The sequence below is a fragment of the Neoarius graeffei genome, chromosome 4 (genome assembly GCF_027579695.1).
Source record: "Neoarius graeffei isolate fNeoGra1 chromosome 4, fNeoGra1.pri, whole genome shotgun sequence".
In the NCBI taxonomy this organism is placed as follows: domain Eukaryota; kingdom Metazoa; phylum Chordata; class Actinopteri; order Siluriformes; family Ariidae; genus Neoarius; species Neoarius graeffei.
In genome coordinates, this window is record NC_083572.1 from 51,365,202 (window position 1) to 51,653,559 (window position 288,358).

General features: G+C 41.4%; 2 protein-coding genes across 9 annotated transcripts; both read left to right on the top strand.

Annotated features, from left to right (window-relative positions):
- The first annotated feature begins 20,967 nt into the window (after nucleotides 1–20,967).
- On the top strand, nucleotides 20,968–199,478 carry nav1b (neuron navigator 1b). 7 transcript variants are annotated; one of them, XM_060919337.1, is made up of 30 exons: nucleotides 20,968–21,953; nucleotides 39,673–39,775; nucleotides 46,616–46,975; nucleotides 112,449–112,587; nucleotides 125,235–125,544; nucleotides 132,580–133,324; nucleotides 135,871–136,278; nucleotides 136,580–136,621; nucleotides 138,423–138,577; nucleotides 144,087–144,263; nucleotides 145,839–145,891; nucleotides 146,130–146,153; nucleotides 148,072–148,149; nucleotides 150,704–150,814; nucleotides 151,458–151,541; nucleotides 162,330–162,441; nucleotides 162,571–162,692; nucleotides 170,206–170,375; nucleotides 170,522–170,684; nucleotides 170,804–170,981; nucleotides 176,743–176,834; nucleotides 176,944–177,039; nucleotides 177,274–177,442; nucleotides 181,405–181,640; nucleotides 186,301–186,455; nucleotides 186,545–186,616; nucleotides 186,890–187,086; nucleotides 190,209–190,327; nucleotides 195,505–195,702; nucleotides 195,992–199,478. In XM_060919337.1, the coding sequence occupies exons 1-30, from the start codon at nucleotides 21,320–21,322 to the stop codon at nucleotides 196,076–196,078; spliced, it is 5,589 nt and encodes a 1,862-aa protein (XP_060775320.1). In that variant the 5' UTR covers nucleotides 20,968–21,319; the 3' UTR covers nucleotides 196,079–199,478. The 7 variants fall into 7 exon arrangements, with proteins under 7 accessions (XP_060775320.1, XP_060775322.1, XP_060775325.1 ...); XM_060919339.1 differs by having other exon boundaries at nucleotides 20,969–21,953; nucleotides 150,806–150,814; XM_060919342.1 differs by having other exon boundaries at nucleotides 20,969–21,803.
- Nucleotides 199,479–213,939: 14,461 nt separating this feature from the next.
- On the top strand, nucleotides 213,940–242,903 carry mybphb (myosin binding protein Hb). Of its 2 annotated transcripts, none has more exons than XM_060918242.1 (13): nucleotides 213,940–214,218; nucleotides 223,010–223,072; nucleotides 223,334–223,468; nucleotides 229,119–229,286; nucleotides 234,034–234,122; nucleotides 234,254–234,449; nucleotides 234,852–234,991; nucleotides 236,139–236,298; nucleotides 236,588–236,724; nucleotides 237,167–237,353; nucleotides 241,693–241,725; nucleotides 242,492–242,531; nucleotides 242,654–242,903. In XM_060918242.1, exons 1-11 carry the CDS (start codon nucleotides 213,993–213,995, stop codon nucleotides 241,722–241,724), a joined length of 1,533 nt encoding a protein of 510 aa, XP_060774225.1. In that variant the 5' UTR covers nucleotides 213,940–213,992; the 3' UTR covers nucleotide 241,725; nucleotides 242,492–242,531; nucleotides 242,654–242,903. The 2 variants fall into 2 exon arrangements, with proteins under 2 accessions (XP_060774225.1, XP_060774226.1); XM_060918243.1 differs by lacking the exon at nucleotides 213,940–214,218 and adding an exon at nucleotides 215,836–216,128.
- The last annotated feature ends 45,455 nt before the right edge of the window (nucleotides 242,904–288,358 follow it).

Sequence of the window (288,358 nt, forward strand, 5' to 3'; positions counted from 1 at the left end):
ATTAGTGCATGTGGCATGGGCAGCTTACACATCTGGAAAGACACCATCAATGCTGAAGGGTATATCCAGGTTCTAGAGTAACATATGCTCCCATCCAGATGACTTCTCTTTCAGGGAAGACCTTCCGTTTTCCAACATGACAATGCCAAACCACATACTGCATCAATTACAGCATCATGGCTGCGTAGAAGAAGGGTCCAGGTACTGAACTGGCCAGCCTGCAGTCCATATCTTTCACCCATAGAAAACATTTGGCGCATCATAAAACGGAAGATACGACAAAAAAGACCTAAGACAGTTGAGCAACTAGAATCCTACATTAGACAAGAATGGGTTAACATTCCTATCCCTAAACTTGAGCAACTTGTCTCCTCAGTCCCCAGACGTTTACAGACTGTTGTAAAGAGAAAAGGGGATGTCTCACAGTGGCAAACATGGCCTTGTCCCAACTTTTTTGAGATGTGTTGTTGTCATGAAATTTAAAATCGCCTAATTTTTCTCTTTAAATGAATCATTTTCTCAGTTTAAACATTTGATATGTCATCTATGTTCTATTCTGAATAAAATATGGAATTTTGAAACTTCCACATCATTGCATTCTGTTTTTATTTACAATTTGTACTTTGTCCCAACTTTTTTGGAATTGGGGTTGTAGTTTTGGCACTGTGGGCAGGTGCACAGTAAAAAATGGAGTGTCAATATTGCAGTGTAAACCTATTTTCCTCTGGATAGAGTAGTTATAACACTATGCAGAGTAAAATCGTCTAAATGGTAGTGTCAAAAGTGTGTGAATGTGATATTATGCACTGTAGATGATGATATGTTCAAACTCTTTGCAATTTTACACTGTTGAACTCCTTTCTGATCTTGCTCCACTATTTGTCGGCGCAGAATTAGGGGGATTGGTGATCCTCTTCCCATCTTTACTTCTGAGAGCCGCTGCCACTCCAAGATGCTCTTTTTATACCCAGTCATGTTAATGACCTATTGCCAATTGACCTAATGAGTTGCAATTTGGTCCTCCAGCTGTTCCTTTTTTGTACCTTTAACTTTTCCAGCCTCTTATTGCCCCTGTCCCAACTTTTTTTAGATGTGTTGCTGTCATGAAATTTCAAATGAGCCAATATTTGGCATGAAATTTCAAAATGTCTCACTTTCAACATTTGATATGTTGTCTATGTTCTATTGTGAATACAATATCAGTTTTTGAGATTTGTAAATTATTGCATTCCGTTTTTATTTACAATTTGTATTTTGTCCCAACTTTTTTGGAATCGGGGTTGTACGACCAAATGGTTTGCTGACCATGATATTACTGTGCTTGACTGGCCAGCCAACTCACCTGACCTGAAGCCCACAGAGAATCTATGGGGTATTGTCAAGAGGAAGATGAGAAACACCCGACCCAAAAATACAGAGGAGCTGAAGGCCGCTATCAAAGCAACCTGGGCTTCAGTAACACCCACTGGCACCATCTGCGGGGGGGCACGGACCTTTTTGACCCCCCAAAGATAAAGTTGGGGGGGCAAAAACACCCCAATAATGAAACATGAAAAAGTAGTAAACAGTACAGATGAATTCATGTTAACTGACGATTGAAACCAACTAAACAAATAATAGCCTAGCTTTGAATGCAAAATAAGTAATCTATAGAAACGTCACCTAAAATGTTATGATCGGACATGACCCGCCCCCTTTTCCGCTTGCAATATTCCAATGGTTGGCAGTGAGTGATTGACAGGTTGCACTCCACAAAATTTACACTGCGTAGCACTAGGCCTACGCGGCCCAGGCAAAAAATAAAAAATAAAAATAAATAAATAAATAAAATGGTTCATTGCGTAGCAACCAAGGCAGCACTACTGAGGCAAATAGTTCTGTGTGGCCTCCTGCAACCGTTTTCACTGAACAGTGAACATAGGAATGAAGCAAAATGGACAAGTGGATTATCCGAACCAATAGGCCGGCAGCCACCAGCAATGAAGATGATCATGTTGTGCAGAATTTGGAGACTGAAGTCTGTGTTAAAGCCGATGCGGATATAGCAGTTTAACGTGCTTAAGCCTTTTTATGGAGTATGGTGCACGTTTTTTTTTGCACTATTCTTGTCAGTTGTCTGCCGAATTCATCTCAAAGAAAATTGCATTAAACTAAATTTGTTTATTGAATAAATTGTGTTTCATACAATGTTTAAAGTCGTGAGATTTTTTTAATGCATCATAATAAGTTATCGTTAAAATGGGCGCTTCCCACTTGCAACGGTGAATAGTAATGAATGAAAATGACTTAGAACGGAGTCTTTGATATTCAACTACATACACTGCTGACGTCATGACGTCACGGTGCAAGAACATAATTCTGACCCCCCAATGTTGACATGAAGTTGGCGCCTATGGTAACACCTCAGCAGTGCCACAGGCTGACCGCCTCCATGTCACACTGCACTGGCACAGTAATTCATGGTAAAGGAGCCCCAACCAAGTACTGAGTGTATAAATGAACATACTTTTCAGAAATTGGACATTTCTGTATTGTAAATCCTTTATTGGATTGAGCTTAGGAAATATTCAAATAATCTGAGGTACTGGATTTCTGATTTTCAAGAGCTATAAGCCATAATCATCAAAATTGAAACCAAAAAGATTTGAAACATTTCACTTTACATGTAATGAGTAGAGAATATATGAAAGTTTACCTTTTTGAATTAAATTGCAAAAAACTAACTTTTTCACGATATTCTAATTGTTTGAGATACACTAGTATATTGTACCCTGAGAAACAGGAGCGGGTCAAGGCAACAACAAAATATCTTTGGACTGAAAGCAAGTTTTTGTATTTTTTTTCAATTATTTAAGGAGGCAAGTTGTTTTAAAATATTCCTGAGGGTTAACAGTAATTGCACTGTATTCTTAAAAGGAATGGTTGAAAGAAAAATATTGGCAATGGAGCTTATTTGCCTGAAATAGTTCATTTTGATCAAAGAAGTTTGATCAAGCTGTTTTCAGTGTGATAACTTTATCATCCTGGTTTGTCTGCACTGCTATGAGCACTTTTCAACATAAGCACCTTCCCAATAACTGTGCTGCTATTCAGTGTTCAAATTGCTTTTGGGAGAGTCTCTTCAAGTAAACATGCACACACTGACCTACATGTGCTTACACACACACGAACACAGTAGCATAGTTGTCCCAGAGCAACAACCAAAGCTTAACAAGACATCCTACTAATCCTACTATTGAGCAATAACAAACTATACAAAATACCCTGACGCATACACATGAAAGCACAACTGTGAAAAAGCTAGTGTCTTCCTATCCTTATGCAGATAAAATAGACCACAGTGTTCTGTTTTCTGCACCAATTCCATAAAAATTTTAGTTAAAACCAGAACTTGTGATGAGAAAGACTTGTGGCAGTGCTTGACATTTTCACATAAATCTGATTAGACAGACTGATGATTTAAAAAAATCTACAGTATAAAATATAGGACAGAAATAAATGAGTTTATGACATCACATGTGCCTTTACTTTACTTTGTCTTATTGGAGAAGTGAAAAGAGAGATGTGGGAAAGATTAGACTTGTGCAATCCATTACATGTTGAGAAAAAATTGTTATACAAAAGGCACAGGTTAATAAATTAGCTCTGTTAAACTCTCCTGTAATTTGAACAATTTCCATTGCAGCTTTCATAGAAAATAGAAGTGATGCTTTAAGACTTTTTTTTTTAATTTGCAAATGATCTATGCTTCCATTAAGTAATGTTATAAGATTAAAGCTGGGTTTTCTTCTCTTGTGATAGCTCTTACAGAGCGCTCGTTATTCAAAAGGGTCGAGTTTCCATTTGCTCGTCATGTCATGTGACTTAAAATGCAAAAAATGTGTTTCCGCTTCAATTTGTGAAATACTGCTTTATCAAATCATCTGAAAAACCACCTCATGTGAGCCTGAAAACTTTTTGTGATATCTGAGAGTTTTTTTCCAAAATTCATGTTTCCAATACTTTTTAAAGTTGCAATTTCAAATAATTAATCGAAACATGGCTACTGATCCTATCTGTATGTACAAATTCACCTGTAGTCCACCATGCTGCATTACAGTGTGTCACCTACAATTACCTTTTGTATCAGTGTGGTTCTTGAGTAGAATTAAGTGTTATTGAATCTTGTTTTACCGTTCTGCTAGGACCATGAGTGCTGGAATAAAACCCGTGTCTCAGGATCACAGTGGCTCTGGGATCCCTCTGCCCCGGAGCAAGAGCAGTTTCTCCAAGCAGAACACCAAGTTCTCAAGCAGCAGTTTCTTGAGTTCACCTGCACAGTATCAGCCGGGTGGACGAATGGCTTCCTTCTCATCCTTCACCTCCAGCACGGTTAACTCTAAAGAACTGCTGAAGGAAGCTTCATCAAGGATTCAGTACCAACTGCAGAGATCAACTCCACTCAAGGCCTCATTTAACCACATGATTGGTTCACGCTCTGCCTACAGCAGCCCACAGGTTCCTAAAAGGGATGTGCTGCGCTCCAAAGACACGCTGGACCTCTGTAGAATCCCTGTGTCCCAGGACAGGTTTGGAGACCTGACAAAGAATAGCAACAAAAACTGGAAAGCTAATCAGGTACAATTCAAGAGTCTGGATAATGCAGATGCTCCGAAATCATCTTGCATGATGATGCAGGGGGTCCAGACAAGGAAAGCTCGTCTCAGAACAACCAACGGGAATTTGATTTGGGGATCCTCTTCCCCTTCTGGTAATCGACCAGGCTTTAACAAGCAAAGAATCAAATTTCAAAATGGAAGCACTGAGAAAGACATGAGCTCTTGCAAACGTACACCACAAAAAACTGAAGGAAGTGAATCACCTCGTATGGCTACAGTGGCACCTTTCAGGTTCAGGTAAGGTGACTGAGTTAATGCCCAAACAACAACTCATATGTTAAAATTGACATTATTTTATTTATATTACAGCATTCATTATTGATCAGGTTACAGGATGGGCTGAGTTAAGCTTAAACAATATTAATTGGCCTTTTTTTATGTTATTGAATGCCCACATATCTTATGCCAAAGACAACATGAAGTCATTAACAGTATTTTCATGTTTTTGACAAACTTAATAGTGGTTTGTACTATTTTGAAGCTATGCCCATGTCTCTGATCCCCAGGCTTCAGGTTCAGGAGGATACAGACATGTCTTCTTTGGAGGATGTCAGTGACTGCTCTTCAGACTCCATGGAAGTGTGCTGTGAAGATTTAGGTACAGTAAGCCTCTCCCAAATTATCCAGAGTTCATGACCAGAATCTTACACTTGTTTTGTGACCTATTATTAAAGGCCTTTGACTTTGAATGTGGACATAATGTCAGGCTGGCAAAATTAGATGTAATTACTGCCTGCGCAATTGCTAGGTGCAATGAGAACATGCTATTTTGTCTCTGTTTCCACATTCGGAGCCCTGCCATATTCAAGTCAGCTGCACTGCTTCGAGCTGCTTGTGTCTTTTTTTTATGATACGTTTTCCATGATAATCAGTTGGACTTACAATCATGTGCAAAGGTTTGTGTACTCTATGAGCAAAAGAAAGAAGACAAATTAATTTAGTTTCTACCAGCAAGACATTTACACTTACCAGCCACTTTAATAGGAACAACTGCGCATTTACGTATATTTTGGCCATTCAGCCAATCACATAACAGCAGATACAGGTCAAGAGCTTTGGTTAAAACTCGCATCAAACTTCAGAATGAGGAAACAGTGCTCTCAGTGACTTTGACCGTGCCATATTTGGTGATGTAGTCTGACTATTTTAAAAAACTGCTGATCTCCTGGGATTTTCACACACAAGAGTGTAGAGATTGCACATTGCCTTGTCTTTTTCCAATCGTCTACTATCCAGTTTAAGTGAGCTTGTGGCCACTATAGCCTCAGATTCCTGTTCTTGGCTAACTGCAGAGGAACCTGATATGATCTTCCACTGTTGTAGCCCATGAACCTAAAGGTTTATTGTGTTGTGTGTTTTGAGATGATTTTCTGCTCAGCATGGTTGTAATGAGTGGTTATTTGAGTTAATGTATCCTCCCTGTCAGCTCAAACCAGTCTGGACATTCTCCTCTGACCTCTCTCATCAACAAGCTGTTTCTGCAACCCATGGGGCTGGGTTTTTTTTTTTTGCTTAATAGACTCTAGAGCTGGGCGGCACGGTGGTGTAGTGGTTATTACTGTTGCCTCACAGCAAGAAGGTCCTGGGTTTGAGCCCAGTGGCCGACGAGGGCCTTTCTGTGTGGAGTTTGCATGTTCTCCCCGTGTCCACGTGGGTTTCCTCCGGGTGCTCTGGTTCCCCCCACAGTCCAAAGACATGCAGGTTAGGTTAACTGGTGACTCTAAATTAACCGCAGGTGTGAATGTGAGTGTGAATGGTTGTTTGTCTCTATGTGTCAGCCCTGCGATGACATGGTGACTTGTCCAGGGTGTACCGCGGCTCTCGCCCATAGTCAGCTGGGATAGGCTCCAGCTTGCCTGCGACCCTGCACAGGATAAGCGGCTACAGATAATCGATGGATGGATGGATGGATGGATGGATGGATGGATGGATGGATGGACTCTAGAGCTTGTTTTATATGAAAACCCCCAGAGATCAGCACTTTCTGAAATACTCAAACCAGCCGATCTGGCACCAGCAGCCATGCCACGGTGGCTGAGATCACATTTCCTCCTTTTCTGCTGTTTAACATGAACATTACCTGAAGCTCTTGGCCTGCACCTGTATGGATTTATGCATTGGGCTGCTGCCACATGATTGGCTGACTGGAGAATTGCAGGTGTTCCTATATCAGTTTTCTTTATTATATACAGTATCAGTTCACTTTCTGAATGTGATATAACTATATTTTATATGTAAATAAAAATAACTTGAATTCCCACTTCTATGCTTCTATCATATCCTCTGAGTAGCTTTTGGATTCTTGTCAGTCTGATTTCAATTAAATCAAAACTTACTATTATAAAGTTCAATCTGGGTAAATAATGGATGGGGGAAAATAATAAAATTAGGTCACAATATGTTAGAAACGTCCTTTTTTAAATCAGGTAGACTGTGCTTTCAGTTCATTTCTAAATATTTTACGATTGGTGTTGATATCTTATGTTTTGATTTGTTGACTTGTTGCAAGAACACCCACATTGAATGTTTAACTTCTTTAAATTATTTGTGCTTGGAGATAAATTGCCATTAAACAGACTTGTATTTTTCTTTTTTCCATCCAAAAATCAATGAAGCATTTACAGCTGTGTACAGTGCCTTGCAAAAGTATTCATCCTCCTTGGTGTTTGTCCTGTTTTGTCACATTACAAACTGGAATTAAATGGATTTTTGGGAGGTTAGCACCATTTGATTTACACAACATGCCTACCACTTTAAAGGTGAAAATTGTTGTTTTATTGTGACACAAACAATAATTATGATGAAAAAAACAGATATCTGGAGTGTGCATAGGTATTCACCCCTGCAAAGTGAATACTTTCTAGAGCCACCTTTTGCTGCAATTACAGCTACAAGTCTCTTGGGGTATGTCTCTATTAGCTTAGCACATCTAGCCACTGGGATTTTTGCCCATTCCTCAAGGCAAAACTGCTCCAACTCCTTCAAGTTAGATGGGTTGCATTGGTGTACAGCAATCTTCAAGTTATGCCACAGATTCTTAATTGGATTGCAGTCTGGGCTTTCACTAGGCCATTCCAAGACACTTAAATGTTTCCCTTTAAACCACTCCAGTGTAGCTTTAGCAGTATGTTTAGGGTCATTGTCCTGCTGGAATATGAACCTTCATCCCAGCCTTAAACCTCTGGCTGATTCAAACAGATTTTCCTCCAGAATTGCCCTGTATGTAGTGCCATCCATCTTTCCTTCAGTCCTGACCAGCTTTCCTGTCCCTGCAGATGAAAAATGTCCCCACAGCATGATGCTGCCACCACCATGTGTCACTGTAGGAACAGTGTTCTCAGGGTGTTGGGTTTGCACCACGCATGGCATTCCCCATGGTGGCCAAAAAGATAAATTTTAGTCTCATTTGACCAGAGAATCTTCTTCCATGTGTTTGGGGAGTCTGCGACATGCTCTTGGGCAAACTCCTTCAGTGTTATCGTTGGTGTCTTTGTTGCATCTCTGATTAATGCCCTCCTTGCCTGGTCTGTGAGTTTTGGTGTGTGGCCTTCTCTTGTCAGGTTTGTAGTGGTCCCATATTCTTTCCATTTTGCTATAATGGATTTAATGGTGCTCCCTGGGATATTCAAAGTTTGAGATATGTTTTATAACCCAACCCTGATCTATACTTCTCCACAACTTTGTCTCTGACCTGTTTGGAGGCTCCTTGGTTTTCATGTTGCTTGCTTAGTAGTGTAGCAGAGTCAGGGTCCTTCCAGAACAGGTGGATTTATACAGACATCATGTGACAGATCATGTGACACTTTGATTGCACACAGGTGGATCTTAATCAACTAATTATGTGACTTATGAAGTGAATTGGTTGGACCAGCTCTTATTTAGGGCTTTCATACGAAAGGGGGTGAATACCTATGCACACTCCAGATTTCTGTTTTTTCATCTTAATTATTGTTTGTGTCACAATTAAACAACAATGTGCATCTTTAAAGTGGTAGGCATGTTGCATAAATCAAATGATGATAACCCCCCCAAAAATCCATTTTAATTCCAGCTTGCAATGTGACAAAACAGGACAAACACCAAGAGGGATGAAGACTTTTGCAAGACACTGTAGGTCTGTGTACATCTGCACCAATGAGTGCTATTTTTATACATTACGCAGACAATTAGAGGGAAGATTGTAAGGTGATTTCTGCAACGTATCACTGCCTTACACAAAGAACATCAACACAAAACCAGCTGTACATTTTGAGTTGGTGTGTTAGTACAAGATGATATTTGAGCAGATACCCACTCTGGCATGTGTAATGCATTAGCTATGTATAGATTATGCCTGTTGTCATGTTTTCATTGTGCCAGGCCAGACTCCTTCATTCACAGTAATTTGCCAAAATGCATTCCTTCAAATCTCTTATCTCACTTGTATAATGACAGATAATTCTGTCCAGATACCTTCCCTATCAAGAGCCAGGTTTTCGTCTTCATGACACTAACAGATAAGTCTACATGGATGTAAAACATAGCACTTGCTCAAAGTTTATTTTGCCAAATATGAAATCTCATTTGTCAGTTTGATATTTCCATTGATCAAGCAGGAACGTCAAGAACTTCTAATTAATTCCAGCCTCGTCTTTCTGTTTACCCTTGTACATTTTGTACTATAAATTAGCTACAAGTCACAGAGCTGGTAATAATATCTGAAAAGGAAAAAGATATGTTTTATTCAGAAATCTTAATGGCTCCCTAGATTATTAAGCTACAGAAAAAAGTTTATATGTATTTCCACAGTTGTCTGGGTTTAAATCAACTTCATAATCATTCAGTCTCTGGGAACTTTAAACTTGCCAGCACTTAGTTGTGGGAATCTACTCTTGGAAACACTGAACTGATTTTGTGATCAGTGATTTAGACTTGGGCAGGTCTAGGCTTTACCTTGGACAAGCGGTAGCACATAACTATTGAATGTAATATTTTACATTATGTTAATAATATAATGGTAAAAGCATTATTTTTGGAACATTATGGCCTCTTTCTTATTAATCCACATACATCTTTTGTGGCAATTTCCAAGCTTGGACCACATGGGAAAAAAAAAAAACGACAGACTGTATTGTTTACTCCTACTTTCCCAGAGTTTCAACATCCATGGTGTAGTTTTGGAATATGATTAATCATTCCCAGGGCCAGAAAAATACTCCCAGCTTTTTCTTCACTGTTTTTCTAGGCCATCACTAACTGTGTTGCAAGAGGTTGTAAGCTTCATATGCAAGTTTCAGGCTCATCTGACTGAATGAGAACATGAGTTAAAAAAAAGAAAGAAAGAAAAGAAAGTGCACTGGGTGATTTTGAAATATGTAGCACATCATTTCCCTTGACTAACTTTTCCCTTCGACACTTATTTTGTGTTGGTCTGCATAAAAATCGGATTAAATTGGCATCAAAAATGGTTTAGCAGTCTGTAGTAGCAGGGCAGTTATGGATCAATACATCGTATACATCATATTTTTGTGGATGTAACTAACTTTAAAGTGAATATTGAAATATTTGAAATCTTAGTCACATTTTAAATAAGCAGCGACGTTATCTCTCAAAGTAATCTCTGCGGTAATGCTAAAGGTGTACCGTGAGTTGGCCTCGTGGTTAGCGTGTCCACCTCTCAACCGGGAGATCAGGAGTTCTACTCGCGGTCAGGGCATACCAAAGACCATCATAAAAATGGTAGCTACTACCGTCTGGCAAGGCATGCTGGAATACAGATGCTAGTAGGGAGTCAAACGCTCGTGGTTACCAGAGGACTAGCCCCCCACTGTAACCCTAGCTGTATAGGTGAGAGGCTGAGGGCTATCGAAATGGAGATCAGCGCCACACCCATATGCCTTAAAGCAGGGGTTCTCAACCTTTTGCAACCTGGGCCCCACCAAAGCTGGTTCATTGCAGTTGGGGGCCCCTCTTCTCGCCCCCCCCCCCCCCCCCCCCCCCAACACACTCACCCGCAGTGACGCCACCCGACCTACAGCATCTTATATCGACCGATAGATAGATAGATAGATAGATAGATAGATAGCCCTGGGCTAGATTGTTATTATTATTATTATTATTAGTAGTAGTAGTAGTAGCAGCAGTAGTAGCATTATCCATTCCATAGAAATACATAGGCCTATTATCATTATTAGGCTATTGTTATAATTGGCAGTAGCACCACATTTCTAATCTGCTTTCGGGCATTATTATAATTATAATTATTATAATTATTATTATTATTATGGCCTATTATCATTACTAAGCTGTTGGCAGTAGTACAAGACTTATGTTCTTTCAGGCATTATTATTATTATTAGGCCTATTATTATTATTATTATTATTATTATTATTGCTCTTGTTGGTTGTTGATATTATTATTATTATTATTATTATTATTATTATTATGCTATTATTATTAATAGGCATTATTATTATTATTATTATTATTATTATTATTATTATTATTATTATTAGTGTTTTTATTAGGTATTTTATTAGGCTTATCATTAGCTGGCTATTGATATCATTGGGAATTGGGACCAGGCGTGAATTTAGGTTTTACTTTTTACTGTGCCTTTGTGATCTGCATTTGCGTTAATGCGAGACCTGAGCCTGCTTTGCCTTACAAAGATCCTCGATTCTTGGCGAAATGTTTGACAAGCACAGTCTCAAGTCATCCTCAATTTGCGCACGATTGCGATATTTCGTTTTGAGCGCAGTCATTTTTGAAAATCCTGCCTCACACAAGTAGGTCGATGCGAATGGGATGAGCAGTTTCAAGGCTACGTCACACAGTTGCGGGTACTCCTGCATCAATGCTGCCCAGAATGTCGAAAGAGGGCATGAGGTGAAGACTGCCTTAAGTCTACTGTCACTCTTCAGCTCAATAAGCTGTTCCTGCATGTCAACTGGAAGTTCGTCAGCAGTACACACAAATGGATCTCGAACCCACGCAAAAGAGCGATAATCCTCTGTGAAGTATGCCGCAAACCGTTTTCTCATTACCGACAGGTGCTCTGACGCTGCTTGAAAGACAGATGAGAAATCGTGGGAAGTGCCTGCATTACTGATAAAGTCTGCAAGGCTTGGGAACATATCACAGTTCCCCCGACTGATGCGGCCACACACACAAGATTTTATGATAGATTGATGATAGATTTTATAATAGTATTGATTTGTATGTAATAGTCCAATGTCCTGCATTTTGACATGGGTAAATGTGTTGCATCTGCTTAGCTACTATAGCCTGTTAGCCCCAGATTTTTTTTTCCTCCATACATGAAGCCTACTCGCGACCCCCCTGGAGTACCTCCGCGACCCACCAGGGGGGCGCGCCCCCCCGGTTGAGAACCACTGCGGATATGGGACATGGATTTTTACCTGGGCATAATTATGTATAAAGGGCATAAGAAATGCCATCTAAATCACTGCAGGGCGTCAAAAATGTGAAAATCATCACATTATTCAAGTTTTTTTATACATCAGCATAAAACAAGGATTCGTTAATGAGCTAGGTGGTCATGTGACCCGTGATGCAACAAAAACTTTCCAAGGAGCCAGCGCTTGGGAATCTAATGTAAACAGGTTACCAAAATGGACACCATTGACAGTGATATTCCCAATGTTTCACAGAGATGTGAAGTTAGACCCTATCAATTCGAACCGATAGCTGGAAATTCACATGAACATAGATCTTGTCTTTACTCTGACGGGTCAGATGATTCTGAGAGTTCATTCAGCCCCCATGAAACTGAAAGCGGTCGGCTCGATAACACTTCCTGGTAAGTTAAAAACAATTCTGCTCAAAGGCTAATGATCTGTTGAAAGAAGTATTATTTTTGTATCATACATTGAAAGTTCATCATAGATCTAGCTAAAGTCCGTTGCAAGCTAGTTTTTTTTTTTGCTGATATTTTTCGAGATTGATTGAGATACAATGCTTCCAGAGTCCGAGATGAAAACATTCAAAATGGCGAAACGAGTCAGAATTATGATAATCAATAATTGATACACCCAAAATTATAATAGTAATCCTTACCTCGGCTTTCAGTCGCTTAGCGCAGAGGTCTTCAACAGGGGGGTCGCGAAATCACACCGGATCACTCGTATCAACAAAAATATTCCTGCCCTGTCCCCTGGCCTCCGTGCAGGGATGCAAACAGCGTGCCTTTCGGCGGATGCCGCCTTTTTCACGGCTGAATCGCGCAGAACCGATTTAAAAAAAATAGCGATATTAATTCATGAAACATGAAGTATAAGGATGAGAAAAAAACAGTTTAAATCGGGAAGCTGCGCACATTTGTGCAGCCTGGCGCAAATGTGCGCAGCTTCCCGATTTAAACTGTTTTTTTTTTTTCTCATCCTTATACTTCCTGTTTCATGTTTCATGAATTAATATCGCTCAGTACCTGAGTATTAATGTTGAAAGAATCCTCAGTGAAATGGTCCGAACACAGTTTGTGGGAAACAGTAGGTGCAAAGTTTTTTCAACAGGTGTTCTGTAAAGTTATCCTACCTCTTGGATTTGTCCTACCAAGCCTACTGCGCATGCGCGAAGCCTACTGCGCATGCGCAGGTGAGCCCACACTTTCCTCAGCTTCGGGTCCTTGGGGAATGCAAAAAAACTTACTCCAGGGCATTTCCCATTGCAATTATTGCAACCATAAGCAGCACAATACACCATGATGTCCAATGTATGATGTCCAATGTACTTTAAAGACTATAAAAACAATTTTCTTGTCATCCACTTCTCCATTCATCTACCCGCTTGTGCTGTGCCCGAAAGTTTTTGTGACGTATGATCACGTGACAGCGGCTCTTCCGGTTGCAAAAAATGCATATCGGAGCTCGAGCAGAAATGCCATGTAATCATCACGAATATAACGATTTTGCTGAATTTAATAGATGATTTTGTATTTGTTGATGCAATTAATTCATATTTTTAATGGAAAGAAACTGATATAGCGTGCTTTTATGTTTCATGTCCCATATCCTTTAAAGAGTTGGTTAGTACTGGGACAGGAGACTGCCTGGGAAGACCAGATTCTGGCATGAGAGGGACTTTGACTTTTTTGAAAGCTAAAGGTGTCTGGTTAATGTAATATCCAAAGGCAGTTGCTTTTTAAAGACTCTGGTGTGTCGTTGTATATCAGGCAATCCTAGATGACAGTAACAAAGCATTGATCTCTAGTAATTATTCCAAGGAAGGCAGCTGTGAAGGTTTTAAAATGGTTGCGTGGTCAGACATGACATATGCCAGGCTTTAAATCAGTAGATCAGATCGATGTATCCACTTTCACCCAATGATACTTGGCCTGTAATTTGATGCCCCTCAGGGTTTAAAATTTGGATCTCAATTTTTGGTCTGTTGTCCTATAGTTTAACCATTTCCACTGGATTGTTCACATGACTGGGTTTTGTCTGGATGCCAACTTAAAAGAAATGCAACAATTTTTACACTGAATGAGTATCATATACAACTGTAAAAGAGACAACTGGATTCATGTGTTCACAGATTCCTAGCAGACTAAGCACAGTTGGAGTAAAGACTTCTTTATACACAATACTGAATTTCTTGCTGATTTAAAAAAAAAAAACACACATCATGGAGGTTGTCTGTGATTTCACCTGCAGAGACAGAGGAAGTGTAGCAAGTTTTCCAAAATCCTGGAATGTTCTTCGAGCCAGTTTCCCTCAAAAACTACATGAAAGTGCACCTAAGAGAATTCATGCAGTGTTAAATGTAAAATTATAGTTAGATTTTTTTTATTCGTTGTTTTACTGTTTACTTCTCAATATAATAATTATTTGAAAGTTTACAGTTCATTATTTTTGAAGGCATCTTTGATTTACAGAGTTTCTTTATATATATTATAAATCATATTTTATTTAATGTGTTTATACACACACACGCACGCACACACACACACACACACACACACACACACACACACACACACACACACTTAGGATATACTAAAATCAATCAAGGGGCCAGCTCCTTTTCAGCTTTTGTCAGGTTTTGTCATTTATTTGGTGTAATGGCACAAACAGAGCAGCCTTAGCCTTGGGGATGCTCACGTGTCTACTGACAGCTGTGCTGTTGGCTGGCCTGAGCCTTTCAATGGGCTGCAGATGTGGGGGAAACCTCTCCTGAGAAAGAGTGGTCATATCAGCCAGCGTCTAAAACTGTGTCTCAAATAGCATACTTCTGTACTATTGCAGACTTTTCACTGTACATTACTGGCAGTCATACCCTATTCCCAGCCATACTAAGCATACAGATACTACTTACAAACTGTATAAACAAGAAAACCAATCTAACAATATTGAAGAGAAGCAAAGATAAATCTGAAAATTGAACTCCAAAGCAGAAAGTCCACATACAGCTCCAAAAGTCATGAACGCATGAAAGCGAAATGGGGGCACAAAAACCAAGTGAGCTGAAAAAAGCTGTTCTGTTCACTTTCACAACATTTTAAATCTCCAGACAACAATGTGGCACATGAGAATGAGGCACAGAGATGCACAAAAAAAGGAGAACAAGATTAGAGTGATGCCCACATCTGGATTTTCTGGAACCTGGAACAGACTACTCAAAACAAACACAAAACATACAGAAGCACGAAGCATAATACCCCTCCCTCCCCGGAAAAGTTAATACAGCATAAAAGTGTTCACAAACAACTCACTCACTCACCTACCCACCTACTCACCCACCCACTCACTCACCCACCCACTCACTCACTCACTCACTCACTCACTCACTCACTCACTCACCCACTAACTCCCCCACCCACTCACTCACTCCCCCACCCACTCATTCACCCACCCGCTCGTTCACTCACTCACTCACTCACTCACTCACTCACCCCCCACCCACTAACTCCCCCACCCACTCACTCACTCCCCCACCCACTCATTCACCCACCCGCTCGTTCACCCACTCACTCACTCACTCACTCACTCACTCACTCACTCACTCACTCACCTATTCACTCACTCACTCACTCACTCACTCACTCACTCACTCACCCCCACCCACTAACTCACCCACCCACTCACTCACTCCCCCACCCACTCATTCACCCACCCGCTCGTTCACCACTCACTCACTCACTCACTCACTCACTCACTCACTCACTCACCTATTCACTCACTCACTCACTCACTCACTCACCCCCCCACCCACTAACTCACCCACCCACTCACTCACTCCCCCACCCACTCATTCACCCACCCGCTCGTTCACCTACTCACCTACTCACTCACTCACTCACTCACTCACTCACTCACTCACTCACTCACTCCCCACCTACTCATTCACCCACCCGCTCGTTCACCTACTCACTCACTCACTCACTCACTCACTCACTCACTCACTCACTCATTCAACCACCCACTCACGCACTCACTCACTTTTCAGAATTGCAAGACTCCAAAAGGTTGCAAAGTGAATAGTAGTGCCAAGGCCTCATTCTCAATGGTGCTGTAACATAACTGGTGCTTGACTTCTTTGAGAACTACCGAACTGGGTGGTCAACCCCACAAGCATCCAACTGTACAGTAGAGCACCTGCACCAGTACCATTAGCATCCACTTCAAGCTTAAATGGTTTTCTGAAGTCTAGAAATTACAAGGGAGGTATAATATAACTAATAAAACACAACAAAGCTTTGTGTCAAGCTGTATCACTCCATCTCACCATGAATTAATTAATTTGCAAAGGATAAGTTCAAGAAGAAGAAGAAGCTTTTATTTGTCACATGCATACTCAAGCAAAGTGAAATTCATCCTCTGTATTTAACCCATCTGAAGCAGCAAACACACGCATGCACACACACAAGTGAGCAATGAGCACACACACATACCCAGAGCAGTGGGCAGCCATGCTACAGCGCCCAAGGAGCAGTTGGGGATTAGGTGCCTTGCTCAAGGGCACTTTAGCCCAAGGCCACCCCACGTTATCCTAACCTGCATGTCTTTGAACTGTGGGGGAAACCAGAGCACCCGGATGAAACCCACACAGACACACGGAGAACATGCAAACTCCACACAGAAAGGCCCCCCCATTGGCCACCTGGCTCGAACCCAGAACCTTCTTGCTATGAGTCAACAGTGCTAACCGCGACACCACCGTGCCGCCCAACAAGACAACTTAGTCTTATGACTTATAGTACCTAATAGCAGCTATAAACAGTCATTACCTCGCTAGCGTTTCTTTTTCTCTTTCTCTGGAAGTTAATAAGATCTTTAAAAATCCTGCTTGTCATGTTACAGAGAAACCAGAAAGGACAGCTCTCTGTCCTAAAGAGGAACTTACAGACAAATTGCTGACACCCAAGACTCCTTCCATAAATGTTATATAAACCTTTTTCAACAGAAAGCTTCAGCATATCAATGATTAGTCTTTGATTATGTTGGTCATCTGCCATACAAGTCCAAGTGAAAAAGCTGTTATGCGATAACGTATTACAACAAGCCCATTAATATCAATTTCCAACCTATCATTTGACTTCCAACCAGCACTACTGTCAAAGAAAATGAATCATCACTTTCTGGTCGAAGATTGAAGAATTCAAGAGCACTGTGGTATAATCAACAATAATTTAATTGGATCAAAAGAAGACAGCGTTACTTAAGTACAACATAGCTGGGGTTTGTATTTTATGAATTTCTCATGTATAATCCAGTTAAAAGCATGTTCTATGCCATGAACTATTCTTCTTGTAAAATAAAGTCAATGTGTGTGACTGGAGACAGTTCATCACGAGAACATGAACAATATTTTTCTTTGTAGAACTTACTATGATTATAATCTTTTTGAAGATGTAATAATGACCGTTCAGTCAATATTTCTGTAGTTTTAAAATAAGCTTCAACACTCCTTTATATATCCTTTGCAGGGCTTGAAATTCGCGGTGGTCCGGTCACCCTAGGTGACTTAATTTGTCATTTGGCGGGTAATTCCTGTCACTAGCCAGCCCGGCTGGCTAGTTGAAAATAAAAAATATATATGAAGTGAAGATTCAGACTAGGGCTGTGCGATATATCGAATATACTCGATATATCTGCAAAAATTCTGTGTGAGATACATAAAATTATTATATCGTAACTATCGAGTATTTTATGGTCATCTGCCAACTTGCGTTTGTTTCGTGTTTGTTGCGTTTGTTTAAAACCTTTTCTGGTGGTTTTCTCCCTGTCCCTCAGGCAGTAACGTGAGAGGCTGCCTAAGGGTAAAAAAAAAACAATAACGTCACACACTCGCCAACCAATCTCGGGCGGCATCTCGGTGCTGAAAGGAACTTGCGGGAAGATTTTCTAGTTTCGGTTTACAGCGCTGACTCAGTTCGTGCAATCGCTGGTGTTGCATAGGCTACCGTGTAAGCTCTGTCAATTTCAGCGACAAATTAAAAATGGAAGTGGACGAATTGGTTCCTAAAAGAACTAGTAAGGGGTCAGTCATCTGGCATTTTTTTGGATATCGCGAGGAGGACGTGGAACAGCAAATGCCAATTTGTAAAGCGTGCAAAAAAAAACCTGTCATCACAAAAGGCAGCAGCACTACAAATATGTTCCATCACCTGAAAACCCACCCAGTACAGTATGAAGAGTCTCTTAAACTCCAAACTACTTGCCCATGAGCTAAACCCCCCCCCCCGCTAAACAAATGACAATAGCGGCCTCGTTCTCCAAAGCCACCCCATATGTTGCAATTTTCAAGATTGTTTTTTCAGTTTGTGCTACATCTTTGTTGAATAAAAATAGTCTTATTTCAACTCAATTGTGATTAATTACGAACATGAAAATTTAAAATGTGTTGTTGAAAACCACCTGTAAAGTTAACCAAGAATGTTATTTAATCTGCAGGGATTGTAGTGAAAACAGTAAAGAGTAAAAGTTAGATTTAATGGGGTCCTTTAGAGGAGATTTCAATATATCGTATATCGTGAAATGGAGAAAATGTATCGGGATATTCATTTTTTTCCCATATCGCACAGCGTCAACTAAAGCCACCACATATTAAGCGTGTGCCGTGTCTGTGTTAATCAATGTGTTTATCGGCAGGATGGAAAATACCGAAGAATTCCGAATCATATCGTGTACGAGTCAGGCTGTCGGTTTTTTCACTACTGCGCATGCATATAACGCATCTTGATGAATATCGCAGTAATCACGTTATCATATTCAATAGATGTGGCCACATTATCACCCATTTAAACACGTGTTTTTGTTGTTATTTACATCTACATCTGCCAAAGCTACGTTGCGATGTGAAATTTTCTGAAAGGTGTACAGAAACCGCCAGAGACGGGGACAAAGCGACTTCGGTCTGAAGAGGAGAAAAAGGCCACCGATAAAGCGTACGAGAAGGAGAAACGACAAAGGACTTATAAGCAAACGTGGGAGCAGGGTAGGCCTTGGCTGCGATACGATTTTTATGGAATAATTAATTTTTTTCAAGTTGATTCCTAGTCAATACGAAGCTCCTAATGCTTTCTGTCTCATAAATGGTTAAATACAGAAAGCATGTTGGACATATTTTGGGTGCTATAGTCATGATGGTAAGTATATTTGCTTTCAATACTCGTACACCAAGTTGCCAAGTTTTCCAATATATTATTATTTGTTGATATTATATTATGGTGCTCTGTGTTGTTTTCATTTATGTATTTAACAACAGTATCAAAATACTCGGGTCTTGAAATAAATGCACATTAGTCATGAACAATGGTAACTACTCTCTTTTGTGTTATTTTTGACAAGTATAATTCATACATGAACAAATTTTGGCTAGTTGATTTTCTGTTTGGCGAGTTACTTTGGAAGGTAACTAGTCCGGCTGGCTGGTGAAAAAAATATATGAATTTCGAGCCCTGCTTTGGCAAGTCCATAGTTTCTCTTCCTGTGGTGATCTCTACAGGAAGTTTACTGAGCACTCAGTGATGTCATCAGATGTAGCCACTAACACGGGAAGCCTACTGGTAATGAAGGAAGACAATAGAGGGTATTCTTTTCACTTCCTTTTAGCCATCAAATGGTTTGTGTGACTTTAGAATTACCCCCACAATCAGCATGGGGTCGACAAAGTATATCTCAGTGGGAGAGCTTTAAGGCTTTTCTTTACACATACTGCTAACCAGGTCAGTTGCCCCAGGCATTTTGCAGAGTGCTCATTCTCAGTCATGCACGCTAAGGATGATGAGGGACTAGGGCATTCAGAAAAGAAGAGGGAAAATTAATATCTACGGTACATTTGAAGCACTCTGTCGCCATTTTCACGGTGCATTGTGAAGTGCTGGGAATCTACAGTCCTAATGCCTGTTGTGATTTCGGGAGCATGGTTGCTATAGAGACGGCTTTTCCAGCAGAGCATTGTGGAGTACTCCACAGAGATATGTACATGGACTGTCATGTACGATGATCTTAGGGATCATCTCAAAACATCTCATCCATAGCAAGTATAGATGCTACAAGATGAGGCTGAATGTCAAATGGTATAAAGGATGACTCGTCTTATTTGTAATAGAAATTGATGGAAAAAGCTTTGTTTTGCTGAGGCTGGATTTGATTGAGCAGCAATATGACTTTCTGCATTCGAGTCTCAGCAACTTGCGTTGTTTGATGCCTCTTTGTGCTTTGATCACAAAAGTGATAATGGAAAATCTGGCTTGCTTTACTTTGATAGACCACGTCTGCTCCAGCAAGCATAACTGTCCAGTTATGGAGGACAAAATAACCGAGACAAGAGTTGAAATCTTGCTTTCTTGATTATTTTCATTTTCGCTGACCTTTTGCTTGTATTTTATAGACTCATAATATGTATAACACGTTAATATATGGATAACACATGGATATAAAAACCTATTATGAACAAAAACGCAGTATACTATCTTCTGTATTTTAAATGGCATGAGAGGTTGATTTAACCATCTAATACAGTAACAGTGAATTTAATGACTGTGCATATCCGGTGGGGGAGGGGATGGGAGAACAAAGGGTTCAGGATAAATTGTGCGGAAACATATTAACTGATGTTCTATATTAAAGCTGGACTAAATTCAAAGCATACACTGACTCATTACCCCATTCTTCTCACACGTTCTGCTGAGAATGAGTGAAACATTGGTAAATGTTACCTAGTAAGAGAGAGGGAAAGAGTGAGGGAGGGGGAGGATGGAAGAGAAGAAAAGGGGGAGGGATTGTTGTTGCGTCTGCCTCTGCTGCTACCCGAATGCTGTGCATTTCAGCTGTAGTAGGGTCTGGTGAAGGGAGGAGAGAAATGAATGAGAAAGAAAGAGTGCAGAGAGACAGAAAAAAAGGGAGAGCTAGGGTAGCAGTGAAGCAGCAGGCAGACAGGAAGGCGTAAGGAGGAAAAAGCAAAGGGAGGACAGAATTAGCATTTTCTTCCTGCCTTCTCAGAGAGGGAGGAGGAAAGAGAAAGAAAGAAAGAAAGAGCTGAGCCTGTGGATTCTCCTTCTTTTCTTTTATCCTCTCCTCCTTGCTGAAGCTGCTCTAAATGCTCTCCCATAGAGGGAGAGCTTTGGGGGTAGCGTAGAAAAAGAGTTTGGCTTGCATACTAGAGCGAGCTAGAGGCACGCAAACATACATCCAGGACGGAAGGCAGAGTTGCAGGCATGGCTGCCAAAAGGGGCAAGTCAGGAGTACCACAGAATGTGGCACGGAGCGAGCTAAAGGTCTATCGTACAGGTAGCACAGAGGGACGCATCCCTGTGCCCACCAACCTGCGCAAGCAGAGGTCTCTGACCAACCTAGCTGTTCTGACGGATGCTGAGAAGAAGATGCAGCTCTACGAGCCCAAGTGGTGCGACGACATGGGCAAGGCCAGCACTAGCCATCTGAAGACAGGCAAGCCGAAACCAACAGGCGGAGGAGGAGGGCCTGGTAGTGCCCAGCTATCACGGAACCTATCCAAGTCAGAACATTCTTTGTTCCAGGCCAAACCCAAGCCCTTTACCCCACTTGCTGCTCCTGGTGCCCTGGGGAAGACCCAGAGCCGCATCCCCCGGGGTCCATATGCGGAAGTAAAGCCTCTTAGTAAAGCTGCAGATGATGGAAAGTCAGACGATGACATCCTTTCCAGCAAGGCAAAGGTTGCAGGTAAGAAGACTGCAACTGGAGGTCAGGTTGACTCTGAGGCCAAAGACCAAGGTGAGGAAGGTGGTGATAAGCCCTTTTTGAAGGTGGATCCAGAACTAGTGGTCACAGTTCTTGGAGATCTGGAGCAGTTACTCTTCAGTCAGGTGCTTGGTGAGTACCTCACAGTGGGTTGTTTGGGTTTTTTTTTTTAAACTATTGTAGTGTCTGCAGATTTCCAAGCTTCAACCAAATCTGTTCTCAACAGCTAATCTAACTTAACATCACCTAACCTAAATACAACTGGGGGAAATGCCTTCTATTAGCTGTTGTGCTGATGATAGGAGCACAGCTTGGTATGGACAAAGTTTTGACATTACAACCTCACTTACGGTGTTTGCCCTTGGAGAATTCTTACACTTGGTTGTCAGAGACTGCCCTAAATCATATAGTGGGAGCGATACATGGAGAAACAGCTGTGCACTACAGGGCATTGTTCTCTGTGCATTTGCTTTGTTGCAATCTGTTTGCTCTCTAGCACTTACGTCTTTCTTGTGGAAAAATTGTAGCTCTAGATGATCCCTGTGTGTCATATCATGATTGTTGGAAGCTGCTTGATGGCGGCATTTGGCACACTGATCTGCTTTCTGTTGTCTGCTCACTGCAGTGCCTAAGTGTATGCATGTGGGTGGGTGTGTGTGCTGGTTTTCAGGACTGGTGTTGCTCTACTCTGAGCAGTAATGAGGTAATGGCTGCTATCAGGGAATGGCTGAAGAGAGGGGAGTAAAATAAATCAGGCTATATTGAATTAATTTTCAGTTTACACTGATGCGCATCCTTATTTTCCTCTGAGCCCTGTATCTACAGCCATTAATGGTGCAACCTTGTCTGTGATAGCAAGCATGGGAAAGTCAGATACCTATTTGCTAATCAGCATCAAATCTTTTTGGACTCAGAAGCCATTGAGGCACATTATGCAGGTATATCAGTGCATTATCATTCATTATATTGTGTGCCTCAAGACAAAATTTTCATGGAGTTGTTTGTCCACTGTTGATTTGACCTGATTGTTGGTGTCATCGTCATCATTTCCTAAAGGATGATTGTATTAGGTTCGGCTTGGGTGTTTTTTTCTTCTCCAACATGTGAAAAGTGTCGGAGAGGGGGACAAAAAGCTGATTTCTGCACTAACTAAATGGTCAAATGTGGCTAAGAAAGACAAATAGTCTATTTTTTTTTTAAAAGGCCTTCCATCTTTTTGAACAGATGACCGCTGTCAAGTGTGTCCATCATCTAAGTTCTTTTAAGGCGCACTAACTTAGGATGCAAATGGCAGCAAAAGTAACTGCAGCTTCATCCCTCTGAGTTCCATATCTTTTACTAGAGCGGCGGCTACAGTTATCGACAGTCCATAATTATCAACACTTTTTCAGATTTACCAGTAAAAAGCAATTTTACAAAGGTGAGTTTCAGTTACAACAGTTATTATTGGTCAATTAATCAACCGGAAGACCCGCCCTCACCCTTTGAGCTTGTCGTCTGATGACAGCTTGTTACCTGAGATGGAATTTTCTTCAGCACGATCAGCAAGTCGAGAAATACCCGAATGTTATCATCACAGGTAAGCATGGTAGAAAGACAATGGACATGTTTTTACTGATCAAATTCACTGATATTTCATGATATTCTTATCGAAACCTACTTTGTTTCTTACTCTTTCTTTCGACAGTCGCCATTTTGTGTCTAAACGCGCGTTTGAGAATCACGTGAGGTGTCGATAAAGGCCAATTTATGCTGACAACCAAGTCCTCGCAGATAGCGTCGCAGACAGTGTCTGCGTAGCCCCCCCCACCTTCGCAGACGCTCTGCGCGCACCTCCCAAAAATTGTGACCACCGCAGAAGCCTCGCAGACAGCGTCGCAGACAAGACGGCTCTGATTGGTCCACTCTACATCCGCTGTACACGCACTTCCGCTTCCCTACTTTCCCTGTTTGTTTTGTTTTCACGACCGCCATTTTTAAAAACACGAGCGAAGATGGAGCAGCACGAAGAGCGGTTGATTGAGGAAGTGAGGAAGTACGTACATCTATACGACTCCAGTTCTAGTCATTATAAGTAACCGGAGGATAAACACTCCACTAACCACACCCACCAACTACTCCTAGCGATTTCACGACTTCGCGCCCCCTTGCGTTGTGGCGGTGAATAACATTGCGCATGCCTATTACTCCCCGCTCAACGATAAATTACAACTGTCTGCGAAAAGCTGTCTGCGAAAGCCTTGTCGCAAGAGCATGCAGAGGCCTTAATAGTGATCACTTTCATCGGTGTCCACCATTATCGACACCCTGTGGAATTAAGCGACATTTACAACTGTTATGGATCGATCTTTGTGTAACATTGTTGAATTATATGAAGTACTTTAAAAAATAAAAGTGCTGTGATTTATATATTTTTTTCTGATCCATAACAGAATGGAATGTTTATAGAGTATTTGGAATCCTATTGCAATAAATAGAATTAGACCAGAATTAAATTCCTAGTATATAAAAAATTACATGCGTGAAATATTCAGATTTTTCTATTCCATTGAGAATTTTTTTTTTGCAGTTTGTTGTAAATATCTACCACATATTACAATATCAGTAGACATTTTATATTTTTAGATGTACATTTAAAATCTCAATAAAAAAAAATTGACCTTTGACCTGGACTTTCATGTGGTTACAATGTCAATTGCCTGTTGACATTTATTGGTAAACTACAAAACTAGAAATTAATACAAACAACAACAAATGATTAACAAAATCCTTAGAAAGTGGGTAGAAAGTGGAACAAAAAGATTTTCTGACAGGTTAAACATTAACAGTTCATTTGTTTACGAACATTAGAATTATTTCCTCATTTATGTAAACACCGACATCCATATATTTATATAAAATATATTTTGTACTAAATATAAGTCTGTGTAAAACAAAATTTAAATAAAAGCTATGTTTTGTTAACTGAATACCACATACTGATTATTTTTTTAGAAATAATCATCTGGTTGTCGATAATTATAGAACAGTGTCGATAACTGTGAACAAAGGTGTCGATAATTGTGGAATAGTGTCACGTGATCGGATACGCTAAGTAATCGCGAATCAACTCTTTTTTTCCAGTGGAAGTTTGAGTAATTATTAATGCACAATTTACGTATTGAAAGTCTTTTCTACTTTTGCAATGGCCAAAAGATCTTTAAGGTGTCGATAATTGTAGCCGCCGCTCTACTACCAAAAACATTTTAGCACCAAATCTTTGATTGTTTTATATAAAACAGGAATGCACAATTTGCTAGAATTACCAGTGCAATTTTGTGACATTCCTGCTTTAATAGTCCAACGAACCTTATGGATTGATTAAGGTATGCTTGAATAAATGGCCAAACCATGCTGAGCCCATATTAGTGACCTTAACCGAGACAGACCCTTTTCATAACTATTAGCAACATTATTAGTCTTTAACACTGACTGAGTTCAACTGAACTGGCTTGAGTTTCCCAAAAGCATCGCAGCACAAAGATCATCGTTAAATGGTAGCGCGAGCAGCACAATGAACACTCTCTCTCCGAGTTAAGATGCTTTTAGCATTAAGAGGCTTTTAGGAAACCAAACACTGAACAGCTTCTCAATATACTAGCTCCCTAGCAGATAGTCAACAAACACGTTAGGTATGTGCATCAGCAAACATGCTTCTCATAGCTATTCTGACACAACAAAGTGAACTATTCCATTATATATATCAATATGGGAGGTACTGTTAGATAGCCAGGTAGCTAATGGGGAAATGAACCAAGTACACTGAACAAAAATATAAACGCAGCACCTAAAGATTTTATTTATTTTGTACATCCGATACTGATTTTTTTTTTCTGCCCACATCAAATTATAGTATAGCATACCAGTAAACATTTTTGGAAAAAAAAAATGTCCCTCTACTCAAGTTCTGAGCAGTGCCCAGACTTGAGATAATCCATGATCCAGTCGGGTGTGACCATTGCAGACAAAAATTTCACTGAGTAATGCATGTCATGACCATCCTTTATGTGGGGCCAATAAAAGGCCACCCTAAAATGACAAAAATGTTCAAATGTCAAGATGCCACAGATGACCAGAATCAACCGGGAACGAGCCATTGGCATGCTGCAGGCTGGAATGTCCATCAGAGCTGTAGGGCGTCATTTGGGGGTGCTATTCCACGATAGTCCACCTCCGACGACGATTTCAGCAGCATGGCACCACAGACAACATGCCACATGCACGCAGGCCACGTGTCACCACTCCAGCACAAGACCGGCATATCCGTCTGACCCACCTGCGTGTTCGGTGCCGGACTGCAACACGGACCGCAGATGAGACCATGGGGAGACACAATCGCAGGGTCAGCGGTCAAACTGTGAGAAACCGACTCAGAGAAGCTGGCCTCCATGCACGTAGACCTCATCGAGGATTGGACCTGACTGCTGGGCGACGACGTTCTCGTCTGGACTGGGCTCGGGCACATAGAAAATAAAAATGAAAATGAATTTCTATCTGAACATTTGTATTTCATAAAATATGGACCGCTGCGTTTATATTTTTGTTCAGTGTACATGTGAATCCATACATTTCATGACCCTACTGGTTAAAGTAAACCTAGGCCTATATAGGCAAGCCTAGCAAATTTGCTTATTCTATAATTATTTTATAAATTCAAGACAGATCGGTACATTGAATCATAACATGGATAGAAAAAAAATAATTTCCATTAGATAGATATCACATTGCCTAAATAGGATAACAGCATCTTCAAAATGAATGATCTAGTTGGCAGTACTGTGCATTTTGCACTGCCAGTACTGAGAGCTGCTAAACTGTTTTGTTGTTTCTAAACCAATGACAATAAAGTTCTATCTATCTATCTATCTATCTATCTATCTATCTATCTATCTATCTATCTATCTATCTATCTATCTATCTATCTATCTAATGTTAGATGCAAAGGAAGGTATAGCGATTATATACATGCTTGTTGGCCCGAGTATCAAAACAACTGCCCAGTGAAATAGTGCCATGGTAATATTCACCATCATTGTGAAGATAATATTGTTATTGTTATATATTAATTAAGATTTAACTATAATTTATTAGCAGTACATTTGACATTGCTGCATTTGTTCTTCCGCTGTCAGTGCCATCTGAAATTGTCGTGCTGCTGAGATGCTGCATCTATACTGACCACACCTGTTATATAGCACTTCTTTTGTTACTCCTATTCTATAAATGAGGTGATGTAGGCGTGTTCATGCTATCAATTTATCCTAGTCATTTGACATTTATTAACACTTATTAAAACGTAAATAAAAACAGAATGCAACGATTTGCAAATCCTTTTTGACAGTTGAATGCAATACAAAGACAAGATATTACATTTTCAAACTGAAAAACTTTATTGTCTTTTATAAACACACACTCATTCTAACTTTGCACGTTCCAAAAAAGTTGGGACGGGGCATGTTTACCACTGTGTTACAGCACATTTTCTTTGAACAACACTCAGCAAGCATTTGGGAACTGAGAACACTACAGTGTTTTGCAAAAGTATTCATTCCCCTTGGTGTTTGTCCTGTTTTGTCGCATTACAAGATGTAATTAAAATGGATTTTTGGAGGGTTAGCACCATTTGATTTACACAACATGCCTACAACTTTAAAGGTGCACATTGTTTTTTTATTAGACACAAACAATAATTAAGATGAAAAAACAGAAATCTGGAGTGTGCATAGGTATTCACCCCCTTTCGTATGAAACCCCTAAATAAGAGCTGCTCCAACCAATTCACTTCATAAGTCACATAATTAGTTGATTAAGATCCACCTGTGTGCAATCAATATGTCACATGATCTGTCACATGACGTCTGTATAAATCAACCTGTTCTGGAAGGATCCTGACTCTGCAACACTACTAAGCAAGCAACATGAAAACCAAGGAGCCTCCAAACAGGTCAGAGACAGAGTTGTGGAGAAGTATGGATCAGGGTTGGGCTATAAAAAAATATCCCAAACTTTGAATATCCCAGGGAGCACCATTAAATCCATTATAGCAAAATGGAAAGAATATGGCACCAATACAAACCTGACAAGAGAAGGCCGCCCACCAAAACTCACAGACCGGGCAAGGAGGGCATTAATCAGAGATGTACAGAGCAGGGCTTTATGGAAGAGTGGCCAGAAAAAAAGCTATTGCTGAAGAAAACACATTTGGAGTTTGCCCAACAGCATGTGGCAGACTCCCCAAACACATGGAAGAAAATTCTCTGGTCAAATGAGACTAAATTTGATCGTTTTGCCCATCATGGTAAATGCCATGTGTGGTGCAAACCCAACACCCGGAGAACACCATTCCTACAGTGAAGCATGGTGGTGGCAGCATCATGCTGTGGAGATGTTTTTCATCTGCAGGGACAGGAAAACTGGTCAGGACTGAAGGAAAGATGGATGGCACTAAATACAGGGCAATTTTGGAGGAAAACCTGTTTGAGTCAGCCAGAAGTTTGAGACTGGAACGAAGGTTCATATTCCAGCAGGACAATGACCCTAAACATACTGCTAAAGCTACACTGGAGTGGTTTAAAGGGAAATATTTAAATATCTTGGAATTGCCTAGTCAAAGCACAGACCTCAATCCGTGGCATAATCTGAGAATCTGTGGCATAACTTGAAGATTGCTGTACACCAACGCAACCCATTTAACTTGAAGGAGTTGGAGCAGTTTTGCCTTGAGGAATGGGCAAAAATCCCAGTGGCTAGATGTGCTAAGCTAATAGAGACATACCCCAAGAGACTTGCAGCTGTAATTGCAGTAAAAGGTGGCTCTACAAAGTATTGACTTTGGGGGGGGGGGGGGGGGGGGGGGGGGGGTGAATACCTATGCACACTCCAGATTTCTGGTTTTTCATCTTAATTATTGTATGTGTCACAATAAAACAACAATTTGCACCTTTAAAGTTGTAGACATGTTGTGTAAATCAAACCCTCCAAAAATCCATTTTACCGGTAATTCCAGCTTATAATGTGACAAAACAGGACAAACACCAAGGGGGATTAATACTTTTGCAAGACACTGTAATTATTGAAGTTTTGAAAGTGAAATTCTTTCCAATTCTTACTTTATAAACGACTCAGTTGTTCAACAGTTTGGGGTCTCTGTTGTCAAGCCAGTGTATTTGTATTGCGCTTTTATCAATAGACATTATCACAGAGCAACTTTACAGAAAAGTAATGACTTTAAAAATATGAACTAATTTTATACATAATAAATTTAGTTATCCCTAATGAGCAAGCATTATCGTATTTTGTCCTTCATAATGCGCCACGTATTTTCAATGGGAGGCAGGCAGGCCAGTTTAGCACCCTCACTCTTCTACTATGAAGTAACCTTATATCGTGACTCATATTGGCAATGAATTGCAATTAAATATTATACTTATTGGCCTATTCAGTTTTTAGCCATGTTGAATTTAGTTTATTTGGTCCACGGCAAGCGTCACTTATCCGCGCGATCTTCATGAGACTTGTGCAAGACTTTGAAACCTGAAGTGTCAGCCAGGTGTCAGTGCTGCCATTTTGAAAACTGTTTTCCAAATGAAATATTGCACAAAAATGAGTTTAAATGACGATTTACTGAACACTTGAACACTTTTTTCAAACTTTCCTGATCGCTATCAAAACAAACAAAACTTCCGGCTTGATTACATCAGTGTTCGAAAGACGCATACATGTCAACCTATACGGAATGTCCGTATTTTATACGGATTTGATTCAATAAACGTAGTATACGAGCGTATAAATAAAGTTATATGGATTCTTTAAAAAAAACTTCAATATTTATTTAGAGCTATAATCAATTCCTACGATGATAAACGTACTGTACAGCACAGACAGCCAGTAAAGAGTCTTATGAAATCGCGCGTTATCTTGTGGTAGCGAGACTTCGTTCCACTTTTGATCATGCGCACACCGCATTGCGAGAATCCCGCCAACCGTGAAGTCATAGACATATAAACAAAGACGCCGCCTTCTGTGTAGAATCATACGTCATCCTCGCCGCCATATTGGATGTGGCAAAGTGGAGATTCTTCAGCCGTCTCTGGTATAGCGTCTAGACAGTAGCCGAGAATAAAGATGCCTCATTCATGTGCTGCGTTTAACTGTACCAACAGGTTTACCGTCCAAACGAGATCACATGGGATTACCTTTCACAGGTGAGACTGGAAAAATACTTTGTATTCATTCTGAAGGTTTATTGTTATTAATATTGAATAAAAAGTAACTGGGATATATCATTGTTAATTATCATTCAAATTTTAGGTAAATTATTTTAATTTGCATCTTATACGGATTTTATAAGGGAAATACGGATTTTGGAGGTTGGTTATACAGGTTTGATTGACCAAAGGTTGACATGTATGAAGACGGTGCGCGCGTCTTTTGACAACGTTGGCAGATGTTGGCCACTTTGATTTCCGCTGTATGTTTTACTTCCATCTTATGATGTCTCACAGAGGTCTCAAAGAATATCGTTTACGGCCATTGCTTTGACATATGGACTGATATATTACATAGCATATTTCAAACACTCATAACTTGCTATAGCAGTGACAAAATAGCTATCAGGAATGCATTCTTATCTTTAATAAAAAGAGATAAATAGAATTTTGATGATAAAAAAAATTTGCCTTCAGTCCTCCTTTAATAGTTTCAAGTGATATGTATGTAATTTACATTTATATTTTCCTAAGAACAGACATAAGTGTGGACGCTATACATGGAAGATTTACACTTTCATGTCTTGGTTTTCTGTCTTGGATCTTTGACGTTGTTTGCTGGGAAGTTCATTTTCACGGCCGCTCCTTACTTAAATGACTTGTTGGCTAATGACAGTAACCTCTGGCCTGGATTCAACATATTGACTCAGGGAAAATGGGGCTCCTCCAACAACAGTCTACATAAAGGGATATTGCACCATCTAGTTAGAATTTCAAGAGAAATGTTACACAATGACTGAACCTCAGTGATGGGAACAACCAACACATCCAAGTAAAAAAAAAAAGTGGTGATTTTTAACAATATAACCAATTTGTTGTTGAACAGTGTTTATCAGTATACCGAAGACTACAGTTCAGTAGTATAGTACATCTCGTCTCTTCCAGTATCATTTCAAACATGCAGTTCAGGGTTCTGTGCCACATAGTCCAGCATAATGGACCTCCTTATGGACTTCTTCACTTGTAATCTTTCTCAATCATGCCAACAGAAACAGCAGACTTACACTTGTATGGCGACCATATTGGGATAAAGAATAAAACATTAGTCTTCTCTGTGCATGCAGCTGCTGTGTTATAGCCTCACGCAGCTGGATTGGGCTCTCGGCCCGTGCAGAAACTGTGACTGAAATATCTACAGCAGGACAATGGGTTGAATTGAGAAGCAGACACAAGAGACAGAAACTTAAGAGCCTGTGGATACATTTGGCTCCTCGTGCTTGGCTGTGGTGCACTGTACACAACAGACTTCAGTTGAGTTGGCAGCATTAAAAAAAATGGTAAAAAGGATGGACAGAAACAACAACAAAAAAGCCAGAAAGACCTGTAGCCAAGTCTAGAAGGCACAATGTGTCTTTGGTGTTGCATTTCTTAGAAAAGGGCAAATTAACATGCTGAGCATAAAGATTGTGTTTTGGTAGAATACACAATGAGAAACCTCACTGTGTTTCGAACATCTAACATACCCCAGCTTGAGGAGAGTTAAAAGGAGCAAGGAGACTGCAGTAGAGGCAGAAGCACGGAAGTGGATACTGTATGAGAAACATAATAAAACGGCAGCTTTAATTCTGGGATAGTTACATAAATGCACAGCTAATCAGGAGCCAGAAAGAAGCTGCAGTCCTTCTGCTGTTTTACACTGTCACTGTCTGTATGAGTGACCTACTTCTACCGCCCAGGAAGTAAATGTGTCGCTCTGGACTCGGTGACCTTAAAATTTTATTTCTGCACCATATATTTCATCACACTAAGCTGTACAAGAGCATACTGTGCGTGGAAGCTCTTGGGGCTGCATTTAGCATTAAATTTATACTGAAACATGAGTGTATTTTGATAGTCCTTCAGGTTCTTTTCCATTTTCATGCCCCATTAAGATCCGTTGGCCATTGGCGTGTTACATAAAACCGAACTCATTTATATAATATTTGCTCTGATTGATTTACAGAGTGATTGTACAGTGTAACTAACTTGGGAGATCAATTACATGCCTGCAATTTTCTCTGCTGATCACTGTGTAATAGATAAACGAGACTGATCTTGTACATGATTTGCTATTTATAAAACTGCAGTCCCTTGAGTGACCGCTAATTAGGACACTTGTTAATTCCTTGGCTCCCATGGGAACGGTGTATGATTGACAAGGGATATTCAATTCTGCCATAACCCTTGTACCATCTTGGAGTCTCGTTCTCTCGGGCTCAATACTGGAGCCATTAGTAATGTCAGAGCAGGCATCGTGCTTAACCGCACCATGGGATTGATTGGTCATACTGATGACACGCTGATCACCTATGTAGGCCAGGTAAACAAGTACCAAATGGAAAAGCAGTTCATCTGAGATACTTTATAAACTGTTAAATTCATTTTCAAAATGGAAACGATGCAGTGATATACTGTAGCCCTCTCTGCCCGTGCTACTTCGATTATGCCCCACGATTCTAACTTTCGCAGGATTCATGCTGAAAAGACACTTTTAAATGAAGAGACACCCTTACAAAAAAGAAGTTTATTCAAGTGTACTTCTAGTATGCTTCTTTTAAACTAAATGTAAGAGAGTAAGCTTTCAGTTTACTTTTTATTTACTTATCAGAGATCTCATCTCATTATCTGTAGCCGCTTTATCCTGTTCTACAGGGTCGCAGGCAAGCTGGAGCCTATCCCAGCTGACTACGGGCGAAAGGCAGGGTACACCCTGGACAAGTCGCCAGGTCATCACAGGGCTGACACATAGACACAGACAACCGTTCACACTCACATTCACACCTACGGTCAATTTAGAGTCACCAGTTAATCTAACCTGCATGTCTTTGGACTGTGGGGGAAACCAGAGCACCCGGAGGAAACCCACGCGGACACGGGGAGAACATGCAAACTCCATACAGAAAGGCCCTCGCCGGCCACGGGGCTCGAACCCGGACCTTCTTGCTGTGAGGCGACAGCGCTAACCACTACACCACCGTGTTGCCCCCTTATCAGAGATATACTTAATAAAGTTACACATAAGTATACTTGGCTTATATTGAAAATTATAGAGAAAAGTCAAAGTACATTAAGCTTATACTTAAACTTTCGATCAAGATATACTTAACAAAAGTGTAATAAAGTATTAAAATATTTGTGCCAGGCGGCACGGTGGTGTAGTGGTTAGCACTGTCGCCTCACAGCAAGAAGGTCCGGGTTCGAGCCCCGTGGCCGGCGAGGGCCTTTTTGCGTGGAGTTTGCATGTTCTCCCCGTGTCCGCGTGGGTTTCCTCCGGGTGCTCCGGTTTCCCCCACAGTCCAAAGACATGCAGGTTAGGTTAACTGGTGACTCTAAATTGACCGTAGGTGTGAATGTGAGTGTGAATGGTTGTTTGTCTCTATGTGTCGGCCCTGCGATGACCTGGCGACTTGTCCAGGGTGTACCCCGCCTTTCGCCTGTAGTCAGCTGGGATAGGCTCCAGCTTGCCTGCGACCCTGTAGAACAGGATAAAGCGGCTACAGATAATGAGATAACAGTAGATAAAGAGAACCCACTTAAACAAATGAGACAAAAATATTATACTTGGTCAATTATTTATTGAGGAAAATGATCCAATAAATACATATGTGAGTGGCAAAAGTATGTGAACCTCTAGGATTAGCAGTTGTTAGTTAGTTAGTTAGTGATGTTTTAGGCCATATTTATGCAGAAATATAGAAAATTCTAAAGAGTTCACAAACTTTCAAGCACCACTGTACGTCTGTGGTTCCATTTCACGTTTTTTTTGTTGTTGTTTGTTTGTTTGTTTGTTTGTTTTTAATTTCTCCTGAGTGGAATAATTAATTTTTAAATGTATTTCTTTTTCTTTAGAGCTTGGATGTCAATTTCAGTTGTCATTGCCATGTTTTTATACTTTGGCATTTAATACAATGTTGCTTTAAATTTTGATTTTTAAAGAAAATGAATATGTTCTTAATCCTGAGTATCTGTTGTTATTTTGTGAATTCTTACCTTTATAACTTCATTGTAACTTAAGGTACAAAACACTTCAGTCATCTACTGGTATTGTGCATGAGGTAAGGGTTAGGGCTCGAAAAATAATAGTATACCTAGAAGGGTAATTGCAGTAAACTTCAAAACTAAAAAGTGTTTTTTTCTTCTTTTTTGTAAGGGGTGGCTTTTTTTTGAGTATGTTGCAGGCATCAAGTTCTAACTTCGTATATATTTACAAAATTCAATTAAGTTGGTCAGTAAAACCATTGAAAATCTTTTCCTTGTACCTTTGTCAGTTAAATAAAGGTTCATGTGAATTAACAAGTCATAGATTTTTGTTTTTATTGCATTTTGGAAAATATTTCAACTTTTTCTGGAAATGGGGTTAGTACATGGAATGCTTTTTCTTCCAGAAGATATCAGAGGAGATGACATCATAATGTGTGTCATTGCTTATCTCAAGAATCTACTTTCATAAGAATGCACTTTTGAACTAATTGAGTTCTACCCATAGCACATGAGGATTTGGTCAGCTTGTCCATGGATAGGTTTTCTTTACAGGAGAGCGCAAAGGATCACAAAAATATTGAAATTATTTTATTAATTCAAGAAATCAAAATAGCTGATAAAAAGTGTGGTAAAATAGCCTGTATCACACGGACACATTATGATTTCATGACCTTGATTTATTATCTCATGGCTATACAGTGGTGCTTGCAAGTTTGTGAACCCTTTAGAATTTTCTATATTTCTGCATAAATATGACCAAAAACATCATCAGATTTTCACACAAGTCCTAAAAGTAGATAAAGAGAACCCAATTAAACAAATGAGACAAAAATATTATACTTGGTCATTTATTTATTGAGGAAAATAATCCAATATTACATATCTGTGAGTGGCAAAAGTATGTGAACCTTTAGGATTAGCGGTTAATTTGAAGGTGAAATTAGAGTCAGGTGTTTTCAATCAATGGGATGACAATCAGGTGAGAGTGGGCACCCTGTTTTATTTAAAGAACAGGGATCTATCAAAGTCTGATCTTCACAACACATGTTTGTGGAAGTGTATCATGGCACGAACAAAGGAGATTTCTGAGGATCTCAGAAAAAGTGTTGTTGATGCTCCTCAGGCTGGAAAAGGTTACAAAACCATCTGTAAAGAGTTTGGACTCCACCAATCCACAGTCAGACAGATTATGTACAAATGGAGGAAATTCAAGACCATTGTTACCCTCCCCAGGAGTGGTTGACCAACAAAGATCACTCCAAGAGAAAGGCATGTAATAGTTGGCGAGGTCACAAAGGACCCCAGGGTAACTTCTAAGCAACTGAAGGCCTCTCTCACATTGGCTAATGTTAATGTTCATGAGTCCACCATCAGGAGAACACTGAACAACAATGGTGTGCATGGAAGGGTTGCAAGGAGAAAGCCACTGCTCTCCAAAAAGAATATTGCTGCTTGTCTGCAGTTTGCTAAAGATCACGTGGACATGCCAGAAGGCTATTAGAAAAATGTTTTGTGGACGGATGAGACCAAAATAGAACTTTTTGGTTTAAATGAGAAGCGTTATGTTTGGAGAAAGGAAAACACTGCATTCCAGCATAAGAACCTTATCCCATCTGTGAAACATGGTGGTGGTAGTATCATGGTTTGGGCCTGTTTTGCTGCATCTGGGCCAGGATGGCTTGCCATCGTTGATGGAACAATGAATTCTGAATTATACCAGCGAATTCTAAAGGAAAATGTCAGGACATCTGTCCATGAACTGAATCTCAAGAGAAGGTGGGTCATGCAGCAAGACAACAACCCTAAGCACACAAGTCATTCTACCAAAGAATGGTTAAAGAAGAATAAAGTTAATGTTTTGGAATGGCCAAGTCAAAGTCCTGACCTTAATCCAAATGAAATGTTGTGGAAGGACCTGAAGCGAGCAGTTCATGTGAGGAAACCCACCAACATCCCACAGCTGAAGCTGTTCTGTACGGAGTAATGGGCTAAAATTCCTCCAAGCCGGTGTGCAGAACTGATCAAGTTACCGGAAACGGTTAGTTGCAGTTATTGTTGCACAAGCGGGTCACACCAGATACTGAAAACAAAGGTTCACATACTTTTGCCACTCACAGATATGTAATATTGGATCATTTTCCTCAATAAATAAATCAAGTATAATATTTTTGTCTCATTTATTTAACTGGGTTCTCTTTATTTACTTTTAGGACTTGTGTGAAAATCTGATGATGTTTTAGGTCATATTTCTGCAGAAATATAGAAAATTCTAAAGAGTTCACAAACTGTGTGTGTGTGTGTATATATATATATATACAACCCCGATTCCAAAAAAGTTGGGACAAAGTACAAATTGTAAATAGAAACGGAACGCAATGATGTGGAAGTTTCAAAATTCCATATTTTATTCAGAATAGAACATAGATGACATATCAAATGTTTAAACTGAGAAAATGTATCATTTAAAGAGAAAAATTAGGTGATTTTAAATTTCATGACAACAACACATCTCAAAAAAGTTGGGACAAGGCCATGTTTACCACTGTGAGACATCCCCTTTTCTCTTTACAACAGTCTGTAAATGTCTGGGGACTGAGGAGACAAGTTGCTCAAGTTTAGGGATAGGAATGTTAACCCATTCTTGTCTAATGTAGGATTCTAGTTGCTCAACTGTCTTAGGTCTTTTTTGTCGTATCTTCCGTTTTATGATGCGCCAAATGTTTTCTATGGGTGAAAGATCTGGACTGCAGGCTGGCCAGTTCAGTACCCGGACCCTTCTTCTACGCAGCCATGATGATGTAATTGATGCAGTATGTGGTTTGGCATTGTCATGTTGGAAAATGCAAGGTCTTCCCTGAAAGAGACATCGTCTGGATGGGAGCATATGTTGCTCTAGAACCTGGATATACCTTTCAGCACTGATGGTGTCTTTCCAGATGTGTAAACTGCCCATGCCACACGCACTAATGCAACCCCATACCATCAGAGATGCAGGCTTCTGAACTGAGCGCTGATAACAACTTGGGTCGTCCTTCTCCTCTTTAGTCCGAATGACACGGCGTCCCTGATTTCCATAAAGAACTTCAAATTTTGATTCGTCTGACCACAGAACAGTTTTCCACTTTGCCACAGTCCATTTTAAATGAGCCTTGGCCCAGAGAAGACGTCTGCGCTTCTGGATCGTGTTTAGATACAGCTTCTTCTTTGAACTATAGAGTTTTAGCTGGCAACGGTGGGTGGCACGGTGAATTGTGTTCACAGATAATGTTCTCTGGAAATATTCCTGAGCCCATTTTGTGATTTCCAATACAGAAGCATGCCTGTATGTGATGCAGTGCCGTCTAAGGGCCCGAAGATCATGGGCACCCAGTATGGTTTTCCGGCCTTGACCCTTACGCACAGAGATTCTTTCAGATTCTCTGAATCTTTTGATGATATTATGCACTGTAGATGATGATATGTTCAAACTCTTTGCAATTTTACACTGTCAAACTCCTTTCTGATATTGCTCCACTATTTGTCGGCGCAGAATTAGGGGGATTGGTGATCCTCGTCCCATCTTTACTTCTGAGAGCCGCTGCCACTCCAAGATGCTCTTTTTATACCCAGTCATGTTAATGACCTATTGCCAATTGACCTAATGAGTTGCAATTTGGTCCTCCAGCTGTTCCTTTTTTGTACCTTTAACTTTTCCAGCCTCTTATTGCCCCTGTCCCGACTTTTTTGAGATGTGTTGCTGTCATGAAATTTCAAATGAGCCAATATTTGGCATGAAATTTCAAAATGTCTCACTTTCGACATTTGATATGTTGTCTCTGTTCTCTTGTGAATACATCAGTTTTTGAGATTTGTAAATTATTGCATTCTGTTTTTATTTACAATTTGTACTTTGTCCCAACTTTTTTGGAATTGGGGTTGTATACACACACACACACACACACACACACACACAACTATAAAATAAAATAAATATTTTCATGGCATGTCCAGTCTCTTGCTGCAACTCTCAGTAGACACAGTGTTTTCACCCACTTTGTGTCACTATACATCCTGCTCACTGTGCAAAAAAACTGGATGTGCTGGATCAAGAGCTATTTTAAAACCTACCAGATAATGAGGGTGGAAGTCACATGGTTAAATTAAGACAAATTCAATTCATGTGATCTTTACACTTCATTTTCTTGCACCATTCATGCAGAAATACTTTGTTCTAACAGTATACTATATAGGCTTTTATTAAGTTTATTATTTTATTTATATATCATCATATTAGTCTTTCTTTTTATTTGTTTAATTTCAAATTGTCTCTTGCTTTTTTGTTGCATTGTATTGCAGTTGACAGCAGAGGAAGAAACACTATCTCCTTCTTCAGTCCGTATTTTCTATCCCAATTCTTTTCTTTTTTTTTGACTAAAACCAAGTGCTTGTGTTTAAAGGCTGCGGTCTATGTGCTATTGAAAAACCCAGTCTTAGACATTTCTTAGCATGATAAATGTCATTTGAATACTCTAATTGCAGCCCTAAAATTAACATAAGCACCTGTGTAAGACGACTCTCAATATGCTTAAATATAGAGTTTAAAGTGTAAATGTGAGATATTCATGTGTGTGTTTGCAGTCCATGTTTCCCAAGAGTTGATGCCACTTTTATGGTCAAGTTTATGCCAGCAAGAATAATATAATAATCTATAGTAGAGAAAAGTAAAATGTTTCTCTGCCATAAATGTTTACATGTTGTAATGCTTGTGTCACACATTGGCGTTTCAGCCTTGCGTATGTACAGCATATCAGGATACGTGGCAGTAAATAAGGAATGTCACAGCATCGCCAGTTTACTTAGCTAATACTCTAGGACGTGTAACACAATCTCCTTGTACGCCAGGGTGCGGCGTAATTTTAAGTCCGCGCTTAAAAAGCCATAGCACATACATCGCAGCTTTGATACGTCACACATACGTCACGTATACGCTGTAAAAACGAAAACTACACAGCACTGATGCAGCGGGAAATTTGCTCGAACACCTATTACGCCGTGCAAACGCTTTAGTTGATGTGTGTCTGATGAAGGTGGCTCCGGGGCTGGCTGGATGGATGCGGCTGATGTCTTCCCTCTTCCCTTGCCCTTCTTGGGTCCTGACTTCTTTGCTGGCATAATGCTTTCTTGACTGTGACGAATGACAATGAACATAGCACGGGGCCCCCTTTTATACCCACCTGTGAATGCCACAGGGACGCAGCAGCAACATCATACGTAAGAACGAAACGCCACGCCAACGAAACAGTTATGCCGCGGCAACACATCATACGCCATGCATACACCTCAGAACGCCATAACTTTCAGTCCCTTGAACTCCATACAAACCCCAGATACACCACAGAAACGTCACACATAGGCCGTGTACGTCACATCCTCAGGATTTTAATTTTGGACAAAATACACCTCATTTCTTGGCGCTTGACCCATACGCTGCTTACGTGGCAAGATACAAGACAGTGTGACACAAGCATAAGAATGCATATTGTCATATTTGTGTTTGATGTGTCAGATGAAAGTGACTGCTACTGTGCTGTTGGTGTCATTGGCAGATCGAGAGTCTCAGAGGAAGCGTACTGTTCAGAATGTTCTGGATCTCCGGCAGAACCTGGAAGACACCATGTCCAGCCTGCGAGGGACCCAACTCAGTCACGGGTAACACACACACACAAACATACACGTCTTACTATTCTTCTGAGGACCTTCCATTGACATAATTAATCTTAACCTCAGTAATGAAAAGGAAACTTTTTGTCTATTTTTTATTACATTTTTGCTAGAAAAGACAACAGTACTTGTGGGGACCATCCAAATGTCCCCACAAGGTCTAACGTGTCAGATTTTACTATCCTTGTGGAGACATTTGGTCCTTAGTATTACATATAAACACACACACACATTTGTCTTAGGATCCTTCTGAGGACCTTCCATTGACATCATTTTTAAAGGAGACCTGAAGTCATTTTTAAACTTGCTTTATTTCTTAATTAACGTGTTATTCAATTAAGTTTTCAGTTTTAGTAACCTTATATCATGACTCGTATTGGCAACTAATTGCAATTAAATATTATACTTATCGGCCTATTCGGTTTTTAGCCATGTTGAATGTAGTTCGTTTGGTCCACGGCAGGGGTCGCTTATCCGCGCGATCTTCACGAGACTTGTGCGAGACTTTGAAACGTGAAGTGTCAGCCAGGTGTCAGTGCCGCCATTTTGAAAACTGCTTTCCAAATGAAATATTGCACAAAAACAAGTTTAAATGATGATTACTGCCTACTTTTTTCAAACTTTCCTGATTGCTATCAAAACAAACAAAACTTCCGGCTTGATTACGTCAGCATTCGAAAGAGGTCGCGCGCGTTTTCTGACAGCGTTGGCAGATGTCGGTCACTTTGATTTCCGCTGTACGTTTTACTTCCGTCCTACGATGTCTCGCACAGGTCTCAATGAATCTCGTTTACGGCCATCGCTTTGACATATGGATTGATATATTGCATAGCATATTTCAAACACTCATCGCTTACTATAGCAGTGACAAAATAGCTATCAAAAATGCATTCCGATATTTAATAAAATGAGATAAATAGAATTTTGATGATAAAAAACTGGCCTTCAGTTCTCCTTTAATGCAGTTAATTAATGTTCTGCCTACACCTAAACCTAACCTTAACCTCAGTAATAAAAAGGAAACTTTTTGGTTAATTTTATTAAACAGCATTTAATGTGCAAAGCAAGGTAGACTGTACTCTATACAAAAACAAGCACCCAGTTATACCCCCCCCCCCCCCCCCCCCCCCCCCGCACCCCACCACCACCACCACCCACACACACACACACACACTTGCCACTTTTGCTGTCAAAACACCTGGCTTCCTGGCTTCAATTCATAACAAATACAAAAACGCTTGTACAGCTTTGACTGTCACTAAATGCCAAACTCCCTTTTAAACCCGCATGTTATCTCGCTGAGTCCTTTAAAAGTAGACGGCCTTTCAATCTCATAAAATCGGTGAAATTTAGTTCCCTCTGAAATTTGGTTATTGTGATCCATGTTTATTTCCGTAATATCTAAAGAAAAACAGCCATTCTGTTGCTGGGAAGTTATTTAATTTGAGGGGATTAAAGCAAATAATGAGCATGAAATCGCTCACTTCACGCAGTCAAGCAGACAGAAGTCCTTGAGCGCATGCGCAGGTTTACCTTCGTCATCTTCTTCTTCATGGGGCGGCACAGTGGTGTAGTGGTTAGCGCTGTCGCCTCACAGCAAGAAGGTCCTGGGTTCGAGCCCCGTGGCCGGCGAGGGCCTTTCTGTGCGGAGTTTGCATGTTCTCCCCGTGTCCGCGTGGGTTTCCTCCGGGTGCTCCGGTTTCCCCCACAGTCCAAAGACATGCAGGTTAGGTTAACTGGTGACTCTAAATTGAGCGTAGGTGTGAATGTGAGTGTGAATGGTTGTCTGTGTCTATGTGTCAGCCCTGTGATGACCTGGCGACTTGTCCAGGGTGTACCCCGCCTTTCGCCCGTAGTCAGCTGGGATAGGCTCCAGCTTGCCTGCGACCCTGTAGAAGGATAAAGCGGCTAGAGATAATGAGATGAGATCTTCTTCTTCATCATCTTTTGGGTTTTACAGCAGCTGGCATCCAGTGCTGCATTACTGCCATCTACAGGTTTACCTTAACCATGCACTGACAGTTACATCATTCTGTCACTAAACGAACAGCTGATCACACCAAGGTGCTCGCTGACCGCCGATATTTATTAGTTTGGTCCTGCATTTCCTTTCCTTCCCAACATAATGTCTTTTCTTCTGTAGTCCGTTACTGTAGTCGGTCTTTCACATTTCATTCGCACACTCATGTCCTCCATTGTTCTCTCCTGTTTCAAATTTGTACCCCACAATGGCTTGTGCGAACGGCGAAAGCCCACCACATCATGCATGATGTAGTATCTTGTATTGTGTCATGGTGAAGCAAGAAAAAATAGCAGTGAATTTAGGGCCACGTGGCCTTAAATTCATTAATTGTTCTATTAAAAAAAGTAATAAAATTGGAAGTCTGTGATTCGAATTCAGTAGCTTTCGGTCCACTAAACAAAAATAACTGGGTGTCGGGGAAAATTCTTCTTATGACCTACACTTGAAAAATCTGAAAGGCAGTCTAGCTTTAAGAGAAAACAGTCCACTAAACACTGTATTTATATGAATGGAGGGGATGCATGCCTGAGACTGGCCAAAAATCTGTTCGATGTTCTTGTTGCGATTGTATTTTCTTGTCTCTTAAGAGCTATACTGGACATGCTGAGGTTGGCAATATCTCTGTCCACAGTGTTTTGATCTTTTCTGCAGACCCCCCCCCCCCAAAAAAAAAATTATCCTAAGAGAACGCTCAATATTTTCAAATACTGTAGCTACACATCATATTCCTCTTCCTTGCAGGCCTTTATGCTTTAAAATTCAATAAACCAATACGTATCTGAGCTGCTGGGATATGTTGCGTAATTCTGAGCAACCAACTTCCAGGAAACAATTTCTGTGCTTTACATAAACATAAGAGAAAAGCTGCAAAATTTCAGCAAAAAACAAACAAAAAATACCATCCTGTGCTAAAAATGATATTATAAATCACACATGGGGAGAAAAAACAGTCTGTTCCTGCATTGAAAAATACCGATTCTTTTCAGTGTTCTTATTCGATTAACTAACAGCTCCAAAAAGGCAAACATGTTACCAAATGTTCTAAGATTATCCAGGTATGTAATGTGATAGGGCGGCACGGTGGTGTAGTGGTTAGCGCTGTCGCCTCACAGCAAGAAGGTCCGGGTTCGAGCCCCGTGGCCGGCGAGGGCCTTTCTGTGTGGAGTTTGCATGTTCTCCCCGTGCCCGCATGGGTTTCCTCCGGGTGCTCCGGTTTCCCCCACAGTCCAAAGACATGCAGGTTAGGTTAACTGGTGACTCTAAATTGACCGTAGGTGTGAATGTGAGTGTGAATGGTTGTCTGTGTCTATGTGTCAGCCCTGTGATGACCTGGCGACTTGTCCAGGGTGTACCCCGCCTTTCGCCCGTAGTCAGCTGGGATAGGCTCCAGCTTGCCTGCGACCCTGTAGAAGGATAAAGCGGCTAGAGATAATGAGATGAGATGAGATGATTATAATGTTTACACTGTATTATATGAAATGATTTCTTATAAATGAAAGCATACTATTTTGTGTTGGAAAAATGCTTTTTAGTAATGTTTCATTAGACGCTTTGTTCGAGTGGATAGAACATAAAGTTTACAGTATTATTGACTCCAAAAGGATTTAAGAGTATGTACAGGAGCTGACTACGATGCACTTTTGCAACTCAATAGTAATCATTTAGTCATCTCAGGGCATGTAATGGAGTGCCCAGAATTTCTCCCCACCCATACATGTCTATCCAGATTTTCCAGGTTTTTAATTCACATCCTGAATGAAGTAAAGTGAACGCTCAGCCCAGTTTTACTCAGTCCTATTGTTGTAGTAATGACAGAATGACATGCATTAAATTGGAAATCACTCATCAAATGACACATTAGACAACAAAGTTATTCTCTGAGCAAAATTGTTGCTTAATTTATTATAATAGCACTTGAGTGGCATATGACTTGTCAGGCCAGCCTTCTTTTTAATCTGTTTCATCTGGGATTGACATTCCTCTCGCGGGAATCTTGGGGGGGGACCAGTTTTATTCAAAGTCCTAGAGGAAACTCTGGTAGTATTTATTTGGATCGTCACGTTAGGTTATATAGCCCTCACCCACAGTGGAAAAGCCTCAGCAACGGCCAGGTTGTACATGCAAACACATGCAGATTTTGTATGACTGTTGTTCAAGAGAGCACAAAGAGGATTGCTGATGAATTATTTGTCAAGAATATTTAAAGCTAGACTGCCTTTCAGATTTTTCAAGTGTAGGTCCTAAAAAGAATTTTCCCTGACATCCAGTGGACCGAAAGCTACTGAATTCAAATCACAGACTTCAAATTTTATTCGTTTTTTTTTTTAAATAGAACAATTAAAGGGGGACTGAAGGCAAATTTTTTATGATCAAAATTCTATTTATCTCATTTTATTAAATATAGGAATGCATTTCTGACAGCGATTTTGTCACTGCTATAGCAAGTTATGAGTGTTTGAAATATGCTCTGTAATATATCAGTCAGAGCATTTTTTAACATAGTTACTGGGAGACCAAATGGTCTCCCAGTGGCCAGATTAGGTTTCCTAGTCAATGCCAAACCAGCTTCACTGGGAGACCAAATTTTAAACCAAGTTATGTCTTATCATTTGGTTCAATCAGTTGCAATTAATTAACCAAGTACCATGTAAGTATACATTTAACAAGGAAAACTTGGCACTGCATTAACTATGTTGATATGATGCTGGCTGAAACGAGGATTCGTAATGCGGCAATTTGCATCACAGAATATGCTGCAGCGGTGCAGCCGCATGGACTCTGGGGCCTGTGATTGTATTGCCCAGACCAGTTGGTCTCCTAGTGGAAAATCCTTAAAAAATGCTCTGATATCAGTCCATATGTCAAAGCAATGGCCGTAAACGAGATTCGCTGAGACCTGTGCGAGACTTCGTAGGACGGAAGTAAAACGTACAGCGGAAATCAAGTGACCAACACCTGCCAACGTTGTCAAAAGACGCACGCACCGTCCTTCGAATGCTGATGTAATCAAGCCGGAAGTTTTCCCTGTGTCCGAAATCGCTCCCTGCTCACTATATAAGGCACTGTATAGTGTGGACGCCATTTTGTAGTGCTGTCCAAAACCTTAGTGAGGATTATGTGGGAAATGCGCTCAGTATAATATGGATTTATCACAAAAATACATGCATGTATTTACTATTTTGAAAACCCACCAGCTGCCTGATCTGGCACTTTTTAATTGTGCGACAGTAATGACGTAAAAACAGCGTGACAGACTCATCCTGATCCCGTCGTCTTTCCAGCTCTTCTCTACTCCACGTTGGTTCGAAGTCGTATGGAATAATCTCCATGTCACGTACGCGAGGGAAGCGGATGTATGTGCAGAAGTATACAGTTTAATAAAGTGCAGAATATATATACCATGAGACAATATATACACAGGCAAACAATCCAAAAGGCAGGCTAGATCAAAAATGAGAATACAGGCAGAAGGGTCCGTCAAGGCGCAAACAGTATATCAAAGGCTAAGCAAGGACAAGAACGAGAAACAGGCACAAGGATCATGAAACAGGAAATCAAGACAAAGAAAGGCTCGGTAATGCGTACATGCGTATCGAAATACTTTGTGATGCAAATGCATCAGCACAGTCATTAAATAGGCAATCGCATAGTTCCTTAATTGAGCTCAGGTGCGCCTTGTTCACGGCACGCGTGCTGGAGTCCACTCGGCGTGCGCACAGGCACGCCTTCAGGTGCACGCATCACAGCATGCAGGACTGACACTCCATCACTGACGAAGCTGGCAAATCTCAAAATTAATCTAAATTGGAATGATATGGAGATCTGGCTGCTGTGTAAACAGTTTTCAAAATGGCAGCGCTGACGCTTCACATTTGAAGTCTTGTGCAAGTCTCGTGAAGATCGCGCGGATAAGCGATGCCTGCCGTGGACCAAACGAACTACATTCAACGTGGCTAAAAACTGAAAAGGCCGATAAGTGTAATATAATATGCCAATACAAGTCACGATATAAGGTTAATAAAACCGAAAACGTAATTGAATAACACGTTAATTAAGAAATAAAGCAAGTTTAAAAATGACTTCAGCTCCCCTTTTTAATGAATTTAGAGCCACATGGCCCTAAATTCTCCACTATTTTTTCTTGCTTCGACGTGACACAATACAAGATACTACGTCATGCATCACGTGGTGGGCTTTCCCCGTTTGCGCAAGGCATTGTGGGATACAAATTTGAAACAGGAGAGGGAAATGGAGGACGTGAGTGTGTGAATGAAATGTGAAAGACCGACGACAGTAATGGAAAGCGAGAAGAAAAGACGTTATATTATACAGTATACAAAGGAAAGGCAGCGCAGGACCAAACTAATACAGTAAATATCGGCGGTCAGTGTGCACTTCCGTGTGATCAGCTGTTCATTTAGCAACAGAATGATGTAACTGTCAGTGCACGGTCAAACGTAAGGGTGCACATGCGCATACGGACTTCCTCTGTTTTCTAACTGCGCTAAGCGAGCCATTTCATGCACATTATTTCCTAAGGAATCCCCTCAAATTAAATAACTTCCCAGCCACAGAATGGCCTGGGTTTATTACAGAAATAAACATATATCACAATGACCAAATTTCGTAGCGAACTAAATTTCACCGATTTTGTGAACTCGAAAGGCCGTTTACTTTTAATGACATCCTCAGTGATTACCGACTACATGACAGATTTCTATGCTAGCAAATCTTTAATATATGATGGATATTTTATAATAGCCTAATTCAAAATCTAAAAATGTCGTCTTCTCATTTTCTCTCAGTTGCCTGGACAGTAGTATGTGCTATGATAGTGATGACACCAACGCCCGTAGTGTCTCCAGCCTCTCCAACCGTTCCTCTCCACTGTCCTGGCGTCATGGCCAGGCCAGCCCCCGTCTGCAGGCTGGCGATGCCCCCTCTTCCACTGGTTATCCGCTGGGTTCAAAAGCTGCATCCCAATACACCTCTCATACCATGCCTGCCCGCTGCTCGAGCCGCATCAGCAACACCTCCCACATTGAACTCATTGAGAACCTGGACACAGGAGATGGTGACCTCAAATCTGGCTACCTGAGTGATTCTGACCTAATGAGCAAAAGTCTGAATGAGGATGATGATGACGATGATAATCTTGCCAACGGGTAAGGTCTTACTCCTGTTCTACTAAGTTGTAGAATGATAGTTAGAGATATGCTTTTTTTGGGGGGGGGTGTATGTGTGGCTACAAACCAGAGGCTTTTTTAATGTTCAGTATTGAACCACATGTCACAATGGGAAGGCTAAGAAATGGCAAATTTTGACCAAAATTAAAAATAGCATTAGTAACGCAAAAGTCTCGAAAGCAACAGACTTTTCATGATAACCTTCTCTGAAGGGCCAATAAATTCTCAAAGAAAGACTGTAACCAGGAGGTGGTTATATTCTGTCTCACTAGTTCAAGCAAAGGCGGCACGGTGGTGTAGTGGTTAGCGCTGTCGCCTCACAGCAAGGTTCTGGGTTCGAGCCCAGCGGCCGGCGAGGGCCTTTCTGTGTGGAGTTTGCATGTTCTCCTCGTGTCTGTGTGGGTTTCGTCCGGGTGCTCCGGTTTCTCCCACAGTCCAAAGACATGCAGGTTAGGCTAACTGGTAGCTTTAAATTGACCGTAGGTGTGAATGTGAATGGTTGTCTGTGTCTATGTGTCAGCCCTGCAATGACCTGGCGACTTGTCCAGGGTGTACCCCGCCTTTCGCCCATAGTCAGCTGGGATAGGCTCCAGCTTGCCTGCAACCCTGTAGAACAGGATAAGCGGTTACAGATAATGGATGGATGGATGGATGGATGGATGGATGGATGGATGGATGGATGGATGGATGGATGGATAGTTCAAGCAAAAAGAAGACAGATTAATGTTCCAGATAGTTCCTGCTAGAAAGCCAAATGCAGAATTGAAAACAGGCTAACTTCCAATCATCATTACAATAGGTTGTATTCAGTCATGTGACTTTTGCTTGCGTGTTTATTTCTGGTGAATGAAGTCGTGATCAGGCAAAACAATTTGGCTGCCATTATGTAAAGAGCTAGTGAAACCGTCTCTGACTATTTTCACAGTTTAGAGACCAATGCAAAGTCATAATATCTTCAGAAAGTTGTTCTGTGTAATGGGATGGATCCTTACACGTTAGCAAAGAAGGATTTTTCCTATGAGTTGGAAAATTATCCCTCCGTTGAGTTTCATTTTTTGGTATTTTACACCTGTAAATGATGGAAATAAAAATGTAATCTTGCAGAAAATATTAAAGAAATGTGTCATCTTTACCCTTATGCCTTTTGGTGATCAGTTCATCTTCTGCTCACTTAACTATTCACAGTAACAGACATTTTCAGCAAGGGTGCCCAAATTTTTTGCATGCCACTGTATGTATAACTTTAAGTATATCCCTGATAAGTAGACAAAAATAAACTGAAAGCATACTCTCTTATTTTTAGTTTAAAAGAAGTATACTAGAAGCACACTTGAATAAACTTCTTTTTTGTAAGGGACCACCACTTCCAGGGGGTCGAGATTTGACCCAAAGACAGAATCTGTCCTCTTGATGAGTTGATTCTGCCCGTTGTCTACGTGTTCATCTAGATTCTTGTCAGACAGGATTAAGAGAGGTTCTTTTCAGTCAGAAATCGACCAGCACGGCTTTGGGCTTAGCCATTTGCAGAGAGTTCGAGCCTCGCACAAAGCCATTCACAAAGCTGTTGAACAAGATCTATTCTGTGCCTTCTGTAAATCCTCCACACACCCAACAATAGCAGAATCATCTGAGAACTTCAAGTCAAGGCAAGTTACTTTATTGTCATGTGCCTCGATGTACAATTAAATTCTTACTTGCATGTCATTCCTCAAGACCACACATATCGATGCAGAGATATTCTCAGCCCAAAGACGATACAACATCCATCCAACAATCAACCACAAGACACAAAGGCACATTTCCATATGGCATCCACAGGAGAAGTGCTTTGTAAAAATGTAATGGGCAGAGTAAAACAAAACAAAAAAAAACCATATACAATGTTAAGAACAAGTGACATGAAACCAAGTTGTACTTGAAGTTGGAAGCGCAGAGGGTAAACAGGACATGAGAAAGGACTGTCCTCTGGGGCCCTCCTTTGTTGCTCACTACCTTTTCAGACTTATACTGTAGTTCCTTTGCCTTACAAATTGTGGCCTGCTAGCCAGGAAGTCTGTGATGAGATCATAAGGACGCACACCTGCATTTCATCCAGTTTCCTTCCTCGCAGTGGTGACTGGATTGTGTTGGAAGCACGAAAGAAATAATAAAAAAAAAAAAAAACGATCCTCACAGTACTGCTAGTTCTATCCGAGTAAGACTAACCCCAATGCAGGATGTAAATAATTACTCAGCCATCATGGGGCACATACAGTGGTGCTTGAAAGTTTGTGAACCCTTTAAAATGTTCTATATTTCTGCATAAATATGACCTAAAACATCATCAGATTTTCACACAAGTCCTAAAAGTAGATAAAGAGAACCCAGTTAAACAAATGAGACAAAAATATTATACTTGGTCATTTATTTATTGAGGAAAATGATCCAATATTACATATCTGTGAGTGGCAAAAGTATGTGAACCTCTAGGATTAGCAGTTAATTTGAAGGTGAAATTAGAGTCAGGTGTTTTCAATCAATGGGATGACAATCAGGTGTGAGTGGGCACCCTGTTTTATTTAAAGAACAGGGATCTATCAAAGTCTGATCTTCACAACACATGTTTGTGGAAGTGTATCATGGCACGAACAAAGGAGATTTCTGAGGACCTCAGAAAAAGCATTGTTGATGTTCATCAGGCTGGAAAAGGTTACAAAACCATCTCTAAAGAGTTTGGACTCCACCAATCCACAGTCAGACAGATTGTGTACAAATGGAGGAAATTCAAGACCATTGTTACCCTCCCCGGGAGTGGTCGACCAACAAAGATCACTCCAAGAGCAAGGCGTGTAATAGTCGGCGAGGTCACATACCCCTTTTCCACCAAATCAGTTCCAGGGCTGGTTCGGGGCCAGTGCTGGTGCTGGTTCACAATTCGTTCAACTTGCGAGCCAGCTGAGAACCAGTTTGCTTTTCCATAGCTCGCGGTGCTAAGGGAAGCCACGTCATTACGTCGCTGTATACGCCATTACGTCGCTGTATACGTCAGTTACGTCGCTATGTTTGCATAAACCTTGGCGCGAATATCGAAGCAAAAACAACATGGAAGAAGCAGCAGCAGCAACAACAACAATAATAATAATGGATGACTTCGCGTTTGTACAGCTGCTGCTTCTCTGCGCTTAAAAATGGCGATCTTTTGCGGTCTTGTTATTGTTGTTGGTCTTAACAACTCCGCCCCCCCCCCGCTGACATAAGCGGTTCTTTCCTCTGGCCCAGCAAAGAGTTGGTGCTAGCCTGGAACCGGTTTTTCTGGCCCCAGAGCCAGTTCTTTGTCAGTGGAAACAGAAAACCCGGTTCCAAACTAAGCACTGGCCCTGAACCAGCCCTGGAACTGCTTTGGTGGAAAAGGGGCAACAAAGGACCCCAGGGTAACTTCTAAGCAACTGAAGGCCTCTCTCACATTGGCTACTGTTAATGTTCATGAGTCCACCATCAGGAGAACACTAAACAACAATGGTGTGCATGGCAGGGTTGCAAGGAGAAAGCCACTGCTCTCCAAAAAGAACATTGCTGCTCATCTGCAGTTTGCTAAAGATCATGTGGACAAGCCAGAGGGTTATTGGAAAAATGTTTTGTGGACAGATGAGACCAAAATAGAACTTTTTGGTTTAAATGAGAAGCGTTATGTTTGGAGAAAAGAAAACACTGCATTCCAGCCTAAGAACCTTATCCCATCTGTGAAACATAGTGATGGTAGTATCATGGTTTGGGGCTGTTTTGCTGCATCTGGGCCAGGATGGCTTGTCATCACTGATGGAACAATGAATTCTGAATTATACCAGTGAATTCTAAAGGAAAATGTCTAGATGTCCATGAACTGAATCTCAAGAGAAGGTGGTTCGTGCAGCAAGACAACGACCCTAAGCACACAAGTTGTTCTACCAAAGAATGGTTAAAGGAGAATAAAGTTAATGTTTTGGAATGACCAAGTCAAAGTCCTGACCTTAATCCAATCGAAATGTTGTGGAAGGACCTGAAGCGAGCAGTTCATGTGAGGAAACCCACCAACATCCCAGAGTTGAAGCTGTTCTGTATGGAGGAATGGGCTAAAATTCCTCCAAGCCGGTGTGCAGGACTGATCAACAGTTACCAGAAACGTTTAGTTGCAGTTATTGCTGCACAAGGGGGTCACACCAGATACTGAAAGCAAAGGTTCACATACTGTTGCCACTCACAGATATGTAATATTGGATCATTTTCCTCAAAAAATAAATGACCAAGTATAATATTTTTGTCTCATTTGTTTAACTGGGTTCTCTTTAGCTCCTTTTAGGACTTGTGTGAAAATCTGATGATGTTTTAGGTCATATTCATCTCATCTCATCTCATTATCTCTAGCCGCTTTATCCTTCTACAGGGTCGCAGGCAAGCTGGAGCCTATCCCAGCTGACTATGGGCGAAAGGCGGGGTACACCCTGGACAAGTCGCCAGGTCATCACAGGGCTGACACATAGACACAGACAACCATTCACACTCACATTCACACTCACATTCACACCTACGGTCAATTTAGAGTCACCAGTTAACCTAACCTGCATGTCTTTGGACTGTGGGGGAAACCGGAGCACCCGGAGGAAACCCACGCGGACACGGGGAGAACATGCAAACTCCGCACAGAAAGGCCCTCGCCGGCCCCGGGGCTCAAACCCAGGACCTTCTTGCTGTGAGGCGACAGCGCTAACCACTACACCACCGTGCCGCCCTTAGGTCATATTTATGCAGAAATATAGAAAATTCTAAAGGGTTCACAAACTTTCAAGCACCACTGTATGCAAGCTGAAAGGGGTTCCGGTATGTATGAACAAGAGTCTACGGTGGACCAAGACAAGACACTTGAGTGTCATCATGATATGAGACGTCACTGTTACTGGTCTATTATAAATAAAGCCCCAAAGGTGACTCTTTTTAGGTCTTGAGACAATGCATAGTGTTTTCCATAACAAGAAGACTGAGCTGTCCACAAACAATTGTCACTGCTGATGATGAATAGGCATCAGTAATCCTGTTGATGACAACTAATGTGTACTCTGAGAGGTGTGAGGAAGTGGGTAGTTGAGAGGGTAATTGTGACAACCAGCTGGTGGCCCAGGACATGGGTGATGAAAGTTGATGGCTTTTCAGATGCCAGATGGTCCATCTCCATGTTCCTATTGACCTATTCCTGTTGTTCATAAGAATCTTCAGATCGCAGGTAATCCAGGGTTGGGAAACGTGTACTTGGAGGTGTTATCTATACAGAACTACAGTCCACTACACTATTAGTAGGCTCGACAGCTCACTGCTGTACTGATGAACCTCCCATACATTTGTATGGGAGAACAGCATGTTTTTGTTTGGCCTTTAAAGACATTTAAAAGTGTTTAATCTCCATAAAACTAGCATTGATTCAAGAATGAATAACATTTACGGAATATACTGTTAATTTTGTGCGGCGTTGTGATGAGCTTTTACTTTAAGCATTTTTTTAATGTTCTGTAATGCAATATTCGAAACTCACAGCGCCACCATCTTGGGTTTTTAGTGATGTTCGTCACCGGTCCGTGGGTTTTGTTGTTGTTTCCAGCTCACTCACTGTTTGTTCAATCAGCTTGAAACTCGTGATTCCCACCTAGTGGTCGAATCTCTCATGTTGACTTGATTTTTCCAATAAAATCAGCTGAACACTTTGCTGCCTAGTGCCTGCAGAAGATCGGATCACTGAGAAAAATTTTGTATCCTTCCTAAAAAAAATCAATTATTTTCCTAATATTTTTTCATGGAGAAAAATGAGAAGGTGTAGAAATATCAGTAATATTATTGTGAAGAGAATTAACAAAAGTTTGACCCTCTTGTACACGGCGCATTCGAGCACCACCGTCATTAGTCATGCTTGGTGTCCACAATTTAAAGTGCATATCACGGGTAAATTCAGGAGCAGATCAATGTAATTCTCCTATTTTATATTAAACTTTGGTCAAATATCTGTAACGTTCTGCATTCTCTGCAATTTTTTTTACCTTGCGCAATACCAGTAAAAATCAGTTGAAATCAAGCCATTTGAGGCGAATTGGTCCGCCTCTGAAAAAACTTGGCATTTGGATTTCCCGGCAAACACTGATTTTCGTGAAGTCGCGTGCGGGACGCCTCCTTCTGAATCCTACGTCAGTGCTGGTTTGTTTATGAGAAAACGACCTGGTGGTTTTCTGCAAATTTCTTCAATGTTATCATGTAATTATTAAAATGGTTAACAGATGTATCGTAGGAGGGTGTAGCAACACCAATCTTGATGGGATTAGTACTCATCGTTTTCCAAAAGACCGGACAATGAGAGAGAAATGGGAGCGCTTGGTCTACACAGGCTGTGCACTGAAACCGTGCAAAGCTCGCGCAGCCTGCTGGCGCTTCCGCAGGTGACGTCACGAATCTGGCTCCAGACTCCCTTGGGATTTTTCCAGACACGTTTAGTTATTTTATTTTTTTCTGCTGTAGACAGATGGCCTTGTGCAAAATTACCCTTCTGGATGAGTGTGTAAAGGGACATTCTTTCATATTAAAAAAAACCCCAAAATTGTTCCAGAATATGCACTTTAAAGTGAACATACCCGCTAAATTCTGGCTTTTATGTTTAAACACAAAGGATGTGCCAGTTTCACTGATATATTCCTTTTAAGCTTTCTAGGTGTATAATTGTGATATAGAAGAAGAAGAAGCCTTTATCTGTCATTCTTACCTTGATACTCAAAATTCTAAATCTCTTTATTTTTGGCTTTTTGGTCTCTTAATTTCTGATTTAAGTTTTTTTTTTCTCATGAATGGAAAATTAAACCAAAGGAAAATGATTGCTGGTTTATGACCAGGGCAACGGACAGAAATGGAAATTTTTCTAAATCACTGGATTTTCACATGTTCATAACTTTGGTTCTTTAGACATATTTACAAAATTAAACAAGTTTTCAATTCAGATCTTCACGCTCTTTAATTTGATACACGACACAACATTATGAAAACTACTTTAAAAAATGGCCTGTCATTGCTAATATTAGTACTGTCCTTACGTGGCTTTTATAGCACATCTCCATTGGTTTCCTCCAGAGCTTCCTCCAGAGCCTTCATCGTGTCACTGTCCTTATGATTACAGGCTGCTGTTGGAAAATAAGTCTGTACAAAGACATAAACAGAAGTCGGATGTGGTCTGATCTGCCACGTATTGGCTGAACAGTGAAACTAGAAGCATACCTCATCTTAGCATGCAGCAAGTCTTGTGTTTTATTCTGTCTGGTTGAGCAGCTAAGAAACAAATGAAATCTAAGTAAAATGATGGAGAAAGAAATATGACTCGAACCCATGATTTGGCCATGAAAGCACCAGGATGCATTATTTGTACTTTGTACTGTATATAGCCTAATATACCTTGAGTTTATCTCTGACTTGCCGTTGCTCTTCTTCAGCAACCACATTTTCCATACAGTATGAGGCAAGATGGGGTTTAAATGTCCTCTTTGTCCTTTTTAGTTCAACACCAGCCCTACTTTCACAGTGTCTCCATTTCAATTCTTTGGGAATTCGGCCCTTCTCTCTGGGGTACAGAACTGAATGTGGCCGAGCTGCTGTCATGTGTTATTTGCGAAATAACATCACGCTTGTAATAAACTACAGCACTTGACTTTGGGTCATGCTCGCCAACAGAGCATAACCATGATGTTATTCCCACACTGATTCTTGTGTTCTGTTGTCGTCAGCTTTATTGTCAGAGTATACAAAAAGAATGAAATTCTTGTGCTACAGTAACATACTCCTACAACTAACATATGACATGCAAAAGCTCATAGTATTAGACAATTTCACTTACCAAGTAAAAGCTTTTGTTTTAAATGCATAATCAGCATGCTGCTATGAAAGGTCATAGCGCTGTGTCACACTTGTAGTTTTTAGGTCTTGCTTACGTTAAATACTCTTTCATTGCTTCATCATTTAACGTACATGAGGTGATTTATTTTTTGGTGTAATGCCGTCGTTTCATTACTACTGATAAACAATAGTGCCATCCAGATGGGGATTCTTGATGAAAATGAGAAAAATATATAGAGGATAGTGCACGATTGCATGAAGATGTGAAGTTTATCTTCGAGTGGTGAATATATATATATATATATATATATATATATATATATATATATATATATATATATATATATATATATGGCGGCACGGTGGTGTAGTGGTTAGCGCTGTCGCCTCACAGCAAGAAGGTCCTGGGTTCAGGCCCCGGGGCCGGCGAGGGCCTTTCTGTGCGGAGTTTGCATGTTCTCCCCGTGTCCGCGTGGGTTTCCTCCGGGTGCTCCGGTTTCCCCCACAGTCCAAAGACATGCAGGTTAGGTTAACTGGTGGCTCTAAATTGACCGTAGGTGTGAATGGTTGTCTGTGTCTATGTGTCAGCCCTGTGATGACCTGGCGACTTGTCCAGGGTGTACCCCGCCTTTCGCCCGTAGTCAGCTGGGATAGGCTCCAGCTTGCCTGCGACCCTGTAGAAGGATAAAGCGGCTAGAGATAATGAGATGAGATATATATATATATATTCACGAGTGAGCAATTTTTCAACATGAGAAGATAAGCTTCATATTTTCACACCACCGTGTAATGTTCAATATATCATATGGACACATCCATAAAAAATGCACAAGTTAATCAAAGGAATTTTAATTTTGAACCGGTTCACCAGTTTGACAACGCATGTCAAGACAGCGGGAAAACCCTGGGAGTGATGTCACTGGAGTGAAATATCAGGAAATATGTTACTCAGATCTGTGATGTATTTTGTCTGAAAGATTCAAGTTTTTCAACACGAGAAGATAAACTTCATATCTTCAAGCCAACGTGTGATTTTCTTTTTATTATATTGACACATTCACAAACAAAAAGTACACAGCAAAATCCCTAGTGTTGAATTAACACCCAGTGTTGATTTAACACCCTACTGTGTTTATATATGTCCAATTGGACACAGATTAACTCTGAAAGTGTTAATTCAACACTGAGGGATTTGCTGTGTACCCAAATTTATCAAAACAATTCAGCAATTTCCTCACAAGTGACATATAGAGATTTATGTCATGGTTGCTATCTGTATGTAGCCTGGCAAGCCAGACTAAATGTGAATATTTAGTCTGGCCTCGATCCATAGACATTTCTGAAGGGTGGGGGTGGAACAAACCGCTGTCTTTCAAACTGTCTCTGTGCGTATAGGCCAACGCTCTGACCAATCAGCGCAACAGTGACTGTGACGTAGTCAGAGCGACAGAAAGCAGTGGGGGAGACCTTGAAATAAATAATTTTTCAAAATGCGTATTAATTAATAAACAGGTTCTAGATATTAAGAAGTTTGGAGATAATGACCACAAGTTTGGAGTCTGTACCACATACTTAACATACACTCTTATTTTTTTCAAGTGTTTTTCAAGGGTTTGCTTAAACTGTTTTTGAGAGTTTTTATTTAGTGGTGTTTGGTGAAATAATTTCCCTTAAATTTAAAATAACGGGAAAATAAGAAACAATCAAAAAGTAATGTTTCAGAGCTGTTTATTAATTCTTCGTACTGCACAAACTAGCCCCATCCTTTTGGCTACGAGCGGAGCCAGCTGTTAGATCAGACTTTTGCCATAGCCGGTCGGCAAAACAGCGAAAACGTCCTTCTTGAAAAGGAATGAGCGGAGAGCCTCTTCCTGCTCATGTTTCAACGAAAACTCCAAGTCTAATTCTTCTAAAACTGATTCCAAAGCGGAGTCAAACGTGCGCTGTTCACTAGCCGTAGCCATCTTTACTGTTGTGCTTTCTCCAGCATCGTGCAGCTTTGTCGTCACTCCTGCAAAAGCCCGCCCAAAGAATCCAAACAAAAACCTTGCGTTGTGATTGGCGGGCACGATTTGATGCCCGGGGTGTTTTTGTTTATATGGTGTGAGGCTAGACCCACTCGCTAGGCAAAAATATTTTTGGCCGCTAGGCGGGTGGGTCTAGTTTACTAGGCTAATCTGTATGTATAGTTCATATGAAAAATATGAGTGGCGTATTTCCCAGTAGGGCGGCATGGTGGCGTCGTGGTTAGCACTGTCGCCTCACAGCAAGAAGGTCTGGGTTCGAGCCCCGTGGCCGGCGAGGGCCTTTCTGTGTGGAGTTTGCATGTTCTCCCCGTGTCCGCGTGGGTTTCCTCCGGGTGCTCCGGTTTCCCCCACAGTCCAAAGACATGCAGGTTAGGTTAACTGGTGACTCTAAATTGAGCGTAGGTGTGAATGTGAGTGTGAATGGTTGTCTGTGTCTATGTGTCAGCCCTGTGATGACCTGGCGACTTGTCCAGTAGGGTGCATCAGTTGCCCTCACTTTCATAAAATCTGATGCATGCTTGTTTGGGTGTTCCTTTTCACCAATAAAGACATCCTGTAAAATTTTTTGACCATATTCAAAAGTCTAATGGTGGCACCATGAGGTTCATTTTTTGCCAAAAAACATTTATTTTATGTTTTCGCGTAAGGTTTGAATCACAATGTTGGACTCCATTTATTGATTTCTTGTGACCCAGAGATCATGTTAAGAACCTTTGCATTTAATAGGGGCTAGCATATGCATAGGCGGCAAGCTTAAAACCAGGGTTATAACATTGATAGATAATGCTAGTGACACCCTAAAATAAACCTCCAAATATTTTTAGACATTCTAGACATACTGTCTACAGTATCTAAGATATTTGGTATACTCTATAAGGTGCCATAATGTTTCATGAAAAGTGATCGAAATTTTGTCATAAAAGTCATAAAATAGCAGCTTTTTCCATAACTTTGAGCTCCTGGTGCCACCATTAAACTTTTGAATTTTGTCAAAATATTTCACCCAGTGTATTTTCTTACCAAAAGGAACATAAAAACAAAAATGCATCATGATCGGAGGAACTTTTCATTTTTAGGGGGCAACTGATGCACCCTACTGTCCAGGGTGTACCCCGCCTTTCGCCCATAGTCAGCTGGGATAGGCTCCAGCTTGCCTGCGACCCTGTACTGTATAAGCAGCTACAGATGATGGATGGATGGTATTTCCCAGTAAAATTTTCATGTCCATATATATACTGTGTGTATATTTATTTATTTATTCTATCCACATTCACTGGATATGAGCAATCATGTGCTCTGATTGGCTCCACTACTACTAGGATATCAGCTCATATACCACGAGTAGAGAAAAACAAAATGGTGGAGCGTGTTGCTGAACCAACTGAGGACGAAATAAAAACTCTACTCGAAAACAAAACCCCAAAAAATAAAAAAGCAACAAAATATGGAATAAAAGTATTTGATGGGAAGAACATATCTTTTTTTTATTTTTCAAGAATTATTATTAGAGCATTTTTTACAAAATGCTACTGTCATTTTGCCAGTTTGTTTACATTCTAAGCAGAAACGATTTTGTCAGACATTTTGTATGAGGTCTTTATCAAATTTGCAAAAAAAATAAAAATGCAAATGCTCCGTTTCTCAAAATCCAGTGACTGTGGATATAATAAAACAGTTATTCCACTCAATCTCATTCTACATGGCTTACAGCCGCTATCAGCTCATGTACGATTCGATTTCGTGGAATAACTGTTTATAGTGTGTGTGTGTGTGTGTGCATTTAATATTTTACAAAGTATAAAAAAAAATCACAAAGCCTGATCCACCACAATATTTTCCAGTTAATTTCAGAATGTTTTTCTTTGTATGAAGTTTATTTTTGTTGCTTAATATGCTGATAGTGTGCATGAGCAAAAGAAGGCTCTACTTTGAATGAAAGATGAAATTCAAGGGCTGCATTTTGTGAGATGCCAAATTGTTCATTGTTATGAATGTGACATTTAATCATTCATTTTAAAACTTCCATTATCTTGTTGCGAACAAAATTTAGACGCAGTACAGCTTCCACTAGAGGACAGATTCCAAGTGTCATATCCATTGTGTGCAGTGGAAAGGCAACATAAGACATTTTACTTTAGGACTTGTTTTTTTTTTTTAACTCTTATTCAGGTAGTAAGATAAAAGGAATGAAAATAAAATTATATATATTATAAGATATAGTCAACACACACATTGTGTTTTTATATATATATATATATATATATATATATATATATATATATATATATATATATGCATGCGGCACGGTGGTGTAGTGGATAGCGCTGTCGCCTCACAGCAAGAAGGTCCTGGGTTTGAGCCCCGGGGCCGGCGAGGGCCTTTCTGTGTGGAGTTTGCATGTTCTCCCCGTGTCCGCGTGGGTTTCCTCCGGGTGCTCCGGTTTCCCCCCAGTCCAAAAGACATGCAGGTTAGGTTAACTGGTGACTCTAAAGTGAATGTGAGTGTGAATGGTTGTCTGTGTCTATGTGTCAGCCCTGTGATGACCTGGCGACTTGTCCAGGGTGTACCCCGCCTTTCGCCCGTAGTCAGCTGGGATAGACTCCAGCTTGCCTGCGACCCTGTAGAACAGGATAAAGCAGCTAGAGATAATGAGATGATATATATATATGTGTGTGTGTGTGTGTGTGTGTGTGTGTGTATATATATATATATATACACAAACACACACATATATACTGTATATATGATATACAGTCATGTGAAAAAGAAAGTACACCCTCTTTCAAGTCTAGGTTTTAAGTGTCAGGACATAATAAAAAAAAATCATCTGGTCCTTACCAGGTCTTAAAATTAGGCAAATACAACCTCAGATGACCAATAACACATGACATAGTCACCCTGTCATTATTTATTTAACACAAAGTAAGCCAAAAATGCAGTAGCAGTGTGCGAAAAATTAAGTACATCCTTACTGCTTCCATAGAAATTATGAAGGCAATTAGCAGCCAGGTGTTGCTGATCAAATTAATTTGGTCTGGAGCACTCAGGTGTATGTTAATACAATGCAGAGGTGGACAAAGTACCCAACTTCATTACTTCAGTCAAAGTACAGATCCCGCTGGTCAAATGTTACTCCGATACAAGTGAAAGTTGTCCAGTCACATTTTTACTTAAGTTAAAGTACTGAAGTACTTGCTTCTAAAAATACTTAAGTATTCAAAGTACATTTTCTGTCAACGCATCGTTGTATTATTGCCACAACGCTTACAAAACCTAACGCTGTTACCAAAGACAGAAATGTGAATTCAGAAAATGAACGCATGCTGTGCCATCATGGTGGTTTAACATTAAGCTAGCTAGTCAGTGAAGCTCAACCTGACGCTAGCAAACTCTTTTCAAACTCGAAATCATACTGGGTAGCTAACGCTACTAGAAAAGAAAGATTTTTACATTCTGTTTATTTGTTAAGATTATGCTGAAACATATTTCTGAAAGGACTTCAGATAAGTTAATGTTATTAATGTTTGCGTAACTCTGTTTTTTACATGCTAACTAACAGCGTCCAAGTTAACTAGCTGTGTGTAAATGTTAGCCGCGGACAAAGCTACGGCAACTTGGCGGGCAAATCCATAGAAAGTCATTTGACTAACCAGACTGCATAGCTATGTTTGCAATGTTATCGCTAGCTCTAAAAGCACAGACAACTTCATTGCAAGCTTTCTCTTGGAATAAAACACTTACACACCTCAATATGCTTCTGCAGGTTGGACGGCGAGTTTTTGTAGGCTGTGATGTGGTTCGTTTTCTGCAAACAAAGCAAACATTTAAAACAAAATGAATCTTTATTGCTTTCAGAAAACTGAAACATAGGTTCTAGGTATGGCCATGAGTGCTTGCATTCCCCAGAAGAACCACCTCCTTCCATTCTGCCATCAGCTGATTATGTTAAATAATGCTGCTGAGAAATCATTGAATTTGTTTTTATCTAGTCTTTGGGCGTGACATGACCCTAGTGATTACTGATAGGCTGTCTCAGTGTCACCTGTGAAAAAAGCAATCACATTTTAGAAAAGAAAAACACATCCACTTTCAAAGCTGCTTCATAGTAATGAGTAATGACGAACTTGATAGAAATGTAGTGGATTGAAAAGTACGATATTTGCCTTTCAAATGTAGTGAAGTTAAAGTCATAAGTTTCCAAAAAAAATAATACTCAAGTAAAGTACAGATACTCAAAAAGTGTACTTAAGTACAGTACTCAAGTAAATGTACTTCCTTACTGTCCACCTCTGATACAATGCCAAGGAGGAAAGCCAACAGCAATGATCTTAGAGAAGCAATTGTTGCTGCACATCAGTCTAGGAAGGGTTATAAGGCCATTTCCAAACAATTTGAAATTCACCATTCTACTGTGAGAAAGATTATTCAGAAGTGGAAAACATTCAAGACAGTTGCCAATCTTCCCAGGAGTGAACATCCCAGCAAATTTACTCCAAGGTCAGACCGTGCAATGCTCAGAGAAATTGCAAAAAAAAAAAAAAAATAGAACTACATCTAGGACTCTACAGGCCACAGTTAGCATGTTAAATGTTAAAGTTCATGACAGTACAATTAGAAAAAGACTGCGCAAGTATGGCTTGTTTGGAAGAGTTGAAGGGACAGAAGAAAGCCTCTTCTGTCTAAAAAGAACATGGCAGCACAGCTTAGGTTTGCAAAGATGCATCTAAACAAGCCACAAGCCTTCTGGAACAATGTCCTTTGGACAGATGAGACCGAAGTGGAAATGTTTGGCCATAATGCACCAAACACAGCATATCGGCACAAACCCCTCATACCAACCATCAAGCACGGTGGTGGAGGGGTAATGATTTGGGCTTGTCTTGCAGCCACAGGGCCTGGGCACCTTGCAGTCATTCACTACGTTTACATGCACATAGAGAGAATCGAATTTCTGCCGTTGCTCGACTGAAATCGAAGTTCAAAATGCCATGTATACACCTTAATTCGGCTGAAATTGAACCGAACTTGATTTCTCGGAATCGAGCTACACGACCTAGTTTATGCGATTTCTGCCGAGCTACTTTGTGCATGTATACCCTATCGAGCTAGTTGTCGAGCTACTTCCGGAAGTGACGAGTGACGAGACCACAAACGGGAAACACAACAGCCTCGGTCGGCATGACAACAGTAGTAGCGAGCAGCAGAAGAGGTCAGGAGGAACAAACAAAGAAGAGAAAATGGCGATGTAGAGCTCTCTGAAGTGTGGGTGGAGCACAGAGGACGGCAGGACAAAGCTTCTGGTACTAATAGGCTTTTTATTGTCAGACTTTTCAGTTTAACAGCCTACTTTTTTTCTTGAGAGAGAAACACACACACACACGCGCGCGCGCTGTGTTCTAGTCCCGGGATGAGCTGTCCCCTCTGCTCTCCCTCTGCCTCCTTAAATAGGGCACGGTTACTGGGAAGACACAAAACACAGGTTAATTACCGTCAGGTGAAGTGATTCTGCCACTCACCTTCCCTGGCTCCGCCCTCCTGTCACAGACCGGCGCTTGACCACGCCCCCACTGCCACAGGCAAGCAGAAACGTGCACTTCTGGAGCAATGAGGAGACAGAGTTCATGCTCATTCAGCTTAAGGAGTTGAATATATTAAAATTCATGGACGGGAGAAAAACGCGCAATGGAGAACACGGAACTGATAACTTTGTTTACACTCTTGAATAGCTCTTCTTCATGACGACAACCGGAAGTGTACCAACACGATGGGGCGTGTAGCGCCACCTGTGGCTCGGGTGCACAATGCACCTCACACAATAGCCCGATTTCATTGTGTGCATGTAGGATTGGATTTCTCTGGCACCCTGCTGGGACCTTCAGCTCGATTACCGACAGCAGCTCGATTTGAATGTGCATGTAAACGTAGTCACTGAGTCAACCATGAACTCCTTTGTATACCAAAGTATTCTAGAGGCAAATGTGAGGCCATCTGTCCAACAGCTAAAGCTTGGCTGCAGTTGGGTCATGCAACAGGACAATGATCCCAAGCACACCAGCAAATCTACAGCAGAATGGCTGATAAAGAAAAGAATCAAGGTGTTGGAATGGCAAAGCCAAGTCCAGACCTCAACCCAATTGAAATGCTGTGGCGGGACCTTAAGAGAGCTGTGCACAAACAAATGCCCTCAAACATGAATGAACTGCAGCAATGTTGTAAAGAAGAGTGGGCCAAAATTCCTCCACAATGATGTGAGAGACTGATAAAATCATACAGAAAACGATGGCTTCAAGTTATTGCTGCAAAAGGTGGTTCTACAAGCTATTGAATTATGGGGGTGTACTTACTTTTTCACACATGGAGTCTGCATTTTCACTTAATTATTGTTACATAAATAATGACACGGTGGAATCCGTTGTGTGTTGCTTTACACCTGAGGTTAGATTTGCATAATTTTAGGACCTGGTAAGGATCAGATGATTTTTTTTTTTGTTATGTCTTGATTGGTAAAACCATGTAACTGGAAGAGGGTGTACTTTCTTTTTCACATGACTGTATGTTGTCGAGATAGAAAGATGATGGATGTAAAATACTACATGGCAGTGAACATATTAAATGATATTATGCCAAAATATCCCTGTAAGTTTCAGGTTTTGTACTTTACAGTGTGCTCTGTTCGATATAGCTCAGTAAACTAGTGAGTTTCACTGAAAAAGGACCAAAAGCCTTGTAGTGATGTTTTTACCTGAATGTTAGTGCACTAGACATCAAAGTGCAGTGTATCATAGGAAGAATGCTAATCAGCCTCATTAGCACAGAGACTCGCACCAATGATGATAATGACTGCTAAGGGAATGCAATCAGGAGTTAGAGCACAGTCCAGCGAGTCTTTCTTGAGGTAGCAGTCCAAGAAACCTCATGTCTGGTTGTCTACTAATATCAAAATCCCACTACATGTTCTATACTTTTTCATGGAGCCACAAGATAAGATATTTTCAGTGTTTACTGAAAGACTGAAGAACTTTAGAGCTCTGAGTGTTGTGATTTCATTTGAAGCAAGAAATATGCTAAATTATTTTGCATTAGCGTAATTTGTAATATTCCTGGTCGCTAGATTTTATAATGGTAGACTTGGCATTCCAGCTGTTTCAGTACTCTCCAGGTCTGAGTTTCGCAAACGCATTGTAGCACAAAGATCATCGTTAAATGGTAGAGCGAACAGCACAATGAACGCTCTCTCTCCTAGTTAAGATGCTCTTAGCCTTAAGAGGCTTTTGGGAAACCCACCCAGTTCAGTACAGACAGTACAAGGAGCATGGTCAATGGATGGGGGTGTGGAGGTCTGAATTATTCATGGTGCTCAGCACTAAACAGGGGCTTTAGAACATGTGTGTTAAGGCAGATGCTAGAGTGTCGGGTTCCTATGTAAACTAGAATTTGTCTGCTGCCTTCATGGCGCCTTGTAAGTGGTAATTTTCAAGTTGTAATAATGTCATTTCCCATCTTGATGTTGAAGTGGGAAAAAAAATGGATGCCTCGATGAAAGCATGTCTTTTGTTTGCTCTGCCAGAGCATGTATGTAAAACTGGAGTGGCCAGACGTCCCCGTTTTCTGGGGACAGTCCCCATTTTTGGTGGCCTGTCCCCGGCTGAAGCTGTCCCTGGAAATGTCCATGACTAACAGACCCGGGAAAAAAACCAGACCGAAAAAAACCAGACCAAAACATCTACCAGGTTTCAGCAGACGCCTTGCGTATTGTTTTGTGGATCACTTTAAGACAGACTCAGGCAGATAGCAGAGATGTTCTAGAACACCTCTGGCGATAGCCTTTCCAGTATTTTGATTGGTGGAACTGAGGAACAACTTTTTAGTGGAGTGCTAGAATCTTTGCCTAAACTAAAGCCATTCATTCAGCTTTGACAGATCGCTTCATCTGCTCCTGGACAGCTGAACCAGAGTCTTTTCTTGTTGGCCGAAGTGACATTGTTTTTCATCTGTTATTTAGCCTTTAAAAGTGTCAGCTACATTTTGTGATGTTGTATACAACATAACATTGCTTGTCACACTGTATTGAGATGTAGCGGTTGACCTAACAGTGCCAATCAGTCAGCTGAAGTTGTTGCTAGATGTAGCGTTGCTGTAACAGAAATCCAGCTGAGGTAAAATTGTAACAGTTCAATAGCATAAGCTAACTTACACACAAATTGGTGGAGAGCAGAGTCATTCATCATTGGCTCCTTCGATCTTGAAAGATCGTGGTGATCTGCGCCAGGGGTCATCCATCAGTTGTCGACCTGCAGCGCCTAGTATGACTGTATAGGCCAATGCGTGAGCTGCATGGTCTGCTACAGCTGCTGCAGATGAAGTTGCTTGGTCTGGTGCCTGTTGATGCTGTCTGCAGTCTCCACTGTTGTCAGAGCCTCCTCTCCCCCCATCGGGTCTCTCTCCTTTCCTCGGCTTCCCCAGCAACGGCCTTGGTGGTGGACCACCAGCCGGCGCGGTCTGAGGCTGCCGTCTCCAGGTCTGCGGGGTTGAAGCCTCCTGCCCTCGGTCACGCTTGCACATGTCCTTGTAGCATAGTGCAGGTCGTCCTGTGGGTCTATAGACTCCAGACCCACAGAGCAGAGTAGCTGGCTATGTAATGCTGTAGGCTAATGGTAATGTTACCAAAGTGTCTGTATAATTTGTTGTGATGTGTAGCGGACTACACATTTTGATTAAGACTACTCATTTAGGCTAGATCATCAATTCAGCTATGGCTACAATTTTGGACTGAAATCGCAGCATAGCAACAGTAGGAAACAGTAGCATGTCACATAGCAACAAGCTAGCCAGTGGGCATAAGTGAGTAGCTTAGCAGCAAGCTAACTGGTTAATGCTTGTGATAACTAATGTCGATGATTAATTTCTCAAAACAGTGATTAATATTGTCATTGTTATAAATTTAACCAGGTACTGTATCTGTATATCCATCCATCCATTGTCTACCACTTATCCAGATCCGGGTTGCGGGGGTAGCAGCCTAAGCAGAGCAGCCCAGACTTCCCTCTCCCCGGCCACCTCTACCAGCTCTTCCGGAGAAATACCGAGGCATTCCCAGGCCAGCCGAGAGATGTAATCTCTCCAGCGTGTCCTGGGTTTGCTCTGGGGTCTCCTCCTGGTGGAGCATGCCCAGAGAACCTCCCTTGGGAGGCGTCCAGGGGGCATCCTAACAAGTTGCCAGAACCATCTCAACTGACTCCTTTCAATGTGGAGGAGCAGCGGTTCTACTCTGAGTCTCTCCCAAATAACCAAGCTTTTCACCCTGTCTCTAAGGGAGAGCCCAGCCACCCTATGGAGAAAACTAATTTCTACCGCTTGTATCCATGATCTAATTCTTTCGGTCACTACCCACAGCTCATGACCATAGGTGAGAATGGGAACTTAGATGGACCAGTAAATTGAGAGCTTTGCCTTTTGGCTCAGCTCTCTCTTTACCACAACAGACTGGTTTAGCGTCCACATCACTGCTGACACTGCCCTGATCCATCTGTCCAACTCTCGCTCCCCCTTACCCTCACTTGTGAACAAAACCCCAAGATACCCCAAGAGAAAGGCACATTACATAGTTCACAGTGTGCACGGCCATGTTGATTTGACATCACCCATGTATCTTAAGGCAGAGGCTGTTGGACTAGACTGGAGCATCAGGAATTTGTGTAAACTCCCTGAGACATTTTGCTTTACCCTGGGTGGTACTGCGGCAGTTTTGATGGTACCTGCACTCCAGAGATATACAGCTCCTTACTGGCACCTACAAAGGCTTCACCTCCGTATTTGGTCATGCAAAATAATGTGCTCTAACAAGCTACTTGGCCACATCATTTTATGCCCAAGACTCACCCTTGCTTCAGTAGATAATCTCACCTTCATACTAAGAACTGTTCCTGTAATCATAAAGACTTTCCTGTGCTCATCCCATGTCTCTTATTTACAATATGGTCATATTGTCCATCATTTAATCATACTTAGTTTCTTGACCTTCCTCTTTGACACCAAAATACTGTAATAATTTATAATCTCATACATAATCCAGTATCACCTGCTTGAGTCTGGTTCCTCTCAAGGTTTCTTCATGTTGTCTCGGGGAATTTTTTTTCTTGCAACTGCCACCTCTAGATGCTTTTGAACCAAATAGTTCTAGGGACTCTGTCTTGCGCATTAGGAATCTAAATATATACCCAGATTTCTGAAAGGCTGCTTTGTGACAGTGTCTATTGTAAATAATACTGAGCTGAGCTGAACTGAACTGAAAAGCACCACCAGTAGGTTTTCAGGAACATAGCTGGAATTCACAACTAAATGTAAAATATATTTTAAAATGTACTGTAAAATATACTTTAAGGTACATTGTAAAGTACTGTATATGACCCCGAACATTACACTTCCTGGGCACAGTAGGTAACAGTGTTGCCTTATATCTCCAGGATCCCCGGGTTGATCCTGAGCTTGGATTACTCTATTTGAAGTTTTGCATGTTTTCTCTGTGTCTGTATATGGGTTTCCTTCAGGTTCTTCAGTTTCCTTCCACCTCCCCAAACCTGCCAATAGGTGGGTTGGCTATAAATTGAGCCTGGGTGTGAATGAGTGTTTGATGCAGGGTGTATTCTCATCTCGCACCCATTGGGATGGGCTATGGATCCACCACAGCCCTGACCAGGATCATTGTGACATAAGATGACTGAATTACACTTGCTTTAATCACTACCTACAGAACCAAACCATTTAACCATTCCACTCCACCCTAATTGAAATGTTTGGTCTGTGGTATCATCAGTTTTGCTATATTTTATGTCAAAGCTGTAAAAATAGATGCTAATGATACAACAGGGACCCAAGAGATGAACTGAGTGTTAGTGTGAAATGTGACTGAATGCTGGTCCCATTGCAGCCCAGCATACAGTGAGCTATGCACTTGACAGTTTTCTCATGTTTGGACCTTCACAGTAGTAGTTTGAGATCAATAAAAAAAAATTGGATGTGAAAAAAAAAAAAGCCCCAGGACAGATAAATAATGACTATTGATTTCTGGGCCGGGGGGAACCCATAGATGTCTGTATACACAACTGTTTTTTTGTTTGTTTGTTGTTTTCTTTTTTGGCTGCCATATACAAACCTGAGTATCAGGGTTATATTCAGACAGGAATTATCCAAATATTATTTCTTTGTTAATGTATCTCTTGTTGGGCATATATATATATATATATATATATATATATATATATATATATATATATATAAACCATTTGATTTACACAACATGCCTACCACTTTAAAGGTGCAAATTGTTGTTTTATTGTGACACAAATAATAATTAAGATGAAAAAACAGAAATCTGGAGTGTGCATAGGTATTCACCCCCTAAAGTCAATACTTTGTAGAACCACCTTTTGCTGCAATTCCAGCTGCAAGTCTCTTTCTATTCACTTAGCACATCGAGCCACTGGGATTTTTGCCCATTCCTCAAGGCAAAACTGCTCCAACTCCTTCAAGTTAGATGGGTTGCGTTGGTGTACAGCAATCTTCAAGTTATGCCACAGATTCTCAATTGGATTGAGGTCTGTGCTTTGATTAGGCCATTCCAAGACATTTAAATATTTCCCTTTAAACCACTCCAGTGTAGCTTTAGCAGTATGTTTAGGGTCATTGTCCTGCTGGAATGTGAACCTTTGTCCCAGTGTCAAACCTCTGGCCATCTCAAACAGGTTTTCCTCCAGAATTGCCCTGTATTTAGTGCCATCCATCTTTCCTTCAGTCCTGACCAGTTTTCCTGTCCCCTGCAGATGAAAAACATCCCCACAGCATGATGCTGCCACCACCATGCTTCACTGTAGGAATGGTGTTCTCAGGGTGATGGGTTTGCACCATACATGGCATTTCCCCTGATGGACAAAAAGTTCAATTTTAGTCTCATTTGACCAGAGAATCTTCATCCATTTGTTTGGGGAGTCTGCCACATGCTGTTGGGCAAACTCCAAACGTGTTTCCTTGAGCAATTTTTTTCTGGCCACTCTTCCATAAAGCCCTGCTCTGTGGAGTGTATGGCTTAAAGTGGTCCTATGGACAGATACACCCATCTCCGCTGTGGATCTTTGCAGCTCCTTTGGGGTCTTTGTTGTATCTCTGATTAATGCCCTCCTTGCCCTGTCTGTGAGTTTTGGTGTGTGGCCCTCTCTTGTCAGGTTTGTAGTGGTGCCATATTCTTTCCATTTTGCTATAATGGATTTAATGGTGCTCCCTGGGATATTCAAAGTTTGGGATATTTTTTATAACCCAATCCTGATCCATACTTCTCCACAACTTTGTCTCTGACCTGTTTGGAGGCTCCTTGGTTTTCATGTTGCTTGCTTAGTAGTGTTGCAGAGTCAGGGTCCTTCCAGAACAGGTTGATTTATACAGACATCATGTGACAGATCATGTGACACTTTGATTGCACACAGGTGGATCTTAATCAACTAATTATGTGACTTATGAAGTGAATTGGTTGGACCAGCTCTTATTTAGGGGTTTCATATGAAAGGGGGTGAATACCTATACACACTCCAGATTTCTGTTTTTTCATCTTAATTATTGTTTGTGTCACAATAAAACAACAATTTTCACCTTTAAAGTGGTAGGCATGTTGCATAAATCAAATGGTGCTAACCCTCCAAAAATCCATTTTAATTCCAGCTTGTAATGCGGCAAAACAGGACAAACACCAAGAGGGATGAATACTTTTGCAAGACACTGTGTATATACATATATATAAAACACACTGATCAGCCATAACATTATGACCATTGACAAGTGAAGTGAATATATAGAGGATGTTACATGGTTGCACAAACATATGAAGTCTATCCTCAAGTGGTGAATGTATATATTATAATTGAGCAAAGCAAATAAGTGAAAATATTTTCAACACGAGAAGATAAACTTCACATCTTCAAGCCAAGTTGTGATGTTCTTTTTATTATATAGACACATTCACAAACAAAAAGTACCCAAGTTTATCAAAACAATTCACTGATTTCCTCACGAGTGAGGATATTGGAAAATATTTTACTTACATATATAATATAGACACGTGTTTTAGTAGGAAATACGCCACTCATATTTTTCATACGGACTACATCCAGATGGCAACTGTGACGTATTTAAATAATATTAGCTGGCGTTGAGTGGTATATCAGATATATTCCATTCAGCTAGCATGATATTGAATGGGTCGAAGACAAGTTCAGTATCATGCTAGCTGAATAGAATATATCTGATATACCCCCCAAAAAAGCCAGCCAATATTATTATTATTCATCTCATCTCATCTCATTATCTCTAGCCGCTTTATCCTTCTACAGGGTCGCAGGCAAGCTGGAGCCTATCCCAGCTGACTACGGGAGAAAGGTGGGGTACACCCTGGACAAGTCGCCAGGTCATCACAGGGCTGACACACAGACACAGACAACCATTCACACTCACATTCACACCTACGCTCAATTTAGAGTCACCAGTTAACCTAACCTGCATGTCTTTGGACTGTGGGGGAAACCGGAGCACCCGGAGGAAACCCACGTGGACACAGGGAGAACATGCAAACTCCACACAGAAAGGCCCTCGCCAGCCACGGGGCTCGAACCCAGGACCTTCTTGCTGTGAGGCGACAGCGCTAACCACTACACCACCGTATTATTATTATTATTATTATTATTATTATTGTTGTTGTTGTTGTACATTCCTTTTGGGTGTTCAACACGTCTTTCTCTTTCAAAATTCTCTCAAAATCTTCCGTATTTATCAAAGCAAACCTGGCAGCCATATTTGTTTCCAAATTGTCACAGTCGCTCGCTAGCACGGAAGTTTTACCCCTCTGTGACGTCATGTTGTCTTGACAACCATGCAATATCATAAACCATATCCAACGCTCATTCTCCATTGGGTAGAGTCACGTCATACATGTTACGATTTATGACCCATGGCTGACTTACGATTACTTACGATTTACGATCTATGGCTAAGGATGTTGCCAGATTGTTATGGATTGTTTCATCGGTCCCAAGTTTCCAACTTCTAGATGCTGGTACATTTCTGAAGTGATGCTGGAGGCTGAGGCTACACAGTGATCAATCAAGAACGGTGAAGCTGCCAAGGGGGGAGGGTGTGAGTGGGGGTAACCCCCTCCCGGCGGGGATTAGGGGGTCTCCCCTAGAATTTTTTTTCAAAATGGCATTGAAATATGCAATTTCCAAACAGTTCAGTTTATTTTTGATATTTATAGTGGTATCAAAACTTGCAAGTGGATTGTGTATCTGCTGACAGTTTATAAAATGCATGTTTAGCATCTGACAGCACCGAGCAGTGTTTATTTAGACGGGACAGTGACCCATTTGATAATCACACATTAGTCTTAGATCATTACAGACATTTGGCTATTATAGGCGTGCACTAGAGTCTATCAGATGCAGATCTAGGTTTTCGTAAAACACTGGAATATTTCCAACATATGGATCTCTTTACAAACCAGTAATATCAAGGGAAATGTAAGCATTTGGCCTAGAGCTTGTAAATAAATGATTAATATATACTCACTGTGCAGAAAGCTTTGCCTGGCTGAACTTTCACAGGCTGTGTACATGTAAATGCAACAGACCACTCTTTCTTGAACTTCATTTTAGAATGCACACACTTTCTTTTCTTTAATGGCTTTGTACTTGGTCCATCATAATCTGACGTGATTACACAAATCACTGATCATGTGTGCGAGATATAAATCACATACAGTAGAGATAAATAAAGATTAACTTCCATGCATGCAATGACAGCAGCTATCATACGTCTGTAGGTTTGTAAACTCGCAGGTCCTGTCAAAGCAATCAGAAAATCTTGGCATGTGAAATGCAAAAAAGCAGTTTCGGAAGTGGTCGTGTAGTCAGACTGTTGTGAATGAAAAGACCAGATTTCATTCACCACTTCTCAGTATGACCGGCAGAGGTGCCCAAGTAACTAACCCCATACATACCAGAAGACATACAGGACGTGCTTGTTTAATAAGCTGTTAATCAGTCCAAAAACACTTATCAGCAAGTTTAAGTTTAGATAAATCCTGGCAGATCACTAACATTACTCTTTAGGTGTTTCTGATGCGAGTTTTTTCATGTCTTGGTGGATCAGCTGGTTTGGATATCATTTTGCAGGTCTGACTTGCCAGATATGGGTCACTTGGGAGTTCTGTGTTTTTATCCCTCGCTGACTGAAAGGCCCGAAGGGGGATTATGTCGTGGTGATTTCCGTCCATCTGTCCCAGGAAAGGGTGCTCACATTCTGAAATAAACTCCTCTTACAATTTGTGGAGGAATTTCACTAAACTTGGCAAAAGGCATTGTTGTATGTCGGTAATACACATATTGTAATTTTGTTAAATTCGGTCACATTTTACCAGAGTTATGCCCTTGATGAACTAAATTATACTTTGACAATTTCATGAGTGTGTTTTCCTTCTGAAATCAACTCCTCTCACAATTTTTGGAGGAATTTCACCAAACTTGGCAAAAGGCCTTGTTATATATTGGTAGTACGCAGATTTTTATTTCATTCAATTCGGTCGCATTTTATCAGAGTTACAGCCCTTGATTAACAACCTTGTACTTTCACAATTTCATGAAGGTGTGCTTGCCTTCTGAAATCAACTCCTCTCACAATTTTTGGAGGAATTTCTCGAAGCTTGGCAAAAGGCCTTGTTATATGACGGTAATATGCAGATTGTGATTTAATTTCGTTTGTGAAAATTTTACCAGTTTTGAGCCTTGATTAAATAACTTGTACTTTGACAATTTCATGAGGGTGTACGTTCTTCAGAAATCAACTCCTCTCACAATTTGTGGAGGAATTTCACCAAACTTGGCAAAAGGCTTTGCTATATGACGGTTATACACATATTGAAATTTGTGACCCCTCACCAAATCCAGGGACACATGTCGGCCGAAACGAATCCAAGATAATCGCAAAAGAAGCATTTTTTTTTTCGAAATTTGTGATTTTTGTTTTTTTCCATCATGTGCAAGTTGAGATCTTGAAGAATGCAATCAGTATTTCAGATAATAGATTGTTTTGTTGGAAAAGCATACATTTTTTGTTGCAAATTGTCTCGTTTTTGTCAGGACTGTAGCCTGCTGGGGGGCGTGGGTAAATTACCATATGGGCCATTCACATGATGATTTAAGTCTTTTGTTTTTTTTTCCGCGAATCAGCTGTATGGTCCGAGCTGAGCGCATGGCTACTTAACCTGCATACAGGCGTGTGATTTCACTATGGAATGAGTTACTAAACAGAGCGCAGAGGAGCTGACACACCGCGAAGCAAACAGACACACGGTATTTACATCGGAGATAACCATTTCTAGCAAAAAAAACTGCAACCTCGTTTTCCAGATTGAATGGAATACTTGAATGATCGGATGATACACGGACCGTTCTAGGATTACATTCCATCGGAGGCATTGATGTGTGCAAGGCGTCGTTTCTCTTTCTGATGGGGTAAGTTTATTAATCTAAGGCTGTGTGGTTATTTTTGCATGTAACGGAGAGTGTTGTGGTTTGGTTAAGCCTAGGTCACAACCGGACGTACGATTTTTTGGCCGTGTGATTTTTGGCGTTTCCCAAATCGCTGCGTTTATTTTTTGTTCGTGGGGAAAGACGCGCGTTGGCCGTAAGTTTGTCTTGCAACCTGAAAAAAACGTAAGCGCCCGTAGAGTTTGTTTGACATGACAAAGAACCTCTGCGGCCGATCTGCGGCTCGAAAATCAGCACATCACATGCGCGCTCTCGTGCTTTTCACACGCGCGCTCTCGTGCGTTTCATGCGCTCTCTCCGTGTGTTTCTTGCATTTTTTGTGTGTAGACCGGCTGTAGGAGCACGGTACGGCCGGTTGTGACTGAGGCTTTACATGAAACTAGCGTTGTGTTAGTTGTGTCATCATCGTGCTATCTTTCTTTCTTACGGTGTGAGTAATTTTTCAACCACAAAACGTTAAAGTATACTTTAGGACTTATTTTTGTACTTCATAATTGTGTTGGGTATACTTTGCATGGAAGGAAAATTGACGTGGTGATCTTTGTTTACATGAAAGTAGCATCGTGCTAGCTTGTAGGGGGTAGGGCTTTCCTTAATGTCATGCAAATGAGCAGCATTATGTGCCCGCCCTGCACCCAGAGTAGATGAGATGGAAAACTTTGAGGGCGATTTTCTCCCTTTTCTGTTTTAAGAAGTATACTCTTTCAAAAGGCCACACATTCTTCAAATATTGTCAGATCTCCACATGGAAGGCATCATTGGAAAGCTTAGAAACTGTACTTTCTGAATCTGTCAATAACTCAAAATGCCCCCGGGCAGACATGTGTCCCTGGATTCTGTGATCTGCCACATTTTGTTTAATTTGGGCAAATTTTACCAGAGTTATGCCCTTGATTATTAACAAACTTGTACTTTGGCAATTTCATGAAGGTGTGCTTGCTTTCTGAAATCAACTTCCCTCAACATTTTTGGAGGAATTTCATGTAATTTTGCAAAAATTTTTATCCCCCGCTGGCCAAAAGGTCTGAAGGGGGATTATGTCGTGGCAGTGTCCGTCTGTCCATCCCAAGGGTACTCACCTTCTGAAATCAACTCCTCTCACAATTTTTGGAGGAATTTCATGAAACTTGACAGGATTCTTTGTTATATGTCAGTAATGTACATATTGCAATTTCGCTCAATTCAGTCGCATTTTACCAGAGTTATGGCCTAGCTGCCAGCAGGGGATATTGTACCCTCAGAGCACTCTTGTTCAAACAGTGGAATATCCATGAAAGTGAAAATGGCAACTTGCTAGCTGGAGCAGAGGCTTCTGGGAAGGGTGAGCCAGGCCTTTTAAGGCAAGGTGTTGAGTTAGCAACTGTAGCTTTGGTCTCAACTTTGTTCCTCCAAAATTCAGCATAATCACATTTGAATTTTGCCAGAGATCAGGTTGGATATACTGATTTTATACTGATATACTGGGGAACTGTTTTTAGCCCAAGGGAAAAAGGTGTTAAATGTAGGTTAAACTCGTTCACTATCCTTTTAACGTCTGCTTCCACTCTAGTGGGTAAGACACTGCATGGTATTTCTTTAGCAGTCTTTTCCACTCCTTTCTGTCAGTTGCATCCATAGCAGTGAGGCCTGTTAAACGTAGATAGTCCTTGATCACCTCCATCCAAGTTTTTCGAGGTCTCCCTCTACGCCTGTGGCCATCCACCTGGAAACCTTGGATGGTGTTGACACAGGCTGACCTACGCTGAGTATGACCAAACCAGCGCAGGTGCCTGCATCTGATTTCCATCTCAAGATCCACTAGAACGCAGGACGTTTGAGCTTTTGTCATCCATAGGCTTCATGCCGCACATCCACTGGAGCATTACTTGCTCATTCCTCTCAAGGCGTGTCAAGTCTGTCTTTTTCATAGGCCAACACTCACTGGCATAGAGCATGGCATCCCTGATGCAGCAGTTGTATACTCTGCCATGTGTATGGAGAGATAGGGCCTTGTTGGTTAGCGGGGGCAAAAGTTCCCTTACTTGCCCCATGCACCTCTAACTCTTGTGATGGTGGCAGCTTCGCAGCCCCCACCAGCACAAAGAGGGTCACCTAGATAACAGTAGGTGTCCACCACATCAAGACAGTGCTCCCCGACCATCGCATAGTCACATGGTCTTCCATCGATGGGACGGGTTGTGCCCAGACATCTGCTACATCTGTATGTAGGGTCAGGTATGAGTCTGCCATATATATTACTGTACTTCTTATGAATCCAGTGAGAACAACCACTGCATAAACTGTTACCACTGTTAAAGCTTTTGAGTAAATCATGAACCCTGGTTTTCTGTATGTGTCTCTGTTGATGCTGATAACTGATCCACAATTTAGACAAGAAGCCTTTATTTATCACACGTGCACTCAAGCAAGAGAAATGTCTCCTCTGCATTTAACCCATCTGAAGCAGTGAAAACACACACATACTCAGAGCAGTGGGCAGCTATGCTACAGCATCTGGGGAGCAGGTGGGAACCAGGTGCCTTGCTCAAGGGCACTTGAGCCCAACCTTCAGGCCATGGCTGCCCCATGTTAACCTAACCACATGTCTTTGGACTGTGGGGGAAACTGGAGCACCCAAAGGAAACCCACACAGACACGGGGAGAACATGCAAATTCTGCACAGAAAAGCCCCCGTCAGCCACTGGGCTCGAACCCAGAACCTTCTTGCTGTGAGGCGACAGTGCTAACCACTACACCACCGTTACTTCAATCACCATATCAGCACTATTTAAAATAACAGCCTGTTGAAAATGACTGCCACATGACATCTGCTTTATTTTTTAGTGAAGGATCACATATCACATTGAAATCTGTATTCACATTCACCGCAAGTCTTCGAAGGATTTTTCATCAAACAGCTACGATATTCGTCTGGAATAAAATCCTGCGGCCACACCAGCCCTTTGCAGACAAGATTTTATTTCACACACACCCTGTCTTTGGACATTCTAATATTGTGCGCTGTCAGTTGTGCTTAATGCATTTGGACGCAAAAGACAGCAGATCTTTGGCATCTGGCCTGGTCATATTTGCCAGCTATCCACCCCTCTCCTACAGTGGAAAAAAAAGCAGCATGATCTGTTTGGGTTTTTTTTTTCGCATTTGATGGATCGAATGAGCTAATGCTTAAGACAAAGCATGTGATGATAACAGCCCACACAGAATCCTCTTTCCTTATCAGTGCATAGTGTTTAACATGCATGCTAGGAGAGATACTGTAGATCAGAGCGAAATGAATGAGTGTTTGGAATTTGGGATGAATAGAAAAATTGGCATCTTTTACAAATATCAGTCGATATGGGTAGCAGTGACATTTTGATTATAGTTACATGTAATCTGCTAATACTGTGCTGCATACTGTAAGCTAAAGGTGCGGACAGACAGGGTGGGGAGAAATGACGATGGGTTGCAGGAGATGATCCCACCCAGTTTCTCTGTCTTTCTCTTTTTTTCGCTCACTCTCTCTCTCTCTCTCTCTCTCTCTCTCGGTGTGCTGCAGCAGCAGCATGCCTCAGAGCATGCGGCACATGGATCAGGATATGTTGCCATAGCAACCATAGTAACCCCCCATCTTCAGTGTGACCCGATGAAAGGCAGTGTGGGTGTGTCAGTGTGTTAATGCGTGGATGTGACTGGAATCCTAATATAGACAGAAATAATGGAATATTAATGTACAGTGCACTAAAGTGACATTACCTGGCTCTTGTTCAGCTTGGCAGAATGTGTCGTTTTTCATTTACTCATCTCTTTCAGTCTCTAATCCTGGCAGAAAGATGTGTGTGTTCAAGAGCCATCAGAAAGATCCCGCCATGGTGTGGCGTCCATCATCCATCCATCGTCCATAATTCAGTTAAATCGCATCTGCTCCGTCAGTTCTCCACGGATTTCTGTTCGGATTGTTTTGTTTGAAAGAGCTCATCACTCGGCACAAAACTTGGTCGTTGTTTTGTCAAATTTTTTGCTAACGAGTTAGTAATTAGGGCCAAATTAACAAATTTTCCAGACCTCTCACTAGAATTGTATCTCCTCTCTCATTTCTCATCTGATTTCAGTTCTGATTGATGTTTCGGATAGATCTTCGCTTGAGGAACAAAACTCAGTCATTTGTTTGCTGATTTTCCTGTTGTAAACAATACAACTGTGTGTATTTTCAGTTAAATCGTATCTCCTCCCTCAGTTCTCAATGGATTTCAGTTCTGGCGTAGGTTTCCCAATAACGTTGTCCTTTAGGGCTAAAGAGTGAGTTGAGAGACTCTCTTCAGCAATGAACGTTGTCTCTGGATGTGGTTTTCCCAAACTCACTCGTAAGAAGGAGTCTAAAGAGCAACAGGACGAAGAGCGTCTTTGCGATACGCGTCCCCGATATAGGCATTAGTAGTTGCTAAATCCAGTCGATAAGGTCACATGGCATTCGTTTTTAACCAAAATCTAATGAAATATAAAGTGTTTAAAACAAGATAATATGTAGTATCATTGGGAAGCATTACATATATGTGGTAATCAATGAAACACTTTTACATTTTTGGCATTTTTTTTTTATTCCAAATGTGTTTTTAATTAAATGAACAAATGTTCACATGAAAGAATGAGCAAATAATTAGGTAAATGTGTTCCCCATGCCCGATCATTTCACTGTTACCCCCCGATCATGCAGTCAGGATTATTTCAACTGTTATCCACAATGCCAAGTGGGCAATGTTCTCCCTTATAAGTGTGTGCACAGAGAGAGAGAGAGAGAGAGAGAGAGAGGTTTTGATCTGTGTTGTGTGTAAAGAGGTTGAATTGACCTCCCTACACACAGATCAAAACCTCTCACACACACACAATGTTAGAGGTGCAGAAATGTGTCTCATTTATGACACTAAATTAGTTAATCACTCGCCTAATGGAGTTACATTTGATTAAAATCAGTGTGACATTCCTATATCCATACGTGATTCCATAGCATATTGAAATATATTCATAATGTTTATCGTATTTAATAATTAACTCGATGTACTTGCAATGTCCAAGAAAAGTAGTTTAACACCAGTAGCAGATTCAACACCAGTTTCCCTCGTTGACTGTGAGAGTCCCTCTGCGGCGCAGCGCATTCCGTGTATTCGGCTGTGAGCGAGTCGCTCTTTGTCTTGAACGAGTGGTCCGGGTCTCTCGTAAATTCCGAGCAAACTAAAGGACTACTTTGGCTACGATGTTGCTCGGGAAAACCACATTAGCTTGACGATGGATCTTAAGAGGTAATTAAAGACTCTCTTGGCCTTAAGGGGCTTTCGGGAAACCCACCCCTGATTGTTTTGTTTGAAAGAACTAGTCTTTCTGCACAACACTTGGTTACTGCAGGCTTTCGTCTAAACGGGGGAACAGGGGCGCTGCGCCCTCTTACTCTCGGCGTGCGCCCCCTTACCGACTCCGTGAAAACATCCCAGCAACACTACGTGACAATGTGTCTGATCATCAAATACGTTATAATTGCTCCAAAAATATTCCAATCATAGTAGACACACCGCCAGACGGTGCAAAAACAATCCGAATTGGCGTTTTCCAGACTGAGGCGCCATGTTGTTTAGTTGTTTACTTGTCACGGCTGCTCTCACGAGATTTGACATGGGTTACATACAAGGTCAGCTGACTTGTAGAGTGAGATTTCTCGAGACTGAATGACCTTTCACCCACCGGCGCGGGAGCTTTTGACAGAAGTAGTTCGCGAGTTGTTTTTGTTGACACTTGGGCATTTAAAGATGTCATCCTGCAGCACGAAGCGGAAGAAAGCCAAAGACTGTCCGGGGCAGAAGAAGATTACTTCTTTCTTTTTCAATGTTGACAGACAATTTGTTACAATTTCCCTCTCAGATAGCCTCAGAATGTCCCATTGGAGCATTTTTCAAAGGCTTTGCACAGCCGGGGGGGGGGGACAACCGGCACCATCTCCCCCCCCCGCTTCGCTCCCTCGCCATGGTGAGCGCCCTCATACTAAATTTTTCTAGAAAAAACCCTGTACTGTATTGTCAAATTTTTTGCTAATGAACTGCTAATTAGATCAACTTCACGGATTTTGGGATTTCTCATTAGAATTGTACGTCCTCTTGCAGTTCTGATCCATGATTTGGGTCGGTCTTCCCTTCACTGATGTTCTGGTTTAAGATGGAAAAAATGCATACAGTACTGTGCAAAAGTCTGAGGCACATGTAAAGAAGTGCTGTCGGCCAAAAATGGCTTAAAAATAATGAAATGAAATGTTTCAACATAAAAAAATACTATAAACTACGACTATGTAAGTCGTAATAAATGAAACAGAGTCAGTATTTGGTGTGAGACGACCCTTTGCTTTAAAATAATAGTAGTCTCAGGTACAGTGAGTGCAGTTTTATAAGGAAATGAGCTGTAGGTTTTACTGAGCATCTTACAGAACCAGGGCGGCACGGTGGTGTAGTGGTTAGCGCTGTCGCCTCACAGCAAGAAGGTCCTGGGTTCGAGCCCCAGGGCCGGCGAGGGCCTTTCTGTGTGGAGTTTGCATGTTCTCCCCGTGTCCGCGTGGGTTTCCTCCGGGTGCTCCGGTTTCCCCCACAGTCCAAAGACATGCAGGTTAGGTTAACTGGTGACTCTAAATTGACCGTAGGTGTGAATGTGAGTGTGAATGGTTGTCTGTGTCTATGTGTCAGCCCTGTGATGACCTGGCGACTTGTCCAGGGTGTACCCCGCCTTTCGCCCGTAGTCAGCTGGGATAGGCTCCAGCTTGCCTGCGACCCTGTAGAACAGGATAAAGCGGCTAGAGATAATGAGATGAGATGATCTTACAGAACCAGCTACAGTTCTTCTGGACACTTTGACCTTCACACTCGCTTCTTCATTTTGCACCAAAACCCAGCAGCCTTCATTACGTTTTCTTTTTTAATCTGAAAAGTGCTCTCTTATGTAATATGCTGCTCAGATACAAACATTTTTTTTTCTGTAACATTTAATTTTGTGCTGGAAAACGAACGTTTGGACTCAAAAATGTTTTGTACTGACTCGATAATGTAGGAGTCATAAAATAGAAATCTATAACAACGTTTGTATGAAAAAAAAAAAGGCCGCCTAAGACTTTTGCACAGTACTGTATATAAATGGAATACTAAACCCAGGTTTGGCAGTACAGCTGTCAGACCATGAGCTACACACACACACACACATACACTCAAACATGGACTAAAAGCATCTGGGGATGAAAGAGGTCCTAGGGCCATTCTTGTCACTAAAACCCATCACACACTGGTTCATGCTGGAGCTTGCCCGAGAACGTTAGCAGAGCGTAGGTCAAGTACGTCAGCAAGGTCAAGCTGGAACATGACTTGACAGTTCACTTATTACTGAGACGTTCTATACAATGCTGAACGATTATTGTAATACCACTTTTGATTTATTTTTTTCCCGTAGACAGTGTTTTGATCAAGATGCTATATAAAGGAAGACATGAAATTATCTGTCCACAGAGAAAGATAAAATCATAAAAGGGATCCCAAGTGGCACAAAAGAAATATCAAAGTTTGAATCCCAAGATCACGAGTTTGAATCCCGATGATGCCGCAGCCATCTGTGACCAGGAGCCTAAGAGAGCAAGATTGGCCTGCGCTCTCAGGGAGGATGGGGTGGCAATTACGTCTTGCCAATCATGGGCGTCTCTAATCTCATGCTTATGGAGGTGGGCGGCTGGCGCTTTCCTCTGAGTGTGTTACACCACCTAACGTTACATGAGCTGCAATTCGGCTTGCATCACATGCCTCAGAGAAAGCGCATGATGACCTTCACCCTTCCTGGTTGGAGACCTATCTGGTGGGCGAGAACTGGCCATGACTACTGAGAAGAAATTTGGGGATTTTTTTTTTTTAATTATCATAAAAGTTAACAGTTATTATGAGTTATTCTCATCCAGTTCATTAACTCTATTGTCCTTGTTTTTTCTCTTCTCCCTTGTTGCGCTTTGTCTTTTTTGTATGTGACATTTTTAGACAGAAAGACAAAGGTAGAGTAGAGAATGCTGCTGTTTTCTCCGAAGAACTGCCTGATGAAATCCTCATACAGCGATTTTCCAGCCTAGTAATTAAAGAAAGAGGCAAAGACTAAACGCAGTACATCAGTGAAGCATAATGACAGAGAGCATCATCAGCATGAGTGCTGCGCTCTTGCAGTCTAAGTCTATTGTTTCTCTGGCCTTTTGCCACTTTGTTTTCAAATGAACATTGATTCTGCTCCCTTCGGAAAGAATCTATGGGTCAAATCAAGTTATTTCAAGACATAGGTGTTTGATTCAAAGTAAAGTATGCCAACTATTTTGGCCTGCTGTGGGGTTGAGGGTATTGCTGGGTTTCACGTGACGTCACATCCGCCTCATTAGTTATTCAAAACTTTAGCTGGTGGTCTACCAAAGCTCAGTTGACAAAGCGTTTGTACGGAGAAGGTGCATTGCTCGCATGAAAAATGCCTTACGCTTGCGTTGTTTTAGGTTGTTCGAATCGATCAAACCATGAAACTGATAAAAGTTTCTTCAGGGTTCCCCATGAACTAATAAAAAAGGGTGAACGAACACAAGATTTAACAAAAAGGCATCGAAAAAGGCGGCTTTTGAACCTCTCACTGAAATCGAAGGGAGCCGAGTCGACGCATGCTCGAGTTCGCAGTGATCACTTGGTGAAAGGTTTGTATCCCTCTCAGCTATGGCATTAGTGTTTTCCAAGTACTTTTCTTGCTATGTGTCGTTATTTTATCGTACTTTTTTTTTTAGTCATGAAGCGCTAAAGTCCCCAGATGTTTCTTTGTTTACTCCTCACAAAGTCCATATGCATGAAGGTCGCAACAAATTCTTACCCAGCCGTACAATTACAATGCGCCGTGATCACTTCTCCGTCTTGTTTAACTAAGATCCAGGTCTTTAAAGGGCTTTCTGATGATCTTTGTGAATGATTTACCTGAGAGATAAGAGCCAACACAAGTGAGAATCAAGCCAGCTGCTGTTTGTTTACACTTCAACTTGCAGCGCTTCGTTGTAAAGACATGAACGAAAAACTTTTTTAAGGATTCATTCAGCAGTGACTTGATGCCGAGGTCCTTTACCCAGCCGCATGCAAAACAGTTGTAAGCCTCCATTAGGGTTGCCAACTTTCTCATATCCAAACGAGGGACACTTTGTTCCGGGTGCGGACAAGTACCGGTACAGGCCCTGTACGCGCCCCCCAGCGCCCCCAAATAGTTACCAATCGCCTTTAGGTGAGGGTTTCAAATGGTGGCCACTACAAATTCATTTCTAAAATAGAGCTTTTAAAAATTAATAGACCAATTAATGGATATTTTTAAGTAACTTAATGCAAAATAACAAACAATTCTAATATTATTGTCTCATTTTTCTCTTTTAAACTTTGGCCAAATAATTCATCAGGCCATATTTATGAAGGCAATGTCATAACCTGAAAAAGTATTTGCTGTAGCTTTAAAACCCTGATATTTGCTTAATTGTCCATTTGAAAACCCTAAGAACCTTCTGCAATGCTTCATAGCAGAAGAAGAAGAGAGAAAGACATCACAAAGGCAGGAGTGAGGCAGAAAAGCTCCCCTTCTATAGGCTGAGGTCTATCCTGTTTCGGAAGTTTTTTTAAGCTATCTGCTATCCTTATCGAACAGTTAGGCTGTATCCACTGGCTGCACCATCTGCTCTAGTTTAATTTGATGCCTATTTTGTCAGTATAGCTTAAAAATTCAGGATATGGCAGCCTTTGACAGTGAATGATTTTAAATCGCAGATGACCGCGACTCGCGGTAATAGCGCTTCTCACGGCAATAACGCGATTTGCACCACAGCATTGGAGTGAGGGGCAGGATCTGTCCCTGACGGGACAAATTAAAATTACCCAAAAAACGGGATGTCCTGCCCAATACGGGACAGTTGGCAACCCTAGCCTCCATACTCTTCCATGCTTTCATCTGTTTTGCGGTGTAGAAGGACGTCTGCAACACCAGATAGTTTGAGATGTTGGGGAACTCGACTGAAGGGTAGTTTTCGAGATTGTGTGACAAATCCTTCTTTCCCAGACTGTAGGGGTCGATTCCATTGCACATAGCAATCTAATGAATATATCTAAAGCGAGCCGTGGCTTCTAGATTACGAGCGTACTCTGATAAGTTATCGCTAGTTGTTTGCACTACGGCAGCCGTTTTGGTTTGCTAGACCACCAGCTGTTTTACCGGAAGTGAAATCGCTAAGAAAAGTCACGTGACTGAAACCCAGCAAAAAGTGCATTAAGTTTGTTGGCTTAAGACAGTCACTGTTTCACCAGTGTAAAGAAAAAGACACTGTTCTGAGAGAGCCTACAGTAATCAGAGGCACACCCCAAAGCAAAATATTACTTCATGATCCTGAATACAGGCTCATTAATAAAGATTTAGCGTCACCACTTGGACACACAAAGCACATTTACAAAGTTATAAAAACATCATTTGCCTTATAATGAAAGCACATACGCTGAAAATGTTTTTGCCCGGATATATGTGCTTTGTGTTAGCAGTAAGTAATGAGGTCTGATGTGTGAGTGTGTTGTGCAGTCTGTGCTTCTTTGCACTCATGTTTGCTTTTAATTCAACTTTAATCATATAACCCACTGTGTGATCAAATAATATAAAGTTATTTTTGCTCTGGATATATTACATTATGTAAGAAGCAAAACATTATTACTTTGAATACTAGTAACAGTTGTAATGGATCTCGTGGGTTTGTTGTGCTAGCTACAGTTTTGAGGATTTTTTTTTTTCGTAAAAGCGAAATGATGATGGAGTGGCCCTGATGAGACTGCTATAGTAACTCACAGACAGTGCAGTGTCAGGAGGATTAGGTTGTTATTTGCGGGAAACTCCATTACATCATTCAACAGCTCAGATACATCACCATCACAATCACGTTGCAAGTTTAGGCACAAGAGAAGTAAGACTCCATGATGATAAGCAAGAGCTGGTAACCAATCAGGGGAAAGAACGAGTCTAAACAAACCAAACACGAGTCACAGTGAGAGTTAATACAATACTGTAAGAGGAAAATGGATTTAGGAGTAATACAGTGGTGCTTGAAAGTTTGTGAACATTTTAGAATTTTCTATATTTCTGCATAAATATGACCTAAAACATCATCAGATTTTCACACAAATCCTAAAAGGAGATAAAGAGAACCCAATTAAACAAATGAGACAAAAATATTATACTTGGTCATTTATTTATTGAGGAAAATGATCCAATATTACATACCTGTGAGTGGCAAAAGTATGTGAACCTTTGCTTTCAGTATCTGGTGTGACCCCCTTGTGCAGCAATAACTGCAACTAAACGTTTCCGGTAACTATTGATCAGTCCTGCACACCGGCTTGGAGGAATTTTAGCCCATTCCTCCATACAGAACAGCTTCAACTCTGGGATGTTGGTGGGTTTCCTCACATGAACTGCTCACTTCAGGTCCTTCCACAATGTTTTGATTGGATTAAGGTCAGGACTTTGACTTGGCCGTTCCAAAACATTAACTTTATTCTTCTTTAACCATTCTTTGGTAGAACAACTTGTGTGTTTAGGGTCGTTGTCTTGCTGCATGACCCACCTTCTCTTGAGATTCAGTTCATGGACAGATGTCCTGACATTTTCCTTTAGAATTCACTGGTATAATTCAGAATTCATTGTTCCATCAACGATGGCAAGCTGTCCTGGCCCAGATGCAGCAAAACAGGCCCAAACCATGATACTACCACCACCACGTTTCACAGATGGGATAAGGTTCTTATGCTGGAATGCAGTGTTTTCCTTTCTCCAAACATAACGCTTCTCATTTAAACCAAAAAGTTCTATTTTGGTCTCATCCATCCACAAAACATTTTTCCAATAGCCTTCTGGCTTGTCCACGTGATCTTTAGCAAACTGCAGACGAGCAGCAATGTTCTTTTTGGCGAGCAATGGCTTTCTCCTTGCAACCGTGCCATGCACACCATTGTTGTTCAGTGTTCTGAACTCCCAAGACCGAGGTCTCTTAACTTCCTGTTAGTGATCATGAATGACTACAGCTGGTAGCTTCTCTGTGCCTTCATAAAAATGGTTTGTTTACAGCACTCATTGGATTGACTAACACACAGTAAAATGGGAAAGTCCAAGGAGCTCAGTGCAGATCTGAGAAAGAGGATCACAGATACAGTATACACAACTACAGAATCTCTCTTGGAGCCATTTCTAAACAACTGCAAATTCCAAGATCAGTTCAAACATTTGTATCCAAGTTATTGTGAGATGTAGTCACGTTGCCAAGCCACTTTGCTTCACCCTCAGCTGAAAGGAAGTTGGTTTGGATGGTCAGAAACAATCTGGGAACCACCATGGCACAGCCCTGCCATGAACTGGAAGCTGATGGATCACTGTCTACAGTTCAGATCACCATGGACTAAGAGGCTTCTATCCAAGAAATAACCCCCTGCTCCAAAATTGACACCTTCAAGCTTAACTAAAGTTTGAAGTTGACCACATGGACAAAGAAAAAGCCTTCTGGAGGAAACCTGTATGGTCAGATGAGACAAAGATTGAGTTGTTTGGCCACAATGACCACCATGTACAGAGGGACACTGTACCAGCTGGTGGTGGTGGTAGGATCATCATGCTCTGGGGCTGTTTTGCTGCCAGTGGAACTGGTTTATTGCACAAAGTGGATGGAATAATGAAGAAGGAGGACTACCTCAGAATTCTTCAGCATAAACCATCAGAAACTTGAACACGACTTGGTACTTGGGAGTTACAACAGGACAATGAACCCAAACACACATCAGAGCTGGTTGTGGAGGATAAAGCAGGCTAACATTAAGCTTAAAACAAGTCCTAACTTCAACCCTATTGAAAATATATGGACCATGCTTATAAGTCGAGTCCATGCCAAGAAAAAAAAAATAATTGAGCTCTACTAGTTCTACTATGAAGAGTTGTGAAATATCCAACCAGAATTCTGCCAGAAGCTTGTTCATGGTAAACAAAAATGTTGGGTCAAGGTGAATCTTGTGAAGAGACATTTTACCAAAATATTAGGCGTGCTAGATGTATAATTTTGTCCTTGTGTTGATTTCAGAAAATTAAAACTCATCTCATCTCATTATCTCTAGCCGCTTTATCCTTCTACAGGGTCGCAGGCAAGCTGGAGCCTATCCCAGCTGACTACGGGCGAAAGGCGGGGTACACCCTGGACAAGTCGCCAGGTCATCACAGGGCTGACACTTAGACACAGACAACCATTCACACTCACATTCACACCTACGGTCAATTTAGAGCCACCAGTTAACCTAACCTGCATGTCTTTGGACTGTGGGGGAAACCGGAGCACCCGGAGGAAACCCACGCTGACACGGGGAGAACATGCAAACTCCACACAGAAAGGCCCTCGCCGGCGACGGGGCTCGAACCCGGACCTTCTTGCTGTGAGGCGACAGTGCTAACCACTACACCACTGTGCCACCGAAAATTAAAACTTGTGCACCAAATTCTAGTGTTTTTTTTTTTAATTAAAGATGCATGCTGTACAATCATTCTGCCACAGAAAAAGAACAGTTCAAAGAAATTACTGAAAGCCCAAATATTGCCATGACATTCATATCCAAGATGACATTCATGTTACTGTATGTAAATTTCTGACCACAACTGTACCCAAGCCAACACAGCAGCATACTGTAAGATTACAGTGGCGCACCTGTGATAGTTGGCTCGTTCATCTGGTACTCAGTAACTGTAACAGTCACATTGATATGCACCATAATGTTAAAATAAAACTCCTCTAATACTAAAAACTAATACTAAAGGAACAGGAGCATGGACTTATACGTATGTATAGTCAGAGTCATGTACACCAATCAGTCATAACATTATGACTACTGACAGTTGAACTGAATTACATTGATTATCTCGTTACAAAGGCACCTGTCAAGGGGTGGGATATATTAGGCAGCAAGAGAACAGTCAGTTCTTGAAGTTGATGTGTTGAAAGCAGGAAAAATGGGCAAGCGTAAGGATCTGAGTGACGTTGACAAGGGCCAAATTGTGATGGCTAGATGACAGAAGAGCTACTGTACCACAAACTGCTGAAAAAGTTAATGCTGACACCTTCTGTTTCAGCCAGCATTAACTTTTTCAGCAGTTTGTGCTGCAGTTGCTCTTCTGTGGGATTGAACCCTATGGGCTAGCCTTTGTGCCTCATGCAAATCAACAAGCCTTCAACACCCATGACCTTGTCACCGGTTCACCAGTTGTCCTTCCTTGGACCACTTTTAGTAGGTACTGACTACTGCATACTGGGAACACCCCACAGGATGTACCATTTTAGAGATGCTGAGACCCAGTCATCTCGCCATCACGATTTGGCCCTTGTCAGAGTCGCTCAGATCCTTACGCTTGCCCGTTTTTCCTGATTCCAACACATCAACTTCAAGAACTGACTGTTCTCTTGCTGCCTAATATATCCCACCCATTGAAAGGCACCATTGTAATGAGATAATCAATGTAATTCACTTTACCTGTCAGTGGTCATGATGTTGCGGCTGATCAGTGTAGACTTGGGCCGTGTCTGAAACTGCTTACTACTATACTGAACAGAGGTGGGTTTCCCAAAATCAGAAAGACCATCGTTAAATAGTAGAGCAAGCATCAAAATGAACGCTCTTTCTGGCGGCACGGTGGCGTAGTGGTTAGCACTGTCGCCTCACAGCAAGAAGGTTCTGGGTTCGAGCCCAGCGGCCGACGGGGGCCTTTCTGTGTGGAGTTTGCATGTTCTCCCCATGTCTGCGTGGGTTTCCCCCAAAGACATGCAGTTAGGTTAGGTAAACATGGGACAGCCTTGGGCTGGAGTGCCCAAGAGTGGCAGCGCACACGTACACAGCAGCTTTGCTCTCCTTTGATGAACTAAATTTCATTGTACATTTGTGCAGTGACAATAAAGGCATTCTATTCTATTCTCTCCTAGTTAAGATGCTCTTAGCGTTAAGAGGCTTTTGGGAAACCCTCCTCAGTTCAGTAGTCAGTACACCTTTGGGGTCAATATGATTTAGTCATACTACTTAGAGCATGTTATGCAGTTTGGGAGAAAATCTTCCATCCTGTAGCTTTCGATTTGTATGAGGATAGAGGTGTGATAATAAGGTGGTGAATACCATGATGAAATATTTCTTTGAAGTTGTCGCCATGGTTACAAGACTATTCGAGAAAAGGAATTGGCTCCGTTTACCATGTAGACAGTGGCCATTCCAGTCATTTCTGCCTACACTGTAGTATTACTACATATTTTCTCCCAGTAAATGTGGTTATCATTCCCAGCCACAATCAGAACAAGTTAGCGATCACAAATTACTCTTCGCTACTGTTGGGATTTAAAAATGCATGTGCTTTAAATGAGTGTTTGTGCATTTCAGCGGGTTGCAGCAACACTCCGGATATATTAAATCTATACCTGTATTTAATTCAGCACTGACAAAATCCCACTCTGTTTTTACAAGCCAGGTTTAGTGAAAACAGGCCTCCTTGTTTGTTTGCGTTTTGTTTTACACTTCCTGCCCACCCCTATGCCCATGTATCTCTCTGTACAAGAATAATAAACGTTCATAATCGCTTATGAATTTGCTTTTCTACGATGGACGACTTTAGTTTTTAAACCAGAAGTGTTTGTCTATGACTGTGTTAATAATTAGGCTTTTTAAGCATTTTAATATAGAAGCAGACGACTAAGTCATATCATAAGTCGAATAATGTGTGTATTTGTGTGGAGTATATAATGTAGTAGTGTATGGTTTGGTATTCTACCTCTGTATTAATATGTGTAGAATTTGCTCCTTACCATAGTTTTTTTTTTCACAAAATGTTATAATCCTCAGTCTTCTGCATTTTGCATTTCTGTCGGTTGAGGAACAAAACTGTCAGAAACATATGGTGTGTGGCGGTTATGTTTCTCAGTAACAGCTGAATGGTGGGCGCAATAAGCAGAGCTGATAAGAGGATCTAGTAGCTGTTATACAAAGTCAAACTGATAATGAACAATAAAAGAGACAGTCTTGTGGGAGATAATCAGCCCAACAGTCTCTGCACAAAACCACAGCTTATTAAAGTAAATGCATGCATACTGTAATTAATATGGCTTTGGTGGTGATGCTGCTGCTGAGGTTTGACAATAATGAAGATAAGAATTATTAGCCATCCTTCACCAATTATAATTACATTGTCAAATGCAAAGCTAAAGATTTTTATTATTAATAATAATAATAATAATAATAATAATGGCGGCATGGTGGTGTAGTGGTTAGCGCTGTCGCCTCACAGCAAGAAGGTCCAGGTTCGAGCCCAGCAGCCGACGGGGGCTTTTCTGTGCAGAGTTTGCATGTTCTCCCCGTGTCCACGTGGGTTTCCTCCGGGTGCTCCGGTTTCCCCCACAGTCCAAAGACATGCAGGTTAGGTTAACTGGTGGCTCTAAATTGACTGTAGGTGTGAATGTGAGTGTGAATGGTTGTTTGTCTCTATGTGTCAGCCCTGTGATAACCTGGCGACTTGTCCAGGGTGTACCCCGCCTTTCGCCTGTAGTCAGCTGGGATAGGCTCCAGCTTGCCTGCAACCCTGTAGAACAGGATAAAGCGGCTAGAGATGATGAGATGAGATAATAATAATAATAATAATGCTTCACCATAAGAAGGTTCTGAATATGTTTCCTGAAGATCTGTAATAAAGTAATGAAGCAGAACAGGCAGGTTTTGGCTTTGACTCTCCCAAAAAAAAAAAAAGGAAGGGAGGGAGTTCCTTGTTTGAACACTGGGTGTCGCTATCATGTAAAACCGGATCTAAAATCTGATCAGATCCCCATCTCTTACTTCCCCCTTCTTCAGAATGTTAACAAGGTTGTAAGCATCATTTTAAACAAGCTTTTGGGCTTATGGCAGCACATAGGGTTGCATAGGCCTGTTAGTTGCTTCTTTATTGTAGCTGTTACAGTACAGATAGGCCATGGCATGTGACACCATATATATGTGTTTCTCCATCTGGCTCCTAATAAGAACGGTTTGGACAGCTTGTCTTAGACGAAGGCAAACATTTCTGGGTCATTGCCTTTGGTCAAGCCTCTCCGGCTGTGTGTGAGGAGTGGTTGTAATAGGCAGATGTGCCTGTGTTTATCTGAACACCAACAACACTGATAAACAGCTCAGATTACATCTAGTTTTATGTATTCATGCATGTTGTTTTTGTTTTTCTTTCATCTTATAGATTTGTACTGATGGCCTACAGGTCGACTATAAATATAGTCTGACAGTCTTAGTGTGTTTTCACCAGTGTTGGGCATGTTACTTGCAAAAAGTAATTAGTTATAGTTACTAGTTACTTTTCCCAAAAAGTAACTGAGTTAGTAACGGAGTTACTTTGTCATAAAAGTAACTAATTACCAGGGAAAGTAATTATTCCGTTACATTTTGCCCCCCCCCCCCCCCCCCCCAAAAAAAAAAAAATCAAATTCAATTAGTGTAATCATAATAAAAGTGAATGTTAAATGTGTTTAATGACTGAAATGGACACTTAACAGAACCAGTTAGTAACATTATCTACACTATATTAATATATTTGTGGGACAATGTGAGATAAGACATCTATCAAATTTAATATATTTTTGTAGTTATTAAAATTATGTTACTAATTACTGGCCACTGACGAGGACAAACGCTTTGTTCCTTGACATAATGTGCATTGCACGTAGACATTTTTGCCTTTTATTTCAAGTAATGAAAAGTAATGGCTGTATTTCCAATGTGAAAATGCAGTGCTGGGCTGACCGCTCGCCATCGCGGTGTCTTCTGATTGAAAGTGTGCGCAGCAGTGCAGGAGGCCTACGTATGTTGTTCAAATCTACTCTGATTGGCTTACTGTGCCGTTGTCTCGCGTCTCCCCGCCCCACACGAAAGCAGAGTAAAGAAAGGCTGAACGAGCAGCGTGCCAGATGAAAACAGCTTTAATAAAGTAACACATACTATTTTATTGTAAGTAACGGGAACGGCGTTATAACGATGTAAAAAGTAATTAGTTAGATTACTCGTTACTAAAAAAAGTAATGCCGTTAGTAATGCCGTTTATTTCTAACGCCGTTATTCCCATCACTGGTTTTCACATAGTTATTTTTAAATGAATCATACTTAGTCCGGATGGCATGGTGGCAGAGGTGGACAAAGTACCCAACTTCATTACTTAAGTCAAAGTACAGATCCCACTGGTCAAATGTTACTCCGATACAAGTGAAAGCTGTACAGTCATATTTTTAATTAAGTTAAAGTACTGAAGTACTTGCTTTTAAAAATACTTAAGTATTAAAAGTACATTTTCTGTCAACGCATCACAACGCTAACGCCTCTGAAACAACCGACTGGATTTACTGACTCGCTTGTAGAACCTGTAGAATAAACACCTTTAAACAAATAAACACAGATTTCTACATTCTGTTTATTTGGCAAGATTATGCTAAAACATATTTCTGAAAGGACTTCAGATAAGTTAACGTTATTCATGTTAGCGTAACTCTGTTTGTACATGCTAACTAACAGCGTCCAAGTTAACTAGCTGTGTGTAAACGTTAGCCGTGGACAAGGTGACGGCAACTTGGAGGACAAATCCATAGAAAGTCATTTGACTAACCAGACTGCACAGCTATTGCAATGTTATCGCTAGCTCTAAAAGCACAGACAACTTCATTGTAAGCTTTCTCTTGGAATAAAACGCTTATATACCTCAATATGCTTCCGCAGGTTGTACGGCAAGTTTTTATAGGCCGTGACATGGTTTGTTTCAGGCAAACAAAGCAAACAATTAAAACAAAATGAATCTTTAATCCTTTCAGAAAACTGAAACATGGGTTCTAGTTATGGCCATGGGTGCATGTGCAGAAGAACCGCCTCCTTCCATTCTGCTATCAACTGATTGTGTTCAAATAATACTGCTGATAAATCACTGAACTTGATTTTATACAGTCTATGGACATGACGTGACCCTAGTGATTACTGATCTTTTTTTTTTTTTAGGTGACACTGAGAAAGCCTGTCACATTTTAGAAAAGAAAAGAAAAAACGTCCACTTTCCATCCATTATCTGTAGCCGTTTATCCTGTTCTACAGGGTCACAGGCAAGCTGGAGCCTATCCCAGCTGACTACGGGCGAAAGGCGGGGTACACCCTGAACAAGTCACCAGATCATTGCAGGGCTGACACACAGAGACACACAGCCATTCACACTCACATTCACATCTACGGTCAATTTAGAGCCACCAATTAGCCTAACCTGCATGTCTTTGGACTGTGGGGGAAACCAGAGGACCCGGAGGAAACCCACACAGACAACATGCAAACTCCATACAGAAAGGACCTCGTTGGCCACTGGGCTCAAACCCAGAACCTTCTTGCTGTGAGGCAACAGTGCTAACCACTACACCACCCTGCCGCCGCTAGCGTAACCTATTGGACTATATCAAATTTACAATCCAAAATGTCAAAATCTAAAACTTAAACTACTATATTTACCATAAATCTTCAAAAAAGGCTAAATTGCATCTTAAAAAAAAACTTTAAAACCCATAACAACAAAATAATGCAAACTGTTGTTGTTGACTCCCTATGCACTATGCTTGTGATTGTGAGTTCATGCTTATCTCAGTAGAGTGGCTTATGACATGATCTTAAAAGTCCTAGTTCAATCTCATCTCATTATCTGTAGCCGCTTCATCCTGTTCTACAGGGTCGCAGGCAAGCTGGAGCCTATCCCAGCTGACTACGGGCGAAAGGCGGGGTACACCCTGGACAAGTCGCCAGGTCATCACAGGGCTTACACATAGACACAGACAACCATTCACACTCACATTCACACCTACGGTCAATTTAGAGTCACCAGTTAACCTAACCTGCATGTCTTTGGACTGTGGGGGAAACCGGAGCACCCGGAGGAAACCCACGCGGACACGGGGAGAACATGCAAACTCCACACAGAAAGGCCCTCGCCGGCCACGGGGCTCGAACCCGGACCTGTGAGGCGACAGCGCTAACCACTACACCACCGTGCCGCCTATTATTATTATTATTATTGCCTAATTACTTAAACTCAATACAGTAATTGTCACATAGTGTCTCTATTGCCTCTAGTCATGTTGCCACCTAACACTGCTTGCTTGGTCATAGGACCAGATGCACCCATTAAATAATTTTTTCACCATGTGTTGTTTGTTTGTTTGTTTGTTTGTTTGTTTGTTTGTTTGTTTGTTTGTTTGTTTTTGTTGTTCTTTTTTTGTGGAGTGAAAGAAAACTGCAGCCACATATGAACAGCAAGTCTTGCATTCTTAAGCTATAAAGGAAAACATGGCGTGTGCTTCAACCACTTTGTTTTTGCAAGACACGAACCAAGCAGGTCAAAAAATAAACCACAAATGAACCATATTGGGACCGTCTTTAAGCACGGTTCGCTTGTGGACCATTTGTTGTGTTCATGTATGGGCAAAAAAAAATTAAAAATGCTGAGTCATCATTCAAAATTGGACCAAGTGTGAAAACTCCTTTATTTATCCTTGTTTTCAAGGTACTTTTACATGTGATACGAGTCTTGTGATGCTTTCTGTTTCCACACAAAATGACCGTGGTGACTTGAGGCGATGAGTTAAGTCCAATCCTCGTACCCTCAACACGTTCTTACTGTCCCTATTGAGATGCATACATCCAGAGTGTGAATCATCATGGGCCACACACAGGATGTGTATTTGTGTGTTAGACGTGGTCAGCAGGGTAATCACGACACAAGGGGGAGAGGGAAACAGTCTGAAGCTCTACTTGAGCAGTTTGGGTATCGTACTTATGAGTCCAACATGCACATCAACCATAAATAAACCACAACGAACCATATTGGGACCGTCTTTAAGCACGGTTCGCTTGTGGACCATTTGTTGTGTTCATGTATGGGCAAAAAAAAATTAAAAATGCTGAGTCATCATTCAAAATTGGACCAAGTGTGAAAATTCCTTTATTCATCCTTGTTTTCAAGGTACTTTTACACAACTGTGAATGATATGAATCTTGTGATGCTTTCTGTTTACACACAAAATAACCATGGTGACTTCAGGCTATAGGCTAAGTCCAATCCTCGTACCCTCAACACTGTCCCTATTGAGATGCATACCGTACATCCAGGGTGTGAATCATCATGGGCCACACACAGAATGTGTATTTGAGTGTTTAATCACCACACCAGAAGGAAACAGTTGGGCAGTTTAAATACTTATAAGTCCAACATATGCAAGCTAACTCCTAAAAACATTGTGGCTAACATTTCATCCACTTTCCATTGGCGATACTTTATACATTCATCTACATTCCCTTTTTCTTGTACCACTTTCTTGTGGAGATCACCGGGTCCATATTCGGAGTAAAATCTCTTCCCGGTCTCCCCGCTGAAGTCTCACAGACAGGGAGAAAACATCCCCTTCAAAGATGCCCGGTGACGAATGTGTGGAAAGCCTTGTTGCATTATCCCAAGTCTAGCGTGAACTGTCGTCTGGAAAAACCATTACGCCTCACTATTACTGTCCTAGTCTAAATGTTTAATGTGATGACCAGGATTAAAGACCTCCTGTGATCCCTCTGCAGCCTGTTTTGTGGAGAATGAGTGTTTGGTTGACATGGGAGAGCAAAAGGGAAGTGTTTCTTCTGCTGCTCCAAGTTCCTCATTCCAAAAATCTCACTTGTGCAATTACAAAGGGGCACTGTGTTTCAGTCCACAAACATAGCTTGTTGCGAATAAAGCTGACTGGCACAGATGGGACCGGTTGTACTAGTTTGTGTGTAGTATACGCTATCTCAGGACTGTTAAAAACTTGCCTTCCCATCTGTCCACCTTGGCATGAGGAAGCCCTTTGTGTTCCCCTTCAGGAGGGCTTTATCAGACATAATTGTCGAGTTCGGATAATAAATATGTTTCCGCTCGAATGTAGACGCACAAGATATGATGGTGACGAGCTCATTGTTGATGTTGTTATTTTTCCATGATCATCCTAAGCTTCCAAAGTGAGCATTGGTGCCAAACACTGAACACAGTGAAGTGAATGATTGATTGGAGAGTGGATGTCAAGTAGGTTTACACAGCCTGTATTGATCACTTTGGTGTTGGAGACTTTAAACTCGTTGGATAAGCAGTGTGATACATCTGGGTACAATTAAAGGAGAAAGAGAGGTGGAGACCGACGTGGTGGACATGTCTGGGGGTGTCGCCCATACACACACACACACACACACACAGAAAGAGAGAGAGAGAGAGTAACAGAGAGCGGATAGATCACTTCTCTGACTGAACTGTTTGAATGGAAGCGATTTGAACTCAAACCCAACCGTCGGATTATTTAAATTAGTGAAGATGAGCGCACGTGCTGACGTCCATCCCATAAGACCGCGTCTCAACAGGACAGCGTTACATTTCATGTGAGTAAAACAAGTTTGAAAGAAATGTTTTCATAAACTTTAGGGGTTTTTTTTCTTTTAAAAGAAGTGTTAAACTGTACATCCTCGCCTGCTTTACTGTATAGACGAGCACTGGTTTGCTACAAACATGTAAATACAGTCAAACTCAGCTGTGTTTATAATAGTGTTTATAAGCTGCTCAAATACACGTTCTCTGTGGGACATTTTTATACATTTTTATGCTTTTTTGCTGCTTGGTTATGTTTTAAACCCCTGTGTAGGCTGTTACTGTATATACGGCTTGTTTAAGCCGTTATGATAATCACAACAGTGTCAGTGTTTGCATAAAGCTGGAGATAAAGTATGAGGTTAGTTTCAGTTCCTCATTCACTTTAGCTCCATATGTTCATTTTATAAATGAGGGGAAATGGGCAGCTCTTCTACATGATATGGAACAGTTAGTACCAGTTGGAGAATATTTCTCTTTTCCAAAATGAAATAGAAAAAAAAAACTAAATATGACTCCTATAATCATATATTTTCCTTCTTAAAGCCTTCAGTGAGTCTTACACCAGCACATCTTTACCTCTAGTGACTGTCTAATGATACCAGGACATACATATATATATATATATATATATATATATATATATATATATATATATATATATATAAAATGTTGAGCTCAACATTCATTTTGGATTAAAGCTGTTATTTTTAAACTAGAGCGGCGGCTACAATTATCGACACCTTTAATGATCTTTTGGCCATTTGGAAAAGTAAAAAAGTCTTTCAGTATGTAAATTGTGCATGAATAATTACTTAAACTTCCACACTGGGGAAAAAACGAGTTGATTCCTGATTAATTAGCATATCAAATCACGTGACACTATTCCACAATTATCAACATCCAGATGATTGTTTAGATAAAAAAAAAAAATCAGTATGTGGTATTAAGTTAACAAAACAGTTTTTATTTAAAGTTTGTTTTACATAGACTTGTATTTAGTACAAAATTTCTTTTATATAAATATATACTTACCCCACTTACCCTAACCCCACCTCTCCCCCCTTTCCCTCCCTCCCCCTTCCTCATATCTTATTCTTTTATATTTGTATATGTAAATACTTAATTTATTTTAATTTATCTAGAAATTTTCTCTATTTCTTTTATCTGTTTATCTGTAATGATGCTGCTGGAATCTTAATTTCCCTGAGGGAACCCGCCCAAAGGGATCAATAAATTTTTATCTAATCTAATCTAATCTAATCTAATCTAATCTAATCTAATCTAATCTAAGGATGTCCACGTTTATGTAAATGAGGAAGTAATTCTAATGTTTGTAAACAAATGAACTGATAATGTTTAACCTGTCAGAAAATCTTTTTTGTTCCACTTTCTAAGTATTTTTGTAGATCACATTTTGTAAATCATTCATTGTTGATTGTATTAATTTCTAGTTTTGTAGTTTACCAACTGACATTGTAACCACATGAAAGTCCAGGTCAAAGGTCGCATGTCATTCCTCAAACCAAAATATAAAATGTCTACTGATATTGTAATATGTGGTAGATATTTACAACAAACTGAAAAAAAAAATCTGAATGGAATAGAAAAATCTGAATATTTCACGCATGTAATTTTTTTATATACTAGGAATTTAATTCTGGTCTAATTCTATTTATTGCAATCAGATTCCAAATACTCTATAAACATTACATTCTGCTATGAATCAGAAAAAATATTATCATAAATCACAGCACTTTTATTTTTTTAAAGTACTTCATCTACTTCACCAATGTTACACAAAGATCGATCCATAACAGTTGTAAATGTCGCTTAATTCCACAGGGTGTCGATATGGTGGACACCGGTGAAAGTGATCGCTATTATCGACACCTCACGTGACTTCTCAAACGCACGTTCAGATACAAAATGGTGACTGTTAAATGAAAGAATAAGAAACAAAGTAGGTTTTGATAAGAATATCATGAAATATCGGTGAATTTGATCAGTAAAAACATGTCCATGATCTTTCCACCATGCTTACCTGCGATGATAATGTCCGGGTTTTTCTCAGTTTGCTGATCGTGCTAAAAAATTCCATTTCAGGTAACGAGCTGTCATCAGACGACAAGATCAAAGGTTGAGGCGGGTCTTCCAGTTGATTAATTAACCAATAATAACTGTTGTAACTGAAACTCACCTTTGTAAAATAGTTTTTTATTGGTAAATCTGAAAAGGTGTTGATAATTATGGACTGTCAATAATTGTAGCCACCGCTCTATATAGCATTCAGAAAAGTTTTCTGTTCGGTGTGTTGTCATAGTCTATGTCTAGATAAGGAATAAAACACTTCAGGAAGGAGAAGTCTTTATTTGTCACATGTACACAAGCACAGCGAAATTCCTCCTCTGCGTTTAACCCATCTGAAGCAGTGAACACATAAGTGAGCCATGAGCACACACACATACCCAGAGCAGTGGGCAGCTGTACTACAGCACCCAGGGAGCAGTTGGGGGTTCAGTGCCTTGCTCAAGGGCACTTCAGCCATGATACAGAGGGAGGGGAAAGTGCTGTTCATTCACTCAACTCCCCTCACATTTTTCCTGCCGGTTCTGGGAATTGAACCGGCGACCCTTTCGGCCTTTCTTGAACCTTCAGGCCAGGGGCGTCGCCAGAAATTTTGGGCCCCATGAAAGATTAGAATTTTGGGCCCCCCAACTTTGCCCACCCTCGTCACAATTGCACTATTGTCATTATTTGACTTTTGATAGCCCATGGACCTTGAGTTTGTGACTTTATTACATTTTATGCATTAACCTACCAGAGACTAGATGAAAACTGCTCAGTGACTAATTCTGGTGCATTTACAATCACAAATGAAAATTCAAGATTTTGCATTTAATTTTGATCAATTATGTACGTATTTCTTCATATGTTGTAACCTCTATCCCTCTTTTGTGTGTGCTGCGCTTTCTCCAGCTCCTCAATTTGAAACCAATGGTTTAGAACGTGTGAACATTCCACACACGTAACCATGTCAAACGCTTGACTGGTGTCCGTTATTAGCAACACTTTAATCTAGCAAACTGTATATGGTGCTCGCTCATTAAAAACTTCAATCTTAAAGCATTTATGGGTTGTATTGCTGCTTACCTCCTTCTCCAAAGGGGGGGTTCAGTGGTTTGGTAGGGCGGAGGTCCCCCTGAGGCTGAATCTGTGCATATTTAGGGCACCCCATTAGTTATGAAACTGGTTATTAGCACTAGTTATTACAGTAGCACCAGCATAACGTAATATTTCATCTTGTTTATCACACAAGTCAGTTCAGTTATTAAAATGGAAAAAATGTCACTGTACAAACTGTAAAAGTGTTCTCTTGATAAGCTAATCCAACCACATTCATACTGTTCATTTACCATTCACTAATATTTTGAACACACGTGAGCGATAGCTACCTTTCTTTGGGAAAAACTGAGTGACCAGTTGCCTGCCTCTCCGGTCCCTCTCAGCTTTCAGCTGCCTTTCTTTACGTTTTTGACAGCCACTCTTCATATTTAGCGATCATAGACTGTACGCACTCCACTGCTGGCTGGCTGGCTGCTGCACCGCAACACAGCAGCAAGTAGCGTTGCACTGATCAGCACACAGATTTAACACATCGCGCTTCTACCAGAACTGGACCGTACCATTTCGCAAAAGGGGGAGGGTTAAATGACAATATGTTGAAGAACTCAACCTTGTTCAATTAGCTCATTTTACCAGATGGAATATTGCATTGTTGTTATTTCAAAAGTCTTATTAAAATCATTAAAAGCATATTATCAGCCCCTTAAAGGGCCCCATGGCAGTGCTGGGCCCCTAGAATTGTTCTAACCTTCCCCCCCTGGCAGCGCCCATGCTTCAGGCCATGGCTGCCCTGTGAAAGAAAAATCATGGGTAGTGTGGCCTGATGCGAAGCACCACACTATGGATTATTCTCCTGTTACGACACACCTCTGAGTGTTTTACTCCTCTTAGACCACAGCGGTTTGCTAATGATTACAATCGTAAATGGATTAACAGATGACACACCACACATTTCAGCAATTTATAGTGACAAGTAATGTTGCAGAACATCTGTAAGACAAGTCAGTTCTTGTTACCATGCGGTAAAACAGTTGTTCCCAGTTTTTATCTCTCTTGAAGTTAATAAGACCAAAAAAATGCAGTTTGTCATGTTACAGAGAACCAGGAAAGCAGGAAGTCCTTTGTTTTGACGGAATGTAACTGACCATTACAAAGCGCTGACACCCGGGACTCCTTTCGTAAATGTTATAAACACCTACTTGTCACCATTTCAATCATGACACACTTTTCCTGGTCATAATAACAATCTATTTCTTTAATCCATTTACTACTGTGCTTCGATTATGTGGAGCGTCTGCTTTAAAAGTCCCTTTGAACGAGCTGTTACTGTAGAAACGAGAACGTATTAGAACAAGTGCATTAATATAAACCTTTGGTTTGATTTAATTTACAAAGTTAGAGCTGCTGTTGTAGATAATTAGTCCATTGGAGAATTCAGTAGCGCTGTGGTATAATGCTTTATAAACACAAAATCATAGGCTTTTTATAGAAAATCTTGCCTTTTGACTAAGATCCACAGCTGTGTTTTGTTGTTAATTGACATTTATTCACTACTATTTCCACTATTTTGTTGACACCCTGTAGTTTAAAGGGTCCTAACGTTAACCTGGATGTAATGCATCCTGGAGAGTTCTCAGAAACTTCCACTGCATTACTGCGCTAATCATTGAAGTGCTTGCTGTACAGGTTTAGAAAGATCTTTTACAGCTTGGACTTCAGCTTACTTGAAAGAAGGAAGCGTAGTAGTTTTGATTAAGTTGACGAAAACCAGAGAGGAATACAACAGCCAGACAAGTTCGTGTTTAAAATCTCCCAGGTCAGGGGAAAGCAAAAGTTGGATGTGCACTGCTAATTAGAGTAGATCTAAACTTTTAAAGTGTTTTTTTTTCCAGAAGTTTAGAGCAGCATGTTTGTCAAAGGAGGGTGCAAACTGACTCACACTTGGCTTGAGGGATGAAAGGTAGGAGTTGTCCCAAAGTCCCTGGTGCTTTTGGCATGGAGATTGAACTTGGGAGGAGTACAAAACACTATAATAATTACACCCATCCTCTAGCCAGTATTTCATACACAAACAGCCACCCCACTCAGTCATTTCTCATTTTCTTAATTCACAGAACAAGCATATAACTCAACCAGCCAACTTGGCTCCAGTCCAGCAAAAACAATGGCTCAATTTTCACCCCTTTTTCAAGCTTGGGGTCAGTTACTGCTGACCAACCAACTTTCCTTTTCTGTCTGTCTTTGCTCCATCTTACAGACATACATCTCGACTAGCTGAAAGTGAAAAGTCTGAATTACTACCTCACACACCCCAAGAGACCATTAAAAGAAACAGCTACACTACATCCTCAGACAACCTCCAAAGCTGTCCACTGAGTGTTGGGTTTTTTCCTTTTCTGTCGGAGTTAGACTTAGAAACACGGCTGACTAATTTCAGTACTTCTCATTCTTTTAAGCTTCCTGAATTGAGTGATAATGGCCAAAAAGTCCTGTACTCAAAAGAAGAAAACCCAGTTTTATAGAGAAATCTGATTCTTGTCAGTGGTCCAAGTTTGAAACTACAGGGTTAATCAAAATTATGTTAACACTCATGGATTATTTTTCTCCTGGTTGGTTGGACAACCACTCTCTCCGCATGCCCACCAAAATCCTCGTGTACAAGGCCGCTGTCTTGACGACCCTTCTCTACAGTTGCAAAGCATGGATGTTGTACCGTAAACACATCAAACTCCTCGAGCGATTTCACCAACGATGCCTCTGCACCATCATGAGGATAAGGTGGCAAGACTACACCACGAACAACACAGTGCTGGAACGGGCCAACTTGCCTAGTGTGGAAGCCATCCTCCTCAACAGACAGCTGAGATGGGCAGGACACGTGTGCCGCATGGATGATAGCCATCTCCCCAAAGCCGTTTTCTTCGGAGAGCTTAGTGAGGGAAAAAGGAAAGCTGGTGGGCTACAAGGACCAGCTTAAGTGCCAGCTGAGTGCTGCCAACATTCCCACTACCACCTGGGAAAAGATCGCCAGAGACCGTCCCACATGAAGGTCAACCATCAAGGAAGGCACCAAGGCCTTTGAAGCTGTCACGAGAGCTGCAGCAGAAGAGAAGCACCAGTGCAGGAGAGCGGCTCACCTTCAACCAGCCAACCCAGTCGAAGGATACACCTGCCCCAACTGCTCCCGAGTGTGCCGGTCAAGAATTGGCCTGCACAGCCACCTCAGAGCCTGTCAACCAATTCTGTGATCCTCGGACCGAGGAAACAGCCAATCATCATCATTTTTCTCCTGAATGTGTGGTGCGCCGTGACTGCTGCTGGCGTAATTGGGCCCTACTTTTTTGACACCCCAACAGTGGCGTCAGACATCTACTTACAGATGGTGCAGCAGTACGCCATTGATGAACTTCCACTCCAGATCCGATTGGTGGGATATTTCCAACAGGATGGTGCACCGCCGCATTTTGGCCGTACTGTTTGTGCTTATCTCGACCACACATTTCCAGGTCGATGGATAGGTCACGGTGAACCATTACCGTGGCCTCCACACTCCCCTGATTTGACGCCCTGTGATTTCTGGCTATGGGGTATAGTGAAGGAGTGCATGTATAGCAGGAAAGTTCATGATATCAATGACCTCAAGGACAGAATAAGGATTGTGGTATCATCTATTCCCCACGAAATGTGTGTCTGGGCTTTAAACGGTACTGTTGCTCACTGGGTTTTGTGTGTTGAACATGATGGCGAACAGGTCAAGACCGTCCTGTAAATCATCTTGCACATATGATGTATGTTTTGTGAATAAATGGTTTCTACCATTTAAGTGTTGACATAATTTTGACTAACCCTGTATATGACTTTTCTTTCCATCCATAAACGTTGACCATGCTGTTTACTGTGTTATCACAACTATACAAACACTTTTCGCCAATTTAGATTTAGCATCAATGTATTTGGAAAAGCTAGTGTCAAAAACATAAATCAGGAAAGGCAATCCCTTTCCTATTTAAAGCAACCTTACATCACCTGTTTCCTTTCAAATCTGTATGTGGTAATCTGTTGGCCTTGTAGCAAGCACTGGAAATCTGGCGCTCCTTTTCACAGCTGTGTAATAGTAACGTGAGATTTATAGGATTGTCAGAGTGTTGTGAAAAAGCATCGGTCTAGTGCTGCATCGTACAACCCAGTATAAATTGGACAAGGCTTGGGAGACCGGCTTTTACATGTTTTCTGCCAGATCTATGTCCATGACTATGGATTTACCATGTTATCATGGCACTATGTACTTTATATTCTGGCTCTATGAACATGCTTGAGGTTTTTCTTCATGGAAGTAATACTATGGCAACATGTAGGCCCATATTAAGGGCTGCATTAGGCCTATATTATGGTCTATAGTTGGATCTACTATGTTTGATGATAAAGCTGTACTGCCTTACAGATTTTTCAAGTGTAGGTCATAAAAAGAATTTTCCCCGACACCCAATTATTTTTGCTTAGTGGATCAAAAGCTACTGAATTTGAATCACAGACTTCCACTTTTATTTATTTATTTATTTATTTATTTATTTAAATAGAACAATTAATGAATTTAAGGCCACGTGGCCCTAAATTCTCCGCTATTTTTTCTTGCTTCACCATGACGCAATACAATATACTATGTCATGCATGATGTGGTGGACTTTCCCCGTTCGCGCAAGACATTGTGGGATACAAATTTGAAACAGGAGAGAAAAATGGAGGATGCGAGTGTGCGAATGAAACATGAAAGACTGACTACAGTAACTGAAAGCGAGAAGAAAAGACATTATGTTGCGAAGGAAAGGAAACGCACAACCAAACTAATAAATATCAGCGGTCGGCGAGCACCTCGGTGTGATCAGCTGTCCATTTAGCGACAGAATGATGTAACTGTCCGTGCACGGTCAAGGTAAACCTGTAGATGGCAGTAATGCAACACTGGATGCCAGCTGCCGTAAAACCCAAAAGAAGAAGAAAAAGAAGTGGAAGAAGGTAAACCTGCAAGCGAGCGATTTCATGTGCATTATTTGCTCGGGAATCCTCTCAAATTAAATAATTTCCCAGCCCCAGAATGGCCTGGGTTTTTTTAGATAGTACAGAAATAAACATATATCACAATGACGAAACTTCAGAGGGACCTAAATTTCACCGATTTTATGAAATCAAAAGGCCGCCTACTTTTAAGTAAAGTTTAAAATCCTTTTGGAAAAAAAGTGTAGCAAAGCATGTGCTTCATAGTTAACACAGGCAATGGATTTTGTTTGTTGTTGTTGGCCAAGTTAGCGTGCATCTGTTTGTGTCTTTGCCTTTGAGATGACCTCTGCGTTTGTCCTAGCAGTGTGTAGTCAATCTTGTTGACATTGTCTTATAGTGCGTATGGCTCCAAACTGCCACTCTTGCATTTTCAAAGAGTGCAAATGGAAAGCTCTGTGGAAAGGGAATAAGAAATGTTGGTTGTTCTTGCGCTGTGGCTTTTGGAGAGCCATCCAGCTACAGAGCTGTCTAAGCATGCCCATTCTCTCCCCGGCACTCACAACCTGTGATTAACACTAACTGCCGGCTTCTTAACTCTGCCTTCCAAGATTCACCAGGATGTTTTTTGTCCTCTCCCAGCACTTTGGCACATCGAATTCCCTTTTTCCATTGGTGAAGACCGTGCTTAGCCTGTAACCACTGAACAATTTGGGCTCTGCAGGGGGACTTTGCAATGCCCACGAAATGCTGATTGATGTCAAATACAAATGAGAGGTATTGAACGTAATGAATGAAAAATGCAACGGAGGAAAAAAAAAGGAGTATGCTGAAATGCAGAATACGCAAACATTTCATGAGCATGCAGATAGAACGACTCACACCGAGAGTACGTCCACTAAATGCATATCTGGCTGAAAGATCGCCTTGATAAATCAGCAAGGTTGAGATGTTGTGGATTAAATGTTTGCTCAGTGTGGATTACAAGAAGACCACGTTCTACTTTATTAGTGAGGTTTCGTAATCTCATGCCCAGGGCTAAATATAATTACAGTGACAGATTGGGCAGTTAAAGTGACTATTAAAACAACAACGATGGCTGAATTGCAAAACTTCATTACGTTGTTCAGTTAAAATGAATCATTTTGTCTAAACATTTGAGTCTGATCTAATTAACTTGTTTGATTGGGTGATTTATTTGCTTCGAAGATCATTTTGAGAATCTCACATGAGACAATAGAAATATTGAGCAAATAATAAAGATTAAATGTGTTGCTCAGTAACTTTGACAGAGTTGTTGTAAAAGTGCTGTTCTAAATATGGACCAGGGTCCGGTTGTTCAAAATATGGTTATTTTAATGGCAGGTTAACCTGTAACAATCCGTAAAAATTTTACCCTGCCTTTAAAAAAAATTGTTTCTTGAAGCTAATTTAACCATACTGTTAGCAAACCAATTGGTTTAGCCCTAACCAGTTGGTTATGACATCACACCGTGTCAAAAACAATTCCATAATTCCACGCCCGCCTTTGTGACAAGATGGCCGATTTTACGTCTGCTTCCCTCGACTGTTCTACCATGAAGAAACGAAAGAAGAGAAACAAGAATTTTTCTCCGGACGAAGAAAATTTGATACAAGCAATGGTGGAGGAGATTCGAAACACAGCAGCGATGGAACCAATAAGAAGAGGGCAGCTTTGTGGCAGGAGATCACCCAACAGGTGGACCCAAAAGGGGTGGCGCTGAGGACAATGGACAAGATAAAAGAGAAGTTCTGTGTCATTATATCAAAGTACCTCATTTGGTCCTCGTCTGAATTGTTTTGGATGGCGTGCCTTAACAATCGAGAACATGCCAGCAGCGTTGGCCTGTAAGATGAACGCCATTTGGATGTTTACATAACCACTTGGTTAAAAGATAGCGGAGGCTGGGAGGTGTGCTAACTTTAACCACTTGGTTAACTTTAACGGAGTTTTGAACAACAGTTTAACGGTAGGTTATATTTAACATAGTGATTTAACCATTGGTTAAAAGATAACCATGTTTTGAACAACCGGACCCAGATCTTTACAGTATAGCATGCATATTGCATTTAGTGAAACTGATTAACATATTTCAAGCAGCATCATAGTATTGCTGAAATAACACTGTTATCATGTAAAATGGGTTATAAAGTGAAAGAAAACAAACAATTTAAGGTCTATGGGCAAATGCATGAACCTTTACTTTTGTTCAGGGAATAACACGGTGTCAGAACATCCACTTTGAGGTAATTTAATTCGAAACATTTCATTCATTCTAGTGCAACAGGCCAGGCACAAAGAATACCTTTTTTCAGTTGGATGGGTGGGGGGGGGGGATTGTGGGGTTATGGGATTTTAAAAAAGTATTAAATAAATTCTAAACTCTATGGTGAAAAGTTTTTGGACACCTGACCATCACACCCATCTGTGCTTGTTGAACATCCCATTCCAAACTTTCTGTTACAATAACCTCCACTCTTCTGGGAAGGCTTACCGCTGTGGGGATTTGTGCTCATTCAGCCACAGTAGCATGAATGAAGTCAGGGACTGATGTCAGGTGATGAAATCTGGGGTGCAGTCAGTGTTCCAGTTCATCTCAAAGGTGTTCTGTGGAGTTGAGGTTAGGGCTCAGTGCAGGACATACGAGTTCTTCCACTCCAAGTCTTGGCAAACCATGCTTTGTGCCCAGGGGCACTGTCATGCTGGAACATGTTTAGACTCTTTTCTTCTACTGAAGGGAAATTTTGAAATGCAGTTTAGGCCCTGGTCACACTACAGCTTGCGATGGGTTTGTGAATACCTGGTGATGAAATATTGGTAGCATCGCCACCAATCGTACAATTCACAGTGAATGTTGTGCAAGCTTCGTGAGTTGTTTTTTGGTGTGTCTCCACCTCGTGAGTGGCCAAAAATGTTGCAAAGTTTCATTGGTTACATTGAAATTCAGTGGCGATGTTTTCAGAGGCAAACTACACAGCGAATACTCGCAGATGGGTTTGGGAATACTTGGGAAAGCTCAGGGAAACTTCGTCAAGCCTGTTGAGATGTATTTGTCTTCAATCCATATCCTTGATGCTTGCGGGAGCCTCATCAACACAGCGGCTCGGCAGAGCCTAACCGTCCCCGAGGCTTGAAAAGTGCATTTACATCAGGGATCGTTCAGAGTGCATTGTGCACGTGCTCGCTACCCAGTCATTATGGGAAACACCTGATGCTGATTTGAGTGCAGTCAGCACGCGTATATAAGGACACTGTTTTCACAGAGATTTTGCAAAGTATTTTGTCAGGTATGCGGCGGTAGACAGATGTAAGTGCAGGAAGAGTGTTTATTAGCAGGCGTGATATTTACAAAAACAAAACATGAGGCAAGTTCAGAGTAACAAAACACAAACAAAACCAAAAGCAAAACAGAAAGCAGTCATAAACATGGCTAGAAACAAACATGACAGTGATAATAATGATACTTCGCAAAGTCTCTGTGAAAACAGAATCCTCATATGCACGTGTTGATTGCGCTCAAATCAGCATCAGGTGTTTCCCATAATGACTGGGTCCCAAGAGCATGCACAACGCGCTCCGTGAGCGAGCACGGCTGCTCGAGCTGTGCCAGGCTCGAGCATGCGAAGGTGTGATGGTCACGTGTTCACCTGCTGTGTGACTGCAACTTTTAGCTCGCCTGTATATCGCCATGCGTCGCCACCAAAACACCTCACTTTCATTGATAACCCATCACAAAGCATCGCGAGCTGTAGTGTGACCGTAGCTTTACAAAGATATCCGATAGAATTGTGTGCTTCAAGCTTTGTGGCAACAAATCTTTGGCCATATAGTGCAGTTCCAGTGCTTGGTGAAGACATAGGATTTTAGTGTTTGTTTGAAGATAGCCAGTGACTCAGCTGTTCAGACAGCTAGAGGAAGTTCACTCCACTGCCTGAGTGCCAGGACACAGAAAAGCCTTGATGCACAGCTTCCTTGTACCTTGTGATGTGGTGAGTCAAGTTACACTGGAGATTTAAGGAGATCACAAGATCATGATGTGGAGATGCATCTTCAGGGATATACACCAGCTCAGTCTTGCTGGGATTTAGTGTCAGCTGAAGAGTTGCCACTCATGATGGCAAGTGAGGAGATCTGGGGTGCAGTCAGTGTTCCAGTTCATCCTAAAGGTGTTCTGTGGGGTTGAGGTTAGGGCTCAGTGCAGGACATACGAGTTCTTCCACTCCAGTCTTGGCAAGCCATGCTTTGTGCCCAGGGGCATTGTCATGCTGGAACATGTTTCGACTCTTCCACTGAAGGGAAATTTTAAAATACAGCTTAGGCCCTGGTCACACTACCTGGAACTCACCTGGAACTCCCCACTAGTCAGACAGAACTGAAGAAGCCTTTCAGATGAGAGGTGAAATGTCTTCAAGAATTTCAAGCAAGTCCAGTTGCCTTTTTTTAGCACCTGTGGTTTACATCTGGATGACTGAGAACCTTCACAGACATAGTCATGATGAAATGTCTGCCAAATATGCTGGGATCTGTGCAGAAACACAAGTGTCTTAGGTAGGAAAGAAGAGGATGAGTTTAGGGTTATCAGCAAAGCAGTAGTATAAAAACCATGTAAGGATATTACCTCACTAAGAGAGTGGGAATAGAGGGAGAACAAAAGAGGACCCAGCACAGGGCCTTGTGGGACATCACTGGAAAATCTGCATGAAGCAGATGTGGAACACCTCATCAGATGTATCCTAGGATGCCAGTTTCATGATGTGAGATCTACCCACCTTTACTCCTGCTACTCATGGAGTTATTTGCATGGATATTGGCAGCCTAGCTAACTAGCTGCTAACGTCAAAGTAACATATCGTCAGACTTTCTATTAAACTGAATCCTCAGGCAGGTGGCTCTGACTGCACGATTACTGAGAGAGTCAAGTTATGAAAATTAGCAGCGTTGTAATTTTGTTGGCCTTCTATTAACAGGCTCAGTCATAAAAAGCCTCAGTACGTGCCATAAATGTTTGTTTCACAGGCTGTTTGAACACTGATGGCATTGGAATTATGAGTGATGAAAATGAAACCAACTTCAGCAACAGTGAGAGCGAGTTTCTAAAGCTGTGTACGCAAGCACACATGCAAATAATGAATGTCTGAAGGAGTTTTATTTATAAAGACGAGGAAGGAAATGAGCAGGGTGAAGCAAACTTTTTAATTGCGAAGGCTACCAGGATCCTGAGACTTGATTGTGCTGTTTAATTTGATTAAAGATAAAGGAAAGCTAAAATCAGGCATTATGGTTATCTTCATTTTTTTCCCTCTGTTTTTATTGGGAAGAAAAAAAAAATCCCAGACTTAAATTAAGGAAGTTTCCATAGAAACAATTGTCAGAGCCTATGATTAAGTGGTGTATGATTGGTCTATTTTTTTTAAAGATGCTTAAAAATGTATATTTATTTTCCCCCAGAATAATTAAATATAAAGCTACAGTTCCGTCACCAATATTTATCAAGATTTTCGTTTTCTTGTAGGCTACATCTCAGGAAGTGTGAATGCATGGTCTTGTGTAGGACTGGACAGTATGGACAAAAATACCTTATTATTGCCGCTTTTCCACTACCAACGCGGCTGAGTTGGGCTGAGCCGTGCGGTGCTGAGTTGGGCTGAGTTGAGCTGAGTGGGGCTGTTGGAGTTGCTTTTCAACTACAACCGCGCTGAACCGTGCTGGCTGGAAGTGGGTGGACACATTGGGTGGAGTTAGCGAAAGTGGGTGGACGTCACGTGATGTCGCAAACAGTGACATCAGTGACCTTTTAAGCGGTAGTCTCACGACCCGGAGAGTAAACAATAAACATGGAGTCGTTAGTGTTGCTGGTCTTGGTGCTGTGGCTTGTTGTCACCGACAACACCAACAGATACTGGCAAGAGCGTATAGATGAGGCGAGGCGCATAAGGCTTCAGAAATTCTCGTAATTCGTAATTCTTCTTCTTCCGGGTTTACGGTGTTTACAGATCCCAGCGTGTTCGCGGGGCGTGTGGGCATGTGAGGACACTCCTCCTCACCAATCAGTGCACAGGGGAGTGTCTCCTCATGCCCCTAGCCCCACTTGGTTCGGTTTGGCTCGCTTCAGCCCTACTCCAAAACCGTGCGAGTTTTGGGTGCTGAGCAGGGCTGAAGCGAGCTGAGTCGCGCCGCTCTGAGGTAGTCGAAACGCGAGCCATGTCGGGCTGAAGTGAGCTGGAAAAGGGCCATATGATGATGGTGTGTGGAGTGCTCACTTATATATCTTAGGCTTCTGTATTATTAGCATTACAAGGCCAGAGGTCTCAAAAGTAGTCGGTCGGCGGCGGCAAATCGCCATCTGTAGTAGGATTTGTCGCCGTCTATTTTTCACTGAGTAACAAAAAATATTTTTGTTTACATATCTGTACAAGACTGAGCAGCGTGGGATGTGAAACGAAGTTTTATTCAACTAAATACTAACACGTCTGTAGGAAATAGAGGCAGCCATTATGCTGCCGTGTGCTGTAACTAAGATGTTGACAATGTTTCGTGTACTGTGATCGAGCCGCGCTACCACATGGCTAGAAATGGCGACTCAGAAGCGGAGCGGCACGTTAGATGCCTGGTTTTCAAAAAGACCTCGAGCCACGAGTTAGTCTGTAATTTTAGCCATCACTATGATTACCGAGTGAAATACGTCTGTGCATGGGTTCATGTGTAAATGCTGGTCGGCTAAATATTAAATTATAACTATTGATCGTTATCCCATTATTGTATGCGGCCTGTTTTGGGTCAAACCCGCCCACTCGGCACGCTTGGAGCGTTGACACTGTTTACAATGTTTGCAACGTATCCTTGTAGGGGAGTCACAAATCGAGACTTGGCATCTGTCATGCAGTTAATGTTAACGGTAATCATTAAAATTATAAATATATACGAATTTATATGTGTTTTTGTACAGTTGCTGTAGCAAGAACTGTCACTCGTCGTCGGATGAATATAGATTCACTTATTATAACTTATAGTGCAATGCCAAATGAAAATACTGTGATAAATTAATTCATAATATTTTTTCAAAATATCTGAAAAAGTCTTTTGAACTTTATACACACACCTAATTTGGACCCAATTTGAATTGATCCGAAGTGAACAGACTTGTGCAAAAGGCAACAGAGCCGTTCTTTTCAAAGAAAAGCAGGATGAAGGGGAAGATCGAACATGTAAAAACCTGAATCAAGTTCAGTACCTGAGATCACTACAGACACTGTTATAGAAGCTTTAGGATTAGATCAACACTCAGATTGTTCAGAAATTGAATAATGAATCCAAAAAGAAATTTGACGATACAAAACTTATATATTTTTGATGTTTACAAAATCAAGTTATTGTAACTGTTACTTGCTTATATATATAAAGTTATATATATATATAAAGTTTTGTCAGATTTCTTTTTGATTTATTACTATATCGCAGTTCGATTCAAATTTTTCAAATTGCTTACCATCACTTAAGACTTGATTTTGCTGTTTACAATAAATTAGAAATTCCTCCCCAAACGCTTTGAAACTGTCTCAGATAAACCCAGTTTTCCATTTTTCTCGCCTATGGTTCACGGTGAAGGGCTTCGGCCTTTTTAATTGTACCCTTCTATTCTCTGCCTCGTACCCTTTTATTCCCCGAAACGTTGAGACCACTGCATTGTGCTGCTGCTGTGTGTGTGTGTGTGTGTATTCACGTGCAGGTGTGTGTGGCTTTTGGGTATTATGCAGTGCGAATCATGCTACTCGCATGCAGGGCAGTGTGTAAAGCCTGCCAGTCTGATTAGCATCAGACAGATTGTCGTCTTTCAAACCACATGGACACCCCACTGGCTGAAAACCCAGACAGGACAGGGGAGTATCATTGCCTTTCACAGCCAGTGATATTTCCACCCATGTCAATGTCATGAAACCTCAATTACCATGTGGTCATTCATGTTGCATGTACCTTGGTAATGAATTGGAAGGACGCTCTGTCTTTAGCATCTTGTCTGCTGCACATGCCACTTCAGGAGCAGCTGGGTGCTCAGCATGACTGTCTCTCAGTCTGGTCTTAACGTGAAGATGCCTGATTCTTTGAGAACATCTGTTCTGATCCTTGGAGATTTTACAAAGTAATGTTAATCCTATGGATGTTTCTAAAATTGGTATACCAAGAAGATAGCAAGTAGACTAGCAACTATTCTTACTTTTATATCGTAGACAGGATCTATTTGTGGTCGATGGAAACTTAATCAGTTCTTTTGTTTGTTTGTTTCTTTCTTGGTGTCTCCTTTTGTCCCTGTGTGATTGCAGGTGGGATGAGAGCAGCTCCATCAGCAGTGGTTTGAGTGATGGCTCTGATAACCTGAGCTCAGAGGATCTGAATGCCAGCTCCTCACTGAACTCGCTACCCACTACACCAGTCGGCTCACGACGGAACTCCTCCGTCATGGTAAGTTTGCTGTGAACATTTGCAAGAGTCGCCCTTCTATACCAGTCCTAAACAATTCCTTTTACATTTGACTGCATCATAACTTATCATATGTAAAGAATAAAAACTTTGTTCTGCTGTAAAATACAAGAGTGCCCTGAGAGCACAATATCCCCCGCTGGCAACTAGGCCATAGCTCTGGTTAAATGCGACTGAATTGAACGAAATTGCAATATGCGTATTACTGACATATAACAAAGAATCCCACCAAGTTTCGTGAAATTCCTCCAAAATTTGTGAGAGGAGTCGATTTCAGAAGGTGAGTACCCTTCCCAGGACAGATTGACAGACAGACGGACATTGCTATGACATAATCCGCCTTCGGGACTTTCAGCCAGCGGAGGATAAAAATTGTGAGGGAAGTTGATTTCAGAAAGCAAACACACCTTGATGAAATTGCCAAAGTACAAGTTTGTTAATAATCAAGGGCATAACTCTGATAAATTTGCCCAAATTAAATGAAATTTCAATATGTGTATAACCATCATATAACAAAGCCTTTTGCCAAGTTTGGTGAAATTCCTCCATAAATTGTTAGAGGAGTTGATTTCAGAAGAACGTACACCCTCATGAAATTGTCAAAGTACAAGTTATTTAATCAAGAGTCAAAACTCTGGTCAAATGCAACCGAATTGAACAAAATACTAACTCTCCGCGGTCGCCATTTTTACCCCCAGTGTAACAAGCGGGTGCGTGACCAGTGCCTTCATGGCTGCAGGAGCGGACGGCTGCTTGCTTGCGCTGGATTACCTCCTCCCCTCCCCCCCTTACCCCTTACCCCTGATTCCCCCCCTCAAGTCCCGTGTTTAAAGTGTACCTGTGTTGTAGTTGTGCTTATGCAAAGGTTTTTTTTTAAATGTTCCCACACTGTACTCCTGACAGGAGCATGGGGGGGGGGGGGGTGGTTCTTTTTTTTTTCCTTATCTCTCCTCATGTTGTGTTTCCTTTTTATCTTTATCCCTGTCTTCCTGTCCTGTCTACCCTACGTCAATTGTATGTTGTATATGTACGGACAGGTTGACGGCTAATTTCGCTGGTACATGTGGCTAGTGACAATAAAGGGCATCATCATCAATAACAATATGCATAGTACTGACATACAACAATGCCTTTTGCCAAGTTTGGTGAAATTTCTCCAAAAATTGTGAGAGGAGTTGATTTCAGAAAGAAAACACACTCTCATGAAATTCTCAAATTCTAATTTTGTTAATCAAGGGTTGTAACTCTGGTAAAATGAGACCCAATTTAATGAACTTACAATATGCGTAGTACCGACATACAACAAAGAATCCTGCCAAGTGTTGTGAAATTCCTCCACAAATTGTGAGAGGAGTTGATTTCACCCGTCCCGGGATGAGCGGACGGCCATCGCCACGACATAATCCCCCTTCGGGCCTTTCGGCCAGCGGGGGATAAAAATATAAATAGAATAATAAATAATGGGGCAACCCATTAGCACAGCAAGGTTCATTATTTTATTCAGCATGTAGAAAGATAGCGGGTGGCACGGTGGTGTAGTGGTTAGCACCGTCGCCTCGCAGCAAGAAGGTTCCGGGTTCGAACCTCGCAGCCGATGGGGACCTTTCTGTGTGGAGTTTGCATGTTCTCCCCGTGTCTGTATGGGTCTCCTCCAGGTGCTCCAGTTTCCCCCACAGTCCAAAGATATGTGGTTAGGTTAACTGGCTACTCGAAATTGTCCATAGGTGTGAATGGTTGAGAGAAGAAAACCTCTATAATAATCCAGTAGAAGTCAACGGGGAACCACTACTGTAATGTTCCCTCGAAACTTTGACGGCTGAAGGCATCAGGCGGACCACTGAAGGAGAGATAGAAAGATATATAGATACATTGAGTACTGGTTTGTTGCAGCAGTACAATACACAAATAAATATACATAATGAAAGAATAAGTAAAGTGACGGTCAGTGGAATGTGCAGTAGACCTCCTGTGCTTCTCTGTGGCTGAATCAGTCTGGAGCTGAAAGTACTCTGCTGCATAGTCATATGTTTATGCAGGGCGTGAAAAACGTAACGTTAGTGTCATACTAATGTTGCGAAATGTCCGTGAAACGAGTTCCTGTTATCACTTGTAACTACAGCTGTAAACAGTTGTTTCCCTGAACAACCCCTGTTTTTTTTTTTTCACCGACTTAAAGTTTAATAAGCAAAAAAGGCAGCTTGTCACGTTACTGAGAAACCACAAAGCTCTCTCTGTCTTCAAGATTTTCCAGGAACAGCCTAAATAGGCACCGTATCAAAAATAACATATTTTTAATGCATTTTTGAGGAGCGTCTGCTAGACAAGTTCTACTATAGAATCAATGTGAAGAGATAAAAAGTACTATGGAAATAATAACATGGAGACAATCTGACTAATCAGACTCAACAGTGCGGTGATATAAATCTCTTACAGTAGTTAGTACTGTACTCTCTGTACTGAGAACTTTATTAGGAACACTGTACTAATATCGGGTCGGGCCTCCCTTTGCTCTCAAAACAGCTTCAGTTCTTTGTGGCATGGACTCCACAAGATGCTGAAAACCTTCCTTTGAGATTGAAAGGTTACCGTGATTGCATTATTCAATTTCCGCAGATTTTTCAGGTGCACTTTCACGCTGCGAGTCACCTGTTCTAACACATCCCAAACGTGTTCTACTGGATTCAGAGCCAGTGGAGAACACTGAACTCATTGTCATGTTCATGAAACCAGTTTGAGATGACTTCTGCTTTGTGACATGGTGCATTATCATGCTGGACGTAGCCGTTAGAAGACGGTGAATCACGGCCATGCACATGATCGCCAACAATACTTAAATAGGCTGTGATGATTGCTTGGTATTAACAGGTCCAAAGGTTGGCAAAAAAAAACATTCCCCACATCATTACACCACCTCCACCAGCCTGGACTGTTAACACAAGGCAGGTTGGATGCATGGATTCATGCATTTGGTCCTAAATTCTGACCCTGCCATCTGTGTGCCTCAGCAGAAATCAAGATTCATCAGACCAGGTCTTTCCAGTTTTCAACTGTACAATTTTGGTGAGCCTGTGCCCACTGCAGCCTCAGCTTTCTGTTCTTGGCTGACAGAAGTGGCACTTTGGGCGGCAGGGTGATGCAGTGGTTAACACTGTCGCCTCACAGCAAGAAGGTTCCGGGTTTGAACCTCCCCTTGGTAAAATTTTCTATAGATTTCTATAGAAAAAAAATCTATAAAAATTCTATAAAATTTCTAAATGAAATTTTATAGACTTTTTGTAGAAACTTTATAGAGTTTTAATATAAATTTTATAGAGTTTTAATAGAAACTTTATAGAGTTTTAATAGAAATTTTATAGAGTTTTAATAGAAATTTTATAGAGATTATACATAGAAATCTTATAGAATTCCTATAGAAAGTCAACAGAACGATTGGTTCTTGAGAATGGTTTATATTTCGTATCTGAACAGTTAAAGCATAAGAAACAAAAAAGAAATCATTCCTGCTTTCACTTAAGAGATGGTCGGATTGGGACCCTGCAGTTAGTGGTTGCAGTGTGTAAAAATGAATGTGAAGATGATATATGTAACTGTAAAAAAGAATTGTACTGTATATTTCGATGTTTCGAATAATGTTTCAATTAAATACAAGTATATATAAAGTTAAGGGACATCAAATTAGAGAGGTTGAAATCACTAATGAATTGATAGCATGTAATTTATCTGATATAGCAAATAAGTATATTTACATGAAAATACAAAGAAAGACGTTTGTTTCACTTCTTCCAAATGCCATTGAGCTTGACTGAAAATTAATGTATAGCGTATATCAGCGTTTATTTTGGAAGTACATTTATTAAATTATGTCTTAAACTGTAATTTACATTTGGATCAATTGAGTTGTTGATCAGAAGTGTTATTATGTGAGATAAAGTAAATGAAATAAAGAACATTTTTATTGGAGATAAGTACTAAAGTTGTTCTTTGGATGCAAGGCCTTTTGTCTCAGACTGGAATTTCTGTAGGGTCTTTAAAATCCACCAAATTGTGTTTTTATGGAAATAACCATTATGAAATTTATAAAATTCTGTTGGCCCTAATAAAGTAGAGCTTCTATAGAACTCTGTATCAATTCTATAGAAATCGTTTTCTATAGACTACTATTTATATAGAATTCTGTTGAGATTCTATAGAAGCTGTTTTCTATAGAGTACAACTTCTATAGAATTTATACTATTTCTATACAACTTCTATAGAAACTATTTTCTATAGAGTATTAGTTCTATAGCGTTCTATAGAGATTGTATAGAAAGAGGGGTTTCTATAGAATTTTCTATAGAGTTTCTATAGAATTCTAAAAAACATTTTGACAAGGGTCATGGCCGACGGGGGCCTTTCTGTGTGGAGTTTGTATGGTGTCCGCATGGGTGTGCTCCGGTTTCCCCCACAGTCCAAAGACATGCAGGTTAGGTACAATAGGGACCACTGTAATTGGCGCAAGTTGTTATGATGTCCCAGCCATAATGTATGTGCATATATATGCAAAAGCTAATAAATTAATTACCCTGATGGAATCCACCTCAGGATTTGACATGTTGCTCATTCTGAGATGCAGATTCTGAGCGTGAACCAGGTCATTCTCTGTTAACCTCTCTCATCAACAGGGTGTTTCTGTTGACAGAACTGCTCCTCACTGGATTTTTTTTTTCTTTATAGTCTGAGTAAACTCTAGAGACTGTTCTGCGTGAAAATCCCAAGCGATCAGCAGTGATGGTCAAAATCACTGAGATCACATTTTTTCCCCCATTCCGGTGGCTGATGTGAACATTATCCAAAGCTGCTGGCCGTATCTACATGATTTTATGCATTACACTACTGCCACACAATTGGCTGAGTAGTTAATTGCATGAATGAGTAGGTGTATGTGTGTTCCTAATAAAGTATTTGTAAGGGTATATGGTTCTGTCTCAGAAACTGGGTACTGCGGGGGTAGCCCATTAAATATACTCACAGTCAATAAACTATACGGTTTTGAATGGTGATGTTGGTTTTAATGTGAAATAAAATGATGAAAGAAATAATACAGATAAAACAAAATCTTTGATGTGAATACTCTATTCAGAATTTGGCAAAAATTCTGCAAATTTGTGGAAAAATGGCGGCTTGATCTGGGACATGATAAATGGTTGAATACATCGCATTCCCTTAAAAAGGTTGTAATCCACTGAAAAGTCTACAGTTATCACTAATTGTATTTTAAGTTGTAACTTTATACACCTAAGGATTGGTGCGCTCACAGAATAATCATAACCATAATAAAACATCATGCAAAATATTTGATCACCGTTGTAACTCCATTTTCCGCAGACCCAAAACCAATACGATCGTGTGTTTTGATCTAAACGGAAAGCCTCAGGGTCAAGGTCACTACCTCACCAAAAGTAGTAACTTAAAATCACTACGCCATATAAATATTTAGTTATAAATCTGTGATTTTGTTTTTTAAAATGAAAGCTGAAAGTTAGGTATAGAATATGTTTCTTACAGAATATGTTACGATGGTAGCTGGTCTTGTATGAATTTCTGAGCTATAAAATGAGTTGTGGTCTATTTTTTTACCATAGCGTGTTATTTGTGTGCGGGGAAGGACACACATTAACAATTTGCATGTGTAGAATGGAATTTTCCACTCCAACAGTTAGAAGTTGACCGCGCTTCCATTTGCGGTCTTTCTGTTACGCGAGTGATCTGTTCGGACGTTATCACTGAAAAGGGGAGTTTTGACAGTTTTATTTGGTTTTAGTCTTGCGGTATAAGGCAATAGAATGTTTCTTTTTCATTTTACTTTCATATTTCGTAGTGTTTGCGTATTTTTGGCCAATATTTTGCAACCATGGTCAATTTAGATCGAACTTTTGATAGAATCTACGGCCAGTCATTTTGCCCCACCCCCGCCTCGCGCTCCGTCCGGTGTGGTAGTGATGTCCCGTTGCTCACGCGCCGCAGCAGAGACCCGCACGACCTTCAGCTGGCACAGTCGCTGTTCTTTTACCAGCGCCGTTATTCTCATCTTTCCGGTGTGTTCTTGATTTTTCCATTGTGTCCTATTTCGCCATATCAAATACCCAAAATGTATCATATTATTCATATTTAAGTGAATAATCAATTCAGTCATCATAACTTGGCATTTTTAACCCAAGCAATCAAAAAGAGGAAATTTATTCAATATTTTCACTCATCTGTGAAGGAGGGGCTTTAATTCTTCATGACGTGGTTATTTTATATGTAAATCAATTTTACAAAAGCATTTGAATTGTAATCAAAAACATTTTCCACAGTGGAGGCCAGATAAAGCAAGATACTATCTTTATTCTTATTAAACATGGCAAAAGAAACATTGAGAGTTCGGTAAATGCAAAAAAAATATTAAAATTAGAAAATGTATTTTTTTGACCATAATGTCCCAAATGAGATGGACCTATATACAAATGATCCAGCAGCCATAGTTATAATTTCATTTCATTTTCATTTATTATACAGGAAAGTATTAAAAGTAACAGTGCAATTACAGTTAAGACGGGCCTGACTCAGTTTAACAAACTGGTTTACAGCAGGTTCCTGTTCTGCAGAACACAAAACATAAAACAGTCATAAAATCATGTTAACATATGCATTTAGATATGGGCCACAAATTACAGACAAAAATAACTTCTTCTGTTTTATCATTTGCATTTATTTTTGGTCATTAATTGAACAAAATTTCATCCAGTGATAAATTTGATAGCATGTCACGTAAAGAATGCAGGGGAGCACTTTGAGTTGAATAAGTTCCATAGACCCTACAGTTTTATGTACGTTAACCAACGATACAAATAGTAATCATTATTATACAGGGTGTTTCCAAAAAAAAAGATATTATTTGAGATGTAAATATCCCAGAAACTACATAGTCAAGGCAAATGAAACTGAACAGGCTTAATGTTGCGCAATATAAGATTTATTCCTCAAAATTTGAATGAAAAATTCAAAGCTATGTGGATTCCATGAACGATTTCACAAATTTTCAATACGTGCGCCACCTGAGACACGGCACTGAACGAGGTGCAACTTGTAGGGTTTCATTCGCAAACGTTTCCTCAGGACACGCCAAACTGTCGTTGGAGGAATCTGGGTCTCCAGTGCTTGCTCTTCTTATGGACTTCTTGGGGCTTCGCAAGAGTTTTTCGCGAACCCGCTCGAGCGTCTCTTCCGATGCTGGTGGTCGTCCGGATCCTTTCACCCTGCACACACAGCCTTCCTCTTTGAACTTCTTGTGCCGTGTCCAAATCTGCACTGCAGTTGGTGCATTTTTAGAGAATCCTCTCCTAAATGCACGCTGCACAGTCTTGTTCGACTGTGTCCGAGCGCACTCTAAAACGCCTTTTCTTTTCCAGCGAATGGCATTTCGATACCTAAAAAGATAAAAACTAAGAACATTAAACCTCAAATTTTGACCTGTTTTCACACATGCTGTTAAAATTTGAGGTCAACTGAACGAGAATTGGCAAAGTTATCAGATTGTGAAATATCAAATTTTTTGAAACACGCTGTACATACAGGACACTTTTTCGATGGAAAAAAAAGCGTGTTCTGTTCCCTTCTAGCAAGTTTCATTCATTTGGTTTGATACCATGCAATATTGTTAGCATGTCGCTTATCCTAGTGTCTTACGTCACTCTACCCAATGGAGAATGAGCGCTGAATATGGTTTATAATATTGCATGGTTGTGAAGGCAACATGATGTCATACGTCAGAGACGTAAAACTTCCGAGCGACTGTGACAAGCTGTAAACAAACATGGCCGCCAGATTTGCTTCGTTAAATACGGAAGATTTTGAGAGAATTTTGAAAGAGAAAGACGTGTTGAACACCTGAAAGGAATGTATAATAATAATTATTATAATAATAATAATAATAATATTATTGGCTGCGGGCGGCACGGTGGTGTAGTGGTTAGCGCTGTCGCCTCACAGCAAGAAGGTCCTGGGTTCGAGCCCCGGGGCCGGTGAGGGCCTTTCTGTGCGGAGTTTGCATGTTCTCCCCGTGTCCGCGTGGGTTTCCTCCGGGTGCTCCGGTTTCCCCCACAGTCCAAAGACATGCAGGTTAGGTTAACTGGTGACTCTAAATTGACCGTAGGTGTGAATGTGAGTGTGAATGGTTGTCTGTGTCTATGTGTCAGCCCTGTGATGACCTGGCGACTTGTCCAGGGTGTACCCCGCCTTTCGCCCGTAGTCAGCTGGGATAGGCTCCAGCTTGCCTGCGACCCTGTAGAAGGATAAAGCGGCTAGAGATAATGAGATGAGATAAGATGAGATATTGGCTGCCATTGAGTGATATATCAGATATATTCAATTCAGCTACTCGTCTTCGACTCGTTCCGTATCATGCTAGCTGAACGGAATATATCTGATATACCACGCCAAAAAAAAAAAAGCCAGACAATATTATTTAAATATTATTATTTACATGTTCAGTAATAATTTGGTTGTTTATTGGAACCATAGAGCTTTTTATTATCGAACCTTCCACTGATAGGTCCACTTGTGGTTTCTAGCAAAATATGCTGCGATCCCACATTCTCACAACCACTGGCGTAGAGGACCTGTATTCATTAGCAACAAATTTAAAGTATTGTTTTTGGGTACTGACTCCGGATGGGTCAGAATGTGGCCTTATTTTTAATTGTGAATTTACTGCTTTGTGGATAGAAACACTCATCTGTGTTAGTTTATGGTTCACGTATCAAAGTGCTCATGCCTGTATTTAAAGTCGTGTGCCCGCGTGAACTTCTTTGGCCTGCGTCTGTTGTGACCTCATAAGGCCTCAGAAATCACAACCAAAAATCACGCAACACACAAGTCAGAACCATATGAGAGTCCTGGCTTTGCTTTCTTCCATTTGAATTCGGAGCATCTGAATCATATTCCATAATTTCTTTGTGGCCTGATCTATATGCTAAGCAGGGTTTCCTGAAATCTCTGCTCAGTACTGCTTGAAGTGAACAATAATAACAAGTGCAGAAACTCAGGCGCAGCAATAAAAAGCACATTAATAGATTTGCAGGGTTGGTTGCTATGGCAACGTGACCTGCTTGAGATGTTATATGATGGATACACGCAAGCTTTTATAACAGATTATGTAAGAGAGGATGGCAGATTTGGGTGCTCGTGTTGCTTGTTGTGCCATGCGGCGTTCAGATTTTTCTGCCTTTTTCAAGCGCTCGTATTCAGCATTGCTGAAAGGTCAATAAATGCCAATCAGACATCTTTCAGACCCGTCGAGAGCATGTAGCGTTTCATTTGCTTCAAGAGCTTCGTAGCATTCCTAGCTGGATTTTCCATGGAGGAAAGATGACATGTCAAGCGAACTAGCATATGGCTGAGCTATTTATGCATTTCAAAGTATATTATTATCTTCAAGTCATTATGGTTGAATAGTCACCTAATTCATTTGACTGCTGTATATGTGTTTTCCATTACAGCTCATGTGAATATGTAATATCTTGCCAGGTTTCATCATTATCATACCACAGACAGCACATGGCTAAGCAATAAAGTTAGTTAATTGCTTAGCCATGTGGAGAACGATGTGGCATTTTCCACACACTGGTGGATAACTTTGATTCCAATGATTTTTACCAGTATGTTCATTCAAGTTCAAGTGCATCTTCTGTGCTTTTTTTTTTTTTCCCATGTTCACAAACTCAGTCTGAATACCTGAGTCTGGACCCAGGACTGGTTCTGATTGTTTGGGTTTGCTTAAAAATTGCAAGTTTGCTTTCACATTGAAGAATTCCTTTGGAATTGTGAAATTCCATACATCAATTTTGTGCAGGTTGATTTGCAAAATAATAGGTATGAGTTTCATCCCGGGCGGCACGGTGGTGTAGTGGTTAGCGCTGTCGCCTCACAGCAAGAAGGTCCGGGTTCGAGCCCCGTGGCCGGCAAGGGCCTTTCTGTGCGGAGTTTGCATGTTCTCCCCGTGTCCGCGTGGGTTTCCTCCGGGTGCTCCGGTTTCCCCCACAGTCCAAAGACATGCAGGTTAGATTAGCTGGTGACTCTAAATTGACCGTAGGTGTGAATGTGAGTGTAAATGGTTGTCTGTGTCTATGTGTCAGCCCTGTGATGACCTGGCGACTTGTCCAGGGTGTACCCCGCCTTTCACCCATAGTCAGCTGGGATAGGCTCCAGCTTGCTTGCGACCCTGTAGAACAGGATAAAGCGGCTACAGATAATGAGATGAGATGAGTTTCATCCCTTTGCTGACCAACACTAAAGTGGTGAAGAACAGCACTTTTTGGATGCATGGTATGTTATCATGCAGGATTACCTGCAAAATATCGCATATAAGAAGATTTTTAGTCATGCAGTAGGGTTGGGAAGATTCACCGATTTGCATCGGGGAATCGATGCGAACCATACAATGCGGTTGCATCGGTTGGCAAACGTCTGAATCGGTTAAAAATTCGAATGGGATCGAGATGCATCGCGACTAAAATATCTGCATCGATACGAACCGAATAATATCTATTATTTAACTTTTAAGAAACTGGCCTGTTTCTGGGTTGAGTTATCTATGCAGCCGTCATTGGCTGATTCAGGCCAACTCTCGTCTCGCGCGAAGAGGCGGGCCAAGCAAACAGCAGAAGAACAGCGGTCAGATTTTGAGTCAGAGGCGGCCAGCGAAACATGGAAGAATCTGAAGTAATACATACCGGTTGGCTTTAAATCAATAGTTTGGAAAAGTTTCGGCTTTTACAAGCGAGGTGGAGAGCTGGACAAATCTTTGTCAACGGGTTAATTTTTTGTTAATTTACTAGTTATTATATTGGATGGGATCCACTATCCTAAAATCTCATGGCTTTTTTCTTTTTATTATTAGTATAAATCTAATTCTTTATTAAACCTCTTTCAAAACCTTAATGCAGCGTGAGCTGCTTAGGCTAACATAAAAATGTGGCAGAAAGTTAATTGTTCATTATTCAGGTCTGAATTTAGAAATTGTGTAATTCCTGTTTTTTAAAATAAAAGGCACAGCCAGTGGTAATGCTTTAAGTGCCAGTACTTGAGAAATACTATGTATTCCATGGTATAATTTTCTTCTGCATCGCATCACATCGTATCGAATCTCACTGCATCGCATTGTGTTAAAATGAAATCGTAGAGTATCGCACTGTATCGCAGTAGGTTGGAAAATCGTATCGCATCTTACCATTGGTAATTTCATGAATCGTTAATGTATCGAATCGTTGGCAGTGCATAGAGATGCGTATCGTATCGTGTTGATGATGAAGATTCCCATCCCTATCATGCAGGCCAGCGTGAGACATGCGTTCTTTATAGTTCTCCAAAGTTGAGCTAGTTACAGCGCTCCAGTCCTGTGAAAGTCTGGTTTTATGTATCTGTAAGATGTTCCGTCTCCACCACTGACCACAGCAACCCCTTCCTTGTCATAACGAAACTAAAAACAGGTTGTAACGTGACAAGTTGAAAAAGTTACATTCCACAGAACGGATAGCTTCCACACCTGATGCAGACGACACCACACTTCAGTGGAAGTCAGCGCCAGACCATTATTTTCAAGAGGGCTCAGGATTAGCTTTCACACTTCACTAATCCTATCAAACTTTCAGTGCAGACGGCCGGGGGGGGGGGGGGGGGGTCCAAAACGTGACAAAACATTACAAGATAGCATGAACAGGTGGAATGAAAGGAGTCCTTGGCTGAGGATCAGGACGAGGTTAGTTTCTCTGGAGGGAAATGAATGTTATGCTGCCTTACAGTGTTGTAGTCGAGTCACTAAAGATCGAGTTTGAGTCCAGTCTCGAGTTCCCAGTTTTCAGGTCCAAGTCATTAAAGAAAATTCTGAGTTGAGTCCGAGAACAAGACTCCAACCGCACCATTTGGCGGTGGCTGTTGCTGCCTTTATGTAAAAGCGTCTCTGCTACTGTGTTGGACTAACGTTACTGCTCGACTGCCCCATTTTAGTTAATACGCTACAGATAAAAAGCTTGTTTGTCGCTCAGCAAGCCCCGCCCACTATCAACAGGGCAATGAGCGTCATGTGTCACTTCCTTCTCTGGGTGGAGTCTTGCCAAATGACGATTGAAGTTCGATGTCGTCCCCGTCGTCTCCTCAATAGTTCTTCTACATATGTATGGAACACATAGCCGTGCATTTTTTCCCACTGCACGAGAAGTCTGTATAAGCAAAGCGGACAATCCTAGGGACGTTCTCTCCAGGCATTTTAGCGCCATTAACGTTAGTTTGTTCCTGAACATGATGTATGGACAGGTGAATGTGCATTCTCTTGCACGAAATTAGTATAAAAATTAATGTTGATATAAATATCTTATGCCAAATTAGTATGGCATGTTATAAAAAATATAGAAAAAAATCCAAGTCTCCAATTTATGAGTCCGAATGCAATTAATGCACGAGTCCGAGTCATCAGTGCTCGAGTCCAAGTCAAGTCACAAGTCCTTAAAATTAGGGCACGAGTCGGACTCGAGTACTACAAGCCTGCTTCCTGAACACCGAGTACTCCGGCAAAATGAATGAATGATTGTGTGTGTATTTGTGTGTCTCATCAGCTGCGTACAGATGCAGAGAAGCGTTCTCTGGTGGAAAGTGGTCTTGCTTGGTACAGCGAGGACAACAAGGCCTTGCAGAAAGCAGACAGTGGAGCCTATGATACCGGCAGCCTGAAGACGGAGTCTTCCAGCAAATACAGAAAGAGCAAACCAGCAGAGGGCGTCGCACAGGAGAAGACCGCAAGAAGAGAGCTGAAAAAGCCGCAGAGCCTCGGGCAACCAGGCAGCTTCAAGAAGAGCCAAAATCCTCCTCCAGTTGGAGTCACATCTCCCATCACACACACGTCACAGAGTGTGCTCAAAGTGGCAGGTGAGAAAGAGAGATACGTTTCATCTTACTGTCGTTCCATTTGTGTTGCAGTTACACATACACTACCGTTCAAAAGTTTGGGGTCACTTTGAAATGTCCTTATTTTTGAAAGAAAAGCACTGTTCTTTTCAATGAAGATCACTTTAAACTAATCAGAAATACACTCTATACATTGCTAATGTGGTAAATGACTATTCTAGCTGCAAATGTCTGGTTTTTGGTGCAATATCTCCACAGGTGTATAGAGGCCCATTTCCAGCAACTACAACCCCGATTCCAAAAAAAGTTGGGACAAAGTACAAATTGTAAATAAAAACGAAATGCAATGATGTGGAAGTTTCAAAATTCCATGTTTTATTCAGAATAGAACATAGATGACATATCAAATGTTTAAACTGAGAAAATGTATCATTTAAAGAGAAAAATTAGGTGATTTTAAATTTCATGACAACAACACATCTCAAAAAAGTTGGGACAAGGCCATGTTTACCACTGTGAGACATCCCCTTTTCTCTTTACAACAGTCTGTAAACATCTGGGGACTGAGGAGACAAGTTGCTCAAGTTTAGGGATAGGAATGTTAACCCATTCTTGTCTAATGTAGGATTCTAGTTGCTCAACTGTCTTAGGTCTTTTTTGTCGTATCTTCCGTTTTATGATGTGCCAAATGTTTTCTATGGGTGAAAGATCTGGACTGCAGGCTGGCCAGTTCAGTACCCGGACCCTTCTTCTACGCAGCCATGATGCTGTAATTGATGCAGTATGTGGTTTGGCATTGTCATGTTGGAAAATGCAAGGTCTTCCCTGAAAGAGACGTCGTCTGGATGGGAGCATATGTTGCTCTAGAACCTGGATATACCTTTCAGCATTGATGGTGTCTTTCCAGATGTGTAAGCTGCCCATGCCACACGCACTAATGCAACCCCATACCATCAGAGATGCAGGCTTCTGAACTGAGCGCTGATAACAACCTGGGTCGTCCTTCTCCTCTTTCGTCCGAATGACACGGCGTTCCTGATTTCCATAAAGAACTTCAAATTTTGATTTGTCTGACCACAGAACAGTTTTCCACTTTGCCACAGTCCATTTTAAATGAGCCTTGGCCCAGAGAAGACGTCTGCGCTTCTGGATCATGTTTAGATACGGCTTCTTCTTTGAACTATAGAGTTTTAGCTGGCAACGGTGGATGGCATGGTGAATTGTGTTCACAGATGATGTTCTCTGGAAATATTCCTGAGCCCATTTTGTGATTTCCAATACAGAAGCATGCCTGTATGTGATGCAGTGCCGTCTAAGGGCCCGAAGATCACGGGCACCCAGTATGGTTTTCCGGCCTTGACCCTTACGCACAGAGATTCTTCCAGATTCTCTGAATCTTTTGATGATATTATGCACTGTAGATGATGATATGTTCAAACTCTTTGCAATTTTACACTGTCGAACTCCTTTCTGATATTGCTCCACTATTTGTCGGCGCAGAATTAGGGGGATTGGTGATCCTCTTCCCATCTTTACTTCTGAGAGCCGCTGCCACTCCAAGATGCTCTTTTTATACCCAGTCATGTTAATGACCTATTGCCAATTGACCTAATGAGTTGCAATTTGGTCCTCCAGCTGTTCCTTTTTTGTACCTTTAACTTTTCCAGCCTCTTATTGCCCCTGTCCCAACTTTTTTGAGATGTGTTGCTGTCATGAAATTTCAAATGAGCCAATATTTGGCATGAAATTTCAAAATGTCTCACTTTCAACATTTCATATGTTGTCTATGTTCTATTGTGAATACAATATCAGTTTTTGAGATTTGTAAATTATTGCATTCCGTTTTTATTCACAATTTGTACGTTGTCCCAACTTTTTTGGAATCGGGGTTGTATCACTCCAGTGTTCTAATGGTACAATGTGTTTGCTCATTGCCTCAGAAGGCTAATGGATGATTAGAAAACCCTTGTACAATCATGTTAGCACAGCTGAAAACAGTTGAGCTCTTTAGAGAAGCTATAAAACTGACCTTCCTTTGAGCAGATTGAGTTTCTGGAGCATCACATTTGTGGGGTCGATTAAATGCTCAAAATGGCCAGAAAAATGTCTTGACTATATTTTCTATTCATCTTACAACTTATGGTGGTAAATAAAAGTGTGACTTTTCATGGAAAACACAAAATTGTCTGGGTGACCCCAAACTTTTGAACGGTAGTGTATACATGATCCAAAAAGATGAGACTTTCAAATCAAGCCTCTATTCACAAGTGTATAATTACACACACATGCACATACCTGCATCTTTGTTGCATTGCTTCTCAGCATCAAAAGTTTTTTCCCCATGGCTTGATGATAGAGATCGGATTTCTGCTGCATGAGCTAGAGTAAATATGCATATCAACTGACATGGAGACAGGAAAACACCACGGCTTATCTGTGTTGTTTTACCTTATCTCCTGAGCTCCAATCTTATCCAAGACATAAAGCATTTTTTGTGGTTTAAATGTACTGGCTCGCTCAAAAAAGGATACGTGTTAATGGGTAATATTATGGTTTTTTTGATAGCCGCTGCTGTCAAACATAAGCTCCCAGAATCAAGACCAGATGTAGCGTTGAACTCAGAATAATGTCTCTTCAGCAAATATCACTGTGCTATCACAGGAGATGGAGGGAGTCACTCTGTAGTGGATGCCAGAATTTGATTAGCATAAAGCCTTTGGGAGGATGGGGAGCGAGATCTTAATCCAGCGCTCTTTACTTTGTGTACTGCCTTTACCTCTGGACAGCGGCTTTGCACAATAAAGACGTTTGAACAATTGCTATGAATGAGGTTATTGGATTTAGTTTTTCATTTACCTGTAAATGCCGTATCTCTGGGTCCACATGACATTTAAATGCCAGAGACTGAGCACAGTTAATTGAAGGACAATTGTAATGCCTCACAGCATTTTAAACGTTTATCAGTATCGGTACAAATGTCCGGTTTGGTGTCACGACGCTCGGTCATTTTCCTGATAAGTTCTTGCTGGGTAGTGCATTAACATTCATCACCACCTGTTTTAATCACTGGAAATAAAAAAAAACCCAGACATGCCCATGTTTAAATTGTTGATAAATTGTCTCTCTCAGTCACTTTCTGCCACAGCTTTATCGTGGTTAGGGTCACAGTGGATCCAAAGCCGATTCCGGAAACACTGCGTATGAGGCAGAAATACACCAGTCCATCAAATTCATTTCAATCAAGTTATTTAATCAGTTATACTTTTGTTTAAAGCAGATACGGAGAACCTTTATTTTTAAATACATTTCTGAGTGGATAGTATCTCCATCCTTGACTCTTGTATGCTGCATAAATGGGAATAAAAAATATATATTTTTGAGAGTAAAAATCGACCGCAAAGTTGGCATTCGAGCTGCCCCGCTGAGCCAGCCAGCCCTGAGTGCGTGACGTCACAGCGGTAACCGGTTTTAAGGCCGAGGCCTTTGACAGCTATAGACCAAAGTCATATAAATAAAAATTTATGGTGAAAGTAAGAAATCCCGTTACCGACTTGCTCAACTAAGACTGATTTGACTTCATTGATTGTGGGTTGTCTCTCATGAAAACAGGATAGGTGTTATAACTTATGCAACATACATGTACATGCATGCATTTTCACTGATAAAACGTAAAAGGCTAATTAAATAATCAGATGAACTGAGACAATCACATTCTGAAGCAAATTAAATAATCTAATACCACTAACTTAAACACACAATACAAGTTACATGTATTAATCTAAATGTAGGTAAACAATGTGTTGTTTTTGTTGTTTTATATCCAAATGAGAGTCGGAGCTTACCCGTCTGTGTTCTCGCTTCTTGAAGGCCGGTCTTGTGGCTGATTTGTTTTGAAACAATCTGACTTTCAGTTGTTCGTTCAGTTCTCCATTCATTCACTTCTTCCACGTAAGGCCGAGATGGCAGCGATATCCAGTTTAGAAATAAGACAGCTGCGCCACTCTTTCTCCATTTTCTCCATACTGTGTACTCCGCCATTACTGCTCAGCTCAGGCAATTACTAAAACCTGGGACGGAACGGGATGTCACCGGTTTTCGCAACAACCGCGGGAAGGTCACTGCCTAAGCGATATGTCACGTCCCGTTCTGTCCCAGGTTTTACCAAGAACCCTCGTCTCAAACTCCAGGAAAGCTGGTGCAACTGAACTCACTTAAAAAAAAAAAAAATTTCCTTTTCTTGTTTTCTTTTTCTTTAATTGTTGGTACTGCACCCTCTTTCAATACAGGCTTATAGCCAACACAACTCAACAGATCAGGGGTTTCATACGAGTCCTCAGTAAAATGTGCAGAGCAGAGGAGAGACCACTTCATAGCCGCCCAATGTGCTCGTGAACTTCTCGCAAAACGCGTCCAAATCTTTGCAGTTTGAACATTCTTGGGCCATGAATGCAACGTAAATCCACCTTCTGTCGTGTTGCTGCACCTGCCAGCAACACATCTACGTGGCATGGCGATAAATTAGCTCAAAATGGATGATTGGAGTTGCAGTCAGCTCTGTGTTTTAGTATAGCGGAAATGGCGATGAGACCGATAGACTTCCTGCTGTGACGTTACGGACATCAAGGTCATTCACTCAGACCGCTACCTATGTGAATCACTTTAATCGTAAAAATTACTCTATTAGATTTATTGTTAACGCTTAAAACTATTCCTGTGCCATTCTTGAGGTCTCAAGGCATTTATAAACGAAAGTGAGGCCATGGCTCTGCGTATATGCTTTAAAGACAAGCACAGTGTGGGAAATAAGGCCGGCCCAGCAGACATTGCCTGGTAATTTTCACATTTGTCCGTCTGTATTTCAAAAGCATCAAACCGGATGGCCCATGAAAAAATTGTAACAATATGGGTCTAATCTACTTCCAGTTTTCTTCCAAATGTTACACTGGGCGAATACATTATGTCATAACACGGCCTGTGAAACGGGGGCCCCCGCGGGCACGACTTTAAAAATTCATAACTCGGCCACCGAAGGTCCTAGCCCTGCCAAAATTAAAGGCACCTCCCTCTTCCCGAGTGGCACACTAAATAATACAATCATAATTCACTCAGTATTCAGTGTTGTTTTTATTGCACGATGCAGGTGAACGAGTGTTTTAGGGTTAACGGTATCTGATTGATCCAGTCAGGTGATTAAGAGTTGAGTTTACATGAAGCTTTGCAGTACAGTATTATGTTAAGTGCCAAACTGCCAATCAGTGGTTATGTTTTTGTTGTTATTATTATTATGTGCATTTTTTATTCATAATAAGAATGACAGTCATAGTCATATGCTTTGTAGGATGTAGATTTACATTTAATAGAGTTTTTATTTTCTTCTATTTTCTAAGTTCTAGTCAAGCAGATTTTAGTCTGAATGCCAAGTGATATGACCATGTCTAGTTTTGAGTCATTTTAAAAGTCATTTTGTTCCAAAGTTACTTGGAATCTCGTAATCAAAATTTCAACTCTGTTATGTAAGAATAGTTGTACTGTTAATTACTAAATTCCTTATAGACATTATAAACATGGTATAAAATAGTCATTGTTGATATAATGTTTCATGAGTTATTATAGTACCTGTATATGAGGACCAGGAAGTCGTGACCAACTGGAACATCCTTGCTCCTCCATATTTTTTTCTAGATCTGGAACTGACCTGTGTGCACTCCTGTTTTCTTGGGTCGAACTTTAAGCATGTTTTTCTTGAATCTTCTGACATTTTCTTGTAAATTATATTCAGTTTGTAGTGTAATTAGCAACTAATGTCTAGCATAATTTGATCATAAAAATGTTCTTGGAAATAGCTGAGAAGCCATCTCCAGGCATCTAAAGCCCTTCAGCTTTCAGGGCCCTAAGGCGGGCCCAGGACCCCCAGCTGCATTGTTTCAGGCCTTTTGGCCTGTCATTCGGACAGGCTGAAATTTGGACGGACAGACAACATTTCAGACTTGTCTGTCCTGTAACAGTCTGCTTAAAATTCCTTATTTCCCACACTGCAAGCATAAGAATTAGTCTTGTAAATTCAACATAGACTATAATCCACTGTTTATTTTGAGGGACACTTTGTCTGTAATCAAAATTATAACCACTGATATAAATAATATCTTATACAATTATGTTGTAAAGGGATTTTAAATGGTATAGTAAGTTAATATTAAATCTAAAGATCTTCGTGAAAACCTAGTCTGCACCAGTTGGATGTTGGAAGCATGTGCTCACAGATTAAACTGAGCAAAGTGGCTACGGTACACAATTTATATTTGTAACAGGATACATTAAACCTAACACTCATTTTAAAACGTCAAAGTGTAATATATATAATTTTTAAAGCTAATCATAGAATTAACTTGCCTAGCAAGACTTCTAGGGCGGAATGGCTTCTTAGGTACAGGTATTACTCGTATGTGTACTCGCAGTATGCTTTAACACAACCCCTTAGAGACAGCATTCGCCAAACTTCTTATAACAAGCCGACTAGTGTAGGGTCAGTTGCTGGATGTCATAGCCTGCCTGTAGATAGTTATATATGGGTAGAAGACAGCTGAGCCTAGATCTGCCATCTTATTGTGATATGAAATGCACAGCAGCCCTGCTGTGTGGTTTTGGAGTGCTTACGCTCCACATTTTTATGAGTTATTTGGCTGATGTGTTGTCCTCTGACAGTTTAGATGCTATCTGATCTCACGATGCCTTAAGTAAATACAGATGGATTTCTGCTTACTTGTCCTTCTCCGTCTATATGCTTTGAGTCACATTAAGTAGATCCAGATGCAGCTCTTAACCATGCTGTACACATCATATGAACTAAATTTAGATAAAAGTGAAGTATGCTGATGGTGTTTCATTCAACAGTTTGCTTGCTTCCGTTTTTTTATGTTCTTATTATGCAAAAAGTGAAAAGAAATGTTTCAAACTGGATGAAATTTCTCACAAATTTGTTAGCTCTTGTATTTTTTTTTAGCCAAAATTCTAAAGCCTCCACTGTGATTTAAGATGTTTCATTCTGTCTTTTGCCAGCAACTAAAGGAGACGCGAAGGTCGTGGATAAGCAGAAGTTGTCCCTGAAGACTTCAGGCCTGCAGCGTTCCCGCTCTGATGCGGGTCGGGACAGTGTGGAGCATCGCAAACCCCCCTCAGGCCTTGTCAAACCCACTGCAGGCAGCTTCGGCTACAGGAAAACCCCGACCACCGGCACGGCTACTGTAATGACAGCAGGCGGTGCCACCATCTCCAGTGGGTCAGCCACAGTGGGCAAAACTCCGAAGTCCTCAGGCATCCCCACCAAGCCTGTGCCTGGAGGAGGAAGCCGAAAGAATAGCCTGGATGCCAGCAACGGTGAGAACGGCTTCCTAGCACCAAACGCCCGCGGCAGCATTCAGTACCGAAGTCTCCCTCGTCCTGCCAAGTCCAGCGCTATGAGCTTAACGGGGCGAGCCGCTTCTCGTCCTGTTAGCAGCAGCATTGATGCAAGCCTCCTTAGCCTCAAACCCATGCCTGCTTTACCTGCTACCATGCCTACTAGAGGAAAGGATGGAGGTAGCATAAAGGCAGGCAGCCGCACAAGCAACGTCGGGCCTGTTAACCAGACAGACAGGGAGAAGGAGAAGGAGAGGGCCAAGGCCAAAGCGGATCTGGAGAACAACTCTCTGAAGAGTGAGAACCAGAGAGAGAGCTGTGGAGAGAATGCAGAGCAGATCCACAGGACACGCAGGACCAGCACAAGCAAATACCCAGAACTGAGTTCTCCAACTACCACACAAAGGCATGACGATATCTTTTCTGGTTTTAATTATGAATGTGAACAATCAGCAAGTAAATGGCAATCCTTCAGGTGCATCCAGAATTTCATAGTCTGGCTGCATACATAAAACGATTTTATATTTATATAGTGAATAACCTAAATATGCAGAGACATGTACAGTATATTCATATCAGTAGCTCTTGAAGAGGGCAGCACGGTGGTGTAGTGGTTAGCACTGTCGCCTCACAGCAAGAAGGTTCTGGGTTCAAGCCCAGTGGCTGACGAGCACCTTTCTGTGTAGACTTCACGTTCTTCCCGTGTCTGTGTGGGTTTCCTCCGGGTGCTCCGGTTTCCCCCACAGTCCAAAGACATGCAGGCTAGGCTAATTGGTGGCTCTAAATTGACCGTAGGTGTGAATGTGAGTGTGAATGGTTGTTTGTCTCTGTGTCAGCCCTGTGATAACATGGTGACTTGTCCAGGGTGTACCCCGCCTCTCACCCATAGTCAGCTGGGATAAGCTCCAGCTTGCCCATGACCCTGCACAGGATAAGTGGCTATGGATAATGGATGGATGGATAGTTCTTGAGCACATAATGTTTTTTTAAAAGTGAATCATCTATTGCTTCATCATAAGATCTGCTACTCAATTATTTAGTTCCCTGTACAGTCTGTACTTGTTCTGTTATGTTCTGTTTGCTCTAATTTATACAGTTGTGGTCAGAAGTTCACATACAGCGACATGAACGTCATCCTGGATATGAATGTCATGGCAACATTTGGGCTTTCAGTAATTTCTTTGAATTGTTCTTTTTCTGTGGCAGAATGTACAGCGTACATCTTTAATAAAAAAAAAAAAAAACACTAGAATTTGGTGCACAAGTTTTAATTTTCTTTGCATTTTCTGAAATCAACACAGGGTCAAAATTATACCTACAGGGTCAAAAATTTACATAGGGTCACTTAGATTATTAATTCAGAGGTGCTGAAACTTCCAAAATGTCTCTTATCTTGCCAAGGCCAAGGCCTCTTAACTTCCTGTTAGTGATCATGATTGACTACAGCTGGTAGCTTCTCTGTGCGTTCATAAAAAGGGTTTGTTTACAGCACTCATTGGATTGACCAACACACAGTAAAATGGGAAAGTCCAAGGAGCTCAGTGCAGATCTGAGAAAGAGGATCGCAGATATACACAACTCCAGAATGTCTCTTGGAGCCATTTCTAAACAACTGCAAATTCCAAGATCAGTTCAAACAATTGTATCCAAGTTATTGTGAGGTGTAGTCACATTGCCAAGCCACTTTGCTTCAAGAAAACCCAAACTGTCATCCTCAGCTGAAAGGAAATTGGTTTGGATGGCCAGGAACAACCTGGGAACCACCATGGCACAGCCCTGCCATGAACTGGAAGCTGATGGATCACTGTCTACAGTTCAGATCACCAAGGACTAAGAGGCTGCTATCCAAGTAATAACCCCCTGCTCCAAAATCGACACCTTCAAGCTTAACTAAAGTTTGAAGCTGACCACATGTTCAAAGAAAAAGCCTTCTGGAGGAAAGCTGTATGGTCAGATGAGACAAAGATTGAGTTGTTTGGCCACAATGACCACCATGTACAGAGGGACACTGTACCAGCTGGTGGTGGTGGTAGGATCATCATGATGCTCTGGGGCTGTTTTGCTGCCAGTGGAACTGGTTCATTGCACAAAGTGGATGGAATAATGAAGAAGGAGGACTACCTCAGAATTCTTCAGCATAAACCATCAGAAACTTGAACACGACTTGGGAGTTACAACAGGACAATGAACCCAAACACGCATCAGAGCTGGTTGTGGAGGCTAACATTAAGCTTAAAACAAGTCCCGACTTCAACCCTATTGAAAATATGTAGACCGTGCTTATAAGTGGAGTCCATGCCAAGAAAAAAAAAAACAAATTTAATTGAACTCTACCAATTCTACCATGAGGAGTCGTGAAATATCCAACCAGAATTCTGCCAGAAGCTTGTTCATGGTAAACAGAAATGTTTGATCAAGGTGAATCTTGCGAAGAGACCTTTTACCCAAATATTATGCGTGCTGGATGTATAATTTTGTCCTTGTGTTGATTTCAGAAAACCCAAAGAAAATTAAAATTTGTGCACCAAATTCTAGTGTTTTTTTATTAAAGATGTATGCTGTACAATCATTCTGCCACAGAAAAAGAACAGTTCAAAGAAATTACTGAAAACCCAAATATTGCCATGACGTTCATATCCAGGATGATGTTCATGTAACTGTATGTAAACTTCTGACCACAACTGTAAATGACTAGTGTTGGTAGGTAGCATAGCCTGACAGCTAGCTAGAATTGTCAGAATTTTGCTTTTAAGACATTTATGACATGAATACTTGCACTTTGATAGGGTCGTCTCATTGTAGACCTGCGTGGTTCTAGTCCCAGAGTAATCATTGAGTAACACCGAGGGTATAATTAAGAAAATTGAATTTTAATATAACATGTATTTCATGGCACTAAATTTCTCCTGACTATAAAATAGCAGTAACGAACTGTCATTGTTAATGTAACAGAACACTGGCTAAGTCTCTCGCCCACCCTCCGAGCCTGGCACACCTGGACAAGGTGAATTCCAACAGCCTAGACACTTGTGTGACTATCGAAGACCTTCCCCCAAAGATTCCTCCGTACTCCAAACTGCAGGACCTCGTGGGCTCGCGCGTGCCCAGCCGTCTCACGCCCAGCCCAGCTCCAGTGCTCAACATCGATTCACCAAGCTGCTTCTCCGGTCAGCCTCTTTCTCTGAGCAGCTCCCCACTCTTATACCCCAAGATGTCTGGTGTCCACCACAGCATGGAGTCCCTGTCTCTACACATGAGCCTGCCACCCAGCGTGGAACTCGGGGACCAGGAGGAGACCACAGGCAGAACTATGGGCACATGGGGGGCAGGCACTCGCACATCGGTCACCTTAAATGACAGGTAGGCTGGGATGTCAGGGTTACAAGCATAAATGTCTTCGAGCATGGAGGGAACTTTTAAGGGCATAGTAAGGGTCTAAATCCAATTTTTGCTTGTGACTACTGCCCTCTGTTGGTACAAGCACAACATATCTGTTGAATTCTATCAAATGCATTTTGAGATCCTACTGTATGACTGATTATGATTGAATATATTTTGCAGCACTGTAATCAGCTTCATTAAAGTGTCTATTGCTGTAATGTTAAAACTCATGGTATTAGATGAAGTAATTATTATTTGTGCTATTCTCTCCATCTCTCAGTTTACAAACTGACAGGAACACCTTACCCAAGCAAGGATTAAGGTACTCTTACTCTGCCTTCACATCTCTGCCAGTCATAGTAGAACATTACTATTTGTTAACAATATATAGAGTTAAGCAGTGAGGTTCCAGAAAGAACGTAAAAATGCCTGTTTTACAGGGTTTTTTTACAAACTAAGCGTAAGCCATGTGTCAAACTAGTTTAGACTTGTGTTGGCTAATGTTACCGTACAGCAGGCTAGAGCTGTCGAATCCACTCTCACTGATACGGTGCTGCTTGAAAGTTTGTGAACCCTTTAGAATTTTCTATATTTCTGCATAAATATGACCTAAAACATCATTAGATTTTCACACAAGTCCTAAAAGTAGATAAAGAGAACCCAGTTAAACAAATGAGACAAAAATATTATACTTGGCCATTTATTTATTTATTGAGGAAAATGATCCAATATTACATATCTGTGAGTGGCAAAAGTATGTGAACCTCGAGGATTAGCAGTTAATTTGAAGGTGAAATTAGAGTCAGGTGTTTTCAATCAATGGGATGACAATCAGGTGTGAGTGGGCACCCTGTTTTATTTAAAGAACAGGGATCTATCAAAGTCTGATCTTCACAACACATGTTTGTGGAAGTGTATCATGGCACAAACAAAGATTTCTGAGGACCTCAGAAAAAGCGTTGTTGATGCTCATCAGGCTGGAAAAGGTTACAAAACCATCTCTAAAGAGTTTGGACTCCACCAATCCACAGTCAGACAGATTGTGTACAAATGGAGGAAATTCAAGACCATTGTTACCCTCCCCAGGATTGGTCGACCAACAAAGATCACTCCAAGAGCAAGGCGTGTAATAGTCGACGAGGTCACAAAGGACCCCAGGGTAACTTCTAAGCAACTGAAGGCCTCTCTCACATTGGCTAATGTTAATGTTCATGAGTCCACCATCAGGAGAACACTGAACAACAATGGTGTGCATGGCAGGGTTGCAAGGAGAAAGCCACTGCTCTCCAAAAAGAACATTGCTGCTCGTCTGCAGTTTGCTAAAGATCACGTGGACAAACCAGAAGGCTATTGGGAAAATGTTTTGTGGACGGATGAGACCAAAATAGAGCTTTTTGGTTTAAATGAGAAGCGTTATGTTTGGAGAAAGGAAAGCACTGCATTCCAGCATAAGAACCTTATCCCATCTGTGAAACATGGTGGTGGTAGTATCATGGTTTGGGCCTGTTTATGTTTTGGAATGGCCAAGTCAAAGTCCTGACCTTAATCCAAACAAAATGTTCTGGAAGGACCTGAAGCGAGCAGTTCATGTGAGGAAACCCACCAACATCCCAGAGTTGAAGCTGTTCTGTATGGAGGAATGGGCTAAAATTCCTCCAAGCCGGTGTGCAGGACTGATCAACAGTTACCGGAAACGTTTAGTTGCAGTTATTGCTGCACAAGGGGGTCACACCAGATACTAAAAGCAAAGGTTCACATACTTTTGCCACTCACAGATATGTAATATTGGATCATTTTCCTCAATAAATAAATAAATGGCCAAGTATAATATTTTTGTCTCATTTGTTTAACTGGGTTCTCTTTATCTACTTTTAGGACTTGTGTGAAAATCTGATGATGTTTTTGGTCATATTTATGCAGAAATATAGAAAATTCTAAAGGGTTCACAAACTTTCAAGCACCACTGTAAGCACATTATTAATCCCGTAGTTGGTTCAGGTTAATGCTTCAAACCCTTTATTTAAGACTTGTCTCAGGTTTATGAGAAAATGAATGGGAAATTTATTTCTAGAACCAAGTCTGTTCAGCTCTATGAACATCATGTTTGCTTTGTGCCCTTGCAGTCGCTACAGTAGTAGCCAATCAGAAGGAGAAGGAAAAGAGCGGCGCCACTCCCACACAATAATGAGTATGACCGAGTCTGAGAGCCCACCCCAACTCCCATCACCCACTCACTTGAGCCAGTCCTTTGCTGGCAAAACACCCCCCACCAATGTGGGTGAGTACAAGTTTATCAACATAAGAAGCCCTACAGTGTCTGTTGAAATGATTTAACATAACGTGTATGTGACATTTATACAACCCCAATTCCAAAAAAGTTGGGACAAAGTACAAATTGTAAATAAAAATGGAATGCAATGATGTGGAAGTTTCAAAATTCCATATTTTATTCAGAATAGAACATAGATGACATATCAAATGTTTAAACTGAGAAAATGTATCATTTAAAGAGAACAATTAGGTGATTTTAAATTTCATGACAACAACACATCTCAAAAAAGTTGGGACAAGGCCATGTTTACCACTGTGAGACATCCCCTTTTCTCTTTACAACAGTCTGTAAACGTCTGGGGACTGAGGAGACAAGTTGCTCAAGTTTAGGGATAGGAATGTTAACCCATTCTTGTCTAATGTAGGATTCTAGTTGCTCAACTGTCTTAGGTCTTTTTTGTCATATCTTCCGTTTTATGATCCGCCAAATGTTTTCTATGGGTGAAAGATCTGGACTGCAGGCTGGCCAGTTCAGTACGCGGACCCTTCTTCTACGCAGCCATGATGCTGTAATTGATGCAGTATGTGGTTTGGCATTGTCATGTTGGAAAATGCAAGGTCTTCCCTGAAAGAGACGTCGTCTGGATGGGAGCATATGTTGCTCTAGAACCTGGATATACCTTTCAGCATTGATGGTGTCTTTCCAGATGTGTAAGCTGCCCATGCCACACGCACTAATGCAACCCCATACCATCAGAGATGCAGGCTTCTGAACTGAGCACTGATAACAACTTGGGTCGTCCTTCTCCTCTTTAGTCCGAATGACACGGCGTCCCTGATTTCCATAAAGAACTTCAAATTTTGATTCGTCTGACCACAGAACAGTTTTCCACTTTGCCACAGTCCATTGGACTCTTTTCCTACGAGGTCATGCAGTTTTTACATTTTCAGGAAGCGGTTTGTCTTGCTGAAAGAAGGAAGGTCTTCACTGAAAAAGATTTTGTCTGGATGGCAGCATATTGCTCTGAAATGTGTAGATATCATTCAGCATTAATGATGCCTTTCCAGATGTACAAGCTACCCATGTCATGTGCACTAATGCACCCTCATACCATCACAGATGCTGGCTTTTGAACTGTGCACTGACATGCCGGATGGTCCCTCTCCTCTTTAGCCTGGAGGACGTGGTGTCCATGATTTTTAGAAAGAATTTCTACTTTTGATTCGTCAGAACTCGGGACAATTTTCCACTTTGCCTCAGTCCATCGTAAAAGAGCTCGGGCCCAGAGAAGGTGGCGGTATTTCTGGATATTGTTTATATCTGGTTTTAACTTGCATTTGTGGATGCAGTAATGAACTGTTTTCACAGATGGTGGTTTTCTGAAGTATTCCTGAGCCCATACAGTGATTTCCACTACAGACACGTGTCTGCTTTTAATGCAGTGTCTCCTGAGGGCCTGAAGATCACAGGCATCCAACGTCAGTTTTCAGCCTTGTCTCTTGCATACAGAGATTTCTCTAGATTCTCTGAGTCTTTTAATGATATTATGTACCACAGATGATCTGATCCCCAAATTATTTGTAATTTTACATTGAGGAACATAATCAGAATCAGAAGCACTTTATTGCCAGGTATGTTACACACACGAGGAATTTGACTCCGGTTCGACTTAGCTTTCATAGTACAGACAGAAAGAAAGTATAGAAAAAAAACCACACACAGAGTCTCACTGCAGTGAACTCCAGGGGGAGAATCGCGTTTCTACAGCAACGGCCTTGAAGGCAGTGCTGGCTAGGAGAGCCAAGATAAGATTGGAATTTGTTTAGACTTAAGATGGGTAGACGTGTCCTTTTTCGCTTAACCTGCTTGTCCATTCTGGCCACCAAAATGATCCATTTCTCTCTGCAAAGCCATCAACTTCTCCATGATGTTATCAATGTTGCAACTCAAGTTCTGAACAGCCACAGTCTGAGTGCCGACAGCTCTGCCCACCGCCTCAATCATGTCGGGCAGCTTTGTGGGGCTTTGAACAGCTGCCACCGTTAACTGATTTCCTCGATACACCAGGGCAATGCCAAGTCCAATCAGCAAAAATCCTGTGATCATGGTTCCAAATAGGTAAATATCCTCAATGTCCTCCACGGAAAGAATCGCCAAGCACACCACACGCCACTTCTCCCAGGCATCCATGGTGTATCCAGCTGCAAACGTTCCGGCAGGACAGGCAGGTTCCCCCGAACCTAGACTTCTCGTCGAGAAGATTGTGTCAATTGCGTGAAGTGACCAGTTGATCAAATCCATAATTTCGATTCGGAGAACAGTGCAGGAAGGGTCTCTCAGACGAGACGAGTCCGCAGAAGCAAAGCAGGAGAGAGGCTTGTCAGGAAGGGAGAGGCTGAGAAATGAGAGATTTTTTTTTTTTTAAGATTTTTTTGGGCTTTTTGCACCTTTATTGGATAGGACAGTGCAGAGACAGGAAACGAGCAGGAGAGAGAGACGGGGAGGGACCGGGAAATGACCTCAGGCCGGAACCGAACCCGGGTCCCCGGATCTATGGTATGGCGCCTTATCCACCTGAGCCACGACGCCCCCGAGAAATGAGAGATGAGAGGAAAAAACACCCACACATTTCGCTCCTATCAGGACCGGAATGTGTAGGCATTAAAAAAAAAACCTCAGCGCAGCATTCCGTGAAGCATGGAGAAGAATTAACACAACAATTACACAAAAACATAGAAAGTATGAGAGAGCAAAGTCCTGTGGCAGCTGTCTCCGGCGCCATCTTGGATGAACAATTTTATTCTGAAATTGTTGCACTGTTTGCCCATGCAGTCTTTCTTTCACAGAGTGGTGAACCCCTCCCCATCTTTACTTCTGAGAGACTCCGCCTCTCTGGGATGCTCTTTTTATATCTAATCATGCTACTGACCTGCTGCCAATTAACCAAATTTTTTTTTCAGCGTTACACGACTTTTTTCAGTCTTTTGTTGCCCTTGTCCCAACTTTTCTGAAACATGTTGTTGACATCAAATTCAAAATGAGCATATTATTTTCCAAAAAACAGTTACATTTCCCAGTTTCAACATTTGATATGTTGTTTTTGTACTATTTTCAATGAAATCTAGGGTTTCCATGGTTTGCAAATCTTCACATTCTGTTTTTATTGATGTTTTATATGGTGTCCCAACTTTTTTGGAATTGGGGTTTTGTGTGTGTGTGTGTATATATATATATATTATATACTTACATACATTTTTAAAGGCTACTATCTACAGGATCGTTTATCTATCATACATTTACCTTCCAATTTATTAGGAGTAACTCTACCTCCTCATTCATGCAATCAGCCAATCGCATGGCAGCAGCACAGTGCATAAAATCATACAGATGCAGGTCAAGATCTTCAGTTAAAGCAGATACGCAGAACCTTTATTTTTAAATACTTTTCTGAGTGGATAGTATCTTCATCCTTGACTCTTGTATGCTGCATAAACGGGAATAAAAAAATATATATTTTTGAGAGTTAAAATCGACCGCAAAGTTAGCATTCGAGCTGCTCCGCTGAGCCAGCCAGCCCTGAGTGCGTGACGTCACAGCGGTAACCGGTTTAAAGGCCGAGGCCTTTGACAGCTATAGACTAAAGTCATATAAATAAAAATTTACGGTGAAAGTAAGAAATACTGTTACCAACTTGCTCAACTAAGACTGATTTGACTTCATTGATTGTGGGTTGACTCTCATTAAAACAGGATAGGTGTTATAACTTATGCAACATACATGTACATGCATGCATTTTCACTGATAAAACGTAAAAGGCTAATTAAATAATCAGATGAACTGAGACAAATCACATTCTAAAGCAAATTAAATAATCTAATACCGGTAACTTAAACAAACAAAACAAGTTATATGTATTAATCTAAATGCAGGTAAACAATGAGTGGTGTTGTTTTTGTTGTTTTGTATCCAAATGAGAGTCGGAGCTTACCCGTCTGTGTTCTCGCTTCTTGAAGGCTGATTTTGTGGCTGACTGTTTTTAAACAATCTGACTTTCAGTTGATCATTCAGTTCTCCGTTCATTCGCTTCTTCCACGTAAGGGTGAGATATTGCTGCTGAGGCAAGTATATCCAGCGGAGAAATCAGACGGCTGCGCCACTCATTCTCCATTTTCTCCATACTGAGTATTCCGCCATTACTGCTCGGCTCAGGCAATTACTAAAACCTCGGATGGAACGGGACATCACCGGTTTTGGCAACAACCACGGGGAGGTCACTGCCCGGGCGATAATATGTCCCGTCCCGTGTTTTAGCAACAACCCTCGGCTCACACTCCGGGAAAACTGGTGCAACTGAATTTCCTTTTCTTATAATTTTCTTTTCCTTTAATTGTTGGTACTGCACCCTCTTTCAATAAGGGCTTATAGCCAACACTCCTCAACAGATCAGAGGTTTCATACAAGTCTTCAATAAAATTTGCAGAGCAGAGGAGAGACCACTTCTTGAATTTCTCGCAAAATGCGTCCAAATCTTTGCAGTTTGAAAATTCTTAGGCCATGAATGCAACATAAATCCACCTTCTGTCGTGTTGCTGCACCCACCAGCAACACATCTACGTGGCATGGCGATAAATTAGCTCAAAATGGAAGCTTGAAGTTGCAGTCAGCTCTGTGTTTTAGTATAGCGGAAATGGTGATGAGACCGATAGACTTCCTGCTGTGATGTCACGAATGTCAAGGTCTTTCACTCAGACCGCTACCTAATATAAATTAATCGTAAAAATGACTATATTAGATTTATTGTTAACGCTTAAAACTATTCCTGTGCCATTCTTGAGGTCTCAAGGCATTTATAAACAAAAAGTGAGGCCATGGCTCTGCGTATATGCTTTTGTCCTTATCAAACATCTGAATAGGGGAAAATAGTGATCTCAGTAACTGTGATTGTGGCGTGGTTGTTGGTAAAAGACCAGCTGGTTTGAGTATTTCAGAAACTGCTGATCTCCTGGGATTTTCATGGAGATCAACTGCTGATCTCCTAGAGTTTGCACAGAATGGTGCAAAAAAGAAAGAAAATATTTATTTAAGGTGTTTGGAGCAGAATGGTTTGAACTGACAGCAAGGCGACAGTAACTCAAATAACCTCTCTTTACGATGGTGGTGAGCAGAAAAGAATCTCGAAACACATTCGACCCTTCAGGGGGATGGTCTACACCACCCAAAGGATTTTCATGCACGATTTTTTTTCCTGTTCACAGAGCACAGTGAACATCAGGGTGCACAACATGTCAGATCTCGAACAGAAGAACACATTATGTTCCCCTTGTGTCAGCCAAGAACAGGAATCTGAAGCTACAGTGGTCACAGGCTCACCAGAACTAGACAGATGGAGTCTGAAAAAAGACCAAGAAATATTTTACATTCCAGATTGATTCGGCACGTTTTCATTGATTCATGAAGCTTTGGATGCATGTGTGTAGTAATCTGTATACTTTTGTCTGTCTTGTGTCTTTCACAGTGGCTCCCATTACAAGCTCAAACACGACCCCTCGCATCACTCGCTCCAACAGCATCCCAGCAAATGAGGGCAGCTATGACCTGTATGCAAGTTCCCCTCTGGGAAGCTCCATCTCACTGGCCGATCGGCCGAAGAGCATGATGCGCTCTGGATCCTTCCGGGAGCCTGGAGAGGATGGTGAGTCTTTCTGTTGATGATCTATAGATTCCGTATCTTCTGTCTGATATCATTATTATTATTATTATTATTGTCTTGTTGTAAAATTATTTGTTGTCGCTTGGCTTCAGGCTAAAATCCTAAGCTACAGTTCGGCTAACTGACCAAATCATATTCGGGAGGTGAATATAGTGCACACTGTGTATGGTAATTCCTTTTCATGCAAGAGAGTACCTTATTTTTGTGGGTGCTTCATCCAACTTGTTCTGTTAAAGCTAGATTGCCTTTCAGATTTTTAAGGTTTAGGTCATAAAAAGGGGGCGGCATGGTGGTGTAGTGGTTAGCGCTGTCGCCTCACAGCAAGAAGGTCCGGGTTCGAGCCCTGTGGCCGGCGAGGGCCTTTCTGTGCGGAGTTTGCATGTTCTCCCCGTGTCCGTGTGGGTTTCCTCCGGGTGCTCCGGTTTCCCCCACAGTCCAAAGACATGCAGGTTAGGTTAACTGGTGACTCTAAATTGACCGTAGGTGTGAATGTGAGTGTGAATGGTTGTCTGTGTCTATGTGTCAGCCCTGTGATGACCTGGCGACTTGTCCAGGGTGTACCCCGCCTTTCACCCGTAGTCAGCTGGGATAGGCTCCAGCTTGCCTGCGACCCTGTAGAACAGGACAAAAACGGCTACAGATAATGAGATGAGATTGAGATGAGGTCATAAAAAGAATTTTCCCCAACACCCAATTATTTTTGTTTAGTGGACCAAAAGCTACTGAATTCAAATCACAGACTTCCAATTTTTTTATTTTTTTTTAATAAAACAATTAATGAATTTAGGGCCATGTGGCCCTAAATTCTCTGCTATTTTTTTTTTTTTTTGCTTCACCCCGACCCAAATCAAGATACTGTGCCATGCGTGACGTGGGGGGCTTTCCCTGTTTGCGCAAGGCATTGCGGGATACAAATTTGAAACAGGAGAGGGAAATGGAGGACGTGAGTGTGCAAATGAAACGTGAAAGACCGACTACAGTAACGGACAGCGAGAAGAAAAGACGCTATGTTGTGAAGGAAAGGAAACGCAGGACCAACCTAATAAATATCGGTGGTCAGCGAGCACCTTGGTGTGATCAGCTGTTCGTTTAGTGACAGAATGGTGTAACTGTCCGTGCACGGTTAAGGTAAACCTGTAGATGGCAGTAATGAAACACTGGATGCTGTATGATGGAAAACCCAACAGAAGAAGGAAAAGAAGAAGCAAGTAAACCTGCGCATACGCACACGGACTTCCTCTGTCTGCTCGACTGCGCAAAGCGAGCCGTTTCATGCACATTATTTGCTCGGGAATCCTCTCAAATTAAATAACTTCCCAGCCCCAGAATGGTCTGATTTTTTTTCGATATTACAGAAATAAATATCACAATGGCCAAATTTCAGAGGGATCTAAATTTCACCAATTTTATGAAACCGAAAGGCCATCTACTTTTACGTGTTTTACTTCAGTTTATATCGATTTTCATTTCATCTTATGAAACCACTAAAACTGTAGTCGCTTCATTCCCCTACATATTTTACTGGTGCAAATTATGTTGCTGTCTGTTCTTTTTCAGTCCATGGTTCTGTCCTATCCCTGGCTTCCAATGCTTCATCCAACTACTCATCAGTAAGTACAAAGTGTCCGGAAGAAAAAACAATGGCTAAATACTCTCCATTAAAAAAAAAAAAATTCTATATTTTCAATCTTATATCCGAGTTGTTTTTGCCATAAACAGTATATATAATGTCATTTAGTGATTATATATTAAGAGCCCCAAAAAATCTTTCTGTGCTGCTCTCAATCCTGAGCTTTTTCATTCTTTCTTACTGCTCCTACCTCTATTTCTTTCATCTTGCGTTCTCAGACAGAGGAGAGAATGCAGGGAGAGGTAAGTCTGTCCTTTCAGCACTTTGTTTTCTTGTTTCAGGTTTATGTCTATGGTTATGGCTCTATTCTTTTCTTCATCAGTTGGCTTCTACTTTAAAAATGGTGTCTAGTCCTTGTAGAATTGTTTTTTTTTCTGCAGTTGAAAAGTATACGGTGGATATAAAAAGTCTCCACACCCTTTAAAATGATAGTTTTTTTCTAATAATTTCTAAACTTTTCCCACCTTTAATGTGACCTATGACCTGTACAATTCAATTGAAAAACAAACAAATCTGTTAGGGGGAAAACATTTAAAAAAACGTACAATAAGCTGGTTGCATAAGTGTGTACACCCTTAAACTAATACTTTGTTGAAGCACCTTTTGATTTAATTACAGCATTCAGTCTTGTTGGGTTCACACTTGCCATCAATTAAAATAACTCTGATTAACCCCAAATAAAGTTCAGACATTTACTCAATCGCATCCTCCAGCAAAAGTCAGGGTTCGCGGAGAGCTTACAAAGCGTCAAAGGGATCTCATTGTTGAAAGGTATCAGTCAAGAGAAGGGTAGGCATTAGATATACCATGGAGCACAGTGAAGACGGTCATCAAGAAGTGGAGAAAATATGGGACAACAGTGACATTACTGAGAACTGGACGTCCCTCCAAAACTGATGAAAAGACGAGACAAAAACTGGTCAGGGAGGCTGCCAAGAGGCCTACAGCAACACTGAAGGAGCTGCAGGAATTTCTGGCAAGTACTGGTTGTGTACATGTGACAGCAATCTCCCGTATTCTCCATATGTCTGGACTATGAGGTAGGGTCAAAGAATAACATCCAGGCCCGGCTAAATTTTGCAAAAAATATATACATATACAGTATCAACTCTCTGAAAAGCATGTGGGAAAATGTGTTATGGTCTGATGAAACCAAGGTTGAACTTTAAGGTCACAATTCCAAAAGGTATGTTTGGTGCAAAAACAACACTGCGCATCACCAAAAGAACACCATACCCATGGTGAAGCATGGTGGTGGCAGCATCATGTTTTGGGGTTGTTTTTCTTCAGCTGGAACAGGGGCTTTAGTCAAGGTGCAGGGAATTATGAACAGTTCTAAATACCAGTCGATTTTGGCCCAAAACCTTCAGGTGTCTGCTAGAAAGATGAAGATGAAGAGGAATTTCATCTTTCAGCACGACAATGACCCCAAAAAAGTTTTGGAATGGCCCAGTCAGAGCCCAGACCTAAATCCAATCGAAAATCTGTGGGGTGACCTGAAGAGGGGGTTAGCACTGTCACCTCACAGCAAGAAGGTCCTGGGTTCGAGCCCAGCTGCCGACGGGAGCCTTTCTGTGTGGAGTTTGCATGTTCTCCCCGTGTCTGTGTGGGTTTCCTCCGGGTGCTCCGGTTTCCCCCACAGTCCAAAGACATGCAGGTTAGGTTAACTGGTGACTCTAAATTGACCGTAGGTGTGAATGTGAGTGTGAATGGTTGTCTGTGTCTATGTGTCAGCCCTGTGATGACCTGGCGACTTGTTCAGGGTGTACCCCGCCTTTCGCCCGTAGTCAGCGGGGATAGGCTCCAGCTTGCCTGCGACCCTGTAGATGGATAAAGTGGCTAGAGATAATGAGATGAGATGAGATGTTTTCCCCAAAACAGATTTGTTTGTTTTTCAATGGAATTGTACAGGTCATAGGTCACATTAAAGGTGGGAAAAGTTTAGAAATTATTCATCGTGGTCTCATTTTTTTACATCAGATAAACCTATCATTTTAACAGGGTGTGTACACTTTTTATATCCACCGTATACACCATCAATTCAATCAGCGTTCCTTATTCTCATGTATATTCTGTGTTATAAGCGTACACATTATTTATAATCTCTGGTTTGGTAGCGGAGATCGAAGAACTAACAGCTAGAGTTGTCTTTCTTCACAGCAAATCCGAAAACTAAGGCGTGAACTTGAAGCATCTCAAGACAAGGTGGCCAACCTGACGAGTCAACTGTCTGCTAACGTATGTACTGAAACGATCCAAACACCAGCAGCACAACTCGTATGCAGCAGCTTCTTGAACCAGCTGCTTTCACTGAGATGTGCCTTGTTATGCTGTAATTGATTTATTTATTTTAAATTTATTTGTCTTGTATGTGATTTATTTGTGGTCTGTGCGAATGGCCTTTTGCTACTTTGCAAACATGTTTTCATGCGCCATCATTTATTTATTCCTAAATCCCCCTATCATTAGATATAGGTTCTTCAGTAATAAATTTTCTCTCCTGTTATTAAGTCTAACATCAGGAGTGTTACAACAGAAAAACATTTGGTGGAGATTGTGAGGTTGAATCCAAGCAATGCCATAACCATACGAGAGAGCAAAATCAACCTTGCTCTTTGGCTGGGAGGGACGGCATACTGTCTCCCATGTCAATCAGAGTGTGACTGACCAATCATGAGTGTCTGTGAGCTCATGTATGCAGAAGAGGGTCGATAGCACTTTCCTCAGAGTGTGTTCAGCTGCCCTGTGAAAGTTGTGGTGGCTTCATGCATCTTTTAAGGAGATACACAGAACCTTTATTTTTAAATGCATTTCTGAGTGGATAGTATCTCCATCCTTGACTCTTGTATGCTGCATAATTGGGAATTAAAAAATAGATTTTTGAGAGTTAAAATCGACCGCAAAGTTGGCATTCGAGCTGCCCCGCTGAGCCAGGGTGGGTGACGTCACAGCGGGAACCAGTGCTATAGACCAAAGCCAGACTCGGCGGGCGAGAGTGGTTGCAATGACCTCTTTGTTCGGATTTATTGGAGATTTTTTTGATTCCTCAGATAGTAGTACATGTGACTGTGATAGTCCTGAAATTGGAGTGTGTGTACATGCTACTGCTATACATGTAGAACTGTATCAGTTCGAACCATCGGAAAGTGAATCCGATAGTAACACGTCGGCCACGGAGGCCCCCACCTTACAAAATAAAGCCAGAGAACAAAGCCGTCTAGAGAATTGGATGGAATTGAACTGACAGTCTCATGTGACTCTCATTAAAACAGGATGGGTGTTATAACTTATGCAACATGCATGTACATGCATGCATTTTCACTGATAAAACGTAAAAGGCTAATTAAATAATCAGATGAACTGAGAATCACATTCTGAAGCAAATTAAATAATCTTATACCGCTAACTTAAACACACAATACAAGTTACATGTATTAATCTAAATGCAGGTAAACAACGAGTGTTGTTGTTTTTTGTTATGTAACCAAATGAGAGTCACATCTTACCCGTCTGTGTTCTCGCTTCTTGAAGGCTGAGCTTGTGGCCGATTGTTTCGAGACAATCTGACTTTCAGTTCTTCGTTCATTCACTTCTTCCACGTAAGGGCGAGATATTGCTGCTAAGGCAAGCATATCCAGCGGAGAAATCTGACGACTTGTCCATTCATTCTCCATTTTCTCCATATTGAGTACTCCGCCATGACTGCTCGGCTCACACTCCGGGAGAACTGGTGCAACTGAACTTGCTTTCCTTTTCTTGTAGTTTTCTTTTCCTTTAATTGTTGGTACTGCACCCTATTTCAATACAGGTTTATAGCCAACGCTCCTCAACAGATCAGAGGTCTTGTACGAGTCTTCAGTAAAATGTGCAGAGCAGAGGAGAGACCACTTTGTACGCGCCCAATCGGTGAACTTCTCGCAAAATGCATCCAAATCCTTGCAGTTTGAACATTCTTGGGCCATGAATGCAACGTAAATCCACCTTCTGTCGTGTTGCTGCATCCGCCAGCAGCACATCTACGCGGCATGGCGATAAATTAGCTCAAAATGGAGGGTCGAAGTTGCGGTCAGCTCTGTGTTTTAGTATAACGGAAATGGCAGCGAGACCGATAGACTTCCCGCTGTGACGTCACAGATGTCAAAGTCATTCACTCAAACCGCTACCTATATGAATCACTTTAATCGTAAAAATGACTATATTAGATTTATTGTTAAATAAAACTATTCCTGTGCCGTTCTTGAGGTCTCAAGGCATTTATAAACAAAAAGTGAGGCCATGGTTCTGCGTATCTCCTTTAAGGAAGCATGTACTGTATTAGCCTTCACCCTGCCCACTTGGTAGCTTTTGCATCACAGGAGAGAGCTAGTTACTGGGTGGGGAATTAGCAAATGACCAAATTGAGAGAGAAAATGGGGTTAAAAAAAATTCAAATCTATTTTCCAAGTCACATTTTTTTTTATCACATCCCTGGATGAATCACCGTAATGATTGTTGCATAGAGTTTCACCTCTCACCGACAACGTTCACTAACCTACATCAAGCAGATCTCCCTTTCAAAAGCCTTTTATCTACAGAACTGGGTTCAGTAAACATCAAGCAGTAATGTGTTCCAGCACCTCCAGTGCACTCTTGCATCTTGGCAATATTTTAGGACTCTATGATTGTGTTACATGTACAATGGAAGGAAATGATCTCACTCTGATCCCAGTACTGTCTTAACATGAGTGTGTGTGTGTGTGTGTGTGTGTGTGTGTGTGTGTGTGTGTGGGATCATGACTGTGTGAGTGAGCAGTATAACCCTGACCCTAACACCACTGTCCCTCTCTCCTTGGCTGATGTCCTCTTCTGGCTGCGGGCTGGTTTGCGGGTCCTCGGGGGCTGCTCGCTCCAGCAGGCAGGCCAGGTTTGTTGGACTGTCACTTCCAGCCTGTCCCTTGTTGCTGTTGCATGACTTTAACCTCGCCCCTCCCCCCTGCAGGCCCCCCCACCGCCCAGCCCGGTGCTGGGTTGATGATGTCAAGTGGAGCTCATTATCAGGTGTCACCTGGACATCAGCTAAATACTGATGATGTCATAGTTTTGTTGATAAGTATAATGTTTGTGGAAGGATGGCTCATGAGCAGTTGAGCAATACACACACCCACATGCGCATTGGAGCTCAGAAATGGATTGTTATCATCATTTAAAGTGGTTTATTAACAGTATATACTGTATATATTTTCCATACTTTCTCTTAAAATCGATCATAACACAATAGCATGCACAGTGTGACCAGAATCACGCTGTGGTGTTCTTTCAGCACAGCGTGCTAAATGCTGTGTGTGAACAAATGCCAGACCTCGTGTATCTACCCTTCCATCATTCAGGTCAATTTCTGTTCGCCTCATCACTTCGCCCCTCCATGATCCACAGCCTTTCTGCATTGTCTTCTCCCATCCTTCTCTCCAGCTTGGATGGAGAGACACACACACTTGTGTGTGAAGTGTACTCAGTGTTGTTATGTGCGTCAGTGTCTGGCCATGACTAATGATAGTGTTCTATTGCAGGCAAACCTGGTGGCAGCTTTTGAACAGAGTCTGACGCTTATGACTGCACGTCTGCAGAGCCTGTCTGTTACCTCTGAGCAGAAGGTAAGAGTGTGTGTGTGTGTGTGTGTGTGTGTGTGTGTGTGTGTGTGTGTTGTATAATAGTTATACAGTGGTGCTTGAAAGTTTGTGAACCCTTTAGAATTTTCTATATTTCTGCATAAATATGACCAAAAACATCATCAGATTTTCACACAAGTCCTAAAAGTAGATAAAGAGAACCCAGTTAAACAAATGAGACAAAAATATTATACTTGGCCATTTATTTATTTATTGAGGAAAATGATCCAATATTACATATCTGTGAGTGGCAAAAGTATGTGAACCTTTGCTTTCAGTATCTGGTGTGACCCCCTTGTGCAGCAATAACTGCAACTAAACGTTTCCGGTAACTGTTGATCAGTCCTGCACACCGGCTTGGAGGAATTTTAGCCCATTCCTCCATACAGAACAGCTTCAACTCTGGGATGTTGGTGGGTTTCCTCACATGAACCGCTCGCTTCAGGTCCTTCCACAACATTTCCATTGGATTAAGGTCAGGACTTTGACTTGGCCATTCCAAAACATTAACTTTATTCTTCTTTAATCATTCTTTGGTAGAACGACTTGTGCGCTTAGGGTCGTTGTCTTGCTGCATGACCCACCTTCTCTTGAGATTCAGTTCATGGACAGATGTCCTGACATTTTCCTTTAGAATTCACTGGCATAATTCAGAATTCATTGTTCCATCAATGATGGCAAGCCGTCCTGGCCCAGATGCAGCAAAACAGGCCCAAACCATGATGATACCACCACCATGTTTCACAGATGGGATAAGGTTCTTATGCTGGAATGCAGTGTTTTCCTTTCTCCAAACATAACGCTTCTCATTTTAACCAAAAAGTTCTATTTTGGTCTCATCCGTCCACAAAACATTTTTTCAATAGCCTTCTGGCTTGTCCACGTGATCTTTAGCAAACTGCAGACAAGCAGCAATATTCTTTTTTGGAAAGCAGTGGCTTTCTCCTTGCAACCCTGCCATGCACACCATTGTTGTTCAGTGTTCTCCTGATGGTGGACTCATGAACATTAACATTAGCCAATGTGAGAGAGGCCTTCAGTTGCTTAGAAGTTACCCTGGGGTCCTTTGTGACCTCGTCGACTATTACACACCTTGCTCTTGGAGTGATCTTTGTTGGTCGACCACTCCTGGGGAGGGTAACAATGGTCTTGAATTTCCTCCATTTGTACACAATCTGTCTGACTGTGGATTGGTGGAGTCCAAACTCTTTAGAGATGGTTTTGTAACCTTTTCCAGCCTGGTGAGCATCAACAACACTTTTTCTGAGGTCCTCAGAAATCTCCTTTATTCGTGCCATGATACACTTCCACAAATGTGTGTTGTGAAGATCAGACTTTGATAGATCCCTGTTCTTTAAATAAAACAGGGTGCCCACTCACACCTGATTGTCATCCCATTGATTGAAAACACCTGACTCTAATTTCACCTTCAAATTAACTGCTAATCCTCGAGGTTCACGTACTTTTGCCACTCACAGATATGTAATATTGGATCATTTTCCTCAATAAATAAATAAATGGCCAAGTATAATATTTTTGTCTCATTTGTTTAACTGGGTTCTCTTTATCTACTTTTAGGACTTGTGTGAAAATCTGATGATGTTTTAGGTCATATTATGCAGAAATATAGAAAATTCTAAAGGGTTCACAAACTTTCAAGCACCACTGTACATCATTTAAGACAGACATTCAGATGTTTCCTCTGAAGCCCACTTTCCTAAAAACTTGCGCCGCCCCAGCCCACAAAAAAAAAATCTTGTCAATATTCAGACTGCTGCAGCAGATAATTATAAAAACAAGCCAAACCATTTCATATGCCCAGGGCTTTTGTTGCCTGTCATTAACTGGGTAATAAAATAAAATAGAACAACATGGAAAAAAAGAGTTGAATAATACAGCAGCCCCAAGAAGCCTGAAGAAGTATCATGCCTAATCCCACATTATTGATCTGCAAAGTGTTGGGACGTGTCTGAGTGCTGAATAGTGCAGGAGAGCAAAGCAAACAAAGCATTCTTAAAGGTGATTTTTTTTTTCAGAAATACATTTTTTTATATTTCTTGAAATTCTCTTTCCATCCCAATAGCGATTAATAAATCAAAGACTGAAAAAAAAATTAAAAAAAATAATAAATCTGATCTGCCATCTGTGGCAGTCGCACGGCTGTAAAAAGCACATCCGAATGAAATGATCACATGGCCTACCTCAGTGGGCTCAACGTTTAGGGGAATAAAAGGGTACGAGGCAGAGAATAGAAGGGTACAATTAAAAAGGCCGAAGCCCTTCACCGTAAACCATAGGCGAGAAAAATGTAAAACTGGGTTTATCTGAGACAGTTTCAAAGCATTTGGAGAGGAATTTCTAATTTATTGTAAACAGCAAAATCGAGTGGCGGCACGGTGGTGTAGTGGTTAGCGCTGTCGCCTCACAGCAAGAAGGTCCGGGTTCGAGCCCCGTGGCCGGCGAGGGCCTTTCTGTGCGGAGTTTGCATGTTCTCCCCGTGTCCGCGTGGGTTTCCTCCGGGTGCTCCGGTTTCCCCCACAGTCCAAAGACATGCAGGTTAGGTTAACTGGTGACTCTAAATTGAGCGTAGGTGTGAATGTGAGTGTGAATGGTTGTCTGTGTCTATGTGTCAGCCCTGTGATGACCTGGCGACTTGTCCAGGGTGTACCCCGCCTTTCGCCCATAGTCAGCTGGGATAGGCTCCAGCTTGCCTGCAACCCTGTAGAACAGGACTGTGGGGGACTGTGGGGGAAACCGGAGCACCCAGAGGAAACCCACATAGACACGGGGAGAACATGCAAACTCCGCACAGAAAGGCCCTCGCCAGCCACGGGGCTCGAACCCAGGACCTTCTTGCTGTGAGCCGACAGCACTAACCATTACACCACCGTGCCGCCCACCTTGTACAGATATGTAAACAAAAATATTTTTTGTTACTCAGTGAAAAATAGACGGCGACAAATCCTACTACAGACGGCGATTTGCCGCCGCCGACCAACTACTTTTGAGACCTCTGCTACCTGTCTGTCTACCTGTCCACACTCTGTCTGTGCACTCATTGCGCATGAGTGAAGTCTTCCACAAGGCTAGACTTGCAGACAAAGTGCTAAAGCTATCGAGCTAGTCACACAAGAATGGCCGAGAAAAGGCAGCAAAAACTTCCAGGTACACCTCACATTATACTCACAGCAGCTTGCACTGCAGCACTGAAGTGGAAATGGCTACAATGAAGAAGTTGGATAAATGCTGCCTTCTCATGCTATCAGAATTATGATACAGATGAGTTGCACATGAATGCCGCCTCAACTCGTAACTTCAAGTGAGAACTTCGGAAATCATTTTGATACTCGGGTTCCCGAGTTGGGATGACCTACCCTTTCAATATGGTCGAGAAGAGGACAGTTTCAGTAGTGGATTGTACGAAATTGTTTATTTTTAGCAATACAACTATCATTAGCTGTTGCTTGTGTGCATAATCTCATCCATAATGTGGTACATCTTACTTGATCTACATCCCCGATTCCAAAAAAGTTGGGACAAAGTACAAATTGTAAATAAAAACGGAATGCAATAATTTACAAATCTCAAAAACTGATATTGTATTCACAATAGAACATAGACAACATATCAAATGTCGAAAGTGAGACATTTTGAAATTTCATGCCAAATATTGGCTCATTTGAAATTTCATGACAGCAACACATCTCAAAAAAGTTGGGACAGGGGCAATAAGAGGCTGGAAAAGTTAAAGGTACAAAAAAGGAACAGCTGGAGGACCAAATTGCAACTCATTAGGTCAATTGGCAATAGGTCATTAACATGACTGGGTATAAAAAGAGCATCTTGGAGTGGCAGCGGCTCTCAGAAGTAAAGATGGGAAGAGGATCACCAATCCCCCTAATTCTGCGCCGACAAATAGTGGAGCAATATCAGAAAGGAGTATGACAGTGTAAAATTGCAAAGAGTTTGAACATATCATCATCTACAGTGCATAATGTCATCAAAAGATTCAGAGAATCTGGAAGAATCTCTGTGTGTAAGGGTAAAGGCCGGAAAACCATACCGGGTGCCCGTGATCTTCGGGCCCTTAGACGGCACTGCATCACATACAGGCATGCTTCTGTATTGGAAATCACAAAATGGGCTCAGGAATATTTCCAGAGAACATTATCTGTGAACACAATTCACCGTGCCATCCGCCGTTGCCAGCTAAAACTCTATAGCTCAAAGAAGAAGCTGTATCTAAACACGATCCAGAAGCGCAGATGTCTTCTCTGGGCCAAGGCTCATTTAAAATGGACTGTGGCAAAGTGGAAAACTGTTCTGTGGTCAGACGAATCAAAATTTGAAGTTCTTTATGGAAATCAGGGACGCCGTGTCATTCGGACTAAAGAGGAGAAGGACGACCCAGGTTGTTATCAGCGCTCAGTTCAGAAGCCTGCATCTCTGATGGTATGGGGTTGCATTAGTGCGTGTGGCATGGGCAGCTTACACATCTGGAAAGACACCATCAATGCTGAAAGGTATATCCAGGTTCTAGAGCAGCATATGCTCCCATCCAGACGACGTCTCTTTCAGGGAAGACCTTGCATTTTCCAACATGACAATGCCAAACCACATACTGCATCAATTACAGCATCATGGCTGCGTAGAAGAAGGGTCCGGGTACTGAACTGGCCAGCCTGCAGTCCAGATCTTTCACCCATAGAAAACATTTGGCGCATCATAAAACGGAAGATACGACAAAAAAGACCTAAGACAGTTGAGCAACTAGAATCCTACATTAGACAAGAATGGGTTAACATTCCTATCCCTAAACTTGAGCAACTTGTCTCCTCAGTCCCCAGACGTTTACAGACTGCTGTAAAGAGAAAAGGGGATGTCTCACAGTGGTAAACATGGCCTTTTCCCAACTTTTTTGAGATGTGTTGTTGTCATGAAATTTAAAATCACCTCATTTTTCTCTTTAAATGATACATTTTCTCAGTTTAAACATTTGATATGTCATCTATGTTCTATTCTGAATAAAATATGGAATTTTCAAACTTCCACATCATTGCGTTCCATTTTTATTTACAATTTGTACTTTTGTCCCAACTTTTTTGGAATCGGGGTTGTAGAACAATGCTAATTAGCATGTGCATTACGGAATCAAAATAGGATTTCCCCAAGAAACAAGTGAGAAGGACTCTTGCATCCACTATTTTTCATTACACCCCAACAACAAAGCATTTGAACATGACATATTCGTAATTCCAACTTCACAATTGGAAAGTAGGACCTTATATAGCATGCCGAGGCAGCAAAAGCAAGAAGTCGAACCAAAGTGAACATCGGTATGGCTTTTCAATGATGGTGACAAATGAGGACGTTATCTGGTTTTTGTTTTGTTTCTTGAACTTATTACGCCTTTAAAGTGCGTATCATGGGTAAATTCAGGAGCAAGATCAATGTAATTCTCCTATTTTATATTAAACTTGGGTCAAATATCTGTAACATTCTGCATTCTCTGCAATTTTTTTACCTTGCACAATACCAGAAAAATTCAGTTGAAATCAAGCCATTTGAGGCGAATTGGTCCGCCTCTGAAAAAACTTGGCGTTTGGATTTCCCGGCAAACATTGATTTTCGTGACGTCGCGTGCGGGACGCCTCCCTCTGAATCCTACATCAGCGCTGGTTTGTTTATGAGAAAACGACCTGGTGGTTTTCTGCAAATTTCTTCAACGTTATCGAGTAATTATTAAAATGGTTAACAGATGTATCGTAGGAGGGTGTAGCAACACCAGTCTTGATGGGATTAGTACTCATTGTTTCCCAAAAGACCGGACAATGAGAGAGAAATGGGAGCGCTTGGTCTACACAGGCTGTGCACTGAAACTGTGCAAAGCTCGCGCAGCCTGCTGTCGCTTCCGCAGATAACGTCACGAATCTGGCTCTAGACTCCCTTGGGATTTTTCCAGACGCATTTTGTTATTTTATTTTTTTCTGCTGTAGACAGATGGCCTTGTGCAAAATTACCCTTCTGGATGAGTGTGTAAAGGGACATACTTTCATATAAAAAAAACCAAATTGGTCCAGAATATGCACTTTAAGCTCTGTCCCATTATCATCACTGTTAACATTACTTGCATTAATGTCTGTTTCATTGTAGGCCTGTTTAGATTTTTTTTTTTTTGAGTGGGGGATTTTCAGGTTTGGTGAAAAAATTATATTTTTGACCATTTTCTATGAACTCAAAACATTATCCGTTTACCTTGAGGGCACCGCTTCAAACTAGACGGCCTTTCGATTTCATAAAATCGGTGAAATTTAGTCCCTTCTGAAATTTGGTCATTGTGATGTATGTTTATTTCTGTAATCTCTAAGAAAATATCAGGCCATTCTGTGGCTGGGAAGTTATTTAATTTGAGGGGATTCCCTCGCAAATAATGTGCATGAAATGTGCATGACTGACGATTATTTATTAGTTTGGTCCTGAGTTTCTTTTCCTTCGCAACGTAACGTCTTTTCTTCTCGCTATCCGTTACTGTAGTCGGTCTTTCATGTTTCATGCACGTCCTCCATTTTTCTGTCCCGTTTCAAATTTGTATCCCACAATGCCGTGCGCGAACGGGAAAAGCCCACCATGTGATGCATGACGTAGTATCTTGAATTGCATCGTGGTGAAGCAGGAAAAAATAGTGGAGAATTTAGGGCCACATGGCCTGAAATTCATTAATTATTCTATTTTTAAAAACCTAATAAAATCAGAGGTCTGTGATTCGAATTCAGTAGCTTTCGGTCCACTAAACAAAAATAACGGTGTCGGGGAAAATTTGTTTTGTGACCTAAACTTGAAAAACCTGAAAGGCAGTCTAGCTTTCAGTGCATCTTTGAAGTACTGATTTCATGAGCCAACGCATTACTAGCATGAAACGGGGGTTGGAGGTGTGGCTTCCAAGGGGGCGTGGCTATGCAAACATTCATTAGCTCATTGGCTGTTTTTACTATTAAAATTGGCATATGTTAGAATTCTTCCCAGTATAACTCAATGTTAAAATGGGAAGCTCCTAAGCAAAATGTATAAAGGTGGGTAATGGCCATCTATTTGTTTGTGGTATTTTCCATTTCACCCATCACCCCCACAGTTCGAACACCTCTGCTTTAGGGGATTTATAAACATTAGGCCAGACATGTTCAAACTTTTCCCCCATTAGCCCCACTTCCCAATTTTTTAAGAGCATATGCAAATTGTGTTAATACATTTTTATAGAAATAAACAATGTAAATGTAATGCTACAATTGGTTTTGGTGTTTAAAATTCATTCTTGAGTCAGTAATTATTTAACACAGGCCTTATAAGAAACTAATTGTCACTGTTGCAAAAATTCTTAAAAACAAGATCAACTGAGGGCTCCTGCTCACTTATGTATCCTCCCGTTCTCGCTTACACTACTGTTCAAAAGTTTGGGGTCACCCAGACAATTTTGCGTTTTCCATGAAAAGTCACACTTTTATTTACCACCATAAGTTGTCAAATGAATAGAAAATATAGTCAAGACATTTTTCTGGCCATTTTGAGCATTTGATCGACCCCACAAATGTGATGCTCCAGAAACTCAATCTGCTCAAAGGAAGGTCAGTTTTATAGCTTCTCTAAAGAGCTCAACTGTTTTCAGCTGTGCTAACATGATTGTACAAGGGTTTTCTAATCATCCATTAGCCTTCTGAGGCAATGAGCAAACACATTGTACCATTAGAACACTGGAGTGAGAGTTGCTGGAAATGGGCCTCTATACACCTATGGAGATATTGCACCAAAAACCAGACATTTGCAGCTAGAATAGTCATTTACCACATTAGCAATGTATAGAGTGTATTTCTGTTTAGTTTAAAGTGATCTTCATTGAAAAGAACAGTGCTTTTCTTTCAAAAATAAGGAAATTTCAAAGTGACCCCAAACTTTTGAACGGTAGTGTATATCAGAATGCAAGTAATCAAAGGAATAGGACGCTTCTTATGAATGTTGACTCCAACAAATAATTAACCATGAAACAAGTAAGTAAAGAGCCGTGTTCTCCCCAGGGATTTCAAATAGCATCCTGAGAAACTGTCATTTTGAAATGGCATATTGCTTCTTGAAATAGTGTCAAAATCCACCCTATATGTTTCGTAAATACATTCAGTCAGTAAACAGGAAGTCGATGTGCGACAGACCTGAAAATGGTTTACACGGTATAGAACCACAAGCTGAAGCTCGGTACCAAATATCAAGCAGCTGTGATTTGTGGTTGCTGAGAAAAGTGGTAGGAAAATTTTGTAAATCCACCCTATATGTTTCGTAAATACATTCAGTCGGTAAACAGGAAGTCGATGTGCAACAGACCTGAAAACGGTTTACACGGTATAGAACCCCAAGCTGAAGCTTGCTACCAAGTTCCAAGTGGCTGTGATTTGTGGTTGCTGAATAAAGGGGTGTTACATATCGACGGATGGATGGACAGAGGTTAAAAAAAACAGCATCCCCCCTCTTCGGAGTGGAGATATAAATTACAAAAGGGCAAACAATCAATCAATCACCCTAGTAAAGTAAAAGCAAGATTCCAGTTATTTGTTTCTAAATTAAAAATGCCCTATCTGGGTTGTAAATAATCACAAGTAGACTGAATAAGCCAGATCTAAAGGTAGAAATGACCCCTGGCTGGGTCATAATGATCCAGTTTTTGGATAGGTAAAAATTTTCATATTTAACAGTTATTCCACGAAATCGAGTCGTACATTTAACAATTATTCGCCGAAGGCAAGGTGAATATCGGTGAATAATAACCGAGGCCAAGTCGGAGTTGTTATTCGCTGACATTCACTGAGCTTGAGGCGGATTATTGTTTTAGTATAAATTACACAGGTGATTATTTAAAAAAAGCCCTGTGATGACCTGGCGACTTGTCCAGGGTGTACCCCGCCTTTTGCCCGTAGTCAGCTGGGATAGGCTCCAGCTTGCCTGCGACCCTGTAGAACAGGATAAAGCGGCTAGAGATAATGAGATGAGATTATTTAAAAAATTTTATTAAAAAATACTTTATTTCAAACTCAAAAGCAGCATGCAAATGTAACGCGTGCAGACTTGTGTCACTTATCATAAAATACTTTGTTTTTAAATCGATAAAATAAATCACAATTCCACCTTACATTTGAATAGTTCTAGACCAAACTTCATAGCATCTTTAGTGCTTTTAGGAACAGCATTTTCTCTCATCATTTCTAAGTCTTCCTCACTTACGGTGGCGAAGTGATCGGCCGCCATTTTGCCAAGTTGCTCGAGGTGATCATCTAGAAATAGTCTGAATTTGTCGGCCAATCAGCGCACGTGATCTTCTGTAATCACCTCCATTTTTACACTAAAACCCAATCATATCAAGGACAAATTAACCCAAGGTGTGTGCTCTTGTATACTGAGCCAGCACTAGATTACAGAAATGACTCAAATGGCATGATTCAGCATTTTTCACGACGGTTTCCAGAACATCAGTGATAATGTCCCCATGTCTTTATTTATTTTTCCTTCAAACCATCTCTTAAAAATCAATCAATTGCATATGTGATAGTCTGGTTTGAACTTTAGTTTTGAGTGTGATCGAATGCTGCCTCTTGATGTGAATTAAAATCTGCTATTAGTGCTCTTGTCGGGTGTCTGCTTCAAGAGGGTTGACGATGATGATCGTCTGCTTTGTGGTTCTGACCACTATGAAAAACTGGTGGTGATTCATGCGGCAGTATCATGTTTTGAGTGTTCTGCTTTATAAACCACTTGTACTGCTCCACTAATGAGCTCATGCTTTCAGGAGGTACTTAGTATTATTTCTCAAGGCATTAAGAGTGAAATACAGACTGTGTTCCCATTAGCCGATTGTAGAATCAGGAGGAAGGTGGAAGAATGAAAGGGAAAGAGAGAGAAAGAGAGCAAGACACATGCGTCAAGTTCAATAAAATAAAAGCCTGTAATGTGATAGGACTTTTGTTACAGCAAGTACAATTTCCAGAACCCTGCATGCATACATGTCAACCTTTGGTCAATCAAACCTGTATAACCAACCTCCAAAATCCGTATTTCCCTTATAAAATCCGTATAAGATGCAAATTAAAATAATTGACCTAAAATTTGAATGATAATTAACAATGATATATCCAAGTTACTTTTTATTCAATATTAATAACAATAAACCTTCAGAATGAATACAAAGCTCCAATGTTTGACAAAAACACAAAGTGTCACTCTAATGTTCTGAATTGTACTCCATGACAGCTTTTTTAGCACTCTGCACCAATACCTCACTAGGCTGCATGTCACAGCAAGTGTCTGTGTTGATCTTGCCGGAGTGCCCATTCAGAATCTTTTCAGTCGCTAGTGAAAGTCGCTCAGGTGGAAATACGCGTTTCAAACAAAATGTTACTTCCCGGTTGGCGGGATTCTCGCAATGCGGTGTGCGCATGATCAAAAGTGGAACGACGTCTCGCTACCACAAGATAACGCGCGATTTCATAAGACTCTTTACTGGCTGTCTGTGGTGTACAGTACATTTGTAAATGTTATGCGCTCTTTTATCATCGTGGGAATTGATTATAGCTCTAAATAGATATTGAAGTTTTTTTTAAAGAATCCGTATAACTTTATTTGTACGCCCGTATACTACGTTTATTGAATCAAATCCGTATAAAATACGGACATTCCGTATAGGTTGACATGTATGTGCATGTCGCTGATACCTGGATCTCATGTGGCTTGTACTTGCAGGATGTTGAGCTACAGGACCTGAGGGAAACCATCGAAGTATTGAAATCCAAGAACACAGAGGCCCAGGTTATCATCCATGGAGCACTCAACAACCCCGACTCCACACCCAAAGGTCTGGATCTTTTAATACAGGCAATGAAAATGCCCCGATGCTGATCAGTCTAAGTGGCAAAAATGACGATCCTGATACCAAAACAACGGGCTCACGCTCCACTTTTCATCACTGCCCCTCTCTCTCCAGAGCTGCAGATTAATAGGCAGAACTCATCTGAGAGCATTGCCAGCATGAACAGTATCACCAGTCATTCCAGTTTGGGTAGCCTGAAGGAGCAAGATGCCAAGAAAAAGAAGAAGAAAAGCTGGGTAAGATGATTGTTGCATAATCTGCGCTTTTGTACTTTTGGACAGAGGACAGTCAGGCCGACTTTATTTTCTAACCACGGCAGGTTTTCTTGGCTATATCTGTTATAATGTGGGCACGCTAAGGTAATTGCTCTTTCCGTTTATTTCTTGGTTTATCTGTCCACAAATTTCAGTTCTTCTCAAAGAAGTTTTTACAATCAATTTTTTTTCGCACTTATAAATACCTAGTTTCTTAGGGTCACATGACCATTCAGTGCAAAATGTGAGATGGTTAATACAGAGACATAACCAGACAAATTATTTAAAATCTACCTGCTATATACTGTACGGGTCTTAGTTGCCCTGAGCAAAAATGTAAGTTAATTACAACATGATGTGTCTGAAAATACTACCATTTTCTTTACTTAATCAGGAGTGAGTGAAAAAAGAGGGTTTTCATATTATATATTCACTCGTGGCAAAATACAAAATTTGTAACACCTTGTGTAAAGAAGTCATTTTTGAATTTAAAGCCTATACGCAGAGCCATGGCCTCACTTTCGTTTATAAATGCCTTGAGACCTCAAGAACGGCACAGGAATAGTTTTAAGCGCTAACAATAAATCTAATAGAGTAATTTTTACGATTAAGATGATTTATATAGGTAGCGGTCTGAGTAAATGACCTTGACGTCCGTAACGTCACAGTAGGAAGTCTATCGGTCTCATCGCCATTTCCGCTATACTAAAACACAGAGCTGACTGCAACTCTGATCCTCCATTTTGAGCTAATTTATCACCATGCCACGTAGATGTGTTGCTGCACCCGCTAGCAACACGACAGAAGGTGGATTTACGTTGCATTCATGGTCCAAGAATGTTCAAACTGCAAAGATTTGGACGCGTTTTACGAGAAGTTCACGGGCACATTGGGCGGCTATGAAGTGGTCTCTCCTCTGCTCTGCACATTTTACTGAGGACTCGTACGAGACCTCTGATCTGTTGAGGAGTGTTGGCTATAAGCCCGTATTGAAAGAGGGTGCAGTACCAACAATTAAAGGAAAAGAAAACTACAACAAATGTTTATTTTATTTTTATTTTTTTTTAAAAAGCAAAGTTCAGTTGCACCAGTCCTCCCGGAGTGAGCCGAGGGTTGTTGCTAAAACCCGGGACAGAATTGGATGGGACATATCGCTTGGGCAGTTGCTAAAACCGGTGGCGTCCCATCCCGGGTTTTAGTAATTGCCTGAGCCGAGCAGTAATGGCGGAGTACACAGTATGGAGAAAATAGAGAATGAGTGGAGCAGCTGTCTTATTTCTAAACTGGATATTGCTGCCATCTCACCCTTATGTGGAAGAAGTGAATGAACAGAGAACTGAACGAACAACTGAAAGTCAGATTGTTTCAAAACAATTGGCCAAAAGATCGGCCTTCAAGAAGCGAGAACACAGACGGGTAAGCTCCGACTCTCATTTGGATATAAAACAAAAAAAACAACACGTTGTTTACCTGCATTTAGATTACTACATGTAACTTGTATTGTGTATTTAAGTTACCGGTATAAGATTATTTAATTTGCTTCAGAATGTGATTGTCTCAGTTCATCTGATTATTTAATTAGCCTTTTACATTTTATCAGTGAAAATGCATGCATGTACATGTATGTTGCACAAGTTATAACACCTATCCTGTTTTAATGAGAGTCGACCCACAATCAATGAAGTCAAATCAGTCTTAGTTGAGCAAGTCGGTAACGGTATTTCTTACTTTCACCATAAATTTTTATTTATATGACTTTAGTCTATAGCTGTAAAAGGCCTCGGCCTTAAAACCGGTTACCGCTGTGACGTCACGCACTCAGGGCTGGCTGGCTCAGCGGGGCAGCTCGAATGCTAACTTTGCGGTCGATTTTTACTCTCAAAATATATATATTTTATTCCAATTTATGCAGCATACAAGAGTCAAGGATGGAGATACTATCCACTCAGAAATGTATTTAAAAATAAAGGTTCTGCGTATCTGCTTTAAACTCTTTATTGTCAGTGAACCACTCTATTACTGATGTATCCTCCCTATTGTTCAACCTTGACTTTCGCATTAATAGCCAGGGTTGCACAAGTTAATGTTGCTTTTGCCAGGTTCTTCCTAACCTTTAATAGCCCCCAAGCACAACTACGTCATCACTCGTTTACCGCAATGCATTGTGGGGGATAGCCGGGGTTGGTAGTTGAGCGATATGACGGATGTCGGATTAATTTTACCTGAGAGCAATGTAAGAGGAGCGATTTTGCCGTGCTCTGTTGTCGAAGACAGTGAAATTGGTGATTTAAATAGGTGGATAACATGTCGAGGGTTTACAGCAGGAAAATCGGAATCTAAATCAAGCTTGGTGAGAAGGTACCGTAAGAGTCTAGACTGAGTCTACCACACTGTACAACATCATCATCAAATCTCAGAATGTCTTATATCTGAGGACGTATATTGCACCAGCTAAACTTTATCGAGAAAACAAATCTATGTGAACATCGGGAATTGGCGCGGAGCAGTGCTCTCGCAGGGGATTCGTGGGCGAATAATGGTCAGGGTGATAAATGAGTGATTAGTTAAATAAAACTTGATATCAGGAAACATAAAAAAAAAAAACTTTGGAAACCGAGAACCCTTCGTGGTTTGGGAGTTTTATCGGTCCGACAGGCTCGTTCAGCTGCTGAGCGCTCCGCCACGTTGAGAGGCAAAAGCCGAAGAATGCTTCTGTGATTTACAGACTTTGGAATATCACTAGTTTCAGACGATGAACAGTGTCGATTGTTATAATCTTCTGTAACCGAAGGCCATTCCACAGACCATGGAAATATTGCTGGGTCACAGTTTAAGTACATCTTTTTCCCACCAGAGAAATGTAAGCTACAAACACTCATCCATTTTGATTCAGTTTGAAGGTTTTCGTTGCGGATTAAACTTATCCATTTCTTTCTTCTCAACTCGCAGATGATAAAAGTTCAAATTAGGTGTTCTCTTTGTTGTGGAGACACAGTAAGGCACACAGCAATTCACTTTAGGCACGGTTAAAACCGGTTAGACAGAACAATGCAGTGTTTAACAAAGGTGAAAGTAAACAATACGGCGGAGCTGACCCTGGGTATCGCCCATAATGTATTGCGGTAAACAAGCGATGATGTAGTTATGGGTTTGGGTTATTGTACCACTATTCTTTCTTAACTTCAAGCTATTATCTCCTGTCGTACCAGCCCTTCATACTACTTGCTAGCACACAACAGTGCAGTTTTGAAACAGTTGTTTTCATGATATTAAAAAAAGTGTGTTAGCTTACAGTGGTGCTTGAAAGTTTGTGAACCCTTTAGAATTTTCTATATTTCTGCATAAATATGACCTAAAACAACATCAGATTTTCACACAAGTCCTAAAAGGAGATAAAGAGAACCCAGTTAAACAAATGAGACAAAAATATTATACTTGGTCATTCATTTATTGAGGAAAATGATCCAATATTACATATCTGTGAGTGGCAAAAGTATGTGAACCTTTGCTTTCACTATCTGGTGTGACCCCCTTGTGCAGCAATAACTGCAACTAAACATTTCCGCTAACTGTTGATCAGTCCTGCACACCGGCTTGGAGGAATTTTAGCCCATTCCTCCGTACAGAACAGCTTCAACTCTGGGATGTTGGTGGGTTTCCTCACATGAACTGCTCGCTTCAGGTCCTTCCAGAACATTTCGATTGGATTAAGGTCAGGACTTTGACTTGGCCATTCCAAAACATTAACTTTATTCTTCTTTAACCATTCTTTGGTAGAACGACTTGTGTGCTTAGGGTCGTTGTCTTGCTGCATGACCCACCTTCTCTTGAGATTCAGTTCATGGACAGATGTCCTGACATTTTCCTTTAGAATTCGCTGGTATAATTCAGAATTCATTGTTCCATCAATGATGGCAAGCCGTCCTGGCCCAGATGCAGCAAAACAGGCCCAAAGCATCATACTACCACCACCATGTTTCACAGATGGGATAAGGTTCTTATGCTGGAATGCAGTGTTTTCCTTTTTCCAAACATAACGCTTCTCATTTAAACCAAAAAGTTCTATTTTGGTCTCATCCGTCCACAAAACATTTTTCCAATAGCCTTCTGGCTTGTCCACGTGATCTTTAGCAAACTGCAGACGAGCAGCAATGTTCTTTTTGGAGAGCAGTGGCTTTCTCTTTGCAACCCTGCCATGCACACCATTGTTGTTCAGTGTTCTCCTGATGGTGGATTCATGAACATTAACATTAGCCAATGTGAGAGAGGCCTTCAGTTGCTTAGAAGTTACCCTGGGGTCCTTTGGGACCTCACCGACTATTACACACCTTCTCTTGGAGTGATCTTTGTTGGTCGACCAATCCTGGGGAGGGTAACAATGGTCTTGAATTTCCTCCATTTGTACACAATCTGTCTGACTGTGGATTGGTGGAGTCCAAACTCTTTAGAGATGGTTTTGTAACCTTTTCCAGCCTGATGAGCATCAACAACACTTTTTCTGAGGTCCTCAAAAATCTCCTTTGTTCGTGCCATGATGCACTTCCACAAACATGTGTTGTGAAGATCAGACTTTGATAGATCCCTGTTCTTTAAATAAAACAGGGTGCCCACTCACACCTGATTGTCATCCCATTGATTGAAAACACCTGACTCTAATTTCACCTTCAAATTAACTGCTAATCCTCGAGGTTCACATACTTTTGCCACTCACAGATATGTAATATTGGATCATTTTCCTCAATAAATAAATGAGCAAGTATAATATTTTGTCTCGTTTGTTTAACTGGGTTCTCTTTATCTACTTTTAGGACTTGTGTGAAAATCTGACGATACTTTAGGTCATATTTATGCAGAAATCTAGAAAATTCTAAAGGGTTCACAAACTTTCAAGCACCACTGTACAGTATACTTATCCTTAGACTCTTCAAACTGATTTTTTTTTTTTACTTTTAACTTTTTCAAACCAAAATAATGAAGTACTATTTGAATATGGTATCAGTACATGAATATGGTCTTTCTTCAGTGCGTCCTTTTCCATCACTGATAAATGAATGATTTTGATCTAGAAGACTGTTTTAGAAAGCCATTATCAAGTGACAAATTAATGGAAAAACCAAAATAAATTATTTTCATAAAATGTTTGGCGACCAGAAGAGCTGCAATACTGGACATCATTCTTCCAAAAGATCATCCCTCATTTGGACTTTTGAGATCGAGTAACTGCAAAGTTAGCAGCATATGATTTGCATGATTTTCATCCTCATCCTTTACTATTCATTGAGCCCCTCATACCCTGTGCATGTGGGCATTGTAATCCTCGACTAGATCAGTGATTTTCAGTGACCCTTTCCTCTGATGGGACAAATGGCAGTTTAATCGCAACATAACAGAGCCTCGAGTTTTTCCTTCAATTTGTCACCCATCTGTATATTTCTTTGTCAGCTAGATTTCACTGCGATTTAAAACACAGATAATCCAAAAAACTTCAACCTGTCAATTTTGGGTTACGAATGATTTTCATTTTTACGAGTTTCTCTCTCTCTCTCTTGCTTTCTCTATATGTGCATTATTGTGTACTATTGCATTATTCATTGGAAACAACATTAAGTATGAGTCTGATCTTTCTCCTATGCCTTCCCCTTCTCTCCTTTAAGGTGTATGAGGTGAGTGATTTTCCCAATCCCCAGCATTCCCACCCGATCTTCTGACTCCCGCTTCTCCGATGACTCCTTATCATTCAACACCAATGACTCATACTCTAATGGCATTTGAAAAAAAACAGATTAATTTTTTTTTAGATCAAAAATATGTTAAGACCAAGCAAATCAGGGCTCAAATGTGATAAGACTAAGTCTGCATGTTCACCAGGTCATGCTTTAACAGTAAATAAAACAGTTACGTCACATTGTTTAACATGTGAGATTGTGGTGTTTCTGTTTATCATATTTTAACTCGCATTCACTGTGTTTTATAATATGAATGTTATATTAGATATAATAATATAATACACCAATCAGGGTGGCACGGTGGTGTAGTGGTTAGATCTGTCACCTCACAGCAAGAAGGTCCGGGTTCGAACCCAGTGGCCAGCGGGGACCTTTCTGTGTGGAGTTTGCATGTTCTCCCCGAGTCTGTGTGGGTTTCCTCCGGGTGCTCCGGTTTCACCCACAGTCCAAAGACATGCAGGTTAGGTTAATTGGTGGCTCTAAATTGACCGTAGGTGTGAATGTGAGTGTGAATGGTTGTCTGTGTCTATGTGTCAGCCCTGTGATGACCTGGCGACTTGTCCAGGGTGTACCCCGCCTTTCGCCCGTAGTCAGTTGGGATAGGGTCCAGCTTGCCTGCGACCCTGTAGAACAGGATAAGCGGCTACAGATAATGGATGGATGGATGGATGGATGGATGGATGGATGGATGGATGGAATACACCGGTCAGCCATAACATTATGACCACTGACAGGTGACGTGAATAATATTGAGCATCTCATTACAATGGCACCTGTCAAGGGGTGGGATATATTAGGCAGCAAGAGAACAGTCAGTTCTTGAAGTTGGTGTGTTGGAAGCAGGAAAAATGAGCAAGCGTAAGGATCTGAGTGACTTTGACAAGGGTCAAATTGTGATGGCGAGATGACTGGGTCTGAGCATCTCCAAAATGGTACATCTTGTGGGGTGTTTCTGGTATGTAGTGGTTAATACAGACCAAAAGTGGTCACAACCGGTGAACCGGCGACAGGGTCTTCTGTGGGATTGGACCATATGGGCTATATGTTTCGTGCCCCATGCGAATAAATGAGTCTTCAACACCCATGACCCTGTTGCCGGTTCACCAGTTGTCCTTCCTTGGACCACTTTTGGTCGGTACTAACCACTGTATACCGGGAACACCCCACAAGATGCGCCATTTTGGAGACACTCAGACCCAGTCATCTAGCCATCACAATTTGGCCCTCAGATCCTTACACTTGCCCATTTTTCCTGCTTCCAACACATCAACTTCAAGAACTGACTGTTCTCTTGCTGCCTAATATATCCCACCCCTTGACAGGTGCCACTGTAATGAGATAATCAATGTAAGGCACTCCACCTCTCAGTAATTTTAATGTTATGGCTGATCGTTGTTTGTGGACGTAATGTTAGATGATCATCAGCTGTCACAATTTGCAGTTTACAGCAACTGCTGGAGTTGGATTCTGCCTTGTGATGAGACTCTATGACATGTTCCTAAAGCCTTACTGTCGAATACAGAGATTTAGATCTGAAACGCTGTGTTTTATTTCTTATGTAGAAGGACATTTATCCCATCACAATAAGTAGACTTGCTTACTCATTCCATGAGCTTTTTTGTGCTTCATCTTTTGCTTTGTGCATCTGCATTTACTTGCGCTTATATTTTATGTGCAATGTCCTATATTATATCAGTGATTACACAATGCAGGAGTCATGCATTAACACATACTGTATCTCTATGCTGTTCTCCTTTCTGTTTCTGCAGCTGAGAAGTTCCTTTAACAGGGCTTTCTATAAGAAGGGCTCCAAGTCGTACTCGGATATTGAGGAAATTGCCACCCCAGAGTCCTCAACTCCTTCCTCCCCTAAAATCCATCACGATGTGGAAAAAGCACCATTCTCCTTAGATGTTTCCACTTCTGCCTCCTCCTCTGGGTAAGAGACGATTACTCGAGATAACGAGCCATAATTCAGTTTTAACAATTCGTAAAACTTTTTTTTTTTGTCGAACCTCGGTTAGCAATGTTGACCACGCTTACAAAGCCCAGCAAAGATTTGAAGAAAATGTGTTTTTACCTCAGACTGGGTGACAGCAGTGAGGGCATCGAAACTGATGAAAAGGTGGTCTCTGAGCTGCGCTCTGAACTCTGGGAAAAGGAACGCAAACTTACAGATATCCGTCTGGAGGCCCTTAGTTCTGCTCACCAGCTGGAGCAGCTGCAGGAAGCCATGAGCAAGATGCAGGTGTGTGAAGAAAGTCAGAGTGCACAGCATGCATGCAATACACTACAAAAATAATGAACAGCAACAGATTTTGCGTAACAGGCGAGATTTCATACATCTGTAAATGTTTTCTCATACAGATGACTGTAGAAAATTTGAAGGCAGAAAACGACCAGCTGAAGACGGGTGTCTCCAGACCTCCAAGCTCCACCTCCCAGTCTTCCGGGCTGGGCTCACTGGGCACCTCGTCACCACGGCAATCTGTGGCATCTCTTAGCAAAACCTTTAGCATGGGAGCAACTGAAAGCTTAAACACAGGTGAGGATATGCGCACACAATATTAGATTTAGCAGCTGTTAGATAAAACAGAAAATGTTTTCTACTGGACATGGCTTTCTAATCTACTGATTAATGCTGCATGGTGGAGCAAATAGCATGCTGCCCCACAGCTCCAGAGTCCCAGGTTTGGTCCTGAGCTTAGGTTACTGTCCGTGTGGAGATCTGCATGTTTTCTCCACGTCTACGGGTTTCCTCCAGTTTCGCCGATTTCTTCCCACCTCCCAAAAACATGCCAGTCGGTGGATTACCCTTAGCAAAAAGTAGTATACTTAAAGTTCATTTTATTAAGTATGCTTCAGTATAAGTATAGCAAGTATACTACAGACCATGTACTTTTAGTGTACTAGAAAGTATACAAATTTGATACTTTTTCGGACTAAACTGGAACATTTCAAGTTTATAAAAGTATACTTTAAAGTTCATTTTAAGTTTGCAAAAGTACACTTTAAAGTATACAACAAGTACACTCATCTATATACTATCAATGTACTTGGTACAGTATATCCCTCTCATATGCTTAAAGTATACCACAAGTACACTTACCGATATACTGCCATTGTACTAGTTATATACTTCTTTTTGTTTTTTTGGGGCATTTTTCACCTTTATTGGATAGGACAGTGTAGAGTCAGGAAAGGAGCTGGAGAGAGAGACGGGGAGAGATCGGGAAATGACCTCAGGTCAGAATCGAACCCGGGTCCTCGGATTTATGGTATGGCGCCTTAGTCAACTGAGCCACAACGCCCCTTAGTTATATACTTCGAGTCCCTATTTTTAGTTTATTATTGTATACTTTAAGTATACTGTTATAAACGTTGGTTATTTCACTAGTTTACTTGTTATACTTTAAGTTTGCTTGGCATATTACTTGTAGCTTCCTATTTATATACTGGAAATATACTCCTTAAAGTATTCTTAAAGTTTACTCATACTGTATGGACACAAGAGTGTGATGCATTTACAAAATCACAAGACAGGACATTGAAAACAAGTTTGATATATTCTCAAACATTTCAAAAACAAAGACCTATGAAATCAAGTCCTTCCTTACTGGAGAAAATGAAAGGAAAAAGTGCACATTTGCATGTAAAAATGGAAACATAATGGTCTCTTGATCAATAAAGTCAAGTCAAAAGTTTTTCTGTTTTTGTGTATGATTTTAAGGTATATAAAGATAATGCAATTGAGCACAAATACTCATCTCATCTCATTATCTCTAGCCGCTTTATCCTGTTCTACAGGGTCGCAGGCAAGCTGGAGCCTATCCCAGCTGACTACGGGCGAAAGGCGGGGTACACCCTGGACAAGTCGCCAGGTCATCACAGGGCCGACACATAGACACAGACAACCATTCACACTCACATTCACACCTACGGTCAATTTAGAGTCACCAGTTAACCTAACCTGCATGTCTTTGGACTGTGGGGGAAACCGGAGCACCCGGAGGAAACCCACGCGGACACGGGGAGAACATGCAAACTCCACACAGAAAGGCCCTCGCCGGCCACGGGGCTCGAACCCAGACCTTCTTGCTGTGAGGCGACAGCGCTAACCACACCACTGTGCCGCCAGCACACATACTATATACTGTAAAGTTTTAAACTCCAGCATTATATTATATTAATATATAAATTAGGGCGGCACAGTGGTGTAGTGGTTAGCGCTGTCGCTTCACAGCAAGAAGGTCCGGGTTCGATCCCCGTGGCCGGCGAGGGCCTTTCTGTGTGGAGTTTGCATGTTCTCCCCGTGTCCGCGTGGGTTTCCTCCGGGTGCTCCGGTTTCCCCCACAGTCCAAAGACATGCAGGTTAGGTTAACTGGTGACTCTAAATTGACCGTAGGTGTGAATGTGAGTGTGAATGGTTGTCTGTGTGTCGGCCCTGTGATGACCTGGCGACATGCCCAGGGTGTACCCCGCCTTTCGCCCGTAGTCAGCTGGGATAGGCTCCAGCTTGCCTGCGACCCTGTAGAACAGGATAAAGCGGCTAGAGATAATGAGATGAGATGAGATATATAAATTAAATGTTAAGCACGAGTCAGTGACCTGACCTTATTATGCACTTGGAGCAAGATATACTAAGTATTAGTGCTTTGTGGCAGAAAAACGTAAAAAGTATACTAAAGTATAAGTTTCAGTATTAAAGTATAAGTGTAAGTCTTAGTATTAATGTACTTAGTCTTAGACTTTTGTTTATACTTTTCAGTATAAGCCAAGTAGACTTCACTATACTATTCTTAAGTATATAAAATATAGTTTATAAAAAGTCAACTTCAAGTATACTTCCTCAGTTTTAGTAAAAAAAATAAGTCTACTCATAGTACACTTGAATAAACTTCTTTTTGCTAAGGGTAGCTACACTTGATTGGCCCTCGATGTGAATGAGGATATGAATATGTGTGTGTGCATGGTGTATCCCATCCAAGTTGTATTTGCACCTCATACCCAGTGTTCTCTAATAAGTCCCAGAGAACCCTGACCAGGATAGAGTGCTTACAGAGGATAAATCAAATGAGTGAATGATTATTGTTGTTTATAAAAGATCTCTTGTCAGGATACAAAAAGATAAAACATATATTTTTAAGACCATCACGATACAATTAAGGGCGGCATGGTGGTGTAGTGGTTAGCACTGTCGCCTCACAGCAAGAAGGTTCTGGGTTCAAAGACATGCAGGTTATTCTAATTAGTGGCTCTAAATTGGCCGTGAGTGTGAATGGTTGCTTGTCTCCATGTGTTAGCCCTGCGATGATCTGGCGACTTGTCCAGGGTGTACCCCACCTCTCGCCCATAGTCAGCTGGGATAGGCTCCAGCTTGCCCATGACCCTTCACAGGATAAGCGGCTACAGATAATGGATGGATGGATTCATTGAAAATATTTAATTTTTTAATAATAATAATAAGTTCGGCGGCACGGTGGTGTAGTGGTTAGCGCTGTCGCCTCACAGCAAGAAGGTCCTGGGTTCGAGCCCCGGGGCCGGCGAGGGCCTTTCTGTGCGGAGTTTGCATGTTCTCCCCGTGTCCGCGTGGGGTTCCTCCGGGTGCTCCGGTTTCCCCCACAGTCCAAAGACATGCAGGTTAGGTTAACTGGTGACTCTAAATTGACCGTAGGTGTGAATGTGAGTGTGAATGGTTGTCTGTGTCTATGTGTCAGCCCTGTGATGACCTGGCGACTTGTCCAGGGTGTACCCCGCCTTTCGCCCGTAGTCAGCTGGGATAGGCTCCAGCTTGCCTGCGACCCTGTAGAAGGATAAAGCGGCTAGAGATAATGAGATGAGATGAGATAATAAGTTCAATTTATATAGCGCCTTTCACAAACCCAAGGACGCTTTACGAAAGAGTTACCACCAAAAAAAAAAATTAGGAAGAATAGTGTGAGGTAAAGAGAAAAGTTTTCAAGTTGGCTTTGAAGGAAGAGAGTGTGGAACAGTCACGAAGCGATTGTGGTAACGAATTCCAAAGTTTAGGAGCAGCAACAATAAATGATCTGCCACCCATAGATGCCAATTTAAAACGAGGAACAGTCAGAAGTCCACAGACAGAAGATCTAAGGGAGCGGGAGGGACAGTACAAATGAATTAACTCACAGAGATGGGAAGGAGCGAAACCATGAAGAGCTTTATAGGTTAACAGCAAGATTCTGTATTTGATCCGGGAGATAACTGGCAACCAATGCAGTTGCTGTAAAACAGGAGTGATGTGAGCAGTGTGCTTGGTGAGTGTGAGGATTCTTGCTGCTGAGTTTTGAATGTACTGCAGGCGATTGAGCAATGTGGCAGGGAGACCATAAAAGAGAGAATTGCAATAGTCAAGACGAAAAAAAATAAATGCATTGACCAACATATTGGCATCAGTTTCCAAAAGAAAAGGGCGGAGACGAGCAATATTGCGGAGGTGAAAGAAAGCATTCTTAGTAATTAGTTTAAGATGGGGTTCAAACGTAAGGGTGGAGTCAAAGATAACTCCAAGGTTTTTTATAACTTGGGAAGGATGAATAGACACACCATCAACATCAATAGTAAAACTGGAGAAATTCTGAACCTGTCTTTTGGTACCTACTAATAGAACCTCTGTTTTGCTAGCATTAAGTTTAAGGCTTTTTGGAAATTAATGACGGGCAGCACGGTAGTGTAGCAGTTAGCACTGTCGCCTCACAGCAAGACGGTCTGGGTTCGAGCCCCATGGCCGGCGAGGGCCTTTCTGTGTGGAGTTTGCATGTTCTCCCCGTGTCCGCGTGGGTTTCCTCCGGGTGCTCCGGTTTCCCCCACAGTCCAAAGACATGCAGGTTAGGTTAACTGGTGACTCTAAATTGACCGTAGGTGTGAATGTGAGTGTGAATGGTTGTCTGTGTCTATGTGTCAGCCCTGTGATGACCTGGTGACTTGTCCAGGGTGTACCCCGCCTTTCGCCCGTAGTCAGCTGGGATAGGCTCCAGCTTGCCTGCGACCCTGTAGAAGGATAAAGCGGCTAGAGATAATGAGATGAGATGAGATAATAAGTTCAATTTATATAGCGCCTTTCACAAACCCAAGGACGCTTTACGAAAGAGTTACCACCAAAAAAAAAAATTAGGAAGAATAGTGTGAGGTAAAGAGAAAAGTTTTCAAGTTGGCTTTGAAGGAAGAGAGTGTGGAACAGTCACGAAGCGATTGTGGTAACGAATTCCAAAGTTTAGGAGCAGCAACAATAAATGATCTGCCACCCATAGATGCCAATTTAAAACGAGGAACAGTCAGAAGTCCACAGACAGAAGATCTAAGGGAGCGGGAGGGACAGTACAAATGAATTAACTCACAGAGATGGGAAGGAGCGAAACCATGAAGAGCTTTATAGGTTAACAGCAAGATTCTGTATTTGATCCGGGAGATAACTGGCAACCAATGCAGTTGCTGTAAAACAGGAGTGATGTGAGCAGTGTGCTTGGTGAGTGTGAGGATTCTTGCTGCTGAGTTTTGAATGTACTGCAGGCGATTGAGCAATGTGGCAGGGAGACCATAAAAGAGAGAATTGCAATAGTCAAGACGAAAAAAAATAAATGCATTGACCAACATATTGGCATCAGTTTCCAAAAGAAAAGGGCGGAGACGAGCAATATTGCGGAGGTGAAAGAAAGCATTCTTAGTAATTAGTTTAAGATGGGGTTCAAACGTAAGGGTGGAGTCAAAGATAACTCCAAGGTTTTTTATAACTTGGGAAGGATGAATAGACACACCATCAACATCAATAGTAAAACTGGAGAAATTCTGAACCTGTCTTTTGGTACCTACTAATAGAACCTCTGTTTTGCTAGCATTAAGTTTAAGGCTTTTTGGAAATTAATGACGGGCAGCACGGTAGTGTAGCAGTTAGCACTGTCGCCTCACAGCAAGACGGTCTGGGTTCGAGCCCCATGGCCGGCGAGGGCCTTTCTGTGTGGAGTTTGCATGTTCTCCCCGTGTCCGCGTGGGTTTCCTCCGGGTGCTCCGGTTTCCCCCACAGTCCAAAGACATGCAGGTTAGGTTAACTGGTGACTCTAAATTGAGCGTAGGTGTGAATGTGAGTGTGAATGGTTGTCTGTGTCTATGTGTCAGCCCTGTGATGACCTGGCGACTTGTCCAGGGTGTACCCCGCCTTTCACCCGTAGTCAGCTGGGATAGGCTCCAGCTTGCCTGCGACCCTGTAGAACAGGATAAAGCAGCTAGAGATAATGAGATGAGATGAGAAATTAATGACTTGTGTTTTTTGGTTTGTTTTTTTCTGGTAGACGTATTTCAAAGTCCTACCTCGACCCTGCAGAAGGATGAGAGCTTTGTCAGAGTGTTAGTGCGTATACCCAACCAGCAAGTCTTTAATGAGGTATGTCTCACTACGACAGTGCCTTCGAGCTTATATTCTCTTTCCAGTCATAATGTACTGTATAATAATGTTTCACTCCAGAGTTTACACCAGTAACCTTTTTACACAGGAGGCGAAACAACTGGAATTCTTCATTGGCCTGGTCAAACTCAGTGGGCAGACTGATTGGTGCACTCTTGACTCTGCCATCTGCCAAGCTTTTAAAGTGAGTTGCAGGGCTACAGCTAACCACGATTGTGAAGTGTTCAGTATCCTCAATATGCAGCCTGGTTGACATACTGGTTAACACCGATGTATCCTTTTTGTGTTAGAAAAATATGCAGATCACAACATTAGGATAATACAAAAATTAGAACATGACATTTTGCTGTTTAAGTTTGAAAAATACAGTAATCTTTACCTTTCCGACAACCCCGACTCCTTCCTTATGTTCATCCAGGACTACTTATCAGTGGTGGACCCAAGCTCCAGCCTGGGCCTGTCTCAGGACTCCATCTACAGCTACAGCCTCAGTCATCTGAAGCGGGTGCTAGGGGTTCAGCCACCCGAAACTCCACCAGTACGCTGCCTTAGCAAGACTTCCACATGCATCAACGTGGCTCTCAAAGGTTAGTGGGTAAAGGCAGGTTACCGTGATTTTTCTTTCACATTGATAACATCACTCATTATCTCGCCCATGTTCTAAGGGGACAGTCACACCTATTAGCGCAGTTCCTGAGTCCGAATCAGAGTGAAATTGATACCTTTGGTTTGTGTGCTATTTATTGGTTTGGTATGTTTTCTCTTGGCACATAATTAAACAAACGAACAAGCGAAAAAACACTGGCTGACGAGCATGTAGGACTGTTCAAGGCCGCGCTCAATATATTATAGAAAGTGCTAGCTGATAACATTTTCTGCATCACATCCACTGTTTATTTTTGCTTCTTATTCATCAGTCCCAATCTCACATCACATGTCTGCAGCATTGGTTCTGTCCTCTGGCTCAGTTTGCAGCTCATACTTGCCAGAGAATTAAAATCGGTAGATCAGATTGTGTGACGCAGTCATGTCCTCCTACGAGGGTCCGAGGGCATAATTCCCTGGAAAATTTTGGAGAGAGGGGCGGCACGGTGGTGTAGTGGTTAGCGCTGTCACCTCACAGCAAGAAGGTCCGGGTTCGAGCCCCGTGGCCGGCGAGGGCCTTTCTGTGCGGAGTTTGCATGTTCTCCCCGTGTCCGCGTGGGTTTCCTCCGGGTGCTCCGGTTTCCCCCACAGTCCAAAGACATGCAGGTTAGGTTAACTGGTGACTCTAAATTGACCGTAGGTGTGAATGGGTGTCTGTGTCTATGCGTCAGCCCTGTGATGACCTGGCGACTTGTCCAGGGTGTACCCCGCCTTTTGCCCGTAGTCAGCTGGGATAGACTCCAGCTTGCCTGCGACCCTGTAGAACAGGATAAAGCGGCTAGAGATAATGAGATGAGATGAGATCAAGAAATTGGACCGACGTACTTCACAATATGCTGCTTCTCACCTTGCCTCGATGCTTTGGTACTGGATGATCCGACCACCAAGTCACCTTGAACTTCTCATCTCATCATCTCTAGCCGCTTTATCCTGTCCTACAGGGTCGCAGGCAAGCTGGAGCCTATCCCAGCTGACTACGGGCGAAAGGCAGGGTACACCCCGGACAAGTCGCCAGGTCATCACAGGGCTGACACACAGACACAGACAACCATTCACACTCACATTCACACCTACGGTCAATTTAGAGTCACCAGTTAACCTAACCTGCATGTCTTTGGACTGTGGGGGAAACCGGAGCACCCGGAGGAAACCCACGCGGACACGGGGAGAACATGCAAACTCCACACAGAAAGGCCCTCGCCGGCCACGGGGCTCGAACCCGGACCTTCTTGCTGTGAGGCGACAGCGCTAACCACTACACCACCGTGCCGCCCCGCCTTGAACTTGTTATAGCGAATCTTTTTTCATTATTCGATCATTGTTCGTGATCACCAGTACATTTTTTAAACAAACAGCATGATTTATTGTAATATGTGAGCTTATTGCTGGTTGGCTAGAAACATAACGAGAAAAAATGGAATGGCACGATAGAGCGATACAATTTAGATTCATCATCATTATCATGCTGTTTCATTGGCTCTCGGCTTCACTTAATATGACCATTTGACACTGTGTCCCCTGTGCCAAAAACAGCTGAAGTGAGATCAGAAGAACAAATCAAATCCAACAGTGTTCACTAATTATCGAGTTCCGGCCGGCCGGCCGGTCACGTTTTCGTTTCTGGGCCATATCTTTAAAACTACTGAAGATATCTTCATGAAACTTTGTATACATATCAAGCAACGTGTGAACTGGTGCCTTTTGCTATTTTGGATTTTTGAAAAAAAAAAGTATTTTTCAAATATTTGCATAAAAAATAGATTTTGACTTAGTTTCTAAGAGCAGTGTTCGTTTCCGGAGCATATATCCAAAACTATTCATGATACGGATTTGAAACTTGGTATACGTGTTAACAAGGTGACGTAGATGTGCCTTTTCATACTAAGGAATTTCATCTCATCTCATTATCTCTAGCTGCTTTATCCTGTTCTACAGGGTCACAGCCAAGCTGGAGCCTATCCCAGCTGACTACGGGCGAAAGGCGGGGTACACCCTGGACAAGTCGCCAGGTCCTCACAGGGCTGACACATAGACACAGACAACCATTCACACTCACATTCACACCTACGGTCAATTTAGAGTCACCAGTTAACCTAACCTGCATGTCTTTGAACTGTGGGGGAAACCAGAGCACCCGGAGGAAACCCACGCGGACACAGGGAGAACATGCAAACTCCACACAGAAAGGCCCTCGCCGGCCACGGGGCTCGAACCCGGACCTTCTTGCTGCGAGGCGACAGCGCTAACCACTACACCACCGTGCCGCCCACTAAGGAATTTGAGAAATTTAAATTTTTCATGTTTCCATGGAAACTATTTCAGACTTGGTCTCTCAGGTTAGTCTTAGGGGTCTATTTTGTTTCCGGAGCAGAACTTGAAAACTATAAGTGGCATGGTCTTGAAAGTTGGTATATGTATTGATTAAGTAATGTATATGTGACTTTTGATACTAAGCAATGTGAGAAATGTTCATTTTTAGCTCACCAGTGGACTTATGTCACAGGCTGCTGAGGTCGGTGTAAAGAGGTCGGGTTGGTTTCCTGCAGCAAAACTTGAAAAATGTGACAAATAAGATCTTGAAACTTGGTATATAGGGTGGAAGGATATAGATGACTCTGTCTTCTTGCTTTGTAATGCGGTAGTTTTTAGAACTAAAAGCAGTAGGCGGTATTCACCTGTCAAAAGCGGTAGACTACCATATGAATCGGGAGAGTTGGCAAGTATGGAAGCTCAGTTTAGCAGCTCAAAGCTACAGAAAAATGTTTTCCGCAACCCAAAACTCACGACGTTTGGTTCACTTCCTGTATTTGGGCTGATTCAAGATCAAATTGCTTTCTCAGTGCAATTAAGCCGCGCTAGAGTTTGATTGGAACTGTAGCGAGACCACCTCATAAAGATGGGCCCACACCGGTTATTATGGTCCACGCCTGAGTGTAATTTCCATGCTCTCACCTGCACAAATGAACCATATCAAAGAGGAAAATGCACTAGGGTTTGATTCAAATGGACTAAACACTGCATACTGTATGTGAAAGTTGTGGATCCTTATAACATGAAACATACTGAACTTGTCGCTTGAGATTTAAGAAACCTCTTATCTTTTCGTAAGGGCTTCATATTACTGTATAACTGAGGAGGCTTGGAGACAGTTACAGAGAATTCAATGCTATTTTCAAAATGTTCTTCCTTAAGCAAGAGGGGAAAATAAAATATTTATTTTCTTTGTTTGATAAAATATTTTTGATTTGTTGCATTGACCATGATGAGCTCGTCAAAGTGCACATGCTGAAAGCTGTTCACGGGACGCTCGTGTGGAGCTTCACCAGAAAGAAATGCTGAAATGCATCCTCACAAAATTAATCTTGACATTTTCCCAGACAGTCAGATGTCCTGTCTGGCTGCAGTGTCTCTTTTCAACCCCTCCATTCCTGTAGAAGAGATATATCAGACTTGGTCATGCGAGTGATACGTTCGGACTCCTCCAAGTTTTTTTTGAGAGCAGGTTGCACTCAGGTCACTTTATAGAGACCACGTGAGGCCGCTGTTCAGATTAGCATCAATTGGCTAAACTCATTCACTCGTTCTGTGGACACTCGGCTGTTGGTGTCCACCTGTGTCCTACCACTGTTAGTGCTTCAGAATGAAAGCGGTTGGTTTTGTTTTCCTGAACTGTAAAGATTCGAGGAGAATTCCTTACTTGACACAGCATTAGAACCAACTAAAATTGTCCTACTTACAAATTAATTATATTCTGTTCATTTACCTGACTGCTTTAATTAAAGGCCAGAGACCAATATGATCTTTCCCTAGTTAGCTCTTTGTGTCTCAAGAGCACCGATTCTTAAGTCGTAACGTTTCCCAATCCCATTATGCACCCATCTCTATTTCCACTGTACTTTTGCAGGTCTGAAGGAGAAATGTGTGGACAATGTGGTGTTTGAGACGCTTATCCCGAAGCCTATGATACAACACTACATTAGTCTGCTGCTCAAACACCGGCGCTTGATCTTGTCAGGGCCCAGTGGCACAGGGAAGACTTATCTTTCCTCCCGTCTCGCTGAGTACCTGATAGAGCGCAGTGCCCGAGAGATCACTCCTGCCATCGCAGTCTCCTTCAACATGCACCATCAGACCTGCAAGGTAAACTGCACTGATCACGTAGTCTGGGGTCTGGATTCCCAAACGTGTTTATTACAAGGGCATTCAAAGTATATTTTTAATGTCATTTTTATGTCATGATGAACACTGGCCAGGAAGAAATACAGTGCCTTGCAAAAGTATTCATACCCCTTGAACTTTTTCACATTTTTCCACCTTACAACCACGAACTTAAAAGTTTTTTATTGAGATTTTATGTGATAGACCAACACAGAGTAGCACATAATTGTGAAGTGAAACAAAAATGATAAATGGTCTTCAAAATTTTAAACAAATAAAAATCTGAAAAATGTGGTGTGCATTAGTATTCAGCCCCCTGTACTCTGATACCTCTAAATACAATCCAGTGCAATCAATTGCCTTCAGAAGTCATCTAATTAGTTAATAGAGTCCTACTGTGTGTAATTTACTCTCAGCATAAATACACTTGTTCTGTGAAGGCCTCAGTGGTTTGTTAGAGAATACTGAAGAACAAACAGCATCATGAAGACCAAAGAACTCACCAGACAGGTCAGGGATAAAGTTCTGGAGAAGTTTAAAGCAGGGTTAGGTTATAAAAAAATATCCCAAGCTCTGAACATCTCAAGAAGCACTGTTCAATCCATCATTCAAAAATGGAAAAAGTATGGCACAACTGCAAACCTACCAAGACATGGCCGTCCACCTAAACTGACAGAGCGAGCAAGGAGAGCACTGGTCAGAGAAGCAGCCAAGAGGCCCATGATCACTCTGGAGGAGCTGCAGAAATCCACAGCTCAGGTGGGAGAATCTGTGCACAGGACAACTAGAAGTCGTACACTCCACAAATCTGGCCTTTTTGGAAGAGTAGCAAGAAGAAAGCCATTGTTGAAAGACAGGCATAAGAAGCCATGTAGGGGACACAGCAAACATGTGGAAGAAGGTGCTTTGGTCAGTTGAACTTTTGGCCTAAATGCAAAGCGCTATGTGTGGCGGAAAACTAACACTGCTCATCACCCTGCACACACCATCCCCACTGTGAAACATGGTGGTGGCAGCATCATGCTATGGGGATGCTTTTCTTCAGCAGGGACAGGGAAGCTGGTCAGAGTTGATGGGAAGATGGATGGAGCTAAATACAGGGCAATCCTGGAAGAAAACCTGTTGGAGGCTGCAAAAGACTTGAGACTGGGAAGGAGATTCACCTTCCAGCAAGACAATGACCCTAAACATACAGCCAGAGCTCCAATGGAATGGTTTAGATCAAAGAATATTCATGTGTTAGAATGGCCCAGTCAAAGTCCAGACCTAAATCCCATTGAGCATCTGTGGCAAGACTTGAAAATTGCTGTTCACAGACGCTCTCCATCCAATCTGGCTGAGCTTGAGCTATTTTGCAAAGAACAGTGGACAAAAATTTCAGTGTCTAGATGTGCAAAGCTGGTAGAGACATACCACAAAAGACTTGCAGCTGTAATTGCAGCAAAAGGCGGCTCTACAAAGTATTGACGCAGGGGGGCTGAATACTAATGCACATCACATTTTTCAGATTTTTATTTGTTTAAAATTTTGAAGACCATTTATCATTTTCATTTCACCTCACAATTATGTGCTACTCTGTGTTGGTCTATCACATAAAATCTCAATAAAAAAACTTTTAAGTTCATGGTTGTAAGGTGGAAAAATGTGAAAAAGTTCAAGGGGTATGAATACTTTTGCAATGCACTGTAATTGAGGTTTTAAGTGCTTTGTTTTTGTTTGAAATATGACACAGCTACAAGATTTGCATTCAGCTGAGAAAATCTGAATTTACAGTGTAAAGCTGAGCTGCCAAGACACTGAGAAGCATCCATTCATTATCTGTAGCCGCTTATCCTGTACAGGGTCACATATTTTCTCTTACTTCCTTCATTGTCAGCTACTGATTTAACTGTCTGCTGAGATGGCATCAGTCTGGTTCATCTATAAAAGCACATCTAAAACCAAAAAACTTAGAAACTGAAGAACATAGGATTTGCAGCTTACCAAAAATTGGGTGTGCATATGTAGGTGTTAAAAAAGTAATTAATATGAGGGTAAGTCAAAGGAAAATCTTTTTTTTCCCAGTGTTCATTGCAAATAGATATCACAAAAGTATATAATCCTTCAACATTAATCTCCATTTTGTTCAGTGCAAGTGTCCCAGCGCTTAACAAGTATCTGGATTCCTCTAGCAAAAAGTTCTTCTAACTTTCATTTAACTGTATACAACTGTATGTATATAGAGGATATTACACGGTTGCACGAAGATATGAAGTTTATTGTCGAGTGGTGAACATATTCTCGAGTCAACGAAGCGAACGAGTGAAAATATTTTCAACATGAGAAGATAAACTTCATATTTTCGGGCCACCGTGTAATGTTCTTCATATTGGATGGAGACATCCACAAAAAAAAATATGCAGAAGTTAATCAAAAGAATTTTAATTTCGAACCGGTTTGCCATTTTGACAATATGCGTCTAGTCAGCGGGAAAACGCTGGGAGTGATGTCATCGGAGTGAAATATCAGGAAATATGTCACTCAGGTCCGCTATGTATTTGGTATGAAAAATACAAGTTTTTCAACACGAGAAGCTAAACTTGATATCTTCAAACCAACATGTGAGGTTCTTTTTATTATATAGATACATTCACAAACAAAACGTTCCCAAATTTATCAAAACAATTCATCGAGTTCCTCACGAGTGACATATAGAGATTTATGTCACGGTTTTGGTTCTCCATGACCCAGATGTAGCTCATATGAAAAATGCATGTGACGAATTTCCTAGTAAAAACACTCATACACACACACACACACACACACACAATGTCATGGCAATATTCGGGCTTTCAGTAATTTCTTTGAACTGTTCTTTTTCTGTGGCAGAATGATTGTACAGCATACATCTTTAATTAAAAATAAAAAACCCCACTAGAATTTAGTGCACAAGTTTAATTTTCTTGGGGTTTTCTGAAATCAACACCGGGTCAAAATTATACAAACAGGGTCAAAATTATACATACAGTGCACCTAATATTTGGGTAAAATGTCTCTTCGCAAGATTCACCTTGACCAAACATTTTTGTTTACCATGAACAAGCTTCTGGCAGAATTCTGGTTGGATATTTCACGACTCTTCATGGTAGAACTGGTAGAGTTCAATTAAAAATTTTTTTTCTTGGCATGGACTCGACTTATAAGCACGGTCCATATATTTTCAATAGGGTTGAAGTCAGGACTTGTTTTAAGCTTAATGTTAGCCTGCTTTATCCTTCACAACCAGCTCTGATGCGTGTTTGGGTTCATTGTCCTGTTGTAACTCCCAAGTCCCAAGTCGTGTTCAAGTTTCTGATGGTTTATGCTGAAGAATTCTGAGGTAGTACTCCTTCTTCATTATTCCATCCACTTTGTGCAATGAACCAGTTCCACTGGCAGCAAAACAGCCCCAGAGCATCATGATCCTACCACCACCACCAGCTGGTACAGTGTCCCTCTGTACATGGTGGTCATTATGGCCAAACAACTCAATCTTTGTCTCATCTGACCACACAGCTATCCTCCAGAAGGCTTTTTTCATTGTCCATGTGGTCAGATTCAAACTTTAGTTAAACTTGAAGGTGTCAATTTTGGAGCAGGGGGTTATTTCTTGGCTAGCAGCCTCTTAGTTCTGCTCTGTGTGTGTGTGTGTGTGTGTGTGTGTGTGTGTATATATATATATATATATATATATATGAGCAACCGCGTACTCTGATTTGCTCCTCTACTGCGAGGCTATCAGCTCATATACTGTGAGTAGAGAAAACCTAAATGGCGGCGCGTGTTGCTGAACCGACCGAGAACGGAATAAAAACTCTACTCGAAAATAAAAGCCCCAAAAATACAAAAACCTACATTTTATTTTTTTCAAGAATTATTATTATAGCATTTTTCACAAATTGCTGCTGTCATTTCGCCGGTTTGTTTACACTCTAAGTGGAAATGATTTTGTTTGACGTATTGTATAAAGTTTTTATTTATTGAATTTGCAAAAATACAAATACAAATGCTCTGTTTCTCAAAATCCAGTGAATGTGGATTGAATAAAACAGTTATTCCACTCAATCTCGTTGTACATGGCTGATAGGCCTATCAGCTCGTACGACTCGATTTCACAGAATAACTGTTTTATTTATATATATATATATATATATATATATATATATATATATATATATATATATATATACACACACCTGCATACACACATCGTTTTTCTGCTCTTGCCATAAAAACATCCCTTAATCTATAATGTATCTGTCACCAAAGTATTATACTGTAAAACTATACTGTAAAACAACCTGTATTATTTCGCAGTGACTGCGCCCTTTAAAAGGAGAGGAGAGCAGAGAAAGGGAGCTCTCTCCCCAACCAGAACACTTGTGGGTGTGTGTGTGTGCATGGCTGGGAATTGGAGAAAGGCTGAAAAGCTAAAAAAATAAAAAAAAGTTTGTTGAGAACTTAGTTCTGGCCTGCCATGCTTCTTTGCTCCACCCACCTGGTCGAATACTACAGTGGTGCTGAAACCCGGGAAAGTGCAGAAGGGAACGGCCACAATGACTTTGTATGCCAAATAAATGTGTGCTATGTAGTTCTTAATTTGATTTCTTTTTATTATTTCCAGGATCTTCAACTTTATCTGTCTAATCTGGCAAATCAGATTGACCGGGAGACTAGTACATCTGAAGTCCCACTGGTTGTCGTGCTTGATGATGTACATGATGCTGCATCCATCAGTGAATTAGTTAATGGTGCTTTAACATGTAAATATCACAAATGGTGAGTGAATGCTATAGTTAGTTTATGCCATCGTCTTTGTTCATGAAAAAAACAAGGATATATTAACATCTATAATATCTGTTTCTTAGTCCATACATTATCGGGACCACAAATCAACCAGTGAAGATGACCCCCAACCACAGCCTGCACCTTAGCTTCAGGTGGGTGTCAGCGCCGGAGAATATCTCATCAAATGATAGAAACAGAAGGCAAATAATTGACCGTAAAACACTATCCAGATGTTTGTGTTTACAAAGAACTTAAAGTGTTTATTCATCAGAAAGAATAATGGTGCGAATAAAGAATGAAGTTAATGGAGAAGAATTAATGAACACTGCTTATAACTTTGCACTGGCTTTTGTTCATTGTTAGTCAAGGCAGCATTTTTGTGAAGTTGGTCCTCCATAATGTTTCTGTTCCCTTTGTCTTTAAAGGATGGTTATGTTCTCCAATAATGTGGAGCCAGCCAATGGCTTTCTAGTGCGCTACCTGCACAGGAAGCTCATGGAAGCAGAGGACCCAAGAAGCTTGACGAATGAGGACCTCTTGCGGGTGCTAGATTGGGTGCCCAAGCTCTGGTACCACCTCCACACTTTCCTGGAGAAGCACAGCACCTCTGACTTCCTCATTGGTAAGACTTACAAATCAGTTTTTATCACTCATTAATGCAGAAGCTTTTTCACATGAACAGCTATTGGAAAAATCAGGCCAGTAATTTCTAAATCAACATGAACGCTAAACAGGAATGATAGAATTTAAAGCCTCACTCACAACCCGGCGTACGGGCTGCTACGGTAAAAAAAATTGGCAAAACCATGCTTGAGACTTGCACGACACTTGCGTGTGTTCAGCGCCGTAGAAGGTCGCAGACTGCCTGTAGAGACTTTTGGTCCTGCATATGCAAATTCTACGGGTCTTGTGACAAATCAAGAATGCATACAATACATACGGTACCTGTATTCCTTTTGTACGCCTGAACCAAGTCAGCAGTGCGGCTAGTAGGGGCTTTTTGCAATGACAGTAAGACTCATGAGTGACGCACGGTCACTGTATGAGTGACGTGCCTCAGAAATATTACACAAGTATTCCACACTTGCTATTTGTGCGGCGTGCAAGACAGAAGTACATCTCACTTTCTACCCCTATGTGTGGTGTGTACGCAGCGCACGCGACCCGCACACGACACGGGGAGCAAGACTCTGGGTATATATATTGGGGAGGAACCAAAGAACCAATCGTGTAGCGTGTAGCATTGTAGAAGGGAAGAAGACCACCTCATTTGCTGTTTTTATTTGAGTATATGTTAATTTACCATGCAAACGTCAAGTAATAAAACATGAGTATAAGGGAATAATGCATTTTATTACACTGTAAAAAATCCCAACTAAATAACCCAACAGTTTGGGCACTGAAACACACTCTGACTCCGAGCTGCTGTCCTGCTCCTGCTGAGTGGTGGGACGGGGTGTCGGGATGTCCTTATCCTTATCACTGAGCATGGCACAATGGCCTGACAGCGATGATGGGATTGCAGTGTCCTCACTTCTGGGCGTCGTTAGCTGAAACATACATGAAAATCAGCATATATAATATTAATTACATAAGCATATAGATACTGAAATGAATGTTTAAAGCATGTGTATTTACCTGTGGAAATCCCTCTGGCGGGGTGCTGGGCCTTCTGCCGGCTTGAAGGCAAACTTCTCCCTGTCTGTGCAGGGCTCGCTGGTGCTGCTACCATCATCATCAAATTCTTCCTCCTCTTCCCCCTCTGCTGTTTCAGGCTGGGTTACTTCACTTTTGCTCGCTTCTTCTTGGGTCCCATTTTCTAAACTTTAAACTGAAAATTTTTTACATTTTTCCCACAAAATATCCAGTGTTCTGCAGCGGAAAGACAGATGCAGAATGCTGCAGACATGCTGGTTTTATACCCATTCGAGTGATTGTAACATGCTAATCACGTGCATCACGCACGCTTTACAAGTGCGGCCCGAACTCGGAGCACAGGAAACTGGTAAAATGCAAGTCTCACACACACTACACTCGCTGAACACGCACTGATCACGTGCGTCAGATATACGGGCGAACGGCGCAATTTTTCCCACACCTCGAGGAAGTCAGGTGTGCAACCTGTACTTGACAAGTACTTTGCCTGGACTTCTCCCCCAGACTTTCCCCCAGGTTCACCACAACCCTGCGGCACGGCTGCGAGCTACCAAACCCTGCGACCCGTGCGTGTCCAAAACACTTACGGCGGGTTGTGAGTGAGGCTTAAGCAGTTGGCAGATTTTCATGCATCCTAGAAGCCTGTTGCTGATCGGCTTCTACTTTAAAAGACCATCAACTTAAAAGACAATGAAATCAAAACTTGGCGTTCCCCCTCTCCCATTTCACACAGTCATACTTAACATATTATTCTTTAAGTTCGTTTCTTAAGACAAGGATTTTTTAAGATGTTACCTTGTTGTTGACAGTTTCGGCGATAAACTTCCGCCTTCTTCAAAACAGTCACCAGATGTCGAGTGGTGACGTGCCTTATCAGCTGATGTTACTCTATGGAGGCGTGAACGTCCCGCCCAATTTGACAGGTAGTCCACGCCTCCTGCTGTCAGGTCGCTCCTCCAGGACTGCACTCCAGGTGTGTGACAGCGCATACGCTCCCTCATCCCGGTTCATCGTCCTCTGCGCCCGCTTTCGTATCTCCACTGCCTCCAAAATCCAACGCTGGTATCTATTTTCTTCAGCGCGAATGACTCTGGCCTCTTCCCAATTCATTATATGATTTTGTCGTTTGCAGTGGTCTGAAATGGCTGATTTTAAGTTTTCTTGGCTTGCTTTTTCTTTTTCAGATCTTGTGAGTCTTTTTGTTGTTTCTTTTTCACATTCTATTTGGTGTTCTTTCCTGCGAGTATGGAAACATCTGCCCATTTCACCAATATAGATTTTATTGCATGACCGGCAAGGGATTTCATATATGACGTTGCATTTATTGTCCAGTTGTATTTTGTCTTTGGGGTGAACTAGCAGCTTTGGGGTGAACTAGGGTGTTGATGTGGTATTTCCTCATGGATCGTTGGATGCGTTCTGTAACTCCTTTTATGTATGGTAGTGTGACAAAGCCCCGGTTTGTTTTTTCGGTGGAGAATAGAATGTGAAATAGAATGTGAAAAAGAAACAACAAAAAGACTCACAAGATCCGAAAAAGAAAAAGCACACCAAGAAAACCTAAAATCAGCCATTTCAGACCACTGTAAATGGCAAAATCATATAATGAATTGGGAAGAGGCCAGAGTCATTCGCGCTGAAGAAAATAGATACCAGCGTTGGATTTTAGAGGCAGTGGAGATACAAAAACGGGCGCAGAGGACGATGAACCGGGATGAGGGAGCGTATGTGCTGTCGCACACCTGGAGCGCAGTCCTGGGGCAGCGACCTGACAGCAGGAGGCGTGGACTACCTGTCAAATTGGGCGGGACGTTCACGCCTCCATAGAGTAACATCAGCTGATAAGGCACGTCACCACTCGACATCTGGTGACTGTTTTGAAGAAGGCGGAAGTTTATCACCGAAACTGTCAACAACAAGGTAACATCTTAAAAAATCCTTGTCTTAAGAAACGAACTTAAAGAATAGTTTGAATAGTTAGACATAATGAACTTTCACTACATAAGTCATACTTAACAGTTTACCTTATTAATTATGAAATGATTTCCATTTTACATACATTAATCTGTCCTTGTGTTTGGGCTGTAGGGCCGTGTTTTTTCCTGTCCTGTCCAGTGACAGTTGAGGAGTTTCGCTGTTGGTTCATTGACCTGTGGAATCACTCAATCATTCCTTACCTGCAGGAGGGAGCCAAAGATGGTATCAAGGTGCGTCAGTCTTCCCTAACAAAGAAAATATTTTATAGGCTGCCCTATACGCCTTAGGCCATGTACACACGTAGCCAGGTATTTTTAAAACCGAACATTTTCCCCCCCTCCGTTTATAAAAATGTTTTATCCACACCACCTCGTCTTCGAAAAAAATCCCTTCCACACATAACCGAACATCTGCGTTTTCAATCACATTCATAAGCATTCCAAACCTGTAGATGGCATTATTTCCCCAAATCCTACCCCCTAATCACATCGCCTGTGCTCTTGGAGCAGTAGTTGGGCTTCTAAAATTAAACATGTAAATAGCACCTGCACAATAATTAACGCTTTCAAGGCACTACTCTGATCCATTACTCTTTGTCCATGCTTAATCTGGCTTCTGCAGTAAACAAAAGTCGCACGTTTGACGTCAGGGCAGATTTGTTGTCATTTTTTTGGCGCAGATTGTGACGTTCTAAAACGCAAAACTCCGGTTATCTCTGTCTACACGAAAAGGCATACACGGAGTTTTCAAAAATCTTCACTTTGCCCGGAGTTTTTTTAAATATTCATTTTTGATGTGTTTTCATGTGGATGACAGGCCAAAACGTAGAAAAATATCTTCGATTTAGCAGATACCCGGCTACGTGTGGACGGGGTCTTAAACAGTACGGTTTTGCTTTTTAAGCAATCTGTAAGCATAATGTGTTGAACATATGATCTCTAACTTGCCAGATACCAGATTTAATGTCAGTAGCACCACTCTCATGTCTAATGCTGAAGTCCTACAGTGTCCTCCATGATTATTGAAAGATTAGTAAAAAGGGTTAGAAAAAAATCCACCTTTTGGTCAAGTAGCTTCATCTCACACTGAAAAAAATGAGAAACATTTAATCGAAATGAACTTATTCAGAGAAAAATCTGTGGTTGGTAGAAGAGAGCAACTGGACTTGCTTGAAAATTCTTGAAAACGTTTCACCTCTCATCCGAAAGGCTTCCTCAGTTCTGTCTGACTAATAGGGAGTATCCAGTATTTATCCTCTCATGGATCTGAAGAGGAGAGAGCACCAGAGAGGGCCTCGGGCCCTGGATGATGTGGAGAGATTGTATAAAGAGGAACAGACTCAGATTCCCTGCTCTGTATCTCCAACCTTATAAAATGTTATAGGAGAGACTCAGTGCTGTTTTACTGACAAAGGGAAGTTATACAAAGTATTAAATTCAGGAAGCATGCGCTTTTGTTGAAAATAATTATTTCTTGAGGGATTTGTTTTTCTCTGAATCATGTCTGTGAAGATTCTCAGTCATCCAGGTACATAGTAATCTGTGGTTGGTAGAAGAGAGCAACTGGACTTGCTTGAAGATTCTTGAAAACGTTTCGCCTCTCATCCAAAAGGCTTCCTCAGTTCTATCTGACTAATAGGGAGTATCCAGTATTTATCCTCTCATGGATCATCATAGAATCCGAATCAGAATGCTGATGGCTGCATTGTAGGTGGCTGATAAAAGATGTCATAGACACCCACCTCTGTTCAGTGATGGTCGTTCCAGGTTGACAATAATGAACGATCCTCTCTGGCTAAGATGTCTGCCAGTTTTCTGGAAGTCCTCTCATACTCCCGCACCAGTCGAAGGGATCGCATCCCAAAGTGCGTAGAAACATGTCTGTGAAGATTCTCAGTCATCCAGGTACATAGTAATCTCTGTTCAGTGAGATTACCCCACAGGTTTTTAATGAGGTTCAGGTCAGGGGACTGAGATGGCCACGGCAGAAGCTTGATTCTGTGCTCAGCTAAACATTTTTGTCCTGATTTGGACAAATGCTTCAGATCGTTGTCCTGGTGGAAGATCCGGCTCGAAGGCCGCGTTTGTTTTTGGGTGGCACGGTGGTGTAGTGGTTAGCACGGTCGCCTCACAGCAAGAAGGTTCTGGGTTCGAACCCAGTGGCCGGTGAGGGCCTTTCTGTGTGGAGTTTGCATGTTCTCCCCGTGTCTGCGTGGGTTTCCTCCGGGTGCTCCGGTTTCCCCCACAATCCAAAGACGTGGGGTGGCTGAGGTGCCCTTGAGCAAGGTATCTAACCCCTGACTGCTCCCCGGGTGCTCTGGTGTGGCTGCCCACGGCTCTGGGTGTGTGTGCATGTGTTCACTGCTTCAGATGGGTTAAATGCAGAGGATGAATTTCACTGTGCTTAAAGTGTGCATGTGACAAATAAAGGTTTCTTCTTCTTCAATGATGACCCAGTTTTAGTTTTCTGCCAGAGATTTTGATTTAAAATATCTTGGTATTTCATGGAGTCCATGATGCCATGTACCCGAACAAGGTTTCCAGGAAAAACAGCCCTAAAACATCACAGAACTTCCACCATATTTTACAGTAGGGATCGGGTTCTTTTCATTATAGCCATCCTTCTTTTTACGCCATGGAGGTGGCGTATGATTGTGGTTTTTGGAGACTTGGAAAGCCCAAGACTTTACTGTTTCTTGTAATTCACCAACAGTGATCCTTGAGGATTTTTTTTCCTCTCTTACCCTCCTCCTCACTGTACATGGGGGCAAAATAAACTTGGTTCCTCTTCCAGGCAAGATTGTCACGTCAAGTTTATTTTTATCGTGCTTTTAACAATAGGTATTGTCGCAAAGCAGCTTTACAGGAAAAAAAAAAGTTTGTAACAGTTCCAATTGGTGTCCACTTTTTTATTATTGCCTTAACAGTAGAAATAGACATTTTCAGGTGAGTAGCCATTTTTAAGAACCATTTCCTGACTTATGAAGGTCAATGCACTTCTCCTTCATTTGGTTTGTGGGTTCTGTTATCTTTCCCATGTTGATGGATGAGTAAGGGAATTTGGCCTCTGTGTCCCCTCATATTTGTTCCCCAGTTAATCAGGAAGTCATGGATTACAGTTTGAAAGTTCCTACACACTCTAATCAACTCATAAATGTGCAATTTAAATGGGAAACATTCTTCAGTTACATTGTGTTCATTATCATTTCCAGGGGTGCCAATAAAAGTGGTAAATAATAAAATAATAATAAAAATAACAAATAATAAAATAAATAATAAAATAATAAGTGTTTTTGTTGAAAATAATTATTTCTTGAACAGGGATATGTTTTTCTCTGAATTAATTTATTTCAATTAAAGGTTGGATTTTTCTCATTTTTTCAGTGTGAGATGAAGCTACAGTGTCTTGCAAAAGTATTCATCCCCCTTGGTGTTTATCCTGATTTGTTGCATTACAGGCTGGAATTGAAATGGATTTTTGGAGGGTTTGGAGCACCATTTGATTTACACAACATGCCTACAACTTCAAAGGTGAAAATTGTTTTATTGTGACAAACAAATTTGTTTGTTCTATTAGCTTAGCACATCTATTAACTAGATGTGCTAAGCTACTGTAATAGAGACATACCCCAAGAGACTTGCAGCTGCAATGACAGCTGCAAGTCTCTTGGGGTATGTCTCTATTAGCTTAGCACATCTAGCCACTGGGATTTTTGTCCATTCCTCAAGGCAAAACTGCTCCAACTCCTTCAAGTTAGATGGGTTGCGTTGGTGTACAGCAATCTTCAAGTTATGCCACAGATTCTCAGTTGGATTGAGGTCTGGGCTTTGACTAGGCAATTCCAAGACATTTAAATGTTTCCCTTTAAACCACTCCAGTGTAGCTTTTGCAGTATGTTTAGGGTCATTGTCCTGCTGGAATGTGAACCTTTGTCCCAGTCTCAAACCTCTGACTGATTCAAACAGGTTTAACTCCAGAATTGCCCTGTATTTAGTGCCATCCATCTTTCCTTCAGTCCTGACCAGCTTTCCTGTCCCTGCAGATGAAAAATGTCCCCACAGCATGATGCTGCCACCACCATGCTTCGCTGTAGGAATGGTGTTCTCAGGGTGTTGGGTTTGCGCCACACACGGCATTTCCCATGATGGCCAAAAAGTTCAATTTTAGTCTCATTTGACCAGAGAATCTTCATCCATTTGTTTGGGGAGTCTGCCACATGCTGTTCGGCAAACTCCAAACGTATTTTCTTATTTTTTCTTTAAGCAATGGCTTTTTCCTGGCCACTCTTCCATAAAGCCCCACTCTGTGGAGTGTCTGGCTTAAAGTGGTCCTATAGGCAGATACTCCCATCTCCGCTGTGGATCTTTGCAGCTCCTTCAGTGTTATCTTTGGTGTCTTTGTTGCATCTCTGATTAATGCCCTCCTTGCCCGGTCTGTGAGTTTTGGTGGGTGGCCTTCTCTTGTCAGGTTTGTAGTGGTGCCATATTCTTTCCATTTTGCTATAATGAATTTAATGGTGCTCCCTGGGATATTCAAAGTTTGGGATATTTTTTATAACCCAACCCTGATCCATACTTCTCCACAACCTTATCTCTGACCTGTTTGGAGGCTCCTTGGTTTTCATGTTGCTTGCTTAGTAGTGTAGCAGAGTCAGGGTCCTTCCAGAACAGGTAGATTTATACAGACATCATGTGACACTTTAGTTGCACACAGGTGGATCTTAATCAACTAATTATGTGACTTATGAAGTGAATTGGTTGGACCAATTTAGGGGTCTTATTTAGGGGTTTCAAACGAAAGGGGGTGAATACCTATGCACACTCCAGATTTCTGTTTTTTCATCTTAATTATTTTTTGTGTTGCAATTTAAAAAAAACAACAACAATTTGCACCTTTAAAGTGGTAGGCATGATGTGTAAATCAAATAATGATAACCCTCCAAAACAGGGCAAACACCAAGGGGGATGAATACTTTTGCAAGACACTGTACTTCACCAAAATGTGGATTTTTTTTGGCGCCCTTTTTACTAATCTTTACAAGGGGTGCCAGTAATCATGGAGGGCACTGTATCTGTACAGAGAATGTCAGTGCTTTCTTCAGGTTTTGAACTTTAATTTTTGAGTTTTACTGTAAAGAGGGTGTCTATTATCCAATGAAACTCATGTGCAAAAAAAGGTCAACACTGAACAGAGACAAAAGACAGTGCAAAATTGAACAATTATAAATGTATTCTCAATTAGTAGAAATAATAATAATAATAATAACAATAAACTGTAAACATTGTATGCAGCCAAAAGGTGACACGGTGTGGGATATAAGGCCATTGCAAATAATGACGCAAAATTCAACACAACTTATGGAAATATGAAATATTATCTATAAGAATAAAGTATTATCCTGGCACAGGCACATGGTCAGAAGGCAGTGTGGGAGGACCCAGTGGAGTGGGTGCGGGATTCTCTCCCTTGGCCCTCTGCCCAGCAGGACCAGGCCAAGCTCTTCCATCTGCCTCCACCCAGCACGGGGCCAGTCAGCCCGAGCCAAGCTGGAGATGAGCGGCCCCACAAAGAAACCCCTCCCAGCTCGATGGAGTCGGACCCACTGGTTAGTTACACCGATTTTTGTATTAAAACAACCATTTTGAGTGAAGTATGTTTTTCAGTAGGTAGATATTTGTCGTGAAATCGTGCAAACGGAATATGCTGCAGTTTAGTGTGAGTTTTAACGCGAGCATGTTATTATGAAGACTAGATGCCGTTCAAAATACTAATGTGCACTGATTTGGATGGAAAGTGAGCCAGTTCATTTCCTTAAATCCAGAAGTGCTGTGATGTTATGTCTGATACATCATTCTAATCTTTCTCTCCTCGCTGTCTTGTACGTTTTATTGCAGATGGCTATGCTGCTAAAACTGCAGGAGGCAGCCAATTATATTGAATCACCAGAAAAAGAGGCAGACCCCAAACTGCCCACGCTATGAACACAAATATGTACTGAGCCTTCACTGATCTCTTTCATCACTCCAGTGGTTCTGACGAAACTCAGAGGTCCTAATGCAAACTCCTGAAATATATCTTCATGTCATAAATTACTAAAAATGTCTGTATTCTTCTAACAGAGAACATAAATCATTTTTTTTTCTTGGTTGGCTCACCTCATTTTGCTTTCCTGTTTATATAATAATGTATGTACATTGCAAGAATATTTGTTATAAAACGTGTCATAAAAGCCTAAAGATACTTTTAGTCACAAAATAGGTACTTTTGTTACAAACAGAAATATATAATGCTTGTACCTGCAGATCATATACACTATACAGTTTACATATGGCATAATCAGTATATGTTTTTTTTTCCTTTTCATGAGCATTTACTGTTCCACTGCTGCCCACAGTCCAACTCAAGGAAGCAGGTGTTAACTGCTAATTGCAAGCATGGACGAATTCATCTCTCACACGTTCTGAATAGATGAAAACAGCACATCCGATTGAGCGCCAGCTCTCCGTGCAGACTTTTGCAGTGATGAGCGTGCAGCAGCATCACTGCTGATCAAGCATGTCTGCCTGGCCATACATTTCAGTAGTCGTCTACCCAGAATTTGAACTGCACGCTAAAGCTTGTGATCGCTACGAACCTCTGGCACACCTTGGATTTCTTTTTTTGTTTGTTTGTTTTTGTTGTTTTTTTTCCTACCAGAATATCATTTCAGCAAACAAGAATGCCATAGAAAGGCAAAGTGTGCCATCCTGTCCCCTGTAGGGGGCAGTGTTGATCTCAAAAGCTACATGGCCATACTACTGGCAATGCTGGGGAAGTCAGCAAAAGCGTTTCAACCGTACATAGCAAAGAGTATAGAAAGAGAGCTTTCATACAGAGTGCAGTAACCGAATGCTATTTCTGTAAGCTCTCTAAACAGCATAACATTTCTGGATTCTTTTTTACGTAACAGTACTGTAGTTAGATTTTATTCGGCTTTGAAACTAACCTCAGCTCAGGGGGTGGGTAATCTCAGGCATTCAGACATGATTATTTAATAGTGCTGTACTCTTGGTTTAAAGGCTGTCTTGTAGCATACGGTGCAAATATCTCAAAATGCAAAAACCAAATCCTCAAGTGTCCAGACCTGCTCAGTACCAGCCCTGTGTTCAGAGTAGGAGAGAAACTGCCCCTACAGATGTGCATTAAGAGCTGCTTAAATAAAGAGAACTCTAGAAAAGCGCAAGATTATATTTTGATTTATTTGGTGCTATCAGACGTCACCCACCTCTGGGAAAATAGCTATTTCCCATGCAGTGGTCTTATATTAACAGTAGAGGTGCTTTATCACAGTAAACTAGCCTTACGGTCTCATAGCTTACAATGGCATCTTCATGAAGTAACTACCAGATATTATCCATTCATCTCGTACCTTTATCCGCCTCTTTATGCGCTCCTTTCTACTTCCAACGGCCGTGGCATGTCTTAACATTATTGTGTTACCATTGAAACTTATCGTAAGCATATCAAAACAGCGTTTTTTCTGGGAACTAAATTAAAGGCGATGTTGCGTGTTGCTTTATCAGAAGATCCAACATTTGGCCCTGTCGTAAAATTACGAGGCATGAACTTCGATACGCTTGGCTAGGAATGTACTGCATAAATTAAGGGATGCACAATTGCTCAAGATAAGCAGTGGTGGACCAGTAATTTCCCTCAACCTTACCAGAAAGCATAAAGCATATCAATATATGCATGTTTACAGGCAAAATTGATTTCATTGAGTGGATCAGTGGTAAAATTTGGTTTGTGCATTGATTATTTTATTTTGCCTTAAACACTGTATTCATGTCATCCGTGTAAATATGTCACTGACAGATAATGGGGAAAAGGGTCTTAAATGGTCATATAGGGTTTGTTATGTAGAAAAAGTGCCACAAAATCCTTTAGATAGATAGGTATTACTTTTATTCATATACAGTAAGATTGTCTATTTCTGAAGTTTCTTTGCGCTGCTATTCATAATCTGCTGTGGGAGATTTCCATTTATTTACATCCCTTAAGACTTATGACAGCTTGTCAAGGCTTTTATTTGTCAAATCCATACAATGGCTTTCTTTCCTAAAAAGAGACAGGAGGACAGGACGTCAGGTCCCATTTGCTAATCTGTATGTCATTTAAAAATGTTATGAGGATAGCTCGGCCTTTATAGTGTAACAGTATTATTGGTAATTTGTCCTAAAATTGAAATACAGCCGGGAAAACATAGTTTAACTCAAGGGGCAAATTTTGAATCTTTTCTTCACGTGTTTCGTCTTGCTTTGAGGCAACAGATGAGAAGAAATGAATCATTGCCCAGCCATGTGTTATACCCGTGCCTCACGTTTGCCCCTGTATGAAATAGGATGTTGGGAACAGAAGCCGTTGTGCTCTGACTACATCATGTCTCTGGTTCATGTGCCTGTAACTGTGATGGCTGTGTTGTGTTGTGCTGTGTCTCCCTAAAAGGACTATTCAACAACTTACTGTTGATTTTGACTGGCGAAGGGGAGGATGATAGTGACGCTGGTCGGGTTGGGTTTGTTTTTTTTTTCTTTGTACTTGTTCTCTCTCTCAGTCCCACGTAAAATGTTCTTAACTGCAGTACATCTAAACTAGACGCCCGAGTGGAGTGATCATTATTGGTCATTTTATTGGAGGATTTTGAGAGCATTACATTTATACCATGCAGTTGTATTGGATGCAAAGACCCAAGAAAAAAAAAAACTTTCTATGTTGGCCAAAGTTATTACAAATATCCTTTGATGCATCAGATCTGTTCGAATGACTTATTGGATTCTATGACTAGATTTTTTTCTGAAGAGTGTAAGTTTGTTTTACACAAAACAGTGGGCTAGCTCTCGGTCACAAGTTGTTGAACAGTCCACAGATTCCATGCAATGCTTGTTATTGATTCAAAATTAAAATAGTCTACTATCAAAGGTATGGTATCTAATGTAACTTGCAATGTGCAATCGATGTGCAATGGGTTTCTAAATGTTGTAGAAGCATGTGTGGAAAAAAAGAATCTGGAAATGGTCGACCTAACGTTTGGCCATTATAATAGGATAGAGCCGCCTTGTTTGTAATTTTCCCCAAATAATTGTTTAAAGCAGTTAATTTTCTTTTATTTTCTTTTTTTGTACATAATGTCATAATTGTATACATTGTAAATAGCCAAGTCATTTGCGACAACAATCATTTAGGATCAGAAAACATAGAGAAGTGTGGTTTGTGAAGGAGAAGTTGTTTGTTCGGAGTGGCCCTGTAAACCTGTGGGGAAGTGGCATGCTTTCAGAGGTCTCTGCATAACCACAAGTCCAACGTTATTCATCTGCCATAATAAAACCACACCATGTTCTTTAACCTTGTTTCTGTTGTGTTTGATCGAGGCACTATAGCCGGATACTTTTATACTGTTGCAAAAAAAAACGGCTCGATTCTCATTCAGTTGTAGCTACTGAGGAAGCACTTTGTGATTTTTAGCACAATGTAGCCTATTTATACTGTTTAAGATGAGCTATTTATCCTTTATATAACGCGGCTTTTCCTAGACTGTCTTTAAAAGTTATCTTCAGGTCGTGGAAGAAGAGAAAACACAGGGACCGCTATTCTGCTTACTCAAGGATAAGTCACAACTCAACACTGTGATACTACATGACCTCCTCACCTTACACCATATCATTCCGCCAACCTTAACCATCACTAGCCTTACAGGCAAGGTGTACCGGGTTAAGTAGTTCCTGTTGTGGTCAGAAGTTTACATACAGTGACATGAACGTCACCTGGATATAAATGTCATGGCAATATTTGGGTTTTCAGTAATTTCTTCGAACCGTTCTTTTTCTGTGGCAGAATGTACAGCATACATCTTTAATAAAAAAAAAAACACTAGAATTTGGTGCACAAGCTTAATTTTCTTTGGGTTTTCTGAAATCAACGCAGGGTCAAAATTATACATACAGGGTCAAAGATTTATATATGCTCACTTAGATTATTAATTCAGAGGTGCTGAAACTTCCAAAATGTCTCTTATCTTGCCAAGGCCGAGGTCTCTTAACTTCCTGTTAGGGATCATGATTGACTACAGCCGGTAGCGTCTCTGTGCCTTCATAAAAAGGGTTTGTTTACAGCACTTCTTGGATTGACCAACACACAGTAAAATGGGAAAGTCCAAGGAGCTCAGTGCAGATCTGAGAAAGAGGATCGCAGATATACACAACTCCAGAATGTCTCTTGGGGCCATTTCTAAACAACTGCAAATTCCAAGATCAGTTCAAACAATCGTATGCAAGTTATTGTGAGGTGTAGTCACTTTGCCAAGCCACTTTGCTTCAAGAAAACCCAAACTGTCACCCTCAGCTGAAAGGAAATTGGTCTGGATGGTCAGGAACAACCTGGGAACCACCATGACCCAGCCCTGCCATGAACTGAAAGCTGATGGATCACTGTCTACAGTTCAGATCACCATGGACTAAAAGGCTGCTATCCAAGAAATAATCCCCTGCTCCAAAATTGACACCTTCAAGCCAAACTAATGTTTGAAGCTGACCACATGGACAAAGAAAAAAGCCTTCTGGAGGAAAGTTGTATGGTCAGATGAGACAAAGATTGAATTGTTTGGCCACGATGACCTCCATGTACAGAGGGACACCGTACCAGCTGGTGGTGGTGGCAGGATCATGATGCTCTGGGGCTGTTTTGCTGCCAGTGGAACTGGTTCATTGCACAAAGTGGATGGAAGAATGAAGGAGGAGGACTACCTCAGAATTCTTCAGCATAAACCATCAGAAACTTGAACACGACTTGGGACTTGGGAGTTACAACAGAACAATGAATCCAAACACGCATCAGAGCTGGCTGCGGAGGATAAAGCAGGCTAACATTAAAGGAGATACACAGAGCCTTTATTTTAAAATACATTTCTGAGTGGATAGTATCTCCATCCTTGACTCTTGTATGCTGCATAAATGGGAATAAAAAGTATATTTTTGAGAGTTAAAATCGACCGCAAAGTTGGCATTTGAGCTGCCCCGCTGAGCCAGCCAGCCCTGAGTGCGTGACGTCACAGCGGTAACCGGTTTTAAGGCCGAGGCCTTTGACAGCTATAGACCAAAGTCATTACAACGCTCCTCAACAGATCAGAGGTCTTATACGAGTCTTCAGTAAAATGTGCAGAGCACAGGAGAGACCACTTCGTAGGCGCCCAACGTGCCCGTGAATTTCTCACAAAATGGGTTCAAATCTTTGTAGTTTGAACATTCTTGGGCCATGAGTGCAACATAAATCCACCTTCTGTCATGTTGCTGCACCGGCCAAAAACACATCTACGTTAAATTAGCTCAAAATGGGGGATCAGAGTTGCAGTCAGCTATGTGTTTTAGTATAGCGGAAATGGTGATGAGACTGATAGACTTCCTGCTGTGATGTCACGGATCTCAAGGTCATTAATTCAGACCGCTACCTATATAAATCACTTTAATCATAAAAATTACTATATTAGATTTATTGTTAACGCTTAAAACTATTCCTGTGCCATTCTTGGGTTCATTGGGGCAGCACAGTGGTATAAGTGGTTAACAAGGTCGCCTCACAGCAAGAAGGTTCTTGGTTCGAGCCCAGCGGGAGCCTGTGTGTGTGGAGTTTGCATGTTCTCCCCGTGTCTGCGTGGGTTTCCTCCGGGTGCTCTGGTTTCCCCCACAATCCAAAGACGTGGGGTGGCTGAGGTGCCCTTGAGCAAGGTACCTAACCCCTGACTGCTCCCCGGGCGCTCTGGTGTGGCTGCCCACGGCTCTGGGTGTGTGTGCATGTGTTCACTGCTTCAGATGGGTTAAATGCAGAGGATGAATTTCACTGTGCTTGAAATGTGCATGTGACAAATAAAGGTTTCTTCTTCTTCAATGATGACCCAGTTTTAGTTTCCTGCCAGAGATTTTGATTTAAAATATCCTGGTATTTCATGGAGTCCATGATGCCATGTACCCGAACAAGGTTTCCAGGAAAAACAGCCCTAAAACATCACAGAACTTCCACCATATTTTACAGTAGGGATCGGGTTCTTTTCATTATAGCCATCCTTCTTTTTACGCCGAACCCACCTTGATTGTTTATAGCCAAAAAGCTCCATGTTTGTTTCATCAGACCAGAGAACACGGTTCCAGTCAAAGTTATAATAGCGTTTGGCAAACTTCAGTTGCTTATGTTCGTGGTTCACTGACAGAAAAGGCTTTTTTCTGGCGTATCTTCCAAATAATCTGTTGGCATGGAGGTGGCGTATGATTGTGGTTTTTGGAGACTTGGAAAGCCCAAGACTTTACTGTTTCTTGTAATTCACCAACAGTGATCCTTGAGGATTTTTTTTCCTCTCTTACCCTCCTCCTCACTGGACGTGGGGGCAAAATAAACTTGGTTCCTCTTCCAGGCAAGATTGTCACGTCAAGTTTATTTTTATCGTGCTTTTAACAATAGGTATTGTCGCAAAGCAGCTTTACAGGAAAAAAAAAAGTTTGTAACAGTTCCAATTGGTGTCCACTTTTTTATTATTGCCTTAACAGTAGAAATAGACATTTTCGAGTGAGTAGCCATTTTTAAGAACCATTTCCTGACTTATGAAGGTCAATGCACTTCTCCTTCATTTGGTTTGTGGGTTCTGTTATCTTTCCCATGTTGATGGATGAGTAAGGGAATTTGGCCTCTGTGTCCCCTCATATTTGTTCCCCAGTTAATCAGGAAGTCATGGATTACAGTTTGAAAGTTCCTACACATTCCAATCAACTCAAAAATGTGCAATTTAAATTGGAAACATTCTTCAGTTACATTGTGTTCATTATCATTTCCAGGGGTGCCAATAAAAGTGGTAAATAATAAAATAAAATAATAATAAAAATAATAAATAATAAAATAAATAATAAAATAATAAAAGTGTTTTTGTTGAAAATAATTATTTCTTGAACAGGGATATGTTTTTCTCTGAATGAATTTATTTCAATTAAAGGTTGGATTTTTCTCATTTTTTCAGTGTGAGATGAAGCTACAGTGTCTTGCAAAAGTATTCATCCCCCTTGGTGTTTATCCTGATTTGTTGCATTACAAGCTGGAATTGAAATGGATTTTTGGAGGGTTTGGAGCACCATTTGATTTACACAACATGTCTACAACCACTTCGTAGGCGCCCAACGTGCCCATGAATTTCTCACAAAACGGGTCCAAATCTTTGTAGTTTGAACATTCTTGGGCCATGAGTGCAACATAAATCCACCTTCTGTCATGTTGCTGCACCCACCAGCAACACATCTACGTTAAATTAGCTCAAAATGGGGGATCAGAGTTGCAGTCAGCTCTGTGTTTTAGTATAGCGGAAATGGTGATGAGACTGATAGACTTCCTGCTATGATGTCATGGATCTCAAGGTCATTCATTCAGACCGCTACCTATATAAATCACTTTAATTATAAAAATTACTATATTAGATTTATTGTTAATGCTTAAAACTATTCCTGTGCCATTCTTGGGTTCATTGGGGGCGGCACGGTGGTGTAAATGGTTAGCAAGGTCGCCTCACAGCAAGAAGGTTCTTGGTTCGAGCCCAGTGGCCAGCGGGGGCCTTTGTGTGTGGAGTTTGCATGTTCTCCCCGTGTCTGCGTGGGTTTCCTCCGGGTGCTCTGGTTTCCCCCACAGTCCAAAGTCATGCAGTTAGGTTAATATGGGACGGCGTTGGGCTGAGGTGCCCTTGAGCGAGGCACCTAACTCCCAACTGCTCCCCGGGCTCTGTTAGCATGGCTGCCCACTGCTCTGGGTGCTCATTGCTCATTGCTCATGTGCTCATTGCTCACGTGTGTGTTCACTGCTTCAGACGGGTTAAATGCAGAGAGGAATTTCACAAGTGTGTGATGAATAAAGTTGTGCTTGCTTGCTGTCTTAAGGTCTCAGGCATTTATAAATAATATATCAAATCAAAGTCCCTTCCCACGCCATGTGGTGCATAGGGCAGTGCCGATCTCCATTTCCGTAGCCCTCGGCCTCTCGCCTATTACATGGCTAGGGCTAGTCCCTCTGGTAACCGCAAGGGTTTGATTCCCCACTCGCATCTGTATTGCCAGATGGCAGTAGGTACCATTTTTATGATGGCCTTTGGTATAACCCGACCGTGAATAGAACTCGCGATCTCCCAATCAAGAGGTGGACACGCTAACCACGAGGGCAACTCGCAGTTCTGTATATGGGTCCGTCTCAGAAACTGGTCTCTCATTTGGGACTTTATGGTCAAAAAATAAATTTTCTAATTTTACTATTTTTTTGCATTTACCGAACACTCAATGTTTCTTTTGTCATGTTTAATAAGAATAAAGATAGTATCTTGCTTTATCTGGCCTCCACTGTGGAAAATTTTTTGATTACAATTCAAATGCTTTTGTAAAATTTATTTACATATAAAATAACTCCATCATGAAGAATTAAAGCCCCTCCTTCACAGATGAGTGAAAATATTGAATAAATTTCCTCCTTTTGATTGCTTGGGTTAAAAATGCCAAGTTATGATGACTAAATTGATTATTCACTTAAATATGAATAACATGATACATTTTGGGTATTTGATATGGCGAAATAGGACGCAATGGAAAAATCAAGAACACACCGGAAAGATGAGAATAACGGCGGTGGTAAAAGAACAGCGACTGTACCGGCTGAAGGTCGCACGGGTCTCTGCTGCGACGCGTGAGCAACGGGACATCACTACCGCACCAGACGGAGCGGGGGTGGGGCAAAATGACTGGCCGTAGATTCTATCAAAAGTTCGATCTAAATTGACTATGGTTGCAAAATATTGGCCAAAAATACGCAAACACTATAAAAATATGAAAGTAAGATGAAAAAGAAACATTCTATTGCCTTATACTGCAAGACTAAAACAAAATAAAACTGTCAAAACTCACCTTTTCAGTGATAACGTCCGAACAGATCACCCGCGTAACAGAAAGACCGCAAATGGAAGCACGATCAACTTCTAACTGTTGGAGTGGAAAATTCCATTCTACACATGCAAATTGTTAATGTGTGTCGTTCCCCGCACACAAATAACACGCTACGGTAAAAAATAGACCACAACTCATTTTATAGCTCAGAAATTCATACAAGACCAGCTACCATCGTAACATATTCTGTAAGAAACATATTCTATACCTAACTTTCAGCTTTAGTTTTAAAAAACAAAATCGCAGATTTATAACTAAATATTTATATGGCGTAGTGATTTTAAGTTACTACTTTTGTTGAGGTAGTGACCTTGACCCTGAGGCTTTCTGTTTAGATCAAAACACACGATCGTATTGGTTTTGGGTCTGCGGAAAATGGAGTTACAACGGTGATCAAATATTTTGCATGATGTTTTATTACAGTTATGATTATTCTGTGAGCACACCAATCCTTAGGTGTATAAAGTTACAACTTAAAATACAATTAGTGATAACTGTAGACTTTTCGCCCTGTGATGACCTGGCGACTTGTCCAGGGTGTACCCCGCCTTTCGCCCATAGTCAGCTGAGATAGGCTCCAGCTTGCCTGCGACCCTGTAGAAGGATAAAGCGGCTAGAGATAATGAATGAATGAATGAATGAATGAATGAATGTAGACTTTTCAGTGGACTACAACCTTTTTATGGGAATGCGATGTCGTCAACCATTTATCATGTCCCAGATCAAGCTGCCATTTTTCCACAAATTTACAGAATTTTTGCCAAATTCTGAATCATATCTGTGAAGAATCTCAGTCATCCAGGTACATAGTAATCTGTGGTTGGTAGCTCTCTTCTACCAACCACAGATTACTATGTACCTGGATGACTGAGATTCTTCACAGACATGTTTCTACGCACTTTGGGATGAGATCCCTTCGACTGGTGCGGGAGTATGAGAGGACTTCCAGAAAACTGGCAGACATCTTAGCCAGAGAGGATCGTTCATTATTGTCAACCTGGAACGACCATCACTGAACAGAGGTGGGTGTCGATGACATCTTTTATCAGCCACCTACAATGCAGCCATCAGCATTCTGATTCGGATTCTATGATGATCCATGAGAGGATAAATACTGGATACTCCCTATTAGTCAGACAGAACTGAGGAAGCCTTTCGGATGAGAGGCGAAACGCTTTCAAGAATCTTCAAGCAAGTCCAGTTGCTCTCTTCTACCAACCACAGATTACAAATTCTGAATAGAGTATTCACATCAAAGATTTAGTTTTATCTGTATTATTTCTTTCCAGGGGCGTAGCTAGGATTTTTCAAAGGGGGGGGTCACACACTGACTGGCAGCCTGAGCACATTCTGTCATAAAAAATAATTACCATTGCTAGTTTTAGGTAGCTTAGAAACCGGCTCTTCCATTATCTCTGTTTCTTTCACATTTTCTTGATGTTGTGTTGTAGAAACGGCACACTAAAACTTAGCTTTGAAGCCACAAAATGCAACTTTGATGGAAAAAATATATATAATAAATTGCTTACTTCTCTTCACGTCGAAAGAAGGAGGAAAGTTTTGCTTGTTTTGACATGGCGAATTATTAACATGAGGAAATACTTATAATTCGCAACTAAAAAGACTGCAGCTACACTGGCATCTTGACCATGCTTTCTAGTGCAATCGTGTTGCGCTTGTGCAGAACTGGGTTTTCGCGCCCAAACCACAGGAAGTCCATACAAGGTTATAGAAACCCTAATGAGGCTGAGGTGACAATCCATCCATCCATTATCTCTAGCCACTTTATCCTGTTCTACAGGGTTGCAGGCAAGCTGGAGCCTATCCCAGCTGACTACGGGTGAAAGGCAGGGTACACCCTGGACAAGTCGCCAGGTCATCACAGGGCTGACACATAGACACAGACAACCATTCACACCTACGGTCAATTTAGAGTCACCAGTTAACCTAACCTGCATGTCTTTGGACTTTGGGGGAAACCGGAGCACCCGGAGGAAACCCACGCGGACACGGGGAGAACATGCAAACTCCGCACAGAAGGGCCCTCGCCGGCCACGGGGCTCGAACCTGGACCTTCTTGCTGTGAGGCGACAGCGCTAACCACTACACCACCGTGCCGCCCCCTCTTCCCCATAGCTTATTCTTTTTTATATTTGTATATGCAAATACCTAATTTAATTCAATTTATCTAGAAGTTTTTCTCGTGGCACAGTGGTGTAGTGGTTAGCGCTGTCACCTCACAGCAAGAAGGTCCAGGTTCGAGCCCCGTGGCCGGCGAGGGCCTTTCTGTGCGGAGTTTGCATGTTCTCCCCGTGTCCGTGTGGGTTTCCTCCGGGTGCTCCAGTTTCCCCCACAGTCCAAAGACATGCAGGTTAGGTTAACTGGTGACTCTAAATTGACCGTAGGTGTGAATGTGAATGGTTGTCTGTGTCTATTACCCCTTTTCCACCAAATCAGTTCCAGGGCTGGTTCGGGGCCAGTGCTGGTGCTGGTTTACAACTCGTTCAACTTGCGAGCCAGCTGAGAACCAGTTTGCTTTTCCATAGCTCGCGGTGCTAAAGGAAGCCACGTCATTACGTCGCTGTATATGTCAGTTACGTCGCTGTATACGTCAGTTACGTCGCTACGTTTGCATAAACCTTGGCACGAATATCGAAGCAAAAACAACACGGAAGAAGCAGCAGCAGCAGCAACAACAGTAATAATAATGGATGACTTCGCGTTTGTACAGCTGCTGCTTCTCGTCGCTTAAAAATGGCGATCTTTCGCGGTCTTGTTATTGTTGTTGGTCTTAACAACTCCGACCCCCCCGCTGACGTAAGCGGTTCTTTACTCTGGCCCAGCAGAGAGTTGGTGCTAGCCTGGAACCGGTTTTTTCTGGCCCCAGAGCCAGTTCTTTGTCAGTGGAAACAGAAAACCCAGTTCCAAACTAAGCACTGGCCCCGAACCAGCCCTGGAACTGCTTTGGTGGAAAAGGGGCATATGTGTCAGCCCTGTGATGACCTGGCGACTTGTCCAGGGTGTACCCCGCCTCTCGCCCATAGTCAGCTGGGATAGGCTCCAGCTTGCCTGCGACCCTGTAGAACAGGATAAAGCGGCTACAGATAATGAGATGAGATGATGCTACTAGAATTTTAATTTCCCTGAGGGAACCCACCCAAAGGGATCAATATTCAGACCCTCCAGGATTTCGCGATGTTGCGATTTGTAACTTCAACGCAAATTCAACCAATCCCCGCGAATTCAGGGCGGTGTTGCAATTATATCCAATCACCGCAACCTTCCCGCAAATTTGACCAATCGTTGGCGTCATCTTGAGGTGATGTCGACAAACTACCTTCCGCCTTACTTCTGTGTATACGTTCAAGAGAAGCAGCATGTGCACAGTGTTGCCAGATTGGGCGGTTTAAAATGCATTTTGGCAGGTTTTGAACAAATTTTGGGCTGGAAAATGTCAGCAGTATCTGGCAACACTGCATGTGCGAGTCAGTGTTTATGTAGGCTTAAATTCTGTTACTGAAAGTGTGTTATGTTTATAGTGAAGGACTGTGCGCACTTTACATTATTTTTTTTTTACTTAATACAATAAATTAATGGATGCCAACATTTTTGCCAAAATGATATTTTATTTTCCATTGTTTAGGCAGCTTCAGCATCATACTGTGAGATTCTGTTCAAATTGTTTTTTTTTTCTTCTATGAAGCCTGAGACATTTATTTTATTAGTTTATAATTGTTTAATTTAGTCTTCAGGAGAGACTGCCTGCACACAGTACTAGTATTAATAGTTTTTTTTTTCTTACATGAAAGCTGAGGCATTTATATTATATTTTAAGGTAACTTCATGTTGTGCTGTGAGGTTCTCTGCACTTTAACTTTTGAACCAACAGGTGCATTTGGATGAGTAAAGCCTATTTTTCTGCATTTTTGTAGTCCAAGTAATCTTTTATATTGGTAAAGATGTTTATAGGACCATTTCTCAGTGTCTTTGTTTTTTTAATCAATAGTTTTTCAGTAATAACTTAATATTTAACATATCACTCAATTTTAATCACAAAAAGAGAAAATCGCAACAATTTCTCGCAGCTTTCACTTCCTCCCGCAATGTAATCGCAACAAAAACCTAAAAAACACCGCAACTTTCATCGCAATTTTTTGGAAAAACCCCCGCAACATCAGACATTTTAGCCTGCAACAATCACAAAAAAGGCCCGCGAAATCCTGGGGGGACTGTCTATGTTCTATCTAATCTAATCTATTGCCATGACATTCATATCCAATATGGCTTTCATGTCACTGTATGTAAACGTTTCACCACAAGTCAGCAGTACTATGTGCTGTAATTAGCATTAAAAGAGGAAAACTTGATAACTCATCTCATCTCATCTCATTATCTCTAGCCGCTTTATCCTTACAGGGTCGCAGGCAAGCTGGAGCCTATCCCAGCTGACTACGGGCGAAAGGCGGGGTACACCCTGGACAAGTTGCCAGGTCATCACAGGGCTGACACACAGACACAGACAACTTGATAACTCTCCAAACAAATTACGCAAGAAATAAAGCTCATTTTACACTTATGGGCCTTTTCCACTACCCTTTTTCAGCTCACTTCAACCCAACACGGCTCGCGTTTCGACTACCTCAGAGCAGCACGACTGAGCTCACTTCAGCCTTACTCAGCACCCAATGGGGCTTTTCCACTACCAACGCGGCTGAATTGGGCTGAGCCGTGCGGTGCTGAGTTGGGCTGAGTGGGGCTGTTGGGGTTGCATTTCGACTACAACCGCACTGAACCGTGCTGGCTGGAAGTGGGTGGACACATTTGGGGCTTTTCCACTACCAACGCGGCTGAGTTGGGCTGAGTCGAGCTGAGTGGGGCTGTTGGAGTTGCATTTCGACTACAACTGCGCTGAACCGTGCTGGCTGGAAGTGGGTGGACACATTGGGTGGAGTTAGCGAAAGTGGGTGGACGTCACGTGATGTCGTTAGGTGGCGCAAACACTGACATCAGTGACCTTTTAAGCGGTAGTCTCACGACCCGGATAGTAAACAATAAACATGGAGGACATGGAGTAGTTAGTGTTGGACCACTGGCTGGCCTTTCCTCGCTTGTGGCCCTTTTCCACGACCCTTTTTCAGCTCACTTCAGCCCGACACGGCTCGCGTTTCGACTACCTCACAGCAGCATGACTCAGCTCGCTTCAGCCCTACTCAGCACCCAAAACTCGCACGGTTTTGGAGTAGGGTTGAAGCGAGCCAAACCGAGCCGAGTGGGGCTAGGGGCATGAGGACACATTCCCCTGTGCACTGATTGGTGAGGAGGAGTGTCCTCACATGCCCACACACGCCCCGCGAGCACGCTGGGATCTGTAAACACCGTAAACCCGGAAGAAGAAGAAGAAGAATTACGAATTACGAGAATTTCTGAAGCCTTATGCGCCTCGTCTCATCTATACGCTCTTGCCAGTATCTGTTGGCATTGTCGGTGACAACAAGCCACAGCACCAAGACCAGCAACACTAACGACTCCATGTTTATTGTTTACTATCCGGGTCGTGAGACTACCGCTTAAAAGGTCACTGATGTCACTGTTTGCGCCGCCTAACGACATCACGTGACGTCCACCCACTTTCACTAACTCCACCCAATGTGTCCACCCACTTCCAGCCAGCACGGTTCAGCGCGGTTGTAGTCAAAATGCAACCCCAACAGCCCCACTCAGCCCAACTCAGTACTGCATGGCTCAGCCCAACTCAGCCGCGTTGGTAGTGGAAAAGCGGCATTGTTGGGTTGGTCTTCCATCTTCTAGTTTTCTGATCATCTTCTTCTTCTTTGTCGTAATTCTTCTTCTTCCGGGTTTACGGTGTTTACAGATCCCAGTGTGCTCGCGGGGCGTGTGTGGGCATGTGAGGACACTCCTCCTCACCAATCAGTGCACAGGGGAGTGTCTCCTCACGCCCCTAGCCCCACTCGGCTCGGTTGAGCTCACTTCAGCCCCACTCCAAAACCGTGCGAGTTTTGGGTGCTGAGTAGGGCTGAAGCGAGCTGAGTCGTGCTGCTCTGAGGTAGTCGAAACGCAAGCCATGTCGGGCTGAAGTGAGCTGAAAAAGGGTAGTGGAAAAGGGCCATAAGCTAACTGCTAAAGCACAGCTCTCCTTTATTTTTTTATTTTAACAATCTTTATTAGTAAAATGGAGTATACACACAAATGAGTACAGTACATATTATAAGTGTATACAACATTAATACAGAAACATACATTCATCATAAACATAAACACACCAGGGGTCACAGCAAAACAGAAAGGAAAAAAAAGGAAAAAAAACTTATTCAATGAATATATTGTAAAGCTTACAAAGATCGTGTTTTAACAGCTTTTTTATTTTCACAATCAGATATTGAGGAGACATATTGTTTCACATATGCAGACAGTTCCAGAAAATTTGGTTTCTTGCCTGAGAATTTAGATTTGTGTATAAACTTAGTCAAATAATAAGCAAATCACCCACGTGCAATGAACCGGTGCTACAGGTGCTCTAGCCCCTGCCCCTTTTCTGTTTGCTGTCCAAAGTGCACTTTTCATAGGGACTGTTTTGTTGTTTTGTTTTGTTTTTTAATATTTGTAAAAGATAAGTTAGCTCCAACATCAATATTCTCTACAATTTGACAATAATATATGAAATTATAGATTTATAAAATAACGTTTTTCTATGTAAATGCGGGCATCAATCCGTGACGTCATGCATTCAGTGAGCCTCCGTGCAGAAAGCGCATGCAGGCGGTTGACAGTGGGAGACAGTGCGAGGAACGGCATGGTGGGTCACACTGAAAGTCTCCTTTCATTTCTTATCTGAACATGCAATATTGTGCAGCTTAGAACACAACAGTAAATGCGTAGGGTTGTTTATCATTTAATGAAGCCGCCTAGGCTATATTTAAACCGTTTGCTCCATCCATTTCATTAACGTGGGAGATTCAGAAACTTAAAGTGCCATTCCACCATTGGATGTATTCTTTGGCATAAAATACAATATATTTTATGACAACATGACTAGACAGAGAAATCTTTTAGCTTCAAAATGATATATCAAACATAATTTTTTGACAACGACAAGTATATTAATTTTGCGACCAAAGTCACCTACCCTTTTAATTTCCGCGCGGTAGTGAAACGTGATGTCATCGGCAGGTTCCCCTTCTTGTGTACCACGTGTCGGTCTATTTTTAGACCAGGAAACGCCCAAAGTGAGAGAGTCATTTCTCCTCGTATATGGGGGCCAAAAAATTGCGAAAAATTTTGAGTTAATCTTTCAGTTAGCTAGATTTATTGGTATTAGCTAGATTTATTGGTATTATTTTTATCGCGTTCTATCCGCCATTGCTGATAATATGTACCACGTCACGTGGTACACAAGAAGGGGAACCTGCCGATGACATCACGCGCGGATATTAAAAGGGTAGGTGACTTTGGTCGCAAAATTAATATACTTGTCGTTGTCAAAAAATTATGTTTGATATATCATTTTGAAGCTAAAAGATTTCTCTATCTACACTCTAAAAAAATAAAGGTGCTTCAGTGGTTCTTCAAATCTCTGGATGGTTCCACGGAGAGTCAAAACTCTGTGATGAACCATTACATTATGTGGAAGGTTCTTCACATTGGAAATGGTTCTTCAGAGCCTGGCATTCTCTTACCATTTGCTGGTCAATGCACATAGGCTATGTTTACACAAATCTGTCTTCACTGCTCAAACCAATGGTTTAAATGGTTCTTTAAAGAACTGTTGCATGAACGGTTCTTTGAAGCCCTGAAAAAAGGTTCTTCTATGGCATCGCCCTGAAGAACCGGTACTGGCCCCATTATTTTTTAGAGTGTAGTGATACCATTTGGGCGGCACGGTGGTGTAGTGGTTAGCGCTGTCGCCTCACAGCAAGAAGGTCCTGGGTTCGAGCCCTGTGGCCGGCGAGGGCCTTTCTGTGCGGAGTTTGCATGTTCTCCCCGTGTCCGCGTGGGTTTCCTCCGGGTGCTCCGGTTTCCCCCACAGTCCAAAGACATGCAGGTTAGGTTAACTGGTGGCTCTAAATTGACCGTAGGTGTGAATGTGAGTGTGAATGGTTGTCTGTGTCTATGTGTCAGCCCTGTGATGACCTGGCGACTTGTCCAGGGTGTACCCCGCCTTTCGCCCATAGTCAGCTGGGATAGGCTCCAGCTTGCCTGCGACCCTGTAGAAGGATAAAGCGGCTAGAGATAATGAGATGAGATGATACCATTTATATATGTTGTCAAAATATATTGTATTTTATGCCAAAGAATACATCCAATAGTGGAATGGCACTTTAAGGCTGAATGACGACGTCCACAACATATTCTATCAAGACACACAGAATGTTCAGTTGCAACTGAAATTTAGTTTTGAATAAAGTTAACTTGTGTGAAAAATTTGTTCCAAGTGCCCTTTTTTGAATGTTGAGCCCCTGCCCCTCCAAAGGTCTTTGCACGGCCCTGAACCAAATTAATCAGATAAAACTGTGAATTTAATTTCTTATCAAATTCAGTGTAGCCAAACAAGACATTTTTCCAGCATAAATTAAACTGAGGGTAAATACGATCACTGATGAAGCGTGTCAGTTTGCCCCAAAGTTGTGTGGTGTGTGGGCAAAGCCAAAATAAATGGACCAAGGTTCCGTTAACAGCCCAGCTCTCCTCCTGGCGCGTGACGCGCAGTGCAGAAGCTCGCCGCGCGCGCTCTTTTATTACCTCATGACGTCAAAGTCCAGGCAGTGGGCGGAGTCCAGTATCACCACGCGCGCGACACACGTGTATGTGTATGTATATATAGAAGCCCGCCCCCTTCGCGGCGCAGTAGGAGGTGTGAGGTGAGTAAGAAGGATCTCTCCTGCGGACGATCATGCCGGCCAAGCCAGCACCCATTAAGAAAGGGGCCAAGGTGGTGAAGAAGGAGGCGCCACCACCCAAGTCGAAGCCCAAACCTGCACCCGAGGCGCCTCCAGTTGAAGCTCCACCCGTTGAGGCGCCTCCTCCAGCTGCTGCTCCAGCTGCTGCTCCACCCGCCGAGGCGCCTCCAGCCGAAGCTGCTCCAGCTGAGGCTCCACCAGCAGAAGTCCCCAAAGACGGTACTGTTTATGGTCCTGAAACCAACAACCTTAAACCCCCTTTTCTTCTTTTCCTGCGCTCTAAAACCACAACTTTCTTTTATTTTAAATACTTTAATGTAAAAAAAAAGTGGATTTAATATAGGGTTGTTTTACAATCAGGGTACGCAAGCTAAAATCACATTTAACACTTATTATCTTCAATATCAAAAGGCTTGACTAAATAAACTTAGTTGTTTATTGTAGCCCTGTGATAGCTCTATTCACCATGCAAAAAAAAAATTTGGTGATAACGTTATTTTTGGTGAATGTATGGCAATATATGTCATATTTAGCAAAATTACTCGTGTCATTGAGAAAAAGTGCTTTTTTTGACCACAGGTACTGTAGCTCCAAAAGGGATGCACTTAAATCATTCTTTATACCATAAAACAAATATTTGGTTCCATGTCATTGGAAACATAGTTAAGTTTTAATGTTGAATGCCAGTAAGTTTTCAGACTATTTTGATCAAATTAGTATGTAATTGTGTCAAAAAAAGTCCTCTCCGAGACAGCTAATTTTTCAATATAAAATAACCTATCTAAAATGATGATTTTCATCCTAAAATATGGTCAAGATATTGGGACATAAATATCGGAGACAACTAACACAAAGCTTACAGCCTTATATTTAAAAGCACTATGGAAGTAGTGGATTCTGAATTGTCAAAAAAAAAAGTCCTCTCCGAGAATCACTTCATTTGTTTCTCCCAGCCCTGCTTAAAGCTACACTTAATCTTCTTTATCTTATAGCAGATGACACAAAACTACCATACACACATGTCAAAAAATTACCTGAAATCTGTTCTTTAACTTGTCCTTCACTTAAAAACTGGTACAAGAACCAGTTTGAATCAATTTGAATTTTGGACCCCTGTGACACAAACTTTGTACCCTGATTGTAAAACAACCCTATAGTCAATTCTCACTGAGCACTAACCAGCCATGGAGAGTTCACTGATATTATAGAGATGTATTGTTAACTGGCATCAAAACAGCAGATTAAAAGATCCTCTGCAACAGCATGTCCATAATCTGTCTGAGAAACAGGAGGCTCATTTTGCTATTTTTACTCTGCTTTGAGAAGCACTGCGAGGAATTATCGACATTGTGTTGGACATCTACAGCTAGGAGGAAACAGCTGGGGGAATGTTTTAGGGCTCAGCTTTACTGGAACTGAGCCTTACAGTATTGCTGATATTTTTCTCTTGCTTTGCCAAGGCATTAGTTTTATTAAGAAGACTGAGGTTAAAATCTATACAACAATATTATTTTAACAACAAGGGCACTGAAAGCACTAGTTTGTTTATAGTGTTGAACTAATTATAAATCTTTAAGTCCATTTAGATAGATAGATAGATAGATAGATAGATAGATAGATAGATAGATAGATAGATAGATAGATAGATAGATAGAACTTTATTGATCCCTTTGGGAGGGTTCCCTCAGGGAAATTAAAATTCCAGCAGCATCATTACAGAATAAACCAAGAATAGAAAATAGAGAAAACTTCTAGATAAATTAAGTATTAACATATACCAAAAAAAAAAATCCACACACAAAGAAAAAATCTAGCAGTAGAGGTATTGCACATTGTCCAGTATTGCTTTTTGTCAGGCTAGGCTACTGCTCCTTCCCGTCCTCTGTCCTCCTGTTACCCCTTCTCCCCCCCAGACAGGAGTTGTACAGTCTGATGGTGTGACGGACAAAGGAGTTTTTAAGTCTGTTCGTCCTGCACTTGGGAAGGAGCATTCTGTCACTGAACAGACTCCTCTGGTTGCTGATGACTGTGTGCAGAGGGTGACTGGCATCGTCCATGATGTTCAGTATTTTATCCATAGTTCTCTTCTCTGCCACCGTCACCAGAGAGTCCAGCTTAAATGAGACGTTGTAAGTATTAATTCAGCTCTCCAATGCTTAATTAAACCTACACCCTGATTAGATCTTCACCCTTTAGTGTATCTGTGCCATAAATACCCTCCTTCCACTTAAGCGTGATATACACTCACCAGCCACTTTAATAGGAACTTGTTCTTGATTTAAAGATTCCTGTTCTTGGCTGGCAGGAGTGTGGTCTTCTGCTGTTGCATGCTGAGATGCTTTTCAGCTCACCACGGTTGTAAAGAGTGATTATATATATGAGTTACTATATCCTTCCTGGTAGCTCGAACCAATCTGGCCGTTTTCCTCTGACGTCTCTTGTCAACAGGGCGTTTCCACCCACAGAACTGTCGCTCAGTCAATGTTTTTTGCTTTTCGCACACAAAGCAACTTTACAAAAAAGTAAAGGCTTTAAACATGAGCTAATTTTATCCCTAATTTATCCCCAATGAGCAAGCCTGTGGCGACAGTGGCAAGGAAAAACTCCCTCAGATGACATGAGGAGGAAACCCCGAGAGGAACCAGACTCAAAAGGGAACCCACCCTCATTTGGGTGATGACAGACAGCGTGATTATAAATAACTCGCTACTCTAACAGTGTCCTATAGAGTCACGAAGTATAACTGTGAAACCAGGAAATTCATTATAGTTTGAACATGAAATCTGTTTTGTTGAAGTTATAAACTGTTCATTGATGGAAACTTGAGTGCAAAACTGTTCATGACAACTGCAGTCCTAAAGTTAGCAAGGTAACTGCAGTCCTCAGCCATAAACACATTACTGTAAGCATCCAGAGCCGTCTTCAAAGTGCAACTTTCGACTGTCCATATGGGGCCATCCTCTACAGGAGTGATATGATGAGACTCCAGCTAGATGTAGGGCATCAGGATGGATCAGGCAGGTCTGAGGAGCAGAAGAGGTCAGCATCTCGGTCTCAGGATCAACATGTAACTCAGAGGGACAGACAGAGTGAATTGGGGGGGGCACAGGAAAATCAGAGATCACAATTTTTCCCATTCTGATGTTCAAAATGAACATTAACTGAAGCTGTTGGTTTGTATCTGCATGATTTTATGCGTTGTGCTGCTGTCGAGGGATTGGCTGATTAGAGAACTGCATCAAACAGCAGATGGATGGGTGTTCCTAATAAAATGGCTGGTGTGTGTATGTATGTATGTATATATGCGTTTAAAACAGTCTAACATTACAAATGACATTCTTTTTAGTAGGCTGCTTAATGTACTCAATGTAAGCTATTAAAATAAGCTACATTTGTAGGACTAACCACAATTGGCTATTTGCTTCAAAATTCCTGTTTTAAAGCAATGTTTGTCCTTTCCTGTTTTGTGAGTTCTCTCTTTAGTATTGGTATTTACATTTTTATTTATATGTGCATTATATTTTGTATTATGCACGTATGCAAGAAATTCAAGCCTTTTAATGTCCGAAGTTTACTGTTGGCTTTTATCACAGAGATATTTTAAAGTAATATATATTATTTTTTTCGCGGCCCGGTTTCCATCAAATCCTGCACTCTGATTGGCTGGCGAGCGGTTCCATATCCTATGGTATGGACCCCGGTTACGGACCTCTGGCGACTCGCTCGTTCACAACAACAAACATAGTAGCAATTTTTGTCAACATTTATTTTCACATTTCTCAGGAGAATAGCATTAATTTTACAGCATGGATAGCGATAACAACAGTCTTTACAGTGAAAGCGAGTTTTACTACCCTGAGGAAGAAGAAATAAAAGAAAATGTTTCAGGAGAAAGCTAAAAACCTCTAACTGTTGCTAACGCTGAGCAAAAACATGGCTGAATCCTGAATGACTAAATTTTGTATAAATAGGGGACTACATAGGCGGCAAAATGTAGTTTTTTTTTTTTTTTTTTTTTCCTGCCATGGAAGTGCACTTGTATACCGAGGAGGAAGCAATTTGCATCACAGCCATGAATGAGGATTCAAAATGGCGGCTCAGCTCGGTTTTCCCTTTCGGGCGCTTTCGTTTTCTGTTAGAATTTGGTAAAGAAAAAAAAAAAAATATATATATATATATATATATATATATATATATATATATATATATATATATATATATATATAATATTATTTACCAGCTTAAGGTCGGTCCGTATGGTGAAATACCGTGACCTCAGCCTCGGTCAGTACTTTCAAGACCTCGGTCACGGTATTTCACGATACGGACCTCCTATATATACACAGTGGTGCTTGAAAGTTTGTGAACCCTTTAGAATTTCCTATATTTCTGCATAAATATGACCTAAAACATCATCAGATTTTCACACAAGTCCTAAAAGTAGAAAAAGAGAACCCAGTTAAACAACTGAGACAAAAATATTATACTTGGTTATTTATTTATTGAGGAAAATGATCCAATATTACATATCTGTGAGTGGCAAAAGTATGTGAACCTTTGCTTTCAGTATCTGGTGTGACCCCCTTGTGCAGCAATAACTGCAACTAAACGTTTGCGGTAACTGTTGATCAGTCCTGAACACCGGCTTGGAGGAATTTTAGCCCATTCCTCCATACAGAACAGCTTCAACTCTGGGATGTTGGTGGGTTTCCTCACATGAACTGCTCGCTTCAGATCCTTCTACAACATTTCGATTGGATTAAGGTCAGGACTTTGACTTGGCCATTCCAAAACATTAACTTTATTCTTCTTTAACCATTCTTTGGTAGAACGACTTGTGTGCTTATGGTCATTGTCTTGCTGCATGACCCACCTTCTCTTGAGATTCAGTTCATGGACAGATGTCCTGACATTTTCCTTTAGAATTTGCTGGTATAATTCAGAATTCATTGTTCCATCAATGATGGCAAGCCGTCCTGGCCCAGATGCACCAAAACAGCCCCAAACCATGATACTACCACCACCATGTTTCACAGATGGGATAAGGTTCTTATGCTGGAATGCAGTGTTTTCCTTTCTCCAAACATAACGCTTCTCATTTAAACCAAAAAGTTCTATTTTGGTCTCATCCGTCCATAAAACATTTTTCCAATAGCCTTCTGGCTTGTCCACGTGATCTTAGCAAACTGCAGATGAGCAGCAATGTTTTTTTTTTGGACAGCAGTGGCTTTCTCTTTGCAACCCTGCCATGCACACCATTGTTGTTCAGTGTTCTCCTGATGGTGGACTCATGAACATTAACATTAGCCAATGTGAGAGAGGCCTTCAGTTGCTTAGAAGTTACCCTGGGGTCCTTTCTGACCTTGCCAACTGTTACACGCCTTGCTCTTGGAGTAATCTTTGTTGGTCGACCACTCCTGGGGAGGGTTACAATGGTCTTGAATTTCTTCCATTTGTACAAAATATGTCTGTCTGTGGATTGATGGAGTCCAAACTCTTTAGAGATGGTTTTGTAACCTTTTCCAGCCTGATGAGCATCAACAACGCTTTTTCTGAGGTCCTCAGAAATCTCCTTTGTTCATGCCATGATCCACTTCCACAAACATGTGTTGTGAAGATCAGACTTTGATAGATCCCTGTTCTTTAAATAAAACAGGGTGCCCACTCACACCTGATTGTCATCCCATTGGTTGAAAACACCTGACTCTAATTTCACCTTCAAATTAACTGCTAATCCTAGAGGTTCACATACTTTTGCCACTCACAGATATGTAATATTGGCTCATTTTCCTCAATAAATAAATGACCAAGTATAAAATGTTTGTCTCATTTGTTTAACTGGGTTCTCTTTATCTGCTTTTAGGACTCGTGTGAGAATCTGATGATGTTTTAGGACATATTTATGCAGAAATATAGAAAATTCTGAAGGGTTCACAAACTTTCAAGCACCACTGTATGTATGTATGTATGTATATATATATATATATATATATATGTATGTATATTATGGCATGCCGTTCAGGAAATTAATCTTTGAATATATTGAATGAATCCCCGAATATATTGAATGAAACTCTGAATATATGGAATGAATCCCCGAATATATTGAATGAAACTCTGAATATATGGAATGAAACTCTGAATATATGGAATGAAACTTTGAATATATTGAATGAATCCCCGAATATATTGAATGAAACTCTGAATATATGGAATGAATCCCCGAATATATTGAATGAAACTTTGAATATATTGAATGAATCCCCGAATATATTGAATGAAACTCTGAATATATGGAATGAAACTCCGAATATATGGAATGAAACTTTGAATATATTGAATGAAACTCCGAATATATTGAATGAAACTCTGAATATATGGAATGAATCCCCGAATATATTGAATGAAACTTTGAATATATGGAATGAAACTCTGAATATATGGAATGAAACTTTGAATATATTGAATGAATCCCCGAATATATTGAATGAAACTCTGAATATATGGAATGAATCCCCGAATATATGGAATGAAACTTTGAATATATGGAATGAAACTCTGAATATATGGAATGAAACTTTGAATATATTGAATGAATCCCCGAATATATTGAATGAAACTCTGAATATATTGAATGAATCCTCGAATATATTGAATGAAACTCTGAATATATGGAATGAAACTTGGCTGACGTCATGACGGCACTGCCGCCGTCCTGCAGCAAAAATGAGTCAGTCGGCTCGGGATTTGGTTGCGGCTATTTTAAACAATAAAGACATTGTTAACACTGGTGAATGCTTGTGGTTTTATTAGTGTTTACTTCTTTTATGTGCAACGAAGCTACGGTGACAAAGTCATTTCCCTCGTGGATCATATTTGTATAATGGTATTTTCTGTATATAAAACTAATTTGTAAATTTTGTTTGTCGAGTTTTACAGCGTTTCTCAATATACTCTAATACTCTCCTCTGAGTCAGAGTTTTTCTTGGGACCTGTTGTCTGTCTGCCGAGCTGTGGGAGCGGGGGCAGAATACAAAGTTTCATTCCATATATTCAAGGTTTCATTCCATATATTCAAAGTTTCATTCAATATATTCAAAGTTTCATTCCATACATTCAAAGTTTCATTCAATATATTCAAAGTTTCATTCCATATATTCAAAGTTTCATTCAATATATTCAAGGTTTCATTCCATATATTCAAAGTTTCATTCAATATATTCAAAGTTTCATTCCATACATTCAAAGTTTCATTCAATATATTCAAAGTTTCATTCCATACATTCAAAGTTTCATTCCATATATTCAAGGTTTCATTCCATATATTCAAAGTTTCATTCAATATATTCAAAGTTTCATTCCATACATTCAAAGTTTCATTCAATATATTCAAAGTTTCATTCAATATATTCGGGGATTCATTCAATATATTCAAAGTTTCATTCAATATATTCGGGGATTCATTCAATATATTCAAAGTTTCATTCAATATATTCGGGGATTCATTCCATATATTCAAAGATTAATTTCCTGAACGGCATGCCATAATATATATATATATATATATATATATATATATATATATATATATATATATATATATATATATATATATATATATATATAATGACAATATGCAGCTGCTGATGGTAATAATATGAACTCCAGTTTCTTCTTTGCCCGCCCAAATTCAACTTTATTTTTCAAGGCCAGATGTTCTCAACTCCAGTAATGGGGTGCTACTGACTTACAGGTTTTCCATTTCTATCACGTCTTATCCAACTCATTATGGGGTAGACAATTTTAAGCTGGCTCACTATCCCCAGGACTGGAGTTCACAACATCTGGCCACGGCTTGGGTTTAACAGTCCAGTTTTGGGGAGATTACTGATAGTCAACCATTTTTGCTCCATTGCTGCTCCCAGTCCAGATGTAGCAAGTATACGTTGTTAATACTTGCATTGTTTCTGGTGTGTTAGCAGCCCATAAAGCCTGGATTGGGAAACACTGTCTTATAGGCTTTCATCATTGTCACTTTTCCAGTGTTTAAAGATGTTCCTTTGCTTGAGCTTTTTCACAAGCACTGTAATGTCTGTAATCAGCTGGTGCTGCCACTGGCCAGGAAGGCGCCGTCCCTGCTGACGGTAACATACGATATTAGCACTGTGCCGTACTTTTCACACTGTGGAAGATAGATAAGTTGCAGGTCAAATGCCAAATGTGTCAAATGCCAGGTTATTCCCAATATTAGCCTGTTGTGTGGAATTATACAGGAATCCAAAATACATTTATATTAGAGGGCTTGCACTGGGGACTTTATTTACCTTTGAGTTATAGTCCATCCATCCATTATCTGTAACTGCTTATCCTGTACAGGGTCGTGGGCAAGCTGAAGCCTATCCCAGCTGATTATGGGCGGGGTACACCCTGGACAAATCGCCGGATCAGCGCAGGGATGACACATAGAGAGAAACAACCATTCACACTCACACCTACGGTCAATTTAGAGCCACCAGTTAACCTAACCTGCCTGTCTTTGGGGGAAACCGGAGCACCCGGAGGAAACCCACGTGGACACGGGGAGAACATGCAAACTCCGCGCAGAAAGGCCCTCACCGGCCACGGGGCTCGAACCCAGGACCTTCTTGCTGTGAGGTGATGGTGCTAACCACTACACCACCATGCTGCCCCTTTGAGTTATAGTAAAGGTGAATAAATGTTTTGGGTTTTCTGTACTCAAACCCACCACCAAATTGTGCCGTATGCTGGATATATTACAGGTCATGGAAAACAACAGGTACATTTTTTTACTCCATTCAACATCTCAAAACATCTGACGGTCAGCATTCTCCAAACTTTGATTAACTGCCGTAGGTGTATAAGGATCTGGCCGAGGATGGAAATGTACATTGTTTAAGAAATCTTTAAGCACTCACGCACTGCCTCATTCTAAAGGAAATTCTGTTTACCATCTGCTGCTTCTAATAAAGCCTTGTTTATTTAACAACAGCCCCTGCTGCTGAAGCGCCACCAGCTGAGGCAATCAAAGCTCCTACACCTCCTCCTTCTGTAGGTAAATCATGTGCTTTTTGCTTCTCCACTTCATTCACTACTGTGGGCCTTCCATGTGATTTTCCTGTGGATTGGAATGAATGAATGAGAGTGTGTGTGTGTGTGTGTGTGTGTGTGTGGTGTCTGAGAATGCATTAGAGTCCCATCCCTGGTATATTCTTCACACTTTGTGTTCCTGTGATAGGTTGACCAACATTAAGTGGTTACTGAAGATGAATAAATGAACAAACGTTGTAATTTTGAACCATGCTTGTTCTCTCAGAGCCCCCCAGCGAGCCTCTGGAGTTAACTGTAGAGGACGTCAGTGATGTTTCGGTCACTATCCAGTGGAGACCTCCTGCTAACATTGGGAATGCTGGCTTGAATGGATATACCGTGGAATGCTGCAAGGAAGGAAGTATGTCTTTGTATGTTTCTGAAAAACTTTTACAGTATGGGAACATAAAGAATCTGGTAGTATTGGAAGATTTTATAGCTTATTTGAAGTGCCACGTACCACCACACCACCCTATACTGCAGTGAAAAGAAAATCGTAACGTACAGGTTCAGTGGTTGGTCAGACTTCTCAGTTACACCTGTCCCCAAAGTGTCACCAGTAGATCTATGCCTATCTCATTGCCCAATAAGGAGTGAGACATTTCTAGCAGTAGCGCTGTCTTGGGAATGTTTTTAAAACTGGTGGGGAAAAAAGTGAAGATTAAAAATGGTAAATATAAAATTAAACATTTTTTGTTTTATACATTTGTGATTTTTCAAATCCTAAATTTTTCAAAGTAGAGAGATGCTAATCATGGTGCAGGTAGGGTGTGTGTAATATATATGAGAGAGTCCTGTGCAAAAGTCTTAGGCACCCTATTTTTTTTTTCATACAAACATTATAGACTTCTGTTTTATGATTTCTACATTATTGAGTCAGTACAAAAACATTTTAGATTACAAATATTCGTTTTCCAGCACAAAATTAAATGTTACAGAAAAAAAAAATTTGTATCTGAGCAGCATATTGCATAAGAGAGCACTTTTCAGATTATAAAAGAAAACGTAATGAAGGCTGCTGGGTTTTGCTGCAAAATTAAGAAGCGAGTGTGACGGTCAGTGCCCAGAAGAACTGTAGCTGGTTCTGTAAGATGCTCAGTAAAACCTACAGCTCATTTCCTTATAAAACTGCACTCACTGTACCTGAGACTACTATTATTTTAAAGCAAAGGGTCGTCTCACACCAAATACTGACTTTGTTTCATTATTTTTAAGCCGTTTTTGGCACAGTACTGTATGTGTGCGTGTCTATATATAGACACATACAATGTGGGTGGGTGGATAGTGGGGTTGTTATTCCAGCCTGAAGAGAAATAAGGCGATTCCTCCCCACCACAGCCTGGAGATGGTACCATGGGAGGCTGGTACCTAGCACCTCCTTAGTCTCCTAAATCTAGGCATGCATCTGTTGCAGAATACGGCAGCTGCCTACTCAGCAGTATCTCTGCATCTGCCAATATTTGGCAGCAAGTATTGTTGTTGATCAAGTTTGGAGAGGGATGGGCTCCACCAAGTTTAAATGCGCTAGACACGCCAATGATGATGACAAATTCTCCTCAACATATACCGGATCGGGCGGCACGGTGGTGTAGTGGTTAGCGCTGTCGCCTCACAGCAAGAAGGTCCGGGTTCGAGCCCCGTGGCCGGCGAGAGCCTTTCTGTGTGGAGTTTGCATGTTCTCCCCGTGTCCGCATGGGTTTCCTCCGGGTGCTCCAGTTTCCCCCATAGTCCAAAGACATGCAGGTTAGGTTAACTGGTGACTCTAAATTGACCGTAGGTGTGAATGTGAGTGTGAATGGTTGTCTGTGTCTATGTGTCAGCCCTGTGATGACCTGGCGACTTGTCCAGGGTGTACCCCGCCTTTCGCCCGTAGTCAGCTGGGATAGGATCCAGCTTGCCTGCGACCCTGTAGAAGGATAAAGCGGCTAGAGATAATGAAATGAGATGAGATATACCGGATCGGTCGTTGCCCGGGTTAAAAAGGACTGTGCTTTCCACCGGATGACAAGGAGGGGATGAAAAATATGTTACTGGCAATCAGATAATGCCAGGTGAAATTAGAGGACGTAACATTACCACTGAGACATGACATTAAAGTTCTGACATTCCGCTGGGAAAGTCAAGGACCTCCCCAATGAAATGATGCGGTACAACTGGCACCATGTGATTGAGAGCAACACTGTTTAATAGCTCAGTCTTGCAAGTTTATGCCCCAACCACAGATTATGACGACAGTGAAATTGAGGACTTCTATGAACAATTGCAAGATGTCATAGACCAGGCACCAAAGAAAGACATACTGATAGTTCAAGGAGGCTGGGATGTTAAGGTTGGCACTGAGGCAAACCAGGATTGGCATGGTATCTGTGGTGAATACTGCAACCAGGAAACCATTGACGGAGGACTCAGACTCCTGGAATTTGCTAGTTATAATGACAGAGCAAAAGATATGAAATGGAGCACATCAATACAGACAAGTGAGCAGAAAGATCAGAAAGGCTATGAAACAAGCAAAGGAAGATTAGAACAACAATGTCAGAATATTGAAGAAAATCTAGCAAATGGCCGTCTCAGTGGACGCAATCACCGATAATCACCTTACCAAAGAAAGGGAACTTGTAGATGTGTCAGAATTATCGCACCATCAGTCTAATCAGCCATCCCAGCAAGGTTATGCTGAAAATACTCCTGAACAGACTCAAACCCCAAGCTGAAGAGATCATGGCTAAAGACCAGGCATGTTTTAGATCAGGTCGAAGTATAACCGAACAAACCTTCAACCTGAGGGTATTAATGGAAAAGTATCAGCAGCATCAATAGGACCTGTATCACGTGTTCATAGATTTCAAGAAGGCCTTCGGTAGGGTGTAGCACAAGGCTCTCTAGACTAATATGCACAAATATAACCTCCGTGTCAACCTGATTACGGTCATCAAGAACTTGTATAACAAAGTGACCAGCACAGTACTTTCCAATGATAGCACTGGAGAATGGTTCAAGAACAACTGTAGGAGTCAGAGAGCGTTGCTTACACTCTACACTCTTAAGTATTTTCTTGGAGAAGATCATGAGCGATGCACTAGAACAGCATGAAGGCACCGTCAGTATTGGAGGCCGTATACTCACCAATCTGCATTTTGCTGATGACATTGATGGGCTTGCAGGAACAGAAGTTGAACTAGACAATTTTGTAACAGGGCTGGACAGAACATCAACAGCATACGGAATGGATATAAGTGCAGAAAAGACGAAGATCATGACCAACAATCCAAATGGCTTCAGAAATGTAATCAAATTTAAGGATCATAAGCTTGAGACGTCAACCGTTTTAAGTACTTCGGTGCCATTATTACTGATGAGGGATCCAAAAAAAAGAAGTAAATGTAAGAATAGTGCAAGCACCAGTCTCTCTAACCAAACTCAAAGTGATCTGGAAGGATCAGAGCATCTTCAATAAACATAAGTTCAGACTACTGCGCTCGCTGGTCATCTCTGCCTTCCTATATGCATACGAGACGTGGATGATCACAGTGGCTCTTCAAAGAAACACAAGCCTTTGAGACGAGATGTTACTGAAAAATTCTCGGCATCTAATAAGATTGCGTCACAAATTATGACGTTCGGAGTCAAGTTGGATCGGCCATCGGACCTCATGATGACCTCCTTTCCATTGTCAAAAGCTAGAAATTAAAGTGATATGACCACGTCACTAGATCCATGGGACTTGTAAAGATCATCATGCAAGGCACAGTGCCTGACAGATGAAAACGTGGAAGACGAAAGAAATGATGGAAAGACAACATCAAGGTGTAGACACAGCAGCAGCTAGCTAACATGTTAAGACTGGATGAAGACCGTGTCAGATGGAGAGAGATTGTACATTTGTGCAGTGACAATAAAGGCATTCTATTCTATTCTGTTAACTGTGGGTGGTAGAAATGGGCAACTGGATTGCCCATTTCTACCACCCACAGTTTACTATGACCTGGATGATTGAGAATCTTCACAGACATTCTATTCTGTTCTAAAATGTCATCAGTGATGCCCTTGCAGCTCTTTGTTGGTTATAGGGTTTGAGTGATTGATTGATTTGTGTGTGTGTGTGTGTGTGTGTGTGTGTGTGTGTGTGTGTGTGTGTGTGTGTGTGTGTGTGTGTTACACACAACCCCAATTCCAAAAAAGGTTGGGACACTGTGTAAAACATAATTAAAAAAGAATGTGACAATTTTCAAATCATGGAAACCGTATATTTCATTGAAAATAGTACAAAAACAACATATCTCATCTCATTATCTCTAGCCGCTTTATCCTGTTCTACAGGGTCGCAGGCATGCTGGAGCCTATCCCAGCTGACTACGGGCGAAAGGCAGGGTACACCCTGGACAAGTCGCCAGGTCATCACAGGGCTGACACATAGACACAGACAACCATTCACACTCACACCTACGGTCAATTTAGAGTCACCAGTTAACCTAACCTGCATGTCTTTGGACTGTGGGGGAAACCGGAGCACCCGGAGGAAACCCACGCGGACATGGGGAGAACATGCAAACTCCGCACAGAAAGGCCCTCGCCGGCCACGGGGCTCGAACCCGGACCTTCTTGCTGTGAGGCGACAGCGCTAACCACTACACCACCGTGCCGCCCACAATGTTGAAAATAAGAAATTTTATTGTTTTTTGAAAAATATATGCTCATTTTGAATTTGATGTCAGCAACACGTTTCAGAAAAGTTGGGACAGGGCAACAAAAGACTGAAAGTTGCGTAATGCTAAAAAAACCCTAATTTGGTTAATTGGCAACAGGTCAGTAACATATTGGGTATAAAAAGAGCATCCCAGAGAGGCGGAGTCTCTCAGAAGTAAAGATGGGGAGGGGTTCACCACTCTGTGGAAGACTGCGTGGGCAAACAGTGCAACAATTTAAGAATAACATTCCTCAGTGTAAAATTGCAAAGAATTTGGGGATCACACATCTGTGGTACATAATATCATGAAAAGGTTCAGAGAATCTGGAGAAATCTCTGTATGCAAGAGACAAGGCTGAAAACTGATATTGGATGCCTGTGATCTTCAGGCTCTCAGGCGACACTGCATTAAAAGCAGACACGTGTCTGTCATGGAAATCACTGTATGGGCTCAGGAACACTTCAGAAAACCATCTTATGTGAAAACTGCTAATTACTGCATCCACAAATGCAAGTTAAAACCAGATATAAAAGATATCCCGAAACACTTCCACCTTCTCTGGGCCCGAGCTCTTTTAGGATGGACTGAGGCGAAGTGGAAAATTGTCCTGAGGTCTGACGAATCAAAAGTAGAAATTCTTTTTAGAAATCATGGACACCACGTCCTCCAAGCTAAAGAGGAGATCAACCACCCGGGTTGTTATCAGTGCACAGTTCAAAAGCCAGCATCTGTGATGGTATGTGGGTGCATTAGTGCACATGACATGGGTAGCTTGTACATCTGGGAAGGCATCATTAATGCTGAATGATATATACACGTTTCAGAGCAATATGCTGCCATCCGGACAAAATATTTTTCAGGGAAGGCCTTCCTTCTTTCAGTGAGACAATGCCAAACTGCTTTCTGCACATATTAAAACTGCATGTCTGTGCAGTAAAAGAGTCCAGGTGCTAAACTGGCCTGCCTGCAGTCCAGATCTGTCTTTCTGTCAGATCTGTCTGTTTTTTGTGCATTATGAAGCACAAAATACAACAAAGGAGACTCCGAACTGTTGAGCAGCTGAAATTGTATATCAGGCAAGAATGAGACAACATTTCTCTTTCAAAACTACAGCAATTAGTCTCCTCAGTTCCCAAACGTTTACAGTGCGTTGTTAAAAGTAGAGGTGATGCAACACAGTAGTAAGCATGCCCCTGTCCCAACTTTTGCCCTGAGTTCATTACACACTGGGTCAAAAAACCAGTCTCTATTCTTATGCGTACATCTTCACATTTTCTTGCACATGAATTGAACTCATGTATTTTTTTTAATTGTTTCTTATAGCTGGTGATTGGAAGGCTGTCAATGATGAGCTCAGCATTTCCTGCCGTTATGTCATTAAGAACCAGACCACTGGTGACCGTCTCAACATCAGGGTGGTGGCTGTGAACGCTGGTGGCCGCAGCCCTCCTGCCACTTTCCCTGATGCTGTCCTGGTCAGAGAGGTTGTTGGTAAGTGCAGGTTTCCTGGTCAATAATTTATACCTCTCTACCACTTTAAGGAAATCTGAGTTGAGAAGTGCTGGACATGTTCTTGTATGCTGTGTAAGTGTTCTGCACCTATTACTGTAGCATAGGCTTTCCAAAAGACATAAAATTGCAAATATGTATTTGGCAAGAAGCGTGCCTGCTTTCCATAAGTTCTCCAGAATGCTGGCAAAGGTGTGCAGGAAAGCTTGAACTGGTTGTGTAAGACAGTGTGGCACCTGTGGAGCAAACTTTTTTTTATTATTATTTATTTATTTAATTTTTTAAAAATCTTGTGTTGTAAATCAAAACCCACAATTGTCAAAGTTGTTATATGGATTTTTTTTATAGTTACTAGCTGTTTTTATGTAAATTACATATCAAAATGTCAATAAACAAGAACAAGTAGGCTAATAAATAATGTCAGCTTATCAGAATATCGATGGCTTTAAACGATATGCAAAAGGGTTATTTTACATGTTGAAATACAGCTTTGGAAAACATTGAGACAATTTTTAGTGGTGGTCACCATTAAAAGTGGGAGAGTAATATTTGAATAGTTGGATTATGTTCATAAATTTATATTGAGGGAGTCTGTGGAATTGATTTCACTTAAAGTAGGCCTTGGCTACGAAACGTTTGAAAGGTACTGTACATCATGTTGACATGCTTGACTCAGGCTCACTGATGGGGTTGTCTTACAAAGCTGAGTGCATCAGGTATGTTGTTAATCACACTACGAGTATGTTGCTTGAACGCCACCAGAAACCAGTTTGGTGCCAGAAAAATAGCAGGTTGTAGAATTTCCCTCCCAAGTACAGTACATTTTCTCCGGAGAATAATATGCACTTGTAAGATTGGCTTAACCATGCAATTAATTTAACCTAAAGAAAGAAACGGAGAAAGAAAGAAAGAAAGAAAGAGAGAAAGAGAGAAAGCAGACATGGAGAATGGAAAGTTGAGCTATATTGGAAGGTAACTTGATTCCAATCTACGCACTTTTCTACGCACTACATACGTACGTGGAGGGGTGTACAGTGGCAGGTTCTTTTCTAGCACTCTTAGCACAATGGAGATGGGTATCTTATGAATTACTTCCCCAAATGTGTACAAAAATCCCAGTCACAAATCATGGGAAAATTGTTGGGAAGTGCTTCTCATTAACACATTACATGTGGAAGGTATTACATGGCTTGGATAGTCTGCCTTTTGAAGCAGTGACAAGCTACTTACCCTCAGAGCGATGGTGACAAATGTGAACAGTTCATGCGTAGGGGGTGGGTGACATTCCTGTGTGTTTTCACACTGTGTCACAGCTGAGGGCATCTTGGGCAAGCATTTGCCAGAGACACCATATTTATCTGAAAACAGGCCATGTTTAAATACAAAAAGGCAGACTTCAGAAAAATCCCTTAATACAGGTGATCAGATATCTGGTGATGTTTAGTGAATGTTTTTAAAGTATTGCTTAACTTAATTACAGATACATGTGTACAGTAACACTTGCTGGCAGCAATTTGGCAACAAACGCCAGTGACTCCAATACATATCAGTTTACGTTAAGACTTTATAGCTGCATGTGCTGTCTTCTTGGCATTGTAAGTGCAGTGGTACAGTACATCCTCACATAAGAGTGCTCCTGCTAAGATGCCATTTACAACATGCTTGGCCTTAAAAAAAAAATAAATGGAGATTATTTGCCTTGATCTGTGAAATGATTTTGTGAAATTATCACTGAAACCATTTTTCTTTTTTCCCTGTATTTCTTCCTGGAGCGAAGTGTTTTGGTTACACAACGTAACTCAAGCTCTGCATCATACATCATAAGAGGGTAGGATGTGTCAGACTGGCCTATTTACAGCTGTGATGAGATGAACAGGCCTGCGGTCAGCATGTCCAAAAGACCAAAGTAGATTTGCACTACAGTTTTAAGACAAGTTAACGATCAGTGTGCCACAGAACAGGATTCATGCTGTCATGAGCATTTTTTTCATCGTATCATTCTAATATGAGGTTGAATCTGATTTGAGTGATTCAACTTTGCAGCTTTTTTATTTTTTTTACCCAAATCACCATAAAATAATTCGGGAACAGGTTCGGCTTGATCAAGATGTGTTGCTCTTAAAGCTCGAAAAGGTTAGCAGTCTAATTTTAACTCTGATGGTCATGCACTTAAAGGTAACGTTGACATTAAACTGACACACACATTGGCATATACAAAGGTAAAATATCTACCAAACAATACCCATCAACACGAATCACTTCAGCATGGAAGAATTAATGAGATGTGTAAAAGCCTTTAAAAACAATAAGGCATCTGGATTGGACAACATTCATATCAAAGTCTGGAAGTCAAATGCCCTAAACACACAACTTCTTGAAATTTGCAACAAGACATTAAATGGTGATAGACCAGAATTTTGGGGTAAAGAGTGGGATTGTGCCAGTACTAAAGAAAGGTGACCTTGGAAATACAGGAAATCATCATGGAATATCACTGACAGGTACTGCTGCCAAGATTTACAGTAAGATGCTTCTGGACAGAATAAGAGCATGTCTGGATCCACTATTGCGAATAAACCAAAATGGTTTTCGCTCTGGCAGGTCAACCTTATCGCAAATTCTAACCCTGAGGAGATTCAATGAAGGAATAAAGGTGGAACAACTACCAGCAGTGCTAATTTTTGTTGACTTTAGTAAGGCGTTTGACTCCATACACAGAAAAAAGTTGATGGAAATATTGACAGCCTACCGAGTGTCCACTAAAATGGTGGAACCAATTAACATCCTTTGCAAAGACACAGTTGCACAAATACTAACACCTGACGGAGACAGTAAGTTTTTTGATGTAGTTGCAGGTATCCTACAAGGAGATACCCTTGCACCATTCTTATTCTTATTTATAGTTGCATTAGATTACACCCTTCATGAAGCTACCAGAGATCTAGAAATGGGGTTCTTGACGTCAAAACGACAAGGCTCTCTGCAACCTGCTGTGTAGTTCACCGACATAGACTATGCTGACGATTTGGCCTTACTTTCAAACTATGTGGAGCAGGCCCAACTACTCTTATTGAGGTTGGAAATCACAGGAGAAGCTATTGGCTTGCATGCCATCTACAAGAAGACAGAGTACATGTTGTACAACCAGGCAAATGCTGATTTGATAACACTAAAGGGAAAGAAGCTGAAACAGGTTGAAGACTAAGTATCTCGGTTCATGGATAGGATCTAGCAAGAAGGATATGGAAATAAGAATTGGACTAGCTTGGCAGGCATTGAACAAAATGGACAAACTTTGGAAATCTAACCTAGAGAGATCGCTAAAAAAACAGTTCTTCAGAGTGGCAGTTGAGTGTTTTGTTGTACGGTGCAGAGTGCTGGACACTTATAAAGGATACGAACAGCCGATTAGATGGCATGTACATGAATGCTAAGAGCAGTTCCTGGTGTTTCTTGGAAAAATCAGAAATCAAACAATGAGCTGTACAGAAAATCTCCGCAGCATATCATCAACACTTTGTGTAGGGAGGCTGAAGTTTATAGGGCACATGTGTAGGAGAAAGGAGGAAGTAGTGAATCAAGTGCTTCTTTGGGAGCCAAAGCAAGGAGTAAGAAGGAGGGGAAGAGCAGCACTTACTTATGTTGACCAGTTGAGGAAAGACACCGGATTACCCACTGAGGAACTGAAAAACATCATGGATGACCGTGAAGAATGGAGGAAGCTAGTCGATGATGTCCGAGCTAGCTCGAAATAGAGAAAATATCACTGTTATAATTGAGGAGTTAATAACAGATTGATAAACAACACAAATTAAACAAGATCAACTGTGATCTACTGCTCATTTACATATCCCCCTGCTCTCGCTTGTATCAGAATGCAAACAATCGAAGGAATAGGACACTTATTATGAATGTTGACATCAACAAATAATTAACCCTGAAACAAGCAGCTGTGATTCATAGTTGCTGAGAAAGGTGTTTGTGAAAATTTTGTAAATCCACCTGATGTGTTTTGCAAATACATTCAGTCGGTAAACAGGAAGTCGACATGGGACAGACCTGAAAATGGTATACACGGTATAGAACCCCAAGCTGAAGCTTGGTACTAAATATCAAGCAGTTGTGATTTCTAGTTGCTGAGAAAAGTGTTAGGAAAATTTTGTAAATCCACCCTATATGTTTCGTAAATACTTTAAGTCAGTAAACAGGAAGTTGAAGTGCGACAGACCTGAAAATGGTATATATGGTATAGAACCCCAAGCTGAAGTTTGGTACCAAGTGGCTATAATTTGTGGTTGCTGAGAAAAAGGGTGTTTCGGACGGACAGAGATACGGACAGACGGATGGACAGAGGTAAACCAGTATCCCCCTCCCCCCCACTTCGGAGCGGGGATATAATTAATAAATAGTGTATAGTCATTCTATACCTACTTGGTGGTGAGCTCAGGTTGCTATCTGTGTAGAGTTCTGCATGTTCTCATGTTCATGTGGGATTCCTTTGGGTTCTCTAGTTTCTTTCAATCACACTTGTGTAAGTGTGCATCTGTGTATGTATGTGAATCAGGCCCTGTGATGGACTGGTGTTCCATGCAGGGTGTGTTCCCACCTTACACCCAGTGTTCCAGGGATAGGCTTCGGATCCAATTAATGTATTTGTGAGAGAATGAATGAATGAATGAATGAATGTATTTTGTAAGCTATATGTAATTTTGGTTCTTATCCCCAATAGCTCGCCCCAAGATTCGCCCACCACGTTCGCTAAGGCAGCGTTATGTGGTAAACGTTGGAGAGAAAGTCAACCTTGTCATCCCCTTCACTGTATGTGAGCCTTACATCTTCAGCAGTTTCTTTTTCTTTTCTTTTTAAATAATAGCAAATTCAGAAGCATAAGAGCTTTGGAGTTGTTCCTTGCAGCCTTTATCACTTCAGGGTTGTTTTCTCCTTTATAGGGCAAACCCCAGCCTGTCATTACCTGGACAAAGGATGGACAGCCCATTGATACCAAGAGAGTGAACGTCCGCAACAGTGACAGGGACAGCATCTTTTTCATCCGCTCCTCTGAGCGAGCTGACTCTGGTGTCTATGAGATGTGTATTAAAGTGGACAGCTTTGAAGACAAGGCCCAGTGGACTCTGCAGATTATTGGCGAGTTGAGAGTTTACAGACTAACATCTTGATCAAATATTTAACACCAGCAAACTTCCTGCTGTTTATTGTCTTCTGAGATCCATAAGCTCATAATGTTGTAGAAAATTGGTGAGGAGCATTTCAACATTTTAGTGGGAGGCTTTTCATACATTAAGTTACAAGAAGCATTGCAAAAGCTATGTTTTTATACCTTAACCCTAAGGGTTAAGGTAGGCTAGTCCATTCCTAGTTCTAATTTTGTAAACGTTTTAAGTTTACAAAATGATATAAACGTACAGTATGATTATGCAGATTATGTCTTTAAGCAGAATGTTAGTACTTTGTTCACATTTGGTTGTGCTAAGGTGTCCTTGTGAAATTTGCCATTTTCAATACGATCCTGTTTGTTCTGAACCACAGAACTGCCAGGTCCACCAACAGGCATAAAGATTGTGGACACCTGGGGGTTCAATGTTGCTTTGGAATGGACCGAGCCGAAGGATAATGGAAACACAACCATCACTGGATACACAGTGCAGAAAGCTGACAAAAAGACTGGGGTAAGGGCTTCTTCTCTTTACTTTATTAAATAATATGGCAAATAATAAATGAATCAAATAGATTTACTGCTTCGTGCTGGGCAGTAGTTGCTTTTCACGTTCAGGATGTTATGTGTAGAAATCAACAATGCAATATGTCCATATTGGCCATTAGTCCTCTTCTACTGTTTTTATATCTACAGTTTTACAAAGTCTTAAATTTATTTTAGTATTAGGCACTATAAGTTACATACTCATTCAGTCATTTATTGAGGGCGGCACGGTGGTGTAGTGGTTAGCACTGTCACCTCACAATAAGAAGGTTCTGAGTTTGAGTCTAGTAGCTGAGGGGGGCCTTTCTGTGTGGAGTTTGCATGTTCTCCCCATGTCTGTGTGGGTTTCCCTCACAGTCCAAAGACATGCAATTAGGGTAACTGGCTACTTGAAATGGTCCATAAGTGTGAATGTGTGTGTGAGTGCGCAGAAAGGAACTGGCCTCCCTACTGCTTCAATTCCGACCAAATCAACCAAAACGTGGTTCGCCTCAAGCCCAAATCGGGTTCGGCAATGACAACGAATGATTTATTGAGAACGTAAATTCAAGGACTTCATTGCCTGATTTTGAGTTTCTTTTATTAACTCTAATCTCTAACATTAAAAGTACTTCATCACAACTCCTAGTAAGCTGACATTTAGGGGTTTCGAAAGGCCAGAAGGGGGATTATGTCGTGGCGATGTCTGTCCGGCCGTCCGGCCCAAGAAGGGTCCTCACCTTCTGAAATCAACTCCTTGCACAATTTTTGGAGGAATTTCACGAAACGTCATGGGATTCTTTGTTATATGTCAGTCATACGCATATTGCAATTTCGTTCAGTTCAGTCGCATTTTACCAGAGTTATGGCCTTGATTATCAAACTTGTACTTTGACAATTTCATGAGGATGTATTAAGCACTTATAGCATAGATATAGTTGCCAGCAGGGGATATTGTGCACTCAGAGCACTCTTGTTTTTGCTGAGTTGTTAACCAAATTGTTAAAGTAAAGGACAAGTCAGTCCTTTACTGCTTCTTGAAATGCATTACTGACTATTTAGGAATATTAAACTTGGCCCGTATAATGTTTATCAATAATCTGTACTCATCCAGTGTTGCTGTTTCCTCTCCACAGGACTGGTTCACAGTGCTGGAACACTATCACAGGCTGAATGCCACAGTCTCAGACCTGATCATGGGAAATACTTATACTTTCCGGGTCTTCGCGGAGAATAAGTGTGGAATCAGCAAGGATGCCACTGTTACAAAGACCTCTGCCACCATCCAGAAGACAGGTTTCATTATGATCTCTATTTGGTAGAATATGCTAGGCCAGTGTTACCATTGATCTGTTTTTGGCCAGTTGTACTTTGATTTGGTGTAGTGTTTCATTTTTAATATTAAATTGAAGTGTGAACCTTGCATATTACCACAATTGTTGACATCTCAAGAAGATGTATTAAAAGCATCGGTGTCCATCTGACATCATCAAAGATGTCTTTTAAGCATCTTTGAGCTCTTTGGGAAGTTAAAAACTCCAATGGAACAGTGATGTATCTGACTTTTATGTCATTTTGCAATCAGGTATTAACTATAAACCACCAGACTACAAGGAACGTGACTTCACTGAGGCCCCCAAGTTCACCACCGACATGCCAGACCGCTGCACTACTGTAGGCTACAGCACCAAGCTGCTGTGCTCTGTCAGAGGATTCCCTAAGGCATGTTCGTTCACTTCAGCCAGACTGCTTTCATTCAGATTAGTCCAGTTATAGGAGTACATGGCTTGAGTAAGTCAGTGTAGAAGTTAGTGGGTTGATTGGATTGGATTGGGTTGGATGTAGACTAAACATATTCAGAATGTTGAAAATTGTAGCTAATATCATGTGATATACAGACAGCAGTAACCCACACATAACCCACCATTGTATGGTTGTAACGTTAAAATTTGACTGGACACTGGCAGCCAGCTCTTCCTCGTCATTAGTAAAAGCTCTTGGCATAGAAATTAAATAGAATAACTTCACACTGGCGAGTACTGGATGAGTGGCATTGTTGCTTGTAGCCAAGAGAGGCCCCTGAAAACTGTGAAAAGTTGTATCTCTGTAAGGAGTATGGACCAAATCACTTATTTTCCTTTTCATCTCCCTTTCCTTTCTGCAGCCCAAGATTCAGTGGATGAAGAACCAGATGATCATTGGTGATGACCCCAAATACAGGCAGCTAAACAACCAGGGCATCTGCTCTCTGGAGATCCGCAAGCCCGGAAACTTTGACGGCGGTGTGTACACATGCAGGGCCATCAATGAACACGGTGAAGCGGCTGTCACCTGCAAGCTGGAGGTCAAACGTAAGTCAACCAAAGGATGATAAGTGTAACAGGTAGCAATAAACAGTGCATGGCTTGTTTTTGCAGTAGGTTTTAGGTATAGTGTTTGAGGTTATTGAATAGTTGACAAAACAAATAGGCACTGCACTCATTTTGATGGTTATTAGCTCATAGGCGATGAGCTTATACCATCCTGTATTTCCGCCGGCGGCCACGATTCACAAAAATCGCTTCTTCTCTCTCAATTCTTCACCGATTTTTATTCTTTTTGGCAGGAAGATAGGTCTGCTGGGGGTGCATATGGCTTCAACCCAAATTTGGATAATTGTAATTAATAATGAAGATATGGAGTAATTAAGCCCTAACGAGCAGTTTCCACACAAATCACTTCTCTCTCAATTCTTTACCGATTTTTTTTTATTCTTTCTGGCATGAAGGTAGGGGTACCTAGGGTGCATATACAGTGGGGCAAAAAAGTATTTAGTCAGTCACCAATTGTGCAAGTTCTCCCACTTAAAAAGATGAGAGAGGCCTGTAATTTTTATCATAGGTATACCTCAACTATGAGAGACAAAATGAGAAAAAAAATCCAGAAAATCACACTGTCTGTCTGATTTTTAAAGAATTTATTTGCAAATTATGGTGGAAAATAAGTATTCGGTCAATAACAAAAGTTCATCTCAGTACTTTGTTATATACCCTTTGTTGGCAATGACAGAGGTCAAATGTTTTCTGTAAGTCTTCACAAAGTTTTCACACACTGTTGCTGGTATTTTGGCCCATTCCTCCATGCAGATCTCCTCTAGAGCAGTGATGTTTTGGGGCTGTCGCTGGGCAACACGGACTTTCAACTCCCTCCAAAGATTTTCTATGGGGTTGAGATCTGGAGACTGGCTAGGCCACTCCAGGACCTTGAAATGCTTCTTACGAAGCCACTCCTTCGTTGCCCGGGTGGTGTGTTTGGGATCATTGTCATGCTGAAAGACCCAGCCACGTTTCATCTTCAATGCCCTTGCTGATGGAAGGTTTTCACTCAAAATCTCACGATACATGGCCACATTCATTCTTTCCTTTACACGGATCAGTCGTCCTGGTCCCTTTGCAGAAAAACAGCCCCAAAGCATGATGCTTCCACCCCCATGCTTCACAGTAGGTATTGTGTTCTTTGGATACAACTCAGCATTCTTTCTCCTCCAAACACGACAAGTTGAGTTTTTACCAAAAAGTTCTATTTTGGTTTCATCTAACCATATGACATTCTCCCAATCCTCTTCTGGATCATCCAAATGCTCTCTAGCAAACTTCAGATGGGCCTGGACATGTACTGGCTTAAGCAGGGGGACACGTCTGACATTGCAGGATTTGAGTCCCTGGTGGTGTAGTGTGTTACTGATGGTAGCCTTTGTTACTTTGGTCCCAGCTCTCTGCAGGTCATTCACGAGGTCCCCCCATGTGGTTCTGGGATTTTTGCTCACCGTTCTTGTGATCATTTTGACCCCACGGGGTGAGATCTTGCGTGGAGCCCCAGCTCGAGGGAGATTATCAGTGGTCTTGTATGTCTTCCATTTTCTAATAATTGCTCCCACAGTTGATTTCTTCACACCAAGCTGCTTACCTATTGCAGATTCAGTCTTCCCAGCCTGGTGCAGGTCTACAATATTGTTTCTGGTGTCCTTTGACAGCTCTTTGGTCTTGGCCATAGTGGAGTTTGGAGTGTGACTGTTTGAGGTTGTGGGCAGGTGTCTTTTATACTGATAATGAGTTTAAACAGGTGCCATTAATACAGGTAACGAGTGGAGGACAGAGGAGCCTCTTAAAGAAGAAGTTACAGGTCTGTGAGAGCCAGAAATCTTGCTTGTTTGTAGGTGACCAAATACTAATTTTACTGAGGAATTTACCAATTAATTCATTAAAAATCCTACAATGTGATTTCCTGGATTCTTTCCCCCCATTCCGTCTCTCATTCCGTCCCTATGATGAAAATTACAGGCCTCTCTCATCTTTTTAAGTGGGAGAACTTGCACAATTGGTGGCTGACTAAATACTTTTTTGCCCCACTGTAACTTCTACCCACATTTGCTTAATTACAATTATTAATGAAGTTATGGACTAATTAAGCTTTAATGAGCAGGTCAACAAAAATCACTTCTTCTCGGTCAATTCCTCGCCGTTTTGGATTCTTTCTGGCAAATAGGTCGGTATTCCTAGGGTGTATATAGCTTCTATATATATACACTGGTGCTTGAAAGTTTGTGAACCCTTTAGAATTTTCTATATTTCTGCATAAATATGACCTAAAACATCAGATTTTCACACAAGTCCTAAAAGTAGATAAAGAGAACCCAGTTAAACAAATGAGACAAAAATATTATACTTGGTCATTTATTTATTGAGGAAAATGATCCAATATTACATATCTGTGAGTGGCAAAAGTATGTGAACCTTTGCTTTCAGTATCTGGTGTGACCCCCTTGTGCAGCAATAACTGCAACTAAACGTTTGCGGTAACTGTTGATCAGTCCTGCACACCGGCTTGGAGGAATTTTAGCCCGTTCCTCCGTACAGAACAGCTTCAACTCTGGGATGTTGGTGGGTTTCCTCACATGAACTTCTTGCTTCAGGTCCTTCCACAACATTTCGATTGGATTAAGGTCAGGACTTTGACTTGGCCATTCCAAAACATTAACTTTATTCTTCTTTAACCATTCTTTGGTAGAACGACTTGTGTGCTTAGGGTCGTTGTCTTGCTGCATGACCCACCTTCTCTTGAGATTCAGTTCATGGACAGATGTCCTGACATTTTCCTTTAGAATTCGCTGGTATAATTCAGAATTCATTGTTCTATCAATGATGGCAAGCCGTCCTGGCCCAGATGCAGCAAAACAGGACCAAACCATGATACTACCACCACCATGTTTCACGGATGGGATAAGGTTCTTATGCTGGAATGCAGTGTTTTCCTTTCTCCAAACATAACGCTTCTCATTTAAACCAAAAAGTTCTATTTTGGTCTCATCTGTCCACAAAACATTTTTCCAATAGCCTTCTGGCTTGTCCACGTGATCTTTAGCAAACTTCAGACAAGCAGCAATGTTATTTTTGGAGAGCAGTGGCTTTCTCCTTGCAACCCTGCCATGCACACCATTGCTGTTCAGTGTTCTCCTGATGGTGGACTCATGAACATTAACATTAGCCAATGTGAGAGAGGCCTTCAGTTGCTTAGAAGTTACCCTGGGGTCCTTTGTGACCTCGCTGACTATTACACGCCTTGCTCTTGGAGTGATCTTTGTTGGTCGACCACTCCTGGGGAGGGTAACAATGGTCTTGAATTTCCTCCATTTGTACACAATCTGTCTGACTATGGATTGGTGGAGTCCAAACTCTTTAGAGATGGTTTTGTAACCTTTTCCAGCCTGATGAGCATCAACAGCACTTTTTCTGAGGTCCTCAGAAATCTCCTTTGTTCGTGCCATGATACACTTCCACAAACATGTGTTGTGAAGATCAGACTTTGATAGATCCCTGTTCTTTAAATAAAACAGGGTGCCTACTCACACCTGATTGTCACCCCATTGATTGAAAACACCTGACTCTAATTTCACCTTCAAATTAACTGCTAATCCTCGAGGTTCACATACTTTTGCCACTCACAGATATGTAATATTGGATCATTTTCCTCAATAAATAAATGACCAAGTATAATATTTTTGTCTCATTTGTTTAACTGGGTTCTCTTTGTCTACTTTTAGGACTTGTGTGAAAATCTGATGATGTTTTAGGTCATATTTATGCAGAAATATAGAAAATTCTAAAGGGTTCACAAACTTTCAAGCACCACTGTATATAGCTTGTATATAGTGTATATAGCTTGCGACATTTATTGCGCAAGGTGGCCCACTTTAGATCGTCAGTGATGGCGTAGCTCACTCTGGCCTGGTCTAGTCCAGAAGGAACGGTCTTGTTTTTGCATTAAATAGTTGCAGAATTAATCTGATTTAGTATAATGTATACAGTAATAAACTGATCCAAGTTGTCAGATTAAACAATATTATGGTTGTTTATAGCAGTTAAATACCACAATCCTGTTGAATTCTTGAATCTGAACAGCCTAAATATGACAGTATTTCTGGATGTAATTCACAGGTTTATATTCATTAAATTACAGATTAAAACCCTCTTGTTATTTACCAATGCAAAATATATAACTATGGATATAGTGAAGCTTTCTGTAAGAAGGTTTATTTAACATTTAGTCCCAGGGATCAGTGCTTAGTAACAGTCAGAAGGTTCTCTGCCATGGGAAAGTCTTCAGGACAGAAGACTTAGTCTAATATAGATTTTTTTTTTTCTTCCTATACAGAACCAGTGATTCTTGATGCTGATAAGAAATAAGGTAAAAGGCCATGTTGATGTTGGCTAGTGTCTGTCATGTGGTTCAGATCAATGTTTGTTCCTTTACTTATGCACGTATTATCTCACATAAATAATGAGAAACTACTTCTTGTCACTTTGCCACTAAATAATACTGATAGTGAATCCTGATCAGTTCACCCTCAAGGGGCTAATATTTGTTTGGCCATAAGAAGCCGAGGTGTTCCAGATAAGCAATTTCGAGCCCTAAGTACTTTATATCTATTTGGGTCTTGACAACTGTCTCCCTTGACCCCATCCCCCATGTGCTGACCTTGTATGGTGCGTACTAAATTTGGATAGCACAGTCTCTGCCGCGGCAAGGTTCAGAGTTCTACTGCTATGTAAATTAAATCTGGTGTGGCTCCATATGTGTACAACGGGAAAGGAAATCGCATTTCCCTGACTCAGCACCCAGCTCCCCATTAGGCCCCAGGGGGCCTGCTGTCACTCGCTGGAAGCGCTTACACTAATAAACTCTTCTGCCTACATTCATTGCATGAAAATTAAAATTCTCTGTGAGGGAGGAATCGCAATCATTTGCCACGTTCATGGGATGAATATTGTGTTGTATCTGAAATTGCTTTAAAAAAGGGGGGGGGAAGTAGTTTTTGATAGTGTTTAATTTATAGCCATTGAAACAAAAGTAGATAAACCCCACCACAATTTAGGTTGCTTCAGCTGTCATAATTATTACTAGAGACCACTTGCACCTGCTTGTTTCACGTTTCTGCCTGCATTTGTTCCAGTCCCGAATTAGGAGCAGCAGGATCACAGTTTGCTCAAAAGGTAATGCCACATGATTGTGCTCACTCTGCCTGTAGAACGTCACGTCAAATATCACGCATGTAATTTGATGATTTGTTGTCAAATATGAGCTGATGAGATTTTCATTCCTTTTTTTTTTTAAGGAGTCTGAAGATACCATTTGCTGATGCAAAAACAAAAAACCATGAACTGTACATATCAAGGAAATAACAAGGGACATTTATAGTCTTTTTCAACTCACAAATAGAGCACATCTATTATATACAGTATATATCATCATTGACTGCCTATGGTTGAAACAACTGTTTATTCGTTTCTGTTTCTGAATGTATCTTCTGATACCTGGCACCGTCCTTATATTTAAGACTGAAATAAATTCATGCCTTCAATTTGTTCTCATTGTTTGTTTTGTTTTTTTCCATCAGTTACAATTACAGATATAATAATAATTTAAATTTATATAGCGCCTTTCTCACACCCAAGGTCGCTTTACAATTAGGGGGAAAAAAAAAAAAGATTACACCAAAAGAGGGTCAGGATGTAATTCCAATGGCGTAGCGACCCAGAGTTCCACCAAAAGGTGCATGAAGATAAATCCCACACCACCTGCACAGCTGCTGCGACACCACCGGGCAACATCGCTCGGAAGCACAGAAGCACCGCCGCACAGAGCGCTGGACAACCCTGATGTTGAAAGGGCGACAAGCTCACTGCAATCCATAGCGAGTAGCAGAGACATCACCCATGGCGTACCAAGGCCTGAAGGGAACCGACGCCCAAAACTGGGTCTGGAGCTACACCACAACCGGTGGACAAAACAGTAAAAAAAAAAAAAAACTATACAAAACACAAAAAAGAAAAACAAAAGGAGAAAGAAAAATGAAAAGCTCCAGTGAGATGCGGCAGCCAAAATGCGCACAGCGTACCCTCAACCAGAAATGGAAATTCAGTTCAATGAAAACATATGAAGTTTTCATCTGTGTTACTCATTAATATTTAACAGTTGCTCCACGAAATCGAGTCGTACATGAGCTGATAGCCGACAAGGCACCATGTACGACAAGACTGAGTGGAATAACTGTTTTATTTGATCCACGTTCACTGGATTTTGAGAAAATGGGTGACTATGGTGAGAGGCAGGGTACACCCTGGACAAGTCACCAGGTCATTGCAGGGCTGACACATACCCCTTTTCCACCAAATCAGTTCCAGGGCTGGTTCGGGGCCAGTGCTGGTGCTGGTTCACAACTCGTTCAACTTGCGAGCCAGCTGAGAACCAGTTTGTTTTTCCATAGCTCGCGGTGCTAAGGGAAGCCACGTCATTACGTCGTTGTATACATCAGTTACGTCGCTGTATACGTCAGTTACGTCGCTACGTTTGCATAAACCTTGGCGCGAATATCGAAGCAAAAACAACACGGAAGAAGCAGCAACAACAACAATAATAATAATGGATGACTTCGCATTTGTACAGTTGCTGCTTCTCGTCGCTTAAAAATGGCGATCTTTCGCGGTCTTGTTATTGTTGTTGGTCTTAACAACTCCGCCCCCCCGCTGACGTAAGCGGTTCTTTCCTCTGGCCCAGCAGAGAGTTGGTGCTAGCCTGGAACCGGTTTTTCTGGCCCCAGAGCCAGTTCTGTGTCAATGGAAACAGAAAACCCGGTTCCAAACTAAAGCACTGGCCCCGAACCAGCCCTGGAACTGCTTTGGTGGAAAAGGGGCATACACAGAGACAAACAACCATTTGCACTCACATTCACACCTACGGTCAATTTAGAGTCACCAGTTAACCTAACCTGCATGTCTTTGGGGGAAACCGGAGCACCCGGAGGAAACCCACGCGGACAACATGCAAACTCCACACAGAAAGGCCCTCGCCGGCCCCGGGGCTCGAACCCAGGACCTTCTTGGTGTGAGGTGACAGCGCTAACCACTACACCACCGTGCCACCCCTGAGAAAGGGGTCAACATTTTTATTTTTTGCAAATTCGATAAATAAAAACTTTATACAAAACGTCTGACAAAATCATTTCCCCTTAGAATGTAAACAAACCGGCGAAATGACGAGCAATTTGTGAAAAATGCTATAATAATAATAATTCTTGATAAATAAAAAAAAGGGGTGGCACGGTGGTGTAGTGGTTAGTGCTGTCGCCTCACAGCAAGAAGGTCCGGGTTCGAGCCCCGTGGCCGGCGAGGGCCTTTCTGTGTGGAGTTTGCATGTTCTCCCCGTGTCCGTGTGGGTTTCCTCCGGGTGCTCCGGTTTCCCCCACAGTCCAAAGACATGCAGGTTAGGTTAACAGGTGACTCTAAATTGACCGTAGGTGTGAATGTGAATGGTTGTCTGTGTCTATGTGTCAGCCCTGTGATGACCTGGCGACTTGTCCAGGGTGTACCCCGCCTTTCGCCCGTAGTCAGCTGGGATAGGCTCCAGCTTGCCTGCGACCCTGTAGAACAGGATAAAGCGGCTAGAGATGATGAGATGAGATCATGGTGACCATTATCATTCTACCATAATAATAGTTGTTCCAGTTATTATTTAGTTATTATGAGCTTAAAGTGGCTTGCCATTTGATATGAATGGTTTTAAAATTATGCCTGTCACAAATGATGTGTGTCTTATAGGAGGTTAAATTTCTGGTCAAAAGTTTGTTAAATTCATAATGAGCTCATTTAAATTTGAATCAAACAGAAATGTTGATGAATTGAGGAAAAGCGCTGTTATGATAAGAAGTGCTTCATAGTCGGGACTTGGCTGGAAAGTCATTTTCATATTCGCTGGCGTGGGTTGTGTGGGTAAAACGTTCAGGAGTAAAAGGTTTCAAGGGCTCAGAAAATAAGTTTTATGGTACATAATTGCCTAACGTGTTTAATATTACAGTAGATAGATTAGGGTCATGAAATAAATCTAAGTTTTCTTATACTGAAAGGGAAGCCTGGCTACAAAATGTTTGATTCCTCTGGTTTCAATGACTCAGTGTGAAACGGAACAAAAGAGCAATAAAACAGGACACATGACAAATTCATGCCAGATGTATTCCTGTAAGCATTTGTAACAAATAGAGGTTAAGCTGTAAACAGTTGGATCATTTTCAGGTTCTACACACAGACAACCTTGAAGTGAGTGCAGCCATGAACAGAAATAAACAGAGTATCTGGGCTGCACTGCACATGGATGCCATTCATACAACCTTCACTGGGACTTAGTGCCAATTGCACACCATGGACACTTTGCATAACATGCATTATCACAACTTCCTAGAGAGTCTGGCATAGTGTTACAAGAGGTTTGTCATGTATGGGACTCACTGTTTTTCCCACTTCTGTATAACAACATGCTATATTGCTTACATTTTTGGACGTGCTAACGAGCACTTTCACATAAAGATTTCATTTTAAACATGGTTTACAGTATGTCCCAAAAGGAAATGACATGTCAAACAGAACAAATACAATATACTAAATACAGCACCCTCCATAATTATTGGCACCTCTCATTAAGATATGTTCTTAGGCTTCTAATAAATCCTTTTTTTTTTTAATATAGGACAACAAAGAGAAAAAGCCAACCTTTAATTCAAGTGCATTTATTCAGTGGGAAAAAGATCCCACATTAAGAAATAATTCTTTTACATTAAATCATGTGTGCCACAATTATTGGCACCCCTGATGTTAATACTTTGTACAACTCCCTTTTGCCAAAAAGACAGCACTTAATCTTCTCCTATAACATTTCACAAGATGGGAGAATACAGAGAGAGGGATATTCAACCATTCCTCTTTGCACAATCTCTCTAAATCATCCAGAGTTCTGGGTCCTCTCCTATGCACTCTCCTCTTCAGCTCACCCCACAGGTTTTCAATTGGGTTGAGGTCTTGGGACTGAGATGGCCATGGGAGAAGTTTGATTTTGTGTCTGGTGAACCATTTTTGTGTAGATTTGGCCACATGTTTAGGGCCATTATCTTGCTGAAAGACCCAGTGACGACCCATCTTCAGCTTTCGGGCAGAGGCCACCGGATTTTGATTTAAAATGTCCTGGTATTTCAAAGAGTTCATGATGCCATGCACCTTAACAAGGTTCCCGGGGCCTTTGGAAGAGAAACAGGCCCACAGCATCACCGATCCTCCCCCATGCTTCACAGTGGGCATGAGGTGCTTTTCCGCATACTCGTCTTTTGTGATGTATTAGAGTGCTTGTTGCCAAAAAGCTCTATCTTGGTCTCATCTGACCAAAGCACATGGTCCCAGTTGAAGTCCCAGTACCGCTTAGCGAACTCCAGACGTTTACGTTTATGCTTGTAAGCGAGAAAAGGCTTTTTCCGTGCATGCCTCCCAAACAGCTTGTTGGCACGTAGATGGCGCCTGATGGTTGTTATGGAGACTTTGTGACCCCAAGATGCTACTCTTTGATGCAATTCTCTAACAGTGAGCTTTGGAGAACTTTTTACTTCTCTTACCATCCTCCTCACTGTGCGTGGTGGCAAGATAAACTTGCATCCTCATCCAGGCTTGTTTGCCACTGTTCCAGTTGTTTTAAACTTCTTGATGATTCCTCTGACTGTAGATATGGGCAGGTGTAGGCGAGCGGCTATTTTCTTGTAACCATTGCCTGACTTATGAAGGTCGACACGCATCTGCCTTACTTGAATGGTGTGTTCTCTTGTCTTACCCATGTTGAAGAGTGGATAAGAGAAATAGGCCTCTGTGTCACATCATATTTCTACCCCAGGGAAACAGGATGTGATGAATTACTAATTAAAGGTTCCTAGATACTCTGATCAACTTTATAAACTACAGTAGAAATGACAGAAATGCTTCAATTACATTTATTTTCTAGGAATTGTTATGGGTGCCAATAATTGTGGAACAGGTGATTTTATGAAAAATATTTCTTAGTCAGGGATTTTTTTTAATTCACTTCAGTTAAGGGTTACTTTTTTCTACAATTTTCAGCGTGAGATTATGCTTCTGCAATAAAAATTGAATTTATTTTAAGGCTGTATATCTGGGCTTTTCAAAGTGTGGGGCGCGCCTCCCCTAGGGGGCGCCAGAGTTCTTCAAGGGGGGGGGGCGCAACATGAGGAAAAATAAACCAGAACAAGTTACTATTGCGGACATTTAGCGAACTTCAGCTAGCCTTTGCCAGAGACAAAATGGATCGATTTTTAGTACCTAAAGCTACAGTGAGTGAGGAGACAGAGTCTGGGCCAAGCAAAAAAAGAAGGAAGTATGACCACGATTATTTAAAGTTTGGATTTTCATGGACTGGATCTGAAGATGCTCCACTGCCACAGTGTGTTGTCTGCCAAGAGGTGCTAGCTAACGATGCTATGAGATGTTTAAAATGTGTAAAACAAGATGTTTTTTTTTTTTAAAAAGCACAGATGTTTAAAATGTGTAAAAAAAAAAAGATGTTTTAAAAAACAGATGTTTAAAATGTGTAAAAGATGTTTTAAAAAGCACAGATGTTTAAAATGTGTAAAAAAAAATCTTTTTTTTACACATTTTAAACATCTGTGCTTTTTAAAAAACAGATGTTTAAAATGTGTAAAAGATGTTTTAAAAAAGCACAGATGTTTGAAATGTGTAAAAAAAAAATGTTTTAAAAAAGCACATGTTTAAAATGTGTAAAAAAATGTTTTTAAAAAACACAGATGCCTCAAATGTGTAAAAAAAAGATGTTTTTAAAAAGTACAGATGTTTAAAATGTGTAAAAAAAAGTTTTAAAAAAGCACAGATGTCTAAAATGTGTAAAAAAAAAAGATGTTTTAAAAAAGTACAGATGTTTAAAATGTGTAAAAAAAAAGATGTTTAAAATGTGTAAAAAAATGTTTTAAAAAGCACAGATGTTTAAAATGTGTAAAAAAAACCCGATGTTTTAAAAAAGCACAGATGTCTAAAATGTGTAAAAAAAAAAGATGTTTTAAAAAAGTACAGATGTTTAAAATGTGTAAAAAAAAGATGTTTAAAATGTGTAAAAAAAAAAGATGTTTTAAAAAGCACAGATGTTTAAAATGTGTAAAAAATGTTTTAAAAAAGCACAGATGTTTAAAATGTGTAAAAAAAGATGTTTTAAAAAAGCACGTCTAAAATGTGTAAAAAAAGATGTTTTTAAAAAGCACGTCTAAAATGTGTAAAAAAAAAAAAGATGTTTTAAAAAAGCACAGATGTTTAAAATGTGTAAAAAAAAAGATGTTTTAAAAAAGCACAGATGTCTAAAATGTGTAAAAAAAAAATGATGTTTTAAAAAAGTACATATGTTTAAAATGTGTAAAAGGAAAAAATGTGTACAACAACTTTTTTTTTATTTTTTAAATACGAATGGAACATTAAGTATAGCAACAACAAAAATTGTAAGGGGGGCGCTATTGTTTGTTTGCTCGCTGAGGGGGGGCTGACTCTCCCACACTTTGAAAACCCCTGCTGTATATAACCAGTAAAAATGAGTAAATACAGTGCCCACCACAATTATTGGTACCCCTTGGGTTAGAAAAAAATCCACCTTTTGGTCAAGTAGCTTCATCTCACACTGAACAAATGAGAAACCTTTAACTGAAATGAATTTATTCAGAGAAAAACAAATCCCTCATCAAGAAATAATTATTTTCAACAAAAACACATTCTCCCTGCATTTAATACTTTGTACAACTTCTATTTGTCAGTAAATCAGCACTGAGTCTCTCCTATAACATTTTATAAGGTTGGAGATACAGAGCAGGGAATCTGAGTCCATTCCTCTTTACACAATCTCTCTACGTCATCCAGGGCCCGAGGCCCTCTCTGGTGCTCTCTCCTCTTCAGCTCACCCCACAGGTTTTCAATGAGGTTCAGGTCAGGGGACTGAGATGGCCACGGCAGAAGCTTGATTCTGTGCTCAGCTAAACATTTTTGTCCTGATTTGGACTGTCCTGCTGGAAGATCCAGTAACGACCCAGTTTTAGTTTCCTGGCAGAAGCAGCCAGATTTTGATTTAAAATGTCCTGGTATTTCATGGAGTCCATGATGCCATGTATCCTAACAAGGTTTCCAGGGTCTTTGGAGGAAAAACAGCCCCAAAACATCACAGACCTTCCATCATGTTTTACAGTTGGCATCAGATTCCTTTCATTATAGCCATCCTTCTTTTTACGCCAAACCCACCTTGAGCGTTTGTAGCCAAAAAGCTCCATGTTTGTTTCATCATACCGGAGAACACGGTTCCAGTCAAAGTTATAATAGCATTTGGCAAACTTCAAGTGCTTATGTTCCTTTTCACTGACAGAAAAGGCTTTTTTCTGGCGTATCTTCCAAATAATCTGTTGGCATGGAGGTAGCGTCTGATGGTGGGTTTTTGTAATTCATCAACAGTGATCCTTGAGGATATTTTTTTGCCTCTCTTCCCATCTCCCTCACTGTACATGGGGGGAAAATAAACTTGGTTCCTCTTCCAGGTACAGTAAGATCATAACAGTTCCAGTTGGTGTCCACGTTTTTATTATTGTCTTAACAGTAGAAATGGAAGTTTTTGGGTTATTAGATATTTTTAAGAACCATTTCCTGACTTATGAAGGCTAACACACTTCTCCCTCATTTGGTTTGTGTGTTTTCACTTATCTTTCCCATGTTGATGGATGACTAAGGGAATTTGACCTCTGTGTCCCCTTATATTTGTTCTCCAGTTAATCAGGAAGTCATGGATTACAGCTTGAAAATTTCTACACATTCCAATCAACTCAAACATGTACAATTTAAATGGGAAACATGCTTCAGTTTGATTGTGTTCATCATTTCCAGGGGTGCCAATAATAGTGGCAAGTGTTTTTGTTGAAAATAATTGTTTCTTGATGAAGGATTTATTTCAATTAAAGGTTGAATTTTTCCTCATTTTTTCAGTGTGAGATGAAGCTACTTGACCAAAAGGTGGATTTTTTTCTAACCCTTTTTACTAATCTTTACGGGGGGACAATAATCGTGGAGAGCACTGTACATATGTCATGATAAAATAACTAAAGTCTAAAGTAAAATTTTGTACTTAATTAAAAATAAGATTAGAAAGGTTTTAAAACTTTTTACTGTACAAAATTCTTGGACATAGCCAAGCTTTCAACTCCTTCTTCAGGAACCTTCATCAGGGATGGGAAATGATGTCATTCCTTTGAGCATGCAGTGCGCATGCCCAATAAAATACTGTCCCAAACTGCTGGGAGTTGGTACCTCCCCCTGTCCTTGTTTAGGGAGGGTCTGTGGGTCCTAATCTGAATGGCCTCCTTCATGCCCCGTCTAAACCAGTCTAGATCTTGATCCAATATCTTGACATTGTCCAAATCAAATTTGTGTCCCTTATAATGTTTGTGAATTTGTTGGGAGACTTCAGAAGATGTAGAGCTTGGTCTGCAATGCTCCATACATCTTGTTTTGAGCATCCTTTCAGTCTCACCAACATAAGACACACTACACTGTTCTGTGGCACTTCCTTCACATTTAATTACATACACACAGCATTCACTCGTAGGGGTAGGGTCTTTAGGTTTCACCAACAACTGCCGTAAGGTGTTAGTTGGTTTGAAGTGGACCTGAACCCCATATTCCTTAAACACACGTCGCAAGTTTTCCGAAAGGTTTTTCACATAGGGCAAAGTTATGTGGGACACACATTTAGATTTATCCGTAGACTCCACACCAGTGTCTTTCCTCCTACACACTTTGGTGTCCACTGGCTGAAGTGGACACTAATTTGGGTAACCACAACCCTTAAGGGCCTGTTGGACATGCTTTGCCTCCTTAGTCCTTTCTTTAGGGTCGGCAACCATCATCTTAGCCCTGTGGAAAAGGGTTCTAGCCACCCCTAACTTTTGTTCCAATGGGTGGTTAGAGGAAAAAGCTAAATACTGGTCCATATGCCTTTCTTTACGATACACTTATATACGAATGATGTCACTTCCCATCCCTGATGAAGGCTCCTGAAGGAGTTGAAAGCTTGGCTATGTCCAAGAATTTTGTGCAGTAAAAAATTTTAATACCTTTCTATGGAATTGATCGCTGTGTGGATGAAAAATAAGAGGTTTTAATTTTAGCCGTCGACCCAGAATCACCTTTTCATTGCAGTTTTCTTCTGGCCAGTGTGTTTTTTATTGACCACCATTTGGGAAGCATGCAGCGGAAGTATGTGTTGGTGCAGCACTATGGGTCCTTTTTACACAAACCAGACAGACACAAGGTGAAATGATTTGCTGTAAGCCTTATAGCTGATTATTCCCTACAGGAACATCAGCATTTTTATTACCTTCACTCATTTACAATGAAGATATTTTTCACGTCACCAAGATTCATCTTCAAAGATCGCTATGTCCAGAATTGTTGGCAGTCACTCAGCTATGAAAGACTGAAGCACATTGTTTCTGGAGGAATTTTTTCACAGCTATCATGGTAAGGTAAGGTTAAGTGACATTAGAATTAATGTCTGTGAAGATTCTCAGTGATTCCAGGTCATAGTAAACTGTGGGTGGTAAAAGAGAGCAACTGGACTTGCTTGAAGATTCTTGAAGACGTTTCACCTCTCATCCGAAAGGCTTCTTCAGTTCTGTCTGACTAATAGGGAGTATCAGGTATTAGCCTGGGCCCGCCCATCCTAAGCATGACGCAACACGAGGGCCTGTTGCGAGCTTAGTCTGGCCAGGCAAGCTATCTACAGCTCTTCCAAGCTCCCGAAAAATCAGGAACCAATCAACTTTGAGCATCTCCAACGGCCCTGGGTAGAGGCGTGTTCAAGGCACTGACGTAGTAGAACTGTGACCGGAAGCCATAGATTGTTTACAGAATCTATGCCGGAAGCGCTTCATTCACGCTTCCGCAGCTATTACGCATAGATGCTGTATTGAAAGCATTCAACGGGAAGTTCTCATTGAAAACGGAGCAAAGAGCAGCCCTGGAGGTATTTATTGAAAGGAAGGACGTTTTCGCCTTGCTCCCGACCGGCTTCAGTAAGAGTTTAATCTACCAGTTAGCCCCGTCGCGTCGCATACGTCAGAGGAAAGAGTGATGTGGTTGGTTTAAGCTTCGTCACAGCCTTTCCTGGCTTCGACCAGTAGCAAACTGAGGCAGTTCAGGGAGGCGGGTCAACCACGGGCTCTGGGAAACGGTTGGGCTTAATATCTTGGCCAGACCAATAGCTCGCAGAGCTTTGAAGTCGCATTAGCCAGGCTAATCAGGTATTTATCCTCTCATGGATGAAAAGCAATCCTAAGGTATCATTGAGTCATCCTGTTGGTGTCGGTCACTGGGGGCTGGGTGTGAACGGCCTAGAGAGTCGTTGGGATGATCAATGGATAGTTGGTTCTCTCTGTCCTCCTGTGAGTCACTGAAAACAGCTGGGTTTTGGTGTGCATTCAGTTGTCTGGGAAGTGTGCTAAGGACTGCATTGTAGGTGGCTGGTAAATGATGTCTTAGACCACCACCTCTGTTCAGTGATGGCCGTTCCAGATTGACAAAAATGGCTTCTTTAACTTCTCGCTCATACCAACGATCCTCTCTGGCTAAAATGCGTATGTTGCAATCCTGAAATGAGTGTCTTTTGTTGTTAAGATGAAGATAGACAGCAGAGTCCTGGCCTGAGGAACTGGCTCTCCTGTGTTGAGCCATGCACCTGTGAAGCAGTTGTTTTGTTTCCCCAATATATGAGCCCATGCACTCCTCGCTGCACTGAATTGCATACACTGCGTTGTCCTGTTTGTGTCTGGCTATTCTGTCCTTAGGGTGGACCAGTGATTAATTAATGATGAGTTGCTAGATACTGTATACAGTTGATCGAATTGTGTACGTCCATCCATCCAGCAGACGACCTCTTTTCTCTCTCTCTCTCTCTCTCTCTCCCTCCCTCCTCCTGTATCTCCTCCTCGCCCCATTCCCCCACCGTGGAGGCGGGGGCCAGCGCCACCCCAGCCGGCCCGCCGCACCCGCGGTGCCCTCCCGTTTCTCCCTTCTGTGTCTGTCTCTCCCCTCCCTCAGGTGAGTGAGCCCCAGAGCACTAGTGCAGAGAGGAAGCCCAGGCCGGTTTGCTGGCGCTGCGGGGAGCCGGGCCACCTCCAACAGCAGTGCTCAGTAATGGAGGTGGGCATGGTGGTTCGGATCCCTGACGTGCCAGGAGCCGCCCTCGATCGGGCCAGAGCGTATCGCATACCAGTGAGTATCCAAGGGGATACATATCAGGCGTTGGTGGATTCTGGCTGTAATCAGACCTCAATCCACCAAAGCCTGGTGCAAGACGAGGCATTGGGGGGAGCACAATTGGTGAAGGTGTTGTGTGTGCACGGGGATGTTCACAACTACCCTCTAGTGTCGGTCCACATTCTTTTCCGAGGGGAAAAACTTATAGTGAAGGCGGCGGTTAATCCTCGCCTTACCCACTCGATAATTTTGGGGACTGATTGGCTGGGATTTTGGGATTTAATGACACGCTTAGTGAAGAGTGGGTCCTGCCATAGTATAACAGGGGGAGGTCCCGGTGTCGCGTTGGCGGGAGCAGCTGTCACAGAGCCGTCTACTTCAGCTCCGCGTCAGAGTGAGGAGCCGCCGGCTCCTCCTCTCTCTGTTGGAGAATCCCTCGCAGATTTTCCATTAGAGCAGTCGCGAGACGAGACTCTGTGGCATGCGTTTGACCAAGTGAGAGTAATCGATGGTCAAACGCTCCAGCCAAACGCCATCCCGTCCTTCCCCTACTTCGCAATTATGAAGGATAGATTATACTGAGTAACGCAGGACACTCAAACTAAAGAGCGAGTCACGCAGCTTTTGATTCCGAAGAGCTGCCGGGAACTGGTATTCCAGGTGGCTCACTTTAATCCCATGGCTGGACACTTAGGGCAGGATAAAATACTAGCCCGAATAATGGCCCGGTTCTATTGGCCAGGGATTCGCAGCGATGTCCGTAGGTGGTGTACGGTGAGCCGCGAATGCCAGTTAGTAAATCCAGCGGCCATTCCAAAAGCGCCTTTGCGCCCTCTACCGTTAATTGAGACCCCATTCGAAAGAATTGGGATGGATCTCGTCAGGCCATTAGATCGGTCAACACGAGGGTACCGCTTTATATTAGTTCTGGTGGACTATGCAACGCAATACCCGGAAGCAGTGCCTCTTCGCAATATCTCAGCACGCAGTATTGCGGAGGCACTCTTCCACGTTATCTCCCGATTTGGAATCCCGAAAGAGATTCTGACTGACCAAGGCACCTCGTTTATGTCACATACACTGAACGAACTGTATGGGTTGTTGGGTATTAAGCCGATCCGCACCAGCGTGTATCACCCACAAACGGACGGTTTAGTTGAACGGTTCAATCGCACCCTCAAGAATGTAATTAAAAAATTCCTAAGTGAGGACGCACGTAATTGGGATAAATGGCTCAAACCCTTGCTAGTTGCAGTGCGAGAGATCCCCCAAGCCTCCACGGGATTCTCCCCGTTTGAATTGTTATACGGGCGTAAGCCGCGTGGCATTCTAGATGTGCTGCGGGAAAATTGGGAGGAGGGACCTTCACCAAGTAAAAATGAAATCCAATACGTTATTGACCTGCGCGCAAAACTCCACACACTCACACACCTAACTCAGGAGAATTTGCGGCAGGCCCAAGAACGACAAACCCACCTGTACGACAAGGGTACGCGCCTTAGGGAGTTCGCACCGGAAGATAAAGTACTCGTACTGTTGCCCACATTGAGCTCCAAATTGGTCGCCAAGTGGCAAGGACCCTTTGAGGTCACACGGCGAGTCGGGGACGTTGACTATGAGGTGAGGCGAACGGATGGGGTGGGGCGCTACAGATTTACCACCTCAACCTGCTCAAACTCTGGAATGAGGAGGTCCCCGTGGTGTTGGTGTCGGTAGTTCCGGAGAAGGCGGAGCTGGGGCCGGAGGTTCAAAAGGGAACATTGGCATCACGTACCTCTCCGGTCCCCTGTGGAGACCACCTCTCCCCCACCCAACTCACGGAGGTTGCCCAGTTGCAGACCGAGTTTTCGGATGTGTTCTCACCCCTGCCCGGCCGTACCAACCTCATAGAGCACCACATTGAGACGCCCCCGGGGGTGGTAGTGCGTAGCCGCCCTTACAGGTTACCCGAGCACAAGAAAAAAGTGGTTCGAGAAGAACTCAAGGCCATGCTCGAAATGGGCATCGTCGAGGAGTCCCACAGTGACTGGAGCAGCCCGGTGGTCTTGGTACCCAAGGCCGACGGGTCGGTCCGGTTCTGTGTAGACTATAGAAAAGTCAACGCGGTGTCTAAATTCAACACGTACCCAATGCCTCGTATTGATGAGTTGCTCGATCGGCTACACACGGCTCGTTTTTACTCGACACTGGATTTAACAAAGGGTTACTGGCAGATCCCCTTGACTCCATTATCCCGAGAAAAAAACAGCTTTTTCCACACCGTTCGGCTTACACCAATTTGTCACACTTCCTTTTGGGCTGTTTGGGGTGCCCGCTACGTTTCAGCAGCTGATGGATAGGGTCCTCCGCCCCCACGCCACCTATGCGGCCGCCTACCTCGATGACACTATTATCTATAGTAATGACTGGCCGAGGCACCTCGAACATCTGAGGGCTGTCCTTAGGTCGCTGAGGCGAGCGGGTCTCACAGCCAACCCGAAGAAGTGTGCGATTGGGCGGGTGGAAGTACGGTATCTGGGCTTCCACTTGGGCAACGGGCAGGTGCGTCCCCAAATTAACAAGACAGCAGCAATTGCGGCCTGCCCGAGGCCCAAGACCAAAAAGGGGGTGAGACAGTTCCTGGGGCTGGCTGGCTATTATCATAGGTTTATACCTAATTATTCGGACGTCACCAGCCCGCTGACTGATCTGACTAAAAAGGGGGCACCAGATCCAGTCCAGTGGACGGAGCAATGCCAGCGGGCTTTTTCTAAGGTAAAGGCTGCACTGTGTGGGGGGCCACTTTTACACTCTCCTGACTTTTCTCTCCCCTTTATGTTACAGACGGATGCGTCGGACAGAGGGCTGGGGGCTGTTTTGTCCCAGGAGGTGGAGGGGGAGGATCGCCCAGTACTGTATATCAGTCACAAGCTGTCGGTGCGTGAGGGGCGCTACAGCATCATTGAGAAAGAGTGTCTGGCGATCAAGTGGGTGGTCCTTGCCCTCCGTTACTACCTGCTGGGATGCCCTTTCACCCTCTGTTCAGACCACGCGCCCCTCCAGAGGCTCCACCGCATGAAGGATGCCAAGGCGCGGATCACCCGTTGGTATCTGGCACTCCAACCCTTTAACTTCAAGGTGATCCACAGGCCGGGGGCGTAGATGGTCGTGGCGTGGCGGGGGGAGTCTGCTGCAGGCCGGATGGCCGCCCAGCCTGAGTCGGGCGGTGGGGGTATGTGGCAGGGAGGGCGTGGTCAAGCATCGGTCTGTGACCGGAGGGCGGAGTCAGGGAAGGTAAGTGGCAGAATCACTGCACCTGACGTTAATTAATGTGTTTGTGTGTCTTCCCCAGTGACCTATTTAAGGAGAGAGAGTGAGAGCAGAGGGAGCTCTCTCCCCAACCAGACGGCTGATGTGTGTGCGTGTGTCTGAGTGTGTGTGAGAGTGAACATAGAAGCTGAAAAGCTAAATAAAAGTTTTGTGAACTCAGTTCTGGCCTGCCGTCCTTCTGTGCTCCACCCACCTACACGAACTGTCACAGTGGGTTTGGCGTAAAAAGAAGGATGGCTATAATGAAAAGAACCCGATCCCAACTGTAAAATATGATGGAAGGTCTGTGATGTTTTGGGACTGTTTTTCCTCCAAAGACCCTGGAAACCTTGTTAGGATACATGGCATCATGGACTCCATGAAATACCAGGACATTTTAAATCAAAATCTGGCTGCTTCTGCCAGGAAACTAAAACTGGGTCGTTACTGGATCTTCCAGCAGGACAGTCCAAATCAGGACAAAAATGTTTAGCTGAGCACAGAATCAAGCTTCTGCCGTGGCCATCTCAGTCCCCTGACCTGAACACGGACCTGAACCTCATTGAAAACCTGTGGGGTGAGCTGAAGAGGAGAGAGCACCAGAGAGGGCCTCGGGCCCTGGATGACGTAGAGAGATTGTGTAAAGAGGAATGGACTCAGATTCCCTGCTCTGTATCTCCAACCTTATAAAATGTTATAGGAGAGACTCAGTGCTGATTTACTGACAAATAGAAGTTGTACAAAGTATTAAATGCAGGGAGAATGTGTTTTTGTTGAAAATAATTATTTCTTGATGAGGGATTTGTTTTTCTCTGAATAAATTCATTTCAGTTAAAGGTTTCTCATTTGTTCAGTGTGAGATGAAGCTACTTGACCAAAAGGTGGATTTTTTTCTAACCCAAGGGGTACCAATAATTGTGGTGGGCACTGTATTTACTCATCTTTACTGGTTATATACAGTGCCCTCCACAATTATTGACACCCCTGGTTAAAATGTGTTAAAAGCCTTAAAATAAATTCAATTTTTATTGCAGAAGCATAATCTCACACTGAAAATTGTAGAAAAAAGTAACCCTTAGCTGAAGTGAATTTAAAAAAAAAATCCCTAAGAAAATTTTCATAAAATCACCTGTTCCACAATTATTGGCACCCATAACAATTCCTAGAAAATAAATGTAATTGAAGCATTTCTGTCATTTCTACTGTAGATTATAAAGTTGATCAGAGTATCTAGGAGCCTTTATTTAGTAATTCATCACATCCTGTTTCCCTGGGGTAGAAATATGATGTGACACAGAGGCCTATTTCTCTTATCCACTCTTCAACATGGGTAAGACAAGAGAACACACCATTCAAGTAAGGTAGATGTGTGTCGACCTTCATAAGTCAGGCAATGGTTACAAGAAAATAGCCACTTGCCTACACCTGCCCATATCTACAGTCAGAGGAATCAAGAAGTTTAAAACAACTGGAACAGTGGCAAACAAGCCTGGATGAGGATGCAAGTTTATCTTGCCACCACGCACAGTGAGGAGGATGGTAAGAGAAGTAAAAAGTTCTCCAAAACTCACTGTTAGAGAATTGCATCAAAGAGTAGCATCTTGGGGTCACAAAGTCTCCATAACAACCATCACGCGCCATCTACGTGCCAACAAGCTGTTTGGGAGGCATGCACGGAAAAAGCCTTTTCTCACTTACAAGCATAAACATAAATGTCTGGAGTTCGCTAAGCAGTACTGGGACTTCAACTGGGACCGTGTGCTTTGGTCAGATGAGACCAAGATAGAGCTTTTTGGCAACAAACACTCTAATACATCACAAAAGATGAGTATGTGGAAAAGCACCTCATGCCCACTGTGAAGCATGGGGGAGGATCGGTGATGCTGTGGGCCTGTTTCTCTTCCAAAGGCCCCGGGAACCTTGTTAGGGTGCATGGCATCATAAACTCTTTGAAATACCAGGACATTTTAAATCAAAATCCAGTGGCCTCTGCCCGAAAGCTGAAGATGGGTCGTCACTGGGTCTTTCAGCAAGATAATGACCCTAAACATGTGGCCAAATCTACACAAAAATGGTTCACCAGACACAAAATCAAGCTCCTCCCATGGCCATCTCAGTCCCCAGACCTCAACCCAATTGAAAACCTGTGGGGTGAGCTGAAGAGGAGAGTGCATAGGAGAGGACCCAGAACTCTGGATGATTTAGAGAGATTGTGCAAAGAGGAATGGTTGAATATCCCTCTCTCTGTATTCTCCCATCTTGTGAAATGTTATAGGAGAAGGTTAAGTGCTGTCTTGTTGGCAAAAGGGAGTTGTACAAAGTATTAACATCAGGGGTGCCAATAATTGTGGCACACATGATTTCATGTAAAAGAATTATTTCTTAATGTGGGATCTTTTTCCCACTGAATAAATGCACTTGAATTAAAGGTTGGATTTTTCTCTTTTTTTGTATTGTTGTCCTATATTAAAAAAAAAAAAGGATTTATTAGAAGCCTAAGAACATATCTTAATGAGAGGTGCCAATAATTGTGGAGGGTGCTGTATTTAGTATATTGTATTTGTTCTGTTTGACATGTCATTTCCTTTTGGGACATACTGTAAACCATGTTTAAAATGAAATCTTTATGTGAAAGTGCTCGTTAGCACGTCCAAAAATGTAAGCAATATAGCATGTTGTTATACAGAAGTGGGAAAAACAGTGAGTCCCATACATGACAAACCTCTTGTAACACTATGCCAGACTCTCTAGGAAGTTGTGATAATGCATGTTATGCAAAGTGCCCACGGTGTGCAATTGGCACTAAGTCCCAGTGAAGGTTGTATGAATGGCATCCATGTGCAGTGCAGCCCAGATACTCTGTTTATTTCTGTTCATGGCTGCACTCACTTCAAGGTTGTCTGTGTGTAGAACCTGAAAATGATCCAGCTGTTTACAGCTTAACCTCTATTTGTTACAAATGCTTACAGGAATACATCTGGCATGAATTTGTCATGTGTCCTGTTTTATTGTTCTTTTGTTCTGTTTCACACTGAGTCATTGAAACCAGAGGAATCAAACATTTTGTAGCCAGGCTTCCCTTTCAGTATAAGAAAACTTAGATTTATTTCATGACCCTAATCTATCTACTGTAATATTAAACACGTTAGGCAATTATGTACCATAAAACTTATTTTCTGAGCCCTTGAAACCTTTTACTCCTGAACGTTTTACCCACACAACCCACGCCAGCGAATATGAAAATGACTTTCCAGCCAAGTCCCGACTATGAAGCACTTCTTATCATAACAGCGCTTTTCCTCAATTCATCAACATTTCTGTTTGATTCAAATTTAAATGAGCTCATTATGAATTTAACAAACTTTTGACCAGAAATTTAACTTCCTATAAGACACACATCATTTGTGACAGGCATAATTTTAAAACCATTCATATCAAATGGCAAGCCACTTTAAGCTCATAATAACTAAATAATAACTGGAACAACTATTATTATGGTAGAATGATAATGGTCACCATGATGTCATTCAAAAATAATCTCTGACCCTTGGCTATACATCACAGATTTAGCCTTCCCCCAAATTTACCATTGTACTACTGTCTTTTATTCTATCCACATTCACTGGATATGAGCAATCGTGCGCTCTGATTGGCTACTGTACTACTAGGCTATCAGCTCATATACCTTGAGTAGAGAAAAACAAAAATGGTGGCACGCATCAAGTCAGATATATCAATTTATCATGTATTTAAAAAAAAACAGAAAAAGGTAAAAGAATATAGTCCCCCCCCATATCTCCTGTTCCACACTCCAGCCCAGTCAGTGGCGGTAATGTACCTTTAAGTTGGTTTGCCAACTCATCTCATCTCATCTCATTATCTCTAGCCGCTTTATCCTTCTACAGGGTCGCAGGCAAGCTGGAGCCTATCCCAGCTGACTACGGGCGAAAGGCGGGGTACACCCTGGACAAGTCGCCAGGTCATCACAGGGCTGACACATAGACACAGACAACCATTCACACTCACATTCACACCTACGGTCAATTTAGAGTCACCAGTTAACCTAACCTGCATGTCTTTGGACTGTGGGGGAAACCGGGGCACCCGGAGGAAACCCACGGGGAGAACATGCAAACTCCGCACAGAAAGACCCTCGCCGGCCACTGGGCTTGAACCCGGACCTTCTTGCTGTGAAGCAACAGCGCTAACCACTACACCACCGAATAATAATTATTCACACACACACACACATCACATTATCTCTAGCCGCTTTATCCTTCTACAGGGTCGCAGGCAAGCTGGAGCCTATCCCAGCTGACTACGGGCGAAAGGCGGGGTACACCCTGGACAAGTCGCCAGGTCATCACAGGGCTGACACATAGACACAGACAACCATTCACACTCACATTCACACCTACGGTCAATTTAGAGTCACCAGTTAACCTAACCTGCATGTCTTTGGACTGTGGGGGAAACCGGGGCACCCGGAGGAAACCCACGGGGAGAACATGCAAACTCCGCACAGAAAGACCCTCGCCGGCCACTGGGCTTGAACCCGGACCTTCTTGCTGTGAAGCAACAGCGCTAACCACTACACCACCGAATAATAATTATTATTATAGCATTTTTCACAAATTGCTCATCATTTCGCCGGTTTGTTTACATTCTAAGCGGAAATGATTTTGTCAGACAAAAGTTTTTATTTATCGAATTTTCAAAAAATAAAAAATGTTGACCCCTTTCTCGGAGGTGGCACGGTAGTGTAGTGGTTAGCACTGTCGCTTCACAGCAAGAAGGTCCTGGGTTCGAGCCCCGTGGCCAGCGAGGGCCTTTCTGTGCGGAGTTTGCATGTTCTCCCCGTGTCCGCGTGGGTTTCCTCCGGGTGCTCCGGTTTCCCCCACAGTCCAAAGACATGCAGGTTAGGTTAACTGGTGACTCTAAATTGACCGTATGTGTGAATGTGAGTGTGAATGGTTGTCTGTGTCTATGTGTCAGCCCTGTGATGACCTGGTGACTTGTCCAGGGTGTACCCCGCCTTTCGCCCGTAGTCAGCTGGGATAGGCTCCAGCTTGCCTGCGACCCTGTAGAACAGGATAAAGCGGCTACAGATAATGGATGGATGGACTCCTTTCTCAAAATCCAGTGAACATGGATCGAATAAAACAGTTATTACACTCAGTCTTGTCATACATGGCGCCTTGTTGGCTATCAGCTCATGTACGGCTCGATTTCGTGGAGCAACTGTTAAATATTAATGAGCAGCACAGATGAAAACTTCATATCTGTTTTCATTGAACTGAATTTCCATTTCTGGTTGAGGGTACGCTGTGAGCGTTTTGGCTGCCGCTTCTCACTGGAGCTTTTCATTGTTCTTTTTCCTTTTGTTTTTCTTTGTGTTTGTATAGTTTTTTTTTTTTTACTGTTTTGTCCACCGGTTGTGGTGTAGCTCCAGACCCAGTTTTGGGCGTCGGTTCCCTTCAGGCCTTGGTACGCCATGGGTGATGTCTGTGCTCCTCGCTATGGATTGCAGTGAGCTTGTTGCCCTTTCAACATCAGGGTTGTCCAGCGCTCTGTGCGGCGGTGCTTCTGTGCTTCCGAGCGATGTTGCCCGGTGGCGTCGCGGCAGCTGTGCAGGTGGTGTGGGATTTATCTTCATGCACCTTTTGGTGGAACTCTGGGTCGCTACGCCATTGGAATTACATCCTGACCCTCTTTTGGTGTAATCTTTTTTTCCCCCTAATTGTAAAGCGACCTTGGGTGTGAGAAAGGCGCTATATAAATTTAAATTATTATTATATCTGTAATCGTAACTGATGGAAAAAAACAAAACAAACAATGAGAACAAATTGAAGGCATGAATTTATTTCAGTCTTACATATAAGGATGGTGCCAGGTATCAGAAGATACATTCAGAAACAGAAACGAATAAACAGTTGTTTCAACCATAGGCAGTCAATGATGATATATACTGTATATAATAGATGTGCTCTATTTGTGAGTTGAAAAAGACTATAAATGTCCCTTGTTATTTCCTTGATATGTACAGTTCATGGTTTTTGTTTTTGCATCAGCAAATGGTATCTTCAGACTCCTTAAAAAAAGGAATGAAAATCTCATCAGCTCATTTTTGACAACAAATCATCAAATTACATGCGTGATATTTGACGTGACGTTCTACAGGCAGAGTGAGCACAATCATGTGGCATTACCTTTTGAGCAAACTGTGATCCTGCTGCTCCTAATTCGGGACTGGAACAAATGCAGGCAGAAATGTGAAACAAGCAGGTGTAAGTGGTCTCTAGTAATAATTATGACAGCTGAAGCAACCTAAATTGTGGTGGGGTTTATCTACTTTTGTTTCAATGGCTATAAATTAAACACTATCAAAACTACTTTTCCCCCCCTTTTTTAAAGCAATTTCAGATACAACACAATATTCATCCCATGAACGTGGCAAATGATTGCGATTCCTCCCTCACAGAGAATTTTAATTTTCATGCAATGAATGTAGGCAGAAGAGTTTATTAGTGTAAGTGCTTCCAGCGAGTGACAGCAGGCTCCCTGGGGCCTAATGGGGAGCTGGGTGCTGAGTCAGGGAAATGCGATTTCCTTTCCCGTTGTACACATATGGAGCCACACCAGATTTAATTTACATAGCAGTAGAACTCCGAACCTTGCCGCGGCAGAGACTGTGCTATCCAAATTTAGTATGCACCATATAAGGCCATCATTAAAAAATGTTCTGTTTCTGGTCCACCGGCCGGGTGAGTGCCATTTGTGCGGTTGAAAATTTTTTTTAACGCCAGTTTTTCGACATTTTTTTCGGGTTCGTAAATCTAAAATCGAACTTGACATTTACACATTCCCAGGGCTTTCCACTAAGGCTCATACTAGCCAGCCATGACAAATAAGTAGCCAGCCGGGGGGGAGTAAACACTAAATAAACTCCTGTGCACGCAGTTCCCAGGATTAAATATATTTTCCACAGACCATTTATTTATTCACTTTACTCAAATGGCAGTAAATCTTCTTTCTTTTCTTGCGTATTGCATCATGAGGCGTTCCTGGCTTGTAAATCTCTTATTTTCGGTGCATGACACATTCACGCAACTGAGCATGCTATGAATTAACAACGACAACGGTCTGCAGTGGTGGCTACACAATTAAACACTCAGCGAGCATTTCTCCATTTGTGTATGAAAATACACTCCAACCACTCAGTTTGGTTTCATTTACAACCAACGGTGTCTTTTGATGCCAGCACGTAATTGAACGAGAGAAGACTGGTTTACCGGAGACAAAATAAGCGTTATCTCTGCTTCTGTTCCCTCCGACGGCCCTGACACACTACTGCCTCCACCGAGTGCGCGCACACACACCGCATGTCGGGGCCACGGATGAGTTACTCTCCCTTGATCAACGAAGTCGGCGGGGAATTTGTGGTTATTATCGGTACAAACAGCGCGAATCACAACTTAAATGAGTGCGGTTCAGTTTGACATTATTGTCAGTCCGTTAGATAAACATTTAATTTTATTAAAATCGAAAATTAATATTTAGAGCCTGTGGGCTACAAAAATAAGTCATTAAAATAGCCGGCTGGACTTAATTGTGTAGTCGGCTGTATGGCCGGCAGCCGGCGCTTGTGGAAAGCCCTGCATTCCGCGCAGAATATAGAATTGAATCAGCTCTGCGCATGCGCCGTGCGGCACAAAAAAATGGCAGCCACCATGAAGGAAGGAGATCTGGAGTTTTCAAACATTTGCTTAAGTGTGAAATTGCAAAATGGTATTATAGCGAACAACAAAATAGTAAAGATTCAGAAAAACAAATCATTCAGTGATCATTTTAATAGTGTAATTTCATCCGAACTAGGCCTAACAGTCGATTTAGAACTATAAAAAGTCTGTGTTTCGGACATTTTAAGTACCTTTGTAAAAGTTTTGCAAATGTTGCAGTCAGCATTTAAAATGCTAACTTAGTTTTTGTACAAGTTTCAGTTGATTAAACCGTCATTTTATTAAATGTGTCTGCTTTTGTAATAAAAAAGGACTGAAAGAAAAAGCAAAACACAGCATTACGATTTCTACGGCAGAGCAATAGGGCCAGGGTTTTATATTTTATTTGGAAACTTCTGAGAAAAAAACTCAATTTTTGAGATTAAAGTCAAAAGTTTCGAGAAAAAAGTCGAAATTTGAGAAAAAAAAAAGTCAGAACTTTCGAGAAATAAAGTCAAAATTTTCGAGAAAAAAAGTCAAAATTTTAGAGAAAAAAAAAGTCAGAAATCTGTAGAAGGCGGGCTTCCATACGGAAGTGACACTCACTCGCGGCCGGTAGACATGAATGGCTGAGACCAGAGCCATGGAATTCAGAGTTGTGACAACCGGGGTACAGGAAGTCGGTTGGTGATGTGATTCACGTAGATTAAAATACTTCTAGGCAGCGGCTTTCTGTTTGCGAGAGACTAACACAGAACCGCTACATAACAAGCAAAGATTAAGTAGAAACGAATTACATTTACCTTTACCGCACTTTGTGTTCTACGGCCACTTCCTGGAACTAGTGGAACTATGTCAATGGCGATCTATGTGTCAAAGGCTCCATGAGCCGCCATTGCTGTGTAAAAAATGGACCATTAAGGTCAATGGGAGTGGCTGAACTCTTACTTCCATGGCTCCGGATAGAAATCACAATATTGTGATTCTGTGCCAAGACTGCAAGGATCTCTTTGTTATTAAACCCAATCCCGAAATAACATTTGATTAAGTCGTCCATTTCAGCAGCACTAAACACAGTAGTAGCAGACTAAGTCTCCGTCAGCTCTGAATGACCTGGTACTTCCTGGTAGCCTAAATTTGTTACTTTTTTCTTAAAAATTTCGAGTTTATTTTCTCAAAACTTGACGAAAATTTGACTTTTTTCTTGAAAATTTAGACTTTTTTTCTCAAAAATTTCGACTTTTTTCTCGAAAATTTTGACTTTTTTCTCGAAATTTGAGTTTTTTTTCTCAGAAATTAAAAAAAATATATATGTATTTCTTATTGGAACTATCGCTCTTCCGTAGATTTCTTTTAAGTAAAACTCGCTTTTGCTATGAACACTGTCCTTATCGCTATCCATGCTGTAAAATTAATGCTATTCTCCTGAGAAATGCGAAAATAAATGTTGACAAAAATTGCTACAATGTTTGTTGTTGTTGTGAACAAACGAGTCGCCAGAGGTCCGTAACCAGGGTCTGTATCGTAGGATATGGACCTGCTCGCCAGCCAATCAGAGCGCAGGATTTGATGGAAACTGGACCACGAAAAAAATAGAGGATATTACATGGTTGTGTGAAGATATGAAGTTTATTTTCGAGTGGTGAATGTATACAGTATATCACAAGTGAACAAGTGAAAATATTTTCAGCATGAGAAGAAAAACTTCATATCTTCACATCCACAAAAAAAAACGACACGCAAGTTAATCAAAAGAAATTTAATTTCGAACCGGATCGCCATTTTGTCAACGCACGTCTAGTCAGCGGGAAAACACTGGGAGTGACGTCATCGGAGTGAAATATCGGGAATTATTATGCAAAAGAGCCACTTTTTCCATGGAATAAAAACATGTGTTCTATTCCCTTCTAGTGGGTTTATTGATAGCATGAGAATAAGCATGCAGTATTGTTATAATATTGCACGTTGTCAAGACAACATGTCACACGTCGGAGCTCATGTGAAGATCTGATGACGAAACTTTGCTGCTGTGCATGCGCACAATCATTTCTTTGTCGGCTGGGAGAGAGAGAAGATGGGGTTAATTCGGTGCTAGGTTTAAGCACGAAATAAATAAACTGAAACTAAAGACTGAACACCCAAAAGGCTCCCAAAACTTCATTATATATTCTTCATGCATATTTACAAGAGAAAAACAGACCAATGGACACCGAAAAACTGGAAAAGAGAGCAATAGCGGAAATACTGTCAAAGTTCTACTTGGAGGTGAGGAAAAGTGACAGAGACTTTTACAGGAGGACTTCACTCAGCAAAGCCCTTTTGTCTGGAACAACGGCAATGTAACAATTAACTACAACCGAAAGTAACTTTGAATTAGAACTGTCTACCTGTATATAGCTTGTATACAAGTTGGGTTGTTGTTCAGCCTTTTTGGACTTGTACCATTTTTATTGTTAGAACTTTGACTTTGTACAGTACATTGGGTTGACAGAACATTGAATTACATTTGATCAGAATCAGCATTCAATATTGGTAAGTTACCCTCCTGTGCTTAACTTTTTGTAAAATCTATCATTGTTCCACCGAACATGCAGGGTTTCCCATACATAGACCATTGTGTGGCGCAGCGCCACACAATGGATTCCTATCGCCACACAATCAGACTCGCGATTTTGAAAAAAAAAAAATTCCGTTGTGTATCGTTCCGTTCATTCATAGTGCTCTTTCTTCTCGTTCACGCGTGCACACACCCACACACAGAGACAGTGAGAGAGAGCGAGAGAGAGAGACGGAGAGGCGTGTACACAGGCCTGTTAGGCTAATAATAACGCAGCCTTCCCAATTCGCCTTCCGACCGCTTATTTTAAAAGGTAGTCTACGTCGTGCTCATGATGAGCTTTATCATAGCCTTCTTGGCTTACAGGAAACGGACATCCCTGAGTCAGGCTATAAACCAATTTTGATGCATACAGTAGCAGCTTGACGCGAGGAACCGGCCTTATTGCATTATCCCGTTTATCCCACTTCAGCAATGACTTCCCTTACGATAGGGCACTGGAGTTTTTTTTTCAGGAAGCCATGCAGAATTAAATGTTCTGATAGGGCATGCAGGCTTTGCACCAATCAGGGTAATGCTTTTCATAATTGTTAGTTGCCTTGGTGTTGCCTTAAGTGGTTTCTTACATCTAATTATGATATTTTATTATATTATTATTTTGTTACATTATACTATTTATTTCATTTTAGTATTGATTAAGTGTTGAGTTCAATATTTAAAATAAAAACCTCCAGCTTGTTTTTTACAATTTATTCCTTGAATGTCAACTAAAGAGGTGTGAATGTGAGTGTGAATGGTTGTCTGTGTCTATGTGTCAGCCCTGTGATGACCTGGCGACTTGTCCAGGGTGTACCCCGCCTTTCACCCGTAGTCAGCTGGGATAGGCTCCAGCTTGCCTGCGACCCTGTAGAACAGGATAAAGCGGCTAGAGATAATGAGATGAGATGTCAACTAAAGAATGATTGAAAGATTGCCACCAAAAAGGCAAAAAACTAAAGTAAAAACCAGAGATGCACCGATTGACCGGCTGCCGATCGGAATCGGCCGATTTTCACGTGATCGGCCATGACCGGCGACCGGCCGGTCAAAATTAAAATATACCGATTTTCTGTCGATCAAAACTTGTGCATCACAGAGATGAAAGTGGAAATACTCATAATTCGCAACTAAAAAGACTGCAGCTCCACTGGCAGCTTGAACATGCTTTCTAGTGCGATTGTGTTGCGCTTGCGCAGAACAGTGTCAGTCCTGCGCGCCTAACGAGCTCCGGCGCGCGCGCCGTTAACAAAAAAAAAAAAAAAAATCACTATATTTGGATATGCAGATATAGTGGATTTTTTTTTTGTGCCAGATATTGGATGTGAAAAGAAGAAAATGTTTGTGGTTGTGTGACTTTCTCATTACAGGAATTAATACGTTAGCCTATTACCAAACATCTAGTTAGATTTGTACAAAGAGAGAGAGAGAGAGAAAAATGTCTGTTTGTTTTAACCTTGGTTGCACTTGATTCCATTGGAAATTACTCTACAACACTGGCGGCTCGTTAATAGCGGCGATTTGGGCGACGCACTCCCAAACAGGGAGGGAGATTTTTTTTTTTATCTACTCCTACTACCAACAGTAATGTCATTGTCCAATCAAGCTAAGGTCGCGCCTGGTGTAGCCACGCCCTTTTGGGGCGATTTCTGTCAGGTTCAGATTTGCCCCAAAATCTCCCATTGGCACTAATGGCACTAATGGTACGTACGTTTTTTTCGAAAATCATCCTCCCAATGCATTTTCTATTAGGTTTTATGTGCGCGCACAAGCAGCGTGCTTACGTCATACGCCTGTTGCGCCGCGCAAGTGTTGCCAGATTGGTTTTAAGTGCATTTTGGCGGGTTTTGAACATAATTTTGGGCTGGAAAACGCAACTTGCGCGGGAAATGTGTGAACATTCTATGAAGATGGCGGCGAGTGTTGAGTGCAACAATACGGTAGCGTCACTGAAAGAAGTTCCCTTTAGTCGTCGTACCAATGAGGAGAAAACGGCAATCAAACAGCGAGGGCCTCCTAGACCGAATTTAAACATCAAGCAAGTGTCTACGAAGGGGGAGAAGACCTACTCAAGAGGTTTTAACAAGAACCGGTACCACCGGAAAACTTGGCTAGCTGGCTGTGATGTAGTCAATGCTCGTTTTTGCTACCCTTGCGTTCTCTTCCACCCTGGAAGTAGCACAGCAGACGGTACAGTGATATCTCATCTCATCTCATCTCATTATCTCTAGCCGCTTTATCCTTCTACAGGGTCGCAGGCAAGCTGGAGCCTATCCCAGCTGACTACGGGCGAAAGGCGGGGTACACCCTGGACAAGTCGCCAGGTCATCACAGGGCTGACACATAGACACAGACAACCATTCACACTCACATTCACACCTACGGTCAATTTAGAGTCACCAGTTAACCTAACCTGCATGTCTTTGGACTGTGGGGGAAACCGGAGCACCCGGAGGAAACCCACGCGGACACGGGGAGAACATGCAAACTCCACACAGAAAGGCCCTCGCCGGCCCCGGGGCTCGAACCCAGGACCTTCTTGCTGTGAGGCGACAGCGCTAACCACTACACCACCGTGCCGCCCACAGTGATATCTGATATTTGAATTTACTAGGCAAAAGTTGTTTGTGTGTGTGTGTGTTACCAATGGCAGTTTAACATTGCAGGCGGCACGGTGGTGTAGTGGTTAGCGCTGTCGCCTCACAGCAAGAAGGTCCTGGGTTCGAGCCCCGGGGCCGGCGAGGGCCTTTCTGTGCGGAGTTTGCATGTTGTCCGCGTGGGTTTCCTCCGGGTGCTCCGGTTTCCCCCACAGTCCAAAGACATGCAGGTTAGGTTAACTGGTGACTCTAAATTGACCGTAGGTGTGAATGTGAGTGTGAATGGTTGTCTGTGTCTATGTGTCAGCCCTGTGATGACCTGGCGACTTGTCCAGGGTGTACCCTGCCTTTCGCCCGTAGTCAGCTGGGATAGGCTCCAGCTTGCCTGCGACCCTGTAGAAGGATAAAGCGGCTACAGATAATGAGATGAGATGAGTTTAACATTGCCATGCTTGGAATATTTCAGTAGCCTCAAGTTCTCTCTGACTTGGTGTAAATTAAGCATATTTTCAGTTTTTATATATTGTACAGTATATCTGTGTTCATTGGAGCCAGCAGCACCTTACCTTTTTTCCAACTTGTTAAGCCAAGTTGCACTGACTACAAAACCTTGTGTAACCTTATGTGTATATAGCTAAATAACTAAAGCCTTTTGTGTTCATTGACATGCTTGTAATACTTTAAATTTCCTTTTAAGGCATGGCTTTCTGGAGGAATTCTTTGGAAAAAAACTGCAGAATTTATTTAGAATTATTATTTGTTGTTAAAATGGTGCAATTCCATATAAAAAAAACACATAATTAAGCTGCACATGTTTGTTTGATGGTTATGCTTTTCATCTTTTTCAAAACTTAAATAAACACTTGTTTTGGAATTATATCCTGCCACTTTAATTGCATTCTTTAGAATTGAAGAAATTAGAATATGTTTATAATTAAGAATTTGTGTCTACTTATTATAGAATACTGGAATAATATCTCCTCTCATCTCATTATCTCTAGCCGCTTTATCCTGTTCTACAGGGTCGCAGGCAAGCTGGAGCCTATCCCAGCTGACTACGGGCGAAAGGCGGGGTACACCCTGGACAAGTCGCCAGGTCATCACAGGGCTGACACATAGACAGACAACCATTCACACTCACACCTACGGTCAATTTAGAGTCACCAGTTAACCTAACCTGTGGGGGAAACCGGAGCACCCGGAGGAAACCCACGCGGACACGGGGAGAACATGCAAACTCCACACAGAAAGGCCCTCGCCGGCCCCGGGGCTCGAACCCAGGACCTTCTTGCTGTGAGGCGACAGCGCTAACCACTACACCACTGTGCCGCCCTGGAATAATATGAGAAAATAAATGAGCAATGTAATATTAATTGATTGTGATGTTTTGCTTTGAAGGCTTCACAATGAATCTTCCTTCGTTTTAGCCTGGCAAGCCAGACTAAATGTGAATATTTGCCACTCGTAGGCAAAAATATTTTTGGCGCTAGGCGGGTGGGTCTAGTTTACTAGGCTATCTTAGTTTGCCACCTTTAACTTGTTCAGTGTTGCCACCTAGTGGAGAGAAGAGATATTGTCTATATTGATATCTGAATTTACCAGGCAAAAACAAGTTCGGCCAATTGATTTGCTACCTAGGTCAATTTACTTCAGTCCTGTGGACATTTACGGTCCGTGTAGACATAACGGGGGAAAATTGCCCCCCCTGAAAAAAAATTCAGGAGCCGCCACTGCTCTACAAATACACATTTGACAAAGATGATAGAATGGCTATGGTATAAGTATGACTGGAAATTATTTTTGTATTTTGATACTGAATGAAGAAATGGGTTGTTCTATAAGGCATAAGTTTTCAGATCTAAATAGGCTTATGAAAGTGTGTTCCATAGCAGTTGGCAAATAATATATGAGGGGGAAGTTGATTTTGTGCCAGATATTGGATGGGAAAAGAAAAAATGTTTGTGTGAATTTCCTATTTCAGGAATTAATATGTTAATACCAAACATGAAGAAAGATTTTACAAAGAACAATGTCTTTTTGTGTGTTTTCAACCTTTGAGGTGTTTGAAAATTTATTACTGAAAATCTGGCAGAATGTTCTATTAAAGAAAAGATAAAAAGAAAATAGTGTGTGTGTGCTGTGAAGTGGTTTGAAAAAATGAAATCGGAATCGTCCAAAATCGGTATCGGCAGGTCACACTCCATGGAAAATCGGAATCGGCCCCAAAAATTGCAGTCGGTGCATCTCTAGTAAAAACTAAACTTTAACTTCAATTTTGGTGAGTAATTTTCATAAATTTAAAAGACAGGTTTTCCACCAACATCAAGCCCAGCAAACTAATGGCCTGCCCTGTAATGTAAAGTTGGGTCGAGGAATGAAACCAGGCAGGGTTCTGGGAAAAATTGTTTTAGCTGTCTTCTCTTAAAGAACTTAAAAGAATTTAGATTGAACTGAATAATCTCAAATGCTTTTTGTAGCTTGAAAATAGTCCCAGCAGGTGACTCTGAAGAAAAATACTGTGTTTGAACACCGCCCACTGTAAACACTTTGCATACACCCCAATGACCGACTCCACCGACCGCCACGACGCCACCGCGCACGATTCCCTCATCGGCACAGTGGGGCACCACAAATTGCTACCTGGGGCCTCATGTACAAAGCTTGCGTACGCACAAAAAAGCTACGTACATCACTTTCTGCGCAAACATTCGTATGTACAAAGATTGACTTGGCGTGGAAAAGTGCGGTACTCTACGCAAACCTCATGGCTGGCGTACGCACATTTCTGGTGCATCTTGGTACTTGGCGACACTTAGAGGCAGAGCAACGCAACTACATTTAGGCCCCCTCGGTCAAGAGTCATGACATGGCGATAAGAGGCATCCAAAAATGCATCGGAACATCAGGATGCGTGAATTGAAATGTATGTCAGTCATACGACATTGTCGAGACACATAATGCGAGACTGTTGGGTAAATGCCAACAGATCCATCAACCATCCCTTCTATATTGTAATTACAGGAAATGAGAAACCCCAGCAATATCATTTCGATATTATTCCCATTGACTATTGGTTAATTAATTAAATTAAAGAATGCACATGCAGGACCATGCATTGCAGCTAGCTTAATAGATCTTCCTCATGCATTTGCCGTGAGGTGTCAGACTGAAATATTATTAGTTGATGTTGCGTGGGGTAGCCTTATCACATAATTACCAAGATCAATATATGAAACGATTTCCAAGTGCGTACAAATCAGACACAACTGCGGTGTGTGGTGTGTTACACAATGTGGCGCAGCGGCACGGCGTGCCAATAATGGAGCGAGACCTGCCGGAGGGCCCAGACCCTGGGCCTCACAACGAGGTGCCACAGCGACATGGCATACAAACCCAGCAGCGCTTAATAGCCACAATGTGAAAAGGTAAGGACAGACGGGACACGGGACACCATTCATTTTTTAAGATATTCTTTTAATGTGTTATTCAGTTCCTTCAGTTCCTCGCGGATTCCCTTGAGGTTGTCATTAATCGCCTCTATCCCCTTTAAAATTTCCCCCTGCGACTCAAGGACCGCGCATGTCAGCACCCGGCCTATGGACCCGGCGACAGGGGCAGGCGGTGGAGAAGGGGGGCAGGTGACAGTGACGCTGGATCCGCTCGGCTGGGGGTCCTCTTCCTGCTCCGGTGGGATGGACTGGGGGCCTCCTGTTGTTCCCTGGCACCCTGCTAGAATACATTTGTCATTAAAATCCTATTGTGGAAAATATGTGCACATGTTTTATTTCTGGTTACATGTGGCTAGGAATATTGGGCCTACTAAGAGAGGAAGACATGTCCTCAAATACAGGGTGTCCCCGAAAAAATGTACACATTAGAGCACTAAAGGTGTTTTTTTGTTTTCAAAACCCATGTAACTCAAATAGACACTCATTGTGGCGCAGGCACTGCGGACGATGCGAATCATACCGTTATCTTGGTATAGGCTACATTCACATTCAGTGGCATACAATCAGTGACCGTTGCATGTCTCATAGCATACACTTTGAACATCACTTTAATTGGAGGTGACAGAACAATTAAGTGATGTATGTGAATTCTATTACACTGTGCTAAAGGCAGGGATTAACGCGAATAAATGTTAATGTTAAATGTTAATAATAAATGTTAAATGTTAATTTGATTAACGCGAGATTTCTAACATTTAATTAACATTAACGCGTTAGTAAAAGTTGCCATGTCTTTTACCTAACGCGGGCCTTACTGCAGGTCTATTTATACTAATTAACATATTCAGTGTGGAATAATTGAGGGAGGAGACGGGGCGGGGAACGGGGCTCGTGCATGTGCGCCGAATTCCACGTTGATTGGGATGTACAACAGGAGAGTGCGTGGAAACCTCCGTACGCACTGATTGATACATCCGGATTTTTTTGGTCGTACGCAAATTTCCCGATTTTGACGTGCGCACATATTTAGTGGGAAATCCACGCAGGTCTTTGTACATGAGGCCCCTGGTCTGTGGGAAACACTGCGTATGTATTATAATAATAATAATAATAATAATAATATTGGCTGGGTTTTTCGTGGTATATCAGATATATTCCATTCAGCGACTTGTCTTCGACTCACTCAAATGCTAGCTGAATGGAATATATCTGATATACCACTCAATGCCAGTCAATATTATTTAATTATTATCCATACAGGACACTTTTTCGATGGAATAAAAACATGTATTCTATTCCCTTCTAGCGGGTTTCATTCATTTGGTTTGATAGCATGCAATATTGTTAGAATGTCGCTTATCCTACGTGTATTACGTCACTCTACCCAGTGGAGATGAGTGTTGAATATGGTTTACGATATTGCATGGTTGTCAAGACAACATGACGTCACACGTTGGAGACGTAAAACTTCCGTGCTAGCGAGCGACTGTGACAATTTGTAAACAAACATGGCTGCCAGGTTTGCTTTGTTAAATACGGAAGATTTTGAGAGAATTTTGAAAGAGAAAGATGCGTTGAACACCTGAAAGGAATGTGTATGTATAATAATAATAATAATAATAATAACAACGTCTTTTTTTCGTGGTACAGTATATCAGAGATATTCCATTCAGCGATCATGATATTCAACTCGTCTTTGACTCGTCCAATATCATTCTAGCTGAATGGAATATATCTGATAGACCAGCCAATATTATTTAAATACAGTATGTCACTCAGATCCGTGATGTATTTTGTATGAAAAATGCGATTTTTCAACACGAGAAGATAAATTTCATATCTTCAAGCCAATGTGTGATGTTCTTTTTATTATATAAACACATTCACAAACAAAAAGTACCCAAATTTATCAAAACAATTCATCGATTTCCTCATGAGTGACATATACAGAGTTATGTCCCGGATGTAGCGTGTATGAAAAATATAAGTGGTGTATTTCCCAGTAAAACACTTCTTTCCATACATATAAAATATAATATGATTAGTATTGGCCCAGTCTTGTAATTATATAAGCAAACAATCCGTTTCAGAACAGTGAGCGATGAGGATGTACGTATGTGACACCACTCATCAGCCATCCCAACCCTGCCACTTTCACAGTGGACTACTCGGTATGAATTAAGCAATGAGATTTAAAAAATGCCAGGCAAATTTCCCATCAACTAATAAAGCCCTCACCCTTGAGGTGAGTCCTAAAGATGACGCTGTATGTCCAGTCACAGTAACTTCCCGTTAAAAGGCATATCTCTGTCCTGTTTTACTAAAAGAAAAATGATTTAATTTCACATGATTTCGATTCATTTCTTTGTATTTTGGAAACGAGACATTTTGGTCCGCACATTGGATTCGGTAAGCAGGTTCAGTTAACTGAAAGATAAGATGGTGTGTACCTCAGCAAAAATACATCTTCATAAACTTACATGGGATTGTATCATTAATCTCATTAAGGAATTTCTTCTTGATCTCAAAGATGGACGAGCCTCCTGGCTCTGTGGAGTTGTCTGCTGCAGTGGAGAGAACAGGGGCCATCGTCATGGTGCTGGGTGGGTGGGTTCCCCCCAAACCCGTGGGCTCAGGACCCACCGTGGCTTCTGGTTTCTTCCTGAAGAGATTCCACTTCATGATCTCCAGCTAGGCACTCAGCGTTCCTGTGAGAGAACACAAACACACAGCGCAATCATTAAGGACCGACAAATGATGAGAAACTAATGTGATGGAAAATTAGAAAATTCAGGAGCACAAATGGCTGCCTTGTAAGAATCAACGTGGTACATTGACACTTCTAACAAAGTATATGCTGTTATAGAGCTAAGAGGCCTACTGCTTGGGGATGGGCTGTAGGGGGGAACATATTGATTAGCGATATAATATTACAGGAAGCCTCGAGTAAGACATTGGAATCAATAATACTGAGAATGCAGAACGAAATATACAGTCAGGCAACAGTGTGCTTTCTGGCAAGGGCTCTTTTTTTAATCACTAAATGTGGAGCCTGCATATAAACAATGGGATAAGAGAAACAAAAAACAAGTGCAGCTACAGAGCTTTGGGCTATGTGTATCAAAGCAGCCATGCAAGAGCAGTGACACGGACACGGTGATGCTGAAAACCACAGAGAGGCCGAACAGGACGACGCTTTCCAACCACAAATGCCAAGAGACATTTCTCTTAAAAGGGCTTGTCTTGTTTAATAGCTGTGCATTATTAAGTTACCATTTCGAGATTGACGAGTTTCATCCATGAATCTGATCTGAAGAGATTCTTTTGACAATACCAAAAACTTTAGCGGATACGTCAGTTAGTGGCTTCCATCTTTAAAGGAACAGTCCACCGTATTTCCATAATGAAATACGCTCTTATCTGAATTGAGACAAGCTGCTCCGTACCTCTCCGAGCTTTGCGCGACCTCCCAGTCAGTCAGACGCAGTCAGACGCGCTGTCACTCCTGTTAGCAATGTAGCTAGGCTCAGTATGGCCAATGGTATTTTTTGGGGCTGTAGTTAGATGCGACCAAACTCTTCCGCGTTTTTCCTGTTTACATAGGTTTATATGACCAGTGACATGAAACAAGTTCAGTTACACAAATTGAAACGTAGCGATTTTCTATGCTATGGAAAGTCCGCACTATAATGACAGGCGTACTAACACCTTCTGCGCGCTTCGGCAGCGCATTGATACGGAGCTCAGATATCAATGCGCTGCCGAAGCGCGCAGAAGGTGTTAGTACGCCTGTCATTATAGTGCGGACTTTCCATAGCATAGAAAATCGCTACGTTTCAATTTGTGTAACTGAACTTGTTTCATGTCACTGGTCATATAAACCTATGTAAACAGGAAAAACGCGGAAGAGTTTGGTCGCATCTAACTACAGCCCCAAAAAATACCATTGGCCATACTGAGCCTAGCTACATTGCTAACAGGAGTGACAGCGTGTCTGACTGCGTCTGACTGACTGGGAGGTCGCGCAAAGCTCGGAGAGGTACGGAGCAGCTCGTCTCAATTCAGATAAGAGCATATTTCATTATGGAAATACGGTGGACTGTTCCTTTAATATTTCCATTTTAAACTTTCCTCGGTTTCAATGCACTGAAATTGATCCTTTAAACTACAAAATCTGGCCGCACAGGATGTTAAATAGATTAGTTTGGGGGGAAAACAGTTACATCTCATTATCTCTAGCCGCTTTATCCTGTTCTACAGGGTCACAGGCAAGCTGGAGCCTATCCCAGCTGACTACGGGCGAAAGGCGGGGTACACCCTGGACAAGTCGCCAGGTCATCACAGGGCTGACACACAGACACAGACAACCATTCACACTTACATTCACACCTACGGTCAATTTAGAGTCACCAGTTAACCTAACCTGCATGTCTTTGGACTGCGGGGGAAACCGGAGCACCCGGAGGAAACCCACGCGGACACGGGGAGAACATGCAAACTCCACACAGAAAGGCCCTCGCCGGTCACGGGGATTGAACCTAGGACCTTCTTGCTGTGAGGCGACAGCGCTAACCACTACACCACCATGCCGCCCCTAAAAGATATATTCTCACGCTAATTTAAAAAAAAAAAATTAGGTCATCTATAGTTATTATTATGTACAATACAACTAGTATAATTATGTGCAGGAGAATTTGCTACCACTTCCATGACTACACTCGCCTGTCACTTTATTAGGAACACCCAACCACCTGCTGGCTGATGCAGTTCTCTAATCAGCTGATCCCTTGACAGCAGCACAATGTATAAAATCATGCAGATACAAATCCTCAGTTAATGTTCACGTCACACATCAGAACGGGAAAAGCTGTGACCTCAAAGTGTGACTTTCACTGTGGCATGGGTATGAATACACAACAGTCTCTAGAGTTTACACAGAATGGTGCAAAAAACAAAAAAAACACTGAGTGAGCAACAGTGCTGTGGGTGGAAACGCCTTGTTGATAAGAGCATGGGTGCAAGTATAAAATTTTCAAAAACCTGAAAAGTCTGACAAAGTCAGATGTGCATGGCGCAGCCATGCAGGGGGGTTACAAAGGGGGGGGGGGGGGGGGGGGTGAGCCCCACTTAGGGTTCGAAAAAAAAATTAAATTACAAGTTAAAATGGTTGTCTCTCATGCAATCTCATACAAACATTTATAGTTATATGATTTGTATATTCACATCAAATGTTTAATACATTATGAATTCATCTGAAATAATATTTCAAGTACAAGGCTTGATATTTCAAAACATCTAGCAACTACTAATTTAAATGTTGAAACAACCATTTTTAATATGCTTTTGCTGTGATACCTTTTTTTTTTATAATATATACACAGCTCGAGTTAAAATAAGGGGCCACATGTCTTGATGTCCTCAGAAACTCCTGGATTTTAGCAAATAAGATTCAGCTTTTTCCATATACAATAATATCTATATTTTATCATCCATTACTGACTACAAATGAGTTTTCAACCTAACAACCACATTAGAAAAGATGATAAAAAAAGCTAACAAACTTATTTCAAGACCTACCTTACTTTTATTTAATAACTGAAAGGCAATCAAATGTAAAAAAAGATAAAACATGTTTATAAAAGCAGATACTTGTGATGAATAATTTCAATTCTAGAAGAAAGCACATTGCATTTGCACATCACACAATATCAGATGACAATTTAAATCACCAATAAATGTTTTGAATTCACTTATTACTACAGAGCACAAAAATCAGAAAAGTGATTAGTCTCATCGGCGTGACTTTTAAGTCCCTTCTTCCCGCTGGAGCCGGACTTGACAGTCTTTGAACAGCAGTCACAATACGCAACTCACGGGACGTCCGGTTTTCTCAGCCATATTCCCCATTTGTTTTGTCACACTCGCTTAACCATTCCCATCTCCATTTATTTCTAGACGTCTTTTCTAATTCTTTTGTATTGGAGCCTTCCGATAAAAACTTCATTTTGACATATTTTGATCAGCAACCAGAGGCAAAGCACGTGGATCTGTCGCAAGGGAGGGAAGTGAAATAAGGCTTATTATAAAAGCTGAAGTTTCATTGGACGGCAGTGAACAGCGAGCCAATCAAAAGCACCGTTCTAACTTGCACCAAAAGAAACGGCGACTCATGAGAATAGCTGTGTTGATTTGGTCGAACAACGTGTTAACGTGCATGAAACATGATATCACACATGTATAACACCGTAAAACAATGGGCTAGTCAGGACTGCTCGTCGGTGAGCGGTGTATACATTGAATGAGGTTTGTGGTGAAGATGAGATGAAAAGATTTGTCTTGTGCAGAGACTGTACCGTGATAACCCGGTAATACGCTGAGAGTGAGACAGTGATGCCCCTTTTCCACCAAAGCAGTTCCAGGGCTGGTTCGGGGCCAGTGCTTAGTTTGGAACCGGGTTTTCTGTTTCCACTAACAAAGAACTGGCTCTGGGGCCAGAAAAACCGGTTCCAGGCTAGCACCAACTCTCTGCTGGGCCAGAGGAAAGAACCGCTTACGTCAGCAGGGGGGCAGAGTTGTTAAGACCAACAACAATCGCAAGACCGCGAAAGGTCGCCATTTTTAAGCGACGAGAAGCAGCAGCTGTACAAACGCAAAGTCATCCATTATTATTGTTGTTGCTGCTGCTTCTTCTTCTCCGTGTTGTTGTTGCTTCGATGTTCGCACCAAGGTTTATGCAAACGCAGCGACGTAACTGACGTATACAGCAACGTAACTGACGTATACAGCGACGTAACTGACGTGGCTCCCCTTAGCACCGCGAGCTATGGAAAAGCAAACTGGTTCTCAGCTGGCTCGCAAGTTGAACGAGTTGTGAACCAGCACCAGCACTGGCCCCGAACCAGCCCTGGAACTGATTTCGTGAAAAAGGGGTATGAGAGGGCCACCCCAAAAATCTCAACGGATTTACACGATTTGGAAAAATTACTTTTTCAGATCCAAAAAAATTGGAGCTTCTGGCACATGCCGGAAAACTTGCACCCATGTAAGAGAGGGTCAGAGGAAAACGGCCAGATTGGTTTGAGCTGCCAGGAAGGATATAGCAACTCATAGCAACTCTTTACAACCGTGGTGAGCAGAAAAGCATCTCAGCACGCAACAGCAGAAGACCACATTGGGTTCCACTCCTGCAGCCAAGAACAGGAGTCTTAGAATCAAGAACAAGTTCCTATTAAAGTGGCCGGTGAGTGTATGTGTTATTTGACATGTCTCGTGTGTCAAAGCACATATCAATACTGTCACACAAAATATATGCCTATATTATTGCGAGGGGCACTTAACCCTTTGATGCAAAACATGGGTCAAAAGTGACCCGGCTGAGTTTTTATCGTCTATATCTTTGCAATAAATTAATTCCATCATTCAGTATTCAAGGTATTCCTCAATTGTGTTTGATCATCATACATCTTTATTTTATTTTTTCCTTTCTTACTTTTTGAATCAAAGCCCTTTTTGTATCACTACCCTTCTAATGCACAACATGGGTCAAAAACGACCCGCATTCATTTTCCAGGTTATTTCATGTATGGCTGAGTGTTTCTATGATATACTTTTGAAATAAATTCCTTTTGTCATTTACTTTTCCAAATATGCAGTAAATATCTTGTTTTTGTTTAGCACAAATAATCATTTTTATTTTTCCTTTCTTAAGTTATGAACAAGCACAGTTACATCAAGTTTACACACATGGGTCAGAACCGACCCGCATGCATTTACTCCAGCGTTTGGTGGGAACTGTGAATTGTGCTTGTGTCAGACATTTCACAGCTCAGCACAGCACAGCGCCCTTTGCCCATCTAATACATGCAAGGAATGTTTTTCAATTGTTCTAACATTACCTTAGAAAAAAATTGATGATGTTTAGGTTACCTTGAGAGTGAGTAGATTACTTGCCAGAAAGTTACAAGTAATTACTATTAGCTACCGAGCTGTTGACATATTCTACTTTAGTTAGCTAATTTTATTGTAGTTGGCTACATAGTTAATAAATAAATAACTGGCCCCATTCACTGCTAAAGTAACTACTTGAAACAAATTATTATTATTATAGTATTAAGACATTTAATTTTAAATCACACTTGGATGACCCATGTGTAGTAATATAAAAAGCATTTTTGTTCATAAAGTAGGAAAGAAAAAATTAAATTAATGATTTGTGGTAATTACAAACAAGCTATTTAAAGAATACTTGGAATATTCAATCATAAAATAAATTGATTTCAAAAGATAGAGCAAAGAAAAAAACGCAGTCAGCATGAAATAACCTGGAAAATCAATGCGGGTCATTTTTGACCCATGTTGTGCATTAGAAGGGGTGTGCATATGTTTTGCATCAAAGGGTTAATAAAACACGGAACCCCAATTCACTTACCTTAATGAAATGGTTTGCAGGAAACTGGAAAAGTTCAAATGGAACCACAGCAGCAGCAAAAGGTAACCATGCTCTCATGAGCCCAAAATTACAATACACAGAGCTCTTCTGTCCGAAGAACAAAATGTCCTTCCAAAAAGCACCAATGGACTCGGACATGAGGAGTTTATCACGCCCTCACAAATGACATCAATGAGCCTTCGACACCCATGACCCTGTCGCCAGTTCACTGGTTGTCCTTCCTTGACCACGATTGGTTCAAGGTTTTTTTATTTGCCATTTGTGCATAAACCAACAGTTCAGACACATTGGAATTTTTGTGCAGGGCTGTCTCAGTCAACAGATTAGAAAATAAAAACACTATAATAAAAATATAGAAACACTATACAATATGTGGGGGAGGGGAGTTATATGCTCAAAATTTTAAATACAAGTATTAAACATAAGGAGAGGGCAAATGTTAAATAACATTAATAAAATAAAAGGCCTGAGTGCTGTTCCTGGATTATTAAAAGAGGGGAAAGTTATATGGAAATATTGCACATTTTGGGAGGGGGATGAAAGTTATGTGGGGATATTGCACAGTTAAAATACTGCACATTTATCAAAGGGTAGGTATTAACCACTGCATACTGGGAACACCCCACAGGATGTGCCATTTTGGAGATGCGCAGACCCAGTCATCTAGCCATCACAAGTTGGCCCTTGTCAAAGTTGCTGAGATTCTTACGCTGGCCCATTTTTCCTGCTTCCAACACATCAACTTCGAGAACTGACTGTTCGCTTGCTGCCTAATATATCCCACCCCTTGACAGGTGTCAGTTAAACAACATAACCAATGTAATTCCCTTTACCTCTCAGTGGCTTTAATGTTATGGCTGATCGGTGTATATTAACATACACAAAGGCAAGGCAAGGCAAGTTTATTTGTATAGCGAATTTCATACACACAGGCAATTCAATGTGCTTCACAAAAAATAAAAGCATAAGAACAGTAACAAAGAATTAAAGTAAAAGTGAAATCATTAAAATCCAAAATTAAAAAGAAATTAAAATAAAGAATTAAAGTAAAATCATTAAAATCAAAATTAAAAGAAATTATGTTAAAGGAAATTAATTACACTTTAGGTAAAAATTAATCAAGTGAAAGCATCTGAAAACAGCTTTGTCTTGAGCCTGGATTTAAAACTAACAACAGTAGGAGCATTTTTGATCTCATTTGGAAGTTGGTTCCAAAGCTTAGCAGCATAGCAACTAAAGGCTGCTTCACCACACTTCATTTTAACACCAACTAGGTCTCTAAGATCACAGGAGAAAAACTTGCTAGTAATCTAGCAAGTTTTTCTCCTGTGATCTTAGAGACCTAGTTGGTGCATATAATTGAAACATATCCAGTAGGTAGCTGGGTCCCATCCCATTTAATGTTTTAAATAGAAGAAGTAATGCCTTAAAGTCAATTCTATAGCTCACTGGGAGCCGGTGCAGAGACCTTAGGATTGGAGTGATATGGACTACCCTTTTTGTTCTTGTAAGAACCCTTGCTGCTGCATTTTGGATTAGTTGAAGCTCTTTGATGGTCTTTTTTGGAAGACCTGTGAAAAGGCTATTGCAGTAATCAACCCTACTGGAGATGAAAGCATGAATAAGTTTTTCTAGATCATGCTTTGACATGAGACCCCTGAGTTTAGAAATGTTTTTTAGGTGATAGAATGCAGACTTTTTTACCACGTTCATATGACTGTTGAAGTTAAGTTCACTGTCAATAAGGACACCAAGGTTTTTGACAGTATCCTTTGCTTTAAGCCCCTTAGTTTCAAGAACAGTGGCAATCCTAAGCCTTTCCTCCTTTTTGCCAAATATAATTATTTCAGTTTTATTTGCGTTCAGTTGAAGAAAATTGTGAGACATCCATTTGTTAATTTGGTCAATGCATCTATAAAGAGACTCAAGAGGGGCATAGTCATTAGGTGACATAGCTAAGTAAAGCTGAGTGTCATCTGCATAGCTATGGAAGTTTATTGAGTAAAAAGTACAAAGTAAAAAGAAGAACTGGCAAAGTTACAGGCTGGCTGCAACACTGACAGAATTGAATAAGTGTGTTATTACTACATTGCCAATGGCTAAATCCTAATGAGTCACTCTTTCTTGCTAGACTTAGATAGCTTTAATAAGCTCAATTTACCTCTGTATAAATTTCAAGTGAAGCGGGCACATATTAAGCAGTACAAATCAGGTCTGTGTATATTAAACACTGCCGGCCACAAAAAAAAAGCAGCTAAGCCAAAGTATAAAAAGCACAAAAAGGTAAAAAATTATAATAATAAAAAGAAAAAAGTAGAGAGGGAGAGAGGTATACAACCCCGATTCCAAAAAAGTTGGGACAAAGTACAAATTGTAAATAAAAACGGAATGCAATAATTTACAAATCTCAAAAACTGATATTGTATTCACAATAGAACATAGACAACATATCAAATGTCGAAAGTGAGACATTTTGAAATTTCATGCCAAATATTGGCTCATTTGAAATTTCATGACAGCAACACATTTCAAAAAAGTTGGGACGGGGCAATAAGAGGCTGGAAAAGTTAAAGGTACAAAAAAGGAACAGCTGGAAGACCAAATTGCAACTCATTAGGTCAATTGGCAATAGGTCATTAACATGACTGGGTATAAAAAGAGCATCTTGGAGTGGCAGCGGCTCTCAGAAGTAAAGATGGGAAGAGGATCACCAATCCCCCTAATTTTGCGCCAACAAATAGTGGAGCAATATCAGAAAGGAGTTCGACAGTGTAAAATTGCAAAGAGTTTGAACATATCATCATCTACAGTGCATATCATCATCAAAAGATTCAGAGAATCTGGAAGAATCTCTGTGCTTAACGGTCAAGGCCGGAAAACCATACTGGGTGACCGTGATCTTCGGGCCCTTAGACAGCACTGCATCACATACAGGCATGCTTCTGTATTGGAAATCACAAAATGGGCTCAGGAATATTTCCAGAGAACATTATCTGTGAACACAATTCACCGTGCCATCCGCCGTTGCCAGCTAAAACTCTGTAGTTCAAAGGAGAAGCCGTATCTAAACATGATCCAGAAGCGCAGACGTCTTCTCTGGGCCAAGGCTCATTTAAAATGGACTGTGGCAAAGTGGAAAACTGTTCTGTGGTCAGACGAATCAAAATTTGAAGTTCTTTATGGAAATCAGGGACGCCGTGTCATTCGGACTAAAGAGGAGAATGACGACCCAAGTTGTTATCAGCGCTCAGTTCAGAAGCCTGCATCTCTGATGATATGGGGTTGCATTAGTGCATATGGCATGTGCAGCTTATGCATCTGGAAAGACACCATCAATGCTGAAAGGTATATCCAGGTTCGAGAGCAACATATGCTCCCATCCAGACGACATCTCGTTCAGGGAAGACCTTGCATTTTCCAACATGACAATGCCAAACCACATACTGCATCAATTACAGCATCATGGCTGCGTAGAAGAAGGGTCCGGGTACTGAACTGGCCAACCTGCAGTCCAGATCTTTCACCCATAGAAAACATTTGACGCATCATAAAACGGAAGATACAACAAAAAAGACCTAAGACAGTTGAGCAACTACAGTAGAATCCTACATTAGACAAGAATGGGTTAACATTCCTATCCCTAAACTTGAGCAACTTGTCTCCTCAGTCCCCAGACGTTTACAGACTGTTGTAAAGAGAAAAAGGGATGTCTCACAGTGGTAAACATGGCCTTGTCCCAACTTTTTTGAGATGTGTTGTTGGCATGAAATTTAAAATCACCTCATTTTTCTCTTTAAAGGATACATTTTCTCAGTTTAAACATTTGATATGTCATCTACCCTTACAGAAAAACCACATGAACTTCACATGAACTTCAAGCGGCTAGAGATAATGAGATGAGAACATAAGATACTTATTCAGGACATGTATGCACTATGCACAGTGCACAAGCTTCCATTTTAAAATGTAAGACTTTTTTTTTTTTAAACTGTTTCCATTTATCATAATTACAAGGCCCTTGCTCATTTCTATGTACTGAGGATCTTATTTACTCACCACTGTTCCAGAGCATCCTTGCCATATTAGACTGACATTTGCTCTCTAGCTGAGGTATTGATTGACAACGTCCTATCATTTTAACCATTCTGCCTGCACAGGGAATATGATGAGTCTGCCCTTTTCACTCACACATCCCATCAGCCACTTCAGATTCTTATTAGAATGCTTCTCACTGGATTGGACTTGTGAGATATATATAATTTCTGTCTCAGAAACTGGGTACTGTGGGGGTACCCCACTAAATATACTCGCAGTCAATAAACTATATGGTTTTCAATGGTGATGTTGGTTTTAATTTGAAATAAATTGCAAGAAATAATACAGATAAAACTAAATCTTTGATGTGAATACTCTATTCAGAATTTGGCAAAAATTCTGCAAATTTGTGGAAAAATGGTGGCTTGATCTGGGACAGGATAAATGGTTGACTACATCGCATTCCCTTAAAAAGGTTGTAGTCCATAGAAAAGTCTACAGTTATCACTAATTGTATTTTAAGTTGTAATTTTATACACCTAAGGATTGGTGCGCTCACAGAATAATCATAACCATAATAAAACATCATGCAAAATATTTGATCACCGTTGTAACTCCATTTTCCGCATACCCAAAACCAATACGATCGTGTGTTTTGATCTAAATGGAAAGCCTCAGGGTCAAGGTCACTACCTCACCAAAAGTAGTAACTTAAAATCACTACGCCATATAAAAATTTAGTTATAAATCTGTGATTTTGTTTTTTAAAACAAAAGCTGAAAGTTAGGTATAGAATATGTTTCTTACAGAATATGTTACAATGGTAGCTGGTCTTGTATGAATTTCTGAGCTATAAAATGAGTTGTGGTCTATTTTTTTACCGTAGCATGTTATTTGTGTGCGGGGAAGGACACACATTAATAATTTGCATGTGTAGAATGGAATTTTCCACTCCAACAGTTAGAAGTTGATCGTGCTTCCATTTGCGGTCTGTTACGCGGGTGATCTGTTCGGACGTTATCACTGAAAAGGTGAGTTGACAGTTTTATTTTGTTTTAGTCTTGCAGTATAAGGCAATAGAATGTTTCTTTTTCATCTTACTTTCATATTTCAGAGTGTTTGTGTATTTTTGGCCAATATTTTGCAACCATGGTCAATTTAGATCGAACTTTTGATAGAATCTACGTGCAGTCATTTTGCCCCGCCCCCCGCCTTGCGCTCCGTCCGGTGCGGTAGTGATGTCCCGTTGCTCGCGCGTCGCAGCAGAGACCCGCGCAACCTTCAGCCGGTACAGTCGCTGTTCTTTTACCACCGACGTTATTCTCATCTTTCTGGTGTGTTCTTGATTTTTCCATTGTGTCCTATTTCGCCATATCAAATACCCAAAATGTATCATATTCATATTTAAGTGAATAATCAATTCAGTCATCATAACTTGGCATTTTTAACCCAAGCAATCAAAAAGAGGAAATTTATTCAATATTTTCACTCATCTGTGAAGGAGGGGCTTTAATTCTTCATGATGGAGTTATTTTATATGTAAATCAATTTTACAAAAGCATTTGAATTGTAATCAAAAAAAATTTCCACAGTGGAGGCCAGATAAAGCAAGATACTATCTTTATTCTTATTAAACATGACAAAAGAAACATTGAGTGTTGGGTAAATGCAAAAAAAAAAAGTAAAATTAGAAAACTTATTTTTTGACCATAATGTCCCAAATTAGAGACCAGTTTCTGAGACGGACCCATATACAAGTGTTTGACAGACCAGGGGTTTGGCTTTTATTTATTGCCCTGCATTCGAAAAATGGGCCAAAAGATTGTAATGTATAGTAGGCATATACATACAGATTTTATATATATATATATATATATATATATATAAAATCTGTATGTATATAATCTGTATGTATATGCCTATATATATATATATATATATATATATATATATATATATATATACACACACACACACACACACACACACACACACAGCAGAAAGGAAGTGGAGAAAATCCAGGGCCCCTACTGACCTGTTTCACTACCAGTCCCTCCTTGCCGAGTTCACAGTTTCACTCAACTCAGCCAAGATCAAGTTTATCACTCCAAAATTCACACAGCCATCTCCAACCCTCTTCAGTTGTTTTCTGTTCTCTCCTCAATTCACCACCAGCTGCACCTCAGTCCTCAATCACTGCAGAGGACTTCACAGTCTTTTTTGAGGAAAAGATCATGGCCAGGGCAGCACGGTGTTGTAGTGGTTAGCGCTGTCGCCTCACAGCAAGAAGGTCTGGGTTCGAGCCCGTGGCCGGCGAGGGCCTTTCTGTGCAGAGTTTGCATGTTCTCCCCGTGTCCGCATGGGTTTCCTCCGGGTGCTCCGGTTTCCCCCACAGTCCAAAGACATGCAGGTTAGGTTAACTGGTGATTCTAAATTGACCGTAGGTGTGAGTGTGAATGGTTGTCTGTGTGTCAGCCCTGTGATGACCTGGCGACTTGTCCAGGGTGTACCCCGCCTTTCGCCCATAGTCAGCTGGGATAGGCTCCAGCTTGCCTGTGACCCTGTAGAACAGGA

Excerpts from the sequence above, each read along its gene's own strand:
- mybphb (XM_060918242.1), top strand. The coding sequence starts at position 213,993 with ATGCCGGCCAAGCCAGCACCCATTAAGAAAGGGGCCAAGGTGGTGAAG. Across the intron at positions 223,469-229,118 it reads GGAATGCTGCAAGGAAGGAA|CTGGTGATTGGAAGGCTGTC; the intron begins GTATGTCTTTGT and ends TGTTTCTTATAG. Across the intron at positions 229,287-234,033 it reads CCTGGTCAGAGAGGTTGTTG|CTCGCCCCAAGATTCGCCCA; the intron begins GTAAGTGCAGGT and ends TATCCCCAATAG.
- nav1b (XM_060919337.1), top strand. The coding sequence starts at position 21,320 with ATGGCTGCCAAAAGGGGCAAGTCAGGAGTACCACAGAATGTGGCACGG. Across the intron at positions 162,693-170,205 it reads AAAAGAAGAAGAAAAGCTGG|CTGAGAAGTTCCTTTAACAG; the intron begins GTAAGATGATTG and ends CTGTTTCTGCAG. Across the intron at positions 186,617-186,889 it reads AGCCTGCACCTTAGCTTCAG|GATGGTTATGTTCTCCAATA; the intron begins GTGGGTGTCAGC and ends TTGTCTTTAAAG.